At 30.1% G+C, this 243,793-nt stretch overlaps 3 protein-coding genes across 9 annotated transcripts; 2 read left to right on the top strand and 1 right to left on the bottom strand.

The window, feature by feature from the left end:
- Positions 1–19,567: 19,567 nt before the first annotated feature.
- Positions 19,568–23,244, bottom strand: LOC132929621 (uncharacterized). The gene is made up of 6 exons (XM_060995102.1): positions 22,868–23,244; positions 22,614–22,790; positions 21,594–21,765; positions 20,233–20,434; positions 19,891–20,012; positions 19,568–19,817 (listed from the first exon to the last, which is right to left on the bottom strand). Exons 1-6 carry the CDS (start codon positions 22,923–22,925, stop codon positions 19,685–19,687), a joined length of 864 nt encoding a protein of 287 aa, XP_060851085.1. The 5' UTR covers positions 22,926–23,244; the 3' UTR covers positions 19,568–19,684.
- A 96,089-nt stretch (positions 23,245–119,333) lies between these two features.
- On the top strand, positions 119,334–220,745 carry LOC132929543 (protein grainyhead-like). 7 transcript variants are annotated; one of them, XM_060994947.1, is made up of 15 exons: positions 119,335–119,784; positions 128,637–129,464; positions 184,665–185,081; positions 195,612–196,626; positions 196,920–197,062; positions 197,892–198,054; positions 203,648–203,759; positions 209,923–210,017; positions 210,593–210,649; positions 211,615–211,713; positions 215,082–215,261; positions 215,450–215,640; positions 216,377–216,590; positions 218,075–218,139; positions 218,675–220,745. In XM_060994947.1, exons 2-15 carry the CDS (start codon positions 128,878–128,880, stop codon positions 218,805–218,807), a joined length of 3,471 nt encoding a protein of 1,156 aa, XP_060850930.1. In that variant the 5' UTR covers positions 119,335–119,784; positions 128,637–128,877; the 3' UTR covers positions 218,808–220,745. The 7 variants fall into 7 exon arrangements, with proteins under 7 accessions (XP_060850933.1, XP_060850932.1, XP_060850930.1 ...); XM_060994948.1 differs by having other exon boundaries at positions 216,395–216,590; XM_060994950.1 differs by lacking the exon at positions 218,075–218,139 and having other exon boundaries at positions 119,334–119,784; positions 216,377–216,636; positions 218,675–218,816.
- A 5,000-nt stretch (positions 220,746–225,745) lies between these two features.
- On the top strand, positions 225,746–243,458 carry LOC132929839 (trehalase-like). The gene is made up of 11 exons (XM_060995438.1): positions 225,746–226,305; positions 233,839–234,458; positions 239,004–239,285; positions 239,418–239,590; positions 239,685–239,884; positions 240,089–240,213; positions 240,275–240,408; positions 241,461–241,627; positions 241,699–241,903; positions 242,706–242,902; positions 243,102–243,458. Exons 2-11 carry the CDS (start codon positions 234,166–234,168, stop codon positions 243,228–243,230), a joined length of 1,905 nt encoding a protein of 634 aa, XP_060851421.1. The 5' UTR covers positions 225,746–226,305; positions 233,839–234,165; the 3' UTR covers positions 243,231–243,458.
- The last annotated feature ends 335 nt before the right edge of the window (positions 243,459–243,793 follow it).

Raw genomic sequence — 243,793 nt, forward strand, 5'->3', positions numbered from 1 at the left:
TAGGTATGTAAATAAAACCATAGGTTCATCTATAATAACTGAAAATACTATTCTTTAATAGATTTCTATAATGACCCCAAAAGATATATTTACGGATCATCATAAAAAAAAAAAGAGAAAAATTAATAACTTTAATTAATACTAAAGTAATTTAATGTTTTATTACATTTTTTTAATATATTTTATGTCTTTTACTAGTTGTCGTAGGTACTAGATATCTATCAATATTTTTTTTTATGCTATATTCAATTAGAAAAGTTCTGTTTGAAATTGTATTTTCTATCTATCGAAAATATTTTATTTTATCATATTTAGTTAAAAACAAACTTACTGCACAACGTGTAATACATGTACCTATTTTAATATTATTTCAATTTCCTTGTTATAATTAAATTTGAATTGGTCGGGGATAAATATTATGACATTTATTTATCTGTAATCACTAATCACTAATAATAAATAACAATTGTCTCGTTGCGCAATGTGCATCATCTAAAACAAAAATGGTGTACATACCCCGTCCTCATATGATAAATCTCGGGAGTTCTAAACTAATTTACCTTCTATCACTTAATCTTTCACACACGCAAAACATTGGCAACTAATAACCCTTTTTTTTCATAATTTATACTTAATGCACATCATTTTCTGTATAGATCGTAGATATATTTTTTTTCTAATTTCATAAAAAAATTAATTATATATCAAATAGGTATTTTTTGATATAGTATTGAATTTACTACTTAATATACTTTTAGATTTAAATGAAAACAAATTTACCTTATGTTATTCGTTTTTAAACAAAATAAAACGCTTAAATTCAAGAATTTAAAAATCTGAAAATATATTATATTATCAAGTTGTTCATGATTTAATGAGGCTATGATTTTATTCGGGAGACCCAGTTAGGCACTTAACCATTTCTTAAAAATTAAAATGTTGTTTATGTACTCAACATTTGAATCAAGTTTGTCGTATGTCGAGATATGACGTGAGTTTATAAAATCAAATGAAAATTAATTACCTTCGTGTTATAATTTACATGTATATTACACCTATGTGTCAAATGTGCACGGCCAAAATACGTTTATCAATCAATCGTCGTCCTGAAAAATATAATTGATTTACATAATTACATTCAACTTAGTGGTGTATCATTAATCAATATCATCATTATCATTATTTATTCATAAATAAAATAAAATATTTACGAGATATTTAATGTACACTAATGAAGTGGAATAACGAACAAGAGATTGATAAAAATTAGTCTTCTAAAAATGTCTCAAAGTAAATTTAGACTTAATACTTTGTATAATATAATAAAAAAAATATTCGATTTAAATATTTTATCTTTTTAATCTTCATAAAAAATAAAATTTATAAATTTTAACATTGAAAATTTATATCTTTCATTATATTACATTTTTAATTATACCAATTTTGTTTTTAAAAAAATATACGCTTAAATATACGCAAAATATTTTTTAACGTTTTTATAATTTTGTAATAGCCATGTTTATCGAAAACATTGATAATAAAAAATGATGGATTTAAAGTAAATAGTCTGCCAAGTACTGACATTCAATGGTTGTGTTTGAATGTTGAGAGGGTAAGGTATAAAATCACTCACACAGTCTTACGCCTATATTCCCTCCGGCCGTACACGCATATATGTATAAATATACGCAATATCTATAATTATAATATTATTTTATATGATAATAGTAGGTAATAGCCAATAAGTATATGTTCGTCGACGATACCGAATTGATTTATAGGTAAATGTATGGGTTATAGGTTAGCTGTATATAGGTATACCAATTGCAGTGCATTACCTACTTATAAAACGCAGAAAGCCGATATTATACAGTAATAATACAATCATAAAAACAATAATATAACAGAGAACCGTTAAAACTGTTGTCTAAATAATTGATGATATTTCATAAAGCTGGTATATAGGTACCGCGTATATGCGTTTGATAGGTGTACTATAGTGTACCTACTACCCGTAGTAAAAATAGTAATACGCTATGAGCACAATGGATGAATGAACACGATCATAATGCTGCGGATATATTACGTGCACTCGGTGCATAATCCGATTATAATACGTAAATTATAATACCGTTGATTATAAATAGTAGTATTACGACGGTATTAATGGTAGGTACGTATAGGTACCTAATATGTACATAATATGTGATCGTTAGCATAACGGCTATATTACAATAGTTTGCAGCGCTTGATTTATCTTTATCGTGAAATCGATTATATCTATATGGTTTTGTGATAATAGTTGCAATAATAATATTGCAGTCTAATAAATGCCAACTAAAATGGCATCAGAAATGCAGATCGTATTCCACTAAATTAAATCATTATATAGTAAACATAACATCGACAATTGGACATTCCCCTCGGAAATACCTAGGAAATTCGAAGTTGTCTTAACAAGACTCAAAGCATTCAAATCTCCCACAGCTTCTTAACGACCGAGTAAGAACCCCCAATATGCTCATTGCTCATTTCTCAACCTCCGGTGTTCAAGTCACTATCAAACACATACTTACTGAATGCTGAATATTTCTAAACATCAGAACAAGTCTCAATCTTCCCGTATCATTAGCCGAAATACTACATCATAAGTCAATATACAACAACAAAAAATTCAGAACAGCTGCCAAACTTTACACCAAAATATAAAAACCGTTGGAATAAGTTAAAATATATTGAGTAATCTGTGCCCATATTGCCGAGGACCCGCTTTAAAAAAAAAAAATATTTCAGTCTACCGTGGTATACCGAGAATAATCTCATATAGGAAGACACAAGTCATCTATAATACGTACCTAATTTAATTTTAAGACGCATTAGTCAAACTAGAAATAAATATGAGGACAGAAAGGACGTGCAGTAATTATTATTAATATACGAGTAATATTATGCGATCGAGTTTTTTTTTTTATACGGAACTACGTATATAATACTACGATGTGTAGGTATATATTTATGAATTATAATAATGATTTATCACGGTTGTGTTTTGAATGATTCAAACCAATGGTCATGATATGTCCATATTAATTACGAACACGATGTGCATATTATGTAACCTAACCTAACCTAACCTATGTATACTTGTTATTTGTTTCCAATTTTCAATTTTCGTCACTAAAATGTCAACTAATTAAAAATATTCGGAGAAAAATCCAATAGATTTTTTATATAAATATTATTAACTATAACACATGATATTAATGTAATAGTTTGCCGGTTCCATAACACGAGTATAGTTATAATGCAATAATATAGGTATTTAGTGAGATTTTTTTCCCTTGGACGACGGAGTTAATAAAATATACTCCAGCAATGATTCAATTATATAATAGTGACAAAATAATATTATATTATTCATTGCAATAATATCTAAACAAGTGAGAAATGAACAGCTTTCGTATTATATAATACGACGTTGGACGTATAAAAAAACACCCGCTGTTGTTGCAAGCTACAGATAAGGATTTTAAAATAAACTATAACGGTAAATGTTTTTCATAATAATTGTTCGAGTTTAGAATGTTTAGATGTCAGAAAAGTATTTAGGAAAAGAAATAAAATATACAACTTTACTAGTGTGTAAAACTAGGCTATTATAATTTATAATAGCTTTGTCGGTGCAATAAGCACACGCACACACGCATACACCTCACACATGACATAAATGCTTACGTATTTGCATGTACTCCTGATCTCGCAGAAATCGCCTCGATCAGTGTCATTTATTAGTTTATTACACGTCTTTTTAAGGGAACAGCACGTTTTTCGCGTGTTTTAGTTTGGATTTACCTTTCAAAGTGCTCTCAATAATAAATGTTTCAGGCACGTGATATAAAACTAATGATATTATATAATATTTATTACGGTGTGATTTTTGATTAAAATGTGTCTATACAGACTGATACCACTAGACCAGAGGTGGTCCACATTAATGTGTTCGCGAACTACACGGATAAGTACAATGATATACCAAGAGCCAAAATGCTTTAAATGTATTCACATTTCATATGATTTGATAGTTTTTTATAAATACATATATATATACTAAAATAATTGAAATACACAAACACAATAAGTATATTTTGATTTTATAAACAAGACGGAGTCACATCTGACTATGTCGAGAGCCGCATATGCATTGGTCAATTCTTCACTATATAGACGATTTACATTTCATTCGCTTGTATTCAATAAGTGTATTTTTTGATCACTAATCATATTAAAACATAAATAATAAAAGTGCATTTCGTCAAAATTTAAACTTCAGACGTTCATAAATTTTTTCAAATTTTCAAGCTTTTTGACTAAGTTAAACAAGTTTTAGTTAAAAAATTAAAAAAATAAAACTAAATAACTCTAAACGTTTAAATAAACAACTCAAAAAGAGTCAAAATATTTTAAAAATTAAAACATCTGTAAATATGATAATATAAATATTTGTGAAAAGTATTTATGGACATTAATTTTTAAATCAAAACAAAATACAAAAAAATCGTTTTTTGTTAAAAAGTGGTTTTGCGTAAAAATTAACGTATTTCTTTATTTTTCTTTTTTCGTATTATTTTGAAAAATATTGAGCATATTCAATTTTAACCTAAGAGTATCCATTTTCCATTACATATATATTTTTATCAGAAACCTCCCTTGAATTCTTGATATTGAAGATCGAATCATTTTTTCTATTATAAATCATGTATCCCCCAAAAAATAAAATAAAAATGAAAACACACGGTCGTAAAATGAATATATTTATTACTTTGCTCAAAATTTAAAAAAGTAATATTGACAAAAGTTATTACATTGTTACTGAATTATATTTGTCAAATATTTCTTTTTTATCCTGTCTAAGAGTGTGTAGTATATATTAGTACTATGTATACAACAGTAAGTCTCAACGTTGAGCTTGTTTCTATCATAAAACAGTAGATTCGTATTATGTCGAACGTCGTTATCTCAAACTACATTTAAATCCCCTTGAAACTTCCATCATTACACTTCATAACGTTTTGCTTTCGATAACTCGAAATAAAATTAATCGTTTTTCGTTATCTCGAATACACAAATAATATTTTTATTACGGTAAGAATAAATATTAACCAGTACATTCAATATAGTTTTTGTGATTTTACGTTGGTAGTCAATATTTGGAGTTATTCGTATGCAATACAGTGAAATAGAAAATAAGCGTAAATTAAATTTCGTTACAAGCTAAAATTAATTTTTACATTTTGACAAAAACAATAGTAATATGCAAACAAACTGTACTGATAGATTTAAAAAAAAAAATAATTTATTCATTATTGTAGTTTGTTGATATTTATGTAGTATTAGTACTTTAAGTATTCAAATTATTTATCATTTTAATAAAACTCGATTTCTCGAAGATTATGATATTTCGAACTTTTTCCTGTTCCCCTTGAGATTCGACATAACGTGAATCTAATGTAGGTATATACGATTTTAATGACACGCATTTAATATGCATTTGTTTACAGAGTATGAATTGCTGTTTTCACAAACCTCGCATGACACGGGCATTTTGACACCGAAAATTACATTGTCCATCTGGTAAAAATGCAATGGGTACAGTCTTCATTATAATCATAAATAACTATTTAGTTAAATTTTAAGTATCACATTAAAAAGCTGAAATATTTTTAAAATTAAATCATATCATGAAAATGGTATAATATAAATATTTTTTGAAAATTTCTTTTTTCGTAAATTTTTTTTAATAGCACTAGGAGTTTTACTTTTTACTTCCCCTAATATTACCAATTAGATCCAGTTTTTAACCAAAAACTACCCTCAAAGTTAAAAACTGAAGCAGTTTTACTGATCCTAATAGTGAAGACAAACTTACGAATAAAATTCTAAAAAAAAAAAAAAAAATATATTCAACGCTTCACTATAGGAATCGAAAATACCCAGATTATAAATTTACCTATTTATTAAACATCTTATAATATTGCATAAAACGAATATTTATAAGCCTTTAAAGTGGTTTTATAACGCATGGGGTTTCATCATAAAATAAATTACCACAATAGAAAAATATTACATGTTAGTTGTTACCATATAAAATAATATATAAGTGATATTATCTTTTAATTTTTATGTTTTTATAACAGTTTTCAATTCTTATACATAATAAATGTATTATACACCTAATATTATTACAAACATAAACTTACATACAATTTAGTATTATGTTATTTCTGTTTCAATTACCTATTTTTTTTATGTATAAATTCACGAAACCTTTATTCTTTTACCTTGAATAATGAATAAACTTTTTCAACCTTCGTCTATTAAATGTATGAAATAATTTATAGTTCATGTTATAGAATATATGATATAAGATAAGAATAAAGTTGATTTATACGTAAAATTTACTAATATTAATATATTTGTTTGATTTAAAAATTATAATAATAATTGGCGAAATTTGATTTGAAATACTTCTACTAAACCCTCGAGATAATAATTTTAAATTTTTAAATATTTATTGATGGCACATTTTAAACATCGTACAATTAAAATGTAGTAGCATATATCGTTTATCAGATATTACAAAAAATACAATTCGATGTATTTTAAGTACGCATTAGCGTTTGTATAATAAACAACGCATCTAATATTCCAATGTAATTTTTAACATTATTGTTTATTATAGTCGTAAAAATTAAATCCGTTAGATAGTTTAATTTTAATGGTATTTGTTTAGAAAAAAATAAATAAATAATTCATGAACATATCGTTAAATTTTAACTGTACCTATCATTTTCTACTTTTATATTAACGATTTAACTATGTAATATTACTATACTATTTTGCTATTTACAGAATACCTTTATATTTATATAGTAAGTAGGTAGTCGAAGGTAAAACATAATATTATCTTAATATCAGTTATGTCATGTATATTTTGTTAATATTATAGTATTATATCCACTTTATTAATCCTATTTTCTAGCTACATTCATATACGTCTATATAATACGTTTTATTTTCATTTAAATCGTTTTACAAACATTAATTTAAAGATAAAAACATATTATCCGAAGTCAATATAAATTATGCTCATGTCTATACTTAATCGAGTGATATAAATTTAAAATACATATTAGAAAACGCTTTAAACCGATCGTATCGGCTGGCGCACTCCGTAGAATAATATTATTTTAATTTAAATCTTTAATAAAAATGTGCACTGTAACTGGACGTTTAATTATATAATATGACGTATTTTCCAATAGGCGTATCCAAAAAATCTGTATAATATGAAATGACTGCAATGCATTATCTTTCTCGCGTGAATCGGACTAGTTGAGCTTTAAATCGAAATGGAAAACCAGATACCGTTTATTCAATTTTAATAAGATATATAAATTATATATTAAACAGAAAGTATAACGCGAGAAATGCTAATGTTTTTTTCCCTAACTAAGTACAATTTATGTGATGACTTTAGTTCTTAAGTATGCTTTTGTACCTTTCTATTTTTTTTTTTTTAATTTCAAGCTCCTTAGTCTTTATATATATAATATATATGTATATATATATTTATCTGCTACTTAATTTTACAATGTAAATCAAACCCAGACATTTCGGAATGATTATTTCGGTAAAAACGGTATGACCACAACGAACCCTATTTCAGAGAAAAATCCATTTTTTTGTATTTTATATTTTATAATATTGTAGAAATACTGTAATAAAATTGACCAAGTTAACTCTATATTATATTATATTCATTTGACTCGACGTAGGTTTGGGTAATGCTTAATTAGAGTGTTAATTAATACGGAACACGAATGCATTTTGTAAGGGCGACGAAGTGCACGGGGATAACTAATATAATATATGCGATGTGAGAAAATAGTTTATTATACTGTACTATCATTGAACATAATGTAAGCGACAATGCTGAAACAACTGATCGATTTGTTTTCATTCTGCCGGTGGCTCGGCATGATGTTGGCAGCGAAGACTCGGCATCATCATAAAACACGTTTTAATCATAGACCTTATACCACTAAGGTCTATGGTCACTATAATCATTATAGTATAATTAGAATATAATGGATGTGTTAAATTTGAATTCAATAATTTATCGTTGCATACGTAAAATAATTCCGAACAGAGATTGTCTGTTAGTCTATATTATTAACTAAGTATAATTCAAGATAAGTTTTTTTATAAAGCTATTTAAGTTATTAATTTTACTATTAGTAGTACGGTAGGTCGGTTCAATTTTTATGAAAATTACATTCATTATATTATTAGTGTTTAATCATTATAATAAAAATATATGTATAACACATATTATATTATTTTTATTAACATCATAACTAAATAAAAAAAATTGTTTTTGCATTGAAATTAATATTTATGACCTATGAATTAATTCGTCAGTTATTCACACAACTAATTCGTAATTCAACACAATAATCCTTGATGAAACATAAATTCAATACATTTTGTTAATTCCGAATAAATGTCAACACACAATACAATAATATTGTTACAATTCTGTGGAATTTATAGTACGGATTAATCAAATTCCCAGAACTTTTCTTCTTTTTCTTTTTTTTTCCTCATATTTTTTGTCATCTTTCTTTTCATTTTCTTTTGGAGATATTATACCAATTAGCCATTTTAAAGAATAGTGTATGAACATGTGTACATTTTGGCTGTCCGGTTCACCACATTTAGCACCCCCAAGGTTTGATGAATACATAAAACTGCATACTCCATAAAGCTTGTTGTTACAAAATCATTGGTCCACCGCTGTCTCCCGGACTTGTCATTCTCAAGTCATCCTTTGTCGCCACTAGTACATCGCGCATCAGGTTTTAAGTCGACTTCTGATCTTATAAGTCAACGAAAAATCGAGTTATTAATTTTTTAATAATAACCGACAAATATGTACATAAATATTTTAATTTTTTTTCCATGTTACTGATTATTAGTTATTATTAGAAATTAGTATTTTAGTGAATGGTTGATATTGTTTAACAGTACAATACTTTTTCATATTTTTAGGTTCACACCATTAAAACTTTACGAGTAGTTGGGTTTTGGTCCAGAATGAAGAGGAAATTAAATTTGTTCGTTCAACAAAAAAGGCTTTTAAATAAAATACTGCTGTTAAATATAGTAAGAAAAAGAGCAATATATATGCAGTTATGTACCGTTGATATGTCGGAAAATATATCATCATACACCAAATCAGAAAACCAAAAAATATTATTTATCCACACGCGTTACGCTAAATGTTAGCGTCAGATTACACGCACGTTTTAGTAGAAAAAAAATAAACACGATAATTACTATGAACTACTTGTTTAGTGTTTATAATATACTCTCTGACTAATATACTCTCGCTACTAATCTGTTATGCAAATTCGTATGTTACAATAATTGCTTACGAATTGTTTTACCACGGCCACATGTATTGAATAATATTACACACGCGCGCGTACCTATATATTAGTATATTACCTTCGGCTATACCTATATTTAATACACTATTAAGTGTACCATGCAAATTATATGCACCTATTCGGTGACTTAATAATAATAATATTATATATGTATATATATATTGATACTATAATACGTATATTATTATATTTTTTTCGGTCATGCGGTAAATTGTGTTAACACGTAAGACGTACATATTATACTCCAACAACAACAATTTAAAAATATTTATATGGGTAAATAATAATAATAATAATAATAATTGAAATATATGGATATCGGTGATGGTTGATTCGGATTGAATAATATTATATTTGTTCCCATATAATATGTGTTTTTTTTTTGCCATCCACGGACTTTATTTAAACAATATTTGATTTTTTTCAGCACGTAGTTTCTTAAAAAAAATATATATGAACTAAGTGCTGATAATTGTCTAAGTTCAAAAATTACGAGAAATTACATCATGAACAAAATACTTAGTGATTGAAATAATAAAGAAAGAATTTTCTCAAATAGGTATTCCGAAAATAAAAGAAAAAAATAATAACTAAAGGAAAAAACAATATTGGAAATTAATAAATTATTAGACTCGTTAACGTAGATAACCCATTAATTATACGATATTATTATGTCATATTTTATTTTTGAAAGTCACGTCTCGAAATCGGTATTAGGATATGTACAAATATAGTTTTACACACCAATATACGTATTATTATATACCTACATATAGGTAACATATAACATGTGTTTATAGGCGTATTGTTATAGATAATCCATGTAACGTATATATTATAACATATTATATGAATTCGGAGTAGATCGATGTGATGTAAAGGTTAAGTGTAGTTTTTCTATTTCTACCGAGCCTCTCAGTCGAATTTTATTTTATTTCATCCACACACATACTATTTTTATTAATGTAAAAATACAATATCATTTCTATAGCTGTTTGCTGTTTCGATGACGTCGAAATATATTTATTTCTTAATCAGTCAGAATGTGCCTCAGGCCCAAAAATATTTATGACCTTAAAATGAATAGGTTTAAATAATTCGAAAAATACTCGACGGATTTCAACATTATTGCCTATTGGATTCATTGGATAATTTTCTAACGAGTTTTAATGGTATGAAAAATACCATGACACAAATTTGGAAAAAAATATAACAGGAAACCAGGAATATGATTTGAGTACAGACAAATTTATATCAAATTTAATCAAATTTTGAACTTAAAATTATTATAAAAAAACCAGAATTTGTATTTTAAATATTTTAAGAATGCTATAGAAATAACTCATAAGAAATGTTATGTTAGATTTTGAGTAAATTTATATTACTCATTACTGAAATAAATGAAAAATGTAGACAGTATATAGTATATATTATTATGTTTTGAATTTTAGCCTCTCAATTCGATAAAAGTGAATATTAAATTACTACACTATATATTATATTACTATAAAATTACACATAAGAGAATGTCCGAGTTCCTCTCTCACCTGAAAATTACGCAACTGTGGATTTTGTTGTAACTATAACGGTGGACAGTGTATTGAGGATTTAATGAAAATCGCTGAAAACTTGCAAGTATACAGATAGGTACCATCGATCTATATTGTATATATTAGTACATTACACATTTTATAATAATATATGTGATAACTGTACGTAGAACGATTTAATCTCATTATACTGATAACCACACACGCTTCATGTGAAAATATCGTTACGGGATTGTTGAACGCTTTAGGCGCGGTGTCGGCGTTGGGATCTTAAGACGAAATTTCTAAATCATTCCCGCCCGCAATAGTACACTATACTATATGATCATATCATAGATTTATTGCTCGATTTACGGAGATACCAAATTATCTGGGTGTGACGCTGTTGAACTGTTTTATTGAGTATTATTATTTAAACCGTTTAGGTATTTCATCGACGTGCGATCGATCCAATATAATACATTGAAATGATTATATTATTACAGTGCGTAAGACGAAAATCGTCAGAACATAAATGTATTTAATAATATACGCACAGTATAACAAAATTATGTCATTGTAGCACAGAATAAATGAAATTTAAAAATGTAAGAAATTCATTTACGAGTATTCTGTGATTAAAGTGAATTGTATATAGGGGAACACGGGGTAAAACCGATTGAAAAAATGAAAACCTTCATAATTATTCAGGATTTTAAGATATACTTAATCTATTTGTACAGTTGTATCAAGTAACTTCTTGTTTACAATATTTAGTTGTAATACACATGAATATAGATTATATTTAATTTTTAATAAGCCATTAACTTTTTTTATCATTTTATCGATTTTGCCCCGATAGCGGGGCAATATCGATTTATAATGGGGCAATACCGATGCATGGGTAATAGGTATTAAAATAATTATAAAAAATAAATAAAATTAAAAGCTTTTTTTCTAATGGATATACAAAACCAAGTACTATAGTACTTACAAATAAATATTGTATTGTAATTGTTGTATAGTATAAAAGGTTTTTTTTAACTGTTATTATATATTTTATGAGATTAACTTTAATATTCAATAAAACTTAAATAAAAACAAAAATAGATACTTTATTCAATCTTTATAATTTTATTTAATTCTTTTAAACTTAATAAATATGCAGCATATATTTAAATAATAACAAAATTAAAGTATATTTATAATAATCAAAGCTAAAAAAAAATTTTTATAAATAATTCTACCAGTATTGATAATTTTAACAAAAATATTTTTATTTTTTAAGATTTTTCAATGTATAAGCTTTTAATAATAACAAAATTAAATTTCATAGTAATAAAATATATTATAATATATTTCAACAGCTCTCGAATAACTAACATTGTTGTGAATAACATCTTCAACAGCACTTCTTAAATTATCCACACACCAATTTTGCCGAGTAGTTTTTCTAATATAATTTCGAACCATTTTTAAAAGTTATATTAATAAAAGTAGGTATTAGGTAATTAAAATACGAAAGTAATATTTTCAAGCTATTCGTAATTAATTAAATAGGTTCATCTATAACCAAACATAAACTAAATTGATATTAATAAGTAGAAATAAAGTAATACTAATAAACAATCGATTTTGCCCCATCGGTTTTGCCCCAAAGCGTTTTATTTATAAAATTGTTGTTTACTGATACAATCTTGTAGATAAAAATAGTTTATTGAGTGCAAAACAATCTTTACAAGTTGTAGATTCATACTAAATGTGTACGATACTTGTAGTATAGCTGTATCATAGTTAAATCTTAAATTCAAAATATCTAAATATAGTAATAATTACCTTCAAAATGATCATCTTTAAATAATAATTCAAATAACAACGTTGCAGTAGATGTTAACAGTGATACCAACATTTCTCAGGATAAGGAATAATATAAATTTAAAACTGATAATTTTCATCCATACAATAATGCGTAATAAGCTATATCGGTTTTACCCCAGTATCTGTTTTGCCCCGTGTTCCCCTAATATAAGTTAAAAAATCAAACACAACATAAAAACAATATTGTCTTTGTGTGGACTTTTTAAAATTAATATCAGTAAAAACGTTTATAGATAATAATATAGTCATCGCAGTGTTCGTTGTTTACTTGCGTATATTTAGTATCAATATATCACCGACACATATTAATGAGTGTTATTCCGATTTCCGCAGATATCTATAAATTGCCTATGTGTGTATGTGATAAATAGGTAATAATTATAAAATCGATAATAATAAAAATCTATCGGTATTAAATTTTATTTATTTTTAGTTATTGCACATAATTATTATAATTATAATTATTTGTATATACTGAGCATATAATTCAATAGATATTCCCATGCTGACTATTATCAATCAATATTAATATAGATCATCAGAGTTATTAGTCTAAATTACCTTATTATAATTGATAGAATGATCTGCCCATTTTTAAGTACGTGTTTTATTAAAATATGCTGCAACACCACTGAAATCAAACTATATATGTTGTCTCGGTATTATAATAATATAGCGTGTTGAATTACAAACGCAATCTTCTGATGTGATATGTTAAGTATACAACTCGTTTGGTAATCCGATATAATATTATGTTTCGAGAACTATTTCCCAAATTAAATCCTGTAATAGTACTTAATATAAATCACAGGACATAAGATTTACATGTTTATCTTTGCAGATGGCGTTTTATACTACTCTCATAAGCCATAATTTACCTACGCTGCGCAGAGCTGCAGTGATCCAGATAGTATAGTTAAATCCAAAAGATATTTTAGAGTAACACAATATACTACGGAGAGGGCAGATAAAAGTGATATCAATAACATACCAAGTACAAAACCACGCCTATTTCGTAGTGTATTTAAAAAAATATCGCGTAGTTGAGAAATTTAGACATGTATTTGAAAATCAATTTTCGCGCAAATTTATGTACAATTACTTTATATATATGTACGGTTTGATGGGTAAACGTTGTCATTAGTATTTTATTTTCTAGTTGATTCGATTACACTTACTAGTTTAAAAACTGTTATTAAGACATTCTATCAATTAAAACATAACAAGGTACCTAAATTAAAATAAAACAATTACATATTTTCGCACAAAAATATATCATTTAAACATTCAAGTTATATTATAATTTTGCACCAAAATGTTGAGTTGCTCCAATAATAAGTAATAGATATTTATTTTCAGTCATTCCTGCGGGCACTGCTATGGCAGTCACTCATATGACATAAAATATAATATTTCAGTGATTATAGACGACTCTGCATGTCTACACTTGAATAATGACTGAAGTAAGGTCTAGTGAAACAATTATAAAGACTAATGATGAAAATAAAACTTAAACAACTCTCACTCATTTGGGAAAACAATTATAGTTGTTAAAAATTACTGTATCTGCAACTTAATACTAAAAAATAATAAATTATATTGTTTTAATGCATAATCATACAATTTGTCATGCTACAGTTTAAAATATTCTAATACTGACATTTTAGTCGCGATGAGTTTATGATAATATGTCACCGTATTTTTATGTTAAATCGAAGATATCATTAAATTGTATACCTGTTGTATGTTGCTTAATCTTGAGATATTAGGTCTAATCGAATATATTTTTACTTACTATACTTATTTCTTGATTCTCTTTATATTTAAATTAAACTTAAATAAAAATTGTATAATTTAAATGTCTTTTAAAATTACAATAAAATATAAATACGATATAATATATTTTCGAATGAGAACTCGTAGAATATGATTTCCGGCCCTCGCTACAAAATGTTTTTATTATAATTTTTTTCTTTGGTTTGGCACCTTAGCTTATAACTGTATAACCCTATCTACGTTGTTTCACGAATCTTTTAAAAAACGGCTCCCCTCGCTAATATATTCGTAAAAGATGTCTGGTCAGTTTCAAGAACAAAACACAATAAGAAGGGGTTTTAAAAAATGTTAAGCCGGGGTTAGTTCAATGATTTTCGGTTGTCTCGAGAACCGCCTATTATATTATATAACGTACATTATTTACAATATAAATCAACATAAATTAAAAAAAATTTGAAAATAATATTTCTATTCGACAAGGTGGCACAAGCTCTATAGTTCTATAATATGTATTATAATGTTCTATGTAAACCTTTTGACAAAAAATCAAACGTTCAGTCGATGTCAGCGTATTTTTTCGCATTTAGTAGTCCCGAAAAGGAAAAAAAGTTAAGCCGTAGCGGGGTGCACTATACGTGCAAACTGTCATCATCCAGCTATATATGACGCGATTTAATTTATGTAATAGAATATACCTACCTACATATTATTTTGTATAGAACTAAATGGCTATAAATGGTGTAATAATAATACAAGATATTTAAATAAACATGCTGCCATGTAATTGTATAATTATTTACAACGATTGAAATAATTTTATTGACATTTTTTAATTTTCTACAACCTGTATAAATATGTATATATATATTATATTTTCTTATTTGTAATTGTGTTTTTGATTAATGTTATTATTTTATACTATTAAAACATACCTTCCTATATATTTATACTTTAATGTAGGTACTTGTTTACCTAAATTGTCTTTATACCTAGTGAATACGATATAAATATTACTATTTTGTAATGTCAAGTTGAGTTATTACTACACTTGATAGTTGATGTAATCATTATTTTAAATTGAATAAATTATTAAGTATATTTTTTCAAAACTAACCAAAATTAATTTTGTTCATAAAATTACATATTTTATAGTTATCTAATTAAACTAACGCATTTCCCAAACAAATTATGTCCTATAGTTGTATCAAATAGTTTAATAGTATATGTTCTTCGGCCTGCATATTTATGTGGTGATTTACTTATATAGCCTATAGTAAAAATGTTAATAGAAGATATTTAAAAAATATATAAATAAAGTTATATTGCATAATTTGCATAGATTTCAAAATATATTTAAATCACAAATATTTTTAAAAGAAAGAATTTAAAAAAAGTTAAATAATATAATTCTATTTTACTCGTACATTACGCGCATATTATTACAGTCATATAGACATATACATAAATAGTGTAGTTGCGTTACCTATTATGTTCAGCTACAAAATAAAAATAATTGTGCCGACATCGTTTCATAAACCTATTTATATGGCTCTAGCCGCTCTATGGATAATTTATGTACGACGAAAAGATTTCTATTCCGTAAAAAGTATTTGAAAAATTCGTTCAAGCATATAATATACCTAATAGGTATTACCTATTCAAGAATATTCTGACATTTTGGTTCAATTAGATCCGGATTTCTCTCATAAATTTAACGCTTATACCAACTGCATTTATACATTATTCACCGCCCGTTTTATATTAATAAAATCTGTATTTTTCGATAGTTATTAAACAGCTGCATAAATTATTATAATGTATTTACGGATTTGAATTTTTTAACATCGCGGATCAAAATAAATTAAAATTTTTTTTTCTTTTACACAAATGTACGCGCATTATAAAACTGTAATGTAACTACAACCTCCGCGAAACACGCTTACCTATCAATTGCAATTTCGGTCACCGTGTGATACATTCTACAAATATATATATATATATATATATAGGTACGTATGCATAGTAATAACCATGCGATAAATGAATAGCGGTCGAATTTCTATGATATTATAACAGTAATGCACGTGTGTTGTGTGTGTGGTACACGATAAACGTATAACACGTTTAGGCTGTAAATAATAATGAATATATGTTATGTGTCTTATTATGACGTTCGAGATCTAATCTGACGTGTAATATTGAAATAGGTGTTACGAGCCAGCGTGTCGCTACATACGCCTAAATATAACATGTGCCTAGTCCGTGTTTCGCTGATAAAAAACTACATAACCGCCGCGCGGGGCTGATGAAAAACTACGATTTGGACGGTCGTATTAATATCAAAATCGTCCGACCATCGCTGTATAATGTATTTGGGATAACTATTGGTGATCGTACGATTTAATCGTTGCGCACTGTACCGCCTACTCGTACTGATTTTAAAGACAATACATATGTATTTTTCTTTCTCGAAATCATCACAGGTTATCCGCGTCAACTGTTAATCGATTGATTGTTTGAAGTAAATATAAATGTATAATGTAATAACAAATATATTTATTTGGCATCCGTTTTATTTAATGATTAGAAATCACTAATGAACACATAAAAATTGAAAAAAAAATGTACTGATGCAAATTATAACAATGTGTCTATTATATCTGTTTGTAAGTTCAGTGAGTGTAATGAACCAAGTTACTCGTCGTAGATCAATAAATAATTATTTTCACTGTACGGGTTAAAATTGGATTTTTAAAGTTATAACAATAATATATGCATATATATATGAGAATGAAACACCAGGGCAGTGTTGCTTCAGCACTGCATGTGGTAGTAAATACGTACGTTTATAGTAATACTTAATTGCTCGAGGAATCGTAATAATAATATTATTATGTACGCTAACATAATATACTCGACCACAGCAATAACTGTCAAATGGCGAAAATCCGATCATATAGGTACAATATTATGTTAGTAAATTGGATCATACTTTTATGTATAATATAATAATATATGACATGTCGTATTCATTTCGTTTTGGTAAAATAATATTAACATGGGATGTAGAACAGAGATAAAATTAATTACCGGTTTAGCTGGGTTATGATTACTTACCGCGTTGCTGTTTCATATTTATCGTCCCGGTAACTAATTCGAATAAAACAATCGCGGCCCCACGTGTTATCTGATACACAAACGGTCATCACTCATCAACTTTCCGTCGGGGCCGACTGGCTTGACGATGCGAATTGATGATAAATAATAATAGTAATGCTATAAATACGAGCACACGACTACAGGAAGCGAATAGCAATGCTTAAATAAATAAAATGCGAAGGGTGAGGAAAATAATAAAAAAAAATATTGCGTTTATCGTAGTAATTTTTTTTGTGTTTGTTATTATTTTGTACTTTTGATTTTTATCAACTTTTCTATTAGCGAAGAAATTATTTTGGAGATGCATCCCTTTTATAAATATATATATATATATATATATATAAACATTTTTAAAAACACGACCTTGGCGATAGGTTAAGTATAATTGTGTATACATTAATATTTATAATAGTGTAATTTAAATTATTGTAACGCGGTCGACCCATAAGAAATTGTTTCAACATTTTTTTTACTGTTTATAATTTTTGATTAACTTACTTCACTAATTACTAGTATAGATATAAAATATAATTGGTTTTCATAAGTATACACCATAAATTATAAATGCAAGTTAGTGTATACCTACATCTTCATAACAATTTGATTTGTGGTTCAGGGTTGTGAAATAAACGTGTTTAGTAAGATAATCAATTTTAGGAGTATATAAAAAATTAAAAATCTGATTTTATCATACAAATGTATTAAGTGTTCATACAGTTGAATTAGGTTATTCTATTTATTCATATTTCGCTATTTTGTTTACTGTGGTGGTACTGTACCTAACCCAGGTTACCAAACAATTATTTTAATACTAATTAAATAGTTCCCTGTTAAATTAAAACAGTATACTGGGAATTATTTACCCAATGTAAATCCAATTTGATACCAGAAATCAGTCTCAAAGTTGAAAATCGAATTTTTTTTATCGTGAAAAGTGTTTTCACATAAACACATCATTATAAAATCAATACGTATATCGCTCCACTCAAAATCTAAAATAAGGATGATAATTTACAAAATGAAATAAACATTATAGTTAGTAATTATATTTTAATAAAATGTGCTAGTATAATTTGATAAATCTAGATATATATGGACACAAACACTTAACCATTTATATTTAATATATTACGTAATAATATAATAGTTACAAACCGAATGAAAAGTTAAAAAAAAAAAATGTTTAATAATTTTTTAATATTTAAACGAAATGTTATTAAATGTAAGTACATCATCCCATGCCATAATAATTATTATAAATTAAATTAAACATAAATAACATGTGTTATTGATGACCTAGTATGTCATATCGTTTACTACAGTAATAGTACAAATGCATGATGATACTCTTTGTTAATTAACTAAAATTTAAATTTAAATACATACAAATTGTATTAACATATCATAGAAAAGCAATTGAAATATAAAAATGATCATTTAAAAAAATAACAAATTGTCAACCTAGTAAGTATACAAAATAAAAAAATAAAATTATAAAAATACAAAAAAAATGTATGAAGGTTTTCTGCCTTCGAAGAATTATAAAAAAAATGTTAAAATAAAATAAAATTCATATAAAATTGTTACTTTAACAAAAATAGTAATATAAAATAATTAAAATGTATGCAAATTTAAAAAATCTTAAATGAGTTTTACATTTGTACATTTTACTAAATTAAGTGTAAAACTTAAAATATTAAACTTAAAGTCGAATTAATGTTGTCAAATAAAAATAAATTCTATTAAAATATATAATCAATGTAATAATAATCATGTAAAAGCAATTCACAAACAAACGAAATAGGAATTTTAATTACATGTAATACCTTATTATTTTATAATTAAAGTAGATAAATACTCATTGAAGTGTTCTTCGTTAGGAAAATAGTAATTTAAATACAAGTTGAAAGTAAACGAACAAGGTGCAACAATGGTGGTTTCAAAAATGCGTACGAGTTTGTCTCTGAAACAACAGTAAAATGGTTTAGAAATAATGTTGTAATAGCTGTTAATGCAAATGTGTGAAAAAAATTCACTTTATTTTCTTCCATTTTTCATCAGCTGATTTCGTTTTACCGCACCGTCTCTCATATCGTTTAATGATTTGATCAATTATTTCTGACACTAGATCGAGTTTACTCTGGATCTTGTTAAAAACCTACAAATATCAATAGCACCACGTTAATGTAACCATAATATTTTGGTGCCGAATTATTTGAAAAGTTCACGAAATAAAAAGCACAATATTCACATATACATACTCGTACGTAATATTATGTGAAATATAATGCGAACACGGTGCATATTTTTTCTTGTAGATTATTAAGTTTAAGTATCTATTATTTATAATTAATACGATAACTTTTCTCGGTTCATACCTGAGTTAAATAACGCTTTATTTCGCCTACATAGTCCGTATCCTCAGTGTTCAATAATAGACACCCCAAATCGTTAAACATCTTATTCATGTTCACTAGATACTGCATGGGTTTCAAAAGGACATCCAACATGGTACAGTTGTCCTTACCAACTAAATACGTGGTCTCGATGAATTGGTTTTCCTTTGCTTTGTTGTTTTTCCTGTAAAAAAAACAAAAAAACAATGCACCACAGTCAATAAAATACCAAAGTATTACCCGGTCGAACATATTTATAATAAGAAATAGGTATACCTATTATAAGTGATTTTAGTAATTTGTTTTTGTTATTTTACTGTTTTAATGTACCTATACAAAATCCAATTATTTGCACGTGATAATTATACGTTTCAATATGAATAAAGTTTTATTATCTTTATCGAGAATAAATATACATTGCGTCCCATTAAATTTATCACATGCGGACTTGTGGGTACAAAACATTATAATATTCCATTTGTAGGTATTTTACAACGCACTGCGTATGATCTAAGAATATTGTACATATGGACATATAATAAATGCCGAATCTCGTAAATGGAATAAATTTGATTGCTTATGTGGACAGATTATAATCAGGTAATATTTAATAGTAAATTGCATACGGGTAGTAAAAAAAAAAAGAGTTAAAGATTAGAATAAAAAGAAATCATACTTACCTATTTACATTATATATTCAGACATTCTATAATATACTACTATGTTCTTGGAATAAAAATAGCATAATATAATATGTAAATATTTGCATAGGTTGTACTAGTGTAATACTTATAATATTATTACTTATTAGTATTGCCATTAAACTGGCGTCAAACGTACAAAAATGTACTTATCTTATTTAAGCTCGTGTAGGAATTCGTAGGTCATGTGTAATATTATGTTCACAATCTTCAAAATAATAATAATACTAAAAATCATGAAAATAATTAATAACTGATAGGTAATAATAAAACTAAAGATTTAAAAATAGTTGTTTGTTAGAAAATATCCATCGATATCTTGGAGTAAATATATTTAAGTATTTTTCCACTGAAATAAACTTGTTTCTATAACTTTTTTCATTTCATTTTATAGAATATAACAAGTTACAGTAAAAAAGTATGAGGTTTATGTTTGCATTATAATATTTACAGATCACATACGGAGAAAACTATCCATTTTAATAGCATCACTACCTTGTTAACTGTATTAATATTAAATTTTTATTTTGTATTGGTATAAGAGTAAACACGAGATAACGTAGGTTTTTCTCTAAGTTGATTTCAACCACGTAGCAGTACAAATCTGAAATAATTAAATCGTATTCTCTATGTCACACTCACATAACTTGTGCCAAACATTTCATCACGGTGACCACGTTGTGTGTGTACAGTTGATAGTGTTTGTACTGTGTCATCACGTGTTCACGCATCACTCGGACCAGGTTTCCCAACAGCACATCCGTTTTCCACGAGGCCGAAATCTTTTGTACAACTTTTTCCGACGAAACAACCACTATATAAACAATTATTATTCCAGTTAGGACCGATCGTATAGATGTGTTACTTTTATTTTAATTTATTCTTTAATTTTAGATTCTGAACAAATTGCGGAACAACGAATAAAGTAATTTTACAATGATTTGTTTATTTTCAGCTCCGGGAGTTGATAACAATTTTTTGGACTTGGTCAAAAATTTCGAAAATTAAAAAGACTTTCTAATAGCAATTTAAGAATATTAAAACATCATTTTTTTATAAGCATTTGGTTCAAATTTTAACGTCATTCGTCAATATCACGAGAATTTTAAAATTATTTTGTGATTGAAAATTATACCTATGCCTCAAAAATTTGGTACAAGGATTCTTTTAAGTATTGCTTACGGTAACCTTATAATTTTAAAAATACAAATTCACAATTTTATTTTAAAGAAATTTCAAGTTCAAATTTTGATTTTGACTTGTATATTATTTTGTTATAATTTCAAAAATATTATTTATAGGAATTTAAAAAATTTTACCTAAGACGTTTATTATTATTTAATTTAAGTAATGACATTTTAAAAATATTTTGATTGATTTAAAGCTATTTCTACCACAAAGTTTTCACACAAGTCTTAGGGCCATTATTGACTTATAAGTAAATAACAATTCATATTTATATTCTATAGCAATTGTTGCATAGTACCTATAAATAAAATATCCTTGTAAAATAGGGTGACAAACCGTCACCGCTCAGAATCATTTTTCGTATGTAATAATCTACATTGCATTAAAATTGCATACATTATTCATCTACTCATTGATAAAGGGACGCTTGAACTTTATTATATATCAGAGAAAGTTTTACATGTTTTTACTGACTTTGAACAAGACTGCGGAGCAACGACTGTCGTAATGCTTTGTCCACATTCAGATCGCATGTGATTAGGTCCATGATGACTGGTACACAATCGCTGAGCATGGTGGAGTTGGCTGTCTCTTTTTGGAGTATTTCGAACTTCTTAATGAACACAGCCATCTTCTCCCCAGCCAAACGTTCTACGGTAGTGCAATTACCAAATAATTAATATATATTATCAAGTCTAAACACGAGATTAATAGCGTTATGTACTTACCAAGTAGAAATTTGTAGCTTTTGATTTTGTCCGGGTCGATCCAACTTTCGTCCGTCATTTTTAGCTACCGTCACGAGTTTAAATAATATTCAATATCTGTGATCACAGCGCAATGACACGCATCAATTGACTTGAGTTTTACTTCGGTTTTGAATCTTCCGCCCAAAAACACTTTAAACATTCCCACAAGATTGTAATTCTATATCGGGACGACGCAAATTATTATTATTAAGACACTTGTACACTGTGGAACGTATATCTTGGATATGCTACGACGACTGAACGATTATTAGATACGTTGCCCATTTTCCAGCAATTAATGGATGGTCGATGATGTGTTTCGTCACCTTGGAGTTTGGAATTGATCCGTTATCAGTTGTGTCTAAGGAATATAATCATTAACAGAATTCGAGTAATGCGTAATAATAGTATGACAACGAAATTAAAATGAACTGCTATAATAATCGATATTTTGTGTTTGTTTACTTGCATAATAAACGTGGGAAACTAACATCAATTTAAATTTTATATCAGTAAAAATGCATTATCATTTGGTATTTACAATTATGTCATACACTTATTTTATTACACTATAATATTATGAACATTGAACCCGTTTATTTATAGAAACAAATTATGTAAGTATACAATATATATATTTACTTATTATAATTTATAACTCATATCAGTCGCGTACCCAGTAATTTTCAAGGGAGGTATATTGTATTTGTATATAACAACCTTAATCGACAAAATAAAATAGTAAGTACACTATATTTGACATATTAATATTAATATTTTGAAAACTAGTTTAAATTAATTAATGTTCATATTTTTTGTTATACAAAATACAATATATTTTTCATTATTTTATTATAGGTATATAATATATACGCTATAATAATTAGTATGATCAGGAGTTTAATGTTAATACACCTACAAGTTACAACAACCCTCACAAAAGACATATAATTTGTTATAGTAAGTGATAAATTATAAAAAGTTAAATCATTAAGCATTACTAGGATTCAACAATAATAAAACAAACCTTTTATTTAGTTTTCATACATTAAATTCATTAATTATTGTTCACATAAAATGTTAATTGTGATCTAAAAAAAATATATATTTTTTAATTAACTTAAATTAAAATAATTTGTAATTTTAACTAAATGAGGATTTAAGTCATTTAACACTAAATTAAAAAAAATACTGATATAAACATATCAAACAGACACCTGTTTGGTATGTCTATATTGTTATTTTATGATTTTTAATAAATTACATCATTATTTTGTTTATAATCATATTAGATTTAAATTATAATAATATAACACATTTTTAACTAAACTATGTTTTATTTGCATTGACAAATTATCTATATAAATTATATATCATTATATTATTTTTAGTTTTAAAAATAAAATTAATGACAAATATCTGAATAGATAACTCTAGTCTGACAATAATTATATTAATAAACAACAACAACAAAATATAATATATGTATCTACGAGACTACAAATGCAAATAATATCAACAAATATTATTATTATTACCATAACTATAACAAATATTACTATACACTAACATTATAGTACTAAATACAATATGTGTTCACTAATTACATTTTGTAAGTACCTATATAAATGTATTTTGCACAAGAAAAATCAGTAAATGTATGATAATTTCATAGGTAAGTTGTGTTTATATAAAATATTATGACTGTACGAATGTTCAACTATAATGGGTCCGTATAAATTTACACTGTACATCAATTTAAAATTTTAAATAATTTTGCGAGAAAAATCAAAAAATCGTTAATATTAAATATTTTCATAATATACGTATATGAATATGTATTTGTAGCTATTTTATTGATTTGAAAATTATTATATAATATTTTTCATAATACATTAACTAGTTGATTTTGTTACAAATATTTTGAATAATTTCCCGAAAAATTGTATTCTCTATAGTCACTACTTTGTTTCTTTATTTTTGATAATACAAAGTTCAAAAGATAATTTTTAAGACAAATAATACTATGTATCCATTGGCTCATTTTTTATTCTTATGTCAATAAGATTAAGTCATCAAGAAATAAATTAGTAATACTATATTTTTTTTTGTATTTATAGCTTTTTAATAGCACATACGTATAGCAATATTGTAAATTCTCTAACAGAACTTAAGTTTTATTTTTTTTAAATATTTTTATGTTCTTGAAATTAAAAAAAAAAATTAATTGTCTACTCACGAATATCGCGTTATTTTTTTGGAATAGATTATGAGAATAAGATAATAGTGTATGTTAAATAGTGCTATGAAATTGTAATCTGGAAAAGTCAACTAAACCTTGACAAACTAAAAATATTATTGAAACCTATACAAAGTAAGTACTGTTATCCTTGACTTAGTAAAATAGCTATTATATGGTAGATATATTATAAGAATAAACTTTGCTTATTATCTCAATGTTCAAGTACATGTATGTGAATCCACTACAATTGTAATTTGATTGTGTATATAAACACTATAGACCAAATAGTCGTCATTGAACCATGACCAACTATTAATGTGTTGATCTAATTTAAAATATATAAAAAAAAATTAATATAAAAATAATTTATAGTTTTTGGTTCTATAGTTTGATTGTATACGATAAACGCTAGTATAGGTACCGAGATTTTCGGTTCAACGACTTAAACAAATGTAATTAATACTCCCAGTATAGATAACTATTATGCAATGTTAAATTTACTTTTTTAAAAGTATTTAGTTGACATAACAATTGTTTAGTGAGGTATACCTGCATGGCTGCATAGAGTTATCAGCGAATGTAGAACACTAATCTACGGCTATATGACTAATATTTAGTGCTCATTGCCAATTAGTGCTTTCAGAATACATATATTATTATAAATATTTATAATAGTTTTGTTTTTAGTTACCACACCTGGTTTTATTAAACAAATACGATATGTCAACGTACCTTTAACCATACTTTTTATTCTTATTGTTTGTATATAAATATCTAAATTTTAAGTTATAGGTAAGTTTGTTTATAATATGTAATATTATTAATAACATAACACAATATTATTATTAATTAAAAATAAAAACGATTAGTGCACACACTAATTGATGATTAATAGTACCATATTTCACTATAACGTGTATAATTAACTTAATTATAGTACTTTTACATATTTCGAAAAAAATATTATATTGGTACTTTTTTCTAATCAAATTATTTAATTTCATTTACTTAATGAAAACATTAGTGGGATATGCGTACCAATTGTGGTATGCATAATATATTGTATTGTTATTGTGTTTCGAAGTTAGAATAAATAAATCACATATTTTCCACATTCAAAAATTATTACTAGTGCACTAGACATGCCTAGTACATATACGTATGTGATCATTAAAATAAATCAATAATTTTAATAATCGGTATTCCAAGATTTGTGTAGGATTGCTGGGAATACGTAATTAAATAATTTATAATGCAATTCGTAATTATATTTTTTAAATTATTATGGTTATACTGGTTATAGTGTTGCTTTGTTTTTATTTTATTAAATTTACCCAATTTCAATATTTGTAGTGTAATTTAAAATCAATAAATTAAATTATTAAAGTTTAAAACAAACAATTCACCCTTGTTATGTTTTGTTATTATTAGAAAAATATAGGGTTTGTTAAAAATTAAGTTGGCATAACTAGAAATTAAAGTCTACATTATTCGTCTAGGAATTTGACACTGATTCTATAGTACCTACCTATACTAGAAAAGCAAATACAATATTGTCTAAAACGCATTTTATCAAAATGACGAAATATCTCTGACATTTAAAATTCCAAAGGTAAGTTTCTAACATTAACCATTCTATAATAATAGATTGGAATGCGGAAATTAAATAGTGATTAGTTAGGCAGAGACATTTTAGGAACTAATAGAAAAATATCTACATAAATAAAAATAAAATATAGAAAATACAGAAAAGAAAATGTAATTTCAACTAAATCTATTCACGTATTTATAAAAATATAGTCGTATTATTTATTTTTGACAAGTAGTGGTATCTACATATTAATTATGAATAATTTAAAAACTGTAATTTAACCAAGTCAAACTATTAAGAGCGATAACGAATTTCAGTATATAATTCAGATGATTCATCTGATGACACTATACGGACTACGAAGTATTAACCAAATTACTGAAGGACGACCACAATGTCTCACCATTTACTCGACTGATACCATAAACGCTTAAAAAATAGTATATGACCGTATTGAATAAAAACAAAATTACAAAAGTAATAAAGCAATTTTCCCTGTACTGATGACCCAATTAGGTTAATTCATATTGTAAATGCGTAGTTAAAAACACTGCCATACAATATATATATCCATTTACGTATATAAAAATACTAAAAAATGTTTAAAATATGCACACTTACTGGAAAATCACCCGGACTCACGACTAAAATATATTGCTTGGTTTCTTATACACCTAATTTAGAAGTTACGTAATCGGTTTATTTTAATAAAACATCGGTTTGTATTGTTACAAATACTTGAACATTTATTACTAAATTCCACAAAAGTTGTTTTTACAACATTTAAAAAAAGTCGTAAAGACTCACATAGTTCTTGTTAAATATATGTAACGTATATATTAATATAACAATATAATTCGTATGTTCTAGAATTCCGGGATCGTGAGATAATTCTAAATTCAGGAGTGGTCGGAAAATAAAATATCTTTGAAATTTATAAAATTACAATACAGGAAATGTCCGTATTCGTAGGTTTATATAGAAATGTATTACAGTTGGGATCTTTGTTCTTTTAATATTTAGGTATTATAATATATATTATGTGTGAGGTATTATATGTTGGTTGACATGAATTGCATCGTACAGTTTCCAGAAATACAATTAAAAAATATAACTCTCGAGTCTCGACCCACAATTATTAGGTACTAACATTACAAAACTGCGGAGACACACGAACAACTACTCGATGTATACCTACTGATTATGAACATACTTAATTAAAACATACGCATTATAACATTGCGAACCGTAATCGTGATCATATAGTTTCCGATTAGAAACATCTGTCGGACTATTAGAATAATGTTAGATAAAAGCCAAATATTTATTTAATATACACACAATAAGACAAAACTATCGTACTATTTTATTGACGTCCGCCAATATAACATCGTAAGTTAATCATATTGCAAACATGCGACATGTCGAAACGTCAATCTTTGGTTTTCTCAAATGCGCTGCCATGAATGGCTTTTAATTTATCACATTTGCCATCAATCGGCATTTAAGTACGCAATACAGACAGAAACAATGTTAGAAATGACAACGTCGTAGCTTAGAGATAAAACTCGTGGATACGCAATACTCTCACCGTGAATTTTTATTGACAATAGGCATTTGTGATATATTTTAATTAAATCAATACTGCAAATTGTTGTAATAATATAGTGAACAAAAAAGAACCGTAAAATTAAAATTACTATAAAATGTTTAAAAACGACTGCATTGATATATCGGCCAATCATATTAACTGATATTAGGTAACGCGATACACGAATGGTAGTTTTCCCGTCAACAGCAGACTTTTTAATCGTCGATATTTATTATATAGCGCATTGCACTTGAACTCTGAATTGAATTTAGTCAATAATTTTACGTGTAGTAATAATAATAATATATTATGATATTATTTTCTATATCGTCCGTGAAGGTGTACGATGTATTATATATAGGTAAACCATATTCGTTGTTCGGTGACAATAATAATATGGTAAACGATACTATTGTGGTTCGGTACAGCGATTGGTTTCAACTTAGATAAAAAGTAAAAAAAAATATGAAATCCAAACTGTGTATCTGTGTGTGATTTAATAGGGTTATAAAATGAAAAAATAAGTATGCTTTCGGCCGTAGTTCCTCGCGATAACTTTTAACGACCTTCCCTGTTTTTAGAATATAATATATAAATATTTGTTGTTTTTTTTTTTTTATGTACACCCGCTGCGCGTCTTAAGGGTGATTGCATTGCACATAAAACAAACCTAACCTACTACGTTTTTTTATGACATGTTTGGGAAATGTATCTAAATTGTATAACATTTTTGGGCACTTCAGAATGTCCCAGACAACGGGATCTCCTCCTTTGACGTGTACCTATATATACCTACAAACGTGTAGTTTTATTTATATTTTTATATCGATACGTCATTAACTCCGTGTAGGACACTAAACATCCGTTCTTACTTTTCTATTTACGATTTCAGTCTTATCGTGCACGATAAATCAACTAGTATTCTTAAATAAAATTAACAGTTGACTTCAGGTGCGTGCCTTTGTATAATTATAAATTAACAATACGTGTATTCATACATTATATTATTATCTTATATTCTTATGCGAGCGTATTTCTTTTAGCTATTGTAAATTGTACGTTAATTTATTAAAATGTAAATAATGCCCTTTGGAGAAATGGAATGTTTCCAAAACATTCAAAAGGAATAAAAAAAAAAAATAATAATAACTTTAGATTTATTTAAGACGCGCGTCATTTTAGTAATATATTTTATAAAACGTATATATGCAAACGGCGAAATAACCGGGACCATTAACAACCGTGAAATCTTTAAGAATTCGTAATAAGTATGCCGCTAGAGTATATTATAATAATATAACCCAAACTATCTAAAACGAAGTATGTAATTAACATGCGTGAATAAAACATAGCAGGCGGGCACGCACGATTGATTCATCGGACTTGAACAAATAACACGCACGCTATAATGTAGTGTTGTACACTCTTTGCGAAGGTTGAGAATTTGATCGCAGTTTATTAAATATTTAGACACCCATTATTTTTTTTTTTTTTACATATATCTACTGCAGTAATAGTATAAGTAACGCGGTTTTAAATAACACGATTCGACTATGACCTAATATCAATTGTCATTATATATACTTGTTTTCGTGATGTACGCGTGTATTTCAAAATATTAGATAGTATAATATAATATATTCTTCTGCTGCAGTATACTCACGAAATTATCATAAGTTATTCGTATATATAGTTACCGCAAAATGGCAAAAGATATTATAGTTCCCATTTTATTTCGAGCGTTCTGCGCAATGTTGTCCCAAACAATTTAATAATAAATTAATCATTATGTAAAAGATCGGTTATTCATTAACTTACCGAACAAAACATTTTTTTATCGCTTCGATCGAAATCTATTTATTTTTTTTTTTTTATATCAACAAACAATAATATTGATTTAAATTATAATAAAATCATTGAATCTATTTTCCTTAGGACTTTTTGAACTTACTGGTTTTCTGATTCAACCTGAAGACATCAAACTTGCCTTTCGAAGAATCAGTTAATGTGAAATACCCTTTAAGCGCGACCAGAGGTAGAGGGACTGCATAGTTCCTCCTCACATTTACCCCGAAGGTAGGTGTGTATTATGAAAATCGATTTTTAATTATACGTATAGCGTACCTACTTAATACAATTTAAATGCATATCACTGAAAGTTAAATTTGGATTAACAAAATATATAATTAAAATACGTATACGCCGACAAATGTTATTATTTTATAAATAAATATGCAATTGATATACTAAGAAGTATTTATTTATAAATTATAGTACAGGTCACTAAACTGTTAATTATTCAGAAGGTTTAATTGTTTTTTCTATTGATAATTAGTAACTATATAGTTGCTGGTAAAAATGAATACCGTAATGTATAGAGTTCTGAAATTGTACAACTATAATACCAACATAATCAATCAATACTCGTCCAAACATAGTTTATCTAATCTAAATTATGCCAATTAAAGGCATTTTATTATTTGCAAAACTTATCTACAATAAACGAAACGTACCTATTGTCAATTGATCGTAGGTAATTCGTCGTATGCCGATCAGCCACAATCATTTTACCAAACGACATTATTGATCACAAAGACCAATTTATCGGGAAATTATTATAAATTAATCGTAAATAAATAGTCGATCTTACCTTATCAGCTGAATATTAGTAGCTATTGGGCAATGTCCGTGTATAGGCTATAAATTAACAACTTACTATACTATAAAACTTATCTTTGTATCGTAATGACGTAATGGCAATTCATCTAGAAAATTGGAGAGAGGAACCTAGTCCTTTCAAAAATATTTTAAGTACCAAACCTCCCTAAAAACAAATAAAAAATAATTACAATATTATTTTTCTTTATAAGTTTAATTTCAAAAATGGCAATAGAAAAATCTATAAACAGTGAAATTTTATTGGCAGTTAAGCAAAGTGAGTAATTTGTAGTAAATTAACTTATTTCTTCAATAATAGTACCCAATTTTCACTTATGGTAGATTACCTACACATAAATCAGAATGGATGAAAATAAGAATAACATCACCTACTCTGCGATATATATAATATTATGTTACTGGAAATGCTGATAATTTAGGCATTGAATGTCAATGATGACAATTCCTTATACGAAAATGAAATTAAATGATTATACTTAGGAATATTATTCAGTCGTTTATTTTTCAATATTATCATACGCATGTTCGGTAGTCCAACACGTTTAGGGTTTTGGTGTAACAGTAAATTATTGATTTATTGATCGATGAAATTTACTTTTTACAATCTGAAGAAAACATTGAATGTATTTTAAAACCAAAAGAAGAAAATAAATCTGAAGAAAACGAATCATACATTAATGACTTAGAACTGAGTAAGACAATTGAACATAACATCATTATCAAAATTGATTTAAAAAAAAAAAAAATTAATAATTAAAGATTAATTATTTATTAGGGTAATTATGTTAAAGGAAAGTAATACTTAACTACACAAATTTAATTAAAATATAAAAAAAAATGTAAGTAAGAATATTTTTTTGTATTATTCTTCAATATAATTTACCTGCTTAGTCCAATAGATCGTAGATAAAAGAAATTATTAGATTTTCTCAAGATTAATTCACAATTATATTCCCGACAAAACTCAAAAGTCCCTTGTAAAAACTTTATAATTCAATATTCTAGGGCAAGGTCAACTACTAGGAAACCTAAATCACAATATAATAAATTATCGACTTCAGTTATAATTAAGCATATACGTTTAATACCAATGGATATTATTATATTCTAATCCGTGATTCTTCGTATGAATGTACAAGTATAGTATGTATATTGTATACATAGTGCCATAGATAATAAATACATCAAAAATCTTTATTATATGTGGATTTAATCAATGCTATTGTGAACATTCTGCAGGCAGCAGACTATATAATTGCACTGCTATAACGCCACTGAATGACACGATTCCGCGAATCGGTTTAGTGCACAATTTACTTCGCGATTCGAAGGTCGTACTCTATTGATAAAATGTTTTGTTTTTTTATAATCGTAATTAATTATAAAAGTACGTTTAAAAACATGTAGGTTTTTTACACATAAAATAACGAGAACATGAATAATATGAAATATACTGGACATTTTTGGAAAATAAAAATGTACAATTTAAAAGTCATGTTCGTGTATTTTGGATAGCCTAGTAACTCAATTTACTAAACAAAATAATTATGTTACAAATGCTTCAAAAATTATTTCAATTTTAAAGTTTAAAGACAATTTAAATACATTCTATACTCTGTAAACATTCAATTGTATGAAGTATTACAATGCAGGTAAATAAATTATTAATAATAATAATAAAAACAATATGTATGCCAATAAGAAAAATTAACTTCAGTTAATTATAGTAATTTTGAATTTGTGTTACCAGATCATTATAAAATATATGTAACTCAAACGGTGAATTATTTTCACAATACCATAGTATAGTGATCTAATTAAATTATGTATTTTAACATTTACAGCTTAACAAAACTTAATAGTTTAATGAACTGTGTTGTGATCACATGTTTTGCAATGAACATTATTGCTTGCACCTTTCATTTTTATGCAATTATAAGTATAGGTAGATTATAAGTGTATATAAGTATACATATATATAATGTATGGGTTTTGGTATTCTCATGTTATTCTTGATACTTAAATATTTATATCACATAAAAAGAAAGTACTTGTTGACGCTTTAAAATCTCTTGATCACTGTTTAAATCCAATAATTATAATGATTGATTACGCAGAGGTCGCTTTTTAATGCAATATTGACATATTGAAACCGAATTTTTCTATCCAAAAGTCATCGCATTCTTGGACATCATTTTATCTAAAACCAGTAAAAATAGTGGAGATTTAGTTAAGACCATATTCTTGCTCACGTGTTTTTATCATTATAAGTTATACCATATTCACCGTTTACCAAAATCCAAAAAAATACATCGTGTTATTAAATATGCCAACTGTGATTTTCATCTCATTCCGTTGTTTGATTCGAATCTAAAAAAAAATTCAACGTCTCATAGCAGTACTGTCAAACAATTATTTGTCTATAATATGTCCGTTGATAATTTTCAACAACTACTTTTGTAATGGATACAAATATAATTGAACCTGAGTTTTTCATAAAAATAATGTCGAATGTTGATACTTTTAAGAAGATATCCCTCTCGTGCTCCTGCATAGGATCATGTGGGGTAGTCATGTCATATAGGCCAAGACTTCACGCATACATCCATATACTTAAATAAAGGTCAACACTTCAATCTATATATATATATATATATATATAATGGATCATCAGTAATATTACTAATCAGTACTTACTAGGTTTCCATTATAGAATTTATAGCGTGATAATAATTCATTTAAACGGAAAAATACACTAATTTGTTCCACAGTCATATGCCATATTGGCAATACACCTACATAAGTACAACTACTTATACCTACTTCTAACGTACACGTCGTTTAGGTAATGCGATGCACTATATATGTATTATAATTATAATATACATAAATCATAATTTCACAAATCGAGTACTGCTGCAACTACACGGCTTTACGGCTTTATGGCATGTATAATTATTAATTTTGCACGCTGGAAGAATAATAATAGTATAATATTATACATAAATATTAAATATAATGTACTTATCTATATTTTAATTGTAGCAAATGTAATGAATCCGTAATATCCATCGTAAATATATTCATTAAATTAACTTTTCACTCGTTTCCGCGCATGTAGGTTAATATACATAGATTATATCATTTATAAATATATGATAATACCTGTAATATATATGCTTATGTACGTATATAATATAACGTATTATAACATATGATTATGCACCGTGCAAGTTAATCGATTTCCAATAGTATTACGCGTGAGTAGATAGGTTTATTGTAAATACAACGTTTAGTATGTATGTTGTGTAATAGTGAGTTATAATTTATACATTTTGAGTTAATTTTTCTCCGTCCGCTGCAGACTATACAGTTCAAATTTTATTCAAACGAGAAATTTTACGAAAACAATATTTTGTAAATTATTATATTACCTACAACCTACTACATATTACACATGGATCATGATCGATACATTTTATTGTTTACTAGTTCCGATAATAGATATAATAATATACGAGTATATCACTGCGAATATAGTTCGATGTGAATCTTCTCTCACGCCTGTTACTGTAAATACATAAGTACATTTTTTTTCGCCAACTAAGAAGATATTTAGATCTCAGCTACACTAGCAATTTTCTATTTAGTCATTGTCCGGAAGCGTTTTAGGTGCGAACCGAGAGGAGATTGCTGTTTGAATGGAGTTTGCCATGGAATCGTTATTATTTGTATACATTATAATATTATAATAGTTTTCCACTTCTGAAAAATTATTTTTTATTTGTAGGTCGTCGTGAAGTAGCTTACTCGTATGTTATTATTAAGATCGTGACGCATCGATAGTGGCTTTGGAAATTATCTGTAAACATATAATACTATAATATAATATATACTATAAATTTACACTATACGTCTAATATAGATTTTGTATAGTTAATTAGTAGATATATAATTAATTGAACACGGCTGGTTTTGTATGGATTTTGCTCCTGCTACAGGTGTCACGTACTTAAATCTTATTTTTTATGAATTATATGCCTACATACAGTGGACCGTACTATAGCATTATAATATTAGGTATATATATATATATTTTTTTTACTTTAATTCGGTGTTTTTTTATAAAATGAAAATAATATGTCAGTATTATATATACGCATAAATGACATTTTTTTCATTTTTTCAGCAGTGATCACTGACCTATGTGTTAATTTAATGTTGCAGAGACTTAAATTGTATACACACGAATAATAATTCAAATTCGTACATCTTTTATTTCATTAGCTTAACCCAACTGTATGTTTAATTTGACTATATTTACGATGTTATTCGCATAGTAATATAGTCTAAAATATAAATTGGTTAATATTATGATTTAAAGATCAAAGTACAGACCCCCGCTCCCGGGAAATTAGTTTTCAATAAGACTCCAAAAAATTGTGTAATGGGTAAATTTTAAAAATCTGTCGATATCAAGCACACAATAAACATTTATAACTTGGAAGCCCGTTATAGTGTGTTCATAAACTAGTAAATTTGAAGCATGATACGGAGATTATTCAATATTGTAGTATAGTATAGTATTTTGGTAGGTAATAATAAAGTGTTCTAAAATTTCACATTGTACTTATCACTCGCTGTAATTTTTTCAATATTTTAAATTGTGCTTATTTTATAGTTATAATTACCTAAAATACAAGAATGTGAAGAATGATTTTATTTTCTACGCTTAACGTAATACTAATAAGTTTTAAATCATAAAACACAATGTTAATAATATCGCCAATGCGTTACAAGGCTGTATTGAGGAGTGAGGGGCTGAGTGGGCTAAAGCCCAAGGTACCAAAAAATTTAGAGCACTAACTATTTTATAATTATTTAAAGCTAAATACAGAAAAATATATTTTACTTAAACTTAAAAATATTAAATATATATTATTCTATTATTACATGTCCTCAAATAAATGAACGGTGTTCTCTACATGATAAGAAAGATTTAGTTGTTATCCGCTGTGAGATTAATTTTAAAAAAAGTTTCAGGCATTACATTTTCGTTATTATTTAACATAATTATTTGTATTATTAATTTAAGCCACACCAATGTGTAAGAAATTTATATTTTCAATATATATAACGCAATTCCACGTGATAATACTTACCCGATTTGATTGTTTTCATAATTTATTACCAAGCAAATTAAATAAATAACGAGTTGAAAATACTAAAAGCTATTTAACAGTCAAAAAACGTATTTTCCTGTTTATTTATTTGGAACCCTTACAATATGTTCAAATGCAATCATATATTTAAATCCATCCCTAATCGGGTAATCATTAATATTAGATTTGCATTTGTAGCATTCTGGTATTCTACGGCAGAGAGAAAAAACAAAAATTGAACCAGAACATATCAACGAAATTTCAAACTTTAAACACTCGGAAAATATTATTTCCCATATTTATACGTATTATATTGTACATACATATTTTATGTCCAATAGCCATGTAATAATTTATAATATTTAGACAACCATCGATAACAAACATATTATTATTGTAATTTTTGTTCAAATGACAGTGCCTGCAATTTAATGTTTATAATACATATTAAACATGCCATCTATTCATAATTGTATCATAACATTATATACAAATTATAAGTAATAATAATGATTATATATTTTATAACTTCATACTACGCTATACGCATAGTCGTGAAATCGCGTGACTTAATTATTAAGATATACGTGCGACGGACATGACATACGTGTAAAAAAATAAATATCATGCAGCTACACCAGTCGTCTTCAGATTCACACCTCTTCATTTGTTAGGTAGAACTGCCATCCGCCAATAATCGAGTTTGGTTTTTGTTGTAATAATATGATCATCATAATTATGATTATTACATCGGAGTAAACGTGATTCTATAAAATTATCTATACTAGAACTAGGTGCACAGCAATATATTATTAATTTGTAATTTGTATGTAAAATACTAATTAGTAGGTACCTATACATTTCATGTACAGGTGTCCCAAAAAGAACGCATTTTTAAATTAGCTAAAAAAACACTTTATATTTCAAACAATTAACAAATACAAAAAAGGATATGTACAGTTTCGGTATAACATCCGGTTTACGTATGAAAAATAATACCATTCAATTGTCCTCCCCTAGTTGGTTGACAGGCCTAAGTGTGGTCTAGAACATTAACAATAACTACCTTTCCGCAGTTCTCTCTGGTGAGTTTCGCAAGAGAACACCTTAACCTAACAGGAGTTTTTGAAATCAACAGCAGTTGAACCAGTTTAAATTTTTTTATTGGCTGACAGATCAATGACACATTGGGAGCAGCGTCCCGTCCGAGTGAGATACGAAGTTGTCACACAGTCTCCGCACCACTTTTGTTAGATTAGTAAAATGTTTTAACAACCAACACACGTGTTTCAATTGACATTCGGTCCACGGTAACACTTGACAAAACCTGATTACTCGATAACAAACTGAAATGATATTAGATTAAAAAAATGATGAGGACAATGTTGTAAACATAAAAACAAAAAATGGCAACAAATGCGTTTCGGTGCATTCTGTATATTAAAAATATATTTTTATATTGTAATATTTCCATTCATTATTGGCGCTGTATCATATAATATGAATATGAATATATCGCGATTGATAGACCTGCAAAAAAGTTTTGTTATTTTTCGTCTATATATCCTTCGCTTATATCTATTGGCTAGTAATTAATAATTATATTAACATATTAATTTAGTAAGATTAGTAAGACATCATTTATACATCCGTATAAACGGGGAATACAAAAAACATATGCGTTGAAATTTGATTAACACAAAATTAATGCTCTAAAGTCTGAGTTGCACACTAAAGTATTGTATATCATAATAATTTTTATGTCGAGTGTTTTAGAGTTCCATTTTTTTTTTTTTAATTGTACGCGAATTGTCTTCACAGCCTTCACTAGAATTATAATATCCATCTGGTGTTTAATGTGATTCTATGTGCAATTATAAAATATAATGTTCTATATCGTGTATCAGTGGTGTGCCTATAGGAAGAGGGTGGTTAGGAGTTTATTCACCCCGCATGGTAACTGGCATTATTAGAATTTGCAGGAAGTATATTTTGTATCAGAGTTCATATTATGGGTAGGTATATTTTTATAATGCAAAGTTAATAAACCTTATTCGTTTTTTTATTTTATCTTTAGACACGTCCAAAAATCACAAATAGAATATCACTATTATCACTTCTTATATACTAATATTTACGTAATACGATGTAACGTTTTTTTTTTATTATTTATACACTTGTACATGAATAGTGTAAAATGGCTTTGCAAGATATTACGTATATTATATATATATATTGTATATTGCGAAATTTTTACGTATAAAGGATATCCGTAGCTGTTCTATCAACAGTTTTTCAGATTTCCTAATTCCAATATTATAACATCGTATACATCGTAAACGCACTTTTTCATTCAATGAAAGTGTATAGTTATTTTTTATGAACTCGTCGTAATTGATCACGAGTTATAAAAATGATCATTTTAATAATAACAAAAACAGTTTAGATTAAGGTCGCGTAACTGGATTAAACGACTTTAGTGAATGTAATTTATTTAATTAATAATAATTACATTCGCGATGTAAACATAACATGCGTATTGTAATTAGGCTGTTTTTATTTTGCGTCACAAACGTCTTATTTTGTAAAACGTAATATATCAACTTCCAAAACCATCTAAAATTAATGTATTATTTATATCAAATATCATTATTGTGTATATGCAATATGCATATATATATATATATATATATAAGTAAGCAGAGTCTATTTTTGAGTGCAATAAAGGATAAACGACTAATTATTGATAATATTAATTACATTAATTTTAATACATTATAAAATAATAAAAATTTACAATTTGTAAAAAGTTTTTTTTTTAATCTAGAAACATAAATCATATTTGACATGTATTGGACAGTGATTGTGGCAATAACTTATCGTTTATAGTCTACAATAGTATACATAACTTATACTATGATGGTTAAGACTTAGTATTTTATAATGCTTAAGAAATATATAATTTATAGTTTTAATATTTAGTTTAATTTGTATAAATAGTTTGAATATTTAAATATCAAATGGAAGATTAAAATGCAGCTATTTTTAAATAATCAGTTTTCCTGTTGGCATCGTATGATAATGTATTTAAAATTTTTAAATACTGATGTATTAGTTGCACTCCAAAGATTCTAAGAACACCTGTAAGTATTCTATATTCTGGCGTTTGCGGTATTCATTTCTAGTCTTAAACTAAATTATTATCCATATATCAATATTTTCATTTTTTTTTTTTTTTTTATAAAATCTAATATTTTAAATAAACGGTACCTATACCTTTATAATGGTCATATTGTATATATTACGTCTATCTTAATATTAACGACAGGAAAAGTAATTAAATTGAAAATTATTGTTCATCGTGGTGATGTTATAACTAATGGTTATTGATGGTTAAAAGTGTTTTTAATTTAAATTACGAGCGTTGATCGTAAATGCAATTTTAATAAACTATTCGTAGCGTTATTCGTTTTGTGTTTTATGGATAATGCATGGTAATGGTTTTCAAAACGTGAGATTTACTAGATAGATAAAAATAAAAATAAATTGTGGTTTCAATGAAAACCAATTAGATGTAAATTTAAAATTTATCATAAATAATTAATTAAAAACTAGTAGGTTTTTAATGTACTCGTAAGAATATAATAATACACTTCAAAAATGTCCCAATAATATATTATTAATTATACAGTATGTTTATCCTACCTTGGAACTACAGACTATCAAATTGCATATTTACAATCTGTTAAAATATTCTGATTTTAATTTAATTCTGAATAAAATTATTTACGATAGTTAATTCAAAATGTCTTTTCTTTTACCATATAAATAGCCCAAACATAACATTATACCTATGTCCTATTCTAATATCTATAGACCTATAGTTTCACCACAGTCCACGGTAAACATCTGTATAACAATAATATATTAATATAGCAATAAGTTGTCAATGGCTAATTCTATATGTATATGGTATATCTATAACCTGGGCCTTCCTTTTCGGGAGCCACAATCCTTGGACATCACGGCTCACGCGCGTTTTACTTAGATTTTGGATTTTTGGCCTCGCGTTCGGAAACGTCGTGTTTCAAATAACGAATGAATAATACAATAATTGTTATAATATTTTTCAACAAATCATACTTGATCGAGATTTTACTATTTTTACTGTATATTTTTATATTTGTTTGTCGTTTGCAGTGCCTGACGATAGTCTTGAGAAAATTTCACCGTCGTAATAGGAACCGAAGACATATTATTATAAATAACTATTGTAAAATATGTATACTGTTTAGTGTTTATGTTTTCTTCGAGTCACATGTAAAACACTGGCGGAATGTATGGAAAATGTATAAGAATGACGATTTTGGTTTGCTATCGTTTCATCTCTACGCGCACAATATTAATAATCGTATATTATCATATTATCATATGGCCGACCGACAGTGGTTATATTATAATATACCATTATACTTATTATACGCCACGACAAACGACGTGAGACTGTGGGAGCCTTTTATGTTAATATAACCCGTAACGAAATGATATTGATTTACCTATAAAGAAAGGGAAAAAAAAACGTCTAAATTCTGTCTAACCGTTTTTATCTTCATCGTAATTAAATTCCGTGCGTCCGCGGCAAAGAAGCGATATGATGGTATCCACCGGACACAAGGTAATAAACATAAGCCGAATTATACAAATGGACATCCAGGCCAGGTTTACCAGGCGCCTGTTTGAAAAAAATAAAAAAGATTTTTATTAATTCCGATTTTATCGTCTACTTATAATCTATATATTATATAGAGATAATACTTAACTCATATTATAGATTACCCATTATATAGGACTGTACATAACATTATACTAATTAAACAACTTTTTTAAAACGCCGAATTTAAATACTTAACGACAAAAAAATTCGTATGTACAAATATTCTATACTTAAAAATCTATTGAATTTATATTTTCAAGAAAAGTTATGTATACACACTTATTAGTTAATACCTACCTATAATGTATGAATTAAAAAAAACAGTAATCGAAGGATAAGTCAGAAAAAACCAACAAAAATATTTTATACTTTATAATGCATAATATTTTACTATACTCGTATAAGAATACAAGATATTGATTAAACATAATATGCGATTTATTTTTTAATGGTGTGTGAAAACTACGTCATAAACTGAACAAACGGTTAACTAATTATCACACATCAGAGAAAAGATTTTTAGTATACATGATCATATCCTTAGGCCTTAATAATTGTGTATTATACAATAAAGAAATGATGAGGCGCACAACAATTATTTCGAGTTTTTGGTTATAGCCGCTTCACTAGTTCACTAAGAAATTCAAATAAACAATAACGATATATTATATAATGTTACACAGATTAATTTTTAAAATAATTATCGACGACTTCCGTTTCTGTAAAATATCACAAAGACAATTAATATTGTTTTTTTTTTTTTAACATATTTTAGGGCAAATACAACATGTAGGTACTTATCCAGGTTTCAATGAATGTCATGGTCTACTTGCAATTACTGTAATAAAGTAGGTACAATAACAATGACTGGCGATAACGTTCGATACGATTTGTTTATAAGTGCGTTAAATCTAACCAAAAACGGTATGAAATCGACCCGACATGTTTGTGTGTGTGTGTGTGTTATTTTCTATTGCCCATATGCTTTATAGACACATACATATTAAGGATAAATTACCAAAAACACAATCTCGACTGCTTGTTATATATTTTATTACCATGTAAATGCGCCCGAGGACAGAACGTAAATCTTAGCAGTCGAACAATTTATTTACCGAATTTGCAATTCAAATCCCGTCCGTGCGGGTCATAATATCTTCGTGCGTATCAATCAGCCATATATGCCCTAACTATATGACCGTGTATAATAATATACCTATGTGATAATTTTGATGCACTATCCGTGCGTGGTCAGCGGTATGTGTTTTATAGCAATTTTGGTACCGACCGAAAACATAATACACTTTTGGCTACGTCACAAGTTAAATATATGACGCGTATATAATTACATGGCGCAGTAGTATAATTATGGGTGAAAAGGGGCGGCAACGGTATAGGGATAGATCCCCTCAGGTATTTCATCTAGATAGGTAAGTAACCTATAACGATATTTCATATGCTGACAAGACGATAAATCAATTAGTTTAATAACTCCAAGTTTCTAAATCTAATACTATCTACACATAAAATTGGCACGTCGTAATTGATAATGCAGATAGGAATATTTCGATTTAAACGACAAAACATAGCAAACTAGCGGAACGCGATCAAATATATATATTTATTAATACATAATATATGGCCGAGAAGCGATAAACTACTAACTTTCTACATTTTTTTTTTTTAAAACACTGTCAATATTGACTAAACATATTATTATAGGTTATGTTAGAAAATATAGTAGAACGCGATATCACCGTAAAATAATACTTTTAAAAAACGTGAGCGAGTGGGTACAGTCTTTCAGTGTCAATAGCCTTCACTAAGTACATTTTATGATTTGTTTTTTTTAACGTGCATGTAAATTCTACCAAAAATATATAATTAGTTTTTTGTATTTTTCAAATAAAACCGCGTATTTTATACAATGGTGTAGTTTTGTAGTTCTAAATAAAAATACATTTAATACTTATACAAATTTGTAAATGTATCATGTTCACATTAATAATAATCGATCTACCATCTACGGTTATTTGTTCTAGTTACACAAAAAAAAAAAAAAATTATCAAAAATTGGATTTACATAAAAAAAAATCCCCTCTTTCCTTAATTTTTTTTTATTTTTCCCGAATATCTTTCCAAGTGCAAACTATATCCAATTTTTTACCCAAAAAAAACTCTCAAAGTTGAGAACCTAAGCATTGTATCGACTACTTATCGTGTATACAGACACAAAAAAAAAATTAAAACACCGCCATCACTATAAAATCAATACCTACATTTATCGCTTTGCTCAGAATCTAAAAGAATACATAAATGTAAGACCAATATATAACCAATCATTATTGAAGGTATATTACTAATTAACTGATTAATTAAATCTGATAAAAAAATAATGTATAAATTTATTTTTAATAATAATTTAGTATTAGTAAGTATTACTAAGCGATACTTATTAACTTATTAACTATCTGCATGCACGAAGGTTACAGCCGGGCAGAGATAAAACAACTACATACTTGGATTTAAAATTAAAAATATTGCCGCAAAAAAAAAAAAAAAAATAGAAACCCTTCAGTGACGGTAGATTATACTTCACATGGAGATGTTAAATGTTATTTCTATATGTGATATGTACACAAGAATTATCTAACATAATTAAATTCTAGATTTAAAAGAGGTTAGATAATAAATAAAATATGTTAGTTAGGTACACAACGCCAGTGTTTTGGTTCACAGGTACAATGACATTAAACTTATAAACGTCCATTAAATTATTTTCATATTTATATATTTACATATTCATTTATTTCATTTATTGCAACCACAAAAAGTTTACAATTTTACATTAGTAATTGCCAATTGGTATATACAAAAGTTGTAAACTAGTCCTAAAAGCATTAGATTGTATGCGGATGAATTGAGTTCATAAAATAAAAAAGTTTTTTACAATATCAAAACAAAAAGAAAACTTAAAAAATAAAAGGTATATATATATTATATATTATATTACAAAAACAAATAAGGATAATACAGGGTTTGATTATTTATTATGTACAAAAAAGCGTCTCGGTTAGAACACTAAGTACCTATATAATTTTTATAATGAACAAATTTAGCAAAATAATAATAATAATAATAATAATGTAATATTTACTTAATAATAATATACCTAAAACCTAGAAATAAGTTTGATTTAGAAAAATTAAATTACCTTCTTTGATTTTAGACCTTATTTGTAATAAAAATGTTCATTTGAATCACAATTTCTTTTAAAACGAAATCGTATTTTACATATTATAATACACTTTCAATATTAATAGTTTTAGCAATTTATACATAATATTATATATTGCTTTGATTTTTTTTTTTTAATTTTAAATACCTATACTGTAGACAAAAGATATAATCGTACACTTACAGCCACGTCGCTGCATCCATGATTGAGATTTTGAGAAACGTAATTTATTAATATAATTTACAGATATTATAGAACTATTCTCAAATGTCTGATTGTATTTTTTTTCTGACTTATTATCGTCACTGTATAGTGACTCTCAATGGAGTGAAAATATTAAAATACAAGTATAGTTTAAAATTTTAAACTGTGTTTACAAAACTTTTAGTATATTTAACAAAAATCAATCTTTGAACGGATTTAATCATTTATATAAACATAGTGTGAATGTCAATAATTAGTCTGAGATTTATGCATTCATTAGGACCATTATAGGCATTTGTTTTTACACACTTTATAACCAAGAAAATTGTAAGGCTTATGCCTAAGCGCCCTAACTTCATCAGTTCATCACCTTTTATCTTATATCAGTCATCAACAAATAGTAAGTATCTGTATGCGCTTCATACCTGAAAATCATTTGAAATTATGCAATTGAATTAAATAATACAGAGAAGTATGAGAAGCTAACTTAACTTAATTGAAAAAATATTTGTAGATGACTTCATATAGATATATATCTGAAATGAGTATGTATAATGTATCAAGTAAAAAACCTTCGTAAAGAAAACCAATTAAAATAAATAAATGTGTGTTTAATTATGAATACATATAATTATTATCATCTACTACATTTTCGAACTAAATAAATTCAGTTCAAATCAGTAGGTGCCTATTAAATATTTGAATAATAACTGGTTAGCTTTGGGTGACTTAAATTTAGTGCTTTAAATTAACTCGATAATGATAGTCAAATGATTGGTTAAATGCATCGCGCGAAAGCAATACTTACTCAGATATAATATGTATGTACTATATATAAAATTATACAAAAATTAAATTGTGATAAAAAAACCGAGGATGGTTTTAGTTTCATAATCAACATTCCACAGCACATAGATGTAAAAATATGTCCCTCCCTACGTACCACTGTACGTCTTCAATGTAATATAAACCATTTTATTGCCCCTAGTAAAATATGCACTATCTTGAATCTAGTCGTTTTGAATATTTTATTTCTTACTATGGATACCATTGATTAAACACTAAACTACATAGCTAACATCAATTGGTATAATACACCTAATGATTATCTTTACCCAGAATAATATATGTAAAATAATTTCAAATTAATTGTTAAAATATAGAAGTTGTTAGGTAAAATAATAGCCCTATTTACAAGAGAACAAAAAAACAAGAAGATTTTAGTCGTAAATATTATGCATACATAATTCACCAAGTGTCAAACTGTCAAATAAATTTAAGTGTCAACGGTTCGATACATACAAAGCTCGTAACGTGACAAAATATAATAACAAATTAATATTTAATACATAAATCGATTAAATCAATCATATGGTTGAACATTGGAAGCCTACATATTATTTATACATTTTCCGTATACTATATTGATATATACACAAATATCGTTGTATTCTACATAAAAAAATTTTAGACGCATTCACATTATCGGTGTAACAAAGAAGAGGGAGTACCTAGGAAAGGATTCCTAAGGATCTACTTCCCAGACGACATTTTTAACTCACTTAATATTTACCCCAAGTCCTTTTTAAAGATAAAAAAAAACCTAAATCATAATAAATTATGATCACAATGTACATGTTTAAGTGACAACAGTTAACAGAATCTAAACGACCTAAACTAAAATATTATGGACTATTGTATCATAAACAAGATTTTTTTTTAATAATGTGTACTATGTACATATTTATATAGGTGCAACACTATTTATAGTCATAAATGCATCATAATAAATGTAAACAAAAATCGCGCAATTTACGTTAACAAAAGTCCTTAATCCTAAGACGTCTAAAATAAAATAAAGTATACTATAATATTATAATATAGCTGGGGGACAAGGAAGAAACCTCTACGCGGTGTCCCCTAGTAACGGTGTTTTCCAAACACCGGCTAATTCTTCCAAACCCAGGCGCAACCTATCTCTCAGTATAATAACAATGTCTGGCGGTCATAAAAAACCGCGCCTAAAACGGCCCTTATCAGGGCCAGCATTGACGATTGTATCGATAAACATCGAAGGTATTACGAGAGTAAAGGAAGAACTTCTATCTACCATTTTTAAATCAACATCATGCGATATTATGTGCGTCCAAGAGACCCATCGAGACCAGACTCTTAATGCACCAAGTATATCTGGAATGAAACTAGCAGCGATAAGACACCATAGAAAACACGGTAGTGCCATCTTCACAAAACCTAATATGATCATCCAGTCAGTTAAAATATACGAACAAAACGACATCGAATTTATCACAGTGCATTTACCGAACATCTCAGTCTCTTCAATATATAAACCACCAAATTCTCCTTTCATAGCCCCTAGTCTTAAATCCGAAGACAGCCTACAACATAAACTTAACATAGTCATAGGTGATTTCAACAGCCACAGTTCAAGCTGGGGCTATAAGGAGACAAACGATGATGGCGAAGCAGTAGAAATCTGGGCACAAGGCGAAGATATGGTACTGATTCACGATAACAAATTACCTCCATCCTTCAACAGCGGTCGATGGAAGAAAGGATATAACCCTGACCTTATATTTGTCAGTGATTCTATCAGTCAACTATGTACCAAAAAGATGGGAGACCCCATTCCAAACACACAACATAGGCCCATAATTTGCCAGATTGAGGCTGCAGTGAGACCTAATATTGTCCCATTCCAAAGGAGATACAACTTCATGAAAGCAAAGTGGAACCTTTTCTCAGAAGATCTCGATTCAAGTATAGAAAATCTCGAACCACTACCGGAACACTATGAATCCTTTGTAGAAAAAGTAAAATACATATCCCGGAAACACATACCAAGAGGATGTAGGACACATCATATACCTGGACTATCAAGCGAAATCATGGACAATTACAACACATATATCAACCTGTTTGAAAATAATCCCTTCGAAGAACAAACCAGAAATAAAGGGGAAGAGCTCACGAATGCCATTGCACAGGAAAAAAGGAATAAATGGCATGAGCTTTTAAATAAAACAGACATGAAACATAGTAGTAAAAAGGCATGGGGCCTAATTAAAAGATTAAACAGTGATCCTACTAGCGCGAAAGGACTGTCTAACGTCACTCCCGATCAAATCGCACACCAATTACTACTAAATGGTAAACCCCAAAGACTTAAACAAGAAGATAAACCTAATAAAAGAATAATACGAAACAAAGAAAAAGAAGGAAACCACCTCAGCCGGCCTTTCGAAGAGGATGAATTGAACATAGCTATAGAGACAATGAAACTTAGGAAAGCAGCTGGACTAGATAATATTTTTGTCGAACAGATCCGCAATTTTGGGCCGAAAGCCAAACGCTGGATACTCGCTCTATATAACGAAATAAGAAACTGGAAAAACATACCGAAAATATGGAGGAAAACAAAAATTATAGCCTTATTAAAACCAGGGAAAGATACGGATGATCCAAAGAACTATCGCCCAATATCCCTTCTGTGCCACACGTACAAACTTTTCGAGAGAATGCTGCTTAACCGCCTAGTCCCCTTCGTAGACAGCACACTAATTAAAGAACAAGCTGGTTTCCGCCCAGGAAAATCATGTACAGGACAGATACTCAACCTGACCCAAACAATCGAGAACGGTTTCGAGAACAAGAAAGTCACAGGCGTGGCGCTCATAGATCTAACAGCAGCATACGACACGGTGAACCACAGACTAATGTTAAAGAAACTATATGATATTACCCTGGATTACGAGTTTGTAAGAGTTTTCGAAGCCCTTTTAGGCAACAGAAGATTTTTCGTAAATCACCAAGGCAAGAATAGTAAGTGGAGAATCTCCAGAAATGGTCTCCCTCAAGGAAGCGTGCTAGCCCCCACTATGTTTAACATTTATACCAACGATCAACCAATATCCACAGATAGCGACGTAAAATATTATATTTACGCAGACGACACAGCAATCACCGTACAACACGATCAGTTTGAAAATGTAGAGGAAAAACTATCGACTACTTTGGACATTCTCGGAAAATACTATAGACGCAATTACCTAAAACCCAATCCAAGCAAAACACAAGTATGTGCTTTCCACCTAAGGAATCGATGTGCCAACCGTATCCTTAACGTCTACTGGAATGAGACGAAAATCACTAATACACAGTGTCCAAAATATCTCGGAATAACACTAGACCGATCTCTCACCTACAGATTCCATTGCGAAAACACCAAACATAAAATAATGACAAGAAATGGCATATTGCGGAAGCTCAGTGGCTCCACGTGGGGCTGTAATCCCCACGTCCTAAGAACTACGGCATTAGCCTTATGTTTTTCAGCGGGAGAATATGCCAGTCCAGTATGGGGCAGGTCAGCACATACTAAAAAGGTCGATGTCGCACTAAACGAGTCCTGCCGACTCATAACTGGTTGCCTAAAAAATACGCCGGTAGAACAATTATATATACTTTCAGGAATAGCCCCTCCGCCAATAAGAAGATCCACGCAAGCAGACTGGGAGAGAACGAAAATAACAGCAGATCCACGACACCCTATGTACGGTATAACTCCACAACTCCCTCGCCTTAAATCCAGGAAGAGTTTCATGAACCATACAAAAGCCATCTCATCAACACATCCTGAAGTAGAAAGAACGACCAGATGGAGAAATGAGATAAGCAGTACCTCCAGCTGGGTGCCGAACGAGTCGCTCCCCATCTGGTCATAATGAAACATGGCCGGTTTGGCGAACACTAAACAGACTTAGGACAGGAATTGGACGAACGAAAGACAATCTAATAAAATGGGGATTGCTAGATAGCACAGACACCTTGTGCATATGTGGAGAAGTACAGACAATGCAACACATTATCACATGCACAGCTTGCTCCCAAACCTGCACCCCAGAAGACATTCACAAAGGCACAAGCCAAGGAATTAACGTAGCCCGCATCTGGGCAGAAATAATATAAATCCACCATTAACGTACCTTTCTATTTTACCTTATTTATTAATATTGTGAAATGTTTATTTTAAAGTTAATTTTATTTATCTATTTGTTTTTAATTTTTTTAACAACTTATATCATTATTATTATTACTGTTACACTATGCGCCTGACACGAAAAAAAAAAAAAAATAATATAGCTATGTGATATGTATCATAAAACTAACTCTTAAGTATGGGTGTTATTGTGTGAGTCCTGGATAACAATGAGTATAACGAAAAGAAAGTTGAAAACTTTCGAAAACCAAGTTTTAAAAAAATCTGTGAACCAGTACTTGACGTATAGAAATAGAAGTTAACGAAGGAGATTGATAACTCCGGGAGTTTATGGATATAACGATGGTAGCTATAGCTTTATTTAAGGCCAAAGCATTCAATGGTTAGGTCATATCATGCATTGAAAAGAAAATGAACAACCACTAAGAGCAGCCATTGATTGGTATAACCTCGAGGGAAAAGATCACTTTAAAAATCCAGATAAATGTAGATATAGAGTTAAAAGGGATCTGAGAACTTTGGAAAACTGTAAAAGAACGGTTAAGCACAAGATCAGTGGTTTAAACCCTTAAAGAGTAGCTACTTACGGCGTAGTCTTCTTCTACCATGGCGATAAGAAGAAGAAGAAACTAAAATTGATTTCCACTGAATACGTGTGACACTTAATCACTTTTTGATGAGCTCATATTATGCGCAGTATGATTTTCCACGGCTGACAGGTTTTTTGTTTTCCTACAAGTGCAATATATCTTATGCACGCCATGCAATATTTTATGCTGTGCAATTATTCAACGAGTTGTATTTACCTATATATTTATTTATACTATTTTATTATAAGAAGAAACTTTAATTGCTCTTACTTATTATCACTTCTCAGTAATTTAGTACATTTTTTACTAAATAATTATACGCTAAACACATGTAGGTACACTAAGAATGGTATAGAGTTATTCTAACTTATAAAGAAAACTGTATTTATAATTTATTAATATGTTATCATAAAATACTCATGTATCTCGATACGGTTATTTCAACAGTTAACACTCGTTCTCTATAAAAGGATATGGAGTTTCAAAAATAATTTTTTTATACGTCATTTGAAGTTACTACGATTTTAAAAATAGTATTTTAAAAAAAAGTTATATTTATCTATTTTTAATGATATAATTTATAAACTATTTATTTTTTAATTGACAACATATGTTTTTACTTTCATATCCCAATGCAGAATATTTGTGTGTGTAAATTGAATATATCTATTAAAGTTTAGATGAATGTAGATTAATAGTTTGCAAAATCCTTTTGCCACACAACTCATCATATAATTAACTACTATAACTACTTATTTACTACGTGTACTACTTCACAAAAATTCCTAGAAAAATATTCGGCTCAGAAATATGAAATTAAAAAAAGGTGAATGTAAGTAAACCGCTCTGTTGCACAGTTGAAGTCGAGTATACCGTGTATTTCGTCATTAAGGAGACACTGTTATGAATGTGTTAAATTTGAATGTAATAATAAAAATTATTGTATACACTGAAAAACGATGCAAAGCGAATGCGATCTAATTTTTTAAGCGATTGCTTTAAAAACGCACATAATATGGTAAAATAGTTATTTTTGTTTAGAACCAAATTTTTTTTTTAAATGTTTCCCTGTGATTATATACTTATAATCAGACACGTACACAGGGAGTGTTTTGGGTGTTCAAACACCCCCGAAATAATTGAGTTTTTATATGGTTATTTACTTATTAAATTTTAATGTTAATTTTATTATATCAAAAAAATATTGTAAGTATACTTAATTTTCATAAACAATTTTTTGTGTATTTATTAAAAAATTTTCTACTTTTCAATAACTAATTTTCAAAAACACCTCACAAATTTTTTTCTGCATACGTTCCTGCTATATTATGTATATTATATAAATAATAAATAGAAATAGAATTTGAATACATTTTACTGTATACGTAGGTTTATACATAATAGTCATATTTAAGACGTATATTTTACATTTTTACTCCGTACAGAGTATTTAAAATTTTTAAATATGCCTGTGAAAAATCATGTAAAAAAAACCCTTCTCGTTTCGAGTGTTTTTCGGACTACAACTTATTTTTTTTAAATTTATTAAAATTGCCTAAACAGAACACCTTATAAAAACCGTCACCTTAACCGCACTATATTAACGATTATAAACGTAGTATTTTGAAGAAACATATTAAATATTAATACAACATGGTGAACTGGTAAAGTCATCACTCGGAAGTCAGGACAGAAAACCACAACAGCCCGTCCTGTATACATGGCATTCCCAAATCCCGACGTAAAAACCCTATATTGATGTTTTAAAATGATAAAATACAGTCGTCACGGTTTTGCATCATACGTGTACTGAGACACATAAATGTGAACAAATTATTATTACACCACAGACTAAAATATGTAACAAATTTATTTATTCTGGGGTATCCGGGTATACTTACCATCATTAACACCAACAACAAAATTCTGAAATGCGAGTTATACCGGTTAAAGCGAACGCAATAGCAGTCGATGTCTAGATAGTGTATTACGTACCTATTTATTTATGACGTATATATTATACGACGCAGGTACGTGTAAACATATGTATGTATGCCGCAAATATATCCGTATAATATTATATTTTAGTATATTATTATAGACAAAATTATATTTATATACTTAGCTGCAGTAATTTATACGCCAAACGGTAGCTGAACAAGAACGGGTAATTATATAAATATTTAATAGTCTCAAAAACAAATTAATTTTTTTTTTTAGAATAATAATTTTTATATTGATTTTATTAACATAATCTTTACATTACCTAAGAAATTCGAAAATGATTTGTAAATTATACGGTGCTAACTTTAATTGTACTCAAACCACTTAAAAAATGAATGTCAATTAAGTATTCCATCATGGCGTTTGAATAATACATACTATATTAGGTATCTATAAATATTAACGGTTTATCAATGTATATGACTTAATTTGTACTGATGGATGGATGCGGTGAAGATAGTTCTGAATCGCTAAAGTGGCGTATATAGTGTTCAAGTGTATAGTGCAGAGTGAAAAAAAATTTATAGATATTAATAAATGTGATGTAGAAGGCTTGTGTATTACCGTTGTTAATGTGCTTACTAATTATGTGAAAAAAATCTGGTTTTTTTGTCTTTAACTCCAATAAGTCATATTCTATACCATAATCTGATAACCTACATACGATATATACGAACATGTAATTAAGTTAATAGAATGGATATAATCTTAATAATAATACTCTATATAATATTATATACCTTCATAATTATATATAAATTAAAACTTATTAATTATTATTGTGTATCGGCATATTCGCAAAATGTTTATCGATTCTTAAATTTATTTATCTATAACATTCTGACATTACCACACTGTAAGTGCTATAGCCGAAGTACAGAATAATAATCACTATAATCAAGTAGAAACACCTTCAAACTAATAAAATATGTTTAACTCAAAGAAATTAAGAGTTCGTGTAAAAATAATAACACAAACAAATATTTAATAACGGTTGTGAATAATTATTGTTCTTGTGGCAAATTCGCATGAGCGATTTAATCTTTTATAACAGAGTTAAGAAAATTTTAAAATATAATACGTCATACCCCTTAAAATGGATACTCAATCGAATTGATTACGAAATACAATGACGACACCAGAGATGAAGTTATAAAGTAGTACAATTTATAAAATGAGCAAAAAAGTTGTTAGAAGATAATTTCTGCATGCATAATAATATGCTGACATTTCCCATTTACGATAAATATACTCAAGCAACTAATATTTAAATCTAAAACGGTAATGACCATAGTAAAAATCATTGGTATCTCATCGAATAAAATTAAATATGTACTAATAAAGATTAATAATGAATTACACGCGTTGTCTATAAAATAACTAAATGCAATTTTTGCGATAGGTAGTACCCCCGAGGTACCATTAAAAGTGTAAGTCAATAAATATCATTAAATATTTGTACAAACCAACAACCGTGATGAATGACCAAACGATTGATGCGGTCATGTAAAATAATACACAATAATGTTACTAAGTGTTCTTTAAGTCGTTGCAGTAGCGTAACCACGATCTTTTTATATGAAGGTCCAGTCCAAAAATATGTCGTATGATGCATTTTTAGTTGTTTACACTTTATATTAATATAATTATGTACGTTAATTAAAATGTTTATAAAATTTTGTTACAAAATCACAATATATTTATCTTTTTAATAATTTTTTATTTTGGTTTTATTCAAAATCATTTTTAAAAAAAACTATATTTTTGATTTTTTTTTAAATTTCTGTTAGCGCTATCGCATTAAATATATTACATTTTCAAACTTTTCGACCAAGAAACAACAATTGGCACCAACATAAATCAAACAATTTTTTTGATTACTCTTAATTATTAAGAAAAGAGCTTTAACTAATAAGGGCTTTCGTATTTATAATATTTATCTCCAAACTGTAAGATGAAGGCACATTTATTAAAAACACACACATTATAATGAAACTAATAAACATTTCTCGCTTCACTCAGAATCTGAAATGTGTTTGATACGAATCCAGAAGCGTCTATACAAATCCAGCCCTATATAAACATGATATATTTCCTATTAAATAGATTTATGCGTTTTGGCGGCCGATATTCAGATTAAAATTAAAATAATGTTTTCAAAAGTCAACCCGTATTGTATAATCAAATGCATCATTAGGCATTTTACCCAAAAATCAATAAAACATTTTCTTAAAATGTTTAATGCGCCATTCAATTTTATTAATAAATATAAATATATATAATACGTTGCGGTTAAAACTGATTTCATTACGTTATTTATTTCGAAACGAATAACTTAACTCTGATAATATGTACTTAATATACACTGGATATTACAATGCAAAAATTAAAAATTATAATACCCGTATTAATATAATATAATACATCGTATACATTTATCGTGTCTATATCATAATATAATATAATATCAATACACTGCGAAGTAAAATCATTGCCAAAAAACAAAGTTGTGATGAAATTTAATATTATCATATGCATATCGAAAACAACTAATACTCTGCGGCTAAACGACCAAAAACAAAAATGTTTTTAAAAATAGTTATAATTAGTTATAATAATTTATTCAATAAAATCAAAACCGTCGGCTTCTTACTGCACAGTTCTTGAGATAATTAATATCGTTTGCAAATTGGTGAGAAAGATCGTCGGCTTTAACAACGATATAAAATATGGTCGAACTCGACAGCGGTCGACGCCCGAAATCGTAGTTAGTATACATCTCTAGACGCACCAATGTTACGTTGATTGTATCACGTATGGACCGAGTCAGAAGACTGTTGTTTTGTAAAAAACATATTACTATAATATGAATAGGCAGTTTAACGAGTCACATTTTCTTTTAAAATTAAACGATTATGTAAACGCGCAATAATAACAGTTATAATTAATATTTTTACTTGTGTTTTACATCAGTTCGCGATTATCGATTTCGCTATAATTGTAAATTTGTAAATTTATTTCAATATTATAATATTATTTTCTACGTAATCGTTTTCGATTGTTGTAGTACATAGTGGGTTTTTTTTGTCAATACGCTTTAGCATTGATTATACATACACGTGATGCAGTGATTTCACAATAGTACCGTGTCATTATAAAAAGCGATTTAATTGTTTAGAACGATAATAATATAATATGCGATCAATAGAAGCCGCTTATAATATAGATTTATACGATTTCTCGCGATACAGTGAAACGACTCAAACCCGTTTGGGATGCAAATTACTCTAAGTGTTTTAAATCAAGTATGCATTTATGTTATTCTAAACATTTGTTTCCGTTGAGCGTAATCGGTTTTATTCATTTATTTATTTATTTTTTTTTTTAATGCGAAATCTAATACCATAAGTGTAGATTCGAGGCTATTGTCACCGTCTTAGCGTGTTTACAATATTATTACCAGAGAATACACCACGTAAATTAAATCATCTGAAAATCTAAAATATAGTAAGTGTACACTTGTGCGGATTGTGAATATATTATCAACACTAAGAACGAGACACAACTCCGAATGGTGAATATTTTATAGTTAAACAGCGAACAGAACATAATATCTACTATAAACCTACCTATATATATTTTTGAGTGGGTAGGTGATCATTATACCTGAAACGTTAATGTATTTAATATTATGTTAAGAAGTTCATGATTCAAAGTCCTAGTGAAATTGTATAGAGTTTTTTTTGGTTCTATTATCGGTGTCATATTATTTATCACTGATCGTTTTTGAATAATTTTCAGATAATTATCTACTTTAGTCTTTTCTAATTTAATGGTTAATCATAATTTATTTTATTGTACCCATAAATAGATTAAACAAACACATTGATATATTAGACGTATAATAGGTACTTTTCTAATCTGTTATTTATGTTTTATAAATTTAAGTTTGTGAAAAATAAGTTAGACACATAACATTTTTTTTTATAATCGTAATGATGAGAAATAATCAAATAAATCAGGACAACAAAGGCTCAATGTAAAAATATCAATAAAAAATCAAAATAACCGAATATTAATTTCTGAAGTATATCAAATTAAAAAAGAAAAATATTTTTAGTAAAAATCAATTGAACATTTTTAATAAGATTGATATTAATTTAAATTAATTAGAGTAATTAACACTAACACATATGACATATACAGTAGATTATTAATAGCCAAAAACAGTATCTTTAAATTAAATTTATAAAATGGATTACTGTTTTCAATTTGAAGTGAGTGGAAATAATAAGTATTTTTTATTATTTAAAACAATTATTGTTTTTGTCAGTGAATTATCCTTTAATAGATATACACATTATAATAACATTTTATTTCTGATTTAAATTTCAAATTTGAGAAATATTTAGTTTTTTTCGTTTTATTTGCGAGAAAAAATGTTTTTTTTTTTTTAATGACTGTTTATTTTTTTTAGGCACTAAAATTAAACTTATCCTTTACCAAAATACAGACTTTAGTTTTGATTTTCTAATATTATCAAAACCGTAAGTTGTTTAAATAACATTTACTCGTTTCGTTTCCTCTAAAATCAAATCGAGTAAAAGTCGGGTGTAGGTATAACAATTTGCACTTGTAAACGACGCTTACTGTATAACTATATAGCCTTTATAAGCACGCCACTACACACAATTTACACAAGTACATCAACACAATATCAAATAATATGTGATATATAGATGTGTAAAACATATTATTATTAGATTATTATAGGTTGCACGTTGTACACGTAATATCTCTCGGCGCGTTGTTATTCGGTTGTCGTTTTTTTCGTCTGAGCATCTCGGTCGTGACGATCATTTGGCGACCGGGGTAGCGGGGTCGACTCGGTCGAGGCGTCTGCCCATAAACCATTACAACCAGATATACCTATGTCCTATAACTCCTCAGCTTCGTCGTACAACACAACTGCCATCACGAGTAATTTACATTTTATGGAGACTGCGACGGCGATGACGACTCGGACGACTTTACGCGCGTATTAATCGTTGTAACGTTTTGTAATACATTTATTTTTTAGCCTATCGTTATTTTTCTTACTGTAGTACTGTTGTATTTATTCTTCTCGTCGCGCCCAACAAATTATAAAACCATTGAAAATCATAAAATTATCTTTTATATCTGGAGCATAAAGAAATATAAACATAAAAAATTTAAATTTCTCATCCATACTATACGTTATTATTGGCATATTTAATAATTAAAACATAAAGAATATATTATATTGCTATAAGTACCTACTATTAGTATAAACCAAACGTCTTTGAGAAATATTCTTAACGTTGACCGTTACCGACAAGTACAATTATTATAAATAAATTAAATGATAAAAATAGAATCTAAAGGAATAGATTATCATTTACGATATACGCCTAAATTATAAAAAATGTAATGTGTTTTGTGTTGTGTAAAAATACGTTTGGCACGTACCGATGTAATTAAAATTTAAAATTAATAATGTAAGATATCAGTTAATCGAATGTATACGTTAATTGTTTTCAGTAAAAGTCTATACATAAAAACGAAGGTATTTTCCAATTAAAAAAATATATATGTACCTATATAATATGAAAAAAAACGGTATACGAAAAAAAAAAACAGAACTATTTCTTCCTAGAAAAAAAAATCAAGACATTTAACTATTAAATTAATACATTAATAACATAATTGATTTATTTATTTAAATAAATAATTCAGATAAGGTCCAATTCAAAATACTAATCATACACAAAAAACAGACACGACATTAACCATAAAATGACAAATCAACTTATCTAATCGAAAATATAAGAAAAATAAATGATTATACCAACAATAAGTTCTAGAGACAATATAAAATCATTTAATAACCAAACGTGGAATAATGGGTTCTCATTGGCATCTATTAACATTGGACTATTTTTAAATCAATAATAATGGAATGCGAAAGACAATAATTCTACCGTTTCACGAAGGGTTAAAAAATTGTTGAACCAAGCAGGAAAATCGATTTAAAAATTTACCGATTTCGGCAAAAACATTAGATAAACTATGACTATCCGTCAAACATTTTAAATCAAGCACACGAAGGACCGAAGTACACATATTATGAGGGACATAATTATAAGAAAGGCAATCAATTTTCAGTATAAAAGCACAAAACTTGAAACATTTTCACTGGAATCGTTCTAGTTTCTACACATCATATCGACATTAGTAAACCAGACAACTGTACCATACTTAAAAATAAAACGAATAGTAAAAGCAGTATAGAAATAAAAAGATTTAATACAATTATCGAGTGGTGTGTTACAACCACTGTCGCTACTAATTGTTAGCTAGGAATAGTAGAGACACTTAATGGTATAGCCGTGGGTACCTATAGATCATCGCTCACGAGTCTAGGTTATAATTTGGAGGCTGGTTGTAACACCACTTAATAATTATAATTATAATTATAATACATAATAATTATAGGTAATTAATTATATTATTAAAAAAAATTTTATTATTATTATAATAATTCTATTAAAAGTAGTTTTGGTGGTTTTTTTTTCTACAGTTCGACAAAACATCCATTAATCATGATATCGTTCTGTGCTCATTATCTCAAGAGTAAATAATATCATACATAACATTCGACCTAGCGGTCCGCGTGTATATAATATTATGTGTTATAAATTATATTAAATTATATTGCCATCTGTGTTTCACCGTTTTTCTGCAGTGAAAACCGTGTTCGTGGTGATTATTAATTTTTTTAACGATGTTATGATACGATACGACAAAAATTTATCGATATATTAACCCGACAGGCGAACATGGTTCACGGTAAGGATTTTCACACGGACCGATGCGCAGATTATAAACTCGGCGATCAAAAAATAATATCTGAGCCCTTCGCTGGTCCTACACACACGTCGAACACCTGGAGCGTCCTACCTATAACCTAACCGTGAGTGTAGGTATATTTTTTTTAATCGCGATTACGAAAATTAATGAGATACGCGCAGAGTGGTTTTAATGAGCGTAATTATTCAAATGCCGGCCGGTGCTCCGTGTTAGATTTATACCTACTATTATAATATACTCGGCAGCAGTTGGCTATATCTATCATACATGTTTGCCTCGCGGCCAAAATCGCCTTAGGACTCGATATCGATTCATGCATGTATGTTTGTGAGTGTTTTTGGCACGTTGTCTTTGCCGGTAAAATCTTTGAATATTACTGTACCGACTGTCACGCCGTAGCCGTTTATTTAATAAATTCAGCTAAGGCGTGCCCGACCTTTAGGTACAGAGCCTTTTTTTTATGGTAGATTATAGCGTTGTATAAATTATATATTATTTTTGTAGTGATACTTGGGGTGAGCCTCGTTCAATATTTAATTGGAAAACAACGATAATAATAATAAAAAAAAACGCAAAAACACGATTCAGAAGAGTTCGGTTAAAGATACGCACGCCTACAACATGTCATCGAAATTGCTTATCGCCATGAAAAACTAATAAAAAAATGTACATACCATTCAATCTTCAAACTACATTCTATTATTATAGACTATACATTTCAAACGCTTAGAGATACTCCAATTCATATAACATAATATATTATAATTTTAATAATTCATTGGTAAAACCAATATACTTTTCGCTTCGCTTGTTAGCTACAATGTTATGGTATTTATCATTGATATGATATTACGTTGCGTTATATATATCTAAACAAATGAATAATATATTAATACAATTCAATTAAATTTATCTCGATAATATGCACCTGTTTTCAAACTTTCTAATTAATATGATTTGGAATTTGTTTGTTCAACTTTGCAGTTATTTAAAATAAATAATGTTTACTCGAGTCATAAAGAATACACGAAATAAAGACGATATGAAATACTTCATTTTAGTTGTTTTTCATGTATAGCTATATAAAATAGTAATAAAAATAATTTATTATTTCGATTATTTCAGCACTAAATCAGTTATAATATTATAATATGGTTAATTATTTCTATCTGGTTTTTTGAAAGAAAAATAAATCAAATTATTTACCATTTAGGTGTAGCGTTTCTGAAATAAAATCGAGGACCACGACCGTGGCACCCCTATAATAACCCTGCTGTTCCTCGCATCGCCAATCCTTATTGTTGTAAACGATACAATACGCTGGTCGTATTATAGTGTACGTATGGAGCACTATTGTTCTATTTAATTGCACTGCACAGTATTCTACTTGCAAATGTGGCATAAAAAAAAAAAACGATTGGCAAATCAGATCATCAATCATATTTTATAATATAACATAATATATAAATTTGTGTCTTACAAAATTCACTGTAGCACTGCAAACGTTGGTATAATAATAGGTACCTATGATGATAATTATACTTATACCTATGTATAAAAGGTACGTCGCAGAATGCGGATCGGTCCCGTATGATTTTCTCACGATTGTTTCGCCGCCGTGGAGTGGATACAATTCGTATATTTCATTAGTACCGCTATAGCCGTGGAATCCGTTCTCTAGAAAGTGACATTATTAAAAAAAAAAAATTATGGAATGAAAAAAAATTCCGGTGACAACACTAAATTTCTGATAATTCGACAAGTATATATTATATTTACCACCTACGACTTTCTACACGTGTGTCGTGATGTGTGCGGTTAATATTCAAAAATCAATTCTTATTATCGCCGTATACAACCAACAGGTAGGTATCTACTGTCAGACAATAATATTACATTTTTAGCATTCATTTTATACTGGTGTAGGTACATGTCGCTATAGTAAATGAATAAGTTAGATGGGAAAAATTCTGTAGTTAGGTTTATTCGAGAAAGTCTGAATTGTATAAGTCGAAACAATATTCATAACCTTAATAACAAATGATTATCGCGTAAACATTATAGATAAATTATTACTGCAATAAAGATGCATACAATTTAAACGCTAAACCGAATAATATATACATCAAAATAAAATAAAACAAAATATACATAGGTTATACCACTTATACCTAGCCTTATTATAAATATACCGGAAACACTACGACGGACAATATTATTCAATAATATATATATCCAAAAAAATATATTTTCAATTATACAATAACATTATTATGATACATTTTTTTTTTATTATTATTATTATTCGGTTCAATCGGTGCTTAGAATACTATATAATAGGGAGGTTTTTCGATCATTTGTTTTTTATACATGCATAATTGATGAGTACCTACTTGATTATGTATTTTTATATGGCATTTCATGGTCGGTCTATAATTCACCACATGATTTTTCTTCATCTCTTCATGCAAGAGTCTTAAATCATCCACTCCTTACTACTTACCACTACTTAGGTACCGTTCGTCTGTATTATGGATCACCAAAATTGAACATATTTGATTTAAAACAAAACTTGTTTTTCAAAACTTTGGTTGTATAAAGGCATTGCTAATATATTGGATTAGTTACTAATCATTGGTAGTACCTACAATATATTCAATTAATTTAAGAGTTATTACGTGAATATTGTCATTATAATAAATTGGTTAATATTTTATAGAATATATTAATCAATACTATCAACGTAAAAACGAATACTTAGTTATATTATGTAAAATGTATAATATATATATATATAGTGTTTTGGTAATTGGTAAATATTCTAATATTAATTAAACATCGGTTCCCAATTATTAATAGATGCTTCCTTATTATTATTTTTAAATTATAGTTTTCAATAAATAATACCTATTGAGTCATACTAATATATTTTAATTAACTCGATACAGCTATAATGGTATATATTAATGTGATAATATTATAAAAAATAGTTAAACTATTTCGAATGTATATGTATCACAAAATCTAAAATAATTTTGAACCGTTTATAATTAGCTGTGTTTTTGGTAGGTAGGCATCCAATTAAATATTATTCCTTTTTATGACAAATAATAGAAATATAAACCAAGTTCAAAATGATAAATTACAAACATTTTTTTTTTTTTTATATTATTAGCTATTAGTATACAACTATGACAGCTCGACTATTACAGAATTACAAACATTTAACAGTTTCTAAAATATACCTATTATTCGAAAATGATAAAAAAAGCATACATTTTAATATTACTGTTATAAGTAATACATTTTTTTTTTTTAAAGAAACCTAATTAATCCTTATAAAAACTCTATAAAACCTAGTTTTAAAGATAAAACTTGCGTATGAATTTAATTATTTTAGATTTTTAGTAAAGTGAGGAATGTATATATTTATTATTATTATCGCCAGTAATAAATACATTTGATTAACATTTTAACATCTGCTCTAGATAAATAATTGCATATTAAAAATTTAGTTAATGCTATTTAATATTATATTAAATGTTATCAAACATTCGTATTGCATTTTATTTGTTTTTATTTAGTTTCTTAATCTCTTAAATTTTTTTCAATCTACTAATTACAGAATTATCCTCCATCACACTATTCTCAGTAATATACATAGAAAATTAAAAAGGTATTAGCCTAGAGACCTGTAAAAAAAATTCCAGATCTGAAGTGCCTCCCCTTAAATGTTTATATTTTTTGCTATGTTATAATATTATGTATCATTAAACTTACTTATTAGTTATTATATACATTGTAAAACTGGATAGATTGTAAATAAATTATTTAAAAAAAAAATCTTTTAAATTTGAATTTATGAATATATTATATACTTGGAAGAGTTTTAAATTCATTAATATTATAGTTAGAAGTACCAATCATAATAAATAATAGTTCAATTATATCAATTAAAATTTAAATTTATCTACCTATTATATCAAAATTTAAAATAAAATATAAAAATAATATTGTTGTAATAACCTATAATTTATTTTTGTATATTTAAACGGGCTAATTTTCAACAACAATTTTAAGTATAAATATAATAACTCCAAGTATGAATTTTAAAATAAAAATAAAATGAAAAAATCATATAATCATATACAAAATAATAAAATCATCTAGTAGTATAATTATAAAAAAATTTAATAGATATTAAATAAATCAATTTAGGTATCATTAGCTAATCGCTTGGATCGACTAGAATAAAATTAGTTGTTTGTGTTAGAACATAAAAGTTTTAATATATCTAGTTCGACAATGAAGGACGTAAAAATTGAAACAATTCAGTATGTTTGTTAAATTTGAATACAATGATATATCATAGCCTAAATCACTAAGTGATATATTTATTTGATATAGCTATTAAAATAATGTATTTTACTTATTATAATAGTAGGTACCTACTATAATAGATTGATATAATATTTCCAAATATATTGCATTTATTATATTATTATAGTATCTAATTATTATAATAATATATATTTATACTATACATGTCTACATTAAATCAACTTACTTAATTCAAAATGTAATAAAATTTTACTGTAAATACCGTAAAACAGTATTAATAGATAATATTTTAAAATAAATCATAAATGTTATTGAGTATAGTAAAATTCATAATAATAATATATAATATATAAAAGTTCACGTTCCCACGAATAATGTTTTTAAATAATAACAAAATAATTAACATATAATTATTTATCGTTTAAATAAGTACCTAATTTTATCCAAATCGGCACTTAAAATATCAATAAAAAATAAATAATTTATTTGTCTTGATACATTTTTTAGATTTTATGGTTTCAATATTAAACACTTATTAAAAATAATGTATTCAATTTTCCAAGTTTAGATACAATAAAAAGAAAATTTTTTTATAAATTTTTAACTTCAAAATGGTTAATTAATTTTTGTAATTATGACGAATTACGTTAATATTCTAGAAGATGATAATATAAACCTATTATTATGGTTAAAATTACAAGTATCTATTGTATTTTTTTTTTTTTTTTGAAATATAATAAAATATCAAAAATTGTTTAAATAAAAAAATACTGAGATATTAGTTTCACCTCTTTTAAGTACAGACTAATTCCAATTTGATACCTAAAACCACCCCCATTTTTGAAAATCAAAGCATTTTATCGACAACTTATCATGTAAACTCCGTACTCATACAGAAAAAACACATTATTGTAGAATCAATATACATTCATCGCTCAATTCAAAATTTAATAAATATAAGACTTGTCCGAATTTGTCTCATTTTGTCTAGTCACGGTGTGTAGGGAGAATTGGAAAACAGGTTAAGTAATCTGTAACATATCAGATATATGTGTATATTTAATATTTATGTATATACATTTTATATATATTGATGCAATCGAACACTAATGAAATAAACTTACTATTAAACAAAAATTATAAAATGAAAAAAAATATTATAACATATAACTTTAGCATTTTTTTAAGTAAAAATATTTTTTTTAAAGTGTATAAATATTATAGAACTTGAACATTTACCTAAGATAAAATATGAAGTAAAAGTCAAATAAACACATTCTATCACGAACAGTTGACTGCAATTTTACATTAATATTCCATTAAATTATCCACCTTATAGAGTCAGTATAGGTATAATATATAATATACTCAGTTTTTTAATACTTAGATAATCTGAATTCAAAGTCAAGCGAGGGAGCTCTTATTGCGGTTTTATAATGATGTATTCTTCGTTTTACACTTTTTTTGTTTTTGAAATACGTTGTGTTCTTGCAATAGATACCTATAAATAACGATACAAGCTGGGTAGTTTAAAGACATTATTTATTTTTAATTCCACAGAAATTTAAATAAATGATAAATTTTGAAAAGCTAAAAAGAAATGTACAAAAACCGGTTTTTAACAAAATATCAAACATTTTCTGGTAAACCTCTCAAGTAGATGTTACTCGTTTCAATACAATATACTTTATCACCGCTTTCATATTGTAAACAAAAATACAATTTCTATACCTAGTTCCTAAAAGTCTAAACTGTAAATTCTTATTTGTAGAATTCAACATCATCTATTACAATAAATATCCGTAAGATAAAAAATTTTGCATTCAAATTATATAAATTATTATATGATACAAGAAAAAAATTACAAGATAATATGATTTAATGTTTATGTATAATTTTGTATTATTAAAATTCAACAGTAATTTATAGTTTTTAAATTTATCATCAGATAGCCCATAATGTGAACAAAAATTTAAAAAACAATTTCATGTTTATATTATCCTACTGCATTAAACTTTTTAAAAGTGGTTATTTTTGTATGTAAGCTGTGAAAAATTATAATTATAAATATGCATTATATTATAATACAATATTTAGATATGAGTATTCGGTATGTCGTATGTACCTATGATGTACGAGACGTGTGGGTACAATCTAATTATAATTTTTTTTTCAAAAGAACCTACTTATTTTTAGGTTAATAGGTATAATAAGCCGAAATAAGGTTTAGACTTTTAGAGACAAAAATAAAGTATACAAATTGTGAATGCCGTACAACATAATTCATAAAATGAGAAAATAATATAATGTCAATTATTCTCATTTCAAATAAAAACAATATTAACTATACCTTCTATATCTAGTTGATGGAGATCAAGCATTTAAAATTTCATTATTATATTCTATCATTGCATATCATTATTAATATGACAGATACGATTTGGAAATCATATTATTTTCATCCGTCTGTGAGATACTCTTATATAGCTAATCTAGCTACTATAATATCTCACAGTACAGTTTTGTCGAGAATTTTAATTAATCTTTCAGTACTCCTCTATATATTACTATAATATTTAAAACTAATAACTATATATCACTTACGTCATATATATACTCTAATGTTACTACTATACAACTACAGTCGGGCGGGATGGACAATGTTGTCCGCACGTATAATATATATACGTATAATAATAATATATTGCTAAATCTCTAAATAAAATTGCTCACATAATCATTCGGACATTAATAATATTAGAAACAGTATTTTGTTTTGATAGCAGAAAGTTAATTAATTTTAATTTTTCTTATTGCAATTTAATTGGAAATAGTTTTATATTCCGTATAAAGGACGTTGTGCAACGTACAATTAAAATATAACCTCCTCACATGCTATAATATTATAGTGAAATCAATCGTCAGTATATTATATATTGTGTATCCATATTATTCAATTATTTTATTCAATATTATAAACGCTGTGGCCATACTGAATTAAAGTTAAACGATGGTACTGGTACCTAAAACGTAAATAATGAATGTGCGTCCGTGCATATAATGTGTGTGAATGTGGTGTTTTTGCACTACAGAAATCATATCGTATGATATTGCTTATTAAAAAAGGTAATTATAATATAAAAAATTCAAAAATTCAAATATTAATAATATTATATAATTTATAGCACAAAACTTACATTAATAAACGCATTTAAAATTTTTATATAGGTACCAATTAAACTTATCTATGTATACTGTCTGCTACAACTATATAATTACCAATAATAATTAACATCTGCAATTATATCATGATGTTCAAACCATGACATTTAATGTCGATCTAAGCTGATGATTATAATTTAAATTTGACGAAATCCTCCATAAACTCACGGTATTTGTGTTATTATGCAGTTGTAAAACCACATATCAAAGCAATCTTCGCAATTCCAGAAGTATTATGCTTTTATTGTTTTATTACAAATAGTACGTCATAAATCCTATAAATATTTGCTGTATACCTAGTCATGATGTACGCGGCGATACACAAACAACAAATGTTTTTTATTCCTCGAGATCGACATTATATCAGTATGACTAGAAAGTTTTTAAGCACTCTACAAATAAATAAGAAAACCAACTGAAATAATTATCAAAATCGTATACCTTTAAATTATTCGAATTCCATATAACTTTTTTTTCTGATCTCAGACATCAAAATATGTTTGATTCTATAAGTATACCTTTTTAGTAGTCTAAAGTAATTATTATTTTTATAAAATATATTTGAGTTACGTTATGGCATCTGTAAAATTTACAATTATTTCCAATTCGATATACTATAATTATGAGCGAGTAGTTTTAACGGCGAACCAATTTAAGATATTACATATAGGTATACCGTACAGCATACCAAATAAATATCTAAATTGCTATTATTAAATTGTATAACATTTTAAAATAATATATCTGAATATATTTAATCGAATCACAGTTCACTGTCAACACAGCAATCTCCAATTATATTTTTTACCTTTTATAAATTTTAAATAACTTCTTCACTAATTATGCTTCGCGATGTTGTTATATTTGAATGCCCATCTATCTGCCGCAACTCGTTCTCTTATTTCGGAGTAGGATTATACTGTTTTTTATTATTATTTTTAATTGTTTACATATAACATTACATAAACAATCACAGTAAAGTAACATGTAAATATATAGGTACACAAGGAACACAAGTGTGTTCAAATAATCTGTGACGTTATTAAAATATTGATACTTGGATAAGTGTAACGACGTGCACAGTGCACGTAAATATTATGTGCAAGTGATCTGTAAATAGACTACCAGAGAATGACACACCTGGGCCTCTTGGCTATTTAAATTTCCAAAGCTATATTTATATATAATACTATACATTTCTATTATTATTATATAATGTTGTGTTATCAATTACGAATGAAATAAACAGTAAGTATGTAATAATATCTTAAATATGAATACATATTAATACATAACATACTATTTTCAAACAACTATAATGATTAAATAGATTAAACAATTACGATAATAATGATTTTATTGTAAATTATAGTCTATAAGCCGCTATATTGAAAACCCGTTAAAGTCTCCTGCAACGTAGTTGAATATTAATAGGTATGTTAATCATTTGTTAAAAAAGACAAACAAACAAAGACCCAGAACATAAATTTTTTTTCAAACGATAACATAAATATAATTCCTCTGGACGGTATTTACAATCATTTCTATGGAATCTATGTGCCATTTCTTATTGTTTCACGAATTGTCAAATATTTAGATAATATATGTATAATATTACATAGTATATACAAAGGTATATACTAAAGTATGTAATATATATATATATATATATAGGTTACGTGTGTGTTTGGGCATCTCTGGATTTCTGTGTTAATTGGTTAGATTATTTTGTTGTTTATTTTCCTTCGTTTATGGACGATAGAAAAAAAAACAGATTCTATCGTCGTCAAATGGCCAGGTCGAAGGGGTTATACATACATGTGACTGTAGCAGTTCAGTAGTGTTAATGCCTGTTTATAGACGAGTCACGAGAGAAATATTTTAGGAGAGGTCTAAAAGTTATGGCCGCCATGGACTCCAAAGAAGAAGAATGTCCATCTTATGCCTCTCTCTCTCACTCTTTCTCACTCACTCCTCTCCCTCATGATACTCTTACCCCCTCTTGCCATCTCTCAAAATAAAAACGGTAGTAATAAACCATTCAATGTTATTCCGAGCAAATACTACGTTTAATACATATCATCCACAAGTAATTTAATACCGAATGGTTTTTTATATAATTATATTGTGGTGATAAAAAACGCGATGCAGGGTTGACCGAGAAACGCAATGTTGCGTAGAATATGATTGCGTACGGTGCGTATTGGTATAGTGGTTCCTATTTCATAAATCATAACACGATTCCGTACTCTAAATTAATTTTATTTTTGTGCGATTTTAGAAAATTCTAAAAATGTAAAGTTTCGAATAACTCGCAAATAAAACAAATCTATTGAACAACAATCGGGCAAGATACATAAATATACATTCCTTTTTCAATTAATAATTATTTCGATGACGATTTTTAACTAAATAGTATTACACATTATTATTGAAATATATTATATTATATATAGAATGAATAAAATGATTAATTTTACTTTTTACCTATATTTATATTTTATACTATTATGGTTTTTTTTGAGTTGACAAATATATATAACATTATACGATTTGATTGTGTAATTTTAAAAATTGTATTATCATAAATATATTAATGGTGGGGCCTGTTTAGTCCGCAATCGTATAGTATTTAAGGAGTTCTTTGTTATTTATCAAAGTACCTAACAGGATATAATACGAATTTTTACCATATTACTCATCAGTCCACCATTGTAGAAAAAATTATCGACCAATACAAGTTTTTATGTTCATCGTCGCAATAATTGCGGAATCTTCCCACATTTTACGTTTATTTCTTAATTAGTTACGTCGCGTAATACTAAATTTACCAATACACACACGCAATAAATTATCAACTATAGTCTGCAATATTTTTAAGTTCTATATGCGTCTATAGAATGATCGGATCGAATGCAATTCAAACATTTTGGTTTAGGTAACAAGAGCAGCTCAGCAACTATATTGATGTGTAAAATCGTTTTTCAAAAAAATAGTAAATCGTATGCGATCAGATTCTATATATACCCATTGTATATTCGTGTACATCATATATTAATATATGACGTATATATATACCTAAACAAAATAATGTATTTATTATACATTATATACATATCAATAATGAACATTTTATACATATACGTACAGTTGGATTATACATTGTTTCGATTAAATTGTACGTTATTTTATACATTCGTGTGTGCCCACACGAATTGAAAATCTATTTGTGGTATTATTATTACGCGTTAGGAACACTGCAGTAAAGTGTACGACGGATAAATGAACGCACGCCTGTCGCGCGTAATGCGTATATATATATATATTATATGATTTTGTAGAATATAATATGTTTTAAACATTACTAGCTATATTATCATCGATATTACTATTATTATTACTACGTTTATTTTCTAAACTTTTCAAGGCAGCTGAAAAACCGTTTGGTTTATGGTTATTACTTATTAGGGTTACACCGAACGTCGGTCGGTCGTCTCTCGTCTCCATCCTGACGTTATCGCGCGCATGGGTCGTTGTGAATGTAAATCGAGTGGACCGGCGAGAAAATTAGTTTTGTACCGGCCCCCTACGTCAGGTGTTTGGATTACGTTTTTGAATATAATTAAAACCCATAAAATATACACACATACATCGCGTATATATATATATATATATATATATATACGTTAATAATAATAATAATATTAGGTACACGGTGCCGCCGATCCGCCAAGTGAATATAATTTTTGACAAGAATCCAATTTCGTTTCAGACAGTTGTCGAGGAATGTCACTGTCCTGTCATTTCGGTATAACAGTATATATACATTTATAATACCTGTACAATATATATATGTAACTATATAGTAAATACCTATTATATAATATATAGCTTGGAAAATGATAATTCTAATAAAATATACTTACTATGCGTTCGTTTTTATGTAGACAAGTATAAAAGTATAATATAATCGTTCTTATGACACATTCTTGTACAGACTTATATTATTATTGCCGCTTGCACTGCCACTACGTTGTACTGATCAAATGGAATTATAATGTCGAACGACATGTTGATATCATATATGCAATGCATATATATATATACATATTATAATATAATATTATTATATCGGCCTATGCGAAGGGTAAACGCGATGGGACATAAACATAATAATATTGTATTTCATTAAACTATAATCGAATTTTTTTTTAGTACGCGCGTATAAAAATCTTAAAATAATAACGACAAACATAGTATTACAGAAGAAGGAGGTGGAGGAGATAGAGGAAAAGAGAAGACGAGATTTATTATAATATGCAGCGTTTACAAAGTTTTCGGTATCTTTGTTGTTGTTATTATATTGTTATTTAATGGTAGAGAGGTTAAAACGTTAAATTATATCCATAACACTTCATGAAAGCAACTACTTCGTGAAAGAGATTGATTAAAATTAAGTAACTAATCTGAATTTCAAATGAATAAACATAGACATTTTTGTTTTAATTAAAAGTTAAAAATACAAACGGCAGTACCTATTATATTTCTTAACGTATATTTTTTATTTTATTTTTTAGATTAAATTTTTATAAACTAAAATAGACATAACATTATATAAAATTGGCTTATTCAATTTGAAGCGTTTATTGTTTATACCTATCTACAAACGTAGATTACAATTAAATAAAAAAATATATTCTATCATCTTATGTTTATATTGTGTAGTATAAATAAAAAAAACTAATTTACAAAAATGTCAGAATAGGTAAATATTTGAAAATTAGGTGGTATACACCATCATTAATCGTTATCGAATAATATACAAAATAAACGACATATAATTATTATTACCATAAAGAACACTCGACTATATGTCTATAATTTATGCTCGTTTAATTACAGTTGTTATAATTATTACAACAATCATTGATAACATTTTATTTGTGCGTTGTTTAAACAGACATAAAATATTGTATAGTTATGAAAACATATTTTTTCCGTTGTAAAAATAAATACAATAATAAATAACGCGTTGTACGATGCATCTTCATGGACATAAAACAATATTTTCATTAAGTTATTTATGTCTAAATTACGTATACACATGCGTATAAAGTTCGCGTGCGCGCATGGAGATATTACAACACGACATCATTATATCCCACAGACTCACTCTCAATCGGTTGAATATAATATATGTTTAAACTCCTATATATCCCGTAATAATAATTATCATAAATTACATTAGATCAACCAATACCGTATTCGTTATAAACGTTTATTATTTATAATAATGTGTATATTCTGTATAGTGTTTTTTTTTTTTTTTAGATATAAACCTAAGTGCACTTTTATTCGAGTCGTCAACGGCGGAGAGTTGAGACATACACGTATTATATTTACATATATTATATAACACGATTTACCTTCCATTACGGTCTACAGATATATAATATTGTATGTTAGAAATGTGCTCATATAATATTATGGCGGCCATCAATAAGATTTTTAGTGTTATTTACTCTGATTTAATGGAATAACCGTGGTTATATTATATTATATATTTTCACGTGAAATTGCAAAATCATTTTCTACGTACAATAATATCCACATACGTATATTATACCGGCACAACAATTTTTTGTTTCACTGTATTTTTCCCTCTTTTTTACGTCACTCTTTCTCTCTATATATACATATATTTATATATATATATATATATTGCTAGATAAAACATATTCTGTCGATAACAATCTTATTCTTTTTGTTGTTTTTTTTTTCAACCATGCTATTGTTTGCGGTCGTCTGTATGCGATACATGATCTCACTACAGGGTTGAGTTGACTCCAGTAGACCGTGAAAGCTAAGACTATTCCTAATGTGATACATATGATAATAAAACCTCACAGTGTACTGACAAAGTTGGGTTAATATAATATAATGTAATAATATGTTGTAACAAAAAAAAAAAGAAAAAAAAATCAAACGAATTCGTTTATTTTTAAAAATCATTTAATTTTTCTTATAAGCAATAATAAAGTTAGTCAGGTTTTTAATTAATTTAAATAAAACTTAAACATGTTATATGTATAATATTTATTGAATAGGTATAATTTAAATTGAGGCACAGAATATTTTCCGCCAAGTCGTCAATTTAGTAAATGTATTCAAATGTTGATATTTGAAAGTCTTAAGTAACCAGCAGCATTAGTATAATAGTAATTAGTAGTCTGTAAACAAGTGTATTACTTATAAATATACATAATGAACAAAATCAAAGAACTTGTATATATCAATTTTAATGTGATTATTATGTAAATAAATAAGCCATAAAATTAAATTCACATTATTGAAGCGAATTTTATTTTACCCATAATAATTTGAATATGTAGAAGTAGGCACGTGAACATTTACAGTATAAACAAAACAATTTACATTATTTGGCTCAGAAATTTTTTAATTAATAGGTACCCTATTGTACGTTTTTACGAACACATTAATTAAAATGTCATGTTTTATTATGTTATTGTATAGTGCCAATTGGCTATCGTACTAAATTATTTAGATACAAGATTATTCTAATATTGTAGTAATTTTAAAAATTATAACATTATTCATAATTAAATAATTATTGATATGGTTCAAAATTTAATAAAAAAAAACATAAATAATAAAGTTAGGTATTCTATAAGATGTTTAATAGTTACCAATGTAGCTACACTCAGGAGGGACTAGGGAGTCCACACAATAATAAGTTTCCAAAATATTATTGGCTCATATATATTTATATCTTTGTCACCTCAACACATGCAAGATGGTATATAGAAAGATACTATATAATTACATATTATAAAACCAATAAATTAACTCTTAAGAGTAAAATTAAACGAAGTTTCAATAATAATTACACAATATAAATATATATTTTCACCTAACCTAACCCTTTGAGCCATAAGGGACTTTTCTAAGTTCAAATATATAATATATATATATATATACTCAACTTATAACCGCGTACAAGTTAAAATAATCACACTGTATTATATTTTAAACTATATAGGTTTTATTAATATATTATTACGCACAACAAAACATACGACGTGCGAATTTCTTCGTACGTTTCCACCACGAACGGCGTCTACGTTCAGTGGTGGCTCCATGACTGGTGTTGGTTATCGGATCCGAATAAACGTGCACATCATAGGCCGGTTCTGTTCCGTTTTCAACCTCGGCTACAGCGACTTTCACAGAAACGCACTCAGTTTCGATTGCTTCGGTTTCACTAAACGTTATGTGAATATTGGGCATCGAACTCCATGGTCTCTTCGGTGGACGGCCGAATTCTGCACCCTTCGCGGCGTCCTGTTTGGCCGAGTCCGCAGATACTAGCTGCGGACTAGATATCGGCGACGATGATCGGATCTTCAACCCATCACCAGCACCGGACATCAGTGGAATATTTGGAACCGATCCATATTGTTTTGTCGTCGAATCGAATAAATCACGGCACACTTCTTGGGGTTCACCGTTTGCAAGTGATTTTTCCGAATTCGACAACATCGCGGCTGGGCAGGCTGCAGCAGACGGCGATCGGTTTTTGACGTCGGGCGTAATATTATTATGCTTTATTAATGATTAGGTATAATATAGTAAGTTTATGGTATACGGTAATATATTTAAAGATAAATGTACGTTATATAACAATATGTGCATTCAGAACAGAATAATAATATGTTATTCGACGTAGGTATGCTTACTGTAATAATAACACTGTAACAATAAACTGTGCGACCGCAAAATAAACAATATTATTATTATTATTTATTTCATCATTACACATATTATAATTATCAATATTAGTAGCCAGCAATACATATACTTATTATTTTTTTATCAGAAGTACATTTTAATATTATAAAACCAATAAATTAACTCTTTAGAGTAAAATTAAACGAAGTTTACTTTTTTTTTTAAATGATTCAACAATACAGTTATGTATCCAAAAATATCACTGATTTATGATTATAAACTATTATATTCATTATATATATATATATATAGGTACACGTTTTATTCGCTCTAAACATAAATTTAAAGATGTTCACGATAACTAAAAGCAGTTAGACCATACGTACTGCACTATACGGTCACACATTCGCACGCGTGCTACTTTTCCACTTGTGCAGTGAAGCTATGCATAATATATATTTGCATAGATCAATGATCTATCCAATAAACATGTAACAATAATAATTGATACCTAATCACTGCGCCAGTGAATAATAATTGTATTTGCACTATAGGACACGCCTGATTCTTGTTTGTGCATAGATAAATCATAATCCGACAATTTATTATTTTTTAGATGAAATATATATTTAAATTTTTATCCGCACTCGTGTTCATTTTTAAGGACATAATATTATATCATATTTTTACCCTGCCAAATATGATTTTTCAATTATTGTTAGAAACATAGTTCATTAGTTAATATTTGCAGATGTAAAAAAAAATTAAAACGACGTTGAGTGAGAAAATTCACATTTTCTCGGGAATAATGGTTCACGGGTTTATCAAAGTCTTTGACCAAAGAAAACGGTCGAATGGATTATCACATAAGTAATCTACACAGTTGCATAGCTTACATAGCTATATACTGCAGGAAACGTCGCATATTTATGCATAATTTTTGACTGACCGATTCCCCGCCTATATATATATATATATATATGATACTTATGCATAGATAATAGGTACTTTATAGGCTCAATATACCGATACATTCATATATCACAATAATGATGGTATAGTGATTTATGACATTCGCTGTATTTCGTCTCCATATGTATATATTACAATACACTTACTGTGCATCAGAATGTTTTACGTTGGGCATATTATTTATATTATTGAGGTACATCGTCGCGTACGAAAAACATATACATTCTTCCGCAACGCGCGCACTTTCGGCATCCGCAGAGTATAATAATAATAATAATAATACGGCGTAATACGTATCTGAGTATAATAAATAATGTACATTATTATTACACGACACGCCGAGTAGCGCAAATCGATTGGACGGTGCCTCAGCCGAGCACACCCACGTGCGTCTGGCCGACCGTCGGCAGCGACGGCGGCGGGGGACTTGCACTCCTTCCGGTCGTTCTCGTGGAATTGATCGCCGCAGTAAATCGCGCGCGGCACGACGCCCACCGCGGTCCGACTGCAGTACGACAAACATTATAATATCACATTATTATTTAATAATAATACGTACGCCGAACGCTGCAATCACGTGTGTATAATATTATTATATCGCCGCGACGATATTATATCATTTTTTTATACGCGCAGATACGTTATATGCCGCAGCGAATAGTGTCTTACAAAAAAATATAATACTAATAATATAATATTATTTACTTACCCGGCCGTATCATACGATATTATATAAGTAGTACGACCGTATATTATAACGTGTTTATCGTTTTATCGCGTAAATTATCGCGATGGCCTATTTAAACGCGTCGGATAATACCAAATTATGTATACGTCATATTATTATATTAAAAAATACTAATTTTTTTAAAGACTATCCGGATAAGACTATATTATAATATCATAATAAATATATTGTATACTGAGATTTTGTGATTTCTCGTGATCAGAGTATATAATTATTGTGTTGAACATTATGTATTGTCTCATTTTCAAGTTACCCAAACTGTAGACCGTATGTCGGTAGCATGATGGCGACATATAATAGATATTTGAGGGATGATCTCGGCTCTTTAAGTTTTTATAAGATTTGATTTTTAGTGTGTATCTTTAAAGGCTATGACTAGATGATTGTTTATGAGGGGGATAGTGATTTAACAGGTGTATGTCTGCTGTCTACATTCAGTACGTTATATATATTTATATAAAATGTGTGATGTCTCTATAGGTCTCGTTACAATAATAATTGTTATGTGATGTCTTTACGGTGTACCTTAAAGGTGAATACTATTCTATGGCCTAGCTACCCTTTTTTAAAATCAAGTAGGTACAATATAATTGGTACATACTATACTACATGCTACAATTTTGTGTACGTTGTGTTAAATAAAAAGTATCGTAAAATATATATAATAAAAGTTACGAGTACAGAAATATTAATTAAATATTAATTTGGTACTGAAAAATGTACAAATACAATTTGTTTTTGACTATTATTGTATGTATAGTTTTCAATATATTTACCTTTTTGTCTAGTTTAACCACAACTGTGTATTAAAAAGTGAATATAACAAAATCATCAATGCGAAATTCATTAATTTTACAGATCGGTTTCATTGGTCAATCAGACACGTTTGACATAAATGAAAGACGATCCAGCTAAACACATCACATATAATACGTTTATACACATATCACACACAGACACGCATATTATGTATTTATACATACTACATAGGTAATACTTATGTACCTATACTGTAGTCATAAATATAATATTTCCACCGGAGTGAACAATAATCATAAAATAATAAATTTAGGTATATTTCAATTTGGTAGATCGTATAGATAGACCACTATATAGATACATATACCGAATTATAATTTATAGCATCTAAGCATTTTTTTTTTTTTAATTTATGCGTCTGGTGATTTATTTTATTCATCGCAACTCACGAGACAACTCAAATATTTTTTTTTATAAATACATATTATTTAAACATAATATATAAAAATCGTATACCTACATTTTTTACGAATTCATGGAAAACAACATAATCGGTCTCATACAATTGAATAATTTATGCTAATATAGCATATAGAACACAAATATGATTAATTTGTAAATAAATTTAAAAGAATCATGTGTAAAAAGCCGCGTATGTGCAACCAAATATACATCTACATTTTTGTTTAGATCTATTATGTTTCACAATAAATTGTCAGGACAAGAAAAGAAACTGTAGTATTCGCAATCATATATTTTATATGCGTTCATATTATACCGGAGATATGAAATGAGTGTATTCGTTTGAAAACAATCAGCTTCGAGTTTTAACAGGGGATGTCGAATGTATAAATATAGGTATATTTTATAGATATACAGTGACAGACACGATATAATATTATAATGGTGTTCATTGGGGTTACTGTAAAACCGTTAAGACCAAACTACATGGTTAACGATGGTAAAAATTCAAACACATTTATGTAGGTATACAAATAAATATTAAGCAAAAATCGTTTAACGGCAACGGCGCCTTAAAGCACGTTATACTTAAAATTTCATACACAGCACCTTAGCGGCCAGTACTATTATTACGCAAGTGTAATATAATCACCAGTTCTCGAGCGATCACTGAAGCTAAGCATCGTCGGACGTATTTGGTACTTGGATTGGTGACCGCTTGGGAACACTACGTGCCGTTGGAATTTTTTAATTTTGATAAATTCAATATGTATTTCCAATTTTAACTTAAGACATTAAAATATCTTTGTCAAGTTGTTTTTTTTTTTAAATCTTTTAATTACACAATATAAATATATATTTTCACCTAACCTAACCCTTTGAGCCATAAGGAACTTTTCTAAGTTCAAATATATAATATATATATATACTTAACTTATAACCGCGTACAAGTTAAAATAATCACACTGTATTATATTTTAAACTATATAGGCTTTATTAATATATTATTACGCACAACAAAACATACGACGTGCGAATTTCTTCGTACGTTTCCACCACGAACGGCGTCTACGTTCAGTGGTGGCTCCATGACTGGTGTTGGTTATCGGATCCGAATAAACGTGCACGTCATAGGCCGGTTCTGTTCCGTTTTCAATCTCGGCTACAGCGACTTCCACAGAAACGCACTCAATTTCGATTGCTTCGGTTTCACTAAACGTTATGTGAATATTGGGCATCGAACTCCATGGTCTCTTCGGTGGACGGCCGAATTCTGCACCCTTCGCGGCGTCCTGTTTGGCCGAGTCCGCAGATACTAGCTGCGGACTAGATATCGGCGACGATGATCGGATCTTCAACGCATCACCAGCACCGGACATCATTGGAATATTTGGAACCGATCCATATTGTTTTGTCGTCGAATCGAATAAATCACGGCACACTTCTTGGGGCTCACCGTTTGCAAGTGATTTCGCCGAATTCGACAACATCGCGGCTGGGCAGGCTGCAGCAGACGGCGATCGGTTTTTGACGTCGGGCGTAATATTATTATGCTTTATTAATGATTAGGTATAATATAGTAAGTTTATGGTATACGTTAATATATTTAAAGATAAATGTACGTTATATAACAATATGTGCATTCAGAACAGAATAATAATATGTTATTCGACGTAGGTATGCTTACTGTAATAATAACACTGTAACAATAAACTGTGCGACCGCAAAATAAACAATATTATTATTATTATTTATTTCATCATTACACATATTATAATTATCAATATTAGTAGCCAGCAATATATATACGTATTGATTTATATTAGAAGTACATTTTAATTCAAATATTAAAAAATAATGCTACTAAATGATGAATTTATTTCATAATATTAATTTGCTAGCTTAACTCGACTAATACTTTTTATTTTATTTTTTAAGTAATTTTTTAATGGAATTAAAAAGGACTTATTACATAATATGGCAATTGTTATTATATTTTTCTACTAATAAAATTTAATTCATCAGTTTTTCCAAATAGTGTATGTCCGGACATGTTACATTTGCCCAGTTAAAATAAGCACCAATGTTAATATATCTATTTAAAATAATTGTAGGTACGTCTCATTTTTTTTTTACTTACAATTTTTGTGCAATCAAAAATATGATTAGCTAGTAAAATGCCAAATATTATTATGTAAAAATAACGCATTTCTAATAATTTTGGACACTTGATATTTGGCAGAATCACGAAGAGAATCTAGATTGGACATACAAAATCAATTTTTGAAAGATATTTAGCCTTTTAGTCATCGATATTTACATTTATATTTTTAATACAAGCGACCCAGGGCCTAGCGGATATATAGAGTCATGATTTTCTGCCCTTGGCGTATTACAATAAGAACATATTACAGACATTTTCCTATACTTTGAAAATTCACTAAATGTACGATACATACATAATAAAAATAAATATGGAAAACGACTTTAGGAAGTTACACTTACGTTGCACTTACATTTACTTAACCCTGCGTAACATTCTATATCCGTCTTAACGCTGACCTGAATTTCGTCGAATCTATAAACCAGTGGCGTGCTCAGTTTTTTTAAAAGGGGAGGGGGATATTCATTTTTTACTTATTATAGAACCTAAATTTTTTTTTCATGTAGATAATAAATCATTACAAAAAAATTCAACGGGGGGAGATATAGCACCCTGATTCCCCCCCCCCCCCCCGTGAGCACGCCATTGCTGTAAACGTCCACTAAGGAGTACACTGTGCAGGTTGCGTTATCGCGAGGCGTGCGCTGAAATAATGACATTAAATTATTATAATTTCACACACGCCTGTTATATATGACAGAAGCTGCTGCACCGAATGAGAGCATACCACCACATGCGACTCGTTAAAATAATTTTGTACGGCCCTTGAATGCGTGTTAGTATGATATTATATTGTATGAAATGTACCTAAAACCCGTGGTTGAAGATTATAACTCAAGCAATAATCAACAGGTGGGTGCGCGTGTCCACGTGGAAATCGGAGGCGGCGATCTCGATGATACGTCGTCGCGATACGCCGTCATAAAATTTCGACAGTTCTGTAAGTTTTCATACTTGCGTTTACACAATTTTATCAGTACTCCAAAATTTGATACTATAATATAATCTAAGCTATATAAACCTTGTTTTTTTTAGAAATATTTCAGAATTTCGCGTTTATCGAGACGCTAATTATAATGCGATTGTAGGTGCGATATCACTTTTAGATATTATATTACAGATATACCTACCTATAAAATATATATATTTAATTATAATAAAATATTAGTACGCATATATTATATACTACGATATAAAATATATACATAATACATTAAAAACGAAGTTGATAAAGTATATACAGTTGAAATGTCACGATAGAGTTTTGATTTTATTCAACCGATATCGATTATTATTATGACGCTTACGGCTTACACTGACTGTTACAGTTATATAGGTACTCAGTACGTTAAATATTATAATATAGTCACTCAGATTAAATTAGAGTTTAGAGCGCGTACAAGCTGAGCTCTTGTTATGTCTTCGATAAATCCTTGAGTTTAATAGATAAATTTTTAGTACAACAAATCTATGCATTTTACGTATGTAATCGAAACGGATATATGACCTCATTGACCTGTGGATATATATATATATATGTGTGTATATGAATAAGTGTACGTACATTATTTATGTAATGTATCGTACGTTCAGATCAGACGCCATCACACACTACATTATAATATATACAAGGGTGTGTTGTTTCCGCGAGCAATACGATAATGGGCATCCACATCGATTGCGCAAAACGGTGATTATTTCTTCTCTGCATACGTGTTACACAAATTAATGATCATTTACAGAACAGCAAAAACTCAATGTAATATATGCAATTACTAATTACAGCTAAAATCGACTGTTAATTTTTTTTTTTTTAATTAGAAAGTTAAGGCCCTGCGCAACGAGAATTATAACGTTTATATATTTATTTATATATATATATATATCTGTTATTTTTTAATTTTACGCCGACTGACTCAATAATAAGTAAAAATATATAAATATATAGTAAATAAATTAACATGACATGGTAGATAACATGAGTGATATATAAAATAATGGAACATATTAAGTTATCTTTAATATAATATTAATATATTTATAAACTAATAATAATAATATATAAATAATAATCAATAATTAATGTAATAGATGCTTAAAGCCTAAGTCGGGTAGAATATTAGAGAAAAAATCAAAGTTAGATAATAACTTTGGCAAATAGTCGATTTAGAGGATTATATTAATTATAATTAGTGCGTTAGTTTTTACATAAAATATTGGGAATGATCGAGAGTAATATTGTGGTACACGGAAAGAAATTCTTTCAATCAGTATGGTGGAGTGAGGGGTAAGATTTAATGCAATTTAATTTATTAGTTAAAGGAAATATCGATTATTGTGTAAGTTTTTAAAAAGGACTAAAGTTTTAATGTAATCTAGAAACTATATTAATAATAAGATTATCGAGGTATTAATTTCCTTGTATTTTTACTTCTGTCTTTCAGTTTGATCAATTCAAATTATATTCTAACATTCAACGGAATAGACAATTTAAGAGTACCGAATGACAATCTTATTTTTCGTTTAGTTATTAAAAAAAAAAATTAGTATATTTTTGGAAATGCTTTTAATTATTTAATATGTATGACCAAAATAAATGCCTTAGATTTACCATCTTTAAATTATAGAAACCGTAAAATTCAAAAATATATAGCTCTATAAATTATGCAAATATTTATAAAAAAACATTTCTAATATTTGATACGTTCCTATTTCATAAAATAATTACCTACCTACTCGTCCCACATTTATTATAAATTCAATTGTTTAGATTTTAGGAAAGTAACAAACGATACATCACTGTATACATGTATATAAACATGTTTAATTTAGAATAAAGTAAAAATGTTAATATTTTTAAATTCCTGTTAAATATTATAATTTCTATTTTAGTTTCAAATTAAATATGCTATGCGTACGAACTATTGAATAATATATTAAAATATTATAAGAATAAATTTAAATTATAGCAACAACTAAATTAGAACAACTATTTTTACAAAAATGTCCATCTTTCATTTTTATATTCCATTGTATAGACAAAGTTCAAACAGATCGTATTTCATGTAGTTTTGTAGTTAATTGTGATCACAATGAGGTTATATATTTATTGTATCTATATAGTATATAGATATATAATAATATATTATAAAAGTAATAGATTTATGAAATTTAAGAATTTATTATTCATAACTTATAACTAAAAGACCTGGATTTTTATGCAAATATTTTAAAATAAAATATGCATATATTATAATATACTTATATACCTATAACACTTTCAAAAATAAATAAAAAATGTCAAACGCGTATAAATAGCATACAATTAGAGAAAATTTTGAAAATTTTATTGAATGTACAAAATTATAATTTAAGTAGATTTAATAGTATTTAAATTAATTAATAGTGGCATATTTTAAGTTTAATACTTTTTGAATTACATTAAAAAACTAATATAATTTAATGAGAAATCGTTTATTTACATGTGAATAATATCCTAGTTAATTGAAATTTAATTTAATACAAATTTGTACCTTACTTTCGATGATACTTACAAAAAAAATGTATATACATTTGCAAGAACCTGCATATAATGTATGATAACGTCTTTACAAAATACTGTACATAATATATTTCCTTTATTATAATAATACGAGCGTACTGCAGTTATAATATTAATTAAAATATTATGTAAATAACAAATTCAATCAATGTTCACGTAATAAATTGTGTTTATGTATAAATAAGCTAATAATAAATATCATAATTTATTTGTGTATTATCTGAACACATTATTTTTTATCCGTTTCTTAATTAACATTATTAAACCATAATAAGTAAATATTAGTAATTATTTTAATGTGAAACCATGTCATGCATGTTACAATTACGCAATACAAATATTTATTTTAAATAAAATGTATAAAAACTACACAATATTATCAATTATTATAAATGATTAATAATTAAGATATTCTGCAGATCACGGAAATACTATCTGCAATGATTGCTCATATACGTATATGTATTTACATAGGCTAGAAGTTACTGACAATAATAAAAATAATATTTATTCATATTTTAATTTAATTTATGTACTAGTAAAAATATTGTAATGAATGTTGAATACGTATTTTAGTTGACTATTTATTTACTAGTTATTATACTAATATAGTATAGTAAAACTGTTAAGCTTTTAAAATCACTACCCCATTACAACTAAAACTCTATCCATTATTTTAAATATGTGTTTTTTGGATTAAAATCTATTTTTATTGATTGTAATCAGGACGATACGTTTGATTTTATACTTAAAGTCGTAAGTATTCAGTATAATCCTTCAAATAAAAAGACTTAAATGCTTAAATGTATTATAAAAATTAAAATTATCATAATTTACTAAAAATACTAACTAAATACACTACACAATAATTAAGTCTAGTAGGCATGTGCGTACAGTATATATATGTATTTATAGAAAGTATATAAAAACGATCAATTTGTAGTGCTACAGACTATATCTATCACTATTATCACATATTAATATATTGATGAAACTAAAATGAGAAATGATACCTACAAGAAAATAAATAAAATCAAAATAATCTTATACATTTTGTATTTTATCTAAATGTGTCAAAATTAAAATAAATTTTAAGTGCAATAAAACAATAAACCTAAAACTATTTTTTCTAAACCCAATAACATCGAAAAAATCTATTTCGTTTGTGTTGTTAATATATTGTTTAATCTAAAAAAAATAACTCAAAAACCAATAGCCGTTATGTAAATATTTTACAACACCCATAATTTAAGCAAATGAGTTTAACATACAATATTATTATTAAAATTTACCATTATATAAATAAATAATTTGGAAACAAGAAATTAATAAAATTCCAAAGTTTGTAATAATTATAAAATGAATAATTTAATATATCAAATTAAGAGTTGAATATTTTAATGAAATAATGTATTCCGAATAAATTAAAGTGGAATACATTTCAAATCGATTAATCTGATAATTTTTGCCTAAAAAGGAGGTAATCATTACATAACTAAAATAAGAAACATACTTTTATTGTAAAACCGATACATTAGTGTCAAATTCCAGAATATTAATACATATTAATTTATATTTTTATATGAATTATCTGCATTTTATTTTTTTGAAAATTTCTTATTATGTTGTGTAGTAGAATAAATAAATAGCTTCTGAAAAAAAAAACTAATTGACATAAATAAAAATGCTTACCTAACCATGTTTTTAGACATTTATTTTAATTTTTAATTAAATTAAAATGTACGATAAAAGTTTATTTATTTACAAATATACAATATACGCCGTTATATTATGTATATTATGTTCGTATTTCATTTTTATTAAATGACAAAATAGTTATTTAAGACATGAACATTTTGTGATTTTGAATGTATACCAATTATGAAGCTTTATTAAGCTATAAATACAAGAATATTATGTAATTTCCTCAGCCGTTTCTCAATTTTATAACTGTATAGTGTATCGAAATCGTCCCTTCTCACGAAATCCAATAATCTTTGGATATAAATTAGGTATTTATATTTACTATAAAACAAAAATAACTTAACTGCATACCATGTTAACTTTAGTTCTGGAATCGGCTAAACTGCTTAATGATTACATAACTTGCTATACTGTTAATCAGTAATTAACAATAATCAACCTCTACTGTAGCAGTAGTATGAAACGGACGAAAAATAGATAAAAACAAACTAACTAAGAATATATAATTAGGTACTTATTTAAAAATGTAATCTGCAAAAAAATTTAGTATAACACGTACTTTGACTGAACAGAGTTATGGTAATATTATTTTATTAATTACTTTTATAATAATTTAAAAAAAATTAAATTAATTTTATAATAAACTATTAATAAATATATGTAATATAATATTTTTAAATTGTTCTATATTAGATAGCTGTATATTATTATATTATTATATAATTATCAACGGTGTAGTATACTTTAATATCCACATTCTGCATATCTGTGTAATATGCAGATAATTTAATCTTACTTTTAACGGGAATCTAATCGACTACACACATTAGGTTTCTATATCGGAAACCGTAATACGTAGAAGTATATAAGTAAAAATTATCCATATTTGTCAGTCATCTATTTTTCGTATAGTTTTTAGGTACAAATAACATAACTGAAAGAATTTTATTTCGTACCAAATATTATATTTATGTTATCATTATTTTAAAAATTAAGGTTCTCCAATATAAATTTTCAACCCAAAAAACTATGAGAAATAGTCAAACGAAATCTATGTACATGAATTATTTTTACTATACAAACAATTCATATCTCTAACTATTTAATATAAAAATAAAAAATAAAAACAAAAAAGTGTAAAAAAATAAATCGACGAAATACGTAATTCAAATTCACTTATAGTTGTTTAATTATTAGGTTTTATTGCCTTTTAAACGTAGGAAAATAATTGTGTGCAAGTACACGCGTATAACATATAATTATATTATTGTATTATCATTGTACTATATATAAATATATTATATAAGTAAAAAAATTATCATCTGACGACCCATATGCCGAGGCTTGTCCTAATAATAAAAAAAATAATTTGTACACCACCCCGAATAACCAAATTAACTTATTTCAAGGATAACTACCTTTTATCTTTTATAAGTTCGATTTGTATTTATTACCGAACTCTTTTTGGTATTATATATTTAAGTATCTAACACTTTTGTATTAAATATTTAATTATTTTAAAGTTATGTAATAAATTTTGACTTCAACTAATTAAATATTTTAAATGTATTAATATATATATATATACCTATAGCATGTATAAGATACCTTGATAAGTGTCCGTGTTAAATTGCTAAGCTGTTTAAATATGCATAATTTTAACTAATGGTTGAAATGGTTGTATTTAAAAATCCAAATAAGAATTTAAATAACAGATCACAGATTGCAACAATGGTACATATTTTCATTCAAACATGTATGTGTTAATATTTAGGAAGTAACAGCATAATTACAATAGTTTATAATATTAAACTTAACAATTCATAATATTTACGTTCAATTCGCATTACATAAATATTTGTTCAATAAATCGAGCAGATTAGATATTAGTTTTCAGTTATACTTGTATAGCCATAATATAGCTGGGTGTATTATACATAATATATTATGTAATTTAAATATACTAATTGTATTAGTATTTTATTATTATTTATTACCTAACATATTATTATAATTTATTAATATTAAGTATTATATTAAAACATACGAAAAAACTACACTATTAATATTATGAAAAAAAATTGTTATTAAAATAAAGTAATATTGTTTTTAATACATAACAGTTATATAGGTATCTATTTTTAAAGGTCCTAATTGTGTTACAACAACAATTTTTTTTAATTTTGTAAAAATAAAATAATGACATATATTTTACTTTTATACTGGTGCTATATTATTATCTAACGTATGATTTTATTTTATTTATAAGATAAATTATTACATAATTAAGACTTAATATCTATCATCAGTTACTTATCATGTAAAAAACTGTTTTTACAATAGTAAGACTAACTATTTGTATTATAGTATTAATAACTTTTCATAGACTATAAATTATTATTCTTATGTATAGACATAGGAGTGCCAAGGAAAGGCACCTATAAACAGTTAAAACTATTTAATTTAAACAAAAAATGAAATTTTTTATTTTAGTGTAATAATAAATAGTAATTAATGATAAATTAATTTACCCAAAACGAACATAAAAAAAATATATTTATAATTACCCACGTGGCCACGTATGATAAATGTAAAAAAAATTATTCATTTAGCTTTACTCGTGTTCCCATTTTACACATAGTATTGTGTTTAATACTTTATAGGTAATAAAAGTTCAGTTTTCAAGAAAATCTTGTTAATGAGTTTTAATTTTTTCTAAAGTCATCAGAATTATTCGATTGGTCTCTAACAACTTGACTATTTGGTTTTTATCATTTTTGATAACACCACTAAGTCCGTGTATAATATTAATAACCATTAACCTGTAATTTTCTTTTAATTGATACTGCGCGCGGCATAAACAATATGCACAATCATTATCGCGAGTATAATATATATTATAAAATGTTATAAGCATTTCTTATCTGACAAGTAGGCGGCGCGCTGCACGGTTTCCATCAACGATTGTTCTTGAAATCGATGTGAAAACTTTAACGGATCGTTAAGTTAGGTGTATGGGAAATCTTTAATACAATCCCCACGACAGTCACGCCGAGTAAACTGTAAAATGAAATAATATTCTTTACATGACGCTGCCAGGAGGCTGCTGTTGAGTGGACTTAAGTTATACCTATTCACATTTTACTAATCGTTATATGACACTATTTCAGAGGCTGCGACATAAATTTTTGTTCGGTACAATAAATGCGGTTTTGTTATTTTTAATATTAGATAAAACTTAAATTGACCTATATATATCAAACATAAAGATAAGAACATATCCGTGTTCTCTTATCGGTTATTTTTATTTTAAAGCAAGTTTTATGAGTACATAAATACATACAATATTACAATTTTAAAACAGTTAAATCTTATGTTGCAATAATTTACAAAAATACACGAGAGGACACAGAAAGTATTATATTACCTTTTAGTTTAATTATATAGGAAAACTAACTTTATAAGTATAAATATTAAAAATAACAACGTTGTAACCAAATGTAAATTAATTTTATTATTCTAATTAAAATATTAATGGACCAATATTTTATGGAGAGTCCCTGAACTATTTTATGCCAATCATAAAATCTTTAATACTTTTATGACAAATGTAAATATTAATTACCAATTATTGGCTAGATTTTTATGTATAAAGAATAAAGATACACCAAAAGATATTCTATTTTAGAAAATAAAATTAGAATTAACATTTTAAATTATAGGTATCAAGTTTAGAAAATGCTAAAATAAAAATTTGTTAGAAAATACATGTATACAGATATTCATTTTGAAAGTACCTATCTACAACAAAAAATTAATAATATCGAAAATTGGGTTTTGTAACAAACTTAAAATAGGTACTAACTTTTTTTTTAAGAATATATTCTTAAGCATTGAGAATTTTTACTTAAGCTCACTTCACCAACTTTCGAGGAACAACCGAACAATTAGATTCAACTTACTAGTAGAAACCAAACAACACACGTTATTGTAAACCTAAAACATTATTCATTTCTCCTAGCTCTGCTAAAAACCTAAGAGAAAAATACATATTTATTCAAAATCAAAACGTTGTTTTGTAATAATGTCAATTTAAAAATGTTCTAAATCATGAGAATATAAACACATAAATGGATCACCTTGTACCTATATAACTATTTTATCTAGATACATTTTTAATTTTTTGATACAAGTAGAATATTTAAAATATATAGCTAATATAAGATCCTAAAAATATAGAAATGAAAAACATTTTTATGGATGTTAAGAAGAGTTTTTAGAGAAGGTTACATATAAATATGGACAATTTGTAAGCAGAGATTATTTTTTAACGAGTTAAGCATCCCTTAGGCGCAGACCCCAATTAAATAAATGTACTCCGAACACGCATCTGATTAGACAGTCGGCGACATTGGATAACAAAATCTTTATCGCATCTTATGACCGAATTTTAAGTTGTTTTTATTATAATTATAAATGCACTTTCGAAATTTCTTACTCACTACGAAATTTTATTTTATTTTTCGTGACTCCGGTACGTGTGCATGAGAAATATTTTTCCAATAAAGATAACATTTGCAGGAATCTTTCATACATAACCATATAAATGTTATGTGCTGAGAATGTACCATAAGGATTCAAATCGAATAACATATTAAGAAATAATAAAAAACACGTTTAAATACACAAATTCATTAATTATAAAGTATTTATAAATATTTTATAATCAATGGTAAGTCTAATTTGACACAAATATTACTTTGTAATATGCCGTGTCTATAGACACCAAAGGATTAATAAAAACATTTAGTTTTTGTTAGCAGTTATTCAATATTTACGCGTACATTTCTACAGACATAAATCCATAAAATTACAATATAAACTATCATAATAAAATATAAATATCGTCTTGCAAATAAATTTTAAACAAAAGAAACTATATATGTACAATTTTATTTATTAATTCTTCGTGTTTACAATTTAACTAATTACGTGATAAACAATTTAATAATATATAGTTTGATAACAATTAACAATAGTTGTTTAACATATTTATTTATAAATTATTTACTATATGCGCAGTAAAAGGTAGTAAGTGTAAGTGACGTTTTAGACATATTAATAAAATAAATAATCGTTTTTCAAGTGTATATTTTAATAAAATGTGTACTAATTTAAAAATTAAAAACTATTTTTCTATTGGCTTAGAAATTACAATAAAAATAATATATAAGAACTACTATAATACTGAGATATATGCGTTAGGAAAATACATATTAACTATTTAAGTTTAAACTTCAATGAGCTTAATTAATTTTAATTTAAAAAGAAAAACAAGTTCAGCATAATGTTGGCGATCAGCCATTTGGCTTAAGATTAAATTTGCAATAACTATTAAATGCAACTGTTTATGTAGCTCACCTTTCATTTTCCATAATACAAATGAATCACGATTCAGTATTTACACTTTACACAAGTCTGAAATAAGAAACATAATAACAATTATATAGTGTAAATTCCAAACATATTTCATAATTTTCTTATAAATATATTTAGATTCTGAGTCGAGTGAACAATGTTCATAATGATATTTTTTTTTAATTATAATTTTTGTCAACAGTTTATTAGAAGACCTAAAACTGTTTTGACTTTTTAAATGCCATGTTTTATGAATCATAAATCTTATCTAGATCTTAAAAGTTTGAATCGATTACATTGGAATATTGGTAATAAATATAATACTCGTATTATACCATGAATTAAATATGTTTTCTATGTCATATCAATTATTGAACATATTTGAAATTGATCTATTTTTACTTTATAATTATATTGGTATTTACTTAAATTATTACAGTGAGAATCGAAAAATGATTTACCTTGTTACTTTTTGTTTTCATGATAAAATGTAACCATAATTTATCCAGTAAATAATCTATAAGCCGTGGGTGTATTGATAAAGACGTTAAACTAATTATTATGATTGAAATACTAATTATATAGTTATTATAGTTTTTTTCTACTTAAAAAATCATAAAATGCAAAATGTATTAGTATAAAAATAAAATAGTATTTCCTGATATTACACTTGAAAATAATTGTTGTTAAGACTTAAAACTAGACAGACTAGTCATTATCGATATTTGATATTACTTTAGCATAATCAATGATTAAATATATGATGAGATAATCTATTATTAAATCCATTGTACGTGTGTAAGAAATAATAATTTATACTTTATAGTTCACGACTATAATAATTATATGATACAAAAAATGGCATATTAGGTGTACTCACTCATACAGTTTAAGGTGAACTAAATGTTAAAAAAAAATGTAAAAAAATAGCTTATGAAAAAACAAAGTATTATATTTCAAACGATTTATCATTTTTGACCGTATATTTAAGGTTTTGAATATAAATCGTCCTCATATTCGGTGTATTCGACTGTAATTTAATACGTTGATGACCCTCAACGCGTATTAAAAGAACCGAAAAAATGAATATAAATTTATTATTTATATAAATCGCTCATGGAAAATAATAATAGTAAAAATAACGACAACCGAAAAAGTAAAAATAATAATCACAATCACAATCGTGTACCGTATAATGATGAAACACTTTGAACTCGCAACCGCGATCAGATCTGTCGCATAAATAATACTCAATTTATCATAACGACAATAATCTAAGATATCGTTTATATGCGTCGCAGAATCATCGTCGGGGCACACTGTAATATAATGTTAATTATAACACCTTCACAAGTGCATAATATGTTTATTTTTTTTTTCATTTAACACGTTATAATTTTAATATATATAGTGTGCGTACATGCAGGATACAGCGTTTAACCTTTCTGTAAGTCGTCCTCAGAACGACTCAACACTCGTCTGCCGCCGTACCTATACGACACGTAATATATTATTATGTATTGTGTAAGTTATTAGTGGTGCTGTGGTGGTTTTTATTGTATTTCATTCCGACGCAAATCATCGTCGATGACGTGTCCGGTCCAAAGCATCGCGATCGCAGCTACTTATCCGCATGAAGTTGGAATGAAACGGCGCCATTAACCATATTATTATAAATGTATAACTTAATTATGTGATAATATTATACATACATTGCAGAACGTTATTATTTATTTTTTTTGTTTTCAACAATTTGCTACCAAACCCCTGCAGCGTTTGCTAGACATTGTCAAAGAATATAGATTAGTAGGTACATAGGACCGGATATAATATAATATTTGGAGAGAAAATTTTATCACATTTCGAACCCGTAATGCTGTTCAATTTACACTAAAATTGACTCAAAATATAAATAAAATGTATAATTTGCACCAAAATAAATATATACGATTGTCATTAGTATATTTATTACATTACTATATTAACTAACAAATATGAATTGAAATTTACACCAAAATTCAAACCAATTATTCTTTTGATAGTATGTATACATGTTTCGATATAGTGAAATATAAAATAATTATACATATAGATATAGGTATGAAAAACATGAATTAAATGTATTATTTTTTTTTAATGAATTAATGTAATACTCTGTTATAAGTTAATAACGATATTACAGTTGATCTAACGTCAAAATTTGCGATTATTACCAGGCAAGGAGGCGGGTATGATTAAAAATCTCAAAAAATTATTATTTTCATTCGAATCCATCGAGTTTTGACGTCAACGAGGGTACTAACAAAATAAGTAATCGAATACTATAGAATATAGATATTCGTTCTGATGCAAATTATAAACACTATTTTCAGATATCTAAGGAGGTACAACTCCTATATACATTTTAGGGGACGAAAGTGAACAGGAAGTGAAGTGCTTACAAAAATTATCATCCACGCTGAAGCTGAATCGATGTTTTCCGTGTGTTTTGTGTGGTTTAAACATTAAAACGAAGCCGATTCAACTCAACTATTACTGCTTCGAAGAATAAGAGATATAACGGCCAAAAACTCACATGGTGTGGTCAAACAAATAAAATTACCGTCTTTTTCAAAAATTTTTAAATATATATTATGTAATAAATAGTTCAACCTAACTATTATAGTTGTCAAATATATGAGCGTATGGGTAATGGGTATACCTAGTAAATTTAAATAAAATAATAAATAATTTATGTACCGATAAGTAATAGTTATATTATATAAGTATTAAATATGCATGTCATAATTATTGAAAAAATAATAAATATTGCGTATATGTATGTTTAAAAATATTCAATTCTCGTTTAATCGTCTTATGGACTATCCGTCAAGGCTCTGGTCCCGAGACTGACGGATAATCGAGGTTCTACTGTATCTCTGTTTCCGCGAAAATTACAAACTCCCTTCATCGCAATACCACTGACCTCTTCACCGCCGTAACCGTATCACGGCTCATATAATTATGTATACACAACAATATATAATGATATATTAAATATAATACATAATACATATACTATACTACTATACATAATACTACACTATAGCTACTGGCATACTGTAAATATATACACTGACGTCTGACGTAATAGTATAAGATACGTGTACATTGTGATGCTCACGTGGTCTTGCATAGCCCGCAGTGTGAACACGTCTGGTTATATCAAATTTATAATTTTTTTTAATTAACAGTTCTGGTGCGTCAACTCGTCCAAACTAGAATTGCTGATATTTTTGTTGTATAGACTAATAATATTAAATATATAACAACTCTAAATAAATTGTTACATTTTGAATAAAACGAATTTTAAGTGTGTGTTTAAATACACGTTTACTTCGTAGGCACGGAGTGCGCCCCAAATGACTGAGATGAACATGAGATAACGCGCGATTATTGTCTTGCTAGTACGATCATAATAGACTAATCAGTAATCACTGACAATAGTTTCGGGTTCTCTAACTATTGGCGATGTAATTGGCCATGCATAAGTTCTGTATGTATAGCGCGTTGCAAAAATGGGCAAGTGATGACGTTTCAAAAAGGAGGTAGGTATATTTACTGATCGGTAAATGTCATTTCTCATCTGTAAGTCCCAACTAAAACATTGTCGTTTGTCCAGCAATATAATATGTATTATGTATACGGTCTCCTATTGTACTATCCATACGTAAAACTGCTAGAATAGTATGGAGTATATATTATACTGTATTGGCGCACATCAGTCATGTATAGTAGAATATAATATTGACAATCGAAAATACGTAAAGCCGTATGGCAACCCACAACAATAATAAAATAATATAAACACGTTTACATAAGTACAATATAATCGTTGTACAACACATAATCGGTTGTCAGTTATTGTTGTGGATATGAATTAATCCACGATCGGGAAAAAAAATTGCGTGGGATAAATAGGATTTGTCTTTTTCGTCTTTATTATGACGTATTGCCGTTGAAGTAATCCGTACGTACGAGTCTCGTGAATACCATACACAAGTGTAGATACCTGTGTGTCGAATGTCGATAGTATATTTTCTTCGAATCAAATACCGTATAGACAATACAAAACGACACACATCAATATTATAAATAAACCGAATTTGTTTTTCCATCGTTTTTACACAACGCATTCGACTTTTCCCTAGTTAATTCCAATGCGAACATGTATATTATAGTACAATTTACTGGTTTATACGTGGCGTATTATTTGCTTTTTATTTTAAAATAAGATTTTTCGATATTTAGTAAAACACAAGTACATGATAACATTTTAATCTAGCAATGTTTATACGGATGGGTGAAGCGTGATATATTTCAAATTTACTAAAACAACAACTTAATTATATTAACGAAGTGTAGATTTACTTACAATGGTTAATTTTTCTAAACTGGACTTACCTATAACAAAAAATGATAAAATGATAAATATTTTCACTTTAAAATCTATTATTTTCAACATGACGTTATCTTATGACAAATTATTATCGATGCAATATAATATTATTAAAATATAACAATTAATAATAACTTAATGTTATATATATACATATATGTATGCAATTTATATTCATAATTTATCGATTTATCAATTTTGAAAAGAAATGTTTATAAATAATGTATTATTCAAGATGTAAAATCTATAATATATAAATATAATATGTATACATATTACATATCGTTAAATAGTTATATTAATTATGAAAATTATAACCAGTCTAACCAGTAGTATTCAAAAGAATACCTAACGGTATTCAAATATATTTTTTATAAAAAATGTACAATTATATTTTATTCATCTTAAAAAAAAAACTGTTTGTTTTGATTAGTTAGAAACGAAATTATTGTATAATAAATAAAGTCTATTATTTAAGGTATAATGTATTTATTTTTTATACTAATTTTTTTTTAAATATTAGTCATAGGTCATCAAGAATATTGTTATTGCCAACAATCTCTAATTCTGGCAAAATATCACTAAAATAGTAAAATATGTGACACATAAAAAAAATAACTAAAGTATTTTAAAACGTTTAGAGGTTTTTTTTATTCATATTTATTACCTATTTGCATACATATATAAGAACGAAATGTCATATAGTTATAAAATTTAAAAAGTTTAAAACTATAAATCTTTATTACAATTTCAATTAAATGCAATTCCTGCTTAATAATTTTCCCATAGCTATTTTACACGGCTAAAAGTTTATGATTATTATTACTTATGAAGCGTTTATATTTTAAATTGTAACTTGATAAACAAAAAATAATTAAAAACCATGCGAACTACTAAACCATATAATATATACCGTAGTAGGTACCTAAATTATGTATATGTACATTTTCTGTATCAATATATTATGTCAAGAAATCATTACAGATGAAAGGAATAACGCCTGTAGCTATACAACGAATTCATACATTGCTTATTTAAAACATGGACTCGTTACACAGTCTTTTATTTAGAATATGCAGTCTATAGTATAAAATGACAGACTCCGTTTGATCGAGGACCAATAAATATGTGAATATATTATAATAAAATGAGCAGAATATTATGGTTTGTTTTTTTTAATCTGTATAATGTGTATATTTTTTAGAATAACCCTACGGTTTTGATAAAAAAATCTCCGTGTTTTTCCAATCACTTACGTTTATAAATAATTATCAATTAACTGTATATATTTACTAAAACAATAGTCATATAAATATATTATAAATAAACGCCATTCAGTAAGCCCTGACGTTTTTGCTCGCTTTTAAAACATAAACATCGTTCGGTGCGTATATACGTAAAAATTATAGAGTCGTTGTGTACCTACAACACTCTCAGACGCGTATTGCGCGTATATTTATTATTTACTAACAATCCGGACGTACAAGAGCTCATGATAAATATTGTGTCTCGACCAATCGAAACCAATAACGTATACGTAAATAATACATGTACGTATAATACACATTACGAGCGAACGCTGCAGCAACACACTTGCGGGCGAGTGGACGACGCGCGGACGACTGATTGCACCACCGGAACGCACTCCCTCTATATAAGTGTACATATTATTATTATTATTATTATATCTCATCGCATGTCTGACGTCCCTGATGATTATCCAACAGCGCAGCTCGGTATAAACAACAGACTCGGAGACGTTCGTTAATGATTTCGACGTACAGGAGATTATAGTCTGAGGATGAGAGGATTCGTCTACTCGGGTTTCCCACTCAATCCGTGTGTGATGCGCGTGTGGGTATAGGTATATCCATTATATATTTTATAAACCCTTCGAAAAAAAACACCTGTTCGTATAGGTATAATCGTATTATTGGCCTACGCCATTAATTTCCGGGGAAAATTACGTTGTTGTAATGGCTTATTATATAGGCTTGCAGCGATATAGCTAACTTCGAGAGCCGATACGTCTAATATAATATTGAACGATAGAATATTTCGTCTTATCGACACTAACACAAGTACACACAAAAACGATGATTAATTTTATCTGAAAATATCGTATATTATAGACATACCTACCTTTATATGAAAATATATTATGGTACATACGAGTACTAAAAACAATACTTTAGAGTACCTAGACACACAAAGTATTTAAATATCATGAGAATATTGCATTTACATAAAATTCATAAATTATGTTTACACAACGTATGCATTATTATGTTTGTACTATTGTACTATTTTCACTTCATTAACTCTTGTCTCTTCTCTTAATATAATTTAATAAATTAACAATAAATATTATATATTTTTACTTCAATAATAATGACAAATCGTTTTGTTATTTTTCAAGTTTCATAACTAATTGAAATAAATAATATTCGAATATTTGGCTTATATCCAATGCCGTTAATAACATTTGTATATAGCATTAAAATTAAAATAATGATCGTTTAGTTATAACTAAGCTTAAAAATATACAAAATTATTATTATTATTATTTTTTTAATATTCATTTATGGTCTGAAATCATATTAATAATAACGACATGCAGTGTCCAGATAATTGATTATATGAACCTAGATTACAAATTAAATGTTTTAAAATAAATATTTAATCATTAATTATTAAATTTCTTAACTCATTTAATTCGTATTATAAATTATAATAATCATTATTAGTTAACAAAAATTATAAACACGACACCATAGCATTTTTGTATAAATCGATTCTATATTTCTATATAATATATATTATGTGAACGCTAGTCGAATTCGTTTTTCAACGTCATGGCTACATATGTCTAAATATGTATCCAATCAAAGAATAAATCAATTTATTTTGATGGGAATATAAATTAATATGCACATAAACACGAATGGATTGGCCATTTTCGTTTTCCCTGCATAGTCTTATCCGCCCACGTGTAAAACAAACAATCGAAAAATCAAAAACATAAAATCGTATTACGCTGTATACGACTTTAATACACATTTACACGGCTAGCAGTTTATATTTCACCATAGATTTAAAGTGAAAAATTTCTCAACGTGAAACTAAATTTAATGTGATAGTTTGATGTTTAAGGTAATGCCGATCACGAGACTGACTGTACGGAAAACAAATTCGTAAGCTGTGCCACGGTTTACAGTACGTCGTGGTGCAGAACGAAACGTCTTGGCCTGGCACAACTGTGGACTTGGCAACTGACCGCACCGGCGTCGACAAATTTATTGGATAGGTCACGGGTGTATAATATAATATAATATAATATAGGTACCTACACGAGCTATATACCTACGATTAAACGCGCGTGGTGCACCACGTCGTGTGTTCGTGAAATCAATACCGACTGCACGTTTAACGTTTCGACGTTTCAACGCTGTCCCGAGTATTATCATAACGCAGAAAATAAAAAAAAAAAAATACCAAGACGTTATATTATTTTCTCCGTATATTATGATCCACCGCAATATTCACAATGCGCAACACAACGCACATACCCTATATACGGTCGGACAACTGGTCGCGTTGCTGTATGCTGTTGTGTACGGACGAATAAAAAAAAAGGTAAATAGCCTATACACATACTCGGAAATGTTTACAACTGCTATCATCTTGTCTTTTCATTAATCACTGTTGGTATCAAATGAAAATAAAACACAATGTGTTACACAATCATATATATTATATATAGTCTCGTATGGGGTGATAAGTACTAACCAATATATATTGTGCGTATATTATATTATGTGTATTGATTTATTACAAAAAGCTAGATACGACAATTAATTATACATTTTTTTTTTTTTTTTATAAATACATATTATATATACCTGATCCTAAAAATTAGCATTAACCGTACATTTGTATTTTACATATATACGCACTAATCCCACACTCGTTCCTTGTCATTACAGTAAATGCATATACGCGTGTACCTATAATATATATACCTATATTATAATTTATACTTTATATTTATTATTTACTTTTTATGTACATAATAAAATATATTTATACATTTTGTATCTATCGTAGGAGTTGGCTACTTGAAGTTTTAAATATAAGCGAGATCGGCATGTTTACAAGTATATTAGAAACTAATAATAATAATTATTATTATTATATATTTGAATACATTATTAGATTGTAATATACTATTTTAATATAACAATCTTGATGAACACAGGAACATTCAGTTTATAATCGTGGAACGAGTGTAAGTAAAATGTCAGTTTATCTAAATAAAACATTTTTACACATAAAGTTAAAGAGATCAAAGTATAAGTATTTCATTTTTTATTCATATACGATTACCTATATAAATATCTTATGATTAACAACATTATATGTAATTTAAAACTGTTCCATTTGCTTAATTATACAATAAGTGCTTATTATTAAGTAACTATGCGTTATAAGTTATAACTATGATTTTCGAAATGACGTATCATGCATTGTGTAGTTGTTAAAGTATAGTACGAATAACCTTGTATTAAAATTTAAAATATTACCTTCTTCAACACTGTATATGATTAATGTAACAGATTATCTGTAGATTGTTTGAGATACAAACATAAGTGATCAGATGAGAGTTATCCAACCCACTAATCTATAAAGTAAAGCCCATTAACCCAAAAATACATGGTCCAACATGCAGCAGATATTTCCGTAGTAATTATACATCTGTAAATTCAATTTTTCCAAAAATGGCAAAATCAATTTTAATTAAGTAAGTAAAACAAAAATCAACTATTTGTCCTAAGAGTATATGTATAGGTACCTAATATTAATCAACATAGTTATTGCATTACAAAATAATATGTAAAAAAAATTTACAAAATAGAAATCAAAATAAAATACTTTAAAATATACCACTGCTTGTTTGATTAATTTTTATTTATAAAAAAACCATCATCGCATCATTACAAAAATACTTTCTGTTACAAAAATAATAACAAATTACCTTGCTTGGGAATGAATGTAGTTCGCTATGAGATTATATTATAATATATTTATGTCCATACCCATACATATTATTATTACTGTACAGTCTACACATACATATTAATATATTATTCATTATATATGGAATAAAATTGATTCGGTGGTGTCGACTTGAGAATATTACCATCTTGTCGGCGTAGTATAATATCTTATCTACAAATATTTATTTACAAGTATAAGGTTAATTTACCTCTTTTAACCAACATCATATTTCATTATGTTTGACACTGTTGTCTATTTGTTAACATGAAACTATAAGTTTAGTAAAACGGTTTATATTATCCGTTAGTTTTAAATATTTACAAACGATAATACTGCATATTATAATATAGTAGGTAATATAATTAGTATACCTATTGCAATTTTAATTAATTTTTTTCTAATATAAATATATACCACATCTTAAGTATATTAATTACGAAAATAGTAATAATTTTTTTATAGACATTTAATTTTATTTTATTTATTGTTGAATTAAGTATTTCACAAAATTAACAGTTATTTTTTCATGTCACATTTAAGATGGAAAAAATAACAATCAACAATAGACAAAAAAAAATATAAAAGATATATAATTTAAAACGATAAAATAAAAAAATAAAACGTTAAACATTAAGTGCATTAATTCTTTAGGGTGTATGATTTCACAAAGTAGACCAAACGTTTTATCAAAAAATTATGATTTAATTATAAATGTTGTAATGGAATAATTAATACAAAGGATTAAGGATTACTACTTCTATTGAAGAGGATAAATTAACATTTCAATCATTACTGGATTTAATTAACTGGAATCTTTTGACGGTATAAAGTGTTAGTAAATAATAATTATTAACCGTTCAAATTATTTTTCAAAGAGATAAATAAAAATATTTACAATAACTTTAAAATAATAATGCAAGATAAAAAATACTAAGAGGAAAACGATTTTTAAAACTAAGACTTCCTTGCAATTTGAAATTTAAAAGAAAAACCAATATTTGGTGTGGATTTGAATAAATTTTACATAACTATAATGTCTATTCGTGAAAAACATAGATGAGGTTTAATCAGGCCTAAAACGGCTAAAATATATGTATGATATGCGTATATACTATGTATATATGATTAATTAGTTATAATTTATAACTTATAAACAATTCGAACAGAGGACTTTAAATCAATTCATGATTTACTTAATTTTTTCAATTAAATAACCATAAAAATATAAATAGTAAATATTTATACATAATTAAATAAATGTAAATCATTTGATGACTAAATATAAATCAAATTCATTAACATTTTTACTTTCACTTTATCAGCGAAAACGCCGAAAATTATAGTTATTAGTGTATCTAATCAAGATTGAAACTAATATAATGTTAGGAAATGGGTAAATAATATACAACTATTAATTTTTTGTATATTATATGAAAGTCTTGTAATTGTATATAAAAAATAATATCATAGTACAAAAACATCAGAACCATCCAAGTCTTTCGCAATCCATTTATCTTTGTATGGTTGCTAAAGCCTTTTGGTTTGTCACAAACAGCTTATTACACAAAGACTTCAAAGTTAAACCATAAGAAGTACCATCTCTTTGTTTTTCTAGGCTCCACATCAAAATACACCATTAACAATTTTAACAATTTAATCGCCTAGCTTCATGCCGAAATCTTCTCGAGCTATCCAAACAAAGCCGTAGCCAGAAAAATATTCTTATTTTGGGGGGAAGGTAGAGTATAAATATATTATATTATATAATAAAATATAAAATTTTATTACAATAAAAAATTTTGGTGGTGGGGGGGTCTGACCCCCTAGGCCCTAGCTACGGCCGTGAATCCAAATCAGTGCCTAAGGCACATGACCTATATATAGAGCTAGAAATCTACTCAATGTTTAACGAACTATAAAAACTTATATAAATACGATTCACAATAACTCATCATGTTCAAGTTAAAATGCTCTATAGGCTTCTTGTTCGTGCCTGATCATTCCATATATTTATTAATGTTATATAATATTGTTATATATGTTGTACATATTTTAGTATCTGTAATGAAAAAAAAATATTAACAAATAAAAAATTTTATATACGTTATTGTTGTATCGTGCGTAAGAAAAATTATAAATAATATAATATATTACTCGGGACAGTAGTATACATAGTCAATTCACGCACAGCGCATACGCTTGTGTTTGCGTAAACTTTAATTAAACAGCAAAGTAACCATTGCACAGCCGTTTTTGCGACCAACACCGGTAGACTTGCGAGTGGGCACATAGCGGGCAGATAACATTGTTTTGTCAACTCGGACGACCAAGATAGCCGATCTCCGGCGGCGAGCAAAACACGTGACCCCGAATAGAAAGACAGAGAGTGAGAAAGACATATAGAGTATACGGGATAAGACTGCTGGGACGTAGGCACACACACCCGCAAACTAACATAAATATGGCGTGTATAATTGCGTAGTTAAAAATAAAATCGATGAAAGATCAAAAACTTCGAATCCAAACCCCTCCCAAAAACGTTTTTCTAAAAAACCCACCAGTAGTAATATATAATAAGAAAGCGTTAAAGTCACTTATTGGAAGAAATTGTTACTGATCTAGGTATGCAAATCGCTGAGTCAGTATCCATTTGACGTAAGGTCATATATATATTATATATATTTGTGTATACATATTATACGATATACATATGTGTAGTATGTAGATTAATATACTTAATATTATCAATCGTCGTTCGATATACACTATAAATGTATGATATTATGTTAAAGTTAAGTTAACAAAAGTGACATGGAATATATTTGATAAAAATGCTTGTTATTTAATTTATTGACATTAAGAACTTATTTACCTTATGTATTTTTATTCATTAAAAATAATTCAGATTACAATTATGCAATATATATATATATTAGGTTTATACAACAAAAGTATTTTTTTTTTACAATTATTATAATTGTACCTTTATTATACATTAGTAGTAAAAAACATATTTTTATAATAAAATATATATATATACATTTTATTTCCTCTACAAAGTATTAGAAAAAAGTAAAAACATTCGTAGGTGTATATTAAAAAATAAAAATAAATGTTGGACCAAGCTGGACCATGAACCACAAAAATGTATTTAGTATGTGAGCTCAACAGTCCGGTCCAGTATTCCAGTAAGTAGTATAATAATAATATACAAATTAGATTATTTTGACAATCCCCTCGTCATGACAACCTTAAGTTGTCACGTACGTATATCTTCGAATTCATGTTTCGGACAGTTTAGTTATGTGTGTGTGTGTGTGTGTGTGTGTGTGTGTGTGTGTGTGTGTGTGTGTGTGTGGAGAAAACCATTGACAAGTTTGAGCCAGCGTACTTAAACTCGGGGTTCAAGTCTATAATATAGTATTTGGATAATTTGACACCTTTAGAGTAAAAGGGCGTCATCATTGTTATTATTATAATATTATTTAATAGTTAATATACCTTCGGCACGACGTAACCGCACAACACGTTAATAATTTACGACCGTGGCGAATTTTCGATGAAAACTGTGTAATAGTTCTTTTGTGTATACATCCACTAGATAACCGTGGTATACGTGCATAGCACACGTACGTAATTGAAACGATCGCGCGTCAATATTATATTATATTGTTCCATGTTTGTAAATCTTTTCGTACATCGATCAGTCAATAGTCGACGTCTCTATTTCGATTGACAATATAACGATACCAAAAATACACAAATACGAAACTTGAATTTTAATTTTTTTCGTTTGGTCATAAATCTCTTTTTAACACATATTTTTGAATCATATTTACTATAAATTGTGATTGATTTTTTTTTACAACGAATACGACATTTACTATACTCGGAAATGTTACGGTTAAATGGCGTAAAGTTGGCATTACATCGTATAAGTATAATAAAATAAAATATATTAGAAATCTGTGTGTTACATGTGTTATAAACATGTATTAGATCTATCGTCTATGTATAATAACTAATAACTAAGTACATAAAAAACGACATTTTTATTGGTTGATTTGAGAGGATGCTACACCCGCATATGTTGCCTCCGTCATAGCAAAAACTATTTTGCGCGTGAGAGAACCTAGAAAACTATTCATGCCTAAGAAACGACATTTTCACCACAAAATAAGGAGAACTTTGGCCGTGAAATATCACTTTTATTTTTCAGATATCGGAACTACAAAAAAAGTTATTCAAGTTTGAAAAGCACGAAAATAAGAACTTTTTCGTCTAATAAATAATAGTCTTTTTAATATAAATATTGATATGCGTTAGTTAAACAATCATAATTTATAAAGAATTTATGATATTCAAAAGATCTAATTCATTTAAAAATTTAATTATCGTGTCTTTAGTGCACAATTCATACTATGTAAAATTGTATTTTCAATATGTTTGATGTCCTCAGGTTATTGTCAAAAATCAACTATCAGAATTAAATTAAATTAATAGAAATATTTTAAAATAAAATGATCAACCTATCTATTATATGAATGTATATAAAATAAATAATAATTAATACAGTATTATGTAAGATTAGTATTTAATATACATATGTAAATAATAATTAATACAGTAAGTTAATAAATATCTCTATAAAAATTAAAAAGTAAATAGACTATTTTTTGTTGGGACATTATTTAAGTAACTGTTATATTATAAACAAGTTTTATGTAATCCCTATTGATAATTAATTTGGATAAAATTTATGTTAAATGTACACGGGTGTCATAAAAATAATAATATTGTATAAATAATCACTCCACAAAGACTCAAATAATCGTAAATAGGTGTTTTAAATAGGTTAAAATGTTAAATTAATAACAAGGTGTCGTACAAACTCGTTTATTCGTTTTAAATGTTATAATAGTCAATATGACATATGAATAACTGTTGATACAAATAAGTAATAATTAATATTTAAAGATTTTCAGTTATGTTATATTGTTACTAATAATAAATTAATAAATATATTAGACAATCAAACAAAGACTAATGTTTTAATATCCTAATAAAATACTTTTTAATGTACATGCATGTTTATATTATGTTATATTTTTATTATTGTCAACTGTCATATTTTTCAAAATAAATATTCAAAATTCATTATACACTGATCTTTAAAGATTCAAGTAGAAATAAATCTATGAATAAATTTCGTTTATTGTTTTGTTATTTTATAAGGTACACGTTTGAAAGAGGGGACTAGTAGCAGAAAGGTCAATAAAACGAACAATTTACGATTGCACTGGGATATACAGTAAAACGAAATATATTAATATAATAATATTAGCGATCGTAAAACGAATGTTATAATGACAAGGTAATAATTTTATAATTCGGGGATGCTTTCAAATTTTAATCATTAAACAAATCTAAGAAAGATAATAAAAAATAAATAAAATATATGCTGTAGGTACAAAACAACATCGTTTCAATGTTGATGAGGGGTTAATAATTATAAAAAAGGATTAATGATCGCAATCTTTGTATTAGCATTTTATTGCAAAGTGAGAATGTAGTATTTCACTTTTAAATAATTACATTTTGAATTTTAAATAATTTACAAAACATTTGTATGCTAATTTTACATTAATATTCAGAAAATTTAATAATATAACCCTTCAAATATCTTTAATCTACAATATACTTATAAGTTCAATATACATATATTATAATTAAAAATATCTTAAATTTCTTTATAAAGTTATTATATAGATACTTATTATAACTATATTCGCTCCTAAATAAGATTTTTATCGATCATTTCAATTGTACGTAATTAACTGTTAAAGTATTCTAATGATCTTTTTTTCGAAGTTAAACGTGATTTTATTAAAACTTCATATTGTTTATAATTATGCTATCTAGAGATTTGATAAGAGTAAAAGTGGTTTTAGATTTATCCAACTTAATTTTCATAATTGATCCTTAAGTATTCTAACGAATCAAGAGCACCCCATGTGCACATTTTATAGGTCTGCAAACAATTCATTATTTTTTTAAATTATTCATGATGATCTAAATGAGCTTTAAGTTAGTAAGTCTTAATTTTAATTTTCAAATTGACTTTATATTTTTCAGTTAAACATTTAATTTTGATGGCGCCCGGAAAACTTGAATGTGGTTATCCAAAAATAATTGTTGATATAGGAGGTCTAGACAGTAGACACACTTATACTAAATTAAATTATATATGAGAAAATAATTTAATTATTGACAAGAAATATTGTTATTGTAGTTGTTTAAAAATAAATACAAAAGATTTTAATAACAACAATAATTGAATGTTAAATCGTATAAAATAATATATATTTGTATATCTTTTATAAGAGGAAGAAAGTAGTAACCGCTCTACTTACATAGGTGACGATTGTACCTCGTCATTCGGTAAGTTATTGTAATTGATATGTTATATCTGTATTCAATGATAAATCATTGTATTCGAAAAACTGCTTGAAAAAAAGCCTGTCAGGCTGAGTAGTATATAAGTAATATAAGTATATTTTATGATATCATATTTATATATTGCTTTTATAATAATTTATTTTTCTGCAGGTTGAATTCGTTTTTTCCAAAGAGGTTGCATTTATTATTATATTATTAATATTTAATCATTTATATCATATTATATTTTTGATATTGACTTTTGTGTTCATACCGACTTACCATAAAATAATGTGAGTAGATTCCTAGTAAAGGAATATCTAGAAAAATAGCATAAAACTAACTTAAATGTTTTAAAAATGTCAATGCGTGTATATAAAATATAAAAAAAAACATAAAAGTTTTGAATTCATGTGAAAACATTTGTTAATGACAATAATAAAATAACTAAAATCGTTATTCTTTGTTTAAATATCTAATTTCATATAAATTTAAACTTCAAATACGTATAAAATATAATAGTGCTGCATGTTATCGATATTTATAGAAAAAAAATCTAAAATGTCAATTATCTATAATAGTTCAAACTATTTGAAATTATGTATAGTATATAAATGAAAAACTCAATTATCTATGTATATTTTTGGTTATATTCGTTTTTGAATTACTACAAAATAGGAAAACCGATTGATAAGAAATCGATTTTTTATGCATGAATATACGTAAATATCCTTTACTGCACTGTTTTAACCATAAAAATATAAAATATTTAGCATAAAAGTTGACAAATTAACATTTATTTTACATAATATTAACACGCAGATAATAAATAGTAGATATTATAAATGTATTCCTAATTACTATAATTACTAAAATACATGATATACTGACTTTAATTTATAATATCTACTAAACTTCATAATATTTATTTACAACAAATTGAATTGTAACATTAAATCGTTTAACTACATACATTGTATGTTTGCTGCACATTGTAGACAGTTTGAAAAAATTTTAATTGACTTATTGGCTAATAATACAATTTTAAATCATATTACTGTGTATATACTGTTGTGGAATAAGGAAATAATTAATACTTACAATAAAAATATACATTATTAAACTATGTAGGTAGTATTTACAATTTATTATTATTAATTTATCTAATTTATTAATCTTAATCATAGATTGCGATTTCTATTCATAAGATAATTATGTAATACACACATGCTTAAGCTTTTCTATACCATGTTTACCTTTCTTTTATACTAATATTTATTATAATGAATTCCAAATAGAAGATAAATTATATCGATGAAAACGTTCAACTCAGAGTAAATTGTATATTGGAAAACATAATGATGTAAAAATGTTTTATATAAATAATTGGTCGAAAAATATTGTCAAGATTATTGTAAAATATTTATTTTATCCCATTAAGCTATTTCGTTTAAGAAACATGCAACATAATATAATGGCTTTAGTAATATATATGATAATATGGATATCCATTGCAAGCATATACATAATGTAAAATAGGATGTATGACGCAGCGTATATGTTGTTTTAATTTGATCGTCAATACATTTAATAAACAACGTGTTTATTAAAATTTATAGTTAAATCATTTTTTTAAATCTACTTTTTAAAGTAAAAAATATGCTTCGATTGTCAAAAGAAAAAAATTCTTAGTACTTTTCTTAATTTTCGGAGGAAAAAATAAGGGGAAAACAATAATTTTTACTTGAATAAATTGATTTTCTTAATTTGCTATAATTTAAAAATAATTAGCCGTAGATACTAATCAATAAAAGTTCATAACATCAATTCTTACCTATAAGAAATAATATAATTATAATATAGGTACATATAATATATTATAAAATAGTATAAAGTTGTCAAAATATTTGAAATTTAAATTTTTTATTCTATAAATAGGGGGAATTAAAACTTATATTATATTTATTATTATATTTTATATTATACTCAATTACATTTTCAAAACATTTGGATTAACCTACTATAGTTGTCCATTTACAACAACGATCTATTAACACTTTTCTATGGTAAGTCGGTATCGACTCAAAAGTTAATAAAATAATAACAATAGAATAGTATAAAAAGACACTATTTTAATATAAAAAAAACTAATACTAATACTAATAATATAATAAATGCAATGTTTTCGGAAATAATTAAATCAATTTTCTGTATTACTATAATAGCAATATAGATTGACAATCATTTTCTTGAAATTTTCTGAAGTTTAATAAAGAAAAGAAATTATTATAAATTGATCAGTTATAATACAATTAAATAATTATGATAAATATTTTATCTTACATGACTAAGTATTAATATAAAAATAATACCTAAATGCTATACATATTTTTTTCTTAGATTTATGTATAGTGTTTATTATGCATAAGATATTGTAGCTCCTATCTTGTCATCTTATCCATTTTACCCTTACATTTTTTGTCTAGAATTACATGCTGTAGATACAAAACATGCTCAAGAAAAACATCTCCCGGAGAAAGTCTCGTTTACCAAAATACGTTGGTAATAAATTATCAAAGTATTTTTACGCATAAAACAGAGCATAAAATCAGTAGGCACACATAAATTCTTAAAAGTATCAGTATATATGCAAATATTACTTATAGTTTCCTCGTATAAACGTTCACACGCGTCATCAATTATTTTGCATACTTACATTTAAGATGTAAACAAGTTTTTGTTTGTGCAAAAAAAATGCAGGCACAATCCACGCTGTAAAGAAATTATTTGAAAATATTAAAATAAATTATAATCGTCCAAGCCGAGAAATTAACTGTGATGTAAAATTGTAAACACAATAGTCGCATATTTCACAAGCTGTGTTAAATATATATCAATACATACAGGTATCTAATCTCGGTGCTACCGAGCCAACAGCATAGAAAAGAGAAGAAACACCTGTGCCTACTACTTTCTAGTACAAGTCTCATTGACTACGCAGACGACTAATCAATGATCAAACTGGACTCCTACACGGGTATATTATAATATTATATCTAGTGTTCAATTCTGTAACAAACGTAAATGTTATGTCTAACATGACCATAAAGATTAATCTTTATAGATGTACAGTAAATTATATTATTATTTATTAACGTAGAATATACATACGTGTAAAATAATATATAAGTAAAATAAATTCCATAAGTCACTGACGAAAGTCCATAACAAATCAGAAAATTATCAGTAATTTCAAATTCAATAATTTATTTATTAATATTCAATTTTATTTACTGATACTAATAACAGTTTAAAACCTGCTAATAATATTAAATTTTTCAATAAATTCATAACATACATAAAATATTTTTAAACGTTTTTTTTTTTTTGCATCAAATTGTGGGTATTCATATTTTATGGAGATTGCATATATTAACCTTACCCAGGTAAAAAGTATAATAACAGTTAATAATATTCTAGAATGAGAAGATATCAGATGTATAAGTACTTTACCTAGGCCGAAGTTCGAAATTAATTGATTTTTTTTTTAGACACTTAATTTACATAATTATTTGTTAAATTATGTTAAAAAAAAATTACATTATTAAGTTATATTTTAGTATTTTATTCAATTCTAAAAATTTCAACTGATATTTAGTACTTTACTTACAACATTTTCGAAAATGAAAAGTATTTTATAATTATTTAGACTTCAAAAATATACAATTAAAATGAAATATTTATTCAATATTATACGAAATGATGACCATGATTAATTTTACATCAAAAAATAATTCGAAAATACTGTTTATAATCTTAATAGTATTAAATCTGTTTGGATATTATAATATTAAATTAATATTTTTATAAAAATATGTTCATTATTTAATTGTATAAATTTAACAATGGCATTAAAGACATTAATATTATCAACTTTTTTTATTGCTTAATAGATTATAGATTTAAAACAAAACTATTCTTATATTTTTGTAAGTATATATAATGGCAATATTTGATAAGATATAAACGCATAAGAAAGATTTAACGTATTTATTCATCAAACTATAATATATTTTATTATGCATTCTTATGTCCTTACAAAAGCTAAGTAGATATAATAAATATTTCCAATATATTTGATAAAAATTTAATCAATATTTGAATAAGTTAAATAAAAAAAAGTTTTGGCTAGACTTAATTAATGGGTTTCTCGTCATGAATTTTGTTCGTAGGCATGTACGAATTCACTTCTGTCGCAATATCATATTCGATCGATTCGGCCCTATGCCAGCATCCATCTTGTTTTTTTTATCCTGTATATAACGACGGTTAGCGGTCATGTATGAATACAGACGGTTTGTGGTTTTTTTTTCATCTCCGACGTATAGTGGTGTTTTTTGTTTTAGATAAAAATCGGGACTTCCCTCTTCCTTACTCCTCCTGCCCACACCACGACCCATGTCCAAACACATCGTCCATTCTTTACCCAGGATTGATTTCTTATAAATTATCATCATCGTCGTCGTCGTCGTCGTCCGGATGATAATATACACACACACAAGCACACACATAGGTACAAAGAAGTATTTTTTAAGTCATCGAGATCTCTCGGCGTACACGCACATGCATTAATCGGCCGGTGCCCGGCACAGGCGTGGGGATAAGAGCGGGGTGAGAAGACCGCCTGCCGGTGGTTTTTAAGAGGCGACAGAGACAGACGTACGGCGCAGGTAGGATGGAGAGAACGATTGTAAAAAGGTTTTGAGAGAAGAAAAAAAAATATAAATATATATATATAATAATATATAGGTACAATATATATGCCGGTCGGCAATAAAACGAATACGTATATAATAATATTATATACGTGGTAGTGTATGCGCGCGTGCATGCGTGTGTGTGTGTTGTCCATGGATGTATGTACAAACGTTCAGATGAAATAAGGCTGAACTCACACCAGACGAACCACAGGGTATAATTTTTGAATTATTCGCGTCACGACGCTTTACACGCCGGGCGTATTGTTATATATTTAAACTTAATGCGTGTAATATTGACTGTAATTTCAAAAGTAATGAATGCATTTTCCACTATATAGCGCAGCAGAGATTATAAATAAATATATGTATTTATTTTTTGAATTTTAAATTGCCCATCAAATTCGAATGATTAACCGGGTTAAATCGATTGGAAGTTTTCGGAACACTTCATAAACGCACGGATATTAACACACAGTGAACGACGATAAATAAATATGCATACATTATAATTGGTCGCCATTATCTACTCGCGGGTAAAATAATGAACAGTGAACGGACCCTAAATGCCAAATGGACCCCAATATAAATCCTTTACTTCATGTTAAAGATATAAAACGACTTGTGTTATGTGCGGTCTTTACTCTTTGTTATGTAATGTAACATTCTCCAGTAATTATTATTTTTGCTAACTTTGTACTTGATATTATTTTAATTTAAAAATTATATACATTTAAATGTATGAGGTAATATAATAACTATACCATTAAAAATTAGTACTTAAGCTACCGTGAAATTAATCTCTGACCCAAAGCCATGCCATGATATACTAAATAAGACACAAATTTATTATAGATTTTATAGATTGTTATAGATTGTTTATATAATTTTTAATTTAAAATCAATTACATGATAATTGACTTACATTTCGAATAAATTGTCAATACAACATAATTTACAAACACAATTAGGCAATAGGCACCAATAGTTAAGTAGATGTGTTGACCATTCTTATACACCTCTCATAAGTCTACATACAAATATGTATGACTAACTCCAGATAATTTAGTAATGTTTATCGATTAAGATTACATTACAATATGACATAGTTGTCCATGCTATTTATAATAAAATTAAAATAGTATTACCTATTCCTTAAAATTATAAATTTATCTTATTTATAAAATACTTATATTTGTATGATTTATGATTACAAATACTTTGTATTTAGTATTAAATTCTATGACAATAATAGAATTATTTATAGAATTATGGATATGTCTGGTCATATTTATGACAAAATTGTTATTTTAATAATATCATTAAATCACCCAAATATTGAGATATATTCCTACTATTTAAATATTTACCTACCTATATATCTAAAATAAAAAACAAAAAATTATTACGACGTAATAATGCATTTGGTATGTATAATAATTATACGACATTAGTATAATATATTTTTAACATAAAAAATAAATTTAAAACTTATTTTGGTTTCAATACTATAAATATTTGTGTTGTGTTGAAATTCATTTTTCAAATATTTAAGCCCCTGACAATAATAACCAAAATGTAACCATACCAAACGGCGAACGACAAGATAAAAATAATAAATTCATATAATTAAAAATACCAATGGCTCTGTTGTGATAAAAATGTCAGTGTTTAAATTTCTGACTGTGATATATTTATCTTTACTCTAAATCTCTAAACTCTGAATCGCGTAGAGTTATGTATTCGTTCAAGTTTATATATATTTATTATGTACATATAACTATAATATAATGGTAGAATAGTGTAATATTTCGTCGAATTGTTTTTTTTCGAGAAACGGTGGAAACAAAATGATTTAAAACGTTGGAACCATTAGTTCGAGCCGGCGGCTTTCGGCCTTTGAAGCTTTTTAAACATGCAAATGCGTTTATCGGCCATTATATATCTGATTTATTACCGACTTGTCGTGTAATTTTTAATACGAATCATCGTGTCATTTACTAACCCGATCAGATATCAACATCACCACCACAATCATATATTTTAATGTAATAAAATTCATTTGTTTTTCTTAGCTATGTAAATAAATAGTAAGCGTTGTGTTTTTAAACTGACATTTAAAACCAAAATAATAAATCGTCAAACACAATCTCGCTTTCACTCGCCAAGATTCTAAAATATTCTTTAGTAACTTAAATATTGTTATTATATCAAATACCTGCTATACACAAAGCATAATTTAAGTGTACGTATATGAACGTCGTCAAGATACTGCAATAAAATAATTGGAATAATATGGAAAAATATAAAGTAAAAAAATAACAATAATTAATTAATTTCATATATTTTTTTATTTTCAAAGGGGAGGATAAACTTCCAAAACCCCCTTATATTGTCTGATATCAATATTACTCAATATATTTTATAAAAAAAATATTCATTAAAACCTGCAGGTTAATAACTATACCGATTGTCTATTGATCGTAATCAATGGAAGTATTATAAACTATTATGTTTGGATATTTGTTAATTTTAATTAATTACCCATTTGAAAAAAAAAATAGAAATGTAAAAAAAAAATAATTTAATAACAAAAGTTAATTGAATAAAATCTTTTTGCAAGTCCAAAACCATAAAATCAAAAATGATATACGAGTACCTACATGATCTAATTTATCCATCTAATGCTCTTATCATAATTATGGTTTGAATCTGTTCAAATCTTCTTTTGTTTTTAAAAATAATTCGAGTGGCTTCCTCGGGCGATCTTATGATATGTGCTATCAAGTGACAGCCAAATACCCGTAATTTTTGTTATCTACAATCGTTATACGTCATCCATTATCGTGGGCACACGAAGTTTTTGAAACTGGCGTCCTAATAAAATGGTTTATTCCTTCCAGCGTTTTAAAACACTATTACTTTTAAGTTTTAATATGATATGCATTTTTTAATTAAATGTCCGTTTGACGTTATGTACAGCAGTATTAAGATAATTATATAAAAAAAATATTTATTTTCATTGCATTTAAATATATTATGGAATGGTTTGATAATTTAAATAATTTTTATATTGAATTTCATAGATACTGTGTTAATGGTATGACTATCGTAACATTAAGATACATATTATTTGTACAAATTTTAATCCATAGTTAATATAGTATAAAAATTCAAGTCAATATATATGAATCACCAATTATTATATTATTTTGTTAGTCAAGGTAAACCAACAAATATTTCCTACCAATTATAACTGAATTATTGGAGTACCTATATATAATAAATTAATAACAATATTGAAGGTTAATGATTTTTAAATTTAATTTAGGCAATAATGATTAATGGATGTGAAATAATTAAATTGTTAAGTTACCAATACAGTGTTATAGAATTATATAAGAAGGTCAATTTTAACTTTTAGTCTACACATTAGAAGACTGAACCATTGGCGTCGATGTCAATTTCAAATGGTATTACATAAGCATAAAACCTGAGATAAATAAAATAGTGAATTTTTATCACTTAAATATGAAACAAATTGCGTGTACTTATATCCAAATTTCTATAACTTGAATTACTATATCTTACGGATTATAATCGTTCAACACGACACCATCTACCTATAAATTAAGTATTACACTCGTAATACTTGTGTAATGTATATAATACTATAATGTAGTGATCGACGCCACTGGATTGAACACACAGAACCTATAATGTAAACCTAAAATTAATGTGTCGTTCTATATGATATTATCATAGTTGTAATTTGTAGATCAAAACTAATAAAATATTCCTAATTTTATAGTATATACTTATAAGTGAAAAGAAATAGGTAAACAAGTAACTAATTATAAACAATTCAATTTTAGATCTGCATTTTAGTTTACATATTTCTTAAACCGATATAATCAAATAATAAATTTTATATTTTTACATAGTATGAACTATTAATTAGATGTTATCGGAATTTTTTTTTTTTTTTAATAACAACCATTTTGAAATATTTTATGAGCACACGTCCGAGCGAAATTTCTCCAAAAAACGATGTAATTTATCAAGCGCGTTCCTATTTTACGCGTATAATATAGTACCTACCTAGTAATATTTAATGTTAGAATAAAACGTTGGCTACAGGCAAGATTAGTATACTGATAGAACATATCTAGTATTGCTCCACTTAAGTAAAAACCTCTTATCGTATTATAATATATACATGTTTATAAACTTTTTTTAGATTAAACTAAAGTATAGTAATATTAATATTAATATATTTAATATGGTAGTTTTAAGTTAGTGAATCAGTGTGGAAATATGACATATTTAATACATTGTATTGATTTAAAATTTACAATAACAATTAATAATAGGTATGGTATATCTATGTGTAAAATAAAAAATAACTTGCTTAAGATGTGCAAAATATATTACTCCGTAGCTTTTCATTCAGTGAGATAGAGATAGACTATATATAGTGTCCTTTATCAGTTATATGGTATCTGCTCGTACTGCAAGATGATGATCACTTAAACTACGCATGGAATACTGTGTTTTTTATTATTGAACTGTTCGACACTTCGGGGAAACCGCAACTTTACATCTACTTTATAATATTGTATACGGTCTTGAACAGTGCTGGCCACCGACTATGTCATGGATTGGTTATTGTTGATGTTAGACGCTACCGCGGTCTACACGATTTATGAGTTTATGACGTAGGCATCCAATACGCATATTTATGAAGTCTCTTTGTCAAAAATGAATATTAGTCAACGAAATCTTTAAATCGTAGAACATATTATTATTAAACTCAATTAAATCGTTTTAAAATATATCAAAGAGAATAAAACAATTCAATTACTCCATTATTCTATTAGGCATGTGATTTTCCTATTGTTATCCTATATAATTGTGTCTGTGTGTATGAGTAAAACAAAAACGTGTTTACGATATTTTTCGAATTTATAACATATTATAGTGCAAAATTATTTAGACATTTATTATATTTTTTTATAAGAACCGTTTAGTTGTAATACGTATAGGTACTCTGGTATTTGGTACTCACTAATGTATTTCTATAATATTATTTGTAAGCCTGGTTTCAACGACTGGAGTTGTATTGATGTATTTAGACATGGACAAAGTAATCAGAAAAATATATGAATTGTATCGTATGGTGGCACAGCAGTTACATACATTTGATAATGTTTTTGATATTTATAATTTTTAATGTACATTGATACATTAATAACCTAGTAATTTAAATAATCCTATTCTATAATTGGACAACACTATATTAAGCATACAGCAGTGCGAGATAATATAATCACTAAATATTTATAGAATCATAATAGTAGTGTATTAATATAATTAAATAAATAAATTAGCATTCACTTATAATATTAAAAATAGTAGTATACATTAATAGCCGTTATAGAGGCAATTTCATTTCATAACTTCATTGTAAATAAAATGTATTTAATATTTATAGGTACACTATATTATGTTATTATAGGTGTGTTGTTTACATCATCTACAATGAATCATTAATTAATGATATTATTTTAAAATATTTAAATGTGCAGACTTGGGAAATACTCGAATACTCAGAATACTTATGAAAAATAGTATTCCAGATTAAGTCAACGATATAAAAGAATTCTACGTAAATACTTTTAAAATATAAATTATATTATATTTTAGATATTAAAAAAACATGATAATTGTCTTTCAGGGAGTGTTTAAAATTAAAGCTAAGTTTAAATAATATTGTATTTGTATACATAATTACGATAATTTGATTTACAAAATAACAATAAATATTAAAATAAAAAATTTTGAATAAAGCATTTGAAATACTCTCTATCAAGAATATAGCATTCAACATTTTTGGGAAACAGTATTCAACAATTATTCCGAATAGTTTAAAAGTAGTACCTACTCGGAATACTATCTCAAGTCTCGAGTCCGCAAATATGTAAGAATAGATCTATTAATATTTATATAATTTGTTCATACATGCCAATTAAGATGTGGCTTAAATTCTACAATATTTTTTCTCTGACTACGCTCAAATTTAAATTGTTAAGTATAAAATATGTTTCTATAACAATATTGTAAGTATCTTAGGTTTGGCCAATCGATAAGGCACGATTCTGTTTATGTCATTTAAGAAAAGGTTTACTCATACGTAACGAAAAACTATCAACTAGTATACAATAATATAACAATAAAAAGTACTCATCAGTTAAAGAAAATCATATCATATAATGAAACATTTTCCCATGACTTTTAAGTTTTATTAATTTTTTTATATGATAATTATGTTGTTTTTAATTTATATAATAATAGAGTATGACTAGTATGAGATTAAGTTCTCAAATTACTTACGAACATATTATAATAACTGTAGTTCGGCGTAAACTTGTTTTCACAAGTGCAAACGATAAAATAATAATTATAACATTTACTTTTATAAATATATTTTTTTAAATCAATTAGTTTAATTTACTTGAATGCAGAGTTAGATAATTTCTTACTTACTTAATTATTAATGTGAATAAATGTTGTGTTGTGTTTTATTTATCAAAAAGGTAATTGTGTTTAGCATCATACTGTATTTATCATAAATTCATAACAATAATAAATAAAAACCAATGACATTAGTTATGTTTAGTATAGGCAATAGAAGTATCTATATTATATCATTATAATATGTATTATACTATTATTTAGTATAAATATTTAAAGTAGTGGTATATCGTATTATATACATTATATAATTTTAAAACCAATGGTGTTATTAATGTTTCTGAAAATTGCATAATAAATAGGTGTTGGAGTGACAATTTAAATTTTTCGATAACGCTAATTCTTAATAGTATCATTAATCAATCTATATAAGATATTTTGGTATCGAAATTTTTTAATTACTTTTATGTATAGGAAGTTGAGTTAATTGTTTGAGTTCACTTCTCTAAAATTGCCTACAGTGTTTTATGAAATACAAACACACACGTATAAGTAAATGTGTTGGTAATGCACACTAATAACTAATACACTAGTATGTAATCAACTCGATGCCTTAATCTTATTACAATATTATATGTACCTACGTAACTGAAAAGCAGTAGGTATCGAAATAAATGTTTATAATATACTGACCGACGACCGTTTTTTCCTATTTCGTAATATTATATCGACTACTATTGAGTACTATTTTAACGACATGATCTATATAGATAACAAATTACACGTATAGGTTAGGTCGGTTTAAAAATAAAAATGTTTAACGTGCAATTTATCTTTACGCAGGTAGTACCCATGAGATATATAAATAATAATCTGTGTGGTGCCTATTATTTACATAATATACAACCATTAACCAGTATTCCAAAAACATTTAATAAGTACTTTGTATATTAAAAAGTATTAAGACACAATATATATAAATAGATATACACACACATATATATATATATATATATATATATATATATATTATAATGACTCGAACGCGTAATAAATATTTTAACATGTTTATAATCACGAAAAGCACGAGGCGTCTCTGCGAGTAACCTTCGCATAATCGCATATATAGTTTTCCGCCGTATAATATATAATTTGTGGGCAAGTACACTGCAGTACGATATACCTAATATTATTATGGGTACCTATGGGTTTGAAAAACGAGACGTTTTATTTTCTTCAAATTCGTATTATCATTACTGCTGTTTATACGTATCCGATGCCGCAGTAAGCTATACAATATTACAACTCGTAAGTATCAAGGTTCGTAGCTATTATATTTAGGGGATTGATATAATATAATAATATCATGTTCGTTTTTTGATTTTGTTCGGTAATTTTCATCGCCGAACCACTCGGGTCGTTCCACTGCACATGACGCTCAAACGTCGATTCTCTCATTTCTGTTTTGCAGTCGGTCGGGATGATTCGATTACACGGGGTCGGTTTTGGTGGGAGGGTTTGCGCGGTTACCGTCGCAACAGATTTTCCGTCGTCGTACACTTATAGGTATAATAATAACCATAATAATATATAATATTATTATGATATTAATATTATGTACAGTCGCAGTGTGCGCGGTTAGGCGGTGGTCACCCCATACCGGTGGCGGCGAGGAATCCGACGCGGCGCGCACTTATCGCGTTTGGCCCTCGGGGCTACAACGCGGATCGGCGGCCGCCGTCTCTGACGGTTAGTCTTGACCCCCTCACCCCCCGACCGCCGGCCGTCCACCGCGGCGCGTAGGAGTGTCTGAACGTGTGCGCGAGCGAGCGAGACGACGGTGCGCGCCGGGTTAACCGGCGGGCGCCCGACGGAGACGGGCTATACCGCCGCGCGTCGGAGTGGCCGCCATCGAACGCACACACGCACACACACACGCGCGCGAGTGTACGATCACCGCCGAGTCCAAGACAACGGGCGAAGGAGGCGGCGGCGGCGGCGGCGGCGGCGGCGTCGTCGTCGTCGGCTGCTGCTGTTGCTCAGGTGCGCGGCCCATGGTGGGGGCGGCGGAGAGCGAGCCGTACACACACACGCACGCACGTGCACACGTATAATATACGCGACGCGCAAACGCACACAATGAAACCGTAGACGTTGCTGGCCAACGCGCGCGCGCGCGTATGTGTGTGCGTGCACGTGTGTGTGTGTGCGTGTGTGTGTGTGCGTGCGTACGTATGCGCGCGCGCGATTCCTAAATAAGAAATCCGACCAGTGCCATACGGACGTAGAATGCACCACACGTATTCGGCCGCCGCTGCCTGTTGCTCCGTGGTTACCGTGTAAACATACTAGTAAAAGCCGATATTCTCTGTCGTCGTCGTCGTCGTCGTCGTCGTAAATAGGTGGAGAGTACGCGCACGTACATACAGCATTATTCTGTTCAATACATATACATAAATGTGATATTGTTAATATATAATACACGTACAATACAATAATATAATAATAATAATATGCTATAAATCGTTTTTCATGAGTATTGTATTAATTTTACGTTTTCACGGAAAAAATTGTTAAAAAAAAAAAATTATAAAATTCCGTCGTTTTCCGAGTGCGTGTGCGTGTGCGGTTTTCGTCTGCGCGCCGATCCGATTTGCCCAAAAAAAAAAAAATAAAAACGGATTATACACGTCCGAGACCCGAGGTAAGAGAAAACTGCAAATAATAATACTGCTATATTATGTTTCACATGGTACACGCACCGCGACGACTGCTGCGACCACTGTTTTAACTATACATTTTAACACGAGCACGTCGCTTCTGTACAACTAAACTATGTATTATATATTATATTTTACGGCTTTAATATTATTGTTTGTGACTGACGACGACTACAATATGGCACATGCACGACAACGAAAAAACTGCAACAACGATCGCTTATTTTACATGCGCATTTTTTTTAATATTACATATTAGACACCACCGCGGACGGAACGACAACCGCGACTACCGACTATTATACCGAGTTTACATGATGGCACGCGATATTATTACTATGCCGACGGTAAGACAATAATGCGACCGTCTCAAATAGTATCGTACAATATATATAATATTTTATCTCTGTGACCGTGCACGCCGTCCACTATAAACAAAACAAGCCGCGATACTAGTTACTGTGCGGCACGCGCGCGTGTGTCGCCGCCGCCGTTACGAGTTATTAATTGAAAACGACGACTAGGACCGGGTCGGCGGTGGCCCCCCAACAAATCCAAAACCTGTAGTTGTTTCCGACGGAACCTGCCCGGGCGCGGAGACCGGCCCTGCGCCGCCGCGTCCGCCGATAACGCGGCGCGTGCTCGCGTATATCATAATATCGTCGTCGTCGTACACGAAAAACTGGTTCTACGCGGGCACCGTGTGCGCAGTGGCATTTGTGCCGCCGCCGCCGCCGACGCGAAGGGGTTTCGGGTGGCGGCGCGTGGCGAAAAAACCCGGACCGGAACCGGAACCCGACCAGATTCGGCCGGCCGGTGATCTCCAGCCGGTGGGGGCGCGCGATCCACTGTCCGACGGGGGGGAGGGCCGGCCTGAGGATTTCGTTTTTATTTATATACCATTCGCGTCTGGTCCGATCCGTTGCATAACCTGTTGCTGCTCGTTTCGTTTACGTGCACTACTCGTTTTCGAGTTCTTTTGGCCGCCCCCTCCTCGTCGTCTTCATCATCATTGCCGTCCGCAAAACCGCGTGTCGACGGACGACAGTGTCCCATATGTCGCGCGTAACTGTACCAATAATGATATATTCATATAAATATTATTATTATTTACTTTTAATTTTTTTTTTTTTTTTTCCCCCCCGAAGACACGAACCCGTTTGTCCGAAACGCGGCGGCGCGCGCTTTTGTCCATTGTTGTTTGTTGGCTCCACTGGTGCTGGGCCGAGACACTTCCGACACCGGCGGTGATGACCTTGAGCCCCGTCCCCCCGCCACCGCTCCGCCGGTCCGGTCTGTGCGGCAGACACAAATACACAATGCGCCGACCGCACAATAGCCACAGACGAGAGTGTGTATTTTCCGAACGGGTTGTTTAGACCTGTACAGACTACCTACGCCACTACGGGATTTACGATTCGCGATGACTCGCTGAAACGCCGTGAAAACGTGTCCAGATCTCTGAGGCCGAACGGTCGAGCCGCGCGCGCGTTCTAGACGACGATACAATATTATTTCGGTTGTGATCAACAGGTGTGTAATATATTGCCTGATACGCAAAGTCCCGATTGTACGATATTGTTTTCGTCCGGTATTCGGCAATAAATCGTTGATATATATATATATATATATATAATATATAGATTATCGACTAATAGTTGTCATAACACAATAATTACGGGCGTAATTAAAACCTCGCATCGTGGCAATAATCGTCGTTTAATATTGCAAGTCGATAAGTACTATAACTATATGCATAATACACACACACACACACAATACCTGTATGGTTTACGTATTGAATATTATAATTTCCATATAATTCCAATTTATCGCAAAACAGAATATTGTGTACATAACATTATTATGCGTATTATTTATTAATATATATATAATATATGGTATCGCGGCTGTCCGCGTTTAAATTGGACGTTTAACCGTGACGGACTATTATAGTGCAGTAGTGCAGTGGTACACCAACACAAACGCGAAATCCGTCACGCATGGCGTTCGGGTCGTTTGTGCGTACGTTTAATTACGGATTCCCGGAGGGATTTCAAGCGATTATTGTAGAAATCTATTATAATAGAAAATATAATATTACCACATGTCACACGTTACTTAGAAGTTATGGGTAGGCCCTAGGTCGTTGGTATGTAGTAGGATATTGACCGAGTTCCGACAACAGCATAATAGAGAATTTCGTTTATTGTTACTGTTACTGTAAAGGGATGTATTTTGGAGAATTCTTCCCCCCCCACTTCACTTGACCATTTTCGTTTAAATTTATCGTGGAGGAGATGCCTACTACAACAGCTGAACAGTGCACGGCACTGGACGAGGCGTCAAGCGTTTTATACTTTTTTTTTCTTTTTGTGCTGCTAATGAAACGTCGGTGATCAAATCGATCGTAATAATACGGATTCATTCCCGTGTATTAAATACGTTTTAATCATTGGTACACGATGAAACAGTATTCTTCGTTCACTTTCTCTTACTCGTAATCATCAATAATTTTCGACTGGGGTGTAATTCGGACGAAGGTCGTTGTTTTACGGTTTCCGTGTGCGTGTGTATGTGTGTCTGTGTGTGTAAATAATATCAAGTATATTATTCAGGATCTAGTTGAAAATTTTTTCGACAGTCATCCGTTGTTAAGTGTACACGCATACCTACGACTAAAGTAGTTTCACTCCAAATCGAGTGTCATAATAACTGTAATATTGTAAAGTGAAAAATACTATTACTAGATTATAACTTTATAAGGTAGGTCCAAACACGGTAAACTAAGTGTCTCGAATAGAATATTATAAAGAAAGAAAATATATTATTTTATTTTTGGATATACCTGAATCGGGTGTAACTATACACTTGTTGCGATTTTTGGAAGGAAATTACTATTTTCCACAGATGAATATAATATGACGTATACTTTCAACATATTTTTAAAAATGGAATCATAAACATACCTAAGTTAAATATTTCCGATGACTGTATATAATGTATAATTTTTCATTATAAATTATAATAATACAAGCGAAGTTTGAGTCCATTTTAATTTTTAACATTCATAACAACCAAATTTGTTTATGTTATTTCTTATTTTATGTTGGCAAATAATTATGACTCGCAAACTCAATACATATAATTAATGTATCGTACATAAATACCATATGTTTTTCGAAACACATTTAATTTTTAATTATAATAGTTTGTCAACTTTTTACGATTTTAAGTCTTTAATGAACTGGAGATTTTGGTTTTCGAGCAGTTGTATAACTTATAAGTCATTGAGCCATAAAAATAAAACATAGAAACAAATAATAAATATTTAGGCACTTTTTACGATCGCTCATTCTTGCTATTTTTTAGTGTCGTGTTAATTCATTGATAAATATTTGTTGGAACAACAAAATCACAATATTCCTTGTTTCTTATAAAGATTCGAAAATATAATATTAATTTACGATTTACAATTTTGTTGTGTAACGTCTAATAAAATAACGTTCCTATTCGTAAGCATTAACTTGGTTTAATTAGAGAAAAAGTAAATAATAGGAATAATATTTATTTTCGCCATGGTCATTTTGTTTTTAAGAAGTTTATTATAAAACCAATTTTTATCTGATATTTATTAATACCTAAACTCCATTATTTAATGTTCATATAACTTTTGTTTTGATATTTATTTTAATCATTTTCTCTCAGCACCCTGTGATCGAAATGCATTTAAGTTTTTTATGAAGTCGTCAAATTTGAATTCGAATGCCTAAACGAACTTTTACGATTTATATCGATTATTGGTTCTGTATTTATCTTCTTCCTCGTCATTCGTGGTTAACTCAATGTTCATACGTAGGTATACTTCCTACATTTATTTATTCCTATATATTTTGAATATAATAATTAATATCGGTTGAAGCTCAGTGCCAACCTTCGAATTATTAGATGAAAATCAAAAAAGACTGTATAATCATGTTAATAAATAATGATTTTACACTAAAATGATTTGATAACACAGTACAACATTATGCATTAAAATAATGTATGATAATACATATTATAAGACAGATATGTATAGAATAGAATAAATAATAAATATTAGTTAATTTATGATAGTTTCCACTCTAAAATAATATGTATTGTCTAAGGTATAATCTGAAAGTGTTTCGATAAACTATTAATCTATTTATTACTATTATAAATTAATATATTCTGTTCATATGATGCGTTGTATTTAAAATCGTGATGAAGTTTTGAGTCTTTAAACGAAGGTCGTTGTAATAATGTTATTATTTATTATGAAAATTGCGTTTTGGTAGGTTACATTATTATAGAACCCCAACAACGTTGTCTGAAATTTCCTCGACCCTCGTCGATTATTTTTATTATATACGGCACCTGTAGACGCGTTCGATGGGATCGGTCGGTGGTGGCAGTGGCGTCGGCTGCAGAGAGCCAGTGACGGCGTTGGCTGTGGTGGTGGCGGCGGCGGTGGTGGGGTCATAAACTTGGCAACGTACAACTGACTACCTACCTACCTGTGTGTATTTTTTTTCAGACAGAAAAGGAGGAGAACAACAAAGACGTATAATATATAAATGTGTGAGTGAGTGTGCGTATGATTGAAAATCGCCCAAACACCACTGAAAGAAATTTGTCCGCATGATCGTTTATATCTATATGCATACGATGCCCATACGCACACCACACCACATATGTCTGTACATTAACTTCTTCCAATCGCCATTATCGTTCTATTGGTTATCGTCGCTCTTGTTAAAAGTTTTATAGAATATTAGGTAATACATGTAGGGTATATAATAATATTATTATAATATAGGTACCCGGTACCTATATTTTTTGATTTTTTCTTTTAAGCTTAAATGTATTTTTTCTCATATATTTACATTTTCTATGCTTACACATACACTTATATATCTGTACATATATACCTAATCTGGTCGGTTATGGTAATAATCTTCGGATTCCTTTCGTGCGGGCCATTAAATTTACATATTATTATTATTGCCCGGCAGGTCGTTTCACCGCTGCCAATCGCTGCCCAGCTTCAGCCGCCGTCGTTCTTGCGTGTGTTTTTGCGTGCGCATCCGTGAGAGAGTATAATATATGATATATATAGTATATACATTACCATATATATTTATATGTTATATTATATATATATATATATATATATATATATATATATGTATATGTGTGTGTTTGTATATAGTATATACTTGGGCAGATACATTATCGACGACAGCGACAGCAGCGGCTTAAGACCGTTATATTAAACGCGATCGACCTTGGCCCGTGTGTTAAAAAAAAAAAATAAAAAAATAAATAATTTTAATGTCAAATACGGATAGCGACGATGGCGTTTCTTCTTTTCGGGTAGAAATCGGATAAGTGTTTTTTCCTATTCGTTTTCTATATGCATTCAATAATTATGTATGTTTTACGTTAATAAAAACCACTTAGATTTTATTGCTCCAGAGATTTGTTCTTTTTTAATTCGCACCTGTAACGCTGTTGCCCTTTTTTATACTCACGAATGCATATTTTATACAATATAATATAATTCGTTTTGGAATGTTTTTCTTTACACTAAATGCAATTACATGTATAAAATAGTTTATGCAAATAGGTTTCTTTTTTTGTACGAATTAGAATTTCTAAACATGTGACCAACATACTACAGGACGAACATTTTTAGCTTCTAATATATTTTCAACAAAATAGTTGCAATAAATTACTCGTTAAAACGATTTGTAGAATCTAAATAGTAATTATTAAATACCTACCTATAGCTATAAACTGACCGAATAAAAATATGTTTGAAAATTGTTCGAGTCTAATTGTAAACTATAATAGATACCGGGAGCACTGTAGTGCGAAATATTTATAATGCCCTGTGCTCATTATCCAAACATTAACACGTCGAAATCGTTTATAAACATACACGTCATACGCTATAACGCTTATAAAATCATTGGTTGAAAATTATGAATCAATATTCATACAATTTAAATTTTAACAAAATAATATTTTACAAAACTTATTTATACAGAAAAACATACTTAAAATGATCTTATAATTTATTTAACACTCCACGTTCTTTAGAATCCTGTAAACATTTAGTACATAATATATCTGATTTTCTGAAAAACCAACAGTATATTGTAAATTTAAATTAAATTTTTCCGACATATCACCTAGCCATAGATTCGATCAATCAGTTCTTTGAAGGTGTATATTGATGACCATTTTATGTGTGTTTACGATTACGATGCAAAACAATTTGTAAAACCTATGTCTAAGGGGAATATTGAGATTTACGTTTAATGATGTTTTAATTGATTTTGTTGTATGAATGTTATTAATCTCGAACAGTTATTGTATGACGTTGCTCTATTCCAGGGGTGGCCAAATCACGGCTCGCGAGCCGCATGCGGCTCTCGTCACAGTCGTATGCGGCTCGCGGTCTTATTTACAAAAACCAAAATATTTTAATTTTTTTTGTATACATTTATAAAAAAATGTTTTTATTGTATTTATTTAAGGCTTTAGTATTATAGTGGATAGAATATAGATTAAATCAAACAAAAAAAAAATTAATTAATATGAATAATAAATTAAAAAATTAAACATTAAGCTAATTTTGTTTGCGTGGTATTTTTTTCGTGTCTACTTTTTTAGTAAGCTTCTTAAGATCTGGTTGAATTGATGTAAAAGCAGTTCTTAGTAATTCTGTAAGATGATCATCAGTCAAATTTGAACGATATTTTGACTTAATTATTTTCATTGTTGAATAAAGTGATTCACATGAATACGTCGTTCCAAAAATTGATATCAATTTTACCGCGCAGTTTTTAATACTTGGATATTTTAATATAGAAATATGCTTCCAAAATTCCAATATAGAGGGACAATTGTTTATAAACTGCTTAAAACCTTCATCTTCTAATAACTCCAAGAGTTCTATTTCGAGATCCGCTTTATTTGTGATGATAATTTGGCTCTTGATATAATTTTATTAATACATGTGGCTCGCGTACATAGTCATGTTGGCCACCCCTGCTCTATTCCATAAAACCTACTGCCGTAAACTGCTGCTCAAAGACTGCGCATGGGGATATTATTATGGAAAAAAAATGAAACATAAATCCATTGTTTCTTTAATGGCCTCGGCCGTTTCAAATAACTCGAGTGTTTATTGCTTCTCAGCGTATACGTAATTTCGTCTTTTGAACTTGAAAGTCGTAAAATATATTTTTGAGAATTATTAATTAAGGCGACACACCTAAAAAAATGTAATATAATATGTACCTGTTGTACTTTGGTAGTCTCCCTGGCGCCTATCATGTTTTGAGACCGTTATGGTCTAACGCGCGCAGATTCTTTCTAGCAATAAAAAACGTACGGCTAATAATAAAAAAACATTCTATTGTATGTGAAAAAAATAACAATAATAAATAAATAACAACCGCAAGTAATTGTATTATACCGACATAGTACCCATCTATTTTTTCTTATATAATTCATTCTGAATCTATTTTTTTTACTTTAAAGTTAATAGTTTGCTAGGTAGTTATATATAATTCATTAGATTTTCCGTTACCCTATTTCAGAATTATAAATACATTATTCGAATAATACACATACTACGAATCTATATGTTTCGGGAATAAATGTCAAAACTATCTGAATTGTATAATAGACTGCCGTCGTAATCCATAAGAAAATTATATCATATTGACTTGTGAAATTATACATGCATACATGATCAATTTTAACATTGTAACCTCTAAGTTTAATTAATTGATTGAGGACGGTATCTACCTCTACATTTTATTGCTACATTTTTTTAATTTCAACACTGGCAATTACTGCAGAGACATCATTATAATAATATCCATAAATTCAAACAAAAAAAGAATAAGTCAACCATAATGAGAAATTTTTATTCCTCCTCGGTTTCACGATAATATTATTCCCTTAAATAATTACGCGATGACAAATTGCCCTACATAGTGAAGTCCATTACCACGCTTGTTACAAAACAAGAACACTGTTAATTTAACAGATTACTCGCCATTTTACTTTTTTCATGTATACGCCGGCCACAGTAGTTAACAGGTTAATAGTTATGTTTTACGACGATTGTCGTAAAAAAAAAAAAAAAAAATAACGTATATAATGGATTAATGTGGGTTTATATAAGAATAAGTATAGCCGTCCGGAGAGAAACGTCGGTGGTTGTCTTTTATCGAAATCACTATTCGTTTTGACCATTCGGTTGTGCGCGTATACCCGCTGTGCTCCGGTGCAGTTGGTGCACTTTCCACCGGAGCAACTGCAGCAACTGCAACTGAATAAAATCATAACGAACGGTTGTCATCGCTGCTGTGACGACTATACGCAGCCTTTTATGGCAGTTTACTCGATCTATCGACAAGATTTATTGCTGTAGGACAAACGCAACGCGTATACATATATATATAATAATAATAATGTGTATTTTATTCGAGAGCTTATGATATAGAACGATAATATGTAATTAAATATATAGCTACACTGCAACGACAGTTATTTATAATAAAAAAACGATATTTTAGCTCCTTTATATATATATATTGTTCACTGCAGCTTATATTATTATTTCGAACAAAGACTTTTCACTCTCGGCCAGGTCTTAAGACAACACAGACGTATGAGATATATGTATATAAAAAATCGTCGTCAGATCGCGATCATGATGATTGTGCTCGGCGTCCCCCTCGACACAATGACAATAACAATAATAATGATAATAATTGTATCGTTACAGGCAATATGTGGAACGGAGCGGCCGGTCGCACGGGAAGCAGAGACTCGGTGACTCAGTGATATAGTTTCCGCGAACCAGCGGAAGAAATAACCGCGCCGACGCCGGTTCTATATACCGCGGGTTAGGAGGCAGAACCCGAGCGGTACCGCGAGCAGCGCTGTCTTGGCGACGGCGGTGTCGCCGTGTACACACGCGCACACCACGAACACACGCCTACACGCGACAGAGACGATAATCACGCATGTCGTCCGCGGTGGACGGACAGCAACAGCAACAGCCGCTGCAGGCCGGTGGCTCGCCGCCGATGGAAGTGGTGTTGGCGCAGCACTGCTGCAAAGAAGAATCGCCGGGCGTATCGCCGCCGCACCCGCAGTCCGTCATGTCGCCGACCACCGTCCAAGACATGCCGCCCGAGAGCACGTCGCCCGTGATGCTGGCCACCATGCAACCGGTGAGCGTGGACGAATTCCAAGCGTCCGATTATCACCATCAAAACCACCACCAGCAACAGCAGCAGCAGCACCACCACCAACAGCAGCAGCAACACCAACAACAACACCATCATCAGCAGCAGCCTGACGATCCGCTGGATCAGAAGACCGTCATCTACATACCGGGCACCGATCCGCAGCAGACCATCATTTACGATCCGCAGAATCCCGCGGGATCGTTGCCGCCCGGCATCACGATCCAACAGGATCCGGCCAACGGGTCCGCAGTGTCCGTGTTGGTCCAGGGGCAGGCACATCACCAGTACATCGGAGCGCCGGGCACTACCGTGTTGGTCATGCAGGAGCTGGTCGACGACATGGGTCACATACTGCACAGGTTAGTCTAGTTGATCGTTAAAATTATATTTTGTACTTAGCATATTATAGCCTGGTAAGCGGTATTAGATCTTATGTTTTTTGCGAGCAATTGCATATTATACTAAACCGGTTATAGGGTTAGGCACACCGTGTCGCACGTGGTTTCCCGGGTACCTTTTATCAAATGAAAACGTTTGCATTTTGAATATTATACATTTATAATTTACAATAATATATTGATTTATCGATTTGTGTATATGTGTGTGTGAGTATTACGGCAATGCCAAAAGTATCTAATGCCGGAGTAGCCGCGAGGTCGTTGAACGCGTCGCGCGCGCGAAACGAGCATTGCGAGTGTGTTGAACCAACGTTGCCACCGCGTTCACAAATGTCAATCTTGCGTCAATCGTTTGAAAGTTCTCTAAATAACATTGTGATATAAATCGTTGCTAAAATTTAATTAAATTTGGCGAACGTTTTTAAGAGGACGACACGCCCGCATGTGTTGTTATCTCCGTTTTATAGTAGTACAACATAACAATATCGTGTTCAAAAGATCTAAATCGCGTGTTGTTGGCTTTAATTAAGTATCTGTTATCCTTCCAATTTCTGTGTGTTATAAGATGATACTCACGTATGTGTCATCATTAAAGTGATAAAAGACGACGCGTTGTCATAAGATCAGAACACTTTTTTTCAATCACTGATCAGTCAAAAATAGCATTGATTTCGATTTTCAGTATTATATATTATCACATGGATACGACTATGTAGGAATGTGTAACGCTCGCTCATTCAATAGTAATTATTACAACAACACATAAAATTGTTCTAACATTACTAACCCACGTGTGCGTGCTGCAGTGCGCGTGTTTTTGATTTTTCACCGTTTTCCCATGGCATTCGTATAAACACTCTTACATATAGATGTGTGTGTGTGTTGTGCCTATATAAGAAGAATTAAATGTAATCATTCCCAAGGTCGTTACTGCCGCTCAAGAAAGTTCAATATAATATTCTTAAACTGCATGGCAATAAAGCGGAGGCAACAATATAATAATATATATTATATACTGACAACAAATCGCGCTTGTTACTACACATATATATATATATATGTGTGTATGTATTATTTATTGTTATACACACGCGCGCAGCTCACGAACGAAAAACACGAAATACGACGGCCACTATTTATATAGGAATATTAACACCTGCGTATTCATCCGTTGGCAAATAACCCCTCCGCCACCTTACTTTAATACAGTTTTAAGGTGATTAACATACCCCTGATATATACCTATACGACATGCAATTATATATTTATCGATGATAAAAAAATGTGACTTAACGATTCGGATCGATCTTTTCATTGATAATACGAGAGTTAAAAAAACACATACTCATACATATATTATACTTATTATAATAACACGCCGAGTCTCCGACATAAGTTTCACTTTAATTCGAGTTTAATACAATGCTCGGGGAAATCTAGTGTTTTGTTAAATGTGCGGTCGATATATATATATACAAAAAATATATATGTATATAGGACAATTTGAAGTGTAGGTATAAGCCAACACAATGGCTTGTACGCCGACGGTTGACAATGTGTAAATATATTTTATATACATAGATACCAAAGATCCGCGGCGATTATCATTTAAACACAAAACACGCCATCGGAATCGAATAGGCGGACGATAAAATGTTTTTTTTTAATTTTATTAACGATATTCGGTAGGTAATCGTAAAAAAAACGAACGTGTTTTCGCTCCCAAGCTTGTCGAACGAAAAGGAATCTGTAAATCTTCACTGAGCACGTGCACAAATCGATGTTTACCTGTGCATATATGAATGTAATAATATATTATATGTATAAAATATATTTTAACAGTGATGTGATGTACCATATCGAAAGGTGGTGATGTTCAATCGTAACTGAGAAATTCGGCGCTAGTAATCAGATAACGCACTTATTTTTTATCGTGATTTGTATATTGATAACAGCGTGGGTTGTCACGTCGTATATTTATATATTGAGTTAAGTGCACCTGCTGAATACGCCTTATCTGCAGCTCTTTGTATATATATAGTGGCCGTCAATTTTCGACAAATATATTTACTCCCCTTGATAACGAATTACTGATAAACATGTTCAAATAAAATATATTATATCGATTATCATGCTGCAGGAGCTGTCATGACTTGCTAAATAATTTTCTCATATTCAACAGTCATACACATACCTATATATTTAATACACCTATATTATAGATACTTAACGTACATGGTAATTTTATGTAATATATTTATTGCATTTGTCGATATAATTTTTGGAATTACAAGTACCTATATAGCTGATAATTATTCACATAAACGTTAATTTTCTTAAATTAATCATCTTTTTTTAATAAATTATTCTAACTAAAACTATAGAAATATTGTTTAAAGCAATAACGATAAGTGACCTATACTTTCGTCTATGGCACTCTATGTAGTTATACCTGTAGAAAGCATTTGTTTGGGGAAATTAACTTCTTGTGAGGGTATATAATTATATTCTTGAAGATATTGATGTAATTATGATGACTAAGTGGCTCGGTACAAAATAAGTAATGATGGTCTGTTAAAGCCTTCAAGGTAACGTCAAATGTTATACTGATGGTTTTTTTATTTTAGTCAGTTCGGGAGATGACGTAACGAGAATGACAGGCATCGAGTTGTCAGAGAAAAGGGTAGATCATAAATTTATAATATTAGTAATTATTTTATCTAGTTAATTATTTTCAAGTCTTAATTCTTAAATAAATGTACAGATAAAATTTGAAAATACGTGATATCTGCATATTATATAAAAATAGTAACAACAATACGAGATACTTGATGATATGTTAGACAAAGATCAAGGTTTACTTTATACTGTATTTACTATATATATATATAAATACGTTGACTAGCTAAAAAGAACTATAGAGATAGATTGTCGTAGCGCGGCGCTTAATTTTTAAACCAGACCTGAAAACTAACATGTTCGACGTTCGTGATATAAAGATTGACCTCAATTATATGGTAAACATAATATAATATTATTATAACGACATTGATCCTTCGTAGGCGGCTGCCAAAGTATTTCGTACGAAATTATGCGCAGAAATCGTTGATGATTGTGTCTTACATTTACATATGTATATATATACATATTTTGATAGAGATTGCAAGGTTACTTAATTGATCATGGAATATACACACGGAAGGGGGCTAACCTCACCCAGATCTATTTAAAATATAGAAATGATGATTTTCGTATATTTTTTCCGAGATTAAAATTACATATTATACAACATTATTATATATTCTATACACTATACACGCTATATTTTACTGTTGGAGCTTCGAGCGTTGAAGTCCCCTCGATAACGGCGGCACTGACATCATACGAATAAAAACGTTTTCACACCATCATCGCCGCGCTGCAGCACTGCAGTATTGTCTATTTGTATTCGACCGTTATCTCATCAACCCTTAGCGATTAAAATTGTCTTTTGTTTTTCGACCGTTCCCCTAGGGTGCAGCATACAGAATTAACACCGTGTGTCAATATGATTAATACGACCTATTATACACCGCTAAGTACGTGGGTTTTTGTTTTTTATCTCTCCTCGACCTTTACTAAACATATTGTCTGTTACACGAAACCCACGACAACTTACAACAGTCGATATCAACCCATATGGATCGTCGTATGCTCGCAGAATCGGTGTATAGTGTGTGTACGATCATCGTCACCCGACTTAACTCGCCGTAAATCTAATAAATATAATAATTGATTTACATGGTTTTATTTCTTCCCGAGCCAGTGCGACGACGAGGTCGTATGCAGTCGGTCGTCGTCGCACGCGCATTGTCCAACATCCTATTGTGTTTAAAAATGAATATACATATAATGTAAGCACGGTTTCGATATGATCACAATAATGCGTGCACTTCGCCGGCGCGATATCTGTTATCGATTAAATCGTTTTTCTTTTGAACACGGCATCGCACGTATAAAGTATATTATTATTATTGGTTGTTCCCTTGAAACACTTATGATGCGCCCATATGGCATTCAAATATATTGTAATCAGGTATATGTGCGAAAACCTTGGCCGATTATGTTGATAATGAATTTCAAAATTTTTGTAAGTTTTTATGCTCATAATATTAATATAATAATATAACGTGAACAACATGACCATCGTCGTTTGTACGCGCTTGTAGAACAATAGCCGTGTCGTAATAATCATTACGAATCCCCTAAAACATATATTATACACTTGGACTGGCGCCGTCAAGACTGCGCTCCCGATACGTGATGCTAGGTAACGGCGGGCACGCCGGAGACGAACGAAGGGTTCCGACAGGAAGTCTACTCCACTCCCGCCCACCACCAACGACCGCCGAACGCGGGTCCCATGCCATATTGACAAATGCAGACGATAATATGATAATGTAACGTATTGTTGTGTTCACATAATGTATAATAATATGACGAGGTGTATAATAATAATATACTGCAGCGTCCGCGTGATTAAAATATAATATTATCACGGCGGGTCCCGCGTCACGATCAATTTGGCAGCGTAAAACGTACACGTTTTTGTCGTGTTCGCGCCAATCCACTGAAGAAGGGGATTTACCCGTGTCCGTGTACAGCGTGTATATCATACACATTGCATATTTTATTGCCTTGACATTGACAAATCGAATTTTTACACACATGTGCCGTTATTAGAGGTATGTACACGATCGACTCTCGGACAGACGGCCCTCCCCGTGTATATAGTATAATACGCAAATCATTGGTCGTCGATAATATTATTATTATCGTATAATATGTATATGTAGTCGAGATTTGCGGTCGAGTATTATCCCGAACAGCCGACGGATTGTGATCACTAAATAATGTATTAGTTGTATGTATGTTTATACGATGTTCGATGTCTGACTGTTGGATTTTTGTTTGTTTGAAAGCCGTTCATTGCGCACGTACAATATATATATATAATTTAAACGTAGTATCGTGTGGACGAGGAGACGATGAAGGATGAACGATGAACGAATAAAATAGTTCTGACACGGGGTGGTTGTTGCAGGTCTCGAACAGCGTGGTTTGTTAACCGGCGTCAATCGCTGCATGTGTGCAATATAAATGTATATAATATATTATTGTATAATATGATAAATTAAATGTGTGTGTGACCAGCCGTCCATACGCGTATATATACAATGGTGACACGACTATTATACATGTAATATAACGACCAGAAGATTTTGGGAACCCCTCTGCGTTGCCCCGCAACGTCCAGTGCGTCTCAGAATTCGCGGCAACGGGCAATTAATAAATCCCCCGGTGGCCCCATCGGTCCCGCTCGTCGCCCACTCGAAGATTCTTCACCGTCGTCGAACATTCGTGACCGCTGCGGCGCTGCCATAAAGATTTCGTGTACAAGGTCGTCGTCGACGAGGATCGCCGCCGCGCGCGTTATTTTTAAAAGCGCGAAAATCAAAAACGTTTTGTTCTCACATTTCCATAAGCATACGTCCTCGTAGTTTTGCAGTGATTTTATTTATACTGTACACGAGTCGCGCCGACACAACGAAACATTCGCCAACCATAGTGTACCACGTCATCGTGTATACATAATTATATTTTATGTACAGATATATCATATTATATACCTGAACATAAAGTGGTATTTAATGGCAATAATTTTTGCAAATCCGATTGAACGCCGTATTACATATTGTATAACTCGACGATATAGTGGACAACGACATACCGTAGCTATATTCGTTTGCAATACATTCCGATCGCATATTTCCACAATAACTACAATAATCATAATTCCTTACAAAGAAATCTACTAGTCATCAGCATCATCATCATCATCGTCATCAACGTCTCGTCATCCGATACGTGTATTTAATATATACGGGAAATCGTTATTTTATTAATCATCGCACACCATATTGCTGTCGCGGATACCGAACACTATATATGTGTACGATATAAATTTCTCGTTTTATAAAGAGTAAATACCTCCGAGTCGACGATGTCGTGGTGACGCTCTTTTGCAAACTGTTTTACTTCAGTGTCATTGACTGTAACGTTTTTAATTAGGTATTCCAAAAGTCGCTAAGAGTAACCTAACCGAAATGCGCGCGTCATACTATATAATTTTATATATTGAACTTGAATGCATTTGCAATACTGACGTAATATTTTTAGATACAAGGTTTAAATAGGTACCTACTATAGTGTAATGCGTGACTTCTAGTGCCAAAAGTATAATAAAAACTATTATAAAATTGTATTTTTACTCAGTATATATTTATTTTTGTCATTGCGCCGCGCACAACAATGAAAAAATTAGCATCCTTTTATAATGATATTATTAGGTATATTAAATATAGTTATTTCATTCTTTTGTGTGGTTCCGGGGTGACTTAACGGTCAAATGCACTTGTTATATTTGCTAATATAATAATGTACAATTTAAACAGAGATTATATTTCAAAACCTGCGCAGATATGCGACGACAACATAGAGGGTTTACAATATTCTATTATAACATATTATTATAAACGTGCGAGAAAAAATTTTTTACAAATTTCGAAGGAACGATTATTATTATAATATATAAATTATATTTAAACCAATACATGGGCTATATATACAGTCACGAATGTGCGTATTACAATATTTACTTCAGTGAGGTCATATTATTATGATGTGATGGTGGATTCGGTGAAATGTACGAAAATATACACAGACCGCCGCAATGTAAATTATTTTATTTTACAACCTATTGTACAACAAATAGGTATTGCTGCGTTAGTGCGTTTATAATACACGTGTATGGGTTTTGCTTTATTATTTTTTGTTTTTACCGAGTTCGTCACGACCGTTGTTGGTCGAAATGATGACGTGAAATATTACCGAACATTGCGGCGCGGGGGCCAACGATCTCCAGCGATAATATCGTGTATATATGTAATAATAATATATAGTTATACGTGTGTGTAATAACGATGATAATAATAATAACAATAATAATAATAATAATAATAGCAGTAATAATAATAATAATAATGGTAATTATTATTATTATTTTAAACGCACGTGTATAATATTTTCGAATGGCTTATGTATCATTTCCACCGAAACTGATTCGCCTACGCCGCCGACGACGACATGATGTAAATTCTTGGGTATATGTATACGTACAGTATAATATACGGTCCATTGTGGTGACTCGGCGGGATGGTGGACGGAAGGGGGCAGGCAGGACCACGCCTGGTTTAAAAGTATGTCCGCGTTTTAAAAATATATTTATAGCAGACATAACACCATATAATAATAATAGTAATAATCATATCTCGATTGTTCTCGTTCACTCTAATACGCGCCTTTTATTCGGTGGCGGTGATTTAACACTAGAAGCGAATAAAAAAAAAAACCGTTTCAAAAACATTGAAACACATAATTTATACAATAAAATACGCGTACCTATGCCTAATATATAATTACACATTATGTATAGCCATATAGGTATATGAGTGTATAGTGCGTATAATATAATGTATATATATATATAAGCATACAGCAGTATAAGCAATGTTGCAAGTGTGGTGCAATGGGAACGCATTATTATTAATATATTATAATTTTCGTTTTTAATATTTCTAATAATTTTTCTGTTTTGTGAAAGTGACCGACGGCGCGAGCGTATGGAAATGCGTCCGTCGCACGTATTTAATACACGTCGTGTGTGTGTGTGTATTATATATTATCTATATACGTATGATGCACGTATGCGGCGATTTAGTTCACGGAGGAGATACATCCGCCGCCAACCCGATAACAACATAAAATATAATATATATACCAACGATCGAAATACTTTCTCTGTAATATACGCGCGTGTGTGTATATAGTGTATATAATAATACTCGCCGGATCATTGGGGAATATTATAGCGACACTGCTCACAGTTCAAATGCAAAACACCTCATTTCCCCGCGAGTCGTTTTCGTTTCGATCGTATAACGTTCGAGTCTCCGTGACGTCTCGTTTAATTTATATTTGTATTCGTGTGTGTGTGTGTGTATCGTACAATTTATTATATTTAAATATATAATATATAACACGTATATGCGTTGTATATTATTATTATCATGTACGAACAGAAAATGAGGTGGTCGCGGGCCATAAATTTTCTCAGCTTCTGTCACGAATGTTACGACCCCGAGACGTATATATGTATATTATAATAGTGTGTGGTGCTGCGATTTGCGCACTTCTCCTTTCCTCTTATGTTCGCCGCTATATATAATAAATATTATATTATATACGATAACCTACGAAATCCGAACCTTTTCGCACGCGGTAGAGAAATTTTTGATGTGTCTCGTTCGTTGGTAACGCGATCCTAGAACCACAATACGCACATATCCTTCGAATATTTTTACGGATATTATACTTTACAATATAATACGCACGCCGCTACCACCACCCACACTCATATGGCCGGTTTTCACTGAGTTTCGCGTGTTTGGCGAATGTCCTATATGTATTTGATTACGAGTTTACAAGTCGTATAATAATCCTATAATGTGTATTATATTATATTTTAAACATATTATTATTATCATTAGTATGTTACAGTCGTTGTCGTCATTCCTCATTGCTCGTTACCGTAGTTGTGTTGCAGTACACACGGATAATAGAAACGAGCAATTAACTGTGACTTGCTAGGGGTCTCGTCACGCTGTTTTAGGTATAATAATATAATATATATGTATATACCAGCTATATATCTCGCGGTTCGTGAGACTCGTACGTAGCGATAAAAATTTAATATTGTATTATACTTATTATATTATTATTAAAATAAAATTGGATTATTAACAGTTTGGAAACTTGGTGTGTATTGGTTATATATAGGTACATTCTTTGCGGAGACCCGCATCATAAACCGTGCTTATATCATAATGTTGTACTGCGCATGAAATAAAAACGTATAACCCACGTATACAATATTATGGTCACTCCGCAGTCCGCGTACGCATGTGATATACGTCGTATGGACTAATCGCGTAAGTTCATCGAGCAAAAATGTTCGTTCTCAATTTGCCCACGAGTCCGATTCCGCCGCCGGGTCGAATTGAAATAACGACATCGTATCCACCTTCTACCCGACTCATTGATAATAATATAATAACGATAACAATATGTACAGTCATAACCTCGGGACGTAATAACGTTATATATGAATAGATAATAATATTATAGAGGAATAGACGCAAAGCCCTAAAAAAAAAAAAGAATTTAAAACAATAATAATTGCCGATTACGAAAGGATCGTATGTTTAGATTTGGGATAAAGATCGGAAAGCTTGGTGGCACCGCCATCACCCCTCAACCAACATACACACAAATACATTTACACACACACGCAAACATACCCCGGAGGGCTCCCGGCGTGCATCGGTTTCACGATAACGATGGTTCACGTTACGCCGCGGCCCGAGGGGTTACGCAGCTAGTCGACGATGACGAAGACTACGGCGACGGCGAACATAATCGCTCGCGCAACGACAAAAAAACAATGACTGTATCTTTCGGGTTATTATATTATTATTATTTTCGTTCAGCCGATTATCGATATCGTATATATATATGAGTATAAATAATGGGTAATGTACGCACACGCGTTTGGGCGCACACAGTATAATATATTAAAATGGACGTGCCTGTGTGTAAGTATGTGTATGTGTGTATCTGTCTGGTGTGTAAGACAATGGTCACAATCAGATGGCGGTGAGAAATAAAAATAATGAAATAGTCGTATGATGGTCAAAGACACGACTTATTAATTTGTGGAATCTGCGTATAACTGATACTTATAAGTTATATTATATTGTAGTATATACTTAAACGATCTTCGGCGGAGGGCACACAAACGGTTGTCCGGGGCGGTGACGACGACGACGACGACCTACTTTCGGACCGTTACAGGACCAACGCAGTCCGCAGTTCCGTACATGGACAAAACGATCTGACGTCAACAACGCATGTTTTCCCTTTATTTGTGTTTAATGTGTATAAATTAGGTTGAGTGCGAGTGCGGTGACGTTAACAATTTTTGCACAAAACACTCAAAATAAATGTTATACTCATATATTTATTATTTATTTGTCATATAATCTTCAAAAGTAGTGTATTTGCGATATTCTAGATTTCTATCCATTTCTGTTTAAACTTCAAATTTAAATTGTATATAGGTATGAGACATTAGTACATCACTGTTATTTTATCTACGACATGGCATTTTCTTTCTCTTTTCCGCTATACTATAATATACGCAGCGTGGGTGATGTTAAGTTTTAACTGTCTGAAACATACCATGCAATTTGATTGTAAAATGTTTATCACCGTTGTTATTTATGTGTAATGTTTTACAAAAATATATAAACATTTTAAAATATAACTATTAATATAAGACAAGTATTATATAGGTACTATAGGTCATAAATTCGGAACATAAATATTATGCATAAATAATAATTGTTTTTTTTTTTCATCAATAGAATTTCATCATAAAAATAATAGAAATTTAATTTTTACACAATTATAATATAATATGCAGCTCTATTATTTCATCATGTGAAATTTTAACAGGAAATTTTTTAACTGTGTTGTCTGACTTTTAAAAATTTCCGCCGGTATTTGTAATATCTATTAGCTACACACTTGACTCTTAAGAGGATGACATTTTATTTTCGTTGTGTAGTGAGTAGTACAAGACCTACTATCTCATTGAATTTAAATTTTTGAATACAAACGTATTTTAAATGGTTTATAATTGTAAAAAAAAAATTGTTGTCATATTGAAAATTTACTGCATTATTAGTGCATTCAGACACTGAAGACCCCATTTGAATATAATACACATTTCATTCTATACTTATACAGTCGTATGTAATTTATTGTCCCAATAACAGAATAACAATCTACGCACTTACAATATTATATTATTATCGTTTGGAAATCCTCACCGCATGCCAGGCGACATCGAGTATTGTTTCTGATTTTACAGGAAAACATGACAATTGCCAATTTAACTTTTTATGTATAAATATTTATTATTTATGTGAACAGATTTTTTTTCTATACACATGTTGTATTCGTGTGTGCAAAATAGGACGTCATCAAATACACGTGTAAGATGTCTCCTTCATACTTGTATAAAACATTTATATGATGTTAGACATGCATACATTGTAAATTATACGTATATATACCTATATAATGTGCGTACCCATTTATATACAGCGGGTAGTTTTCGGACTACACGACTTTTAGTTTTCTACGAAGAAGTCCGACAAAATGTAACACGCACTATACATAACTAGCCTAGGCATATTGTTATATTTATAATACGTACGCACGCTCACATATTATTGTATATAGCAACCGGTTTTCCACCCGGTGCGCATTGTTGTAAATTCTCGTGCAACAGATAGAGTCATCTTTTTCCGAACAGGATAAAAAATCGTACTCGTCGACTTTTTTGACGTCCGCATTGGACACGGGCAGTACATTATATTTGAGCGGATTTTTTTCCTCTCCAAAGTTTTTTCTTTTCATTTCATTGTATATATATATATGTAAAATGTATACATCATGCAATTCACATATGTATGTGTATGTGTGTGTATATACATAAATATATGTACGCAATCTTTCCGAGTCTTTGTAACGCAGACCATAACTCATGCCATTTTTTTCTACTACGATAAATTATAATCCCAACATTCACAGATTTATATAAATGATGATAAAAAAATATTTCTCCCTTCCCGTGTATCCACCCATATTTATATTTATGTTCTTCCTCTCCCTTCCCTCTTTCCGTTTTTTATACGTTTATAACATACGCTGCACAAGCTGTACCTAATAAACATGATATAATACATACCTATTTATAATATATATAAACCTATTATCTACATAAAACTACCTATATTTTTGCTTCTTACCAATAATATGACTTTAGATACTTTTACGGCTAAATATAGCATTGCATACTGTTTAATTCTCTGCAGTGTACACTGCTGTAACTTTTTGTGACACTTACTTTGTTATTTGCATAATATAATATAGGTAATATAGTTATAACATACTTGACGTATCGGAAAATGTTATTAATTCTCACTTCCATAATATATATTCCCCTTATATCACCACGGCTAGTGTTGCTTACAATTCGGTTGGACGGCCTTAATGAAGAAGTTTTTCGAAACGTGGGATGCGTATAATATGGGGAACGCCATCGATGATCTCATTATCGGACGTCCCACGGTGTATAATTATGGTAAAATTTGTGAACCGCTGTCGTTTTCTCAATACCACGCGGCACACAATTTTCGTGATTTATTTTGGAATCCTACACTGTTTTAACTGTAAATCGAATAACGTATTTGCGTTTAAAATTGTAATTGATGGTACCTATATATTTGGTATATTTTGTAAACTGTATACATTACCTATTTAGAATTTGTTTAATTTGAACGAAAATTACACCATTTAAAACCTATGGTTACGGTGTTACATACTTAACCGTTGACTATTACAAAAATCTGTAATACTTATTATGTGAAAGAATAAGTATAAGTGCATTATGTTATAAATATGTATTATACAGAGAGATATTTGGGTTTGGCTATCCATCGCGTGATGTAATTAATTTTTGCGAACTAACAGCGAGTCATTGGCCTCGAACCGGAGATTCTGATAACAGTCTAAACAAATAAAATAATAAAGATCGGCATTGAGGATTTATATTGATTTCGTTAAAAAAATATATAAGTTTATTATCATATTTCGTGGCGTTGTAATGTTTATGTAATCCAGTGTTTGGAAACAGTAGTGAATTTTATCGATGAACTACCGAGAAATTGTCGGCGAGCCACGTAAAATGTTAACAATAATAATTATAATAATTAATACATATAAGTTTGATATTAATATTATCCATACATAATAATAATTAATATCTATTGAGTAATTAATCACTAAATTATAGTGGTTATAATTTTGAAAATTGAGTTTTGGTTCATAAGACAGAAACTTGAAGAAATGTGATTAGTTTTAAAATTTAAACAGTAGTCTAACTGTATGTATCAAAGCTGTTCGTATATTTTTCGTTAAATAAATCTATATTCGTGCGTAATTTCATTTACTATCTTGTACAGAGTTCAAATCCAAATTAGACAATAATACCTTTATACATTTTATTTACGCGAATATTAAAACAATAACATCTGACATTCGACATTATATAACCATATAGTTGTTCAACATTCAATTTTAGCTGAAAAATGCTAACAATATTTGGTATTTTTTAAGTAATAAAACGTGTACAAGCGTACCTTTATTACATGTATACTGCAGTTGCACAAGGGACAGTAGATATATATATATAAACATTTAGACGATTCACATTGTGTTATATATTTCGTGTTGACTAACCGAAAAAACACAAGCACGCACCGATATGTAGTATAACAATAATAATAATAATAATACAATAATAGTTTAACATACCCATACGCGTTATAACAAATACAGCGGTCGCGTTTTGACAACGGTGGCCTAAGTGTATATTATTATTATTATTGCTGCGATTTATAATATTGAGTGGCATGTGTGTTATACAGATGGAGTTTTGTGTTGTATATAATATAATATACATCGATATCGGGTCGAATAGACTACAAATCAGTGCTAATTGAACGACGAAATATAGGTACGTCACGATGATGACTCGTGTATATTTTAGTTATGTGTGTGTGTTTTAAACGGAAAGTTTTAATTCTTACATCTTATATTATATACTATTATTTAGTTTACGATTCATGTGCCTACATACTATCCGTCTTATATAGATGTCTCGCGGACAATCAGATTTAATTACAAGTATTAAGTGTTATATTCGCGTGGTAGGTATATTATATTATGTGTTTAATATTTATGTATGCACTATTGCCACTATTGCACTATATATGTAGTCCTGAGTGGTGATCAAGGATCTAGGTTCCTTTTTTTTATTGGGCTGCTCTAATTTAGCCGTAATAAAATCGCACTTTCATTTCATAAACAAACTGTTTTTTAAATATATCCAATAGGCAAAAATGATGTTCATATTTTACTAAAATACGAGTTTTCACAAACCAATTTTGCGCGTGTATTTATATAATAAAAAAACACGCAGATGCGTGTACACTATACAGAGTACATAATTATAATAATATCGAGAATATAAAATATTGGTGCGTCCTGTATTGTTGTGGTCCTACCTCAACTCAAGTCGTCTTCGTGTGCTGTTTTGTATTAAATATATATTTTGTTTTCTGAGACGATTTCGCGCCGGCGCTATTGAAACAAAAAGAAGCAGTCAATTAACCTCCGCCGACGATAACAACAATGACCGCGGTGTTTACGACGAACGCCCTCGCGCTCGTGATGTCTGTGCGCGCCTGTGTGATGTGTTTACGCGTATAGTACTCGGATAGTGTACGATATTATAATAGCGTGTTGCGGTATTATCTACCGTGACTTGACCGAAACGTCGTTTCGATGACGAGATGCCATCACTGCGGTAAAAATATTTATTACGTAATCGCGTGAAAACCGTTTGTACTATACAATATAAAATATACTTTAATCAGCGATAAAATTCAGATTCTTCTCTCGCCCTTTCCATAACACAAGCACACGATTTTATCTTCATCATAATCGTGGTGTCTCTTTGAAATTAGTCAAAGTCAACGACGTTGTAATTATGTTATCGTCAAACGCCATTTAAATAGGTACAATATCTAAGGTAGAAAGTTTAGGAAAAAAATTAACTTGAGTTACCTAAGTAAAATTAACGTTAACCTGCAAAATGTTAATGGTTAACAAATAATATAAAATATAATACTCTAAAAGTTTAAAATTAATACGGAGAAAAATAATAATTTAATTACTTTTTTAATAACTTCATTTTTTTTAAAAAATTCATCCTGTACGCTATTCCTTCTTTTATTGTACACTATAATGTCTGAGGCAATTTTATATGTCAACTAAATTATGGAATCATGGAATATATATTTATTTTTATTTATATTTAATATTATTGTATCTATATAGTGATAAAAAAAAATGAATAATGAAGTACAGATGGACCCCAACTTCTTTATCTTTAGTTTTAAATTAAATTGAAAAATAACCAACTTGTTAAGTTGATACTTGATACCAACTTTTGTACAGTACTATTCCTACTAATTGTGATCAATACTGATAGTAATTACACTGTTTTTCCTCGTGTGTAATAATTTATAACGATCTATCGTAATCATAATAATGCTTCAGTATAAACGAATTAGAATTGAAGAATCGCGAAAAACAGTAGATACAATATACCATTCATTATTCACAATAACAACAATATGAATCGCGCGCGGTACGGAGCACATCATAATAGTATAATATAGGTTGTTGGCCGCAGACACATACACACACTGACACACAAACAATAATACGTCAGTGCATAATAACAGTGCAATTGTGCGTCACTTGGTCGTCCTGTAAACGTGTTGGTGCATTATGATTATAGCGGCGGCAGTATGCGTATATACAAGAGTGCCTTGTGAAGGTAAACTTGTTGCAGGCAGCCCATCGCGCGCCCGGACTAGACGGCAGCGGCGGTAGAAACTATAGCAACAGGTACCTTCGCCGACGCTATTGTCATCGTCGGATCCGCGCCCTTGCGGCGCCTGCCGCCGTCGCGCGGGTGGCTGACCCGCGATCGCGCTCGCTTATTTGACCCGATCCCGAGGGCGGTTTACAGCAGGTGCCGCCAAACCGGCTCGGTCACCTCATTGACGACTGTGCTCTCATTATGATAATAATACCGTACTTCCTCGTTCCGGTGCACCGCGAATGCACATCATTTAAATTCAGCTGCAACTATTGTATAACTGCTAAGTAAATACTCTCGTTTTCAAATTGTTGTGTATTATAACATAATAAGGATAAAATTAAAACCAACATTAAGCGTAGAAATAAAACTAAGTTATACGTTTAAAAATGCAAACGAAATTAAAAATAGTGCAAAATAAATAGCGATAGATTTTTTGAAAAATTGAATTGTCTTCCTTGTGCAATATTATTCATATAGGTATGTGAATGTGATGAATGTTTTATTTTTAGAGAAGCTTGAGTCAAACAGTACGTTTAGGGATCACTGTAGTAGTATATTATATAGGATGTTTACAATAATGAAAGCGTCAACACAGATATTATCACGTACGTTACGTGATAGTAATATATCTTACATAGATCGAAATATCTGGAATCATCGGTTCGTATAACTGCGGCATAATCTATAACTCGATGTTTGCACGTGTCTCGCTAATTGCAATAGAGTTCCCAATTGAATGTAATATTATGTCTTAAGCACCCTTGACGATTAGGCCGATGTCGTGTCGCACGTGTATGGAAAAAACACGTGTGAATAATATGAGTATGAGGAAACAAACACATGTATACAATATAATGATAATACAGAAATTATTACGTTATTATTTATAGGTCTATAGGCAATATTATTTACAATGTACATATATATAGTATTAAAATATACGTACATACGGAACAAACGTTTGAAGAAGACGGTGATCAATAATTACTATTACGCTAGGTATATTAATTGCTAATAACAACGATGATCGCGCGTGTGTGTGGGCCTCACGTCTCCGCGTATACTTTACCTATGAACCCCGCCTAAAACAATTCTTTTGCATAAATCCAAGGATTGCGCGCAATTTCGACAGCCCTATTATGTATCGCGTCATTATAATAAAATATTATTACGCGTTTTTTTTCGTACACGTGCGGAAAAAAACATATTTTTATAAACAATAATTGAATAATATGAATGTATATCGTTTTGCAATACAATAATTTGCACAACAACAGCAAGCACCATCGTCGTATTGAAAATATTTATTCCATACAATTTTTCAACCGCAAGCGACGACCACGCATTTTTGTCCGTTTTCGTTAAATATTATAATTATGCATTATTCAAAAGTGTACTTCCAATAAATGTTGATAATCAATGTCTGATGTTAACCACTATAACGTACGTAATATGTATAGAATGTGCGAATAAACGCAACGAGAATTATGAGAAATCGTGGTGTGCATAATTCGCTCGACATCATATTGTATATATTATTATTATCAAACATTTTTACCTGGGATGCGCTAATAGCGGTATTTTATTATTAATAGGTCGTTTTAGTGTTTAATTACTCAAAACCTGCTTTCAAAAAATTTCTAATAACCACCCTTTGACGCTCGTGATTATACCCGTTTTCTCAATGTTTTTGTAGTTTGTTGCCATTTTTCGTTTCGCCTTTATCTCGAGAATCGTTTAAAATATACTGTCGCCGCGCCTCGATATATAACATATTATATTATATAAATTTATTCATCATAACGCCACTGCGTCACACATGTTACTACAGAAAAAAAAGAACGTGCTGTTATTTCGCACGCGTACACAGATCAAACGAACTGAAAGATTTACGTTTTCCTCCTATATGACCACCGCGCCATGCCCCAACGTATATTATGTATATTTATATTTTTTCTGTTCGGTGCCGATTCATTATGACGTGTTGCGAGTAAATGTAATGTATACGTGTAACGTGTTATTATATTTACTAATTTATATACTTATGCGAAAATAAAAATCCCCAATAATGTTTATTCACGTATGTATAATATTCTCTCGAGGTATATTCAGTACCTAATATTATATTTTAGTTATAATCATAATAATAACTATAATAACCATAATATTTCTTTTTACGTTGTTTCAACAATGGCCGATGTAAAATATCACATATTTTAATATGTTATCCAATATGATGGTATATTTTTATATTTTGATTTGTATTATATGTACCCATATAGTTTATATAAACACGCAGTGGTATAATTCATATGAACTATTATAATATTATTTTTTATATGTGTACCTATTATATGTATATATTTATATGTCATGATGCATGTCGGCGCCGAGATATAATTTAGGTTTAGGCTCGTGATTTATGTAAATTGCTTTTGTTTAACCACTTAAATGATTCTCGGGCGCCACTATATGTAAATAGGTGACTGACCCAATCGCATGATTATAATTTGTATTCGTGGGTACATGACTTATAGTGGATTATGGTCTGAGGTCATCTACAAAATAAAAACTTTGGTTTTTACCAATTTAAGTATCAAATTAAAAATACGACGAAATTATTCTATTAGTTTATTACCAATAGATAATGTTTCGTTACTATTGAATTGTTAAGTATTTTATTTATATTTTCTACGAGATCAATACATTATAATCGACAATCGTTACTTATCGTTTTATAATGCATATATTATACCATTGATTATACTAATTCTTATTTCCAATCAAATAAACTGGTTGTTTCATAGCTTCATTACAATATAAAAAATTACACATTAAAACTTCTTTTCAAAGCAAAAAAGCATCGCTTTTTTAATACGGTTTATTACTCGTAGGTATATATATATATATTTATTTTATACACAGATAAATGTAATATTATATTTACAATCAGCTATATATAGCTGTATTTAAATATATACTTAAATATTAAAATACATAAGACGATTTATATTTTTTACACAATTTATTGTACATATGTCAATTTGCCTTCTCAATAAATCCCCTTTTAATATTATACGTATTAATATACGGTTAGGGAAGTACGTGGAAAAAATTTTTGGGGGGTGTTTTTGAGAATCAGTTATTGAAAAATAGGTATATCACAGATATATTATATAAAAATACCTAGGTGCAAGATTTAAGGGAAAACCACCCTTACCTCACTAGCCTGAATATGTTATAAACTCATAAATAATAGCGATTTATTATTTATTTTCTATAATAATATGAATATCATATGATTTTCTTTCCATATTTATAAACTTTAAAATGGAGACATATTTATTTCGTACATAAGGCATTCGCGTCCCTAAAATCAAGTGTAGCTTGATGATCGCATGCTGTAGCATTTCACGCTTTTGACATTTCAATGATCGCGCGTATGACCTTATATAATAATAAATAAATTTCAATAACAATAATAATAATACTACGTACATCACACGTGAATACTGGACGTCACTTGATCGGTCGTTACTCGCGTACCGTTATTAATGCGACGGCGTGGAGGGTAAAAGGTTAAGGCGTATCGCTGGCCCGATTCCAGCGCAGCCTCCGCGACGGCAACTGCCAATTCATATCTTTACCTATAAATATAATACATAATATCATACAATATTATAATACCTATGTGTATATATATATATATATATTACAGGTATGAATATATAAGCCCTGTGCTCCTATATGACCACAGCGCGCGCTTACAACAGTCCGCTCGGATATATATATTATATTTATACTCACGGACAGACGCGATTTGTTATCTAGCGCCCGGACGGTTAATTACAAAACGTGACCGCGGGTCTCACTCTCTTTCTATCTCTCTCTCTCTCTCATGAATCCATCGATTACTAAAGTAGCGTGAATTTTAATTAACTGTTTTTTTTACGATTATTATTACTTTTTATTCCTTTCTTCGTATATTTTATACATATTATATATGTTTATAACGTAGCCGTTGTCGTGTACGGCCCGCCTATACATATTATATATGTATTGTGAGCTGGACAACCGGGCAGTCCTTATACACACACATGCACACATGCACACATGCACACGCACGCTAAACGAAGACTATATAATATAATACGCGGCGGTAAAGAGAAAAAAATTATTAACGCATGTTTATCTCGGGCTTAAGGTTAAGAAGAAAAAATAAAATAATAATAATAGCGTGCCTTCGGGTGGTTCGGCCCCCTGTTATTATATCCTGGACGGAGGGTTGGAGAAGAACATAACACTCGATATCCCATAGATATAATACATATATATATATATAACGACATAACGTATAGTATGTGTGTGTGTGTGTGTGTGTGCGCGCGCGTGTTAGTGCGCGCGCGCGTATTTTATTATGCGTGCGAGAGTGAGTGTAAACCAATTAACATAACTCGATCGTTTTTCCACCGCCCGATAATACACCGAAATATGATTTTCGTCAATTAATAATGCATGTTTGTGTGAGTATAAATTATGCACCCGCAGCTGTACTATTATTATTAAATATGCTCGCAAATATCTACAGGTGCTTTATAACGCCCCGTTATATATACTCATGTAATATGTTATTTTGTATATTATAAAAAATATATAATTTATAATACTCTTAATATTCGTATTATAATTTACACTTTATAGTATACTGTTTCACGGTGTGTATATTTATATTTATTTTATTATTTATAATGCATCACTTATTATTATACTGCAGTGTATAAACAATAGATTTTTGCCATTGACGCGACAATTCAGTGTTTTTCCATGATCGAAATCTTTTTCCTCTTTTTTTAAATTTTTTAACGAGCCACGCAATCGGACGCCGAGCCGATAGACCTTGAGTCGCTCCTGTGTTGCCTACCATGCGTAATATATATTTTATATTATACAGATTTATTCCTTCGTATAGTGTACCAGTCTCCCTCCTCTTCATACTGTCTACATTATCGTTCGGTCGATGTCTTGGCGTGGCTTAAGCTGCAGGACGACGTCTTTAGGTCGGTAAAATAAATACATTCGATTTCAATAAAATATGGACAAAACAGCTTTATTCAAATTATTTACTTGGAAGTATTTAATACTTATACTTAATAACTCAACGTTAGTTGAAAACGAGATCGCTACATAAATTATACAATATGTTGTGTAACTAAGATAAGAGTGTTTTTCAAAAGATTAATACCCGATATTTTATATTTTATTTTGAATTTATAGTTATAATTTTATTGAACATTTTACTAGATATTACCTACCTATGGCATTTAATAAAAAAAAATGTTATACCTAATAGTTAATAATAATACGTGACATGTTTGTACAAAACATACAATGTCAGAGTGTATAAGGTCAGATCGCGGAACTATAATATACTCTTTTAAATTTTAATGAATAACTTTTTTTTTGTTTTATTATATTATCTTATATATTAACCTTAATTATAAGTTATAACACAATCATTTTCAAAAATATATTTATTTAAAAGGACTCGATTTCATACAAAGATTTGTTAGTAGTTAGTCATTTAGTGACTGTTATTATAGAGTATTTGTATAAATGCATTTTTCATTTCTATGAAATACGTTAGAATTATTTTAATTGATAAGATTTTTTTGCTTACCATTATTTTATATGCTTGTGCCATACTACAGTAATTATGGATAATTGTGAAGTTTAAAAACAATTGTTTGTCGTCTAATAATAAATACCTATTATGTTATGCACCTACAATATATAGATATAATTATATTATATAGATAGTTTACAATACAAATTTCTTTATCGTGTCAAAATTGTAATGTCTTAATACGTTAATAATAGATTATAAGAGTTCCTCAATATATTATATGCGTAGCATATATAAATAATTAAATTCATCACGTCGATACATTATAATATTATTGATAGTTTCTCTTTGGTTTTGTAATACTCGAATGGTATTTGTTAATAACATAATACAATAATATAGGTTATTTTATTATAAATCGATAGTAAACTTGACGTCTGTAATATTGTATTGAAATGAATGAAGGCTTATCAAAATGTGAATCATCAGCGATGTATATCTTATATAATATAATAAGCGCTGTGCAATTATTATTGATCGCAAATGTGCAGAACACGTCAGAATAATATTGTAAAATTATGTACATGACATGAGAATATATTTTATTATACGTGATGTGGCCGTTCCATTACTAAAAGGTACCAAAATTAGGTTTTTCTTATTTCAATTTTTTTGTATAAGTGCAAAATGTACATTGCAGGTACATACACTGTTTAGATTTTGACTTTTTTTCATTTAATCAATTCAAATTTGTTGAGTCGTTTCAAAGACGTGTTATAATAATTTAGAAAATCGTAGAATATAGAAAAAAAGGCAAAAATCGAAATATCATTGTTATTATAATTTATTATCTACATTATAAACACGTGAATCGTTGATCCCATGATATATATATATCGAACAATACACTATACACTATAAAAAAAATACCTTATCTAAACTCTGCTACGGTATCCGAAGCGTCGGAAGTGCAAAATCTCTGCCTAAGGTCGACTTCCATGGTCGCATCGGCGCTGCAGATCCAAAAAGCACGCTGCTAATGACTCAAGTCAACCGTCAGCAACACGAAATCGTCGCTGCATGGACAACCTTCATCGACCGTCAATCACGCTGCGCGTGTCTGCCGCCGAAAATGCACTGCAAGTTCACGGCCAAGTCTAACCGGACCGAACCCAGTGCAGTATGTTGTAATCGAGCCGGCACGACCAGCAAGCTTTGACGGCCAAACACTCATTTAAACTTCTCTCGGACACTTCAAATGTGTATCTGCCATATGCCGAATTCTGCAAGTCAAAATAAAATAATTATTATCGTCGTGAAATTTTAGATCATGTTATATTTATTAGTACGTAAATAGGTATAAGGTATGTTAGAGGAAATTTGTTTTTTAGATAAATAATTCTTCATACGGGTTGATTGCGGCGCCCGTGGTACATGCAATGGAACATTAAAACATTAAAGTACATTCGAATACCTATAATATTCTATATTATTAGTTAATATTAATAAAACCAGTCGATCGATAATTTAATTCAAGTTTAATATAAAAAAATATTATAATATGAACGTTCAGCGTGAGCTGGTGTAGTGGCTGCAGGTGACCGCTGCTGCATCCGATTGTGCATAAATTAAATAGATTATGCATAATATTAATGATAATATTGTTATTATGCACATAGTATAATAATGTTATTCTTCCTCGATCATCACCGAGTAGGGCCAATTACGAATTTATCAGAATTCAAAGTAATTTATTTTCGTGGTTAGAAATTTTGTTATTTGAACGATTTAAACCTTGTCCGTGTTAACTGATAAGTATTTTTTTTCCTAATGGACAATTTATGGACTAATCATAACCTAACTATAATAATATATATCTATGCTGCCCGCGGTCTAATCGACGTGACTACTGTGGCTATATAATATGAATATCATATACACGCCACTACAGATTAAACAACACAGGTATACACTATATAGTATACACGTATACATGATAATACAATATTTATCGAATCTAGCACATTTCGCTATACCTCTATGCTGCACAAATACAAATTTTCGGGTTTGTTTAAGTAACGCACCTTCTTATTGCCATAATTGCATGGTACAGTCCACTTCTTCTCAGAACTAATTTTAAAAATCCTTGCCTAAAACGTAAAGTCAACATTGATTGTTTGCCTAAACACATACGCGCAGATATGTGACAGACTCGTTTCATTTAAAATTAAAAAAAAAGTATTTGAACATTTAAAATGTACTTAAACCTAATCTAACCTAGAAAAATATGATAATATTCCAATATGATTATAATATGGTATAATATTCTACGCACGTGCTTGTATGCAAAAATACTATGTAACAGAGTGGATTCAAAATAAGTGCTGCTACCTTTGTGTTTGCGCGCCAAAATAAAAAAGGGGAAAATATAGGTAACCACTCTTGCTCTGCTGTATAATAGATTTCGAGTGAACTAATCATTGAGTAAGTTACAGTACTTAGTTATGTGTTAAATTTGAATTCAATGATAAATCATTACATACAAAATACAATTCTGAGCAAAAATAGTCTGTCAGCCTATACTTTATGATATTTATATTTGCTATTAAAGTATTTTATTTTATAATAATTTGGTAAGTTGAAATCATTTTTTCCAAAAATATTTTATTTTAAAATGGATTGCGTGTAATAAATATAATAAAATACGTTTAAAGTTTCAAGTTTCCACAAATAATATTATTAAAATATAATCAAACAAATACTAAAAGTGTTGGTCTTCATTTAAATATCTAATTTCGTCTAAATTTGAACTTAAATGTCTATAAAAATGTTTTTATAGTGTTTATACATGTTTAACATTATTTTTTACAGTATGAAAATGTTTACGCTTTTTGATCGAAAAAAATAAAAAATATCTTACGTCCATAAAATATAAATAGCTTAAAAAGAGTCAAAGTATTTAAAGAATACACTATGTATATGTAACATCCTTATAACTAGTATCAATGTATCATACTAGATTAATTTTCCTAACTAAAAAAATATTGAAGTTGAAAATCTAAGCATTCTTTCTGCTCTAAAAAGTATGGATGAAAAATAACAATAAAAAAAAACACGTTACATCATTGTAAAATCATGTTCGTTAAAATATCATAACAGACTACAGTTGTAGTGTTTTTTTTTATATCCGAAAACATTTGACACGTTTTCGTTTGAAAACCTGTCCATTTTTTACGACAAACTCATCGTATTTTCTTGAAATTTTTTTGTGTTAATAAATTAGTTAGATATATATAACATATGAAATAACTAATAATGTTATATAATAATATTTATACTTATAATATATATTTTAATAAGTCATATTGCTAATTAAATTTTATGGCCGTATGGTTTCCTCTAATAAATATTTATTGGTCACATATAAAAAATAGCTTAATATCATATTAATGTCATTTGATTATATAAATATACTTGTATATACGTAAGGTAATTATGCAAAATATTAAAAACCCAATGGTACATTTGAATATTTTCACAAAATTTATTGATGAATTTGGATTTTCATTTGAAACCTGTTTTGGTTGTCTTAATCATTCGTATACCGCGGTGCATTGGTATTAAAAATAAATCTTTAACGCAGGAGTTTATTCCGTAAAACTGTGTCATACACACACGCAAATGGTAGGTGTATAATATATTATATCAGACTAATAAATAACCGAACATATAAATGTCTGTGATTCAAATTCCTACGCACATAACGCCAATATTGTGTACGCGCGTAATACCCATCCGAATACAACGCGCGGTTTTATATACATTTGCAAATAGGACACTTTAAACACACGATGTGTACATATTTAGTATATTATCTACATATTATACGATATTATAATATTATTATGGTATATGTTATGTTTATGAACGTCGAAGAATTTCACACGCCGCGTGCATTGTAATTTATATAATAAAAAGTAGCCATATAGCCGTCCCGATGATTGGGTATCTCAGCAGAGTACGGCCGAAGACTGTTGGATTTTTTGTTTTTTTTTTTTTTTTTATTTTGTTTTTTTCTTTAATTTGATCGTTTCGTCCGATAACCTTTTGCTGTCGGCCCGGGGTCGTCGTTTATTTTACACAGCCGGTATATCTATACGTATAATACGTACAACACACTACAGCGACGCGTCACTATATAGACATATAATAATAATATAATATAATACTATGTTAAATACTATCGGCGGTCGCGAATCTCCCGTCCTCGGGTATATATGCGTAGTATAACTATTCACGTCGCAAGACTCACGGGTCGGATCGAGCAACTGTTAAGTCGCGCAATTAAATCCGAATACGGTATCCTCACACCATCCCCCGACTTGGGGGCATACAGGCGATAACCCCGTATCGAGAATTGGCGGTAAAAAAAAAACACATATATAATAACACGCACCCCATAAATCTCTCTCGTCTCCGTCGTCTCCTCCGCCACCGCCGTCTCCTTAGTCGACCTATTGCCTGTTGCTGCTGCTGCTGCTGTGCGGACGTTTTACGCAGGCGGCATTGGTAGCGTTGCGGCGGCGGAGGACGTGCGCCGAGCCGGTTTAGGTGGCGGACCACGCGCGTGTAATCGTCGTGAGATCTGACGCTGTGGCATGGCGTGGCGTGTACCTGAGTTTATAACATATTAATATTGTAATATATAATATACGGCTGCAACATTGATCGTTAAACATTAAATACATTTCGATTCCTCGCGCCGATTTAATATGACGATTTTTTTTTTAAATCACGAATAAAACTATACGAGTGATAATAATACAGAAATACATAATATATTGTATTATAATGTCTCAATTAAATAATAATACGAATTATACGATTTACAATGTGTGTAATTATAACACTACATAATATAATATATACAAATATACAATGAACTATAGGTACTGTTTACACTGTATATATCTATAGAGGTTCATGATATCTACGATAAAATAATATAACTGTATAAGGTATAACTGGCTAGATATAATAATGTACGCTGCAAATCGACAGAAACTGGATAGATTGTATAATAGAGGTCCAACAAAATATTTATACCTATTTTATTGTCCACTCTTGTGTAAGATAACGCCACATCCGTGGCCGCATCAGGGTTCACGATCTCTGTCTTGCGAATGCGCAGGAATAAACGGCAAAAAATGAGTTCACCGAGATGTCGTATAAACGATTCGAAAGCGATTTAAGAGCTGAGCCGTTAGTTGCAAAAATTAAAGCAAACTATATATTGTGAACATTTTTTATTTAGTTATGTATACTAAATGATGTAACTCGAAGCATACATTACTTATATTGATTTATTTTGCGATTATTTTACAAATAATACAATTTTCCTTCTAAAATATCAATTTTATTATTTAATGTTTTAAACTGAAAGGGATTTAGTCACTTTCTAATATTTTCTGGAACAGCTCTTTATCAACTTGTTTTTGAAATTTTAAGCATATAAAAGATAGATACAATGGATATTGGTGTGAAGAAGTTACGTCCTTTAATTATATGTATATATTATAATTTATAAAATAAGTTGCGTATTTATCAGATCGTATCAGCAAGTATACCGGTTTGTATTGTCTTGTTAAAATTGGCTGAATAAAATTAATAATGCGATTTCGTCTGGATGTGACGGTTAGGGAAGGCATTTTGAAAAATGAATAACGGATAAACTAAAGGACAAAAAATGCAATCATATTTTTGTGAATACGAGACGAATAATAATATTGTATAACCACCCTACAACAGCACTATTATATATATTCTTCGCGTATAGTTCGTATAATAATAATAATGGTCGAACGATTTTCTTTTTACCGCGGATACCGAACAGCACGTTATACGACACCCTCCGACTTCAGGTTACATAACAATATTTCATCATAGTCATCGTGTACCTATATACTTACTATATGGACGTTGTGCAGAGGTCTTTGACGTGGGTGGAGGTGCAAGAACCTGCAACAGCAGCTTCAGGATAATACACCTCAGCAGGAACCCCTCGATCGTACATAATTTATTCATTGGCTCTTTTTCTCCCCCCGCGTACACGATACGAGGAATATTCTCCCTCGCGCTCTTTTTGTATTTCTTCAGCCATGCATTGTATCGTAAGCGCATAAAGTCGATTAGTAGACAATGCACAGCACACCACACCACGTAAGATTTTCGTTTTATTCCTTATGTATAATATATATTTATATACCTACACTCTGTATGAGGTACCCATCTATTTATGACATTGTATGTGGAAAAGATAACAGTGCGTGAACACTGAGCCCAGACAAAAAATAATAACAATAATCGTTATTCTGTTTTCTTATAAATAATATAATATAACGCGGTTACAATATACATTTTATTGTAACATAATAATAATATTGCACTCTGCGCACCCTATTGACATACAATCAATAATGAATAATGATGTATTTGAAAAGTGTTATTGCTCCTGCAGGTAAAATTATTGATTTATTGATTTTAGCAAAGATTAGCTTACCCAAAATATGTTAACATAATTATTTTGAAATGGCTATCTAACGCTATCTAACCACTTTATACGCTAATGTATATAATATATACTTTAGTGAGCAAGTGGTATTTGTATACATTTTGTATTCAAGTCGAGCCAACTATAATACAGGCACAACATTATTTCTACAAATCTCATATAACAATAACAATAGTATTAAGTGATAATATCTCGTTTAAAAAGTATTCGAAATAAATTGTACATTATGATTTTCTACTGAAATTGTACAATAATAAAAAAACTTGGCTGTATTATTGTAGTTAATGGTTTTGTTGTTTCGAATACTGCGATGTTGATCACGAATGTTTTTAGGTAAAGGGTTTTAAAATCCCAATTTTACATATTACGTTCGTTTTGACTTTTTACGAGCACTCTACTCGGTTCGGCGGTCCATTGTTTACGACTATGGCTTAGTCACGGTGAAAAATGATGGAAGGGTTCTAGGTTTGGAGTGTTTGTTCAGGACGCGGCTGCTGCTTAAAAATATAAATAGTGATTATAAAAGGTCTTCCGCGTGCACATGCATGAGTAACAGGGGAAAATGTTGTATTTAATGAATAAATAATATCTTGAAATAAATTTTCAAAAGATCCAAACTAGAGTTATTCGTAAACAGAATGATTGATGAACCACAAACAACAATGACATGAGCAAGCTGGTGCCTATATGGCCATATTGTTTTCTGCAAATATCGTTTTGTACAACGGACTTTTTTCCTTCTCTCGATAGATACGATTTTTCTTTTCTATTCCGGTGGGAATAAGAGCCGTATTTTTACACGCGCCATTAAAGTCTATAGGCTGGTGTGTAAACTATATATTATATTTACTACCAAAACGTTTGATCTTGCGTTAGACGGTAATAATAATTTTTTTATATCGCTTATGAATCTGCTAGTCGTATAGTCCGAAGATAGTCCAGTTAATTTAGATTCTCGAATATATGTACTACCTATGTAAATATATTGTGTGTCGTATGCGCGTGTTTATAATGGGATGAGATTTATACATTTTGAATTAAAAATGACAAAAACTAAACGAGATTATAATAATAATATTGTGGACTTAAAAAGGGGTCATCGTAAGTTTATATCTGTAACAAAGTGTAACCGCTTGACATTTCATTAATATTAAATTTAAACCTATAGCTGTTTCTTTGAATTATTATACTTATAATTGTTGTTTTTTGTGTGTTTCAGGTAAATACTTTTGTACAATCATTCTACAAACGGCCAAGAAACATGCATGTGAGATTTATTCTACGGCTTGACAAATTATTTTATTTTTTTCATTATCTACACCTCGTATAATATCCTTAAAAGTCTATGCGGCACGGCGCTGTTTCGGTAATTTATTCTTTCTACGCACGTCTTGTGTTTCATAGTTGTGTGCATTATTATTATTATTATTATTATTTAACGCGTAATTTGGGGGAAAACACATCAAACTGTTAAAAAGCGTATACTACCATAATATGTGCTACTTTAAACCTAGTAAGTACCTATTTTACACTTGTATCGCTTTGTATGAGAATAACCCATATAATACGTAGTTGGTAGTAAATAATATAATATATTCATTCGAATTATTTATTTTGGCTAGTGCGATGACGTTTTGCGATGAATTTTTAAATTTCTTTTTTACAATTCCGTTAATCAGTCCATATTATTATTAAGCTCCGTGCGATGTGGACGTCACAATAAGAGTTTATCATTGGACATACAATAATAATAATTATTATTTATTAGTTGTATACTGGCACTGTATCGAGTGGGCTAAAGATGATACACGTGGAAGTACCTATTATTAATATTTCTCTTTTTCGAATCCGCAGATAAATCTCTCGTGAAATCGTGTATATGATGAGTATCTATACTACAACATACTTTTACAATTTTTAACTGAAACTTCTATCTCTTCGAATCGAACTGCTGCGCTATTCTCGCGTATATCCATATAATATCATGTGCGTGATATTATGATTTATGATTATTCATTCATACGTTTATTTATGCTTAAGAAAAAACCATATGCTATGACGTTGACATAGTCCAATAAATGACGGCGGAGGTACAAATTATTATCTGGTAATCCCATAATAATATGTATACTGACTAGGTTATAATTTTATAAACTTATAAATGTTTAATATTATATTATTACAATATTAAAATCGCGATCGTAAATAATCCTAGCACGTACCTCGCACCGTATAATAACTGTACGGTGGTTTCATGGGAAAACAATTAAACCGGGAGCCTGAAGGTACCTATTTTAAAATGACTTAATTGCCTTGCGCCCAGTATAATAATATAAACTATATTATAATAGAGCTTACGTTAAAATAATAAATTAATAAAACTATAAAATAGGAGACCAGCTGAAGACGTTGTACTATATAACTATTGCGTTCTGACGTTATCGTTCAATTCTATATAAAATATTATTTATGGATGAAGTGGGTTTGTAGTTGTGTATACATAGTATATCAATACAATAACAGTGAATAATAATATTAAAATATCGAATTAACCTACACGTCATATCATTAGGATATTTTTTTACTAGCGTTCGTAAAAACCGGGCGGACAATAATGTTATTATTGCGGTGATATTATTATTATAATGTTATGAGTTATGACGAACTCGTCTCAACTCGACTGCAGTCGACGGCGAAACGTCACATGGTGGCGATTATAATAATTATTGTCGGTAGGTAGATACACGCCGAATCCGGTCGGACTAGTTCGTGACGGAGTACACTTGTTTATATATTATATCGTTTCAAATGTTTCACGAGGAAATTCTTCTAGGCCTATAAAATAATTATATCGCAGCTCATTTCGTCTGAACGACACTTTATTTTACCTATTTTACTGAAACATACCTACGTATTATACATGTTTAATGTATAATTATATGTCGCGTATTATTAATTACTTTACATTTATCTTCCAAGTGCCAGTCGATCAGTGACTTGTACTTGGATTTATATTTTATACTCGAAACTATAAACGATATATCAAGTGTATTTTGTTCGTTAAAAAAATAAAATAAGCTTAATGTTTATAATATAATATAAAATGTACCAACCAAAAGGTTAATGGTTTTACAGTGTTTTCGTTGATTGGTCTCCAGTATCTTTCGATTATTGTTTTTTTTACACTAATGTTTTTTCACTCCCGAAGCCCAACACATAAAAATGCACTCGTCGGTGGCGGCCATTGAATGCACATACTGAACATATAATTTTATGTAGAGATTAAACTAACAAATAATCATTATTTATAAGTAATAAATAATAATATTCTAATATTCTCAGGAGGTTCGACATTTCGACTTTTTGTTTTTTCGCGAGTTTTCTTTACTACGCGACAAAACGAGAATGTAACTGCATTGTCGCGCAACAGCCGCGGGTGTCGCTTTTAAGTTCTAACTTCTATGCACAAGTCTATGGCGTAATCGGCGATACCCGCATGTATATAAATTATATTATTTACATTATCTTATAAAGGTACAATAATATGCCCGTCGGTACATATTATATGGAATATCTGACACCTTGAGGTTTTACACAAAACGCTAATAAATTTACCGTTCGAGGCTGCCAGTGTTTCTCGAATATTTTTCTCCTCCATGGTATCATAATAATTATTAATATCGTATAATATAAAAATGCGTACATTTATGTGTGTTTGAGTCTACGATATTATAATTTATACGCATAAAAATATTTTCATATGATGTGAAGTCCTTCGGCCATTTAAATAATATCGTTACACCTAATACGCATATAAAAAGAAAAATAGCATGTGTTATTTTTTCTTATAACAACATAAATATTACAATATACCTATCGATACTCTATAATAATAATAATACATAATGATGTATTGCAGGACGCAGTGGCCGGCTAGTGTGGATATATTATGGAAAGATAAACCCGCGCGCATATTACGAAGTATATTATAAATTATAATATAATATATTATTGAGTATATAGCATATACTTAAATAACGAGTCGAGATTTACATTAATTATCGTGGGCAATTTCTATCGCATTATTGGATTCAAAAATAAAATAAATAAAAAATCTTTGGGAAATTACGAATATCCACCTAAAAAAAAACACTTACAAATGATTAACGACTCTACGACAACGGTGCGTGTACCAAAGCGCGTGTACGATCTTACGTAATTGCTTTTTCATGTAAACCAATCTTGTACATCGTCGTCGTCACCGCCGTTCAGCCATCGATATATACACTGCTGCTGCAGCCGTTTCGTAGACTATTATTATTTATATTTTTCTGATATCGTTTTCGTTTAGAAAACATTGTTCGCTGTTCATGTATTTTATAACATGTTCGTCACTCAGTAATCGTATAATTATCGATAAAATATCGGTGTGCCCAATGCGGATAAATAAAGTATTATACTATTATGTACCTTCATAAAATGCTTTTTACCGTGCCTATATTACCTATATTATAGTACATATTATTATAGCATACAATTTTTAGATTTAGTTATTTTTATTATTGTGTTTATAGTTAAACCTAAATCATATAATTACCACGATTATTCTTGTACCGATTCCATTCGTAGTTTAATTATTTTATTTATTTTATCGTGTTATTATAAAATATTATGTATTGGACGGCTCATCAGGCGTACCTGGGCAGGCAACTATTAATGCACGGTTTCAGTTAATCATGTGGTTCATCGTGATTCGTCGTATATACGTTCCGACGGTTCATAATCCAAAACATCTTTTGCTGGGCAATGTTATTTACTTATTTTCGTAACCAAAAGTAGCCTAATTAATTGTGTTTCGTATTAAAAATTTTGAAATTAATCGAAACAATTTACAAAAATGGTTGGATTTAATTTTTAAAAAACCGGCTATTATGTGTATAGACGTTATACATTATAACAAAATTAATTTTCGAAAAAACAACGTTAACAGAATTAAAATTATTATTCTTGTATCAAATTCTTGTTTTAAATTACGCGTTTCTTAATAATATTCTTCATTTAATAATCGAAAATTATACTTATTCTCAAAGAACCAATTTTATACTCGTATATAGAGTGTATACTGTATATTATACAGGTAATTCAATTTAAATGGCCGCTTCGAGCTGCTTGGACTGGCATATTATACTTAAATATTATTATGATTATAAATTGAAACCAATAACAATATTGAAAAGAAAAGGATTTTGATAATTCTGAGATCGTGCATCGAATAATATATAATTGTGATGTGCATGGATACAGCTTGCATTTAATAATAATTATAACGTATATTATGTACCTATAATATATATCATTATATGCCGTGCAGGGTACTACCGTATTACACGCAAGTATATTTTTTTAAATAATTGCTAATTAGCGAATATACAAAACATACATGTGGATTTATTATAGAACAAAAGCAATATTGTTTGATAAATAATCTGCAGCGTGTTTGTAGACGTCAATCGTATACGAAATACCAGCTTAAAAAAATCGCATACCTATAGTCTAAACTAAACCCCAGAAGACGGGAGCGAAAGAGAGAGAGAGAGAGGGACTACTTAAAAGTAAAAACAATAACAACCGCTTCTGCCCGGGCTGAACAGATGTGCCGTTTAAAAACAATGTTGAAACTATAGAATTTACAAGACATAATCCCCCGGCCATTGTCTATATACTCTATATTATATATAGTTGCAGTCCATAACACGGCGACGTGTCTTGCGCCCATGAGAATTCTCCGGACATGCGCGTTCCGTTATTATTTTGTATATATTTCGTTTGTAAGTACACAGGTTTATTAAATATATATAATATACTATTACCTACTCTTATATAGTATGACTAATAATAATAATAATAATAGGCTTGAGAGACAGCGGTGGTTTTTTTTTTCGAGGAAAATCGACCGTTTCCGACGTGATCATTGCTCCCAGTGTATATTGTTTGGAAGCGTTATTCGCGTTTATTAACATAATTACATACACACACACACACACACACACACACACATATATATATATATAAATATATGATGCGTTTGTAAGTTTGGTGTTTATAGGAAGCAATAAAATAAAAACAAAATCGTTTTCATTACCACACCCGAGTCCGAGTGGCACGGCAGTTCTGTACGACGAGTTCTGTAGGATCAGCTATCTCTAATATTATATACAGCAATATTTTTCGTATTCATTTTTATGTATTACATTTTTCATTTAGCTGTCAAGACTGATTTCAGCGGATGAAACTCTGGAAAGAGACATCTGTCCATTATTATTATTACTGTTATTTATATTATTATCCAGTTTGTTCCCAGTGTATTAAAATAATATATTCACTGAATATTTTACATTAAACTGTATGATATGCTAAAACCGACTCCAAGCCAATACCAATTTGGTTAAAATATGTCGTCTGATGTCTGTGGATAATATTCCTTGTATAATAGCTGCAGCTATTTTATTACAAAAATAATATATTTTTTTTTATTTAGTTTCCTTCAAAGTAATAATTTTGATTGGCAATTATTATAATATCTTGTAGGTACAATTTAATTTAATTTTAAATTATATTATTCCGGTTTGTGTATAACGTATTATACAAATATTTGGAAAATTGAACAATACTACAATAGTATACAAATTATATAATGTGATCATGCAATATATTTTATGCGTGCATATTTACAATAACTTATTAAGGCGTTTAATATATGTTTATAAATAAGAACTTAGGCCGAAAATAGAAAAAAAAATGTTCCTATAATAAAAACATAAAAAATTGGTACATTCAATATCTTTTGTTTATAATTTCGTGTTTTACAGTTTCATTAGTAATATTTTTTTAATTTCAGAGACACGTGGCTTTTTTTTATATTTAGACAATGGTTTCTTATATTTATATTTTAAAAGACACTGCGAAAAAATTTTACAAACACAAAAGAAACGACATTCCGATAGTCATATACCAGTATGATTTAACATGTAGATTGTAGGTATAAACATACACTTATTAAAAAGATAATAACGCTACAGTGGTATAATTATATAAAAATTAGATTGCATCTAAATATACATATTTGACTCAGTTTAATTACAGTGAATATAAAAGCGATATGAATATTTTTCCAGAAATAATGGCGGAAGTATTATTTATTATACGTATAATAATGTAATGTAATATGAATAATTCCAGCGTTAGCGACCATTTTATACTGGATGATTTATCAAGCATCCTCGCTCCCATTTTAGGTTATGAGCGGATGAGCGATGAATATATTGGTTATACGATGTATTTTTGTGTATGTCCTACGTCACCTATTCACATAATATACTCACATTTAGATCAGTATAATGCTTAATCTTAACTTTGAGAGTGATGGTTTTTGGTTGAAAATTGGATGTTAAATACTCCGGAAAGTAAAAAGTAATTGCCAGTACTTTTTTAGCTAGGAAAAACAAAAAAAATATATGAAAAGCGGTAATATTAACTAATAATAAATTGTTACATAACTATTAATCAAAACTGATATAATATGTGTTTTTATTCAAATTTGACCGTTAAAATACTGTTATATAAGTCATGTGTCCGGGGAACGTATAAGATAATTTCTAATATGTAGGTATATTAACACATACAATTTATAAGTCGACCCATTTTACAGTTCAAAGAACTCTTATTCTATCATCAAAAAGGCTGGTCCACAATATCCGTGTTCGTAATAAAACACTTGTATAATCATATTATAGTACCTATTTATATATATAATAAATTATAAAAATCTATTAAAAACGCGAAATTTACTAAAAACCGCTAAATATTGCTTGATTATTGAGTTCTTGCAGGGAACATCGCTATATGCGCTTTAATGATATCCTAAATAATGATTTCCTGAGGAAAATCGGAAACCCGTCTAATTGTAGTTATTATTTGAACCTGTATAACACATAGTACCGTACACATGAGATAACTAACAATTAGCGGCGACAGTATAGTGTGCTGGTAATAGTATCAGTAGTAATATAGTATTAGTAGTAGTAGTAGTAGTAGTAGTGGTGGTGGTAGTAGTAGTTGCAGTAGCAGTTGTAAGTAGGGTGAGCGAATAAAAAAAAATTGTATTAAAAAACCGAACCTGATTTTCGGTGCGGGTATTTAATATGTTTTTATCATCGTCATTATCGTATGTGTGTAAGCTCGCGGTAGTTTAACGGTGGGGAGGTGGACGTGGTGAATATCATGTTGTCGTCACGTCTATATTGGTGGGGATCGCGTAGTGGTTGGGGGAGGGAGTTGGCGACCAACGGGAGCGACGCGCGACGTGCCTCTCCATGTCGTCGCGCGCAACCCTTACGGCGCTCGAAAGCAAAATCACGGGGCGGGCGAAAGGGCCGGACCGAGCGTTTCTACTCGGTGGGTGTCGGGCGGGGTGGGATCGGCGGTGGGGGACAAACGAACGAACGAACGTCGGCGGCGACGACGACGGTATTGATAACGAAATCATATCGATTATGCGCGCGCGCGCGGTTTTCACCGATATTCGCCGTCGCCGACGCATTACACACTTACCGGGGGGGGGGGAGGGGGAGTCTGGGGGACTGGCGAATGCGTGCGCTACTCTAATGTAATCTGACGATAGTTATAGTAATAATAATAATATTTTAATAATGTTATAGAAAACGCCGTCGCGTAAAAAAAAAAAATAAAAAAATAAAAATACAAAATAATAACAATAATAACAACCATGGCCCAAGGGCGGTGGTCTTCGTCGCGCGCACGCGGTCAGTAATAATATCGGTCGGCCGCCACCGAGAGCAGCAGCGGCAGTAGAAGCACCACCACCACCACCACCACCACCCTTCGACGGCGGAGACGTTGTTCCGAGCGTTACACAAACACGCACGCGCGCACGCACACACACACACACACACACACACACACACGCATACGGACGACCCACCGACCACAGATCGCCGTCGGCCGCCGACGTGTTCGTGTTCGATTTTTATATTATTATTATTATTATTATTTTCCGTTCTGCCGCCGCCGTCGTAGTTTACGCGGGACCGACCGACACCGCGCCGGGCGCACGCACACACTTGTTGCTGGGACACCCGCGAGTGCGACTACGCCGCGGCCGCACAGTAGTTGTTAGTCGTTGCATACAGCGCCGACCAGTCGCAACAACACGCGTGCGTTTTTCCGCCGACGGATTTTCCGCAGTCGACACACCGCCCCGCAGGGCACACGCCGCGTGATACTAGTGCGTTTTTGATTCATTAAGTTTATTTTAATTATTTATATTTTTTTCGCGCGCCCGACGAAATTTTTCGCGGTCGATCGTGCTCTACACTTTTATACATTAAGATTCGACTTTATTACATTTTTTTTTTTTATTACTAGTTTTTTATTCGTGCGGTTACGATTTTTGTTTCGTTTAAACCCGCGGTTCGTGTACGTGAACTTTTAATAGTTGATTGTGTGCTGTATTTTTCCCCACGAGGAGGAATTATACTTAAACGACGTACGAGCGCACAATTTATACGCCATCCCTATCTAAAGGTAAATTTTTAATTTTTGCACTTTTTTTGGTCTTTTCGGTAGTTTCATTTCATTTATTTTCGTTTTACTTAGTCTTCGGGAAATCTCTCATCGGTATAACGTGATCCTCCTTTTAAATAAAATATCCAATCGTAAAAAATATTTTTGCGCAATTATTTTCAAAACTAAACAAGATAAATAAATATTTGTTAGCTTTGCGGTTTTCTTTTATATATCTAACTCAGGTTATTTAATTATGAATTTTATACCAAGTCTATATTTTAATGTAGTCCATATAGATTTTCATAATTCATTCTAAAATTATATTTTTCTCTTATCGTTTGAACATATCCTTGAATCAAAGAAAATAACACTTATATAATATACATATATGTATATATATTTTAATTGTGTACTATTTTTTAATTAGTATACTACGTTGTTTGTTAATTATGATTTTATGTAAAATGACGTTATACTCGAGAGATTTCCCCTCTTTATAGTTTCCGCCACTAAGTGTAAACGAGAGCCTTCTGTGTGAATCAAAAATCATTGGGAAAAAATAAATGACGATTAGGTATTATTTTTATCATATCTCAAGGTACGCGCACGATTATTATAATTTTTCTCGCAGATACGACACTATTGTAGTGTATACCTACCGCGTATATTAAAATAATATAATATTACTCGTGGATAATAATTACCCGAAATTGAACAATATGTAAAAAAAAATATAATCTATAATTCATTCATATGGGGCAAATCTATATTATTAGTTGTGCATAAAATATAAAAAAACTAATGGAAGTAGGAATCTAAATGTGGGGTCAAAATTTTAAAATTAAATTTTTATTATTGTCTAATTATAATAAATATTATATTTATTTACGTTTTAAAATAAAATAAATTTATATTAGTTGGTCACCACGTGTCGAACGAAATCAGTCAGTTATTGCAGACATATTATCCTATTTTATAAATAAATAAATAATATTATTTTTGGATTTTACTAATAAAATTAATATATATTATTATTATTAATTATATTAATTGCTAATATCAATATTCGTTTAACGTAAAGTATTTTATAAATACGGACAGAATTAAAACATATTATATACGTATGTTAGGATCTATGTTCAACTCGCTCCTCAATAGTAATAATAATAATAATAAAAAAAAAAAAAATAAAAAAAAAAAATGTGAACCGTAATAATTAATTCGTGGACTATAGGTCCAAGACTGCGGTACAGGTGAGACTTTGGATATATAGAGAGAAGCGCGCGAGGGGTCTTTTCGCTGCTCAACGAATACGATTTAATTTTTGGCCGTTAAAACAAAAACCTCAGCCCGTCTGCTCGTTATTATTATAATACACCACGGCAGTGTCTCCGTTGTCCGCGGCGAATTATCATATACATTAAATGGCACAATGGAATTAGTTGGGTGTGTGTGTGTGCAGCGTGCGAATGGCCTGGCCGGCCGGTGGTGGTGGCGAAGACGCGTACATCACCTTCGTACACATAAGTACACGCACACACGAATACACACTCCATGTACACACATATGTATATATATATATACGCGAGTGTGTGACACGGACACAAAAGGGCCAAAGGGGGAGCTCCGACCGACCTTTGTCCAGCCGCGATTTCTGCCGCAGGGACATCGTATGTGTATACGTACGTGTGTGTAGTTGCTAGCTGCAAGGACATAAGAACATATCATGGGAAAATACTCTCTAGGCGGACTCTCTCTCACCTATATAGCTATGCGCATTATGTTTACGTGTACGGGGTCTGTTACCCCAATATTATATATACATACACGCTGTGCTCGCAAAGGGAAGAAACGGCGACTATATAATATTATATCTATACGTGTGTGGATATTGTCCGCCGCGCGTGACCCCACCGTGTGTAGAATATTATTTAGGATATTTTATTATTTTTTTTTATTTTATTTTATTATTTAAAATATTATGTAGGTTTCGCTTGCCAATCGAAAATATTGTAGGCACATCGCGTGTTCACGTGTTTTTATTAATTATTACGACTGTGATGCCAAAGTGATATGATGCATGCCGCGAATTTATACTGATTTTCGACCTCAGATAAATGAACGAGTAAACATTTTTAGTTAGTTAATCAAATACTGATGTGCGTCGTATCGTTATTATTAGGTATAAATATGCACAAGGTTTAGCCGGACCAAAGTGTCTAATTATATTATTGTATTAATTATCGTTATAAAAATAAAACACAAGTCGTCTCATTGGTAACGCTCGCGTTTCGGTCGATATTTTTTTGTATTTATTTTAATTATAATTCACCATCATGCGTGTAGGCTATTTTTAAAATATCGTATATTTATTAGTGTATTACACATACAATTATTTAAAATAATCGTTACGAAATCTCAAATGTATGCACGTGTGTTAATATAAAAATTATACCATATTACACATGTATTATATTTATTTTATTAGGTATACTATTTATATTCAATACATAAATAAAATGTATATTTATAAATAATACTAAAATTTTATACATTATATTATAATATGTGATTCGAAAAATGCATATGTATTTATTTTATAATTACTATTAAAGGTGACGTAAAACTTATAATATATATCGTTATATCAACCTGTTTTTAGTCTATTATTTAAAAATAATTTATCGCAGGATCCTGGTGTATAGGAGGTTATAGGTAATCGATAAGTGATAATTAATAGGTAATCTAAGTTTCCTGTTTTCTATGAAATTCGAATGAAAACAAAATATAGGTCTTCCGTCTTTATATATTATAATTAACCTACATTAAAAAACATTTATCGTATTCGATTTTTTTTAATTAAAACATATCTATTTGTTATTTTGAAAGCATCATAATAATGACGGGAGACTAGTAAAAAAATATAAAATGTTCATTGTCGTTCGTCTTACTCTTGGCCGTGCAGACGATCGTTAGAAACACGCATCTCATCGCGTACGCTATACGCCATTATAATATACGTATATATATTATACTTTCCACCATTAATCAACGGGAGGGAAGAAGAAAAAAAGTACTTAGTGCTCTTTATTAATGAATGCTTTCCGATCCGACGATCGACATGCGTCTATCAATCATAACATATATAATAATATATCATGTATAGGAAGAAACGTACCTATAATATTAGGTACATATAGTATATATACTAGGCATACGTTAAGTCTAAAGAAAATAATTTTTTTCCGCTGACGACGGATGGATATCATTATTATTTTTATTATCATTATGTATAATATATATATAGCACACTGCGCGTTTAATATTCAATATAATATATATATATATATAGATCAATACAGCGTTTTTCTCTCCACCTTGTTCCTTTCAATCACTTCGTATATTTTCCCTTGAATAAAAACCATAATATCTATATAATATGTAGTAGGTCTATATCATAATATACACTGGCACCGTTTAAATCATTTATAGTGTGTAATTCGTTTAAAGCAAATATGACATGTATTATAATAAATGCGTACGTCAATATATAAACGTTAGCCTTAAAGCTATTTTATAGTCTATTTTATTTAATTTTTAGTCAATTAATATTATATTTTAATTAAGATTGACGCCCGTTCGTGTAGGCGTGCTTCCGTTGATTCGAGGTGACCAAAAATTAAAGGTCACATCACACCTGATATAATTACCTATCATATTATATAATAATTTAATAGAAAATATACCTAAATAATTATATATAAATAATAAATAAATTTTTCTGCCGATATGTCAGTAATTTTACAGAGGTTATTATGGTATTGTACCAATATTCCGTGTTTTAATTATTATTCTCGGCCGTATTACTATACTCGCCATATGACTACTCTCGTTTGCCTGTTTGTACGAATATTCTCACAAAATACATTCATACTAATTAATAAAATATAGGTATACGTAGTTAAGTGTTAAAAATAATTTTAATATCATTATAATATTTTAGGGACTTTTGGTTAGGCAACCCAATATACGCGCGTAGCTATGTGCGGTATACACATTAAACCGTGTATTTATTTGATTATTTCTGTAATTTTGTTCATGAAATTGTATATCATTCACGAATCAATTGCGATTTTTCCTCTTATTATTAATAATATGTTTTTATCTATTTATGTATTTATTCCCGTAACGATAAAGTACTAATTATACAATATACACATAACGTATATGTATAACTGTGATGTCGTAATTTTTTTTTCATCGCGATTATACCCGTATCGATGAATTGCAAAAATATTATCATGAGAATAAGTACGTACGTAATATATTTTATTAGATTGTCATCGCGCACATTCGTATAATAATAAATAAATTTATAATTATTTATTTACTAATTTACCGTCATATATTACGGTTGTGTACACACGGACCGCTGTCATTATACAGTCACTTGTATTGATTATTGATTTCTGTAATTTATTACACACATACATATCCACCGATCTATCGAAATCTCCCAGTGATACAAAAATCCTCGTGTAGGTACTACTATCCTTGAAATTATTTTTCATTGAAAGTCGGTGTCCCCGATGAAATCTTTGATTTTAAAGCTGAAGGCATATTAAATTATATTATCGCGACGTATATTATTGCAGTAACGGTATCGTATGGCGTTGATTTACGATTTGAACCCAACAGTATTATACTATTAAATATATAGATACCTGACGCGCGTGATGGACTAATTTGTGTAAATATCGAATCATACATATACGCACGTCGCACGTATTTTTTTTTGAATATTTGCCTGAAAAGCAATAAATTATGCCGTAGGTAATTTATAATATATTGGGCCGAAATCGACCTTAATTGCAGGTTCGCATAATATAACTTATCTACCTACAGATTTAATGAAAAATATAAAATTATATCAACGATTTTGGGTCGGTCAATATTTTAGTTAACACTATTAATTTTTATTTGTTTTTTTTTTTTACTACATTAAAAGTAGGACATGCGCGCATGTAGGTAATAATAACTATACGCCTTAAAAAAATAATCACTTTTATTGGAGATCGTTTAAGTATTTATTTTTTTATTTATTTATTATACGCGTTATAGTTTAGAAAAAAAAATCGTTGTCGTAAAATAACATTTTTATAACTTTCGTGCGCGCATTCAAATTATATATCGTATATATAATATTGTACATTGGTATATATAATAATACATTGCACAGTGTTCGCATGTACCTAATTATAATCTATGTATAATTTGTAGGTATATAATACTATAATGTATAAAATAAAGAGATTTTATACAAGTTTATTATTCAGAGGCACTATATATTTTAAATGCATTTATCTACCTACATAACGACGTTATAAAGCCGAGCGTAAAAAATTCAACTGGACCGAATATATTGTAAAGAAATAAAAAAAAAATTCCCGGTTATTATGTATTAGGTATATACTTATAACGATATTCGTATAGTAAAGTGCACCTGTATATATATAATATTATTATATTGCGACTGACGATAATATGACTGTATATCTGATCTGCAATATAGGCACATATATTCTATCCATAAGTATTAATAGTATATATACACTACCATATAGCAGAGGCACTTTATGATATTATTTTATCGTTGTGGCTTCGTGTGCCCGCAATATATTTATTTTCTATCTTTTTTATTACGTCGTCGTGTATATATAGTGCACATAATATACTTACATTAAACGACGATTATAGTATAATATTTCGTATAATATACAAAGTAGTTATATTATGATTCGTCGTGTCGTGATACGATAATATTGTAAAATAGGATTGATATAGGTATAGTTTTTTTCCGCCGACAGTGATGTGCATATAATATAATATTCGGTTTTTCACATCTGCACAGTTCGTCGTCTTCCGCACAGTCTGCATTTCTATATTTATAAATTATCTTATTCTTATATCTATATATATAATAATGTGATATCAATACCGCGTAGTCAGACAGTTGTATATCATAACAATAATAATAATAATAATAATTCAAAACGATAAATTGCAGGGAACAATATATATATATATATATAATATATGGTATTGCTGACTATATATATATATTATTTATTAAATGCGCGTATATATACAATCATAAATCATAAACGCCGCTGTACGTCTGTGTACTATAACGTAGTTAAAACATAATATCGTATCGTATAAAAAACGGCGATAATATTGTAAACGTCGCGCGTATAATATTTATACATCGTATACGCGTATTATTATAAAAAAATAATATAATTCATTTATGTATACGCGTATATAATATGCGAAACGGTAATATAATATAATATATAATATTAGATAAAAATCGGCGCCGGGACGACGGCGGACTGCCGCTACCGCCGCGCCTTATAGATAATTTAATCGGCAACACGCGCGTGACGTTTATGTACGTACGTGCGCGCGCACATTGTATCATTATTGGGTGTGTGTTTGTGCGCGCGCGCGCGCGCTCGTAGTTTTGATTATTTATCATTATATATCGGACTAGTAAAGCGCACTTGTCGTAAAAAAAAATTAAAAAAATAAATAACGCGATAGCACGCCGACGCCGACGCCCGGCTAATGGTCGCCGCCCGCTCAGAACGGTTCCGACCAATCGGGAGACGGCCGGCGGAGAACGCGCGCGCGCACACCAATTTATTCGGCTCCATCGATCGGTCCGCCCGCAATATATTTTCGCGCGCAATGCACTCGTCGTCGACAGTCCGTTTTTTTTTCCGTCCACGAGAAAACGATTTAGTTTTTTCACGTGCGTACCTATACCTATACCGTCACCGTACGCTGCACATATAAAATATATTTTATTATATTTATTGGCATGTGACTATTTTTTCTTCTTTTATTATTATTATTTTTATTATATATAGGTATAGGTATATACACCCGTATTTTTTATTTTATTATTATATTATTCTCATAAAACCCATCCCGAGAGCACAATGCGAATATAAGTTCCGAGTTTAGAATTCTGTGTGCGCGAGCCAAACTCCACCGACCCTCTTACACTCTATCCGTCTCTCTCTCTCTCTCGTCTTATAATATACTCCGCCGCATGTATATATGTGCCGACTGCCGCAGGCCCCGCTGACACTGCACCAGTAGTATTATATTTATATATAAGTACTTTAATTGGCCATCACAACCCGGGACTGTATATAGGAAGGAATGAGAGTAAACGTATAGAGAGAAGAAAAAAAAAACGGCAGATATATCAGACCAATTTTGTTTTACGACCGACATCAATCGTCAGCCATTGTCGTCGTCCCGGCTACTGCAGAAAACGGAGAGAAAAAAAAATATATATATTATACTGCCGGTATATATAGAAACGACGGGTTTATAAACTGCTCGCAAAATGTTTTATTGAAGGCGTATGAAAAGAATAAAAAAAAACCCGAAGAATAATAATATATGTAGTTGAGAAATCGTCGTCGACGCAACAGATATTTCGAAACGACTACCTGTAGGCTGTGCGTATATATAGATATTATATACTTTATATAGGAACCTATGTACGAAAAAATAAATAAAAGGGGACGTGTATTACGATATAATAATTGTTAAACGGACCGTGTTCCGTGTTTGCGTATACAACGTTTTCCGGTCATGTATAAATAGGTATACCGCGTTTACGCATATAGTGCGATACCTAATAATATTATTAATAACCATTTGTGCGTATATTATAATATTCATAATGGGTATACCTGCACACAATTATCGTGATATGTAAATATGTTGTAAGTTTACCGAAAACGACGGCCGTCTATCGTTAATACCGTGTGCCGTGTGCGTTTCGTGTACATGGCCAAACGCCCGTTAGATATTATTATCATTATTATATTATGTACTTTATGAATGGAAACGGCTTACTGCACCATTTGGCGTGGGTGTCGTGCTTGTGAGCCTATATATAGTAGTCGTAGTACTATAGTAGTAGTTGTAGTAGTAGTAGTAGTAGTAGTATAGTAAATATTAATACTAGTAGTGTAGTGTAGTAGCAGTAGGTAGTTATAGTAGTATCTTTCGCCTCTCTTGCCGCCAAACTAGTATGCAACAACCTGTATGCACACACATTTATAATATACACTCAGAACAAGTTCGAGGGTCCGGTATTTCAAGAAATTACCCTCGGCGTGTGGCGTATACTGTATAGGTACTATATATAGCTACAACCACGTGCCGCATGGGATATAATAATAATATTATTATGTTTACCTACCTAATATACCGGTTTAAGCCCCAGCGCACAATAAACGGACATTATCGTCATCTTAATCATCGTCATCGTCATCATAATACACTGTGAACACGCGTACTTCTACAGCGAACACTGCAACTTTATGTGTACACAACGTGCAGAGTGCAATAACTTCTCGAATAGAATAGATTTTTCACCTGTATACAGCAAACGACAAAAGTTTTCTCTGTAGACATTGCACCCGCAACGTCTCGATCGAACGTGTCACGATCGGAAAAACATCGTCAGCAACATTGAGATTTCTGCTACCGCAGTCGCAGTCTGTAATATATAATATACTTATAACGATTCAATAATAATAAAACGTAGTATACCTATTATTATAAATATATAATAGTCTTCCTTGCAGTAAGCCGTGCACGCGAACTATTGCGATCATCATCGTCGTCGTCGTTTCGAGCACGGCATTTCGATCATCACGATTTTAATCGCACGCGCGCGGTTCTTGCGTGTCTGATATCAGTGATACTTGGCTGTTGTACTCGTGTAAACGTAAAGCTTGGACTATAATAATATAATATATATTAAACACGGACAATTAACCTCAGTCATCGATAGATCGATTGCAGTGTGCGCAGTGCGCTTACTAAAATTATTCCTGCTGCAGTAGCATACTGTGATCGATATTTATTGTGAACATCTATAAGCATCTAACCATTCTAACCTATTGTAAACGACGCTGTACGCATCGCTGTTGTGGCGAATACAAAAATGACTACAGCCTTATACGCTATGACGTGGTAACATCCGTCGGAGGCGTACTGGAAATAATGTGTTTTTTTTATATTTACGACGACGGTGTAATAGCAGTACTTATAGTACTTATACATAATGTAGCTGGCCATGCAAAAGTGAAAACAACGACGATCGGACCGAATTCGGCCGTCGAAGAAACCGATACCTATAAATACATTGTGTGCGATAATACTTCAATATAATATATTATTATCGACTCCCCGATTGTTCACAGTGTCTCGGCCGAGCAAAGATCGAGCGGTCGTCGACGATTTTTTTTCCCGGTAAGGAACGATTTGGCCCGTACGTGATACGAATGCGCGAATAGGAGAATCGTCCTGCGTGCCGTGTAGCGTTCAGTGTATAATGTTATAGGCAGAAAAAATAGCAATAATATTATATAAAACTATGAGAATTTTCCTCGTGATTCGCCTAGCCGATGTGCGTATACGCGTATAGCAATGCCGCCGTAGCATGCCGCCGCCGCCGTCGACTGATCAAAATTCTTTGCGCGACACGTTATTATTATTATAATCGTCGTACACACTGATCAATAAACATACACACAAACATAATATATATATATATATATATATATACGTTACCCCAGTCAGAGTATTTCGATTTATTTTCCAATGCGAACGTTGTATTCTTTTTCAAGAATGCTGCCGTTTTTTTCTCTCGGTAAAAATAAGTATAAGTAAACAAAAAAAAATTCTGTGTACGCGCGCGAGGTATTGCAGTTTTAATGTTATGCGTTATAATAATATATTTTCAAGTCTATTTTTCGCGTGAACATCGTTTATACACACGATATAAGTTTACAAGTTTGATATATACCTGTCGCATATAATATATAAACTCTCGTTATTATTTACGTGCTGCTGACAGTTTTTCCCTGCACGTGGTCACGTTCCGTCCGGGTGTTAAAACGTTCGTATATATTTCTTGTCGGTGGGTAATATGTTTAATATACTATTCGCCCATACGCACACGAGAATCTGCACAATGCATATCATACCCGTGTTCTTTGTGCGCATACGTCGATATGATGATACACGTATATATTTCTTGTATAAGAAATCATTTACACACACATTCGCTGCACACGTGAGTCGTACCTATGGGCTATGAGTCAGATACGCGATGATATTATTATATGAGATAGACCGACGGCCTTTCACCTGCCGCGCGACCTCTGCGGTGTTCCCACAGCATATTACACGCGTGTACCGTACCTATACTAATATATATATATATAAAACTTGTGCATTCTGATAGATTATGATATGTTATGTGTGTATATGTCTATGTGTGTCCGCTGCAGAATCCTCGTCATCCGCCCACATGTTGTTGTGGCTACACTCAAAAGGTCCTCGGGGTTAAATCGCCGCGGAAAATCTTTTTTAAAAATATTACATTATATTATTCGCGACCGTAATCATTATATTACTGTGATGATATTGTTCATAACGATGATCCTGTAAATCAATACAATAGGTATAAAAATTATGATCTACGGTGTTCGCCGTGACTACCACCGCACATCATCGCTACGGGCCAATAGAAAGCTTCGAAACATCGGCATGCATTATAGTAATATCCGATATCCTTTTATACAACACCTTACTAATTTTAATAATAATTGTATTATAAAGATTTTTACCTTAACATCTTTATAATAACATCATCACGCCTCCGTCCGGCGGTCGAATTATAGTTTTTGATTGCCAGCGCATAAATAAAATTGTCTTTCTCCCCACGCAACAACGAATATTTGTGTTTTCATTTTTATTCAAACTCTCAGTATTGGATTACCCATCGTGAATGATCGCAGTACCGTTTTCGCCGCGAGCATCATGTTTAATCTGTACAGAAAAAAATTAACAATTTATTTATTAGGTTTATATTATAGGGTCATAATTTATAATATTAAACCGTTATGCCTAAATGTGTGTTAAGATTACCAATAAAATATATTTTCGACGTATAAGGATTAGGGGTCGGTAAGACTTAAACCACGCGACTTCCCCCATTCCACTATGATTTCGACAACCACTACTTATTGATATAATATAACATTAACTAAAAACTTATAGGCCGTGACTATGCATGTATTATACAATACTAATAACTATGAATATAGAACACAAGCCACTGCAATATACACATACGCAAAAGCCGCGTATTTGTCGCGGTTCTAGTTGACGAGTTAAGTCACGCGGTATTCGCATACGCCTTGTACCTACATGACTTAAGTGTAATTATTTTATATATTATGCACACTCCTCTGGGTACCCTTGAACGACGCAAAAGGCGATATTTCTACGGTATATATATAATATAACATCGTCTCGTCGCGGCATCCCGGACGCACGCGCGTGCACTCGTCACCGGACTTGGAATTTCGTTTCTAATTTACCGTCTCAATGTTATCTAGTTTGTTGCCTATACACTATTGTAAACGCACAAGTATATAGGTACATATTTATATTGAACACAGTTATGCGGCCGAATCGATTACACACGTCCGACACGATGTAAAATGACATATACCTATATGTCCTATATATCGGTATCATTATCATCGTATGTTACTGCACTTTACGTGTACTTACCTATATACCTAATATATATATATATATAATAATATGATGTGTAATACGTAATAAACGCAATTAAATATTATACCGGATTACATGTCTATATATATATATATATATATATATATATATAATTCAATATATTACACAAACTGCAGTATGCACGTACAACCCTAATTTTCATCGAGGCAGTGGCAAAATTTGCGACGAATCCTTAACCACTCCTTATTGACTTTGAAACCTTATGTTCGTATATGTCTCTAAATAGTATAAATAATATCATATATTATCATAACATTGTATACGGAGATACGGGATAATATTATTAGTCTACGACTAGGAACGCGTACTTATCCGTAGTATCTATATACGTATATATATTTGAGTGTAATGATATATTATAATATTATGTATAGCTCGCCGTGTGCGGGGCACATGTTTTTGTGGTCTGCGAGTACTGAAATATATGCGTATTATCTACATTATATATTACATGCATATATCCATAATATAGGTAGGTAATATACATAATGTTTACTGGTTATATGTATAGGTACTCCGAAGCAATTTACCGGAGCAATAATCCATCTCGCGGATACACCCATTTCGGCTAATCTATCGTATATGTATACACACACACACATTTATATATATATTATATTTTGGTACGTGAAGCCGTAAAACCGACGTGTACATATTGTAATATACTTTCGGCTGTTGTTCAATTTCCTCGTCAACGTCAAAAGTATTTTACATGTGTATATAATATAAACTCACACATTAATATTATATATGTTATTTTCCTTCCGATATCGAATACCCGATGATTTTCATACTTATACACCTACCCACCTGCCATCACACATAGAATATAATATCATATCAGTGAGTGATCGAATAAGTTTTCTACCGATTTGGCAACCGAATTGTTGCGGTAAAACCTTCTCACGAGGTGATACACAATAATATGCAATTTATAAAGAACACGTACTACTATACTATATAAACTGTATAATATGTACCTATCCTTATAGTGTTTCGTTCCGACGTACCGTCCTTGTCGTTTTTCCGACGCTAAATTCGTGCTGCGCGCTAAGACAATTCGGTCGCGGTCTCTCTTGTCCACGCAGCATACCTATAGCATATTATATTATACATGCCTCGGCTGCAGTCCGTACATAAATAATATTAATTACGGGTGAGCGTGCATTGTGGCACACATAAAACGCGTTCGATTTATACAAATGTATTAAATTATACGTATATACAAAAACAATTGACCGTTGAGGGCTAACCGCTTCTCCGGACTCGGGTGTCGTGCTGCGCTATCGGCGTATATCTATCGTCATGTGTATATATTATTATATATTATTATGTAGCAGGTATCAGAATATCTATGGTATACACGGATTGGCGCGGGCGGGCGGACGTCCTTTTTGATTTTGACACTGCAGCGTTTGCGTTTGCGGCAACCTTACGCAAAACAGGAATATCCGGTCCAAATACCCTACATCGTATACGCGATATTATAATTTGCACATGTGTGGTTTTATGTGTGTGTGTGTGTGTGTTTAATCATTCGTTTTGATCGATCGGTGGATTAGTTGCTATGGGGGATAACGCACTCACGCGCATGTTTAAAAAATTATGCAATTGTACGATATTTTATTATTATTGTGCACGGACAGAAAAAACGTTATTGCTCTCTAGGTCGATGGCACGCTACTTTGCCCAGTCAGCGTTAATTTATAAATCAACATTTCTCGTTGACGCGTTTTCACAGCAGCCGAGTACTTACACTTGTATAGGTATATAACCTTCTCTGATACCTATATATATTATAACTGGGTTAAGTTGAACGGGTCTACTCTCAACGTTTTATGGAATTTTTTGCGTTTGCGAGGAAAACATAAAATAACAACACACGACGCACATAATATTATTTCATTCTATTCAGTGGGTAGTCAGTTTTTTAGTATGTACCTATATCTAAAACATTGTCATCCCTTTTTCGCCTCGTGGTCCCCCAAATAAAGCGTAGGTACGGTATATATATATACGATCGTATTAATATTATATATACCTATACATAAGGTTTAAGCCGAGTAACAATAGCTTCACGAATCATATATTTATTGTCGAGATACCTATATATGTAGTATATATACAGGATTTACATTTTTATCGACTTCCATCTTGTTTGGGGGTAGATATCATATTATATTGTTATTATATACTATATATTCACGTACCTACATGTGACGGGACGACTACGGTCCCGAGGCGCAATCATCGTGATTACAGTCATTTGCATATATGTGTAATGTGTATGGTCTGTTCACGGCGTGCATGTATAGTATTATAACTCTTCGGATAACTTCGTGTACCAAATTAACGGTGTTATTTCCCTTCTGTCCGTATATAATATAAAAATATACCATGGACACGCCGTCTTGTCGCTGTATATACATGTATGTAGTTATTACTTAGGTAGGTAATTTTTATTTTATTATCTCCTACAAATCATTTGCTCGGCGACGGCTCTGGGTACTTATATCCATATGTATATATATGTGTGTGTGTGTGTGCGTACGTATGAATGTATGAGTGTGTGTGTGTGTACATTACACCTATATATGATATTAAGAACATCTATGTAATAAATATATACAGTACACACCCCGAGTATAGTATATATAGGAATGGCGACGGCGATGAAATTCCCATGAGATCGGTTGCTGACAAACGACGAAAAACCAGTAATCAAAAATTATATCATCAGTAAAAAACTGACATTGTTGTTTACGTATATAATAATAATATTATTATATATCTAATTTCCGTGTGTTTCTTATACACATACTAGCTATGTGCACCGTGTCTGGGATCTAAAACGACCAAAACAAAAAAATACCTTACTCGTTCGGCGCCCGCGGATGATAGTTCGAAAATTACATTGTTTGTTTTCTTAAGTATAATTATGGTAGTTGTCCTTTTTCTATCCTGCGGATGATATACCTTCGGTTTACGTATGGAACGTTGTAGCGTGTGTATCATTTTCTTTTTTACTCGGAAACCCTTAGATTCCACTTCCGACAATATCTGTAGGGGGAACGCGTAAATTGTGACCTATTTATTATCGACGACTATATACCGTATCTGTATAGACAGATCTCTACTACGAGAAGGGCGTACGGGTATCCCAGTAAACAAACCGTGAACATATTTGTCGAAATCATGAGAATTTCAAGCATCGCGGTGGTGAAAATAACAATAATAAAAAAACCGTTACTCTGTGCACACACATAACCTTTTTCGTTTATTATTATTATTATTATGTTTTTAATCGCGATATTTAAATCGTACGACACGACTTCTAATCCGCGCGTACGCCGCATCATTCATTATATCTCCTTCAGACACACATACACACGCATTATAATACCCGCTCTCGAAAAAAACAAATATCGGAACTGCGATAAACGCGCGACATGCGCTCGCACTCGGCGCGCTCCTCATTTGTCAATGTCGACCTTTAAATCCTTTTCGCATCAAATAGCCCCCGGCTTGGCGTACCTATACATATTATTATTATACATATAAATCGCGTGCAGTGTGTGTATAGGCTCGGTTACCCATTGTCATCAGCAAGAACGTCATCGCATGAATAGATCCGCGAAAAAAAATCACTCGTTGCGCAAGACCGCCGCTGTTTCGTAAATGATTTTCAAAAGGGTTGTGTAAACACAGACCAGGAGGAAGCCAAGCATCGCGGGGTGCAGTATAAACGTACATATAATATGTACCCGTCGGCGCAAAACGCAGTTCTCATGCACTCCGATCACTGTCTCATCCCTCCCTCCGAGCACATTGTATGGTGCGCGCGCTATATTTATTCGGAAATCTTATAAAACAATTAATCACCCGGGGGGGTCGTGCGTCTTCCGACTCGACATCCGATTCGTCGCCGGTTCCTAGATTACGTTTTTTTTGTATGGTTTTCGATTTTTTTTTTCGAGATCGCTTCATCGTCGACGCGATGACTTTTTTGCCACTTCATGCGCATACAATCCTCTGCACACAACGCGCATATCCGGCTCTCCCCTTATCACCACGTCGAAACCGCGAACGCGAAACAAGTCGCGCATTATTTGTATTATTCCTGTGTCGATGTTGTAACGACGATCTCAATATAGTACGCCAGTGTAATATGTGGTTTTATAAAAAAAAAAAACTGCGTCACTGATTACGTCGATAGAATATACGATTTCGGTCGATTACGAAAAACGAGCGCGTAATAATAATAAGTTGATCATGAATCACGATTGCCGATATTTCGTTACATGAATCCCGTCCATCGGGCGAAAAATATACGATAATAAATTATAATAATACGATATATATTGCACGTGGTCGCGGCGTTTACACGGCAACGTGGAGCGGAAAACGAGAAAACGACGACGACACTTGTTAATGAAATCGTTTGGGGAACCGTCGCGTCGTCGTGGTCGGTCGAGTGCTCGGCGCGCGTGTGCAGTGGCACAACAGGTTCAGTTTTTTTTTTTTAACGAGACCAAAGGTCACGGCGGTAAATATAATATACTATTTATACAAACAATATAACACGCACACAACAACAACAACAACGACGACGACGACGACTACTATAATAACTACAACAACAATATATAATAACAATAATAACTGGTTATCATAGTACACCCGTATATTTTATTCTGTGCGGTGCGGTGGTCGGTCGGTTAGACGGGCGGGCGGGCAGAACTAGTTTCGCAGTCGCGGTCTGTCGGGCGCGCACTTTTGGTCCAGTTTTTCGGACGACGACCGATTCACCCGACTCGGGTGAGGTGATCGCCCCCCCCCCCCAAATGGCAATTCGGTGCCGCGGGTGTTGATCGGACGAACTTTGTTTTCGGCAACCGTTTATCACAAATCACACTCGGCGGAGCGGAAGAAGAGACGTCGTCGTAGCTGTTTCGCGCGGTGTATGTGTATATTATGCTGCAGGAAGCCGCCGCACCGGCCGAGAACCGGTCGATCGAACCGAACCGGTCCGGTCTGGCGCGCGCACAAACGAGAGCCCCTCGGCGCCGGATATCACTCCGTCTACCACATAATAATAATAATAATAATAATAATAATAGCAATAATAATAATGCAACAACAATGCGCTGTCATTCATCCGCGGTCCGCGCGATTCATTCACGAAACGCGTGCCCCGCTCGTGATCTCGTCCGTCGCCGTTTACTGCGTTTAGGTAGCGGACACATTGTATCGCGATACCCGCAGTGTACACGTGATCTCTTCTTTCCGTGTACACCGTCATCGTCGTCGTCGTCGTCGTCATCGTCATCACACGACGACTCGCGTTAATTATTTTTTTACAATTGTCGGATGCGATCGATCGACGGATTTCACTGGAAAAACAGTGAACTTTCGTCGGCCGACTTGTGTTGCGACGTCGTGTTGCCCGGACACGTACTCGATACGACACATACCTATATACACGTATATAGCAGTAGCGTCTAATGCGGTGAAAGTCGGCTGCAATAGTCGTTTGAAATCTATAACATATTTTTACCATTTAGTCGACTGTGCCCCCACCACCAGACCGTTGTGGGAATATAATGTGCATGTTTATATATCATATATTATAGTCGCGAGTAGTTGCAACGATGATAATAAACGCGATCGTTTTCCGTTTAAAAAGAGATTTCTCGACAAAAACGCGGCAACGGCTGCGGCAGGTCTCACATAGTTTTTGATTCGCAAAGGCTCTGTCGTAAGGGCGCGGTGGGTGCGCGGCTTATAAACGGAAAATAGAAATGAAACTGGCCATATAATATTATATAATTAGTGTGCGTATTCCTTAAAACTTGTGTGTGTACCTACCCTACCTGTGCGATAGTGATATCTGAACGGCGGACGTTTTTTTTTCGCGGGCTGTTTTTGTAGGAGACGGCGGGGTAGCTGCAGCGAGGACGACGAGGTCACCGGCGCCGTTGTTGACGGCGACGGACAGCATCACCACCACCGGCGACACGATCATCACCGCGACGACGGCATGGCCGATTCGGACACGAACGGTGGTGGTGGCGCCGGGGGCGGAGGAGGCGGCGGCGGCGGCGGGGGTGGCGGCGTGACCGAACAACCCGCCGAGCCGGGTGGCTGGAGGTCGTCGTACTACGAACATCCGCTGACCGCCGCCACGTCGGCCATGCTCAACATTTCGGGCGGCGCTGCCGGGGACGAACAGGGCCAACAGTCGGGACAGGGCCAGGGCGGTGCACCGCTCAGTTTCGTCTACGAGTATTACAAGCTGCCGCACTTGTCCGACTCCGTCAAGGACAAGCATCTTGCCGACATATGGCCGTAAGTGCTGCCAAAGCGCGCGCGCGCGCGTCTAATCTGCGTGACCGCTGCCGCTGCTACCTCCGCCGCCGCCGCCGCTTGTATTTTTTTATCTATCGCCTATAAAATAATATATAACTCGTCCTTTTCCTCTACATAATGTATAATATTATATTCACATGTGTGTCTTGGCCGTTTGCCGTGTTTCAAAAATAACACAATAACCTAAAAAAACACGTCGATGCATCGTTGATAATATTATTATTATTATTATTATTATAGAATAACACAGTATATAGTAGTCATAGAAGATAAACTTAACACCAATGTTTTTATATAAAAATATGCGTAACTGTATAACATGTATGCGTATATACTTAAGGTATGCTTTTTTTTAACAATTTACGCTTATGAGATGAGGATGGTTTCCGTGTCACTTTGAGCGTGTAGGCTCATCCGTATTGTCGCCGCGATACGCTATTGCGACGGCAAAAAACGAGTTTCCGAGAGTCGTCGTTTATATTGGAAATTTATTATTATCGTATGGCCATGTAATCTCGAAACAGTGTTCTGCAATACCAAACTAAAATGTCATTTTCGAGGGCATCTTGTATATAGGCTCCTTGTTTAAATTTTTGTACGCCCGACACTAATTTTAAGCTAAATCGACATCATCTGTACGGTCGTTGATTATATAACATACGGCAGCTATTCAAAAAGCGCCGACATTGTTATTGACACATATTTTTAGTAAATATACGTTTATTAACGTGATTTATGTTGGTGAAAATACTGAATAATTTATTACACCTAAGATCGTCTGCAATAATTTACACATTAATTCAACTAGGTTTCGCAGTTTTCTAATACGATAACATATTATATTTGTCCTCTTAGACGCGTAATCGGCGTTATAATTTCATCACTTTTCTCGATACGCGTGTAAGATATATTATTATTATTATAATTTACCGTCAGTCATGCTTTTTATAAGGATTATGTTAGTTTTAGGTAAAATATGAGTTTTTCGTACTCGTACTCCTAGACGATTTGACCATATATAAATGTTTCTATTTCGTGTTGTATTATAATAATATCGCTATTAATTTTTTAATACCGTGTTAATTTATTATGTAGCCGACTTGTGTAACAACAATTACGTTAATCGTCTAACTAGGTACCTTATACTTATAACAGAAAATTAAAAAAATTATCATCTTAACAATCGTCTTTAACTCGCCGTTATAATGTTACACGCATTCCGTTCGATATAACTAACGATACATCGTATACCTATATCGTATGATATATATGTATCCCTTTTATCTGCGGTGTTATTATGTAATATGTATGCGTTATTGCACCGATACGAATATAATCTGATATTGTAAATCATGCAGTATAACATGCATATTATGTAGATACCTACAGGTAGTTTTCGCCACATTTAGAAATTAACAAATAAATAAAAAACCCGGTTGCGGTATATACGCTTGTAAACTATATACATATACGATGTTATCATATATACACGATATTATTATGCTAGTGTTATGTACGATATAATAGCGGGTACCTACTAAAAAACAAAATATTTAATATTATAAATGTACCAAACGCGCAAATAATAGCGTATCTTTGGTGATAAAAATTCAAACTGATTTTCTGTACCAAATGTGAAATTTTTAATAAATAAATAATTATGAAAACGTCTGTCAACGATCACAATAGTCCCACGATCTATTATGTAAAATCATACTACTCTTCCATAATAGCCTTTAATACTGCGGAAATGGGGTTCTTTATTCATATTGCGTTGGTTATATTATTAAATTATGAAAGATGAAAACGCCTTTTCGATGCCCAACATAATATAATATTGTTCTCAACCTTATGAAATATTACAGAATAGGCCGTAACTCATGTCGTAATTGAAAAAAAAAACTTGTCAGTCATTATTTTAATACTGGTGAATGATATACATGACAATAATTATACGATTTATACATTGATAGGTTATATTATATACTTGTAGGTACTTGTTAAAATGTATCAATATATTTAAATTTAATTCGTTATACTAAAAATATCTAAAAATAATATGATAATATTGTTTAGGACTTCAAGTACTACGAACAAATAGCGTAAATAATTGTAAATACACCTATAAAATATAAGTACATATGATAATAAAAATTAACATTTCATTGTACTGTATACGTACAAATTGATGAATAATAATAATAATTAATAATACACTCTTATTAAAGAAATTGCCTTTATAACATATAACATATTACATATATGCTTATGTACTTAATATATTTTTATGAATTATACATAATACATTAATACGAACTGTAATTTAATCACATTGCCGGCCACAAAGTATGTACCTGCTTATACTTGCACAATCGTGCCTTAATATCTATTACCGTTTTGATCAATATAAGATTATGCATGCATTATCTACTAATCGGGCTCATGCACGTTCCGACTTTTTCAAGTATCGATTTTACGACTAATTTTTGTATATCACTGTAAGGTCATGTATAGTAACAAGTGTATACATATACATACAAATTACATATACTTATGTATACAATACATATAGGCATATAGAGATGCGTTACATATATTTGCACATTTCACTCGAAAATTTATACGGAGACGGTGAAATGTATTTTTAACGAGTGCACGCAGACGTTTATATAAAACTTGATATTCAGTCGTGTCCGAAGAGCGCTTATTATATATTGTAATAATGATAATAATATTATACGCTATTGTTTTATAAGTATAACACCACTGCGTAGCGACACCGACACACTATATATATCTACCCATACACAATATAATATACAATATATCTGGTTAGCGGCGGGTCGCAAAAATATTATGTTCGGTTTTTTCTTTCTTCTTATAATTGGTTAGAAACAATAGAGATACGTATTTTGCCTCTTTAAATCAGAAACCACCGCTACTTTTATATAATATATGTTTTTTTTCGTCGTTATACAGAAATGTGATGCGCATATTTCAGTCGCGTGAGAGGGTTACCTATATGGCTTCGTCATTAACTCTCTTAAAGTCGGCGACGGCGGTTTGTCGCGTATTTTATTATAAAATATATTATAGATGATACATATTATATAATATACTGGGTACTTAGACCAACAAGACGCGACTGTACCCGGTCGCGGGATCTTTGATACTAATAATATCGAATTACCAGACGAAACCGGGCGCGCGCGCATACACACACAAAAATTAGGCCCTCCGGGTTCTTTTGTGCACAGGTATTTATAATATTGTTATTGCGGGACGTGATCTATAATTTATAGCCTCGGCACGGTATACACGCACACACATACCTACCATATACCTAGTACGATATACATACCGTATAGTTATGCGCTCGCAATTATAACCCATTGTCGTAACGTATTCGGCCGTCGTAATATTTCATAGCACGCGGGCGCGAGCAACCCTTTTTTGTGTATACGTTCCTATATAATATTTTACGTGTTCGTACAGCGCGTTTGTGCGCATTATAATACGCGCTCGGTCGTATATTATAATATAACGTACGGGAGGTCTTGTAAGCGCGTGCAGTTGTGTATGCGGCACATTATATATATATGCACCTCCACCGCGGCTGCTGCTGCGTCTCATCCGAAATATGATATTCGGCATCGTCTAATTGTCGACATTTAACGGACGAATAAATCCGAAGATTATCTCGCTCGCGGACCACTCCCCTCGCGCACATCTCGCGCATACACCGCGATCGCAATACTCATTTATATCGTTTATTATATATACTTTGGAGTATATATATATATACGTATATAATGTATGTATATAGGGTTGAGACGGCGCGGGCACGTCGACCAACCAGAGAACGCATTCCCGGACGTGACTCGTGTATATAAGACGTGGGAAAAATATATATAGCCCGTTTATAATATGTTATACTCGATTTATATATGCACATTATATATAGTGTAATATATTTATAGTTAGGTTTTCGAAACGTCGACATTTCCATACATATATATATACGACGAGAGAGCAGCCCACCGCGGACGCGCCGTCGTTAAACGGTACGAGGTGTCATCTTCGGTTTCCAATCCGTTTAATTCGGCATTGGTTCGCGTCTGTCCGAATGGGCGTGGTGACCGCCCGAGTTCTGTGCGCGTTCATCGCGTACGGGGCTGGGAGGGGCGCTCTTCGCCTGTCGCACACTATACGACCACTGCAGATGACGATAACACGAATACATATTAATAAATTATTACACTTCATACATATATATATATATATATATTATATATACGGCGTGATGGACAGTCGTAGCGCCGCCCGCGTTCATATATATGCGCGATAATATAATAGGATATTAGGTAAGTATATGAGCCCGGAGCCGCGCTATAAGTCGTTTGGGATAAAGATCTAAAAATCAATCTGCGCCGATACACAGTATACTGCCTATTTTTACAATATATATATATATATATTATATTTATGGCTTATGTGATATAACGGTTTCGTTTTTTTTATATATATTATTTAGCGCGCGCTATATCTCCGCCGCCACAGAGTTTCGGCCGCAGTCTTTTCAACGGATCCGATCAGTAAAATTTACTATACGCGCGTATATTATTATATTATTACAGATATATAATCGCGGTGGCCGGTCGTGCGTTAAAGTCTCTTCTGTATGGGACCGCAGCCGCCTCTCGTCCTCGTAAAGTCGTTTTCCCATTTCTCCGATCCGATCGCCACAATATTCTATATATATGTGTGTGTGTAGGTAATCCGTGTTGCGGCTGTTCGTATCGCACTTCGATCGCAATCTCTGTGGTGTATTATATTATATATTATATTATATATACCTATTCGATTACATCGTCCTTTGTATACATGTGCCCTCCGAAGTTCGTCCAAGAACATTACATTTTGTATACGCGTATAAACACATCATTTCAATAAATATCGTTAACGTGTAAATATATACGTATATATACTACGAGTATATATCAATATTTGTAGTGCTAAATTATGATTGAAGATCTTAATGTTTACATTTTGATTGATTTTTACGACCGTCCAACGACTGTTTATTTGCGCGCCGATTGTTTTTTATTGGTCAATATCGTCGTCGACAATACACATTATCATCAGCTCCCGATCGTGTGTGCAGCATATAATATGACGAGCTGCCGCAGCAGATGACGTCCACTGCTATATATATATATATATATATACGTTATATAATTCTATGATGAACACGGCGACAATAAATATGATATTTTATTACTTATTTCACCGGCTACGTCTGGCGCTGTGTTTATGCGCTATATTGAATGTATAGGTATACAGTATATACATATATGTAATAAATTATATGAGAATAAAAAATCGGAAAGAAAAACCCGATTATTCGCATCCAGCACCGCCGCTGGAATAAGCGTCATTATAATATATATCGGCATAATTATCGAGAGTGGCTTAGAAAGTTATCTATATGGAAAGAAAAAAAAACTGTTATCGGTTTGGTTTTTATAAAATATGCGCCAAGCGACGGTAGTGGCGGCGCAGGAGTGCATATAGCAGTATAGGACTGATTAAATCGGTCTCCGTTGCTGCGGCGGCGGCTGTGTTCCTATATTATATTATATAGGTATATAACAGTGTTATATTCAAATAATATAATATATTACACACACATGCACACGCGATCGCGGATGACCGAAACAACTTTCTAATTAGACTTGTGCAATGACATTTGGGAAGAACGAGCGCGCGCGCGCGCCTGCGTCTCGATGGTGAAAACCAGACGTATAAAATAGGTACATTAATTTTGGCGTTTTTGACAAGTTTAAGCTAGTGCTGCAACGAGGCGGGTTTTCTGATTTTTTTTTCCATTTCGTCCGTTTTTTTTTCACTTATCTATATTTCGTTTTATGTGTGTGTTCTGCAGCTTATGGCTAAAACCTGTTTTTTCTAATATATTATATTGTCGTCGTCAGTCGCGCGCGCTCGATCGCTCACCGCCGCCGCCGCCGCCGCAAAGATAGACGATCCGACACGCAAGTCCTGCGTGTAACATTACGACGGACCGCGATATCAAATGTCCAGATCCGGTTCTGCGTGTGTGTGTGTATGTGTAAAATGAATATAATATGTGTATATTATGTGTGTGTATATATATATGTCGCAGTGCGTATTTATATATATATTATATACACGTGCAGTTTGCCGCTGTACCTTTTAGAGGAGAGGTCTTTCACACCGTTTGAACTCAATTTTTTATTTTAAACACGCGTACGTACACGCTTTAATTTCGCGCTCATTACGCTATCAATAGAATAAATCGTTACACGGACGTGTCGCGGAGACAATCACATATAGTATTGAGCCCGCGTCGTGTATATAATATAATCGTATCGCGCGGCGTGCAGCGTATACATTTATATTTATATAATATGTGTATAATATTATTTATCATATGTTGTGTACCTATGTATAATACAACACGCTAATGACCCGGCGTCGGGTTGTGTGACGAACGTATACCTATAAAAGTGGTGGTGTTTCGTTGTAAATTGACACGTACCGAAAAAACAGCAGCGGCGTTGAGTGAACGAGTGAGTGATGCCGTGACGAGTTCATTATGACAAGCTCAATGAAGTGATGGGAAATCGGGTATTCGGAAAGGGTGCCGGAGCAAACGCACTTGGACGACGCCGCCACCGTCGGTTGCCGTTCGTCTCCCTCATTTTTTTTTTATCATATTATTTATTATTAAAATAAACTAACTAGAAGAATCCGTTGGTGCGTAATGTTTTCCAAAGGGGTTGCGCCGCCGCTCACCCTTATACGTATATAGGTATGCACACACGCACACACGAATATAAATATATATGAATAGTACTATTATATAGTCTTATTGTGTAAGAATACGGCTAAAAAGGGGTTGTCGTGCGTGTTGTAAAACGAAACCGATCCCAACACCTGTCCGATGCAGTGTGTATGCAGTCGCAATCCTATTTATTATAATACACATATTTATATATATATAAGTATATATTAATTTTGTGTATAATAGGTTTATGTATATTTTAATGCAACAGTTTCCTGCGATGACCTTGTCGAAAACCGATAAATGGTTAATACGCTGCTTCCTCGTATGTTCTACATCGTATGAGTTGAAATTATAATATATTGGTGTTATATTATATGCATTATAATAATATGAGTTCATATTATATAGATACACCAAAAAATCAGAATCCGCAGACTGCACATAGCACAATCACCATATGACGTCATTGCTATTACAGTGAAAAACGTGTGAATAAGCTATAATAATATACGAAAAATATTGTACCACGTGCAAATTTACTCCGTATAATTATACTATAATATCGTAATATGCACGAAATTGGCCAAGAAATGTGTGTGTGTGTGTGTTTAGTTTTTTGTTGTTTTCTATTTCCTCGTTTCGAGGTTGCGCCTCGGGTAGTCGGGTATTGCTCGAACGCCGTTCGCTGTTTGGACCGAAACAATATTTTCCTCGAACAATTTCATCGCATTAACATATTTATCGCGAAGATTAATGTTAATTAATACGAAATCGACTTGCTAGTTGCTGCTCTCTGCGACCATCGTGACAACGCGTATTTACCAGATTTTGGCAAACCTCATACCGCGCGTATATTATAATTTATATTATATTATATATTATATCGAAAGATAAATACCACACACGTGATATATATTATTATGTAAATAGTGGTCGCGGCGGTGTTATTAAAATCTCAGTAAAATATATAGCTCCGGGATGGGGGATTATTATTACATTAATTACTATTACGGCGGCGTTATTGCTTTTTAAAAAACCATTAAGTGTCCGGTAGTCGCGTTGATCGATTAACCAGAATGATTATTAAAATATTATGTACACGTATATAATATAATATAACATTATATATTATATATTGAAGTAGCTGCTACTATATATGGATGGGAAAAAAAAAAATTATACGTTCTTAGTTTTTTTAAGTGTTCTAGTTGTTGTGTGTCCACGATCGTGCACATTGTTACTGTATAATGTGATTGAATGTAATAATTCGATATCATGGGAGTGGAATCGACGGGGGTTCAGACGGGTCTATCGGGCTGACCGATCGATCGGAGAAGCCGCATCACGGCTATTAGTTGCACGTCAATCAAAACGGGGTGATCACGGACATAACTTATTATTATTGGTATAGATCGCATCCGCACCGCCGCAATAATGGTAATGTGTACAAAACATTTCCGTCCGGCCAGCGATATTTATCATCGGTCTTCACATACATAATATATAATTGTTTCGCGCGGAAATCTTGTCCGCCCGCGCCGTTTCTAATTATTAATCACCTCGTTGAGTGCAGATGTATTTATTATATTATTATGATGACGGGTTGTGTACTTGAGTGTGTGTAGCCGACGATGTGAGCGGTTAACGATAAAACGGCTGCACGAGTTTCGTCCGAGTTAAAAACGATGTGTTTAAAAACGCATTACACGTCGTCGACGGTACTTATATCGCGTACACTAGTAATAATCATATCGTCATGACTCGTGATGTATATAATATATATAATATAATTTATAATATTATGCGCGTTAAACAGACCGCTTTGGCTGTAAAGATAATAATAATAATAATCGTGCTCTGTGGAGATCCTAATAATAAAATAATGTTATAATAATACCGTAGTAATATAATAATAATACGGACAATTGAAAAAATTATTTCGTCTCGCTATGGACGGACATTAAAACGCGATTATGTATACGACGACCTCTGTCCGCGGGTCAATTATTATTAGCGTGGTTATGTTTTTCGATAATTCACCGATCCGTTTGCGGGCGATGGACGTTAAAGAGGAGGCGCACGAGACGGATCGACGCGGCCTTTATTTACGGTTGTAAAAAAAAAAACGATTATTAATAACTCGCGGGCGTCGTTAAAATCGCTGAATTGAAATCTTCGCTGCGTAAATCATATTATAATTGGCCACCGTTCGGAGGAGGAGCCGGAAACGGCAGCAACAACAGTTTGATGGTGGTTATATTATGTATCCACTATAGGTATACATCGTATAGGTGTCGTAGAGTGAGTATACCCGAACTTCTCGCGTGTGGGAATATGTTTTATTACAACGGATTTATATTATCAAGATTAATTAAAAAATGCCTTACAGTTATATTTAAATGAACGTTTCGTAACAATGGCCTGGCTGTTAACATATATTACTCGCCGTGTATACGCGTATAACATTATATTATATATGTATTATTGTTATTAATATTATGTATCCCTTAACAATGCGCTAAAAAATTCTTATCTCGTAAACCGGTTTGTGCGCATAATTTCTCGGGAGACGTCGCGATATCGGGTGCGCGTACACAGGTACAGGAGCAGCCCGCAGTTAGGTAATAATAATAACAGTTTACGGTGTATACTACTACTACTAGAACGGCGGCGAAAACCCTGCACGAACAGAAGGGATCTCGCGCCGGTCCGCGTGAGTCGTCGTCGTCGTATCCTCTCTTCTTCGTCACTGCCGCCGCCGCTGCTGTTCGTTCAACCCTCTCCTCAAGCTCGTTTTTACACATAATAATATAATATTATCAAAACCGCGGCCGTGCGTATTTCAATGTTCAAATCGTCGTAATATCAATCGTAAAATTTGATGTGACGTCGTGGTGATAAAATAAATATACCGTATTCGTGTCGCGCGTCTCGTATAACAAAATATTATTATGATTTAGTATTTGCGAGAGTTTCGCGGTTCCGGGTTTGCCTCGTTCACGTGTAAAATATTATCATATCGTGGATATATATGGTCGTCCGGGCTTTCTAATTTCTAGCGACGACGAAATTTAACAAAAAAAAAACATGTTTTCGACCTGGTACGAGTGCCCGGAATCCGACAGGACGCAACACAACGTCCACTAGGACGATTTATCGTTTTATTATAATGTTCGTATTCATATATATATTTTTTTTATCGATCGCGTGTATATTATAATATATTAACTCTTAGCGACGGAATAATTATTTGTGTTAATAAGAATACTCTTACGTCACGTCTGCGTATAAAATAATAATATATTATAAGGTATATGATGTTTATTATAGTGGTCGATGATTTTATATTTTTATTTTATTTCTCATCATAATTAGCGGCCGGGACGTTATATTTATTATTTTTGGCTATTTGTGTTCCATGAGTCGATTAAATTTGCATAATATAACGACTGAACGACGAGACCAGATCACAGTTTTATGAGCTGCATGTTTTTTTTTCCTTCTTTCGGTTTAATGGCTTTGCGCAATCGGTGGTTTAATGGAAAACTAACGAATTAATTTTGAAAATAAAAAATTAAAACCGTATTTTATTATAACTCTGCCTAATAATAATAATAATAATAATAATATACCATTGCACAACGTTTATTTAATAGTTTTTTTTCTTTTTTATTTCGCAGAACCACGTCTTCACCGAACGGTTCACTGTTACCGTCGCAGCTTAAACCGTCCAACGGACTCATCGGCACCGGTCCAGGAGGACTGGAGATCGGCGCCGGACACCTGGGCGATTTGCAGGGACTTTTCCTGCACCAGCAACCGCTTAAGCGCGAGCCCGAGGACTTGAGCCATCACCGCGGCGGCGGACCACCGAACAAGGGCGGCAACAATGCGGACGGTCTGAAAACGATCGGTGGACGTCCCAAAGTGGTGTTGGTCGCGCCCGGAAACAACGGCGGTCAGCAGGACCAGCAGCAACAGCAACTGGTCGTGGACGTCGTAAACAACAATAACAATCAGCAGGCGAACAACAACAACAACGCGGTGGGCGGCGTGAAGGAGGAGTACGGCGGTGGACACCATTCGCCGCAGCACAACAGCCGGTCGATAAACGGCACGCCGTCGTCCACGTCGTCGCTCATCACCGAAATGAACCCGCCGCCGCCGGCCATCGAGTTGATCGCCACGCCGGACGGTCTGAAGCCCATGTACGGCACGCACATATTCACCACCATGTCCGGACAGCACGCCGACAGCGGCACGCCGTCGCCCAACTCGTACGAGCACCAGCAGTACACCACGTCGTCCGTGCTGACGGGCGGCGGCGGTGCCGGCAACCCGGGCGGCTACATCACCACGTCCGGCGGCCGAGCCCCGTTCGCGGACCCGTACACTTACCGCGAGTACTTCGGCGGCGCGGGCGCTGGCCCCGAACCGGGCCCGTACGGCTCGCAGATCGGCACCGGCGGCGGTGGCCGGCAGACCGCGTCCTCCTACGGCGGCGATGCCTCCGACCCCGGCGCCGTGTCCAACGCCGCGGCCACAGCGTCGTTTGTCGAACGTTACGTCCGACAAAGCTCGTACCACAACAAGGGCGTCATCGCCGCAGCCGGCCTCACCGTCGACCTGCCGTCGCCCGACAGCGGTATCGGCGCCGACGCCATCACGCCACGTGACCAAAACGCCATCCAACAGGTATGCCTGCACGTACATTATATTATTTACATTCCCGAAATATTCAGTCAAGCCTCCTCCCCAAAATAATAATAATATTGTTCGTGATACGATGATGGTCGTGTATAGTATATATCTCGATCGATTAAAGTATTTCACTAATAACGATCTTTTCGATATTATCTTAAACGGTTTTCTTTGAACAATTTTATTTTTGCTATCATCTGCAGTCTGATGTATATAGATGAACAACATATTATTATTATTTATCTTTTTTAATAAATCGTTTAATTTGTTTTTTTGTGCTTTTACAGTCATTCGATTACAACGAGATGTGCCAAACACCTAGCATGTTGGGTGAACACCAAGCACAGCGGACGCCCACCGGAGGACGGTCGAGACCGTGGCACGACTTCGGCAGACAAAACGATGCGGACAAGATACAAATACCAAAAGTGTAAGAATACCCGATTTATAAATGCAGATACAGTTGGTGGTGTATTTTTTTAAGGGAAATAAAAATTAAATTCGAAAGTCTGGTGACAAAAAACAAACAAAAAAAAAAAACGAATAAATAGTTTTGATCAACGGTGTAGAAATACTTTCGCAACTTGTTTTCTGATGGTATTTTTTTATTTTTTTTAATTATAATTTAACATACTTTCCGTGGCGATTCCGAGAGAGCGTTTGTCAACTTGTATATACGAAAATACATACATATACGGTAATAAATTCAGACTTCGACATTTTCGTCTACATCGTTAAAATTTTCAAACCAGTTTCCCGTCAAGTAGATTTTTTTCTGTTTTAGATTTATTTATACGCTTTTAGTCTGCCCCCCGGTCCGCGTGTGCCAGATATCTGACGACCCACTTTGCACGCTAATTTTAATCAAACGCCTCCGGATGTGTCTAGTGTCCACCGTTGTTGGAAATTTAGTGTGTTTCTTTTTTTTTTTTTACCGAAAATATTTAGGCGTGGCCGAAAGACATATTTTATTGTAAACAACCGTTCTTGAGCACTAATTCCGTTTACAAATGTTATTATTAAAAGAATAATAAAGAACGCCCTAGAAATGTTAAATTTTTTTTTTGTATAGAAAGCAAGCTATAGTAACTAACTAAAGTGAAAATGTTTAGCCATCGTAGGTGTCTGCGCGTGTTTAATATACGTATAGTATTTATGCTACGTATACTTTACAAAAATACGATATGAATAATTGTTGTTTATAAAATATTTAAATATATCTATATAATTTATAAAATAATCGTTGTGTTTATTCACAGATTCTCCAACTACGGGTTCCGCTATTATTTGGAATCACCGATCTCCACTAACCAAAGGCGTGAAGACGACAGGGTGACGTACATCAATAAAGGCCAGTTTTATGGCATTACTATGGAGTACATACCAGACCCTGATAAACCGTTGACCAGTCAAACAGTCAAGGTAAGATCCTTTGGCTAATATACGTATTTTTTAATTTGTTAGAGTGATTATACCATAATACGGATTGGGTTATATCTTATAGATATTATGAGAATAGGAAATACAATTCATTAAGTTCCGTTTGATATACTTTTAATTTCATTTATTTTATACAGCTATACAACCGGTGTATAACAACTCAGTTTTCAGGCCTTTGGCCACCAAATTTAATATTATTATAATATAGCAAAAGATCTCAACAATGAATATAATATAAACGAATAAAAATAAATCTTTTCATCATTATACTTCTGAGGCGTATTAAAGCGTATATATATATATTTATTTATTTATGAACATGTGTTGCAATGAATTTCATCGAAATAACATAAAAACGATAGTAAATTAACTATTAAACGCTGATATATTATACATAATGTAGGTACGTATTTAAATAAAAGGAATTTTTATCCTGTCGATTTATCAGAACTATCTCGGCGCTAATCAGCGTCTACGTGAAAGTTTCGTCGATCGTATATAATATTATTGAGCTATAAGGCCGTTTGCGTTGATATTCGAGCCTGATAATATAATACATCACATAAGTAAACTTTTTTGCTGTAATTTTATACAAATGTACCAACAAGCGTTCATAGGGGGACCTGCAGTTGTCGGTCACTGAAGAGGGCGAAAGCAAAATACCTATTTACCAATATAATATAATTACACTGCCGTTGCATAAAATACATAAGCTAAGCGAGTTTAAAAGTTCACGTACATACACGTTTATAAGAATTATGTTGATTTTTTTAACATCTGATGGTCTGTAGTCTGTAGGGATTTGTCGACTGTTTCGTTTTCAGTGGTAAGCTTGTATTTTTACGTGGCTGTCGAGTGTATGTTTTCTCAATGATAGAGAAAAATCGTTTGGAAAAAACAGTCCGTCTGTAAGACACTTTTATTATTATTATTATTATCCTATATAGACGTTACACGCATATTATCTATATGTGTTTAACCGCTCCTAACACGCACGTTGCAGCACCACTGTGTGTATGCACGTATATACCGTGTATGGATAATCATAATAATAATAACGCCAATCGGCGGTCCATATTTATATTCATATATAATATGTCGAGGCACTAAAGATAATATATAATAATATATTTATCTTCCGGCAACGGTCAATGGGTAAAATCTCGCTCAAGGTGATTATTAGATGTGTGTGTGTGTGTGTGTGTGTGTGTGTGTGTGCAGTGTATATATATATGTGTGTTTATATATAAATAGCTAAATGGTTGCAGGGTAGATTGTGTTGTTGTGATTGGTATACATACAGGAGGAACTTGTGAAGAGGAGGAAAATGAGGAAGGTACAACCAATACACACACACACGACGGTGCAGCGGCGGGTCGATGACCAGTATCTGGAGAGCATGGTTTTGGGCACTTAACGTGTTATTATATTATATACATACATATTCCATATACATTAATATACGGCTATATATACATATATATTTTTCCGTTCGAAAGAAAGTAATTGGACCGTCTTCTTGTAATGATCGCCTGCCGACCGTATGCACTGGCCTACCTACGCTCTTGTCTCCTATATATAATATATATATCTAGTCGAGATTTTCATCTATATAAAAGCATTCAGTCTTTTTTTTTTTTTTTACTTCAATCGCTGCACACTTCTGACGTCTTGACTGCCGGCAGTGTGCTGACTTATACACTGCCCTACCCCTGCCAGCCACCTCGAGCCGTATTTCCATTTAAAATTACGACTTAATACTGATAGAGCCTATACTTAAGACGTAATCGCACTCGTTACAACTGCTGTGTGCGTGTATGTGTGTGCTTGCATTCAAAAATATATCATATATTATAAAGCATATATTAATATACGTATATATTAATCCCGCCGGTTGCGACGTGTTAACGCATTTGCACATGCACACGCTATATATACTGTAATGTACGTGTGGACCCCTCCATTACACGTACAAGACGTATAAATTTGCATACCGTGTAAAACGCGATCTCTGTGGTCATCGTTTGACGGCGAATCCATCACTGAAGGTCTTGGCTTTCCGATGTCTGTATATTTTATATATACGACGATAACGCATGTGCCCATTTCCAAAAATAATTATGGTTTGTCTGCTTGGTCGAGTATATAATAAATGATCGTTTATTTCTTTTTACAAAATTACAATATATATTGTGTTCTATGACTACCGCGGAAGCTTTTTATTTTTATTTTTAACAAAGTCGTGACATCTGAATCTCTGTGCTCTTGTGAATGTATTTTCAATTCAATCCAAAAAACACTGTTATTTCCTCCGTGTACCCAATATTCAATACCTGTGTGGCTGTATGGTTGTTTATATTCAAGTATAGTGAGAATGACGTACGCTCATTGCGATATATAAATCATCATCCCCTCCTTACCTCGCACTAATGCCGGCAATGGTTTAGTAATAATACTATATTTTCATGTAATTATTGATATCCACATGTAGCCATTTCCGATCTAATTCGATTGCTATTAAATCATGTATGCATATAAATAGTCTCGCTGAAGTCCATATAATTATATATCTACCTGCTGTGGGGAGCGTCTGTGTTGCGCTACATTATAATGTCTGATTCGGTAAGTTCGACTACGCACGCGTATACATGTGTATGTGTATTGTATATGTGTACACAGTACAAGTACGCGTGCTGTATGTACGTCCGTCCGATAAAGTAGATACCTACTTATTATGCCTTTATAAATACCTATTCTCCCGTAGGTAGCGGTGATTGTATACCACAGAAGTCAACTGACGGTCCAATGATTTATAGTATTTGTCGGAAGAATAAAATATAAAAACGCACAATCCACCACCGCCATTCTACGGACATACCTTTATATAATGCACTGTGCGTACATAAAATGGTAATACGAGTATAATAGTCTCAGACAGATTGGTAATAACTCTGAAATCCACTGCGGCAGTGGACGATTCAATAATTCATAAGTTCCATTACCGTGGTAGTGGTATGCCGACCCCCGCCTCGATACATACATACATATATATATATATATATATATATAGGTATCTGCTATATATACAGCGGAAACGGTTTGCACACCGCCACTGCTCAGGTTGGTGATTAAGGAGGAGGGGATGCTTAAACACCGGGTGTGACTGTGGTGTATTTTTTATTCATTTTTTTTTCGCTGGCTTGCACACCGCGGGGGCAGGTAAATCGGACGGCCCCTGTATATATATATATATATATATATATATATATAAGTATAACTGAGAAACACGATGCAGACTTAAGTGGACCGAATATGAATTTTCGACTCCTACGCGCTTGGCAGTTTCGCACCTGTGTATAGTCAGCTGCAACGAGTTGTTAGTGTTTTATCTAAAAAATTCGATTCTGCACGGTCGTGTAATGCATTATTATTTATTATTATAATATACACTCTCACCGGAGTACAACATAATATACATCGTATACACACTGTGCAGGCATAAAAGCAATAAGAAATAATATATTTTGAGAAAAAAATACTCATAAAAAAAACACAGTATTATAATATTATACTGTAATGAAATATATTCTTCGGTGAAGGAAGATAAAGGGTAAAAGAGGCAATAACGAAAACGAAACTTGACGGGCGTTAAAATCTCTACTCCGTTACCATACACTTATAATATAGGCACAACCACACATCAACGATTTCGCTCTTTACACGCATACACACACACATGAAGACGACTCTAAAAGGAAATTCTTGTTTTGTGAGATTAGGCGACGGCGTTGAATTTATAATGTTTTTTTCTTCTTTATACACACACACACACACACACACACACATATTATTACTTTTTTTTTTATGCGTTTATAACATTAGATGAACATATCGTATTCTTAGGGTCAATTGTCAACTCACGGCTATATTGGATTTCATGATGCCTTCTCTGCTCACACACATACACAAACGGATAATGTATTATGCGCGCACTGCAGTTCTCACGGGACACCTGTCTTACGAATTTATCTTTTATTTTTCCGCTGGATCGTTGTTGCAGCAACGGATTCCGATGGAAATTATCTCTTTTCGTATCTGTCAGATCGGTGTCGCGCACATAAAATATGCATATTCCAAAGCGGCGGCGTTGTTCGTAACACATTTCATATTTTTTTTCTTCTCATTCTACTACGGTTATACCCTATAAATTAGATATACGCTGCAATACTATGCATGCGTACTTATAGGTATTTGTATGTAAAGACGATCGAATGAGAAATAATAATTTGAATATTTCTCGTACTTATACCTTTTTATTGCCCCGAAGCTTACAGACAGAAGCTATTATACGAAAATTACATTTTTATCGTGTGAATTTGAGGCTTTGTCCTCTCGGATTTTTTTTATGAAATATGTATATAAGTATCTGAAATCGGTGTATACATCGTTTTTCCAAGTAGATAATTACTTTTTTCTTTTCAAGACAATTTTCAATCTTAGTTTATAGTGTTTATACTTATATTATACTAAATAGACTTTTTTTTATACATAATTACGTCGACCCTCGAGTTGATCGGTCATCATTTTTGATTCGACAATGTAATATATTGCTGAGTGGGTATATAAAAAATTATAATTGGGGGAACAATATAATAATAAATAATAATAATCTTCGTATTAGTCGGACATTTTAAGCCTCTCTCACTGCTCTCTTTCGACTTATATACAAATACTTGGCAGGTGGTGGACGCTGTTATACCTAGTAGCTGTTGATTATTGTTGTTGTGGTTGTACGTGCAGCGTGCAGACACAGCGGGCTAAAAGCATAATCACAACTCACTTCTCACTAGAGTGAAACACACAGATATAAAATAAAATAAAAATTATAACTTGTACAGAACACAACGACGTTGTTAGAACCTAACCCACGTCTCCTCCTCAAGGCCGTGATTGTAAAAATAACACACGTATTATACCGAATCTCATTACTGATTGTTATTACCCATAGATTGCTCCGTTCAATTAATTCGAACGATTTTATTTTACTCATTCGTTTTTTATTCGTATTTTTTTTTATGTACACACACATAATGCCTGTACGTTTTTATTGCTTTTCCATGGAAACTATATATACGAAAAAACTACCAGCTTCTAAAATGGTCCGGAGATTAAAAATTAATAGCGCGTCTTGTGGCCAGCAGAACACGCATGTGTTTTTCTCGGTATAATACTACCGACCATGTAGTCATTTAATTTCATCGGGAATCCGAAGGTAATAACAGTAAATTATATAAAAACATGCGAACGTCCGATATTATGTGTAGTCGAGTTACTTATATTTTGTTAGTTTTTTTTTCACTTCATCTATAATACGTGTATAAAAAAAAGACCAGGAGATAAACCATTATAATGTGTTATATGCATAAATAGTTCTTATAATACATTATAATTATATTAGTCACATATTATATGTATATGTTATTGTATAATGACTCATTGGAGCCGTCGAGTGTGGCCGAACGTGTAAAATGAGTCACAATTATCTAACGAAAATGTTTATTTTTTGTGCTTGCAGAGCGTGGTCATGCTGATGTTCAGAGAGGAGAAAAGTCCAGATGACGAAATCAAAGCGTGGCAATTTTGGCACGGCAGACAGCACAGCGTCAAACAGCGAATACTCGATGCCGGTAAGTCGCATATTATAATCCTTTTTTTTTAATTTTCAAAACAAATATACGGTGTACCGACTCGGCAGACTAATCCTCGTGCTCGGTTAAACAGAAAAAACTTCGAAAATTCCAAGTTTCTTAATTTTTTTTTCATCTATGCATACTCTTTCAATCCCCCTTTCGAAGAATTGATACGTTGAAATCCTACACCGCCGTCGTAAACGTTAATACTTTAATGGAAAGACGCGCGTTGCCGAGAAATCAACGGACCGTGTACCGCAATCCGCGTTCTCGTGTTACAATTCGTGCGACGTCGAGTTGACAAGTTTCTCCAGCCACTCGTGGCCGAGACGACGAGAGAGAGACGGAATGACGGAGAAACAGAGACGAAATAGACGGACAGCGCAGAGACTTTAATACAATAATAATATTATTTTATATATATCCGTTTCCCATTACGTGTCGTTTCTCGTCCATATACGTACGTACAGACATATTATTCGACATGTATATGTATATGTTTATATATAGCACACCTTAATGTACACACATATACGCCCGGTACGCAAGTAATATATATATATAGGTAGTTAATAACAATTGTCATTTATTTATCACCGCAGCAGTAGAAATATAATTAATAACGTATAGTCGAGTGTATACCGCGCGTCGTATGTATAAGACGGTTTTATATTTTAATCCACGGGATACTCGCGGACCATTTCGTGTGCATGTAGATGAGGCGTACGTGTAGAAAAACACAACGATATAGGCGGGAGTGATGTCCGGTGAGGATAACGTGTGGGCATACACGTATAATATATATATATATATATATATATACATACCTATATCAGAGATTATATATACTTCGACGAACACGATTCGTTACTTCGCGCGTGCGTGTATGATGCTGTGTCTTGTACGTGCATATGATTAGTGCCTGTATGACACGGTGACGTATAGTGTGTATAAGCACCACCACCGGGTGTGTATGTGTGTGTATGTGTGTTTGTAACATTTCTCCCCTCTAGATTTCCCAAGACGTAGTACGTGTATATACGTATATATACGTTGCCGCTGATGTTTTCGACGTTTCAGAAGTTTATTTTCCCTACAAATCGTATATACAACGTTATAAATAAATCGTCATCGTATTATATTATGCGTTATTTATCGTACGTATAAAACGACGCCGTCCGACGATTATAGCCCGAACGAATAATAAAATGACGATTCCATTTAACGCGCGGTCGTACGTTATTTTTTCGCGCGATCCAGGGTCTCTCACTCCGTATTTACCCATACGATATAATATATAATGGGACATTTCGAATGATATACGTCTATATCGCAATTGCCAAGGATTTCAAACCTGTTATCGACTACCTAACGTATATATATATATATATACGTTTATTATTATAAATTTATATACCTATAGGTATTTGCGCATTTTTTAGTTCATTGATTTTTTTTTTTCGTTTTCCGTCGACCCATTACACACCGCCGCCATTTAATGTGATATCTACATGTACACACTTCAGCGTCTTTGAATCTACACACGCATTATAGTCCACCGAGTTATGTGGATGTCGCATAAAAATTTACATTCGGTAAAATCGAATAAACTATATAGTATAGTACGACCAGCACATAACCGCCGCCGATACACGACTCGCACATTGGACCGTATTGGCAATAGACGTATAATATATTATAATATGGAGACTTCATAAAAATACAGTAAAATATTAATACTACATTTTCTATAATATCGTATGTTCATACCATCCGTCGAGAATGTTTAAAAGATTTCTATTTGAAATCGTCGGTTGAATGATGCAACGATATGTGTCACGTGTGTATATTATATTATTATGTAGGTACTAGGTACCTAGATGTTTATACACATAGTGCCTGTGATTCAACTCCCTTTATTTGTACAACTTGTATTTTTAAAAAACATTACTGTATTGACCTTTTAAGCCTTATATTAATTGTTCGTTCCCTTAAAAGAGTCTCGTATATATTTCCCTCTGCTCTTATACGGCGGACGGCGTAAAGCTGTGCATACAAAAATGTAACTTCCCTATTCCGTTTCCGTCGGCGCGACCAGAGAAAAAAATCGTTTCCATCCGTATTTGTCACACACAGAATCCGAAAATGGTCACACATCGCCGCGTTGTGTACGTGAACTGCAATCCGTCGGTTGAATACGCGCAATCGGAATGTCGTTTTACACACATATTATTATATACTATATGTAGGATATTATTTGAAAAAAAAATGTGGAAAAAATCAGATAAATTAATTCCGATGACTGCGTGCCGCCTTTCTCGCGAGGGATATCTATGCAGCTAGGTTCCATTGTAGTCGTTTTTATCGGTCCGTAGATTATCCAATTATAATAATATATATAATATATTATAATAAACATGTACATATAGTACACTTTTTCGTATAAAATTATCGTCGCTCCCATAATACCGTCAGAATTAAGTATGTATAGTTAATTAAGACGAAAGAGTAGAGGGACGTCATTATATAATACATATAGAATCTGAAGTCTAAATCTCCTTGTACCTATATATATATACTTATAGTACATATACAAGTCAGCCGTGTTTTAATTACATCACTTTTTCCTTTGTACATATTATATATTTATATTATTATCTTAATGTGATATTTTTTCCATCTGTGTTCCCGCAACGACCAATAATTATTATTCTAATGGATTCTGATGTCAAACACTGCAGCGTAGTCGGATCTGCGTGTAGTCAAGCTTAAAAACACACGAAAATATATTACCTCCGTTCTGAGGTCAACATCGATCGGTGAACCTTATATATTATAATAATTTATAAATGAAAAAAAATATAATATGTATAAAATGTATCCCGCGACGTGAAATACGATCGACGAAAATAAATTAAATAACACCGACGAAGAAGCATTTCCCTAATTGACGTTATCGGTTTGCTATCTTCAATTTGGGTTTTTTTTTTAGAAAACTCGTCACGATATATTTTTCGTAAATAAAAAATAAAATCGCGTGCACACACTAAAATCTACATTGTTCTCTTTAGATGATATTTATAGTTTTTGTCCACGACACTTACAGAAACTGAAAAACAAAAACCCAATAACAATGGCCTACTGTGTTTTCAAGATCGTAAATTTTTTCATCCTTCTGCATCACGTGAGCGTGTACGAATGTCCCATTGTTTCGCGTTTTTCTTAGGATTGTTGTTCTTGCTTATTTTATTATTATTATTTATTTATTATTTTTTTTTTACATACTTACATGTTTTTAGTTATAGTTTATTGTATTTTCAAAATTCACCTCAGCCGCGTTTTGTCGAAAAATGTATACATAATTTCTAGTGTTATATTCGGCAACCCCACGCACATGAGCCGGACCCACCATCCTGATATAATATACCTAAAATTATACATACATGTTACATAATATAAATATATAATGTATATAATATTATATATAAATATATTTATATATTTATAAAAATTCTAATCGCGAGCACGTATTTCAGTAAGATATCATTTTTATAATGAAAAACGCGTAACGTTGTAACTCGTAATTAACCGGCATAAATTCGCACGGTCCTAAAAAAAATAGGGTGGGGTAGATAATATGTATGCGTGTAATCATAATCATCAAAACTCCATTATTTATAGTAATAGCGCGTTTAAACTGGTTATTATATACAACCGCGATCTGTTCGGGTCTATATTAAACCATACTAAGATAACCCTTAGGTTGTGCGGAGGCTGCACTAATATTTCAATGCGTTGGGTGTAAGAAAATATTTTTTTTAACTCGGTGGTGGAGGCGGGGGGTACCACTGTTTCGCTCCGAGGAAATCGTGAACATTTGACTCTCTCTAGTAGCCTGTAATTATTATTATTATTTTTTATATTTTTATTTTAGACACACGCGTACACTGACCCAAATCGTATACAAATAAGGATTAGTTCGATCCAGTATTAATAATAATGCGGGCGCTCACGATGAGAAACGGATGATTATTTGGAGGTGAAAGAGACGAGGGGGCTATAGCGTTTAAAAAGATTTACATTTTATATGTATTATATACCCACTGCACGTGTATACTTTTTTGGTTTTACTAATTTATGTTAATTCGCCCTTCACAAATATAATACGTCCATCGCGTAGTAAAAAGTTAAGTCGCATGTGTCTAAAACACTTGTGTGTAGTGTGCGCGCGCTTGTCTATAATAATACCATTACAAAATATACATGGCATTGCTTTTAGACGATATCTGACAAATTCGCCGAAAAAAACACGAAAAAAAAACCCATACAAACATAATATAATATAATTTTATACGCATAAAACAAAAAACAACACGTTTATACAATATATATATTTATATGAATATGTGCCGTACAGACGGAATTCTGTTTCGAGACATCTGTCAGATATATAATATGCAAATCTACCGATAGAGGCAGGCGACGTGTCGTTTCTCATTAGGTATTATAATTGGATATCGGCCAGCCCATGTGAGCGCATCGTCTTCGTCGTCGTCGTTGTCGTCCATTTAGTGAATCTCATTTGTTTTCCGTCGCCATCATACACGGTACACAAAATAATGTACTATAATATTATGTACCTACTCGTATATAATGATATGGACATCTTTCTCTCTCTCTCTCTCTCTCTCCGCATATCTGTGCTTTTACCCGAAATATCGCTTCGACGACCGCGTATGTTAATCGAGCAAACCGTTTAATAATACTCGCGGTGTACCAAACAAGTGTCATTATATCATTATAATCGCGCCTCATTTGTAATGCGTTTAAGTCAGTAAATATATAAAATATAAATGGCACGACTCCGCTAGATCGATTTTGGGTATTTATCGGTTTTCGTTGACGTATACTTTATTACTAACCCGCGTACAATTAATAACACTATGACGCACGCTCGACAGAAATATCGTTACGTCTGATGGATGTCGGGAAAATAATCGCCTATGATGATTTCCGGTTCTCCGGCGTTCTCGCGGCGCGTAAATACTGCACATCACCGCCGTACGCGTGCTCGACGCGTGGGCGGGTGTCTACATGTATATATTATTATAACGCGTGTCGGCGGGACCGGAAAAACCTGATAACGAACGCTGCACTGACCCATTTGTTCTTTAACCGCGTGCAGTATATGCATCAGTGCAAGCATACGGAGCAAAGGCCACTGGCTATGTATAATCAGGTTCCTCTTCCTATATACACACACACACACATACACAGTTAATATATATATTTAACCGCGTAAGTAGACGCTACTCGTCGTCGTAGCGTATAATATATATATATGTATAGGTACCATATAAATAGTCGGTAGTAGCGTCGGGACCTGTTATTGAAATCAAGTTATATTATATCTTTGACGTATAGCTAGTTACTATTGTAGTACTGCTATTATTATTATTATTATACGAGCGGCACTTCATTCATAAAAATCGAAACCGCCTCCAACGATGTTGTGCCGTGCAACGGTGCGATATCCAATCCAGTTCTCTGTAGTGTATATTAACATCTCGTCGTACAACTTCGACTCCAGTACCTATATATATATATATATATATAAACGATAATATAATATATTTTATTATGTATACACAGAAGGTGTACCCGTTGCTGCACTCATCTCACGCCGTCACCGTTTACTAAATCAATTTTTATGTATTACCTATACGTATACAAATTTTTATGCCAGTTATCTTTTCTTTTTTTTTAATTATTCCTGTTATTTCTGATTGCTGTAAAATTAATTTATAATCAATAATGTTTGCTATGTGCGGCATGTGTGTGCATTGCTGTTGATCAGAACTCGAAGGATTACTGTAATTTGCCGGAGCTACGAGAGGAGTTTGCATCGTTAAGGATAAATTTAAATGACTTGGAGTGGTGCCAAGAAAAGAAACGAAAAAAAAATTTTTAAAATATACGAAACGCGAATTTTATTATACTGCATCAGATTCCGCGCCACGCACGTGTTTAAATTTATGCAATCTGTCCGTCGATATTTCTGTTCATTTTATTACCTATTTTGTTTTCGAATATAAATTGCGGATATACCATTATAAAACTAATCTTATTACAATAATAATGGTGATTTTATTTTTTACAGACACGAAAAACAGTGCAGGCCTGGTGGGATGCATTGAAGAAGTATCACACAACGCCATCGCCATTTATTGGAACCCTCTGGAGAGTCCAGCAAAAGTAAGTTTCATGATATTGTTTTTGATACAAACACGCGTACGAGACGCATACACAAGTATATCGTACATATATAGGAGACAATAATTAAAGAGTAACGAGAACAATTTTATCTGTTTTTTAACCTGTCGTCCGAATTCCTAACCGTCTACGCATTTAATGACCGGTATTTTTTTTCTTCTAAGGAAATCGCGCCGCGTATTTATCTTTTAATAATGGTAATTAATATCTACATCACGTAGTAGCCGCGGAGAAGTGAAACGAAAAGAGATTATTTTATATTATATATATAATATATATTGCTGAACTCCCGGCTTGTGCTAGTCTCAATATCTACGAGAGAAAAAAAAAACAAATCGCCCGAGGGCCGTTTGTGTGTGTGCTAAACGAGGTTAAAAAACCCATTCGGAGATGCCACACGGCGAGCGATTTTGAAATCGAAATTTACACACAATAATCCGGATTACCCGCGGCTTCCAAGTCCAATCAAATATAATCACACGGTGTATTATAAATTATAATATATGCATAAGTTTTTTTTTTATTTAATAAATAATATTTTTTTCTTTCTATTTCAGATCAACGTCGCCGTGCAATGTCTGAGTACGGATTTCAGCAGCCAAAAAGGCGTAAAGGTGAGTTTTTATATATTTTATTACTCAACGCACGCGAGAGCGTTATTCCCCCTTTTTGAAACGATAATAAAATTAAACAAAAAAATAAACTATTAAAAACGAACTCACGCTGTTTTCGTCTCTCTACGGGGGCGGCGGGGAACATCTTAATTGGTGTCTCAGAGGTTTCTTTTTATGCTCGGTCCATTGGACCCCTTGGCCCGAACCATATACACGGGTTAAAAAAATGCGATTATTAGATATATTTTATATTGTCATATTCTTCAAACCGTACCTGTTTAAATAGATATCGCGTATAACCAAGGCCAACTGTAATCTTAAGAATAATAATTAGCGTTCCAGTAAACCGAACACGGTTTTAAATAATAAAAAAATTTAAATAATAAATAATAAATTTATGGTATGAACTATGATTTAGATACGAACACAAAATCGCATAATATGCAAGTACAAAACTCGATTGGTTATCTTCTTGAATAATAAATTAACAGTTACATAAAATGCCATTATTATTTAATTATACCTTGGACAAGTTAATAAGAAGAGCAAAACAAAACATACAGATGAAATTAATTTGTGCTGCGCATAATATGTACACGCGATATTATTTGTATATATTTATAAATAAAATATAATAATTAATATAAATTAATATAGTAATTATTATTTTTTCTCGAATAAACGCTCTGCTCACTATATTTGCTTATGCATCTATCTCGATTTAATTGTTGCACAGTCACTATACTACCTTGGGCTAATTGAAATGGTATGCGGTATATATATCGCGAAACAACTATACATTACTATTAAACGGAATTCTTATAAAAGTAGGTAGATACGTGTGCAATGCTCGAGTATAATATAATGGTGACTGACATGAATTTTTGCAATTAATTAAATTATTATCGGCCCCCAATAAAATATCATATTTATATTTATACCTACGATTTCGAATTTATTTCCAGGGTTTGCCGCTGCACCTGCAAATCGACACCTACGAAGAACCGAGAGACGGACCTGTGTACCACAGGGGATATTGTCAAATCAAAGTTTTCTGTGATAAGGTAAGATTAATTAAATATTTTATATTTTATATTTTTTTCTTAAAACGTTTATTCTCTATTTATGGTCTTACGGGGCTGGTCGTTTTAATGTCGGTTAATCTTATGGAAGAAATATAAAAAAAAATTACGTAGGTATGTATAATTTTTGCACCGCCATTTCAAATAATATAATATATTAGGATATATATACGACTCGTACTATACGTACGCCGCCACATGCTTTATGATCCAACACGTTGGCAATTATACAACACGTATATATGTATACGTTTATGTTTACAAATACAAGCCGCGTATAATAATATAATATAAAATAATATTGTTGTGTGTGTGTGTAATGTGCTCGTACATAGTGTGTATGGCATCACACGTAGAAAACTATGCGCCTTGTCTATTAAAACAGCGCTGAAGAGGTCATTTATTTTTTCGGCCCCCAAAAACTCTTCGCCGGTATCTTACCGGTAGATCAGACATGGACGACGACGCAGCTTGAAGGTATATATGTGTCTTTTTATACACGTATAATATATTTCTTAATTTTTTTTCCTAGTCGTATACATGTACAAATGGTCAGAGGCTTCTAATTTACTGCACGCATCTCTTCTACGTGTGTATAAATATATATGAACACCGTAGTCGGACCACCGAAATTAACAACCTCTGTGTAACGTGTTCTTGTTTTCTAATATTTTGTTTGGAAAAAAAAACATACCATGTTCTTTCAATCTCGTCGGGATACCTATATAGGCAAACACTGCTCGAACTCGTACGAGGAGTGCCTAGCTGGCTGATAACACCGCCGCTCGCTCGGTCGTGTCGTGTCTTGATTCCTTGTGAGTGGTGACCCCCGCAGACAAAGGATGTATTTAAAACGCTATATATATATATATACATTTATTCGATTCCCGCGGGGTATTAATGTTCGTATATAATGGTAAATAATAATAATAATAATAAAAAAAATCTTAGAAATAAAAGACTGTGTTTCGAGAGATTTCAAAATCAGATTTGATACAGTACCTTTAGACATCAAGTGTGTACGGTGTTTTTGTTTTTGAAGTTCAACGCGGTCACTGGAGAAGAGAAATAATCGCCGTCTACCCCATTGTACAGTTTGCGCACGCGTATCCAAAGTATATTATAATATGGGTATAAATAAGATACCAATATTACGAGCGATTAAATATATATATATATATATTCGCAAATGCTCGACCGTTATCCCTATCCGGAAACCATTGAAATCGCAGAACTACCGCTGCAGCGTCTCTGTTGTATGATATCAGCTAATAGATAACAACATTATAAACTTATAAATTATAATATTTTAATATTGTTGTTTGTGTGAGTGAGTTCGAATAACCTGTCGAAAATCATCTTTGAATTAAACCGATATTGCGTTTTCTGATTTTACGTCTGCTTATTATAATATATTTTACTCGTATAGATTAGAGATATAATGTTTTATTTTCATCGGCCGCCTAATGAATTTTTCGACATTTCGTAAGCGCCCATAAGTTTTTTTTTTATCGACCAACGCATTAGAATAAAATAATAAACAAAACTCAAACGGACACATTATTCATCGAGATAGCATAATAGTTATAAATAATAGGTTTCTCTGGGGTGCATTAGCTCCAATAAAAGTCATTAAAATTTAGTTGTAAAGCCATAAAACTAACAGCGGACGCATGTCGAAAGTGTCGGCATCGGCGTCATATGAATCTCGGTTTGATATTTTATGTATTTATAATATTATTATATAATATACTCGTGTATATTATTAAATACCGGTAGATATCGTCGATGTGCGTGCTTGCATGTGCCTAATGCGTGTCCGATTAGAATTCGGTTTCGGATTAATCTTATAAATCTTTCGGATCCTCCATATACCTATACTATATTATGCTTGCGTATAGATCACACTTGCGCAATTTTAAACTGTCGGTATTATTTTTTTCATCGGTCGAATGTTAAGATTATTCGTCACTTATCGAAACTCTGTTGTGTGCTCCATCATACGACGACGGACTTCATTAATAATATTATAAATTTTTAATAATTTAATATAATATTAATAGAGCCGATAGCAATGTCAGGGTCTCAAATATGCATCTACGCGGGCTGTTGTCACTTGCGGGGGTAGTGGGGCTATAGAAACATATAATATTAAATAATTTTACTATAATATAAACGTGCATGATGTTTCCGCGAGAATAGAAAGAACATAAAAAGTTGTTATTGGCCGCCGCATAACGTATATATATGCATACTTATTACAAAAGTGCATGTATGTATAATTTTTTTTTTAATTACTACATGAAAAAAATACTATACATACTCCTGTGTATAGACGTAACTAATAATAGGTATGTACCTATCATACATATATAATATTATAATGCAGTGAAAACATAAATAGCATGTTATTTATCGATGTCGAAAAAAATAAAAATAAAATAAAGTTCAATTTATAATTGTGAGCTGCAGTTAAGAGACTGTTATGCGCGGTAACGGCCGTATGACCTGAGCGACTAATAAATTTGAACGCATGACAGGGTATAATATTTTCAAATCGCCTTCGTATATATATGTATATAATATATACCTATATACGTATATAATAATATATAATATGTTCTCGCTGCTTCAGTCACCCGAGTACAAAGATACCTAAAACATGTATAATATACATATAGATATATATTATATAGTTTACACATGTGTGTGTGTATGTATACAGAGAAACAAATCATAAATTATGATATTCATGTTACGCCATCAGAGTTTTCCTCGTGCGACAGTTACCAGAGTACCTCCATGTGTAAAAAAAACTTTCCCGATTAATAAAATTATATTATACATCCGTTTGTTAGAAAAAAAACCGCATATAAATTGAATGGTAAAAAAAATTCGTTTAATTATGGTTTTATTGATTTACTGGCTTATGCCGGACGGCCGACAGTTTATGATATACTGACCGTGGAAAAAAAATAGTAGGTATATAATCGTTTAAATTACCCGGCGGTGTACATGGAACGTGTAATCTTTTTTATTTGAGGATTTATAACGCCTGGACCTGCTGAGGTTCCCAGAATATATAATAATAAATGCCATTATAACGCATTAATAATAATAAAAATCGTAGGTATATACATATATGGTGTGCGTGTACGATGTATAATATATATTATATTATGTGAAATTACCGGGTTCGCGACAAATTAATGACGGCACAAATTTCGGCAATTCCGAAATGTTACTATCTAATATTATAATTGGACGATCCAACGAATCGTATATCACGTTATACAATTTATTATGTGCGTTTTTTCTGCTTTCTTTTATTAACGACTGTTTGGTTTTAGGGAGCCGAAAGGAAGACCAGAGACGAAGAGCGGAGAGCGGCCAAACGGAAAATGACTGCCACGGGTCGCAAGAAGATCGACGAACTCTATCATCCGCCATGCGAGCGATCAGAATTCTATTCGATGAGCGACCTCAACAAACCACCAGTATTGTTCTCACCCGCCGAGGACATCGACAAGGTAAATATTTTAATTACGTTAATTTTATGTCCAGCACAAGACGAAAATGGCAAAATAGTTCATTTAGGTCGTAATAAAAGGCGCTACAAGTGCTACAACAGCATGTGCTACTCGCCATTATCATACAATATAAAACCATTTTAATACTTTAAAATATTATATTAATGACACGTGTCTGGACGTTTCAGCTGACGTCGATGGAACTTCAGGGATTCTATGGACATGACACGGACACGTCTAGTCTATCGAACGGCGAACCTGGTTCGCTGAAGCACTCGTCGCCTTTCCTGTTGCACTCTGGTGTGGCCAACAAGCCAGCTGGTACGACGACTACGCAGACACTCAAGTTCCACAATCACTTCCCGCCGGATACGCATAAGTGAGTGTAACGATGTGTATTACAATCAATACTTCCCAATTATCTTAATAGCATAATATAAAATATCAAACTGATAATTTCAAAAGTCTGTGTATAATACATATTGTGTATAGAAATTGACGGAACCGGTCAACTTAATAAACCAAAGTCCGTTCCTAGGCACATTGTTTTCGGGTCGATCAATGATAATGGGCAGATTTAATATTTTACGATATTTCAGTCCATTGCTAAGCTAAGCCGAGGCTTAGGACTTAATACGTATATTTGCATATTTATTCGGAAAATAAATAGGGCATATATGATTCGATACAAATTTGTTTCGTCAGAATAAAAATTTAAAATATGTAATGCTTATTTTCTTTTTTTTTCTTTATATAATATATACCTATAATTTATAATTTTTTTTAAAAATAATTTATAAGAAAAATCAAATTGTTGAATAAAATCAACAAACAAACTTTTATACATGTGGCGTGATGTTAAAATTATTCAGTACATATTTAATTAATTATTTTGATGCTTTTTAGCACATTAAGTTCCGAGCCTATTATTACTATTTCATAATATACATATGACTAAAATATTATTATCTATATAATCCATAAATATCTCCCTATTTACTACTGTGGTACCTGCCGCCGTTTTTATTTTAACTCTTATTCTACTATATATAATACTCCTACGAGTGTTTGGTTGCGTATTCATTCATATATAAGACATGTTTTTTACACATCAGCGTATCTTATTACAACAGCGAGAAGAAAGAAGTACTGGACCAGAGCGGACTGACCACGGACGGTACCGTGTTCTCGAGTCCGCCCAACAAGCGAACGAAGCTGCAAGTGCCGCCCATTAACGAGCGAGTAATGCTGTACGTGCGGCAGGACGCTGAGGACGTGTACACGCCTCTGCACGTCATACCGCCAACGACCCAGGGACTATTGAATGCTGTAAGCACAGACTTCATTTATTATTGAAGTACTTATTGACAAACAAGTATAAATTCTCTATTATTTTTTTTTTTTTTTTTAATGTATATTTATATACACGTACCTATATTATTATATAATCTTTTTAAATTTTAATTACATTTTTTAATCGAGAAAATATCCGTGCTGCTTTTGGATGATATTATTCTGTGCTCATCGCAATCGCCGCGCCTCTTTCCGTAGTTTTCCTGTTGCCTGCCCGACCCCTTTCCAATTGAATCCTCTCCAACGACTATGGACGACTATGTTGTACGCTTTTATTCCCTCTGCACCTGTTTTGGTGGAGTGTTCTCTCTTCCAACACAACTCATTGTGATACGTCGTTTTCTAACAAAAACATTTTCGCTTTCTTATATCACTTATTTTTCGATTTGTTCTATAGAATTAGTATATTATATCCATTTATCGTTGTACTAAACTATAATGTTATTTTCCAAAACATTCGCATCTTTTGTATAATACAACAATAATTATTTCCGCTCGATAAAAATAATTATTTCTACAATTTATTATAGCAGTAAATTTCATTGTTTTTTTTCGTGTAACACTGGACTCTATATGTATTCATTGCGCTCAACACACAACTCACCATCTCCCAACACGCAATCGCTAAGCACATTTATCGCTAAAAATTATAAGGATCCTATTTTTTTTTTATATTTTTATATTCGTGAAGCTTTATTAGGTTTATCCGTCTATCTATATAGTTTATATAATATATAATATAGTATTTATAATATATATTATACATATTATTTCCTACAAACCACATTTAATCACGCTTTTATTTATTTTTAATTAAAATATTTTCAAAAATTTATACATAATCAATTTATTAACCATCTAATTATTAATTTGTATTCACTATTTCACAAAACTATGGTGTGTATTGAAAGCTATGGGTCGGTAGCTTATCGCTCGGAGTAGTCAAATGTTTTCGTTAAAACCACCAGTTTTATAATAAACTTTAGAGCTTAGAAATACAAATTTTGTTCATGATCATTTTTGTGCATTATGTTTTGGTAAAAATCTCGCACCGGATTCTAAACACAATAACCATTACTTCTAGAGCATTAAAATAACCATAATGATAATATATTTTCATGATATGTCATATTGCTTGTTTTTTTAATGCAGCATGGCTTATTCTCGGATATTTTCACCTTCTCTCTGGTAAGTGGTACATCTTTTTATCTCTTAAGTATGTTTTTACCCGCTTTGCATGGCTACTAACATAGTTTTCCAGTGATCCTTTTTCGTCCAAACCATCACGATTATTTTTATATACTATACAAATTTAAACTTTCAAATCAAAATATAACTTAAATTATCAATTAAGGAAAAAAAAATACTAGAGATGTTTGTCCATTTTTACTTTTTACTTTTTTTAACTTAGGAGTATATACATACTCCATGTTAATTTTTATTTCCCATTATTTTTCCAGATTGAGGCTAAGTACAAAATTTCTGCTTCCAGCATTAGTAACATGTATCGAAAAAACAAAAAAGGGTAAGTGGAAATGTTTGATTTTTTTTTAAGTTCTATTTAAATGCTTTTCCAATTTTTAAAAATACTGGGTCAAAGTCGACGGACGTATATGCTTTCCTGAATATAAATATTATAATTTAACTATTAATAACAACAACGCTTTAGCAACTAATTTATTTCGAGTTCATAAAGCTCTTATAACCTACTTATACTATGTGAAAATAACCAAATATAAAAATAATATACTAAAAATTGGGTCTATGGAAGGACATCCGCAGAAAAGAACCAATTAAAAAAATAGGAGAAACTTTTTAAGGTCTTTTATATTCAGAATGTTTACAAACTTCCCCCATGTTAATTGACTAACCAATTAAGATAAATTTCTGCGAATACCTATTCATATTATATTCAACATAAATTTGCATTTAAATACAACATTAAACTCATAGGTGAAAATACCTTACCTATATTCTGTAAAAAAAATTAAACATATTAGTTTAAAAACTTAATCATACCTATTTCCTCATTTTAATAATTTTTTTTTTTTTTTTTACAGGATTACGGCCAAAATTGATAATGATATGCTCAAATATTATTGTAATGAAGATTCATTTCTATTGGAAGTCAGACATGCCGAAGAAAATGAGAACATGCTTGATATTATACTGATTGAATTTATGGACCATTAACAGCCAATCAAATTGTTTTTAAAATGAAAAATAAAACACTTAAAAATTCCTATCAATTTACCAAGCTATGCTCATTTTTTTACACTTAACATTATATTTTGTTTAAGAAATATGTGAATTTATTCAAGTTGATTACGATTATATTATATAGTTTTAAAATAGTTATTAGATCTAAATAAGATAGTGTACATAATTATAATATTATAGACTATGTTTATATTTAATTGCCATATGAACATTCATGACGTTATATTTATTGTACTTAAGTGATTGATTGATCACACTATTATGATGACAAAAGTTTTGAAATTTGCGCACACCTTATGCTCAGTCAATTTATTTTTAAGTTGTTTAATGAAACAGTATTTTAGAGATTTATTTAATTGGTCTTATTAATTAAGTTTATATATATAAATATATATATAGGTTAATAATTTTATATGTATACATATATTTTTTATTAAGTAATGATTACTATTTTGCAGACATCAAAAATTAATTTAATGTGATAAACAAGAATAGTTATGAACTAATTTAGCTATTAAATTATATTTATACATTTAAATTTGATCAATTGTGATTTACAAATTTTGACTGCAAAGTATTCAAAACAAACTCTTTTGCTCAATTTTCATTTGAGAAACAATTTAGTTTTAAATCATCATGACAATACATTTTATCAATATTGTTTAATCGTTTATATTTTTGCTCATAAAACGTTGTCAATGGTATATCTTTTTGTTTTGTTTTTTTTATTTATTTTTTTTTTTTTATCAAGGGACGAGGATACTATTATTATTATAAGTAAACGTAGATCAAAACATATTTTGCCATGTTACTTCGAAATTAATATTTTCAAAACGTTTTTTTGTACTTATCTTTTTTTTTGTAAATACATTTATTTTTAATTATTATAAAATAAAATATATTAATGTAGAGTTAATTAGTTTTATGTACTTAAAAGTATTATGTTTTGTTTTTTATTTATCTATTGTAATTATAAGTTCAAGTTAATTCGTGTTATATTTTAATTTTACCCAAATTTATATCAAATAATTATGTATTATGTTAAATGTAAATAATATAAAACGTAACGTAAAACATTCCAGTTAACTTTGAATTGTTGCTCTATTTATTAGTAAAACGATATATATTTCTTGCCATTTATGTTTAATTTTATTATTTTCAATCAATACAAAATGTATCTATCTTGAGATCTGTTAAGTAATCATGTAAAGTGGTCTAAACATCTGAAATTGCCAAAATTAGTATCATTTATAGTAACTTTGATCTCATGTTGCTGGTTGTTCAATATAAGACATTTTTTTTTTTTTTATCAAAATTAATTTTTAAAAGTATTAAAGTATTTAGTTAGTATTGAATTAAATTAAGGTTAGACCCAGCACGCATGATAATTTTTTGTGCAATTTTTATGCTACAAACATTTCCATTATTCAATAAAATTATTAACAAATGTAGCCAAGACAGTGTGCCATTTTTATTTATTTTTTATCCCGAATGATTATATGATTTTGAAAGATGCATATGTTGCCACTTATTAAACCGACACAATTTATTATTGTAATAATCATACTATTTATTATTTTTATTTTTATTTTTTTTGTCAATACTGCCAATACTGATTAGTAATTGAATAACATGTTTATTATTGTCTTAACCATATGATTGTCAGTAATATATATATATATACATATATATATATATTTATGATATCATAATATATTTGTATGTTCAAGCGTTTGTCGCCTTTTATGGTCAATAAAATGGCATTTTTGCAATACTTTTGAAATTATAATTTTAGTTTTGAATTTATGTCAAAATTATTTGTCGTTATGTTAAACATTGTATATGTTGATTGCAAAATTTTAGTTTAAAGTCCAATTATTTTATATATAATATATATATTTATATAATTCATTGGAATTATTTATTTATTTATTCCCATATTCATATTAATACAGTACTGTCAGTGGTAACTACAAAGGGTGCAATGAACCCCCAGATTACTGTTTATATTTATGCACTATAAAATAGAATCTTGTAAATATAATTTTTTTTGTCTTCTTGCCTCACTCCTCAAAAAAAAAAAAAAAAATACACCACTAACTCTACCACTTTTCAAAGTTAAGTAAATTTAAATGTAGTTTGAATTCAAACTATAATAGACTAATGTCGGGTTGCATGAAAAATGTATACATTTAATGGTTCGATAAAATGTAATAATCCATTCATGGGCCATTAAATAGTAAATCATATTTAAGGAGCTATTAGCTCATTATTGATTCAATAAATGTTTAGTCATCGTTCATACAACCCGTCATAAATCTACTTAACTTGTCCGATTTTTGTTGTGTAATTTTTGTCTATAGTTTACGAAACAACGCATGTCAATAATTTAAAGTGTTTGTCAAGTACAGTTATCATTTTGTTACTTGTGTAGTTGTGTATCTATATTGCTTACAATACGCCATTCAACACACGATTATATTTATAAAAAAAATTACATAATATATTACCATTGATTATAAATAGTAGTAGACTAGTAAATAGTACTATTTATAATCAATGATATAACGTATATGATACAATAAATAATAGGTACTAGTGGTAGGTACTACAAGATAATTTTTTGGGGCCTACCACGATTAAAGATATATACGATATCTTTAATCGTGGGGCCAACACTATTAGCCCATGAGGAAGAACTGGTCTTGTTTCACTCCCGTCTCGCCATGCACAGTGCATGATAGCGGTGTATTATTATTTTTATTTATTTATAATATGCATTATTTTAATTTAATAAAAAATCAATTCACCTGAAAATCATTCTTGGTTTATTATATTCTGTGTTGAAGTTCTGGTTATAGGGCGGTTTTAATATTTTAACTTTAATCAAAACACAACACTGTGGAAATTTCTATAACATGAATTACGTGTACGCATTATTAATTAATTAACCTGTGGGCTGTGATCTTTATAATAACGGCAGTAAAACTTTGTTATGACAGAATTTATAAGGAATCGCTAGGTACCAACTTATTTTTCCGCTACAAAAGAGTTTCTGGTCCATGGAAACTAAAATAGGCCGATTATAAACTCTCCCTCGCAGGTATACTTCAGTACTACTACCTAATTTAATTTTAAAAATGTCGTCGTGGGCTACAATAATAGTCAAAATAGAAATAAAATAGAAATCATAACATAAATCAATGTACCAATCAAAGGTAAAAATACTTTTAGCTGCTATGAGCTATAATATTATAGTCAAAATAAGACATAAAGTAAAAATAAATACAAAATATATTATAAATTAAAAACATTTAAATTTAATTTTAATGATAATAATATGAACATACAGATTTCAAAAAACTTAAGGGTACCAATCTATTTTTTTTTTAATTTTGGTATGACTGTTTTTATTTATTTTATTTTGTTTATTGCAACTTTGGGTTTTTATGTACACTTCAGTTTGAAAATCTGGTTTACTGATTCATAGTGTAGCAATAACATTAAAAACAACTCGGTAGAGTTTACATATTTCCAACAGGTAACCATAATGTTGGCCCAGAAGAATACACATTTCCTTCAGGTAAACATAATGGAGAGTTTACTATTTTTAAAAATCGGGATAGTTTACCACTGCCCCTGAAATATACGGGAAATAGGTTATACGAGACTGTTATTATTTTTTGCTATAAAGAAATTTCCATCTTACGAGGGATTCATTATAAGGAGGTTTTACTGTATTATATTACAAATAAAAGATAAATAATGAAAATAAAAAATATATATATTTTTTTTAATTAGTTGTCTGAAATATTAATATATTTTTCAAAGTTTTTCCTTACACAGTAACTCATAAGAGGCAATTTTTAATTGTTTTATATTGTTGCTACATAAAGATATGAAACGAATGTGTGCAGTTAATTAAACATTTGGAAGTATTGCAAAGACTGGTACCAAATTCAATTTTTTTATGATTTGAAGGTAACCCATAAAACTAATTTTTAAATAGACGTATTGGCAATTGAATAACAAATATAATATACTTGAATAACGAACAGAAAATTAAATATTATTTTATTATTTTTAAAAAATTACCCATTGCAGATTTACTGGTTGACTAGTCTATAATAGTAATTTTATATATTTGTTTAATATTGTTTCCCTAGACAGATGGTGCCACTGGTTTATTCGTAGGTATTTTATTTCAATACTCCGCGGACAAGAATTGCTCCATAATGCACTTACTTTTTAAATATTATATTATTAATAGTATAAGGAATTATAAATATATAATAAAATATATTTAGTGGGGGATAAAAGCTAAGTACTAATATACTGACAACTTACATAACGTCTCCGTTAAAAATATTATCTCTGACTCAATGGTATATTATTGAATTCAAATCCAAACATACATAAAAGTGACATAGGTACTCAATGAGACAATAACGAAATACAATTGGCATGCAAAACTAAACCTTAATCAGAGCGAGTTCCTCGGTTATTTTTCTTATTATTCCTGACCTTTGCTTTATGTTATTCATAGTCCTTATTCTTCAGTATTAAGGACATTCGATATAGGTATCAACTATTAAGGAGTTTAATATAGGCAATTTTCTATAAACTAGTGTGCAGGTCGTGTAAATGTTTACGTAATAATCATTATATTATGCCGTGTATCGTGTTCGTGTATGATGTATGAAGTTAACTCGAAGACGTCTTTCTTTATTATTTTTTTTAGTTCAATATTATAAACATTTTAAAATTATTAACGCTTGAATTTTTTTTTTGTCCATTTGAATACTCTAATAACGCACATGATATAATATATACAAAGCAATATGAAACTAAATAGTAAATAGATAAATAAACAAATTTATATTGTATAAACAAAATTATCGTATTGAAACAACCAACTTGAAGTTTTAACAATGATCAAATAATGAGTCATAAGCTGTATAGAGCACCTATCAACAATATATTATATCAATGACAGAATATTACCGGTTTGTGTGAGTAATATTAACAATCAAAGTCGAATTAGTATGATTGTCACAGCTTTGACAAATAATACTAGTATTATTTATTACCTAAGTAATATATGTATAATACATCGTAAAGGTACTAGGAGTTTATAAATTAAACTTGAAATTATTATTATGTTTTTAAATTTTCTCTTGACGGACACTTTTATAATGCCGGATATGCGGCGTCAATTGCTGTAAATTGTAAACTACGCATTGATTTAATAGGTACATAAATCCATATACTTATTTGTATGATAATCTTCATGTATTCATACTTAACGATCGTTTCCGCTATGTCCATTCTTCCTGTTTGCTTCCTTTGTCCTACGCGTTCCTCTCCAGACATGTGTGCCGACTAAAACAACCAATAATACGTCACATTCTGTCTCTTCGTCCGCCACGTAATATAAGGTTATATTCATACATATTATAGTACCATATTATCCCATAATATTACTTTTATACATCAAATGGCGTAAATAATTATGGTGTGAAGCAAACAAATTTAGTTTTATTATCCAATATTAGGCAAAGTGAAAATCGGTATTTGACGCGGTCTAGTGATCAAGACATGCAGCAATATAAACATAAAATATTTAAAAAAAAAAAGTGGAAACGGAAGAAAAAACGAAGTATAGAAAAACTATATGATCATATTTTATACTGATCAGTACGTATAATAGCATGTACTTACCTAGTTACCTCCATGATAACATATATAATATATTAATATGTAACTTTCCAAAAAAATTATATTTCCATAACAAAAAAACAATAGAACCTAAGTGTTTAAATCAATTAAGTAGATACTACCTAACGTAAATACCTAATGTTTGTAATAAATATTAATTATTCTAAATATTTATATATAAAGTGTAAACGTAATTCATTATATACATACCAAGAAAAAAATATATCGTAGTATGTAATATGTAATCATTTTGTGTGAAAAAATCAGTTATGTTTTAAACAAAAAAATTTAATTTTTTGAAAGATTTATTAATTTATTTATGTTATACAGTGGAATTATCAACATATTATTCACTACCAATATTATTTATATAGATTTTAAACATATGGCAGTTTTACAATATCCTGTCACGAATGCCGCATATTATAATTTATAACATTGCAATCATCTAATTTATTTCGATTCTCAAAATCAGAAGTGAAAATTATTACAACACATACGCTAAAACGGACAACAATTCGGTAGTTTTGATCATGAACCTGGAAGCGAATGAGCTATATTAACAGACATTTAAGATGTAGGTAAATTTACTGACAATAGTATTATGCGATGATTTATATTATATAAGCGACTTGACCAATTGACATTGAAAAATATTAATTTGGTAACGTTTACTTTATTATATATACAAACAATATTGTGTTTTTATTTTATAACGTATAATACTATAATAAGAATATTTAATTTTATATTAAAATATTAATTTTGACGCAATAGTAATAAACTAATAAATCACAGTTTCTTTTTACTATAATAAGGGACAATTGTATTGGCGGACATTCAAATATTGTAAATGCCCCACATCGCGAATATTGTTCGTAAAGATTCAACGTTCAAAATATTTTCTATCAATTTTTTTCGACTACTAAAATTTCTTGTTTTCAAACAGAAACACACACGCCCGTAACGGTATCAACATAATAATATATTACGTATATTACGTATATCCTATCCTATATATATATACGAACACAGAGTACATGACTGTCGTGGCTATAATATCGTATATACACACAGTCATTTTTACCTCTATAATAATATAATACATTACCTAAACGGGTACAACGCCGTTCACGTTTCAGACGCATACGCATGGCGTACGCGATTTAGACACACTTAAGATTTCTGCGCAGCCGGTCGTCCGTCGTACTTTTTAACACACGATTTAATCGCATAGCATAATAATATAATATATAGTATCATAATATATTTATAACTATATCGTATTTTGTCGTAAGCGAATATATATCGTAATATTGTACAATATAAATGTGCTGTAGCTTACAGAGTCGTTGCGTTTACGCACCGCACGTGCACAATTTTTTACCACGCGTGTACATTATAATACATTGTTATTATCATGAAGTTTAGTAAAGCGTCGATAGTACATCATCGATAAGTCGATATAAACCAATGATTTCGAACGGTACGATGACACATAATATCATATTATGACGTGATTTCGGTCAACGGTCAAAAATATCATACTACTACTACTACTACTACTACTACAGCACCGCGCGTTCCACGTTATCCACGTAACTATAATATTATTATATTAATATTAATATTATTATTTTGCTGTTGCGGTCGGTACAACTGGACGCGTCAGTGTTTGCGCAGGAGGACGTATACACAGTTTTCACCGGCGATTAATTTCCATTGTGACTGCTCAAACGGTTTACGATAACGGGTAAGTTGTTATTATGCGTGATTTTCTCTTCGCAAAAATATTTTATTATTATATTTCAAAATGTAATTGACGTCCACAAAACACGAGCTGTCCGTTAAGAGCTCGTCCGTGATTATTATTGTAACGCTTATAGTTTTATTATTATCCGCATGAACTGTGATATTTATTCGTGTGATTGCCGACGAAACTTTTTTTACGAAATAACCTTTGATGTGTTTTTAATCGTCACGATTTATACATTTTTTTCGACTTTTCGTTAGGTATATACGAGACTGTGTTACATTGCCTCCTCAAAATGATATTTACCACCTACATAGTGTACAACCTATAGTAATACTTATTTAGATCAATAGTAGAGGTACAATAGGTACACATGATGCATAATAATAGTACCTATATTATTATTTATGACATTATATTTCCTAATACATACATAAATTTCATAATCTAGTAAACTAAGATCATAATTAAATTTTTACTTGAGTATTGTGTTTTTGTTAACACCGTTCACACATGAAACATTATATTATGTTGACGTTAATATGTTATGTTTTTTTTTTATATAATATAGTGTTGATATATTTGTTATATTATTAACGTTGTTTTAAACACTTATAACTTCCAAGAATCTTTTTGGCCAATTAACTGGTTAATTTTATATGAGTTACAATAAATTAATTTTTTTTAATTATTTAAAAATATAACTTAATTAATGTATGTTTATATTAACTTTTAGAAAAATAACTTTTCGATGATTTATAGTTGGTCAATGGTAATTTCCGTTTGATTTTATAAGACATTATAAATAATATTATTTCAACTATTAATTTAAACGGTTTGTATATACGCTACAGTGTATCGCTGATAACCTTTTATTTTATTAATGAAAAAACATACTTTGTATCGAGAAATGAAACAAATGAAGAAATAAACCATTAACTTAAATTAAACAAATACAGACACAACTGTCTAAAACACTAAAACAACTTTTAGTGTGTATATTTTATGATTATAAAATTTCTTAAGAAAATCGGTATCTAGATACTTGTGAATATTAGGTACTCATCATTTTTATATACATATACGAAAACTTTTAAATACAAACATTTTTTGTTGTTATAATATTATTGGTAGAAATTTTATTCCTCGAAATATATTTTATCGAATACCTACTTATTTATTTAATATCATAACTAAATAATAAGGAAAAAAATAAAAATAAAAAATCAGATTCTTAAATTATTTTATTGTTATCCATCAAACGTTTAATTAAAATCTATACAAAGCATTTTTTAATATAACAAGTAACCGTAATCAAAATCCGAGTTTATCGTCTTTCAGTATAAATTTGATCAAAGTTAAAATATTTCTGGTTAGTTATTATTTTTTTTTAATAGTTATGTATATCGAAAAAAATCAGGAAAAATGTTCTGGTATTTAGGTACTCAATATATGTATTTGCATTCAGATATAGTCATTACGACATCAATTGGAAGAGGTAATTTTTTCTTTAAAATCAAACGTTTCCGCTAGATTTATAGATATATAATATTATGAACATAAAATATGTGCCTGTCATCGAGTCCAATTTCCATTTCATACATAACATGTACCTACACTATAATGTTGATGATTTGGAGCATTCATGAGATACTAATATATTTTGAGGTATACCTATAATATCCATTTGAACATAATATTCTCTATGTGTGAACAGTTGTGGTCGAAGTTATTAGATCACGAGTATTTTGGTTTTAAAGAATATCAAAATTGATTCGTGAAATTAAAATCGTGACGTTATTGTGTAAAACATTCAGGATACAAAACGAAACTGTCTTAAAGAATGAAAGAAACTATGGCTGTATAGGTATATATATAGTTTTCAACTACTCACACGAACTACATATAGTTTCGCGTATTATTTTGCATTAAATATTACAAAATATGTTTCGTTTAACGTTGTATGACATTTATTATACGAGTTGCGTAATAATAGAATTACGTGTATTGAATTATATCTTTTTTCCATGATAAAATATAATATAATAATTGTTTATTTCAATATTTATATCTATATATCTATATATATACATTTTTCCAAGATTATAGAAATTAATTATCCTTAATTATGAATAATTGAATCGCTTTTTTTGTTACATACAACATTTTTTACTAACCTACGTTAGTGTATTCAATCTATAAACAGAAAATTAACAAACATGAATAAATCTATGTCTTTATATTATATTTACATTATATAGATATTAGTTTGTTGAGTTGCCAATTATTAGGTGCAATAAGAAGACTTTGAATACAATACTGAAAAAATGATATATCTTGGCTAAGCGTATTAAATTATTATGGCTAGATACACGGACAAACTAAAAATATTTTTTAACAAACGATTATAATTCAATAAACATTAATTTTTCGCTAATAGATAAGATAGTAATAAATAATTTCGTTTTAAAAATTATTAATAATTGTATGACGACATATTTATATTATGGTCGAAAGTATAATACGAGTATGTTATTTACGAAAAATTTTTATTATAAGAAAATATGTGCTATGAATGTTGAGTGACAGGAATTTAACAAGCTTAAAAAATATGTAATTTAAATAATATTACAAAATTATTTTTTTATACGTATATGTGATATTTTATTATATTATATCTGATAAATGTTTTGTTGAGAAGTTTTTTTAAACACATGTTTTCATTTTTTTTTTATGGTCAGATTCTATGGTAAAATATGGGATTTTAGTATAATAATAACTTAAAAAATTGTGAAAACATAACGTAACGCTGATCAAAAAAATTCCAATTAATCACATATTATTGACAAGAACATAAATACTTATTGTAAGTTACATAGCATAATATAAATTAATTAAAGATACAACGAAATTCAAAATATCTATATAGAATTATAGACATTAAAATTAAAAAAAAATACAATTATTTTATTAATATAAATTAAAAGTTGAATATATAATAATATTCAATAATTATGGCATATAATTTTCTGAATAATTTAGAAAAGGAGGAAATGAAGAATGAGATCAAGTTTAAAATACATTAAGGTACATATGTATTCATACTATATAAAATATATTTGTTTGATTTAAAGCGTTTTTTTTTTATTATTTAATCTGTTCGTCTTTCATTTTGCGTTTTTTGATAATAATTACCGCGTTCTGTTTTATTGATATTTTTTATTTTTATTTATCCCCGAATTTTTACTTTTTAATGTAAGTAATATGGATATACACATTTAATATGGTCTGTTGAGGTACATAACATTATGGTAGACACTGTGTATTATTATATTAGCATAAATTATGTTTATACCATATTAATAACCATATTAAAAATCTAGGCGTGTATTTTTATTTACATTAAAATTTATAATATAAAGTAATACCTTACTCATCGCTAGTATTATTAGAAATAAATATGCCAATAAGTTGAAGAGTTTTGTTCCACAAAGCTCGTAATACATGGTGTCCAATCTGATGTAATGTTTCTGATATCAAAATAAATAATAGATCAGTACACTATAAAGGTCTGAAAAATAATAAGATTATCCCAGAAATGACTACCTGTACGGCTGTACCTATACTATGTTTTTATTATTATCACTGTCGAAGTGTCGAGTGCAGTTAAATTAACGCTAAATTATAATTAAATACCATTTGGAATTTTGCGTTGAACACTTTAAAACAGTCCTTGACCGGATAAATTTTAATAATATTATAATTTCAATAACTATCATAACATTGACTTTGAAAATTATAAACAATTACAAATTTTCTGTCGATTAAAATTGTATTTTGTTATTTGATATACCTCAGTGGGTCACAGCTCCTACAGTAGGTAATATTATTTTCTCCAAATATTTTGCGGTACAGATTCAGGGTCACCATCAATTATCAAGTGCGTGAAAATAATTGCGATTATTTTACAAATTAAATGATTATGCAAAGTATATTAAATACTTGACTATAAGTCCCTGTATTTTTATATTTAACCACACCTAAAGTTAAAAAATATGATTATGACGGAGTTTGTTTTATTTAGTATTTATTTATATTATGAATGGTAAAATTAAACAATATATTTTTTTTCGTACACTATTGAATATAACAAACAAAATTAACTAGTATTTCGTTGCCGGCGAGTGTGGTGACTAAGCCTAGCAGAAATAAGTACCGCGGACACGGGTGGGTTGTGTTGACGTCCGTTGCAGTAAATAACGATTGCAATAAATAATTTATAATCTTGAAATAATTCCAGCCGAAGATAATTACCATTTTTATTATATTGAAATAATTATTAAATATAAAATTTTGTTTTGCTTGTAAATTGATTAAGAGTGAAATATTTGTAATATATGTATATTTATGAAACATTAAACATATATAGATTTCTCATAAAAATTTGAAACCTGTTAAAAGAATAAAATAGATTACAGCATGTAAAATATAAGTACTTATATCTAAATATTAAAAATATATTTTGATTAAATCTATTTACTTGTAGAATATCAAAACTTCCAAATTCTATATTTCTATTACATATACTGGAACAAATATTAGGTACATCTAGAATCAATCATTTTTGTTATTACAACTATAATAATGTTAATAATATTTTTTTATGGTTCAAAATTGGTAGGTATAGTTAATTATAATATAAATAGGTATACCACGCATAAACTTCAACATTTAATTAACCCTGACTGATGTGGTTTCTCATCACTGTACATTGAGAAATATTCAACTATTAATAATTTAAATGTACACAAAATAATTAAGTATTTACCAATATGGCAATATACATATTATTACTGTCCCTCAATCGATACACTCACTTAGCGCCCTTGTTCTACTCTGCAATTTATTCGGAAATATCACTTGACCTGTTGTGAAAAAAACCATGTTATGTAAATAAATATATAAGTTGGATTAAATTATCAATAGATGCCACATAGTAGTATCTAAAAAACAAACAGACAAACAATCCATAATTCCAAAATTAAAAAGATTAGTAGATGTGATTTGAATTTATTGACATAATTGCGCACGAAAAATGATTTCAAGCATATATGATTATCAAAGAACTAATCTTTATTATAATCGAACTATTCTATGTTAATAAACCTATTATTGTTATTGAATTTTTAGTTAATATTTTAAAATAGGTATATAATATTTTTTAAATCTCATTGTCTTTAAAAAATTATAATTTATAATATACGAATTGGTTTTAAGGATAAAATATTGTCAAAATTATTATGAAATGCGTAATAATTTGAACGATATATATACATATATATACATACCTATAATGTTGTATAATTTTTATTACAAATATCTATATAGATTGTGCATACTATTTATTTTCAATATATTTGAATCTTATAAAAACAACTTATGGAAGAACGTTTTATTACATTTTCAAGTTTTTTGATCGAGAAAAAATTTGTAAAACATTGAAGTGTAATTAAAAAGACTAAAAATAAAAATAAAAATTTTAAATTCATATAAATGGCTAATATTATAATTGTCAATGTGTATAGAAAATACTAATTTAATTAATATGGGAATGTTGTGTGTTTCTACGATTAATATTTTTTTAATTAAAACAAAAATTCTGTTTAGAAAAATCTTTATCATACATTTGAACATCCAATTTCGTCAAAATTCAAACAAAATTCAAACTTCATACAAATAAAGTCAGTAATTTTATAAAAAAAAACCTAGCTTCATGATTAACTTTGTTTTTAAACAGTACTCACTTAGTAAGAATCTTGTATAAAATATCCAAGCCTTAGGTATTTTAAACATCAGGCATAATATAGTTTACAAAATGTCATGATAAAAAATTAATCTTCAAACATATACCTATAATAGAACATAGACTTTATTTATTTTCAATATTTTTTAATTGGTATGAGTAAAACTGAAGAGAAACCTTGTATTACATTTTTGACGCTAAAATCCGAAATATTTTTAAAATTATATCATGTCTATTGTTTATATAATATTGATATAAATATTTTGTGAAGATTTAAAATACCTATTTAATTATTAATTTTGGAATTACCAGTAAAAAACAAAATAGATTTTATCGAAAATTAATGTAGTCCGGTTTTCTACTATTTTTTTTAATAACATAAACAATAATTTTGCTTATAAATCTTTTTTCTTCAATATTTTCTAATTGCTATAATTACATTTTATGAGGAACTCTATAATTCATTTACAAGATTTTGACCGAGCTAAAATGTTTTTATTGATATTTAAAAAAAAAAACATAGCATACAATTAAAAATTAAAATCTCTATAAATAGCTCTAAAACTTCAAAATACATTGATAATTTAAATGTAAACATTTGATAAAAATTCCAAGTATCTGCAGTTATATTTGTTTATTAATTACAACAAAGTTATAATAAGATATTAAAATTTAAAATAAAATAATTTATTTTTTACTATAAAATGTGTTATTAGATTTTAAAAAAAACACAATATTATTTTGCATTTTTTTCTATAAATAAGTACATTAATTGGTCCACTTAGAATCTAAAAATCATAACCATGATTTTATTATCTTAATTTGAGATTTAAGTTTAGTTTTTTAAAATTCGAAATTTTGGGCTTCTAAAGATGATAAATAATTGTATTATGATAAGAATGTCCATAAACTACTCGTATATCTCAAAATATTATCTTCGATGATAATTCATTGATAATACATACAAATTTTTCGATAGAGGTTTATTATGGCTCTAATAAGAGGAAATATGGATAAAATCATTTCACTATTTTACTTTCCCATTTTCAATTCGACCATAAAATAGCAAATTGCTCATAGAGTACCTATACAGTATGTTAAGACTTTACATAACAACATTATGTTCAAAAACATATAACTATAGCTATATATTACATAAATTTAAATAATATTATATGTATAGGTACCAATTAAAATATTTCCTGTAGGTATAGTTTTATAAGTACCTACTGTATTTATTTATATTAATAAGATACATATTACGATTTAAAGTTAAATAATGTTTAGACATTTTTTATTATGTTAAATTTTAAATACTTAAATAAAATAATATCAAACCCGATGGTACCTATGATTTTTAATTATCTTATTAATTAACTATCAAAGTATCAAACATTTCATGATAGTATGGATTTGGGGTACCTATTGAGTTTTAACTAACAATTTTTTTTCCTAAATTTATAACATTTTTTAGGTCATTATTTATACCTTAAAACAACTCTTTTGTACATATAGGTTAGGTTATATAAAATTAATGTACACATACTATCCCAGCTATCACTTGAATACTCAAATTCGAATATTATTCACCGATACTCGGATGTTATAGAAAGTAGCCAATAATTATTAGTATAGTAAATTAATTAATTCTTCATCTGTTTTATCAATATTTTTTTTTTTTAGTAGGTCAAAACATTTTAATAATGTAATATAACTTTTTATTTTTGTAGACCATCATTATACACGATATCGTGCGTGGATCTAAATATAGACGAGGAGAACACCTCCGGTAAAACGATCGCGTTCGACATATAGTGTGGGTGTCCACTGTCCACACACTACCATCAATAATCGCAGTGTACCATAGTGATGATGACCATTTACTTTACTGTACCGGTAACGACAATGACAACGGTACCGGAAACACGGTAACAGCAGCGTTTACCTACTTTTTGCATTTGTGCGAGATACCGTGCGCGTGCGCACGAGCACTGGAAAAGGTAGTCGAGTTGGGCGATGATACGCGTCCGGCGGCGTGTGCCGAAAGTCCGTGGCCAATGATCGTCGTGACCCGTGACGACCGCAGTAGAAGTGATATGACCACAACCACGGTGGCAGTAGCGGCGGCGGCGACGGGAGCGGTGTCTTGGCAGGTCACCACTTGGTCCACTGGTTCGCCCGCGGCAGTCTGCAAGATGCGCTCGTCCGCCACGGTGACGACGACTGTCACCGCCATCGCCGTCAGGCTGACGGCCGTACTATTGCTATTGATGGCGTCTTCGCGCCCAGCCTCCGCCCTCGGACAGCTACAGGGCCAGTACAACGGCCCATATCCGGACATATGTCCCAGGTAGGTTTTTTCTCATAATATGTATTTCGGTAGTCATTCTCGATAATAACTGTCAATGATGTACGTATGTATTTTTCGGATGTTGTGGCTTCAAAAACTTTATAGAAAAAAATAAAAAATAATGCGAAACCACACGAAAATTATTAACAAATCAAATTTAAGTGCCACAAAAAAGCGTTAAAAGTTATTAATAACAAAAATGTGTATATTTGAAACGTATATAGTATATACTCAGTATGCATTGAATATGAAGCTGATAACTTACCAGTGATGAGTGATATATAGATAGTTTGGCAAGGCACATATACATATTTAATCTAATTCTTTAGCAAAACAATAATGAACAATGTTTATTTGAACTTTAAAAAAATGTATTATATATAATATAAATGTTTATTTTTCATATTATTTTTTTTTGAATTATTATCGTGTTAGGCTCACATAAATCGCTTCGTTTGAGAGTTATTGTATCGAACGCAGTCATAAAAATGTCAGGTGGCATAAAATTATATTTTGATGCTCAGGGTTCCCGACGGATCATTAATTATTATAAATTATCATACTATTTATTTTCAATTATATGTAAATAACATGGCTATATGCAAGTAAACTCGTATACCTAATTTACAAATAAGGGGCGATTAAATTGTCACTATATGTTTATGTCAAGTCAATATAATTATTTCTTATATAATAATATGTTTCTAAATGTAAAAGCTATTTATTTCGCTAACAAATAGACGTATACATCCGATACATGTGACATTTTTTTAATATTAAATGATCTGCTGCTACAACATTCCGAAATAATACTATTATGTAATGTATAGCAGAAATCAACTTTAGAGTTTAATATTTTTTCTTAGGATTAGATTTTATTGACGTATTTTTTATAATTTATACTATTTCAAATTTTAAAGTATTATAAAATATTTTCGAAAAACTTTAATACATTTTATGGTTTATTTTTTTTTTATTAAATACATTTATTAGAATTTAATCATATAAATTATGTAGTACCTAATAACTAATGAGTAATAACTAATAATTATATTTTATTTTATTACTATACAATGGTTTCTAATTAGTATCTAGTAATTAGCTCTACTATAAAGTAAACTTTCTATATTATAAAAGTATTAAAACCATATATTTTATACTTAGTAGAATTTAAAATATAGGTACTTATATAGTCATATATTACATGTTTTGTATTAAATAAATATGTGCTATTTTTATTTTAGTTAAGTATTGAATAGCATTATATTATTCAATAAAATCAAATACCTAGATAACATGATGAGATTCTATATTATATCTTATAATTATTTTTACTATATAATAGTTATTACTTATTTTACTAATATTTTGAATCAATATAATATAGACCCTTAAATAGGTACCTTAGGAACATTAAGTAATTTATGTTAAAATGTGTATTTCACAGTCTATTACATATTTTACCTAGTGTTTGAATATACAATATTTAAAACACGCCAAACCCTATTAAATGATGTACTTGCTTAACTGTTATATGAGTTGTAGTTATAAATTATAATATAGTCGTCAAATTGTCTATCTAAATTAATTCTTAATAATTGTGTATCCATCCGTTACATAATCATAACAAATAATGATATTTTAATGTTCAAGTTTATAAGAATTAGAAAACCTTTTTCTCTTCATTATTTTTATATTATTTATTAATGTATAAAATATGCCGTAATATTAATCAGTGAGCTATACATCTATTAAATGGAAAAATTTTAATTTATTTTATATTTTTACAAATATGATTTTTACAGAAGAAATTTTACATAATTATTGTAGTTTTTAGTTTAAATTAAAATTTTTACCTTCCAAACGTAAATATTAAATTTAGTAAAATTGGTTGAATTTTTCCACGAACATCTTTTGGCTTTTAGTTATTTTCATGATTTTCTATAATTACAGTTATTATTTAATTTACGACTAATATGTTTCTTTTAAAATTAAATTGTCGTTTTGCTAATATATTATGTCAAGCAATTAATAACTAAATGAAAATGATTCAAACAAAATTATAATTTTACGAAAAAAAAAATATAAATATATTGTTATAAATATATTTAATACCTACGCAGTTTATGATTTGCAAATGTGAAGATATAAAATTGTATTAATTTTTCATATTTCAAGTAAGTACCTACTTTAATATACCTACTGAAAAAATCATCTTTAAACTAAGAGTAGTTAAATACATTTTAACTAAAACTTGTACATCTACCTATTTAGTATATTAACTTCATATTATATTCTAATCACCTTTATTAGACGTTTCACATAAATATGTTATTTTTTTTAACAGAATCTTATTTAATAAGAAGTATATAATATAAAACATTACAAATTCAACTAAGTAAATCCGTGTTTTTTATAACTGACACAGTTTTGTTCAGTACTCTGTACTAAATTGACTAATTATTTATAATAGTCACAAATATGATAAACATAATTTAACTATGAAAATATTAATGCTAACGTGTTTCAAACATTTTATTTTTAATAATAGAATTTTAAATTGTGACATAAAAATCCACAAAAATATTACGAAGATAATATTTTCAATTTTTATATTATAATATATACATCATAAATCATTATAGTTCAATATATCGTGTTTATGAATCATAATTTGTGAAGTATAATATAGTATTATTGGTATTTGTGAAATATTATTTTTATTAAATTAGTGATTACTGACATTTATATCTTATTGCTGGTCTGTTTTGTATAAAATAAATCTTTAATCTAGATTTCTATTTCTTGACTTGGTATAATACATAACAATTATCGTAATATTTAAGAGAATGTACATAATTTTTTTCTCATTGAAACTAAAACTTCGATAATATTGGAATATATAATACATTAATACATTATAAATGTTTAAAAAATGCTTTTAATAAAATGTAAATTGTACCAATACAAAACTTTTCTACACATATAATTACTTAATTATACCTATCTACGTTTATATTTAACTACATAACTGTATTCTATGCGAATAATGGTTACTTGTAATAATATTACGTAGGTACTCGTAATAAGAACTGTTTTTTTTAATAGGTAAAATAAATTGAAGTTAATAAAAATTAAATCTATTTTAAGATGTTAGCCTTGTAATCATAATTTTAACATATTTAAGTATCTAAATAACAAATCCCGAAACTATTGATTGATTTACGTCATCTAACTTATACTTACTTACTCATAACTTGCTTAAAAATTGAAATATCCAAAAAAAGTTTATATATAAACGTAGACAATACCTACTTTTAACTTTAACTTTGATAATAGGGCAATTCACTCTAATATTAAAGCTAACAACACAAAATCTGTTAAAAAATTTGCTATTTTGCATGTTTATAAGATGGATACAGCAATACATGATGGGGCATGTGGCCCATGAGATTATAGTGACATATCGTCCTTTTATTATGTATTGTTCTCTAATTTAATAAAATATAAAAATAATTCTAATTAAGTATAGATACAGAGATTCAACAGAGTCACACCGTCTTACGTAGGTATATACTCGAAAACTTTAAAAACTTTAAATAAACTTTAATAGCTTTGAATTTACTTATGATTACAATTCACAAAAAGTTTTATTTTATACTGTACCAAATACAAATAATCTTCAGATTTGAATAATATTTACATTCAGTATAAAATATATTATGTGTACATCATTATAATTAAATATCACATTATGTTAAATATATTTGTGTTATTAATTTTAAAACTTAAACAAAAGGTTTAATGATCGTAAAAAAAATTACGAATATAATGTTATTCAAATAATTTAAGTATATAAGCACAAGAAATATTTTTGAATTGTATCTTGGTGTATTAACTTATTATCTTAGCAACTTATATTTACTAACTAAGCGCTGCATTTTTTTTTAATAATTATTACAATCCATTTTTTAGTTTTTAAAAGAATTTATAATTTTTTAATTCAACACACTGATTACATGATACATGAAATCATAAGAGGCAATAAAATATGCCACTGGGTAAAAAAATTCATAAGCAATATAATTAAAAACTTTTTTTTTCCAAAATAATACATAATATATTTAATAAGTTTTTTTTTTCTATAATTATTGTTACATTTTTATTTTTAAAATACGTCACATATAAATTATTATGCTTTTTTGTAAAAGTTTTGAACTAACTCCACATTGAATAAGAATATACGCTTCGCAATATACCTATGTATATGATGAAGTAATGGAGTGAAACTAGTCCACTATCCGCGCAACCCGGTATAAACGGTCATCTTGGGGCATAAACGAATTAATTTCTTTTTTGATACGATTTATTACAATTGTACCCTATATACATGTATCATGTATGTAATATTTATCGATTATAATATAATAACTGCTTTAAATTAATTACAAAATACAATTTTATTAAACATAGCAGCAGTCAAAAATTATTTGTCATACATTTTAATCATATTATGGTATTTGTATGTTGTATTATTCATTATAGTGATATATATTGCCACGGTGAACTTCTTGACGATATACAAATGCAACAGCTGTATTCAGACTCTAAAACTTTCGTAGACAAGAAATTACGTCGGAGCGAAGCTGAAATTATAAAATCGTATAGGGAATTGAAATTACGAAATAACGGTCGAGTGCCTAATCGTGCTGTACTTACAAAGTTTGTTGAAGACAACTTCAGTGACGATCCATTAGTCGAGTGGGTGCCGCCTGATTTTGTTGAAATTCCCACTGTCAGTACTTATGTACAGGATAAAAATTACAAGTAATAATTAAAATAAGAAAATAAATCAAAATTATTATAAATTATATTATTATATAGTAAACGAACTTTTCAACCGAGCGTGAAAAATATTGCATTTTAATGTATTTGTAATATGTAATATTATTTTTTAAGGAATTGGATCTTACAACTAAATCAAATTTGGAAAAGATTGGCACGGAAGGTAGATGAAGACGTTAAAGTAAACCCCGATCGGCATTCATCTATTTATTTGCCAAACGGATTCTTTATAGCTGGTGGCAGATTCACTGAGCTTTATTATTGGGATTCGTATTGGATCATAAGAGGTAAAAAAACGAATATAAACGAATAAAAACCGAAAAATGACTATAATAAATTATAATTATAATTCGTGGTGCAAATAATATTTTATTTTCGTAGGAGCAATACTATGTGACATGAAAGACACTGCCAGAGGAATCATACAAAACTTCCTTTACTTGGTTCACCGTTTTGGTTATGTACCGAACGGAAGTAGAATTTACTATTTAATGAGATCTCAGCCACCGCTCCTCATCCAAATGGCTGCGTCATATTATACATATACAGATGACTTAGATTTTATTAAGAAAAACATACAAGTAAATTACCTATATACTATAACTATTCAATGTTAGTACTAATTTTTTTAAGATAGTATTCAGTGAACACCAATTAATACGTTTGATTAAAAAAATAGTAATAATCCAAACTGAATTTGATAATAATTTATATTGTTTATAAACAAATAATATGCTTATATTTTTAAAAGTTATTATTAAATATTCGAATATTTTTTTCAATAGTATCTGGAAGCAGAATTCAATTTTTGGATGACAAACCGAACAATAAAAGTTGAAAAGGCAGGTAATACCTATGTAATGGGACAATACAACACACATACCAGAGGACCTCGTCCCGAATCCTATTAGTAAGTGTAAAATTGATTTTAAAATAAAACATATATATTCAATTAATACATTTTTTTTTAGTCAAGACAAAACCTTAGCTATGCCTTTTTCAAGCGTAGACGATAAAAATGAGTTGTATTCAAGATTAAAAGCTGCCGCCGAAACGGGTTGGGATTTTTCGACCAAACATTACAATAATTTTGGTCAAAATACTGGTAATATTCTCTAAATATATATTATAAAAAAATGTATACGATCTACATAAAATATCTTTAAATAAATAAGTTACAAACAAATAATATACGTTAATACAGCTATAGCTATACAATATACCGGGCACGAATTATAATCAATTAAATTAGTATAACTATATGTATATTGAGCAACTACATGATTTATGTTTGAAGGAAGTTAATAATTGTTATTGTTTACTAAATTTAATGAATACATTTTGATTAATAGCATAATACTAATGAATGTTTATGACTATAAATGCAAAAATATTTCTCGTATTCAATAATACCATAATGAAGTTACAATAATAATATCAATAAAGACAAATTTTCGTTATTGATTGCGAATTGCAGGTTTCAGCTACAAAAATCTTCAAGCATTTTAGTATACCGACAGATTTGTATAAACTGTTTATTCTGTCTATTACAGAATTTAAAAGTTTATTCAATATATTATAAACTAATCTTTTCTATAAACCTAATTATTTGAAAATAAAATTTTACAATATGACATTTCCTAAATATAGCGTTAACATATAATTTCGTTGATACTAAAAGAAAGGAAATAGGAAAATCTATTTAAGTTGATTTCATCGATAGTTTAACTATTTAATTAATTATTGCCATAAAATAATAAACTACTATTATATGTTTGGATACAATGATCATATTGTTTTTAAATTAAATGTTGTTTTTTTGTATATAAGTGCCTATAGTTTATTGTAATATTAATATAAAATAATTATTAATCAATATGATAAATTACCCGAATAGGTTAGAAGCTACTCTAGAAAAATATGTATGTGTAATTCTAATTGTTTTTTTAACCTATACAATTTAAAGCAGTTAATAATGATTTAAGTACTTATGAATTTATGATACGTCATGTCTTAACTCTAAAATATTATCAAAAAAATAAATTTATTTGATTTGATTGTATATCAATAAATTGTATTTTATATACATGCTTATGTATTTATTTTTATATTTATTTATTCATATTATAATGTATGTTATTAATTTTGTTATTTCAGGAGATTTGTCAAATACGGATCCACAAAATTTTATTTACGTAGAATTAAATGCAATATTACAAGCTAACGCAGTTGTTCTTGCTCAATTTTTTAAATTATTGGGTAATCAAGCTAAATTCAAATACTATGATGACATCGGTCACCGTTTTCAGATTGGAATAAACGCGGTTAGTGATATAATATAATATTTATGTAGTGTAAAATATAAAAACCATATTTATTTGATATGTACGTTTAGTTACTGTGGAACGAAGAAGAAGGTATTTGGTTAGATTATGACCTAACCACTAAACTGAGTCGTAAATATTTCTATACGTCCAATTTTGCACCATTATGGACTGGTAGTTACGAGAGAAAACTTAGAACGTACTATGGCAAACGAGCATTGGACTATTTGATAGTTAACGGTGTTATCAATCAAGATGGAACTCCAAAACTAATTTGTAAGTATAATATTTTAATAGTAAATTAATAATTTGAATTTAAAAAAAATACTCAAATTATTAAGTACAACTATTAAATTAGAATTCAATAATAAATCATTATATACGAAAAATGATTACCGGTTTTGCGTTTTTACATTAGTTCTTTCAAATTATTTTAAAACTCTGGATATGTTGAGCAATCAAAATAACAATTAAATCTAATTTTCTAATAGAAGCGTTCTTCAAAGTTTAATATAAAAGCATTTTAATTCTTCCAAAAGGTAACAAAGACATGAAAAATCAAATGAAATACACATTACCCTAAAATCAATACATTTATGGTTTCACTCAAAATGTAAAGTTAATGTTACTATATCTTTTAAGCATACATTAATTGAATACACTATTATTTGTACCAAATTTAAATATACAAAAAAACTACTACTAGGTACACTTAATAAAAAAATAAAATCATCTAAGAATACCTTATTAAAATATTTTTTCATTTTTATATAATATTTAATATAAAAATAATAGAATACATTTTGTATTCTTATTAATAATCTTAATACTATAAAAATAAAAATGTATAATTTAGTTACATACTTATATTACAGAGTATAAAAAAATTAATTTTAATAGCTTATAAATTAGAAGAGTAAAAGGTAATAAATGTAACTTTTATGTTTTGATGTTCGTAATAAGTATTAAATAATAATATATATTTACACATTATAAATTAAATAATTTAAATTGATTTATCCCGTCTAAAGTACTTTAATAGATATTTTAAATTATTTATTTATTATTTTTAATGTAGGTGTACCAACATCGAATATTAACTCTACTCAACAATGGGACTATCCAAATTGCTGGTCTCCACTTCAAGCCATGGTAATCCAAGGTTTAGACCGCACAAACTACAAACCTGCCCAGACAGTTGCAATAAACTTGGCCAAATCGTGGATAAACACTAATTACGTCGGATACATAACCAGTGGCACCATGTTTGAAAAGGTAATTATTTAGCATCATTTAATCGACAATATGGTGTGAACTTTAATGATTGAATATTTTGGTTACCTAATATGTAAAAATGAGTATTGGTATTTATTTAGTTCAGATACGGTTTCTTAAACGTCATTACCGTAAATGATTATAGAATATAAATTTAAATTAACTTCGACTCAATTTTAAATTTCATTTTTATTTACAGTACAGTGCACTCGAAGTGGGCACAACCGGCGGGGGTGGCGAATACACGCCTCAAACAGGTTTTGGATGGACTAACGGTATAGTGTTCGAACTTTTCCGGAGATGGGGACACCTATTTAAATCTACTTAAATACCATACTACTGAACCGACTATGTATTCATATTGTATTATATAAATCTATAATATTTTTGTATTATTTTTACACTTACGTTTTAAATTAAATCGACTATGCAGTATATTATGGACATATTTGTACAGCATATCCATTTGCATTATTGTATATAATTATAATATTGTATATTATACATATATATTGTGTATGATATTCGTTTAATAAATTATGATATTCTTATGGAATCTACCGATTCTTGATAAGACAATACCATATGATAATAATTTTACTTATACCACAAGAAAATGAATTACTAAGTATAAACTGTATAAACTTTATAAAGTTTAGCCGTATAGACTATTAATTGATAGATCAAATACAGAAATTAGATATTTATTTAATAAAAAAAAGACGAGGTATTGTTATAGTAAAATATAATGTACATTAATTAGGTAGTCAAATACTGCATAATAATATTATAGTTTTAAATTAACTATCTGTATTAACTGACTTCACCCGGCTTAAAATTAATCTATATTTCTATCGTTTTTCGTTTTGTTTTAGCTAAAATATATAACAT

This window comes from Rhopalosiphum padi, chromosome 4, assembly GCF_020882245.1.
Source record: "Rhopalosiphum padi isolate XX-2018 chromosome 4, ASM2088224v1, whole genome shotgun sequence".
NCBI classification, from domain to species: domain Eukaryota; kingdom Metazoa; phylum Arthropoda; class Insecta; order Hemiptera; family Aphididae; genus Rhopalosiphum; species Rhopalosiphum padi.

What these genes read in the sequence shown, in the direction of transcription:
- LOC132929621 (XM_060995102.1), bottom strand. Translation starts at nt 22,925, where the DNA reads ATGACGGACGAAAGTTGGATCGACCCGGACAAAATCAAAAGCTACAAA. An exon ending in AAATGTTTGGCACAAGTTAT is followed by an intron (nt 20,435 to 21,593) that starts GTGAGTGTGACA and finishes TTTTTTTTACAG; the next exon opens with GAAAAACAACAAAGCAAAGG. An exon ending in TAAAGCGTTATTTAACTCAG is followed by an intron (nt 20,013 to 20,232) that starts GTATGAACCGAG and finishes TGATATTTGTAG; the next exon opens with GTTTTTAACAAGATCCAGAG.
- LOC132929543 (XM_060994947.1), top strand. Translation starts at nt 128,878, where the DNA reads ATGTCGTCCGCGGTGGACGGACAGCAACAGCAACAGCCGCTGCAGGCC. An exon ending in ATGGGTCACATACTGCACAG is followed by an intron (nt 129,465 to 184,664) that starts GTTAGTCTAGTT and finishes CTGTTTTTGTAG; the next exon opens with GAGACGGCGGGGTAGCTGCA. An exon ending in TCAAAGTTTTCTGTGATAAG is followed by an intron (nt 211,714 to 215,081) that starts GTAAGATTAATT and finishes GTTTGGTTTTAG; the next exon opens with GGAGCCGAAAGGAAGACCAG.
- LOC132929839 (XM_060995438.1), top strand. Translation starts at nt 234,166, where the DNA reads ATGATCGTCGTGACCCGTGACGACCGCAGTAGAAGTGATATGACCACA. An exon ending in TATCCGGACATATGTCCCAG is followed by an intron (nt 234,459 to 239,003) that starts GTAGGTTTTTTC and finishes TATTCATTATAG; the next exon opens with TGATATATATTGCCACGGTG. An exon ending in TTCAGATTGGAATAAACGCG is followed by an intron (nt 241,628 to 241,698) that starts GTTAGTGATATA and finishes ATGTACGTTTAG; the next exon opens with TTACTGTGGAACGAAGAAGA.